Raw genomic sequence first — 288358 nt, forward strand, 5'->3', positions numbered from 1 at the left:
CTTAATGATAGTAGCCATTCCTTCTTTTCTTTCGATTTTTAACTAGTTCCAGTTGACTTTGTGTTGCTTGTGTTATATTTCAATTTGTATTTAAGTCAGCATGATGCACATTAGATATGCTGACTGGAAATAGGAAATCACTGGAATATGATGATGAGGCATGTTAATAATATAGCTTCCATGCACCTAAAGTCATTGCTAGTGAATTTTCACAGGAAAAAAAAAAAAACCATCTGAGCGATGTTATTTTTCAGTAACATTGTGCCAATGACACATGACCATATGATACGTATATCAAGGAAACATTCTTTCTTTGGTGACTACTTTACTTGGCTTCTCTGCTATCTGATAGTTTTGTAATAAAAGAAATAATTAGAAAAATGATAATGTAGACAAGTAGCAAATATATTGAAAGCATATGTCTCTATGTGGAGCTATATGTGCAGCTAGCAACAGTGGGAGGAGATCATCCCCTGGATCCAGCTCTGCAGACCATTTCTCATCCTGTAGTACAGTATAATAAGCATCTGAAAGCCCCTGTTGCGAGTAAGTATTTAAAGATTAACATGAAAGGAAGAATAAACCTTTCCAATCAATTGTGAAAGTAAAATCAGCAGTGAAGCAACAACAGAAATTGAAACACAGCTAGAAGAAAATTAAAAACAGCTACCCAAAATACCTGTTTTAATTAAATGTTAGTTGAGAATATGTGAATTAAAATAGGAATGACATTTGAGTTAATAAAAGAGCAGCAAAAATGGTTCAGGATTTTTTTCTCTGATTGATAGTATAATTTACGGAGATTCAAGGCATGTTTACTGTCTAGACAGAGCAGCTTTACGTGGACACTTTGAGCGAAGAACAACTCTGTGCCTAACGATGGTTAATAGACCATCTTTTGTGAGCTGAGTTACCTTGTCGATCAATATTGTCTAATCACGCTACTAGCTACCTGTATGCTTCGGTGTGTAAAAAAAAAGAATGCACAGATTTTCTCAGGCTGTAAACAAACGTACAAAACAAATTGCAAGAATAGTCCAGTGTTTGGAAATCCAAAAGAAGATGCCTAAGTGTGTATGCTAACCAAGAGAGAAAGAGAACCTTGAAATGTGTACAAAAGATTTTTGTGTCGGAGAATTTTTCCACCGCTTAGATTCCAAAAATATATACAAATTGAGCAGTATCACAAAGCCTGACAAGGCAGGACGATTGCCCATATAACGTAATGCTATTTTAAATGATTAAAAAAATAAAGTTAGGGCCTTTAAATCATAACATGAAGTTTACAACAACCGTATTTTTCAGATTGCTAAGGCCATTTTTCAGTGAGCTAAACATTTAACTAGAGAAATGCTATCACATACTAAACAGGGCTAAAAGTACTGTTTCACATTATGATGTCGCTGGACTTTTAATTCATTAATGTTGCCGTAACACTCGAGATCTTTGGATGCAAGGTGATAAGTACAGGCTTGATATTTGTGTTCAATTATTTATTAATGTTTATTTAAGTGGCATGTATTGATATGTTGGGTAAAAATAATATAGCCCTTTTTGAGCCACATAGAAATATTTCTACCTCTGCCCTCATGATCCCCTCACAAAGCTGTGAAACTGCAGGTACCTCTAAGAAGGATGCCCCAACTCGCCAGCTCCAGCTTGGAGCTGTGCCTCAATTTTGAACGCCTGATTTTCCTGAGCTGTATTGCTGCCAGGCTACTTCGATCTGTCACTTGAATACACAATAGGGGCCTTAAGCACTAACTTTTACTTTCTTCCATACTTTTTTCCACTGGTACCGCAAACTCATTTCTCTAAATGGGTCTGTTGGCTCCCAGGTGCCTCCATGGGGTAAGACTGTGTTTTAGCAGTGCTGGAAGAAGGCAATGCGGCCTGATACCAATAAAAGTCTGTTGATGGTCTCAGACTCTCCTGATATTGAAGGTTCATCTGTGTCCTTTTCCATCAGCATTTATCTGAATGCAGTATTTTGAAAGTAAAGCAATAGGTACTAATTGCATCCAAGTAAAGTCTATGTCTGAATACAAAATGTCTGTTGTGGTGGAACAGTATTAAATATACCAATCTATTGCCATAATTTGCAGATATTGATGATAAATTCTGACACAGTGACACAAACATGTTTCTACATTGTGTTAGAGCATCAGAGGTGGGAATTCGCATGCTCTCCTCTCTCCTCCTTCATGTGGAAGAGAAGCTGGCAAGCTTTAATGTGTCATTGCGCCTCAGCCACCCTCAGCTACCGGACAAAACAGCCAAGACCATCTTGGGTCAGTTCTGGGGCCTCTCTGCTGTTTGACAGAGATAATACGGCTCCTGGCACAGGGACATTTAGACATTTAGGATTTATATCTTGAGGTATCTCACATAGTTATATCTTGAGATAACCTGACTTATGCAAGTAAATCTAAGGCTAGGTTAAAGCATTTGCTTTATATTTAGCCACGGTTATCAACACTCAAGCACTTTGAGCTATATTCTGAAGTAGTAGGATCCTTCAAGAGACAGGGGAAAAAAACCCCAAACCTACAAACCTGCAAAATAAACTGCATTCATGAGAACTAATGAATTAAAAACCCATAATTTTAAAATTATTTCAAAAGTAAGCATAGCACAAAGAAGGAATTAACTTGACCTGCAAGGTGAGCCTTTTATCTGCAAACAGGGGGTCACCTTACAGGTGAGATGTAGCAAATATCCGAAAATGTGTTGTACATACATGTACAAGAGCGTGTGTACAAGACTGTACCTCCACTGGAGTAGAGAAAGCTGCCCCTGTGACCACATACTGTTATACGCCTCCCTGTCACCCCCTCCAGCAAAAGAACTCCTTAGTTGAAACCATACCACTTACTGCTTTTAGGGCTGGCAATCCCTAGTGTAGGCCATACCAAAAAATTTGGCCAGCGTAGACATCCTCTGCTTTACCTGTCTAAGCGCTCAAAGCTGCAACTGTGTCTCAGCTTCCTCAATTTCTGTGCAGGTGATGTGAAAAAGAGTTAAAGGTAAAATCAAGGAATGTTTTCAGGTTACAGCAGCTCCTCCAAATGTGGCTCATGAAGCTAAAGTCTTGTCTAATTTTTAAGAATAGCCAGCACCCTCAGATACACACAACGAAATGATATAAATGCTTGAGTGTCAGGGGACTTCAGGCTTCCAGATATTTTTGAACACAGACATGGGTTGGGATCTTGTTATGTAGGCAGTTTTGAAAAATGTTGTTGCTCACCCTGTTCTTGTACAAATAGCGTTAGGTCTTTGGTATTGTGTCCTCTTAACCTCAACAACCTATTTCCTATCACCTTCCTTGAGGCAAGGCTTTCCCCATGCTTGCAGCTCAGCCACCGCTTGGAAAGGAGTTCTGTAAAACACCAGAGAGAAAGCTTGCAGAGGTAATAACCCACTAAGAGAAATGAGTGTGCAATACATCAGAACATAGCTATCAAAATAATAACAGAATACAAGTTAATAAATAAGTGCTGATCTATAATACAGTTCCCAGCTTCCAAATATAAAGATGCATGAAATGAATTGCCTAGAGGGGCAGGTTAGGGGAAGTTGAGGAAATGGCAATTCATACTATACAACAAGAAAGAACCTTTGTTTATTCATTATATGAGGCAGATGGTGCCTGCAGCCAGCAGATTTGAAGTCAAAAAGGAGGATATAAAACTTGGAAAATACTGTGTAACAGGGAGTGTTGGATGAAATAAAATTACTTTTAGCAAGCAACTAAAGAAAAGATAATTAAGAATTAATATTAAATAAAGGCTAGAAAAGTGGGAGAGGGTAATTTCAGCCAAAAAGCTTTATAAGGAAGTGGTAGCATGTAGTCTTGTTGAAAAGTAAGGAAAACAAATTCATGCTAGTGCTATTTCTATGTTCTTCATGCAGTAAAGACCCTGGAAGCAAGTCTGAAGTTATTAGAAAGCAAAGGAAGGATAAATACTATATTTATGAAACAAAGGAAAGAAAAGCATGTGGTTCATTTCAGTGTCACAGAGTATTTATCCTAAAAGGAAAAAAATTGCCTGTGCCTGTCCAAACAACAGCAGAGGGTAAAGCAAGTAGTAACAGTACCAAACAAAATGATACCCATGCTAAACTAACACTAGAGACAGTTCCTCCTCATACAACGGAGACAGGGATCCATTTTCTCATATGTTATCAGTTATATGTTATCAGCTGTGTGACTCCACTGATTCAAGTGGACTATTTTCAGTTTAGAGTAGCACAGATACAGGAAGATTTGCACCCAGTGTCTCTAAGAGACACTGAATCAATAAAAGGCTCCAAGATCAATATGAGCACCAAGATGTGCTTTGCTTGAGGTCAGTGAGCGGTGAGGATTTGTACAGAACTTCTGCTCCTATTCAACCATAGGGTGCTCCCTGCCTATGTGAAGGCAATAAAGCATCCCAGCGGTCAAAGGACTGCCATTAGCAGTCAGAAATGTGTCAGGAGTTTGTGCACAGCCAAATGCAACTTTTGCATTTGCTTCTGTGCTTCTGCAGGCACTTCTATATTTCACTGGCAGCAAGACTGGGCTCTGTGGGGCCAGCATAGTGAATTCAGGCTTATCATGCCTGTACACAATAACTGCGTGTTACGTGTTCAATAGCTGCATGTATCTCATGTTGCAGTAAAAGCTCTATGAAGTTGGTCTTCTTAAGGTCTTCTTCAACCTTAAGATGGTTTTATGGAACAGAGATCTTCAAGCCTTGTTTGGCAGAAAGGAAGTTGCTCTTGCAGGGAGGGAAATATCATTCGCAGACTGGCTGGACAGCAAGGAAGACATTATAGAAGAGAATGAGGTCAGTGGTTTTCCCCTTCTGACCATTGTGGTCTTGGTTGCTCACTAGGGCCCACTTCATTCTCACACGTTAGATGATAGTGTATGTCCATCACCTTCAGCATCTGTCACTTGTTTTTTGGCCACGAACTTTGTGAGCCTCTTCATAAGTCGTAGCAGTTTCACCTAATATCAGGGAGAGGAGAACCTGCCCATCTACTTTTCTATGCAACTGAAAAAGTTAAAAATTGGAGAACCAAGCACATTGCCCAGTTGGGGGAGGGGGGGTTGGAGAAGCTGGTTATGGCATTTCAAAGAGAAATATTCAAAGCTCCTGCATATGAAAAATTAATAAGCTAACCAAACATTTGAAAGCTGAATAAATAATGTTTCCCTGGCAAAAATAAAGCAGAACTATCTGAGAGAAAAATAAGGCACCCATCCAGCAAAGAGAAGGAAAAGATAAGCTGTTTTCCTCTATGAACTTCCCCAGCTTTTATTAGAGTTCATAGAGTTCAAAGAGGTTTGAGTTCAAAAAGGACTTCAGCATTTGAGTCCAACCTTGATTGCAACACATTTTCTTGGGAAATAGAATATAGGAAATTATCAATTAAATTCCAAGATAAGGTGACACATTAGAAAATGCAGGCCTTTTCCTCCATCCTGTAGCTTGAGCTTTGTACTATTTAATTGTAATCTCTAGCCAGCACACCTCGCTGTCCACTACATACTTGCAAGGAGCTCTTCACTTCTAGCCAACAACAATCTCCATGATTACCCCCTGGTCCCTAGGAAATTTCACCCATCCCTGACGAAACCTGCACAGCTGCTACCTGGCTTCATAGCAATCTCCCATTTTCCGAAACCTTCATTCTTGAGCAAGCTCAGTAGCTCTCCAAGGAAAGGAGGTTTCCCCTCTTTCCATAAGTCCTGCCTGAGCTCTTCTTAAACTAAGAACAAACAAATCACACTGATGTTCTCTGTCACAGTTACGTTAATCATCAAGCATTTTTCCGCATAGGAATGAAGTAAAATGCATGGAGATTGCTCTGATACCTTCCTCCTGGAGAAGGAGAAAGAAAGAGGAGGCAGTTGGGCTGCTTCTGAGCTATATAGTGGTCACGTCTGAATTTCTGCCACAGCTGAATCCTTTGCCTTGTAAAACAAACCACGGTATTGAAAGAAATGAAGTTTAGCATCACATTCCTGCTTACCAGGGGATGCTGCTCCATTTGTTTGAGACATCACTTGGCCACTTGTTCCTATCTCTACCACTAAGCAGAAGCCCTGCAATCCAGAGACATATATCACCAGATACAGCAAGTATACTAAGTCACATTCCTCGGGGACGGCCTAATAAAGCAGCCAGCACATCTTTTCTCAGGGATCTCAAAGCAGGAGGAGCGAACACATGTACATACCCAGACTCCTTCAGACGGAGCTGCTTCATCCTGCAATGGCTAGCAAACTTCCCTACCCGCTACTGAAATGTGCTCCCTCCCGGAAACGCTTCTCCTGTGCAAATGCTGAACGTTTTTCTGGGCCCTCTGTGTGTGCTCCCACCTCGTCTCCCCAGAGACACTTCCTTGGAGGATGGCAAACCAGCCTCAGGTCACTCTCACTTCTGGTTTCCCCCGTCACCAGCACAGAAGACAGGAAGGTACCTCCCGCACAGAGAGATTCAGGCTGCTGAAAGTCCTCCCTTACTGTCTGAATAGGTGGCAACTTTGGAGTTATTTATTCAAATTATTCTTTTAATTTGAATTACAATTGCAGCTTTCACATAACTGTGACCAACCAGCTCTTTTAAGACTTGATCATTCATACTGAGTCAGGCCTGTCTATAAAAGCAGTGAATTGAATATTCTTATTAGGTTCTTGGGATGCTTTTTCTCCTGAGTTCAAACAGTGGCAACGCGGTATGCGGCAGCCCCTCTCCCGAGCAGCTGAAAGAATCAGCCTTTTGTCAGTACGCGGTACCACCGGCATGTTCATTTTCCCCACAAAACTCCCTTGTTTCAAAATACTAGCTTGACTCAAAACTGCACGCTAGATCTAGAAACTAGTTTATAGCGAGAGTAATGAATATACGACATATGCACAATAACAAATAGCTGATGAGTCATTCCTAAATTTGTCATACATTAACTTCACAGTCAGTCTTCACTGGGGAACAGAAAAGCGATACTTCAAAAGAGCTTTAGAAAAACTCAGGGGACACACTGAACTTGCGGATTGTTAGCCAATAGGTATAATTTGGGAATATCAACAGTGTTCAGAAAACATCAGGGTAACTCAGATATAATTTTGCAAGATTCTATTTGCCATATTCAGAGCATATACATTTGCACCCAGCCTTGCATATAAAATAGTAGACTAGAGATACTCATGTAAATCAGCTTGCAAAATCGCCACAAAAATTTAATAAATTTACAGAAGATACTTTTTCAGCTTTACTGTGATAGTAATGGCCATACTAATTTTCTCTTATTCTTCTATTAAAAGAATTATTCATCCTTAGTGAGCTGGCGGGTTGAAACTGCTAAGACTGAAATACAGACTGACTGACTGACTTTCTATACCGACACCAGGCTGCGTTAAAAATCAGAATAGCCCCCACAGTTTTGGATGTGATAGTATTGAGTATTTTGGTTCAATCCTTTCTTCCTCCATTCTCTGTCTTTCTGAGCTTGTGCGCACATAAGGGACAACTGACACTGTATTACCATCGCTTCCTTTTTTAGCCTAGTTCCCTGAAGAAATAAGGTTACTGTAATTACATTTTACAGAAAACTGGCCATCTAGCTCCATTGCCCTTCTTTTATTTTTTTCCTTACCAACTTTTGAACTCGGTGATCAGTTTCAACAAGTTCTGCCTGAGTGGCAGTGGTCTTAAAAGCTATTGGTTGCAAGACATTTGGCACAGGACTGGGAGCACCCTGAGGATCACTGACAGGTCCTGGCCGCTGTCCGGCCCCAGCTCCACGGCTGTGGGACCAGCACAAGCAGCACAGAGAGATGGAGAGGTGCTCAGCGGGGCAAGGAGGACCACGGGGCAAGTGCGCTGGAAATTGGAAAAGGTGAATGTTGTTTACTGCTGCTGCATTTTTGCGTGGAAACTCATCCATTCCAGCTGGGCCTGATATATGCCTATGTGTACACATGCAGTCAGCTTGTTCAAAACCATTCATAACTCTCTAGTGGTGATCCTATGACTGAGCTTACACAAATGGTCTGGCAAATGCTTTCTTTCATGGCATTTTTCACCCTGCAATTTGGTGTCAGATAATGTGATATAGACAATTCTTCCCTAAACCTTATTCATACAGCGTGGCTTCTACCAATGCAAGCCACCAGCAAAACCCAACTCCTAGCCGAGGACACGCGCAGAGCTCGTTGGACTGCATGGGACTAATTACAGCATAATCTAAATTGTCTTGTCCATGTTACTAGCACCACATGTGTGAAGGAAATGCTGTTGCGTCAACATCATCTCCAGCACCCTTCCCCCTGAAAAAAGCTGGTTCTGGGATCCTTATGCAATGCAACTAATGTCTCCTTCATATGTCTCCAGCCTCGGTGAGAATAAATAAATTGGGAAAAATCAAGCAGCTGAAGAAAGAGGAGTGCTGCTCTCCCTGCTTCTGCAGTGCTGTTGGGTGAGGAAGGGTGCCAGATGCTACATTTTGGACCATTCCCTACGAATCCAGACTAGATCTGTGTCCTTCTCAAGGTCTTTTTTTGCCTGGGTGTGGTGCTGCTCCCTGGTTCTCTCACGAGGTGCCCAGTTTCTCTCGTCTCAGAAAGAACATCCCACAAGTGTTCCCAAACAAACACTCCTCCATTTCCCTTCCCTTCCCTTCCCTTCCCTTTCCTCTTTCCTTCCCTTTCCTCTTTCCTTTGCTTTTACTATACTTTAATATATTTAATTTAATATTAAAATATTTAATTTAATTTAACATTTTTGGCTACCTCAGCTAGACTTTAAGTAAAAAGAGCAAATTATCTTAGTGTTAACCAAGGACCAGTCCTCCCTGGGGCCAGAGTTACAAAACATTAAATCCTGTAACTTCTGCTCCCCCCACTCCCTGCCACCTGGGAATTATTTTGGTTTGGTAGGCAATATGTTACTTCTTTCGGAGTGCAGAAAACAGAAACCTACCTGCCCAAAACCAGCATCAGGAAAACCCGAAGGGTGGATTTCACTAAGCGCAAGCTATGAGCCAGGTGTTCCCAGCCGCAGCAGCGATGGAGCGGTGGGTGGGAGAAGCCATTCTCCTGGAACGGAGAAACCCCACTTTGATGCCTTCCTCTTGGCTTGCTGCAAGTCCTCCTGCTCTCAGCATTTGGGGGGTAGGGGGGAAGCTCATAGTGACAGCGTGGTCACTTGCTCTGTCCTGAGAGCCACTCCATACCCTTGCACACTCATGATTTCCATACTCATTTTCAGCAGCACTGGCTACAGCTAAAAATAACCTGTGCTGGAGTGACGAAGCCAGCACCACCTTCACTGCACACTGCCAGTGAGACCCGGGCTTTGGGTGAAGCCACAGACTAAGGCTTTATTTATTTGTTTAGTGGACTAGGATTAAAGTAGCTTTATAAAAATGAAGGCTTTTCTTCTGCAACAATTGAAATTAAGGTCTATGGTGGAGCATGTAATTATCCTATACGCGTCTGAAATCAAAGAGATTCAGTCAGATGCCTCTATGTAATGGTATGTTATTTTCACAGCATGTAATTTTCAAATCACACACATCAATATTAAGATTGGTTTATGGAGACAGAGGGTATCTTTATTTACATACTTTTTTTTTTAACTCCAAGAAGTGCTATAATTTCCCTTTTCCTCAGTAAATATTTTTTCTCTCAAAACTTGTATCACTTTATAATGAGTGTGCAGTTGTGTTTTGTGTTTACCATAGACAGCCCATGGCGGTGAAAGCCCTGCCTGCTAAAGAGTTGTTTTACAATTCTAATTGTAGGTGCATTTCCTGTGAAGCACATGTGATTGACAGCTTTGTTGATTTAAATCTTTTTGTGATTTTAATCAGAAAGCATTCCAAACCCAAACATTAATAATTATAAGCCATTCCCAGAAATATAATGAGATTATCTGCTAAAAAAAAAAACCCAAAACCACAAGACTTGCAAAACAATAATCATACGAGCTGTTTTCTCTAAGCAGCAAGACCTAATGACGTTTCATTACGTATTGATTTATATGTTGCGGTAGATTGACATAGATATCCACAGAGCCTTTTCCACAGCTGGCAATTACAAGACTTGCCACGATAGGATTTGCTGGAGTCTGGAAAGAACCCTTACTGCAACCTCCTATAAGATTTGGACATTTCTGTAGGCTTTCTAATTAAACTGTCTGCTTATTTTCACGAAACTTGAGGCAACATCATAATTTCTGAGACTTTGGCTCTTCCTTATAAGTTTTGGTTGGATTTGGCTGAGGTCTGTAGGAAGTTATGAAGGTAAGCGGGAGAAAGAGAGAGACAAAAAGAGTTTACTTAAGAGAAAAGGGGAACAAGCTGAATGCAGATTGTGACTTCTCTATCCGCCCGTTTCAGAGCCTTTAGAGTGCACTCAGGTCACATTTTCAGTCTGTTTTAACATGATTTTTTTTTCCTTAATCAAAAATGCCATCTTAGATTCAAACATATCTGTAGCAGGATTTCAGGAAAAACACACAAGAGGCTACAAGATGTTCCATCTGTTTATTAACACTAACATAAATGTTTTAATGGTAGCATCTGTGAATACTTAACATAGTAGCCTCAAGCCTTTCAACTGAACAAGAGCGGTTTTTTCTTTATATTTTTTTTTCATGCCTTAGTCTGAGGCTACCAATGTAAGTGTCAGTTGAAAGCATGTGCAGTTTTGGTAAGATGAACAGACATTCTTTGGGAACCAGACTAAAACAAAAACTGCTCAAGAAAGCAAAAATATCACAAAAGAAGACAAAAGTAAAGATGAACGGAATGTGAAATTTTTGGCAAATGAATCTACTGAGATTTTCCTGTAATGCACTTTAAATATAGAGGGGTTTATAGCTTGACTTAATGTTTTCATTCCAAAACCTATGAAAACTGCGTGTGCTAGTGAAAATATGTTGCTGGGGCTTCTCTTACTAAGTATTAGAACTACGCCCTGGTGTCAGGTTCCACATGAATCCATTATGGAAGAGTTCCTAAATTTTTTCTTTCTCTTTTTAACTGTGGTATTGATATTTTTGCCCCTGATTTTTCTGCAATATGCTCTTGGCCTAAGGAACTTTTTGCTCACACGGTTTTCTAGATTGACCTTGCCACTGCCCTTGACATAACATGCATCTCTCACAGAGAGGTCCATTGCTCTGATAATGCTAAGAGGTAGATCTCTGGGCTCAGTAAATGCCTGTCTTACACACGTCTTTTTTGCCCCAGGGTAATTCAGGTGGAAGACTCCCTTTTTTCCAAAGGTCATATGGACTGACCCTGCCTTACCATGCAAATTCATAGCCCTTAAAGAACTTAGCAGGGTATTAAGGAAGATATTTTGAAGCATTTATCCACTTTGCACGTTTCTGAGTGGGTGTGGAAGGAGGGAGGCTGGCCCAGCTTGAATCAACTTCCCTACACCAGCGGATCCCAAACTGTGACCCATGGATGGGCCTGAGGCCACAAGCACCCTGCAGTCTGTGTGCAGCATGAAGCACCAGGAACCAGCCGCTCTGCTCCACGTCCAAAAGCCTTTCCTTAAACTGAAGTCGCAGGAAACTTCGGCTAGACAAAGTCTTCAAGCTTTATCCTATTCAGAGCATATATCCTGTCACAAATGTAACTTTCATTTTAACAAATAATGATCAATAAAGTGAATCATTAATCTTTGCTGGACATCTGGAAACATATATCTGACTTGACTCTCAGGGTTAATTTGTTCTACTTCCATTTTCATTACAGCTAAAATAATATTTTAGCAAGTTTTCTGCTTTGCAAAGAATAAAGGCATGGCTCCATCAAACCATGTCACAGAAGCATGCCTGTACCACCAAGTCTCACACTGAAATTAAAAGCAAAAATCTCTTTTGATTAGTCCAAACGTTTTAACCAATGATTTTAAACAAAGTACTGGGATGACTTTTTTCTAATTTTGTGTGGCTTTACAGTTAGAAATGTCTTTTTTCGTTTATTTTTAAAGAAAATGCTCTTGAAATCAAACCAAGACATTCCATTTTACCTTGACCTGAAACTACTTTTGAAAACTTTTTGAAATTATTATTATTATTATTATTTTCAGAACTGCTAGTGAGCTGAAAAATAACTTTTCAAACGGCTCTTGTTCTGTTATTTTTATTCTGAAAGTCTGGCTATTACAGATATTTCAGAATTTTCTTCTGGAAGCCTCTGATCACTAGAAAGAAATGATCAGTTGTTCAGATTTAGCCTTTAAACTGAGCTGAATCAGATTCCCTATGATGTCCTGCATGGTGGATTTTCAAAACCCAGCCTTTTAGAAGAGGGAGGGGGAAGGTACTCACTTATAGTACGAGGGTGTCTGCAACACAGCAGGCCAATTTCCTGCCATTTAACATCACAATAGTGGCGTCACTGCTAAAAACAGACCCAATTTATAAATCCATTAAAACAACAAAACAGCTAGATTTGCCATATAAAAAGTGATGGTTCTGTCCTAGACGAAAACGTGTGCTACAACATGACTGGGAAGAGAGTTGCTCTTGTGATTATTTTCCTTTTTCCTGCCTCTGCTCATATAATACGTAAGATTTGTAAACATCCTTGAAGTGGCTCTCCAGGGCCAGTTTCTGCTCTAGCTGTTCTCTTGAAAAACCTGCTTAAATGCAGAGATGAACCAACATCTGACTGAGAGCAGAAGCTGACAAAGATGTGTTGAGAACAAAGCAAAAGGACTTGGGGCAAACAAGGGTCCCTCCTTGGCGGGTGTGCAAGTGCAAATGCCAACGAAGAGCAGCCAAGGGGGAGCCGGCGGTTCCCTGGGGTGGGGGGGGGGCTTTGCACTCGTGCTTGCCCTGCCCCAGACCTGGCTGGCTTCACCCCTCCAAGCCATGGACACGGGCTGGCAGTACCACTACCCTCTTCTGTGCGCAAAGCCATCCTCGCCTGGAAGGCTCTACTTGATACCTGCATAGGTCTCTTCCGCACCACCCTTCCTTATTTCCATGCACTTCCTATCATCTCATTTGCTTAATATATCACCTTTTTGAAGCACATTTCCATGTGTATTTATGGTGCCTAGCGTAGTGGCTGCCATCCAGAGGTAGGGCCTGTAAATGTTACTGTAATGCTGACAGCGGTACTAACAGTACAACTATTTTGAGTCAATTGTGGTTATAGATTTTGACTGCAGATATTTTATATTCAGAACATCAGGGTAAAGATTTTGAAGGAAAATATCAAACACCCAGATCATTTTACATGTCTTTCAGCAGAAATCTTCGAACGTCGCAAACCAAATTATGAGACTGAATGGTGCAGACATTCGATAGGGTAATTATTCTTAATTAGATTATAACATGATCTTTGGAAGACAGGCATCTCAGGTCATGGGAAGAGAAGTTCTTACATCAAAATTAATACTAATGGAAGGGTTATTTTGTTGTAAAGCTAAATACAGCAGCTGCAGTACCGAGAGAGATGATTACATGCACGCTAGAGGTAAGGAAGTCTGCAGCATCCTGGTGGCCTGGGGTAAAGAAGAGCAAGGAGCCAGCTGGGGCAGGGGACCACCTAAACGCCTCTGGTTGCCTTGTGGACACCAGGCAAATAGCCCCAACACTCCTCATGAAGCTCGGCAGGATGCGGGGGCTTCTGAAAGAGCAAAGGCAGGGCTCTCCCGGGCTTGGGGCAGACCAGTGGGCTTTGCTGCCATGCAAAGGGTACATGTCAGGTAACGGCAGGCACTCATTCCTCAGAGCTGGATTGGATTCCTCAGAAAAACAGAGGAGAAAAAGGTACATTTTAGTCAGACACCAAGAAGGAAGAGACAAGGCTTCCAGCTTTCATTTGTCCTTATCTGATTGCACAGAGGAAGACGTTTCTCCCTGGGACGGATAGTGGAAATAAGTGGGACGATCGCCGTGTCGGGAGGGTATATGGCAATCCTCTACCTTTTTGCTCCACTAAATAGAAAAAGAATTTTATGGAAATTAAAAGTAGACCTGACCTGTTCTGGGCTCTTTATGACTACATATTCTAATTTTCTGTTTCTTTCCTTTATGTCATTTTCTGGAAGAGATTGCATAGAGTGGTTAATTTAGTGTATAGCATAGAGATGTTTCCCCTTCTTCATCAAGCTCCCTCCTCAGGGAATACAGCCTCCTCATATTTTGCTTTATTGGCTTTGAACAGCCAAGAGCTGCTTTAGCATCCCCTTGACTAGAGCATGGACTGGGACATCTCTCTGCCAGTTTCCCACTTGCTTTCATCTTCCTCCTGAACAGCCCTCGGTAATCTTTCCATTTGAAATTTCCCTTTCAAGTGGCTGAATTTCCCTTTAACTCATTTACACTGTCTGTTGAAGATTAGCATTGGGGAATGGGTCACAGTCACTCTTTTTCTTTCTTCCAGTCTCCCTTTAGCACTCCTCAGTCTTAAACATACGACTAGCCCAGCAGTTTCCTTCAGCTTCCTCCCATTTTCCGCCCTAAAGATCTCATGGCTACCTCATAAAATAAGCACCTGTGCCATTTAGTTTTCCAATAACTGCACTTTGGCCACACCAGAAACACCACACTGTAACTCTGGGGTAAATGCAGCTATAACTGAAAGGATTGTAAGCATTAGAGAAGAGCTGCAAATCTAAGTACACATCCAACGTCAGATTGCCCCTATATTTAAAAACAATAGAGAAGCATATTCTGGTGCAATCCAGTTAAGCCAATAAGGTGTAATTTCTTAGTTCTCCTTCACTGAACGAGAATAAACGTATGTGTATGTCTGTATGTGTGTGTGTGTGTGTGTGTGTGTGTGTAGGTATAGATATATAGGTGTGTGTGTGTATATATATATATGTATATAGGGGTGTGTGGGGATGTGTGTGTGTATATATACAGATATATATATATATATATATATATATATATATATATATATATGTATGTATATACACACACACACACACACACACACACACATATATTTTTTTCCTATTTGTTACCTAATCACTGTCTAGGTTAGTGACCTTGATGAGAGGTGGGGGCACCGAGCACGTGGGAAAAGGAAAGAGAAAAGCAGGCGCAAGCACTCTTGTGTTTGGTGTGTGAACAGGGAAAGCACAACTGCTGAAAAATTTGGAAATCTAGAGCTGAACCGAAACAGCCCAGCCAAGGCCTCCTGTTATTTCAGCCTGGACATGATTGCTTGCCGGTGTCGTTTCTCAGCCTTGCACTTGCCACTGCAACTTTAGAAGGGGAATGAAGCAGCACAAAGAAAATGCTCCACTGCCTGGCGCCTCAAAGGTCAGGAGCCACCTCCTGGCAGCTCCACTAGAAAAGAAGTTAAGAAATACTTGCATCCAGTAATGTCAAAAGGACCTTGACCCTTGTCCAGTGTGTACATGGCTTTTAAGACATAACAGAGGCATGATCTGCACCCAGTGCAGGTTTGCATGTAGTGCATTCATCACGGTGAATTCTCACAGATCCCATAAAAAATGTTTCCCTTTGCCAGTATATCGAATGCAATGGAGAGCAACCTGCCATCCCCACGTAGCAAACCAAGAATGGACATGCTGATGTACTACTGGCAAAAACTGTTGGAGACGTATTCGCCTGTATCACCCACCGCCCAGAGAGGAGGCTGCATGTCTGACAGGAAGAGCTTTCCTCAGACCCTGAGTTTTCTCAGACCCGTTTGTGCCCAGCAGAGCCATAAGAGTGTGACTCTCTGTTATCCTGAGCCTGAAGTGTAGAAAAGTTTTGACCGGGGTGTAAGAAACCTTTGTGCAACTGAGAATTGCCATACGTACCCAAAACATCCTCAGGTCTATATTATTCAGCAAGTGTAATTATCCTGCTTATAGGAAGTGTGTGAAAAACAGAATATGATCTATGCCCATACACTTAAACCTTGAAATAAATGAGCCAATAATCTTTTCATGTCCTGACGTGAGGTAGGAGAAAATTTATCTCCTGTGATTAAATTACTGCTTAGCCTGCACAAAAGTTGCAGTATATTCTGTTTCCTTGGATTATTTCTTCATAAATTCCCTTCATTATTTTCTCTCAAATTCTTTAGTTGCAACTAGACTCCCACTTTGGGACATGACCATTTGCTCTTACACATTTGGCTCTGCTGATAACACCATCTATAACTGTTTTTAATTCGAAGTAGGTCTTTTTATTCATATCTTTGGGTTTTTTAACATGTTTTGCTGTTGCTGCCCTAACATACTAGGAATCAAACTATCAAAGGTGAGTAGCAATGAGGACAGGTTGAGATATATGCATTTGCTCTAATTGCCTCATTCTGCAGCTGGAGATCTAGTAACTACAAGCATATATGTTTTTCAAGAGCTCTCGTCTTTGAAATAACACTATTCCGTTTGCCTGCATCCTCAGTGCAGTAATTCCACTCTATTCCTATAGCTTACAAAAGGCTTGATTCTCATTTAGGTGCCACTACGCAACAGGTGAATCTGTAGACATGGGCTTCAAGGAGGTTTCAAATAAGACAAAACAAACTCACTCTTCTCTGACAGCAAACATGAAAACAGTAAATTGTCGTAATGCAGACCAATCGTCATTGCCAGTGGAAAATAATGAGCGTTCCTGTGTGTTTTGGGAGAATTCCCTAGGGGTGTTATGTAACTGGCAAACGCTTCTTTTTCTAACAAATTAAAATCAAGCTGCAGCCCTGTCTGCCTTTTTTTTTTTTTTCCAATAAGTGACACAGAAATACTGAAATAGCAATTATTGGTAGACCCATGAATTATTTAAAAAACTGAATGTTAGCAGATCCCCCATTCACCGAAATGGACTGTTTTGAATGCCCTGGCTTTCTGTAAAATAGCTGCTTCTGCATGTAACGTACAGGATGAGCATCTTGACAGAGTCAGCCTAATTTGCATCCCCGCGCTGCTGCAAACCCACTGCGGTCTCAGTGCCACTGCCCTTGCAGTGGGGTGACGTTATCCAGCAGCACATAGTGCTGCAAGCCCAGGGCCACCATCGGAGGGGGGGCTCAATGCTACACTGCTATCGTACAATCACGATTTCGGGCTGATAAAGGGGCTCTTTTGGGCCATCGTGATCTAAGGTAGTTTAGAGCAGTCTCAAAATGCTCAGAGCAAATGCAAAGATCAGCTCAGAGGCAGGACGCTGCAGCCTGCCCCTGCCACTGCTCCCGTACTGACTGTGCTGGATGGCTGTAGCTGAAAATCTGGCCCGTTGTATTTAATGGGATGACACTTCTGCGACTGAGAAGCAAAGTTTCTCTACTATGTCCCAGCGCTAGCCATGAAATATGACAGATTCAGTGGAGAGTTAGAAAAATTAGACTAATTATTAGGTCTAGTCTTTGACACTCTGAAATGAAATTGCCTGCTTTAGCACCAGACTGTCAGAAAAGGCCATAATTTAGCTCTTTCTGACTTGCAGGTAAATCTGCTGAAGTCCTGACAAGTTCATTAAAAGAGCGCGGATTGGTGGCAGAGTGATATCTTGGGTGAATCAGGCTTGGAAGGAGCGTTAAGCACAACTTCTGTAAAGGACCTTAAGGAGCCAGTCCCTTTAGCTGAGCGCTCGACCGCACCGCTGAAAGGAAGGCAAAGCCAGCCTGAGCAGGGGAACTGCCAGCGCCGGCCTTCCCCAGAAACAGCACGGTCTATTTTCCCTGTTCTTCTAAAGTTTATTCACTGCTTTTTTCCTGATGAGGTTCAGATGCAAAAATTGCGCTGATCGCCCTTGGCGTCACCAAAAGGGTGATTCCCGGTTCAATGACTCCAGAGTTAATAAAGCTGCCAGTAACTTGAAAACCTTTGCGCCCATTAAGCAGGCGCTGGCTTCCAGGCTAACCCTGGTGGGGTGGCAGGAGGTCCCCTCGGCGGGGACCCAGGCACCCCGCCGCAGGCTGCCGCCGACCGCTCGCTTTCGGGGCTCGGACCTGCTGGGCGAGCCTGCGCCAGCCACACGCGGCCGACCGCCCTCGGCGCTGAGCCCTCCTGCCTGCGTTAAAAAGCCGTCACGGAAACTGCTTTGGAATGACAAATTTAGGAAGGAGCTTTACCCCATTCCCCACGTCCCAACGCTAATAGCTCTCTCCTCCCGACTGTACGCACATGATGCCAGCAGCTTCTTTTTCCTGCGTGATTGGCAGTTCAAAAGTGTGAAGCACTATTTCTGAACTAACCTGATTTGGGGCTTGAATTAATGATATAACATTTGCAGATAGATATTCATCAGTGCAGCCTGACAACATTTGATCTTGCACAATGTCATAGCGAAAGCTAATGAGATACTTAAGAAAGAAGAAAATGAAAAAAGAGGAAAGGGAAGGAGATAAAAGAGAAAAAAGGATTGTTTCTGAAAGAATGAGTAAACCGAAGAACTAGAAAGTGAAAGAAACAACCTTTTCCTGAAACCCTTTGGCTTTACTTCGCTGTTGTTTCTGGGGTGAGTGCGCTGGCGTTTTGTGTCTCCCTTGAGTTTTCTCACCTTTCCGAGCGATTCCCAAAACATTGCACTATTAATGCCTCTGAATGCAAAGAGCAAAGAAAGAGAGTACATTAAATCTGATTTCTCCTTTCAGTCCGTTTTCCCAGTCAACCTCTGCACACTGTATTATTTACCATTAAACAATTTTATGTTCACTGCTCTTCAGGAGACATTTTCTTCAATAACAGCTTTGTTTGTCACTCTAAGATGCAGTTGCTGACTCTAAAGTGGGTGAGATTTTAACAGCAGTCAGCAGAAATGCCACTAGGTGTAAGTTGCTTTTCTGTAATGAATACAGAAGAGTCTATTTAATTGGCATAGCTCTGGTAGAAGCTGAGAGGTGCCAGCTGAGGCCTATCCTCTCCGTGTAGTACAGGGTCAGGGGAATACGTGCCAGTCAGTGGAAAATGCAAGGAGGCCGCAAATTGCATGCCACATACTGTTAATCTGTTACTCTATTGCACCTACTAACGAGACGGGGAGTCAAGGACTTTATATAGTTATTTTTCTTAAATGTCCTGAGGTCACTGTTGACCAGGGAAGAGAAAGAAGCCATGAAGTTTTTTAGGTATGCTTTTTTTGGTTAAGAGCTAAACTTACTGATGTCAAATAATAATATATCGATCAAATAACAACATATCAATGTCAAATAATATAATATATCAATAACTCCTGCCAATGCATCTCCGATACCCTTGGCTGAGCCTGCTTTACCTTTACAGACTTTCTCTCAGGCTGCCTTTGAGAGGCAAAATGCTGCACAGCTTTGGGTCCCAGAGGAATGGGATAATAGTATCATCTAAAACAGAGCAGGCAGGGATCCTACCAGGTCAGTTACTCTCTTCCCTTCCCCAAGGCAGGAGCAGCTCTAGCTAAATCAATCCTGACATTATTTGCCTGAAGTGTTCTGGAAAAACTTCATGTGCCAGGCAATATACTCCAGTACTTCAACATCTTTCCTATTAAGAAAGTTTTTCCTAACGTTTCCCTAATATTTACCCTCAATTGCAAGCTCTTGTTGCAACTTATTAGAGGAAACAGAGTTCTTTCTTTTCATTTCCGTAGCTGCCTTTTACACATTTTAAGTCCGTGATCATGTCTTCCTCTCTCTTCTCCCCATTACACAAAACAATTTTTCCTGTAAACTGTCATCAGCAATTGTGTTATCTGAGCGTGTACCTCACTGCTGCTCTTCCAAAACATTTTGCACAGTTGTATCAATAATACGCATTTGAAGAAGACAGCAGGCGTATCGGCTATCAGCAAGAGTTGGAGATGCTTTGCATCTGTCTCATTACTGTAGTTATCTTACTCTTTCTTCTACCCATGTAAAACGATCCTATTCTTCTATTTATTATGCACAACAAACCTTAATTTTGCAATGCCAGAGGCTGATCTTTAATACCTCTCAGGTGAAGAACCAGGTGAAGAACTTTTTTCCCTACCACTCACTGTGTACAACCGTATTGTCAGCTGAGCAGGATGGTAGTGGACCCCTTGCAGCAACAATTTTTGGGTGCCTGGGACTTCAAAACAGGATAACGACATGATTCCTCTAACTACAGGTCAGAAACCAGGCTAGACATTCAGTACTTAAAATTTGCATTATATAATTTTCCCTTCATATTCTCATAATGATTTTACTGTGTTTTTCTGCTAAAAAAGAAAGTGCTTAATTCTTATGTTAACCTTCTTTTGATATTCCAGGATTGTCATTTCTTTCGGTCCCTCACAGCTGAAAGGTAACAGTGAAGTAAAACACTACAGCATACTCTTAATGTAAGGCTAATATATTTAACCCAGTCTCCATTCTGCAAACACTGTAAACGATAGGATTCATGTAAAATACCACCAGACAGAGTCATACCAACACACAGTGTTGCTGTGTACAGTACTATCACAGTACAACAAAATGTGTTCACATTGCAAAGCTGGAGGCAAACAAATTTAAGACTGTAAGGTAACACACTGTGAAAAACATTATATAAAAAGGATCAGTATTCAGGCACGATTCATGATGCATCTACACTCTCTAGACTAAACTTTGCCCTCGCTGACACTGGTGTGGGGATGCCTCTGATGCCGAGGTCGGAGGGACGTGGTCCACGTGCCTGGAGAGACCCCCGCGCAGCTGAGGCGCCAGGGCTGCACGCGCCTGGGGCCACGACTCTCTCCCCACACCTCTGCCCTCAGCTGTGGTCCCACAGAAATCTCTAGAGCCGAATGTCTTTGGCAAAGAGCAGCTTTCAAGACACGTTTTCTCAGTCAGCTTGAAAAAGGGCGACGCCGCCTCCAGACAGGTTTAGAGCAGGGGCTGCTGCACCATGGCTGGAGAGCCAGGAAAGCGGGTGCCAACCTCTCCCTGTCTGCACTGCTGGCTTCTCCCGTCGCAGCAGCTGTGGGGGAAACCGACCCATCGCCTCCTGTGGCTCCCCGAGCTACTGAAACACCAAATTTCTTTGCCGGGGGGTCTCCATTCTCCTAATGACGACGTGATGTCTGGCACAGCAAACGTGCTGCTGAGGCGCTTGCACAGTACATTGTCTGCCCTGAGGGTGCGCTCCTCGTTGCTGCGGACATACAGACTGCCAGGACGCACTTCTAAACATGCATATGCAAGATCCATCACACTTCTAAATCTCCTTTAAGAACAAAAATATGCAGATACTGAGATAGTGAAAGTCAGTAATGTAAAAGTCATTATGCCCTCTAAAGTGAGGGAATTACATCAGTAAGGACTAAATATCAAGACTTGATATGTCCATAAGTCACAAAGCATGTCATCACTCGATTTGGAAAGCATTGGAAAACTCATTCTTCTATCATACCAAAACCAAGGCTTCTACCAGGTACAGCAGCCAGAGCACTAGGCTCACATGGAAGGCTCTAAGAGATGCTTAAATACCAAAAAGACTTAAACTGGTAGTAAAAGCCAACAGAGAGAAGGTTTCAGGCAATTCTACCGCACCGATGTTGTGTTTTTCCATTGCTGTATTTTGGTAGTAACACCTACACATCTTCAAGCCTGGTAGAATAATAGCAATACTTTTTCTTGAAAAAAGTGATGTTGAAATTTCATTTAGAATCACCCAAAGCACATTCAGTTAAGGTGATAAGAAGGTTAAAAAGTTAAAGTGGTAAGAAGAAAAAACACATGAAAAATGAAAAATTCAACCAGCTGTTGATATAACAAATCAGTCGTATATCCATGGACTGAGGAGAGATTTTTCACAGTTCTGAGAGAATTTATAATTTTCAGACATTCGTGAATCATTTAGATGCTTTTCACTGGCATTTTTCAAAGTGATTTTTGAAGCAGCGTCTCCTTCCTAGCAGGCTCAAATATATTCCTTTTGACAACAGGAGGAAAAAGCAAGTTCCAAATAGATTTTTTTTTGCTCCCTAGTGCTTAAACACTAACCTCTTCAGTCACTTGGACATTCATGAATATGTTATCCCACACTTACGTAACAATATCTGTTAAATAACCTGCCTTCCCCTGTAAGGGAGATAGCTTGGACAGAAGCCAGCTGAGAACTCTCTTTGCCAAGTCTGTCAAATAAATTGATTTTGCTCCAAGATCTTTGGGCCTCTTTGAGCAAAAAAGAGCCAGATTTCATCTTCTTTTTGCTTGAAGAGACATCAGCGTCTTGGAGCAACAATTGTGAATCTAGACTAAACCAAGAAACTTGGGAAACCAAGTGCCACTCAGGACCACTGGTCGCCTATGAAACTTTTGGAGTGGCCTAAATTGTGTCCACGTTGACGGCACAAATAGCTCACCGAGATAGTTGCGCTGGCATCTGCAGCTGTGCAGCGCCAGAGTAAGTGGTCCAGTCACTCAGGGGACCAGAGATGGCGATCAAACAGCCGAAGCCCAGAAAACCTCCTGCTTCTTGCAAATATAGCCAAGTCCAGCGTGCTTCCCTAGCCCTTCGTATTGCACAGCAGCAAGGAGCACCGCAGCTCGTGTTACGTGTGCCGTGTTTCCAGGAGGGAGGGGGGTCATCACTTACACGTGCCCGAGTGCTGAAGATGACTTTTGTTATACAATGACCCCCATCTGCTGTCACGGGTGTCACCAAGCCCACCATACCCACCAAGTCGGGAACACCAGAGGCACTCCTTTGCTTCTGGCGCTGAACAGTTGCAGGGACTGAAGACCAGCAAGGTTTTCTGGTAACTTTGTGAAAGGCTCTTGCCCACGGGTGAGATGCAAATACATCGTTCTGTCCACTTGTTTAGTGTGGGTACTTTTAACCTTCTGTGTTTGGGGTTTTGTTTTTCCTTTTCCTCGGTTCGTAAACAGTCCTTGAAATCAATAAAAATTAGCAGGCTTGTAAAAAAGTAAATTGAAGCTATTCATTGCACCAGGGTAAGCTGTAAGCCCAATTATAAACATATCGCTCTGGTGCATCCTTGCCTAAATCAAAAATAAATAGGGAAGATTTACAATGTGCCCTCAAGACTAGTGGAGGAAACAAAATCTCGAGCCAAAGGTTTTCCACTGAAAATACTCAATATTCTGCCCTTCCTACTTATCTTGAGTTTTGAAAGAAGAAAAGAATAAAAAATACGAAAACTATCAGTAGAAATGTCACATTTCTGGTTTAAGAACATAAAAGAACACCAGGCCCTCCATACAGACTATAGCAACCTAATTATTTAATTTCTTTAACTTAATGACCATTAGTCCCATGCTATTATGGCAACGTGTGACATAATTTTTTGTATATATACAGCTATTCTTAGATCTTTCTTATCCCACTGCCTACTGTTTTCTATTATTTGTCCTTCTCTCCAGTGTGCTGGTCTGCCCAGGGGCAGATGTTTTCTTTGCGTTGTTAGATCCCTCTTCAGATCTCTCTAGAGAAATTCAGTGGTGCTACTGCGTTCTGAACTACCTGCACTGTTGCACACCTATTTCAATGAGCTAAGGATAAACTGCTGTTGCTTTCCCTAAGAGGTTTCAGCGGTCTTCCTCTTTAAAGGCCAGCAATGCGAGAACACAACCTAAAGCTTTTCAGCACTGAGCTTTGTCAATTATAAAGCGCTCCGGGCTTGCCGGGTTTTTTCTCGATTGATGCCACGTGTGACTGACGGACTGCCCGCTCCCAAGGAAACTCCCAGGGATTGTCCCAGCTCGCAGCTCTCCTGCAGCCTGCACGGAGGAAGCAGCCCATCTGCTCCAGCACCACCTGGCTCGGCCGCGAGGCTCGCTGCGCCGTACCCCTGTCGGCATGGGGCACTTGGCACGCTTGGTCAGGAGCTGGGACATGTGTTACTGTTATCAGCTATTATTCCTCCCTCAGGTCAGGAAGTGACTCTCTTCCCCTGGTTTCCACCAAGTCCCTTGCCCCAGCAGAGCCCTTCATTCAACAGCAGCAAATGGATAAATAAACATCCAGTTATTTTTTTCCCTTTCAGGAGGCATTTTATCTACAGTCCTAGCACTGTTCAAGCTTTGAAATAACTTTTTCAGTCCTGATATTTCACGTACAGCTCCTGTTACCGATTGATCGCTGTGAAACAAGCTTCCTATAGTCTTAATGTCTTTTTAATGGGAGTCAATGCTAAACGGATAATCTTTTAGCAGAAATATATAGGCAATGTAAGGAAGGAAGAAAACTAACCTCTGCAAACTGTGGTCAAACTCTAAATGGTTTTGTTTGTTTTAATTACGATTATTGTTGTCAATTTCATTAGGACAATTCCTCTGCCTTCCCTGACTTTCATCTAAATTTCCAGGAGCGGAAGAAATCGATGTATATTCCAGTGAACTGCAGCATTTTGGTGGAGTCTTTTTCTTTCTTTACACCAAAGACTGAGTTCTGACTCACATTACCTTGTTTAAGCCAGAAAGGAGGATGACCTATAATACAATTTACTGCACTTAGAACACTGCCAAGTTTCAAATCCAAGATGTTAGTTTACTCTAGACTAAAAACCAGCTGTGAAATCTAGGCTTGCATCCGGGTCTCAATGTAAATCATCTATAGTGAGCGGGAGGGGAAGGTCATTTCAGCTCAGTGTTTTATCTGATCCTTTCAGACTGGAACAGTGATGAGCTGGATGTGATGGAAATCTTGTTTGGAAGCATTCAGATTAGAAGAGCAAGTATGTGCTCTGTCACTGTTTATTTTACAGATTAAAAAGATGATAAAGGATAACGTACCTTAAATCTCTATAGCTTAATATATGCTCAAATATTTCCCTTACTGATGCATGGCCTAGATTTTGCCTAGCTCAGTAATATAGGTCAAATAGTGTACTCTGTACCTCAGTAGACAGATACTCCAACAAGTCTCTCAAAAGAGGCATATCTAATGCTCAGTAAGAAACTGGGCCCAGAGCCTGGGCTGTGCCCTTGCAAAAGCAGTGGGGCAAGCAGTCAAGAGCGGCCTGCTCCGGTCACGCTCTGTTCACAGGAAATTTAGTGCAGCAGCTCCCCAAGGCACACCCATTAAACCCAGTCTTGTAGAAACCCTAAATTCTCAGCTTTTCTTCCTAAGAGCCAGCCTGATTCTTTACCCCTTCAAAATCACATGCATGTCTGCTGCGGGTCTCAGGAAGGAGTAACACTATGCACAATCAGTGACCAAAAAGTGCTTGCAAATAGCCCTCCTGCCGCCCTCTGTACACGCACACAGCGCTCCCCGCCAGCCCGGCCCCAGGCAGGGAATGAACCAAACTTCTTCAAAGCAGCGTTCAGCCTTCTGGCCCAGGAGAGATGCAGGCAGTGAGTGGAGGGGCTTGCAAGCAGCACCACTGAATCACTCCTCTGCAATTTTGTAATTTTTTGTTTTATTTCTTCTGTTTTCCAAAAACCTCATCAGAAAGGCCAGCTAGCCATTAATTTGAAAATACAAGGGTGAAGGCAGACAGATTGTTGACACAAAGTACCGCTGCCGGCCGTCTTCTGCCGCTGCACAAGCTTACCCCATGACAAGATGTAGCTGGAGTTGAATTTGTGAGGCTTGATCACTGTGCAGAGCCTGAGCTCAATTATTTGAATGCATGACTATGTAAACCAAACCACACAGCATTCACTTGATGGGCAAAGTGACTCCAAACCATCCTCCCACGCTTGTACTCTGTTGATGCTGTTCCCAGTCATCAGCAGATCCCCAGAAAGCAAGTATAGTCCAAATCTGCTTCAACTATTCAGCTATTAATGAGATGCTTTGCAACGGCATGGTAACAAAGCATCGGATACTACTAATACAGTACAAGCTCTCCAAACATAGGAGAGACACTGCTAATAAAATACCAAGCGGTAAAATGCCATGATAGCAAGAGGCACTAGAATTATCGTGAATCCAAGAGGGATGAAAAGAAAAAAATCCAAGAGAAGCCAGGCAAAAAATCCATGGGCCTGACCTGCATCTAGTAAATGTGGACATGCTTTTACCTAGCCTGACAGGTATGTTGCTATTTGCATATTTCAATACGCTGTTACAACCTTGACAAAAGATTGCATGCGCATGGGATTCTCTCCATTTCGGGAAACTAGCCATGACTGTAAAGAAAAACCAGCACCGATGGAGTTCAGCCACGTCCAAGTTCTGCAAAAGTTTGTATGGGCAGGATTCATTTCCATTTTCTATAAACACCTTCAGTTCGGCCATATGCAGCAACAGATTTCCTTTTTAGTCAAATGGAGAGAAATAGGTACTTTTAAGGGCATAATTTTTGCAGCCTGACTGAGCCATCTACATCAGGGTGACCTGATTGAGGGAGGACACCCTCATCTGCCCCCAGTCCCTCCCCCTGGGGCATGATCTGGCAGGGACGATCACAGAGTGCTGCCCTATGTTACCCGTCCCTGCTGGGTGCAGGGACACTTACTGGGGCTGTAGCTGCTGCTGGCCCTGGGTGCTCACTTGTGTAATGAGTTGGCCGGTGCCTCTCCTGTCACAGCCACCCCGCAGAGCTACCTCGTGCTAACCCTTGTTCATGGGTATCGGGCACCAGGCGCTTCACGCTCCAGCCTCTTGGTTTGAATTTTTCTGGCTTGTGTCTGCTCTGCTGTTGAATCCAGCCAAAGCGTTACCTCCAATACGAGTGTTGCCAAGCGTGCGTAGATCAAATCTTGTTCATGATACACTCCCTAAAATAAAAGCTACATTGCTAGGTGCGTTTGATCCTCTTTCACGTGAAACAGTCACAGCGTTTACAGACTCTAGTCTGCATCCCGCTCTGGGAACCACCAGCTTTCTGTGGTCTTACTGGGTCTAAAACTCCACTCGCATAATCGCAGAAGTGATAAAGCAGCAGGGGAAAGCAGAACGGTTACATCTAAAATGTAATCAGCTACGGAGAATGAACAACAAATATTAATTGGTGTAGAGAGTGACTCTGGCTGTAAAGGCAGGGCTCTTTGGTTCCCTGGGCTTGGCCTTTCTCTAACAGCAGCGAGTGCTCGTTCCCTTTGGAGACCGCCTCGTTTCAAAGACACACACCTTGTGTAAGTGTTGTGTTGCTTGCACAGTTACACCTCTTAAAAATGATCATGCTGTCTGCCAGCAGCTTAGCTGGGTTAAAATCGATTTTAAAAATGTGCTTTTTCTGATGTAGCACACCCTGACACCGATGAGTCAGACCGAAACACAGGGCCAGATCCGTTTCCTCAGCTGCACAGAAGTGCAGGAAAACTGCCCTCCCGAAGCAGCTGGAAGCACCCTGGCCTCCTGGGAGTCCTTCCCTGCACTGGCATCGCTATAACCGGCTTTCTGCTGTTCCTTTCTAGACGTCGCCTTTGAACATGCTGTGCCCAGATTGCCTTAATTTCATCAAACCCTAATCCAGCTATTGGATCAGATATTCTCCTGGCTCATATGTGACTCTCACCACCTGAGGGATCGAGGAGTCCCAAAGTTGTCACTGTTTCCCTTTCAAAACATGCCAAGCAAAGCGCTGAAGGCCAGCCCCCTACCCTCAGAGTGTGGGTTTATACGCCCCCACCTCTAATCTTATTTCCTATTGCATTGGTTATATCTACTTGTGCACGCGCATCCATTTAAATGCAAGGCTGACAGCGTTATTTTTCTTACAAAAGAGAAGTGCTGTAACAAGTCATAGAAAAATATCATCTGAACCAGGAGAAAAACATTGGCAGGGACATGGCAACCTTGGTAGAGAAGACTTGCACTCCTCATAGCTGGGGTTTGTGTGTGCTGATAGCCCAATACGCTAATATAGGGCAAGACACTTAAATCACCACAAGTCCATTCATGGCAGTAAAGCTGCAGCAGTTTATTCCACTGGGGAATCCAATCTATAAAAAATGTTCAGTATTTTTAACTTTATCTCCAGGCTTCCAAGACTTTGTTGCTGATTCAAGAGCCAGGAAAGCAAGGTTAGGTAAAGGCAATCCTACCCTCAAGCATATCTAAGCGTCTTCCTCCATTTGGAGCTTAATTTGTTGTTCTCTAACTTGTAGCTGGTTTCACAGGCTCCCAGGACAGCAGTTTCCATAGATACGGAGTTGGTAGTGGAAATCAGAGAAGGTATTTAAGCTGACAGTTTTCCCCTCTGTTCATTTAGGCCCACGCTGCGACAGTAAGGCACAGCGTGTGTTAAGGGGAAGGAAAGCTCTCACAGATGCAAAGAAACGTTCCCGCATGTCCCATCTCTCAAAGGAGGGTTGGCGTTCACTGAAAGGTGTCTTCTCACATTTGTCTTCAATATTTTGAGACTTTGAGCCCCCAAAATATCAGTCTTGTACTTAGGATGATGAAACTCATGTCATGGTAGAGTGAATTTCTGCAGGGTTGCTTGAGAGGTTACCTTTCTCCTACCAGAAGCCAAGGACAGATCCCCACTAGAGGAAACAGCTGTTTCAGTCAGACTCACCAATTTCCTGCACCCAAAGATTTGGCTGGATGAATTCATCCTTCAATATCATCAAATCCACACCTTTCAAGAGCACTCAAATAATTACTGCTGTGGGAATTTTGCCTCAGAAGTGCTATGAACGCCATCTCTTTCAAATGTAGCGAGCTGCATTTGAGCTCCCTTTTCCCTTGGACACGGCTGCAGTTGCACTGACTCTAAGCTGTCCAGTCTCTGCATTTTGTCAAGGGACTGGCAAATGAGGGCAAGCTCTCCAGTCTCCGCTACAGTGCTGATACATGTCAAAAAAAGATCTGTGTCTCTTTTCTGGCCTGTGCCTCGCCATAAGCCTGCAAATATCCTCTGTGGGTGCAAGTGAGAACACAGCAAATAAGTTTGCTTGTGACATTCTCTTTTCATGTGTAAAGCGAGTACATTTAATATTAAGTCACTGAGAAGAAGGAACGACAGAACTCAGACGCTCAGGAGTACTCCATGCCCCTCTCCTGCTCTACCCCAAAGACCCAGCTCCCGGCAGAAAGCTGATGTTTACTTTCAATGCAGAACACTTCCTTGAAATAGCAAAGCAAGCATAGTATATGCCCACGGTACACGCTCATGTACACAGCATTTTCCATTGCCATAGCACCAGCCGCATGCAGTGTCACAAATACTGCGAGTGCTCCGATAAGAGCAAATATCACAGCAGGGCAAATTCTGGGAGAACTACAACAGAGGATGATCCCAAACCACAGAAGTTGGTGGGAGAATCTCTGCTTTCCTCAATGCACTTTGAGTACTCCCCCAATCTAGGTGATCTTGTCAATGCCTTTGCTTAATCTAAATGAGTCACTCACAGCACCTCCAGTCTCTGCCAGTAATATGTCTGACAGTTTAACAAGCAATCCATAAAAGGAAGGACTAAGACAAACATATGTTTTATGCCTACTCGATTTGAATAAGCATGCATAATTTTGAAAGCATCCCCTGTTTGCTGTTCTTTAGAGTGAATGTTATTTAGTTATTTGGTGGCTAAATACAGACTTCCTTTGCTCTTCATCTTAGGAAGCACCCTATAATGTACAAATAATGAAGTGAAAGATTTATGAATCACGACTGATTTAAAGCCATCTAACTGGGAATCCATGCTTGATTTGATACACTTTATAGTTTGGCTCATCATTATTAAATATGAATAAAAGAATGTTCTTCATTTTCTGTTAAATAATAGCTTCTCCAAAGACAACCTTCGTAACTCAAGGTGCAGTTTACCATACCTGACACCTCAATAAAGAATGAGAGATTTCATGGCAGGCCATACTGATAGGTGTGTATTTGTCTGCTCTAAATTGTGCTGTAATCCACATGGGCAGTGTGCAGAAGCAGGAGGGCAAAAGTCAGACCAGACCTATTTGAAGCTAACCAACACCAGTCACCATGGAGAACTGAAGCAGACACAAGTCTGTATGATGCCAGATTACAAGGCAAAGCAAAACTCCATCCAACTTCTTCAAGAGTCATCAGGGAAATATTTTCCAAAAAGCTAGATGCAGGTTTTCTAACTTTTGATATTTGTGAGCAGGGACAGTTTTTCACAAGAGCTTGTCTCCTGTTGAAGCACCCAAGCAGGTTTTTCCTAGTACATCCAGTGAGTCTCCTTGAGACCTACCCTAAACACTGAGAGGAACTGAGTGCTTCTGGCTGAGCACTTGATAAAATCTGTGATCCCTGAGGGTAAATAGTGTTCATTCTAAAAGAATAAATCATTTATCTGGAGAATCTATCTGTGCTCATCTCTCTCTCCTTCTCCTAAGGGCAAACGGTTCGGTGGCAGAAAGGCTCTGCTATCCTAAAACACCAACTTATTGAGTTAGAGGGCATCAGAATTCAAACCAACCAAAATAAACTTTTCTTTTATCATATGTTACTGACCTCTGGAATTCAGTTCCACAGGACGACACTGAGGACAGCAGTTGCTATAAACAATAAATCATTTCATTTTATACGATCATCACATATGGCCGTTCAGAAGTTTATCCCAAAGCTGCTGGCCTACAGCACAGGACCACTTCCTTGGAGCAAATAATCCATGTGTTTGACAACTGACCTGAGGCAGGGATTTCAAATGTTGATTCAAAATTAGATTGCCCTGGATGGCTGTTTGCTGAGGACACTTGACTTTGTAACGCAGACGTTCCTCCCTATTCCAAACAGTTTGTATTTGCTGACCTTCCAGAGAGGCTGAAAGCATAGCTATTTTCTCAGTCATTTGCAGACAAAAGGCATATGAGGGAACTACACTCTGAGGCACAGAGCAGGATATGATTATTTATTTTGTTCCTCTGCTTGTTTGGCCGGCTTTTGTGAAGCTATGCATTGAACTCAGTTCTTATAAAGGCACCTACAGCTTGATGTCTTTTTTGGCCTTTTGGAAATTACACAAACCCATTAGGTATATGAAGTATAGAAAAGAACTAAAGCTAACAACCAGCTGCTACCTGCACACACTTACAGAGTTTCCCACACTGGCAAGTTACTATGTGAGCATCGTAAAACATGAGCATTCATGAAATTTTTTCTGAAGCATCAGGTATTGCTGCTGTTGGGCAGAGGGTACTGGCTTGGACTCTTCTGTCTGAGACTTGAAGAGAAAGAGGAGCAAGTACGAAGTACCTGCAAACAGCCAGCATTTTATTGCTGTTGTTGTAACTTCTTCCCTTGCTTGACCTGAGCAGGGAAGTGTCAGTTTTTAGGCTACCATGGCTGGGCTTGGCTGAAGGGCTCCTGGACAGGTGCCTTACTGAGGAGCACCTGCGATCAGGGCTTTCCGCTCTTCCTCCTGATCCAGGGTTGCTCCTGCCAGTAGCAAGAGGTTTAGGATAAACAGCCACTTGTAGCAGTGCTATAGGAAGAAGTCCTGCAAGCTGCTCAGACGACAGCCCATCCTTTAACCTACCAGTTTACCTGGGGGAATAATCCCAGGTACAAGCAGCATTGCTTAAATATGAATTATTCAATAGGTAACAGATAGGGCGTCTGTTCAAATTGTAACTCTCTCTGCTCAACACCTGTTAACATTCAGGTTGGGGTGACTTGATAATGCACGTCTACTGGCAATTCTTGTGTCTTCAAGATAATGACAAAATTAATGTTGAGTGTACAAATAGGAGGGGAATGGAAACCACAGACAGAAATAGGGAGCCCGGGCACTGTAAGTAAGTTCAACATGATCGCTCTTTTGAAGAAGAGAAGTGAGGTGAGCACCATACATAGCCTACTGGGAAATCAGGAGAAATATGTAGTAGGCTGTCAGGTGCCATAACAGGGAGGATCCCGTTTTCCTCTATTCACTGTTGCTGACTGGAGGTCTCTGACTATAATTCTGCAGAGGGTTAGGGACTTTGCATCAGATTGTGCTTGCCCGAGCAATTGAGGAGAAGCTGGATAAAATATCCTTCCTCCTCTCATTTTGCCACACAGACCCACCATAGCAGGGGTTTGAGCACAGTCCAGGATTTGCTCCCTTCTGGCACCTTCCGGTCTATCGGTGACAGGGAACAACCCATGTCCTATCTAGGGACTTGTGAGATATTGGGAAGCAGCAGCAGTTGGCCAGCTGCTGACAGGCTAGAGGTCAGCGAAGTCAGCATGGCCCCATGGTGGTCAAGGAAGAGTAAATCTCAAATGGTGCACTCAGCTAGCTTGGCAAATCGCTATCCTGAGATGCTGTGGTGTGACACCACAAATGCCCTTACACGAACATGAATTTCTCATATTGCTTAGCTCACAAAAAGTTGCCTTTTGAGAGGGAGGGAGGAAAATCAAGTAATATTTTATAGCCCTTCTTTCATCAGCAAGAAATAGTCCGGAAGCAGGAGCTCTGTAACCCGTAACACTGCAATACATCCTCAGCAAAAATGAAGAAAGTGGCTGCTAGCTCTCAACCTAAGACTGATAATTAGAACAGTGATAGTTTTTCCCAAATCAAAACATGCTCTTGTTTCTCCGCAAACAAAATGTTTGTGGGAAAAAAAAATCACTCTACAGAAATTTCTATTTTTCTTTTTTTGCTTAAGAATGTCAATAATTTTTTTTTCCAGAGAACTCTCCTGGACTTTTATTTTCTCAGGGAAAAAAAAAAAATCTACAGACAATTCTGATAAAAGCTCGTGACATTCTGGCCAGCATAACTGATTACATATGTAATTAGTATTTTTTCCCTTTTTTAGTGACCTTAAGCTGGCTTTTTTTTTTTATAAGACTTATAAAGCTGTCTCTTCCCCCAATTACTTCTGGCCAAATTTGGCAGAGGTCAAAAGTTTCAGAGATAACTACTTCTCTATAGCTTTGGAGAGTTTAGGTAGGAAGAGTCCCCTGCCAACGCCTCGGCAGAAGGAAAGGCTGCAGAGTGAGCGTGCGTGCTATTGAACAGCAGCGAGTCTACACCCGACAGGTGCCATATCAATGGCTCCGCTGCAGGAAAGGCTTTGCTGAAGCTGACAATCAGCTATGAGGTATAAATCTGCAAGAAATCAAGCTTTGTTATTTCCCAGTTCAGGTAACTACCCTTCATTTAGCTACTTTTCTCAAAAGCTGTTTTGAGCCCTGTGTAGTTGAAGCTGTCTTTTGAACCTCCCAAACCTTCACTGAGCTGTCATCCTGACAGCCCACCGTATCACTCCCAGTGTGCATGCTCTATAGTCTCGTTTCTACCACAGGTCATCAGTATAGAGGAAAAAGTAGGAAACTAAATAGATTTTTTACAGGTATATATAAGGGCTCAAAATCATTGACTCTTGTAATAATGCACTCAATTCTGGCTGCCTGTGTGCACCTAATGCATATAACCTTGTGCTTTGAACTATGACAAAAAAAAAGACTGCAATATCCTGAGCTTTAAGAAGGCATTAAAAAAAGAGTCAACTGTCAAAACTCTACTTGTAAAAAAAGGCTTATTTTTATAGTCTGTTATTATAGTCAGCTCAATGTCTTCATCTAACTGCAATATTCCTAAATTTTGCTTTGACAATAATAGTAGTCATCATAACAGTGCACGTCAGAAAGACATCAAAGAAAATTCATATGTATAGTCCAGAGTTCATCCTCAGCATACAGCTGTGCCCATCTGCTGCAAGTTCAAACAAACTTCATGGAAACTCTCTGAGGAATAGTTCCTGTGGTACTGAGACACAGAGATGCATTTTAAAAGCTGAGCTTCAGCCTGACGTTTGCAATGGCTTACTTTTGTGCTTTTAGACCACGGACATTATCTTAATGCGCTTTCTAGTCTTTGAACATTTGAGAAAACCTTCTGAGAGTGTGGCATAATTGATTTAATCTCCTTAAGATCATCTTCGTCTAGCCTATTTATGATGTCTTTGGAGTATGTTGTCTTTCAATGACTGCTAATATCTTAGTTGCTGCCAGGCCTAAAGTACCACAAAGCAAAAAAAACAGCACAAATAAGGCTAACATCCTTCTTAGTGTTTTCATTAATGGCATGTCAATGAGTACTGCAAGGGAAGACAACATGCTAGGACTGCAGCATTGATTCAAATTAAGACACAAGCATGTATTAAAATGGACTGCAGTAGTCTGGGGGTGGATTTCAGGGTATTTCTGCAACCTCATAGCTCTGATAGAGAATGACAAAATCCATGTGATGACAGAGTAAATAAATAAATTCAGATTAGCCCTTTAAAATTAAGAGAAGTTAGAGCTCCCCTTCCCAGCCACAAGTTTCACTGAGGAAGTTAACTTCCTAGTAGAAGAGCAGTTGCCCACAGATGGGGATGAAGGCATGCCAGAGCCAGGGCTTGCACCCTCCCTCAGCCAGCAAGGCAGGCTGTCCATGCACTCACCGGAGCATCCCAAGCAGAGACAGGTGGTGCACCCCTGTGCCAGAGTGTGCTGACGCCCAGCGCTGTGCTCCAAGAGATCTTTCCAACGAAGGGCTCATCAAAGTTGGTGTTTCCTGAAATAAGGTTTATGTCTCAGTTAACCCAAAATCACAAAAGCTTTTCCCCGAAAAGTGCCACACTAGAACGTTATTCAAATCTCTTCTCTTCCCAGATAAACTTGAACAATAAGGCTGCAAATAACGCAGGCAAAGAGTGGGCAAAGCTCCACCAGGCTGCCAATAGCTGTAGATCTGCAAATTCAAGCCCTCTGTCAAAGACTCAAGCAATCATCAATTGAAGCAGTGTAAAATAGGCTAGATCAGAATCAGATTCCTTCTAAGAAGAAGTAGATATCCTTACAAAAGAGAAGATAACAGTCCATGTCTTTGTCTGGGGGGCACTCTTAAAAGAGCAATTTCTGAGTCTTCCCTCATACATCCATTATCTTTTGTCCTCTAAGACAGCTGGCGTACTCAGCATACACTATATGGACTCTAGAACATATCCAGCATTTGAGAGTCAAGAATAGACTGTACAGTTATTTTCTTATTTCTGTGAGGATTTTCCAACAGAGGGAAAAACAGCCCTTTGATTTTGTTATAAAGTTCTCATGACTACAATAGATGCTGGCATTGCAGTTGTCTTCAGAGCATACCTGTGAGAGGTGAAATCCTTACGGTCACCCTGAAAGTCTGGAGCAGAGCCAGGAACTCATCCCAGAGAAAGAGTTAATTCCCCTAGCACAAGATTACCATTCCTGCCAGCTGTAGAAGTCCACTCATTCAGCAAGGTCTGTCCTTATTTTTTAAAGCAGAATAGAAAAATTAGGCCTATTGTTCACACTTTATTGCTGTTTTATTTTTTAGCATTCTGTGTGATACGCCTTCGCTTAGAGAGCATCTTCTTTTAACAAAGACTATTCTTTAGCAGAGCTTCCTTCTGATTCATCATTTTCACCACCTTTTGTGGGTTTAAAAAATGCATACTCTTTAAGCAATTCTTTTGCCACCATATCCTGAGAGTCTCAATCAATATTCCTTTCAGTTCCTTACATAGATCTCTTTTTTAAGTGTAGACCTCCATAAAAGACATTAGCTTAATGCAAGATCTCCTTGAACTTTCAGAGCCGAGTTGTTCGACTCAGCCTTGTTATATTTAGATGGCAGAAAGGCTGACGGCACTGACTGTGCATCCTAGAGCCAACTGATTTCCAGTGGCTGCTGGTGGAGGTCAGGGAGAAAATTGGCTATCCTGCATTGAAATAAAGTTAACAGAGGGAGAGGTGCAACCCTCATTTAATCTGGCCTCCTTTCGTCAGGGGTATTAAGGATCCATCTTCAACCACTTATGCTCTTTTATTTAATTTTCCCGTATCTCCCAAGAGGTCCTAGAGAATCTTCTTTGAATTAATAGGTCTCAGCACTAATAAGCTCGGGAATACTTCCAGCCCTGGTAATCACACAAAATGCATTGTTTCAGAAACACTGTGCAAGGATCTTCTCAGCCCTCTCAGGAAGGACCTAATATAATTGTTTCCCTTTGCAACATAATATCCATTCCTTCACCTGCTACATGCTCTACAATTATATTCTCAGCTTAAGCTTTTGAGTAAAATGAAAATGACTGCGCTTTTTCCCCCATCTGTACCGCAAAATATTACACTCGATGGGCCACATCCTCAGCTGGAGTAAATGAGTAGCACTGCATGGCACGGGCAGCCTGACCCTTGGTGATGTGAACTGCGATACTCTGCATCAGACTCTTTCATTCTTTAGGGACAAGGTATAGGCAGCTGCAAAATTTCCAGTACCTATACATTGCTCCTCTCTGTCCCTCCCTGAACGCTTTGTTTGTCAGGAGCTTGGGATGCATTTTGGGTCTGACCCATCTCACCCAACATAGTCACATAGTAACAGGGCAGCTAATCTACCCTTAGTTTCTCAGGATTTCTCTGTACACAACAGAAAATGGGATTGCCATCCAAAATTAGGTCCCTAAAACAGGTAGGCAGGTCACAGTGGTCATGACTCTCCATCTCACTCTGTGAGCTACAGTGTGAGCTGATTGAGAGCAGAGGCCACACTAACTTTCAGATGGCCATAGTCAGGCGACCCATGTCACGCTGTCCCTCGCCACACTCAACAGGAGTGCAGGTGGCACAATAAAGCACCGCAGGCTGGCAGATTGTCACCTCAGAGGGGGATGTAGAAGGTGCTCTTATGAATTAATCTGGTCCACCAGCAGTGACAGCATTGAAAAAGCACACACAGTAACTTCCTGTGAGCATATTCCTGTACTGTTTTACTCTTCAGCTATTTGTAATTTTTAAGCGGCAGGAAAGAATAGCTGGTCCAGAGAAGCCCTCTTAGGTCTTCTTCCTTCTTAGGACTTATAACGGCCCTACTTTCTGAGGAAATGTGAGCGACTCAAGGGCTCACAGGCCTAACGCTGCCCAGCAGCAGCTCTGCCGCGCAAGAGACGTCGGTCCCTCGGTGGGTGGGACAGGCTGCACCCGGGTGGGTGGCCTTGCAAGCCAGCTTCTTCACCCCATAGGACGCTGCCAGAAAGGCAGTGGCTGACAGGCCTCAGCATTAGGTGGCCCAGCTTATGTGCTGCTCCTCTGCCCCTTCCTGCAGGAAATGTAGTCTTGTGCTACAGCTTCCCCCACAAACACTAATGACCCAAATGTCAGTGCCTTAAATTACATAGTTATTGGAGATTCTCAGCTGATGCATTCTACTTGCTTCTGGGCTGCGCTTTTTTTTTTTTTTCCCCTCTTAACTCTGTGCTTTAGTTAGGATGTAATGTTTCTTTCCATTCACGCTGGGGACTTAGAAGGAGATTTCCTGGAGGCAAGGCTCTAGTCAAGCAAGTAAATCTCTTTTTGCCTCTACTAATACAAGTTCCCCCTATCACAGCTTGAGCAGGAAATCCTTTTGCTATTGTACTAAAGCAATAAAGAGTTGGAAAAGATAAGAAATGACAATGCAGATTTTTCCAATGGGAGAAAAGACAAACACAGCACTTGTCAGTGCCATGACACAAGGAAGTGTGTCAGAAGGGTCAAACAGAGACAGTTCAGGGTACGTCCTCACTGTGCAGTCAAACCAGATTATAAGCCATGATTTATCCTAGCCCTTCTACCATCCACCCAGATAACCCTCACACTGGTTTTGGAATTGGTTAGTAGTTAATTTACATAGGTTAGAGCCAAGCCTGAAACTCTCTTTTCACTGAGGAGAAGGGAACTCATTTATTTTGCAAGTTAATTCAGTTGAGTTTGGGAGACTCCTGAATCCTTCCCCACAAGTGAATCAGAAAGACAGATGCCGTTGTACCCTCTGCCGATACGACTGACTGAAAAATCTTAGCTCACAGAGGATCACGAGATATGCCAAAAGACTAGCGGACGGCTGCAGAGGTAGTGAGCAAGTGGTAATTTAGGAACGATGTTGCTATGGTTACACTCTGGTCCAGGTGTTCAGAGCACATCCCGGCTAACAGGAACGGAGCCCGATCCAGGAGTTGTAAAGCATACATATTTTTGTTTTATGTTCCTACAAAAACCTAGCACAAGAGAGTCGTGTTTCATGGTGAAGGCTATTCTGTGCTACCGCAAAAAGAAATAATTTAGGACAGATTTAAAGATAACAATCTGCAAATCAGAGGCGTGCCAAAGGGGTACAGAGCAGAGATTCCCAAGCAACTTAGCCTTGTGCTCTTAGAGAACCTGATTCTTCCCCTGAATGTAAATGATGAAGACATCACATAACTTGGAAAGGAATGAGAAGATCCCTTCCCAACATGAAAAGGTTTTCACTGACTTACCGCCGGGCTCAAGAGATAAGAAACAGGAGATAAGTAAAGGCAAGCAACAAAATAGTGTTTCAAAGTATCAAATGCTATAGCTGGACTAGAAGAAGAAAATCTATTACCCTTCCTAGGAAAAAGAGTCACAGGCTCTGTATTTTCTCCAAGCATGAAAACAACTAACAATAAGTCAAGACAGAATTCATACTGTTTAGGAGACAGGTACCATACTGGGAGAGATATTTTGTCATCTTTTGTTGAACTTTTCCTCAGCAAAATCACTGTTATATCAATAATTCACTTTTCCCCCAGCATTTGTGCTCTGACCTAATACAGAATAAATATTTGTAGAAAATATAAAAATAGAGAGAATCCTTTCAAAACTAATCATTCATAATTTGACTGTTTGATGCATCTCTGCAAAAATCATAGTAATAATAGAAATGAACATACCCAACGCTTTCTCCAGTTGCTTCTAAATATGTTTTTGTGTTTCCTGCTAGATTTATCTGCTGCTCTACAGATAAGTGGCATAGAAGGGGCATTTCAGCATAAAGTGAGTTAACACAGTTGTTATCCTTAAATAGATCTGATTGCCTTGCAGAACCAAATGACATTTCCTAGATATTTAAAGCATCCCCTAGAAATTCAGTGTAACAAATTATGTTACAGGGAACATGGAACAAAGTTATTGAATACAGAGCTTCCAATAAATTGTATGTTTAAGCACATAGTAAGTCCACCTGACAACAAAAATGTCTGGGAAGTGCTCACGTACATAAATATCCCACTTAAGACAAAGTAGAACAGTTTTACTGAGTAAAAGTGTTAGATTGCTGTGAAGTGGGGCTGAATTTGCTGCTAACCAGAACCACTCACTAACAGGGATATTCACAATCCAATGCTATAGGAAAGGAATAGCAATAGCTATCAAATTCTTCATTTCTAGACAAGAGCAGTAAACGAATGTGGCAGAAATCCACAGACTAGGACGGAGAGGTCTCTGAACTCGCAAAAAAATGCATTTTAACTAAACTAAATGTGTTCTACTCAGTGACATATCCATTTTCATTTGTGGAAGTGTAAATGACACTGCAGATTTTGAATAGATTTAGTGAGGCTTCTCAGCAAAAGTCCAAGGAAGAGGACCCTGAACCAGCTGCCAGAAGAAACCATGGAAATATTCCTATTACACCGAAAGAGCTTTAGATGTGGGCCATCTACTGGGCTCTCTTGGCAGAGGTATTCCTATTTACGCCAGTAAAAATACCTGTCCTAAACTCTCCAACGTACATTTTAGGTATAGAAGAGAAATACGATGCAGAGTAGCTATGATTCTGGGGACATCTGCCGTCTCTTCATCAGGTCTTTCTTGCGACGCGTCTTTCTTGTGTCTGTGGCATCAGCACAGTGGGTCTGAACGAACAGTCTTTCTTCATGATTTGGGAAATGCTCATTTTCCGTCTGTTGTACAGTTACTTTATCCCAGCTAGACACTAGAAATACTCCATATTCCCTAAGAAGTGTCACTCAAATAGTAGTCATTTAGGCAAGTTATGCCTTCAATAGGGCATCTCAAATCTAGACTAATTTTCTTTATCGGTTAGTTATTACTCGATGAAGCAATTCACTCTCCAGTAAGCACATTATCATCTGTATTTCTACAGACTCTCCTGGGCATTTGAACAGAAATCTGAGCTTGATCTGAAATAGGCATAAATGTCAACACTTTCATTTATGTAATTCACTGATCTACACTAGAGCCCATAAATTGGTTGTTTACTACACAAGCATTCAACATAACATTTACTTTCATTGATATTATAGTCAACTACTATCGCCACAATAGCCATCTAAAATGTTGGCTCCTTCAGTAGTCTGGATTATTTTTGTTTTTCTGATGTCATTGCCAAGTAGTTTAAATGAAAACTCTCCCTGGTATTTATTTCCAAAAGGGAATAAACCCGCCTTTTTGTGACTTTATGTGGCTGTGCCATTTTGCCTTATGCCACCATTCAAAGTTTACCAGACATTGTGCCATCCCCTCCAGGCGCAGGTTCAAAGGCTGGCTCAAACTCCATGTATTTCACAGGATCACAGAATGGCCAAGGTTGGAAGGGACCTCTGGAGATCATCTAGTCCAACCTCCCTGCTCAAGCAGGGTCCTCTAGAGCATATTTCCCAGGATCATATCCAGACAGCTCTTGAATATCTCCAAGGATGGAGACTCCACAACCTCTCCGGGCAACCTGTACCTGTGCTCTGTCACCCTCCCAGGAAAGAAGTCTTTCCTTATGGTCAGATGGAACTGCCTGTTTGTGCCTGTTGCCTCTCGTACTGTCACAGGGCACCATGGAGAAGAGTCTGGGCCCATCCTCTCGATACCCTCCCTTCAGATACTTATACACATTGATCATATCCCCCCTCAATCTTCTCTTCTCCAGGCTGAACAGGCCCAGCTCTCGCAGCTTTTCCTCATAGAAGAGATGCTCCAGTCCCCTGATCATCTTGGTAGCGCTCCGCTGGACTCTCTCCAGTAGTGCCATGTCTCTCTCGTACTACGGAGCCCAGAATTGGACACAGTACTCCAGATGTGGCCTCACCAGGGCTGAGTAGAGGGCGAGGATCCCTTCTCTTGACCTGTTGGCAACACTCTTCCTAATGCACCCCAGGATACCACTGACTTTTTTGGCCACAAGGGCACGTTGCTGGTTCATGGTCATCTTGTTGTCCACCAGAACTCCCAGGTCCTTCTCTGCAGAGTTGCTTTCCAGCAAGTCAGGCCTCTGGTGCACAGGGTTATTTCAGTCAGATTCACCAGCCCCAGCACCAGGCTTGAGAGTTTCTTTCTCAGCCATTCACAGGAACTACGGCCAAGTCATCAGCCAAAAAGGAGAGCGCCCTCGCATCTTCTCTGCCTCACATATCCAATTTAATAATAGCCTCCTCATGGACAAATGCTTCCCCAGTTCACTGCATGCCCAGCTCCCAAACCCATTGCTGTGTTATTTATTTCACTAGACCAGTTACTTGCACTGACCCTGCATACACACATTTTCTCCAGCTCTGTTCATCCTTGCTTATCAGCATCACTATTTTGAGCTGCAAAGGACTGCAAGGTGTGTGACCATTTCAAAGTTGCCTGATGAAGCAACACACCTCTGGATTTCTCTTTACGGACACCTGCCCCTCCCACCAGTGTAATGGAGCCATCCCAGGCTATAGAGCCTTCTCTTCCTCCTCTCTCCCTGTTATTTTCAGCGTTCATAACTCTGAACATAACTGCCACAGCAAGTGAAGAGTGAGGGGGAAAGCAATAAACTCAGTCGGCCAAGAGCCACACTTAGAAAAAAATAAGTATGAGTCAAAAGTGTGGGCCTGGCTCTGTGAGCACAGGTTGATCTTGCAGTGGTAAATATAGGCAAGGTCTCAAGATGTGGGATGAGATATCTTCATATCTAAATAGGCTGAGATTTCTCCCTCTTTACTGAGCACAGCCCAAAACTGAACTGAGACACTTAGTTCCTCCAGTCAGAGGTCTGAAGTGCTATGTTGCATCACGCACTGGCAAGAAGAATTATTTTTGTCAACATACATCTCTGGGGCAACGTATTTGTGAATACATGCAGATGTATGCCTAATTACACATAATCAGCTATAAATAATTGTTATGGACTGCCTTTCAGTCCCACCTGAGAGTCTACATCATCCCTTTGCGTATACCACCAGACAGCTTCTTCAAGCTAGGTAACAAGAAGTATCAAAACATCAGTACCAACCCATGAAAGAATAGACTAGCTAGCCATTCAACTGCATTGCTGTAGCATCAGCATACTTCACAGGCACAAATGATTTTATTCCCGTAACATCTTAATTAGGCGTTAAATAATATTATTCTTACAAAAAATGAATTATCATATGTCACACAGGAAACTTTTAGCAAAGCCAAGACTGGAACCCCGAACTCCCTATGCCCCCACTGCAAAACTCGCACAGTTTTGGGAATGACAGACAGCAATAAAACAGGGCCAAAACTAGTAGATGGTACAGCAGCATGAATTCAAGTGCAGGGTTATGAAGAAATTCATGTTCAATCTACAAATAGGAATTTATTTCACAAACTAATTCCTGATTATGGCCAAATTAGCAGTTTAAAAATTGAAGACAAGGCAGAAGGCAGATGGAGCAAAGAATATATTCAAATTTTATGATCTTTTACTCTCATTTTTTGATAGTTTTCAAAATATTGATGAAAACGTGTGGGAATAGTCCGATACACTTCAGCCTCATCTGCAAAGTTAAGCACATATATGCAAGATCAAGATTTTTATCTTTATTTAGGAATAAAGTAATTGTCCATTTTTCAGCTCAACACTAGATGCTTTCCTTAATGTTCGGCAGTAGAAAGCGTAGTATATCTTTTCACTTTTCCCTAAAGAGAGTATATACAATTATAGCCGGAATTTGCCCTACTTCTCTACTCAACTGTTACAGGAGACAAATAACATTTCTACTAGACTTAATTAAGACTCATGTTAATAAGCTAAAGTGTAGTGAACCAAATAGAGCCGATATTCTGCTATATTTCTTATTGTCAATTATATGTATATATATATGTTTAAATACAAGCAAATTGAGCTACCATCAATATTTTCTAAGTTACTTTGCGTTCCCTCACAGTAGGGAAAGAAATTACTTATTGATTTATCATATGGCTAAAAACAATGTGCCAAGGTACACAGCTTGTAAATATGTGTTTCTGAAGTCAAGTCCCAGTGATAGCACATGGCATCCAGTACAGCCTGTGTTGTGCTCTTGCCAGTCATTGATTTTTTCTTGTAACGCTTTGAAGGCAGCGCATCACTCGCATCACTCCTCCTGTTTCCTTGATCACCTGAGAGAGGTCTTCAAGTTGGTTTACTTGATTGCAATCTGGAGTGACTCTTGCTTTATAGAGCCCATCTACTGCTTGTTAAAATTATATAAGGGTATCAGAGATCTTGCTCCACCGGCACAAATCAGCTTGAATCCTTAGGCATCTCTCAAGTTAAGCCCTTTTACACCATCTGAAGATTTATCTGACCCCCAGGAAATGTAAGACATCATATAAGTACCACAGATTATTCTTACTGAGTGGTATGCCTGGTTTGATTGGGAGAGAATATGTCCTCTCTCTCCCTTCTCATTATCTGGCCCAGTTTCCACAATGTGAACAACCAGCACACTGACAGCTGGCAAAACTCTGACTGGTTTATAAACATATTTGCTTTTGAAGTCAGTATCTCATACAGATACCATCTGCTTTTCTATGAGGAATGAGCAGCACACAATAAGCAGGTCTGAGAAAACCAGCCAAGAGAGGAAGCTCCTTCCTAATGCCTATTAGCTGCAACTTGAATCACTCCTCGAAGCAGGAGTACTGTCACTTCCAAAATCTGATTTTAGTTGGTGTGGCGTGAGGAGAGCACCTCATAGCACCAGCAAGTGCCGTAGAAGTTGCAAGCCAAAGGGTTACCAGGGGCTCCCTATCCTAATCGCATGCGTTAATGGGGTGTGAGAAGCAGCAATCGCTCCCTGATCACAAAAACACTGAGAAAACTTCATTTGAAGTGTAGACATAAAGGAGAAAATGTGCTATAGTAAATGATAAAAGCTAAGCCTTTTAGCATCTAGATGCTGACTTCAGAAATTTAAGACCTCATCTTTAGAAAGGCTAAACAACAGAGCTATGATTTATATTTATTTCACTCTTCCATTTCCCCATCAAAGATTTTAAGTCCATGCATGATACCCTTTCAAAAAGCCGTCAAGAATATAAGAATTTTTGCCTGAAAGAAAAATATGGAACCATTTCCTAGGCCCAGCGTCCTGAGATGTAATAGCATATGTGTCAATCCAGTCAGAGTTACAGCAACTACATTTAGGCAAAGTATATTTCATGAGGTTTCCTCAAGGCAGGGGATTATTATCTTAGAAGGGAAGGCCTAAAGCATCTGAGGAGATCCTGGATGCTGAAGCCTTGAGGAAGAACCCAAAAAGACATTATATGCTGTAGGTCCGTCTCCTACACCAGGCTGAAGCAGCCTCAGGACTAAGGTTATGACTATTTCACCGCTTATGCTCTTACATTTCTGGTTCTCCAGGCAGAAGAGTACCTGACCTGAGGACACCTTTCTGGCCTGGAGCAGCATCTACTGGAGCACCCCTAGCAGAGGCTGCCTGAGAGAGCAGATCAAGATACATCTCACTTAGACCATCCCCAGCCGCTTTTCATATCTGCAGCACCCCCACTTTTATTGCTGGCTGGGTGAAGAGTATTTTCTCACAGCTCTGAGGATCTCCATTTCTCTGTGGAGCGTACAGAAAGATTTCTTGCTAGTGCAAAGCAGAGGCATGGCAAGGCATGAGTCCTCCTCTGTTCCTTGGTGGGCAAAGCAGAACAACTTTGCAGCTTTGGACGTTTTAATGAACATTTCTTCTCTTGCTTCATCCAGTTCAACCCCTGTAAAAGTTTACTGTGGTGTACGCTATGGGTTCATTCCTGTAAGCCAGTGATCTCCTATGAGATAATGAGTACCCTCTATTTCTCCTGACTTCAATTTAATCCAGGCCTACGCATATCTTTATAGGGAAATTGAGGCTTTTTAGGATCCCAGTCCTTTGGGTCCAATTTTGCCTTGGGTAATGGAAACTGTCAAAGGGAACAGGAGCTTATGCAGCGTTTTATGCTTCCTTTGCCAATCAATACACTATGAAATATAAGATATACTGAAAGGCAAAGTTTACAATAAGTTACACTTGCATAACCCCAGTCAGCCTAACGACAGCAAAGAAGAGGCTTTTAGCAGTACTTCAGCTTCCTTTGTACCTTTTCCCTGCAGAGTCAGTTCCTGGTGTACACAACAAGGGCTCCCTTGGAGGACAAAGTTAGGTCATTGCAGATGGTTGCAAACAAACTGATGATTACATTGCACAATCAAGAGTCAGCATACAGGTCCCTGCAGATTGGTGCATCATGTAACTTTTTACGAACAAAAGGTCAAAGAAACGGAAAGAGTCGGGATGTCAGATTTCTTTTGTCCAGGAAGCTCATTGCAAGCAGATATTTGTCATTTTGAGAGTGCACGAATACACATTTAGACTTAATTGCAAATAGCAAAACAGTATGCCAGAGAGATCACAAAAAGCTGACCTGCTCCAGGTCTGCGAGTTTTAGTCACTAATACAACCCAGGAAAAAGCCTCCCAATCTGGGAGGGTAATAATTTTTGCTACAACGGCATCAGGATGTTCCTTAGATGCAATTGTTACTTGCATATAACCACTGTCTTTGAAACATCCGTAAACACAGCATTCACACCATAAGTCTTGCACGGCTTTCACTTACACTAGCTTTACAATCTGTTGTAAATTTGCGGAGCTGAATGATATTTGACTTTGGAGAAGCAGGATGGGGCTAATCCTTCACAGGGACTTTCAGGTCTGTGCAATTTAGGCATGTTCTTACAAACTTCATTACCTGAAAGAGACTTGCCAGATTATAGCCCACTATGAGCAAACACAACTGAAGAAAATAAAATCAAAATGGTGAAAATAAAATCAAAACAGTTCTTCCTAATGGAAGTGGATGTATTTTTTTAATCTATGCACATATCCCTCGTTCCAGCTAGAGGTACTAAAACTGAGGCTGCCGCTACAAACCTCACAGGCTAGGTTTTAGCTTACTAAATAAAACCGGTGGTACTTTTTCTCTGAACAACCTTCAGAGGCTCGATCCTATCTCAAGGAACGATATTTCCCTTCCCAAAACTAGTCGGAAGTATAATTCCTGCAGAGCAACTAAATGCAGAGAAAAATCATGGAAGAGAGCAGACTGCCTCCACAGAGAGGAGGCAAGGGCAGACTAGTTTCACGTCGTTGTTCTGCAAATCCTTTGGCTGCTGGTGATAACCAGTGTAATTGTACACGTGTTTGCTCCACCTCTGCAAGCTTCTTATACCAGGATCTACCCTTTGTCATATTCACTCCACACAGCCTTTATTCAATCAGTTGTTATATATGATTTATATCCTTTTAATTTTTTTTTGCCCACAGAAATTATAGCCAGTAAATGAAATGGTACAACATTAATTTATTGCTTGAGCATGGAATGAGGTCACTGTTGCATTTAATGTGCGTGGTGGTCTCCACTAACACATCTAGTTACTGTGACCTTTTGTTACATTTCTTAGTGTTTAGGCTAGCTTACATTTCCCTCTCCTCCTGGTATTCCAGATTAGTGAAATTCCAGCCAAGACAAAACATGGCACAATCAGCCAGTCAGATAAGATTTGGAAAAAAGGTCAGCTAAGACTGAGTGTGTTTTGAAGTCAGAAATTATACCCAGTATGTTATGATAAAGAGGGAGAGCTAGGCTGGTGCTCCTGCAGCTCACCTCACTCACCACATTGCATTTGGGGCGTCTGATGGTTATACACTGCCTCAGCCTCTCCAGGCCCATTTTTAGCTGCTCACTTAAAACAAAAATCCTCTAAAGAGCACTGCACCCTTTTGGCCTGGTTTCCCTGAAAGAGGAGAGCACTATGGGGATAGGCAGGAGCACCCCATACGTGGGGCTGGTACCCTGCTCTACCACGTACCCGGATCAAACTCACTTCTGCCTGTGTTCGAGCAGGGAGCCCGTCCATACTGGTTGGCAAGGGCTGGTGCTGAGCTTTTGTCAGGTGAGCAGAGGACCAGCAAAGAGGGTTAACGTCACCACGAGGGGTAGCTCATGCCCCCTGCCCTACGCCCCATCTGCTCCTGCTGTCGCTGTCCTCCCTGGGGCATCCCCTCGGCCAGGAGGAGCCGAGAAACGACCCGGAGTCAGGAAATGACTGGACGATGCCTGGTCTGGATGACTTTATCGTGTTTGACCTAGAGCTCACCCACATTAAAACTGTGGAGTAACCCGCAAACCAGACTAGAAGCGATTTGTTTGTACCTGCCTTACCAGAGAAAGGAAGAATGGCTCTCTTAAAAACGTTCCCCCTTCAAACTTTTTTTTCAGTCTCAAAAGAATAACACACTTTTCAGTGAAGTTAAAATTTCCCTTTCCGGGATGCCTTCATTGAAGAGGGAACACTCTCTCAGGCTCCAGAGACAAAAGAATAAAAAATCTTTCATGTCTAATTTGAACATAACTTGTGTTATGACTCCTTGTCTCTGGCTCTATACCAGGATTTCCTTCGGCTTCTGAACCAAGAGTGAACTCAACTATTAAACAAAAATATCTTTTAAGGAAGAAAACAATTGAACTTTTCACGCGGAAATGTACACATTTGTTTCAGAAATTTAAACTTAATGCGTGCATTTCTATCAAAAAATCACCCTGCCTAAATCCTAAATTTTTTTTATATTTTACTGCTCTTAATGAATAAATTCAAAACAAAACACTCTTATGCACACAACTTAATAAAGTTATAATACCTGCAGAGCTAATACTGAAAAGGTGATACTCTATTCATTTTCTGGGCGTGAGTTCTTCTCTCAAATATCTGTGTTGCAGTATTACTTCACAGAGACCAGAAAAGCATTTTCAAGGAAGCTCAGACCAGAGTGTAGTAGACATACACAAACCAACCTCAATTTACTTTACTTAAGGTCCACTAGTAGCACAGTAGCAGGGGCTTAATACAGACCAAACACGCACCCTGCGGACTCCAGGACACAAGACAGGCAGCAAGCCTCTACTGAAGAGCTCAGCTATACGCTCAAGCTAGCTGCGGTATCTTTCTGCCCTACAGCCAAACGTCCAGGCGCAGCCAGACGTACCCTTACGTACGGCCAGGCGCACAGGCTGAGGTCCTTCTAGCTGCGCCGAGCGCGTTCAATGCCCACGGCAGGGATTCAGGCATGAAAAGAGCAGATCGTGGAGGAACAGATCTATTGAAATCACCAGGTGAGATACGCATCTACCAGAAGTCTCTCTAGCTCCATTACCATTAACTCAGTTTAAAGGAGATCAAAAATCATACCCTGTTTAGTCGTTTTTCTGGAAGTGGCATATATTGCCCTATGCATTCAGTAAACAACATAATAACACACTCCTGAAGCGCATACATTAAAAAAAATCTTTTACAGTACCTAAGAGTAGAAGCATATAGAAAATATTTTAAAATGCAGAATCAGATGTCCAGTGATATTTATCCATCTTGTTCTCACCAGAACAATACACCAAGTTTCCCCAGAAAAATATTCATTTTATAAAACACAAGTGTGACTTTTACATGAGCTTTAAATCCTACCGGGGTCAATAGACACATGTGCACTCACACACGGAGATCCACACGATATCAGGGAAACTCCAGAAAGATTTTTCACTATACTTTCGCTCAGAGCATTGTATACAAAGTTCACAGCCCATTTATTACAGAGTATATGTAACAAATGCAAAGCCACATTTCACATCCTTATGCACAGCATCACTGGTCTGGCTTTAATACTATTTCTGTTTTGGGCTTTTAAGTTACTGCTGACTGATAAACTTTGAGGTAAGAGAGTCCTCTGCGGCAGCCGCAGGACTACCTGGCCCAACTCCCCTTCCAGGTCTGCCCCCTCCCAAGGCACAAACAGTCCAGCTCTGCCTTTAGTCCTTCATCTTGGGGACAGCAAATTCCAATTTTTTTCTATACAACTGAAATGCCAAAAGCTGAATTAACTCTTCTAAACACAGTAATTCATTAGTTTGCAGACCTATCTACTGCCATTATTCAAACACGGTTAAGTTTATTTTTATAACAGCAAGCAGTGGGGGAGCATCACCCCAGTTTTGCAAAGGTGGAACAGAGGCGTGGAGAGGACTTGATTTTTCACATGGGTTCAGCGTCAATTGTGTTTTCATGCAGTCCTTGACATTATTTGCAGCTGTAACTCCTGACCAGTTTTCACCATTTTCAGTGAAAATCCTATTCCCCAAAAGAAAGGTGCCATTCAGTTACTGGGAAATCTAGATTTGTCTAACCTCAGCCCAGAGCTCGGTGATGGAGGTACAGATGAGAAAGGCCATAAAAAAACAGATTGCAGTTTTTTGTAACTGTCTCCCTCTCCCAGCAGCTCCTCACCACCCAGCTGGGGCAGCTAACAACACCAAGGTCCCAGAGCTGAGCCTCCTGCACTTCACAGCAAGCCCATTTTGTGAAGCAAATAAAGGAGGGCTATAGCTAAAAAAAAACCCCATTTCTGATTGTGTAATTATAAGCTGCATCATTATGCATGCACATAGCGGAAGGAGTGGACAAACTGAGGTCACCCAGGAAACTTTGATGCTGGCGTTTCTTCACCTCTGAGTGTCTGACTTTGCAGCTTTACTAATATTATTGCCATGAAGGGGTTTTGTGTAATTTATATATAGATTATGGGTTGTTATCCACTGGCAGGCACTCACAGTATTGACTGAACACAGTTGAAAAAAGCTAACTTTTCCTCTATTGAAAACACTTGTCATAACTGGAAGATCATTACACTGCAGGTATTACACTCTGAGTGGAGTAGGAGCCTAATTTCAGTTCTGTGATATGCCCGGTAATATATTCATCCAAAGTTACTAATTTGATCATAACTGAAAAGGGAACAGTGCATGTGACCTTTCTTTTAAATTATCACCACTGGCTTTTAATGGGTTTCTCAAAAGTTATTGCTATTAACATGAATACTACAGGAATGAAGGAAGTCCGTTAAATCCAGTAATCACAATGCTGAAGTACAACCGATAATCTACTGAGGTATCAGGTGCTGCCTTGTCCCAGTTAGGACTAGAGAAAGACCAGGCTGAGATAGACATATCGGCTGGTAGAGATAATTATAATGATATCAGCAGACTTAATTAGTTGTTTTATTGAATGTAACAGAGATAGTGAATTTAACAGGTCAGGATTCAAGTAGGGATCTGAAGTTACTGTACAGTGCGCCTGCTGAGCGTACCTTGGCAGTTAATCGGCATGAGTTAATAGGGCTCCTTCTGGCACTCCCACCCCAATATTAACTGAATCCATTTGAAGATGCTCCTTTTTATTCCTAGTTCTAAATTAGGAGTGAATGCACTGTTTAGTTATTCAGGAGTAAGAAGAAAATCTCAGTCATACCTAAGTCTCTGTTAGTGTTCAGTTAATCTTTAGTAGTCCCAACTAGTAGGATCATTACTCACATCTCTGTTCTGATGGGCCTCTGTATCTGCTGTGTATATACCATTTTCTCCTCATTGGAGAAAAACTACAACAGTGGATCAGAAAGATACCTACTTATTCATGGAAGAGGTACAATACAAACAGGAATAATAGATGCTTCCCTATATGATCTCACCTTAAGAATGTCTCAGTCCCAGGCTGAAGGGACCATTTCTAGGTCAAGTATTTGTCCTTTGGCCTTTTCGGCTAAGAAAGAGGCTGTCTTTCATGGTGCGAGATTTTTCATAGTAACCTCCCATTTCACATAGTCCTAACAAAGAGTTATCAGATCACTGCCAGTTATACCTAACAGAGCCAAGAGAAAGGTGTTGAAACCTTTTATCAGTTCCCCGAACCATGCTTTCACCTATTCATGGATCAGTTATGTTGTAGTAAATGCTTCTGTTTTTTCACCTATGAATGGCCATTTCATCATTCATCACATTCATGAATCAACACTTGAAGAAGAAAAATCACCAAGCTGCTGACTAATGCTTTTTCAATTACTTTATCAGAGCTCTAACTGCCCCTGTGTGGACCAAAAACCGTTTGTCCAGCATCCCTCTTTATTTGATTTATTATGCTAAATATCACTTTATGAGCTCATGCTTATAGAATTTAATGCATAACTAAGATTCCAAATAAATAACATTGGCTATAAAGAGCAAAGACATTCCTGCAGTGTAGATTCAATTTTTTTCTATCATGCTATAGTTTCCAGCTATTATTACCATTTCTTAAGTATAATTATATATAGTTAGTGCTCAGTGAGTTTATAACGTTCTGTAATTCCCTGTTCTCATTTATTCTTCTGCCTTCATCAAACTTAACTGCTAATAACAGGAAATATCCACCTCATTTACAAAAGAGAAAAACATTACTTTTAATTCCACAGAAATAGCAACTTAAATGCCACAGATTTTAGTACTGGGCACTGCAGAAATGCACTTATCTATGTAACTATGCTATTTACACTCATTTAGTATATGCAATAGCCATGTAATACAAGCCACTAAAGACACCAAAAGTTATTGGAAATGGAGCATATCTGGACCTACGAAACACTATGCCAATAGCTCTGTGTTATCTGCTTTACTATCTGGCCTTTTATCTGGCTTTAGGCCAAACACAATAAAACTAATTACCGTGAGATGTTTTTCACAAATGGAAACGCTGCAGTTAGATACGGTGTGAGTGTTCCACACTGAGCGCCGTGTACCAGGCGAACTAATGACTGCCAATTTTTCTTCCTGTGGAGAAGAAGGCTATTTCCTCCTGCTCACTCCAACAGAGAAAGTCATAGCTCTGTCCTGTTTTCCTGGGGACAGCAGCAGAGATGTACTACCTTTTCTTCTCCCCCCGTTAAAAAAAGAAGCTTCTTGCGGTGGTCTTTTTATTGAGACATTTACCTGAAGATCCTCTTTCATTACAAGCGATTTCTGGTTGCATTTTGCAGGTCACTTTTTCACACATCCTCAATAAAGATGTCTCTGCCTAGTTTCATCTAGGTAGGTCCAATACACAGATACAAAATTTCCTACTTGGAGAATCCCATAGGCTCTTGCGATCTGGCGTTTATACAAAAGCTTTTTGATAATCCTCTGTCCTCTGCAAGAGCCACTCCAGCTATAATATGCCACATTGCAGCTACCATGCGGCTTACTGTCTCACTCTAATATGCTTTCAACATGTGGCAAATGGCCACCCGCATGATGCAAGTTTACTGGCAGGAAACGCAGAGCTAGGAGCAGAGCTGCTAAGCCGTTCAGACGCCTCAGAGCCATCACCCAGAATGATTTGTCAGTGATTTGTGCACCTTGACACTAGATCTCGGTTTGACAGTCAGAACCATGCTGGCACTGAAAAGCACTGGCGATCATCGGACCATTAGAAAAACCAACTGCAAAGGAAATGAAATATCAATAAGAAATAAGAGTTGCTGTTTGCTCAGAATGACAAAACTGGGAAGGTTATTGGAGCAGGAAGGTAAATCTGCCTCCTTCACTGTTGGTGATATTTTAGATGACACTGAGAAGCCATTTTCACTATTTCAGAGATGTTCTTTTTGCGCCGTGACTACAGATAACACCTTCAGGGCTGTCAAATATAGCTGTCCTATCTCACAGTTTCTACACATCTCACCTTTAAACTACCAAAACTGTATGTACTACAGCTAAAGTGGCTGTATCTCAGCCTTGCCTTGTCCTTGCCTTTTGCACTGATGTCTATCTTCTGTGTAATGCAATGCCTGCATCCAGGCACGTGCTTCTGAACTGCTGAACCTGAAACGTGGACCATTGCTCCCAGCTCCCCATCCACATCCAGACCCCTACGGCTTTCCAGGCAGAGGATTCCCAAACCCCAGCTGCCTCAGCTCCCAGTTTCATACCCCAGTATTTCAGTGGCTTAGCTTTTTCCCCAGGGGAACCATGGAGTTACAGCAGGGCTCGTTCAATCAGCCCAAAAAGTCACCTCAGCACCATCATCTGATGCTAATTGATACCAGTACATAAGTTGGGAGAGATAAATCAGTTATGGCTAGAAAGAAGGTTGGAAGGCCTGGTGCATTAAGAAATTTGTCATACACTTTGAATTACCTGAGAATATTTGTTGGAAGGTCCAGACACATGCAATCTCAATTTGTCACTTTATTTTCCTTAGGCATTGCCCATATCCTAAGGATCCCACCTCTGAGCCCACTGGGGAGTCCATGAGAGATCCATCTGCCTCCGGTCAAGACTGGCATAGAAACAGTGACTGGTAAAAGGTAGAAGCCATGACACAAGGCAAATGGCAAATTAATAGCCACGCTGAAGAATAAGAAATACACCAAAAGTCATTTTGCTTGAAGCAGAGGATCTCCATCTGAAAATGTGTATCTGGCTGTATAGAGAAAAAAAATAATCACAGTTTAAGGATGCAGTCATATACACATGCACAGAAAGGACCTCAGAAATATTTCTTCCTTAGAAATAATCTTTTTCTGAGACTATCAAAAAAAAAATCCCATTTTCTGCCTCTTCTGCTTCTGCATTTACTATGCTGCTGTGGGGGTCAAGAGAAGTCAATGCAGAGTGTTTGGGTACAACTGAACACAATTTTCAACCACCAGTTCTCCAGACAAGGAAGGGCATCACACTGGCACAGAAGCCTCGAGCTCCAGGGGGCTGGAACAGGGAGCTGTTAAGTTCTGCAAAGTTTCAAGGACATTCCCTCATGCTCTCCGCATGGTCATGAGCAAGATGATTGCCTGAGCAGATGACTGTGCCGTCTTGGAGCACTTTTCCTACTACTATAGGCATCTCTGCAGGTTGCGAGTACTTGATCCAGAGTTTTCACCAAAGTCACATGAATTTTGAAACACAATGACTCTGCAGCCTTGGCCAAGGATTTCAGCTGCATTCCCTAAACATTATGCTCACTGTGCTGAAAAGCACCTACAAAGCATTTCTTTGTAATATTTACTTTATGAAATTGAAGCACACAAAAAAGTCAGTTTCTTTTTTGCTATTCTTTAGTTTGTATAAGCAGCCTATTGTGAATATCAAACTCCCAGAGTAATACATTAGAAAAGCATAACGCTGATGAATTCGTTCTTCAAGGCGAGAATCTGAACCCCAAGCCTTCTCTAATTTCATATATAACGGTCTGTGTTAGGATCATCTACAGCAACGCCCAGTTGAGCTGTCAGCTCCAACAGCACCTAAATTAAAGAGACTAAAGAATGACTCAGGCTGTCCACCAGCCTACAGCCCTCGACCCTGCATGCCATCAGTGAAGACATCCGGCACCTCCGGCAGGCTATCTGAAAGCAGCCCAGGGCTTGGTGGGGACAGTACTCGGCGAGAAACTCCTCAGTGGGACAGCCTTCACCCCTGCACCCCCGCAAAAGTTTTGGTCACCGCAGCTCTGAGGTAGCGCCTTCATGCCAAAAGTCTTGGTCCATGCTAAGCTGGTCTTCTATTGAGCAGCAATTCTCCACATCAGAAAGCTCCATCAAGGTTTGAAAGGATAAAGGGGGAATACTGCAAGATCCAAGCTCATTAGTGGAACAGGTGGGGATGTCTTCAGCTGAATAAGCAGGTCACTTTGGGAATAACACAAAACAGATGTCCTGCCTTTGCACTCCCTGAACATTTTCTTCAGATAAATTGCAAGTGCAGGGTTTAAGGCCAAGTCTGCCATTTATCTCTTTAGCAGCTCTTTTGTTTTCTTCTGCCTGTTTTCTTTCAGGATAGCAAATCTTTTCTGTAAAAGGATGACTGCATTCTTTAGAAGCTAGAGACTAAAAGACACTTTTTGATTTGGCAAGGCAAATGAAATGCCTCCTGCTAAATGAATTTACTCAAGTTTGAGGTAGAGAATATTGGGAGGTGTTCTGCACACGCTACACAATATGCACATAGTCAAATGATGTAGCAGCTCATTGAAGAAAACTGCATTCTGGGATTTGTGAAAGGGATTTCCCTTCAAGATATTCTCTCAACAACATTTATTGTTGCTCAAGGACTTCTAAGGTCCTCTGCACATGGATATTCCCCAACCAAGTCCCTGGAAACATGGCATCCAGATGAAGAATTAGGGAATTAAATATCTCAATAGCCTCCCATGAGGAGTGTTCACAAATCTGCTTTTGCTTCTCTCTGCGAGGAGAATAGTCATTGCTATTTGACTACCCAGCTCTCCTTGAGATAACAAGAGTCTTCAGTGAACCTCTGTTTAGGCATTTCCATCTTAGCCATAGGATATATGAATTCCCTTTTTGGGGCTTACTGCCCTTCCTGGAAGGAATATTGGACAGATGTGCAGCAAATCCTAATACAGATGAGTACATTGTGATGCCAGACCCTGATACCAGCACCCTTTACAGAGATCTGTTAGAAGAATCTACTGAGTGATACCATAAGTAGATTACTAATCCTCACTGAGGTGATAGCATTATTGCCGGGGGAGACAAGTTGGGCAGAAAATCAGTTTTTTACATAGGCAAAGTACAGCTGAGGGTTCTTTATTTTGGTACAGCAGCGCAAGTCATTCATATGAAATGTCTGAAATAGATGAAAGGACACTGCTCTTGATCATATACCAGAGTCCTAGGAAGTATACAGGCAGATATAGAAAAACTCATAGAGCTATTACCTGAAATATGTTCACCAGTCTAAAGAATAACGTGAAGAAATAACTTAAAGGACATACAAAAGCCAAGGGAGACCCCTTTGATCATTGGGTTATTCTACATTTGTAATAATTTTACTTAAAAAAACCAAAGCACCCAGCCTTCTACAAAATGGCAGTGTTTTTGGGGTATCTGCTTTTTGGAGACGCCACTCCAGCTGGCTTCTAGGAAAAGCTAGTCAGCATCAGGAAGTCCTCACCACTCACCAGTGCATCGCCTTCTGCAACGTCCCTTCCAAGAGCAATGGCTTTAACTAGCACCCTGAGATGAAACAGCTCCGTGGGCCACAAGTCTTGGCACATTGTGATGAGGCCGTCCAGGGAAGCATGGCCTTGAGCACGACATTGATTCAGCAAGGACCCCAGTCCAAACACAGTCCTATTCTCCAAATCGCATCCATTCAGGCCTCTCAGATATGCCAACATTGCAGCAATGACTGCCTGAAGCAAAGTGGAGACGGGGCAGCCAAAGACAGCAGGATTAACGGTTACAAAGCGAGCTGGTCCGGGACACCAGTTGTGGGCTCTGTGTGTTAGAGGCAGTAAGCCAGAGATGATGCTGTACGATTCACAGGAGAAAGCAGGAAGACGGACCCCCCTCACACGTCGAAACCCCATACTTGGGGTTTCTGAGCAAGAAAGTTTTCCACTGTTTGCTTTTTTATGCCTGGGGAAAACAATATTTTACACCAAATAGACAGAATTATAGTCAAAGCTGCCTGACTCCTATGCTTCATTTCTTATGTGGGCAGGAAAAAAAAACCTTATGAGATGCTGGATACCAGCCCAGGGCTCAAGCAAAAGCAGTCAATCTCATGGCACCAACACTGAGCACCCTCGGGCACCTCACGCGGCGGGGGGAGCCTCGTGGCCCGGGGCTCCTTGCACCCCTTCCTCCTGGCACTGCACAACGCTGCTCGGGGCCCCAGGCAGCCCCCGCAGAGCTACCCGCACCTGGAGTCAGTGCCCACGCCACGTGTCAGCTCTCTGAGGGAGAGAGTGAGAAATGTAAAAAGGCTCTTAAAGATATTGCATGGCTTCAGGGGACATTTCTTCTTGATTTTTGCATTGTATTTAGTGAAGGGCAAATACAAAGCCTTTTAGAGAAAAAGAAACACAATGTATTCTATAGAGGCTTTTTTTTTTCTTTTTCATCTGAAGGAGCTTCTTTGCACCTATTCTTCTCTAATTATATCCAAATAATAAATGAACAGAAACAGTGGCTGGAATAATCAGATCTGCATCAAGAGGAATGCATGGAAAGAATAATTTGCACCATTCAGAATTGTGCAAAAGAAGCTTCCAAAAGACTGCACAGAGAATTAGTTCAGGTCTCAAGACAAAGAAGCAATAATTAACCAACTCCATCGGTGTTACCAGAAGTTTATGCAAAATAAATTCCATGGGAGTTTGAAGAAAATATCAGATGACAATAACACCATAGTGAGGCAGAGCATATTTTAAGCATCCTGCTCATTAGCTGTAAAGTCTATCTGCATGACTGTTTTTTGTCATTTGAATTAATCACATTATATATTATGAGGAGACCCACTGAGCCCTCTAGTAGATAAAGCATTGAAAAGATGTTATTTAAAAAATTGCTTTGGAAATTTTCAATTAGACATATATTTATGCAATTGCACTCATTGCTTGTCTTTCTGTCATTTTGCATCAAACTAAAGATATTGGAATTTGTTTACACAGATGGACATTTGTAACTACTGTAGGCATGCTTAGAAGAACGCAACAGTACTATTCTTTTGGAAGGTTATTATTTTTAATATAGATAATATATTTTTAATAACTTGGTTAAAATCCAAGTTATACAGCAGTCATTCATGCATAAGTAGATTTATCAAACTATTTCACAGGAATTTTGCATAGCATCTCTTCAAATGTAAAAAAAAAAAAGTCAAAGTATTCAGAGCTTATTTAGACTTTGATATGCATCCTAGTTCCAAAACCACTATATAGAATTTCTGAATTTAAATGAAAGTAAATTGATCTGCAAAAACTGAGGTCTTCAGAAAAGCATCTTAAATTGGAGATGTCTGCAGGCTGACACAGACCCCAAGAAAATCCATGTTCAGTCTAGGACCATGAATCCATGTTCAGTCTAGGGCCAAACTCTCAAAACAATGCTGTGCACTTAGACCCCTTTATGTGTAATATCTTGGTTAATCTTGAGCTTTAAAGGTCTACGTAGCACAGAAAAGGACTGCTCAAGACAATGGACAGGATATTCCCTGTCAACTGATTTATATTCATTCCCTCACAGGAACTAAGTGTCAAACGTAGAAAGGAATTCAACTTTCTGCTTCATCCTTCATCGGAATACTCTTTTGCCAGCTTGAAGCCTGAAGCCCTCTTCCAACTGCCAGACCAAATGCATCCACTGCCCCTTTATACCCACTTATTCCCATGCTAGCGCTGCCTGTTTGGTAAGCCAGCTCTTCTCCTCCCCTAATGTATTTATAGCTAACAGGTAAAATCCTCTGCCTTCCTATAGGTGTGCCAGAAAAGCTCAGCTTGCTCATGCCTCTTTCCCCATTCCCAGGCTGGTGGCCCTCCTGCACCTCCTCCACTCCGAGTTTATCTTAGCAGAGCACGTCCCTGGGGCGCGTTGGTCCTCCCTGTGGCCATGCAGCATTGGGCACCAGTTATTTTGTTACTGATGCTGACTCGGAAATAAAGGGAATTTGGAAGAAAAATACATTTTCAACAACAACAAAAAAGACAATCCAGCTCCCCAGTCATTAGCAAGTTTTAACATAAAAAGTTCAGCCAGCTCTAAAAGTGAGACCTGGGCACTAGTTTTAATGTATGGGTTTTAAAGTATTTCAAGTAGGTATGACAAGTTTATTATTTACTTGATTGAGCTTTGAGTCCAGTGCAGCCTTACTGAAAATTCACTAAAATCTATCATTTTCCATGGAAAACAGAGTTCTGTACAAATTTTCTAAGGGACATAACTGGGTTTATTAATGCTGAATGGCCTGTGCACCCTTTGAAAGCTAAGTATCAGGAAGAGAGATCGGGGGCTCTTCTTAAACCAATGCCAACCAGGCAAAAGAAGAAGTGGGCAACTGGAACAGCACATTTCATCCAGCCGGAGTTTGTGAGCCTGCGCTAGGGAAGCTCAATCCTAGGTATTGCGTACAAGCCGGGCATGGATCAGGTTTGCAAATGGGGCTCTTTGGGCTGCTAGAATTATTAAATGTAGGAAATTAACACGTCATTAATTTCACAACTGTACCCGGCTGATGAAATATTTGAAATACAATGGACAGCCAAGAGGTGGGTTCAGAGCCAAAGAGGGTGCAGTATTTCCACTGAAGCTGATCACCCTGCGGAGGCAACACGCAGCTTGCACTTTTTCTTTCCAAAATTAGAAGCCAAGTATAGCAACAGCGGGGTGATGCTTGCTAAAAGCGTCCAGCCTCCTGCCAGCCTGCGGGACGCTGGAGGCCGGGCCCTGGGCAAGGCAGGAGCTGCTCCAGGCTGAGACCAGGGGAAGCCACCACAGCCCAAACTAGAGTGGCTGGGGCCAGCTGTGCTCCAGCTGTGCAGCGTGCCGCTCAGCACCCCCTGCTGTCCTTGGCCATCGAGTCGGAGGCTGACGACACCGAGGTTAACCTTGTGCCCCCAGCCCGGCGGAGGGCTGTGCCGTGGCCCGTCGGGACAAGGCGAGGGTGGAGTAGCCTGTCTTCCTCCGGCGTCGTTATTGAAGGTTTCACCTCGGCACCCGCAGAAGGGGACGGTGAAGGTCAGAGCGAGCGTAGCGGCCTCGAGCTCTAAATGGATGAAGTGACAGCCCCAGCTATTTTTTCCTCATTCATTATCAGTGAATTTTGAGACTCATCCTTCCCCCCCAACACACACACTTAAGAATATAGATATTGAGTCATTTGTCAGTAGAATATTGTCACATTTTACAATATCCCCCTTACAAATACACTAGCCCTTACAGGACAGTGCTGGAGGTTATTGATTTTGAACCACCGACACAGCAGATAGTATCCGTAGAGAAGGAGAGATGCCCAAGGTCAAATGTCTTCTTAAAATATACATTTGGCTACCAGCAGTTTGATTAAGTTCAATAAACCATCAGGTATTGACTGGCAGCGCTATTTATAAATAATCAGCCTGTACAGTGCTGACCTCTTTTTTACTTAATGAAATTTATTCTCTGTCGTCACTGTCAGGTATTTTGTGTCAGTGAAACACTGTGACCTCTTCCATGCTAAAAGTGAAACTGTATATAAAGGTTGTCATAAAAGCCCAACAGTAGCAACAGCTCCAGGAAATAACAGATATCTATTTAGGTAATATAAACAAGATGTCAAGTCTTTAAAAGCATAAGCTGTTAAACAAAGTGCCAAACCATCCATAAACATCTGCAATGCCACCGAGCAAAAGCTCTTCTTCATTCAGGCTCCGTGAAATAAATAATGAATTATGCACGGGCAAAACTTGTGTTCTCACAGCAGTGACATCCAGCACTCGCAAGTTAGGAAAACCCCAAATTAAAGCTCTCCTCCTTTGTGTGTTTCCTTTAGGAAGCACTGCTTGCCAGCGGGGAAAAATCCCTCTTCCATAGCACCTCCAATTTCCCAAGCACCGGCGGCACGTCGGTCCCGACCAGACGGCGCTCACTCAGGCTGAGCTTCAGCAAAGCTGTTGAGATCCCAACTCCTGGGTCAGGGCCTAACGCAGCCCCGAGGTCAGTCAAGCCCAGGCCTCGGTACGCAGGTGAACGGGGAGCCCTGGGCGCCCGCACAGCCCTGGGGAAGGAAAACTGCCTCTCCCGAGGGAGGCCTCGGCTCTCCTGCTGCGAGCATCATCAGCGCTTCCCTGCCGCGAGCCTCTCGTCGCTCTCCACCTCCCTGCTGCCACTTTGCTTGTCTCGCTTATCATCCTGACCTTTAAAAATTCTCCTGTACCATCCATTACAAAAAAAAAAAAAAGGCCCAAAAAACCACCAGAAAGTCCAGGAAGCATAAGCTTATAACCTTAGGCCATACTATATTTGGCAGTTCCCCTGTGTGCTGCTATCTTTTTAATTGCAGTTGTCAAAACATATGCTGAATCCTTTCTACTGCAGTTGTTAGGTGTGTGACTACCGTTAGACCAGCTAAAGGGATCGCGAACTGTCAGGGTCAAACACAACATCTAAACCTTGTTATTTGCCTATACCATGGGGACATCGTACTTACCATGAAAGTTGTTTAGTTTTATTCATGTCTAAATATATAACCATTCACACAGAAAGCAGTGCATTTTTTATGTGTATATACATATTTATATACATAATGATATTATTAAGGATAGTATACAATGGTATTTTATATATTATGATTTTTTTGATATGTAAGTGGGAAGTGTTCAGTAGCTTATACGTGTTTACTGTATGTAGGGGGGTGGATAGACACAGAGTTATTACAAGGCAAGATTAAAGCTCTTCAGTCAATCTGTATTGATTTTATTTTTGCAGTACCATCTGCTTGATCATATATCCTCCCATTCCCACCCAGCTGCCGAGGGGGCTGGCGGCGCACGGTATTGCTGAGGCAGCAGAGTAGGGCGTATTTCCGCCGTAACGGAGAAAAAGCAGTCGGCATCCTTGAGCGGTTACAAATTACAAACCTCTCACCGGGGAACCACACCGGAGCCAGGATCCGGCTTTTAGCGTGCCAAAGCCAACTATAGCTAAATTATGCTCCATTTCCAGGTAACAGGCAGCCACTGTGGCAGATGCACGAGCCCTCGCCTCGCGCCCGGCCGGCGGGTGCCGCTAGGAGCCCAGCGCGGGCAAAGGGAGCCGCTTTTGGCTGCAGAGTCACTACTTCGGTCCTGAAACTGGAGTTCCTCGCTGGAAAGCAGCTTTAAGAAGTAGCATCGTGGGACGCTCCCTAGCCGCGGTCTGTCGCTCTCAGATCAAACCCACGTGCAGGTCAACACGCCAGTAAACTGCCAAAAATCACCTTGGGAAGAGAAAGCCAAGCTGAGGCTTTTGTTTTGTTTTGTTTTCTTTTTTTTTTTCTTTCCTGGCTGGTGTTTTAGTAGCTGCAACCCCAGGAACGTGGGCTGCAGCGTAATCACGGCTATTTTTGCTGCTCTAAGTAATTAACGTTTGTACAGCGCTGGTGGTCAGTGGACAAAACTCTGTTAATTTTTAAACACCTCGGGAAGGTAAACCTTCTGCTCTGGGGACCCAGCTGGCGGCGGCGTTGATGAAGTTCAGCCCAAAATAGACCTTGCTTGCCCCTGCCATGCAGAGCTCCCCTGGGGCCCGGGGAGCGTGCAGCAGTACATTTTGATCTAGACGAAGTAGTTGCCATGAAGTCCTGAGCAGGATTTTAAGAGGCAGCATTCCTGGCAAACGCTAATTGGGTCTTGCAGCTGCTCATGTCAGCGCTGAGCTCTCGTGAAATTAATGCCCCTTCCGCCTGCTTCTTTGCAGCGGTGGTCACCCAGGGCCCATCTGAGCCCACGGAATTCGATCGCCCAATACATCCTGAGCTTTAAACATATTCCTCATTAAAAGATCATGCCGCGGTTACACAGTCGAGCTGCTATGCACTAGTACAACTCGGATTGCAGAGAGAGTCTCTTGGTGCAGTCCGCAGACTTGGTCTGCTGGAGGGCACGGAGGAGCGAGCTGCCAACGCCGTCCTGCTGCCTCCTCCTCCTCTTCCAGGCACCTGCTGTGAGCCCAGTGGTCCCACTCAGCCCCCAGGCCCCTTCTCCAGCCTGGCAGGGCCCTCGCAAGGAAACAGCCACCGGCAGAGCCATCCCTTCTTTCGCCTTGCTCAAAAAACTACCCTGCAACCAACCAGTTCCCATTGGTCCTTACCCAGTCTGAAAGGCAGCAGATGATAGGAAGAAGCAAGCAAACACATCCGCACGACATTTTGAACCTTATTAGTATTTACAAAGCATCATTTCAAGCTCAACATTACAGATATTTAACAGATCCATACTGAAAGTCTTTGAATCTAGCAATCAATGTGACTAAGCCACCATACAGAATTTAGCACTGATCTGTGTTGCACTTCATTAAATGTTAGTTTTATAAGGTTCAAAAATGTGCCTTTCTAACATTGTTAGATACCTCGGGTTGTCTCATCAGCTCTGAATGGCCATCCAAGACATTTACTGCTGGTAAACCTTAATTTATTTACTACCCTACGCTAATATCCGTTTAGTGAAATCATTTGTAATAGTTTGAACACGCACAGCAATATTCACATGAAGCTCAAGTATGCAGCTTAACGATAAGCGTTTGGGATTCGGATAAGGCAACACAAGATCCAGCTGCCCCCCAGACACATCCACCTATAGGCACTGCAAGAGCTATGCTGTGAGCGTGGATTAATTACACGCCTGGGGAGCTGTTGTCATATCGGCGGCATTTCAATTTGCTGCCCAGGATTACGAAATGAAGAGTCAGTACAGAAACGGGAGGAGGATGTGGCACGGGGCTATGTCCAGGAGAGGGGAAGCGAATCCCAGCTCCTGAGCCCAAGGCAGCGCAGCCCACCTGGGGGCAATCAGTAGCGGCGGGACGGCACAACCGGCGCGCCTGCGTCGTGCATGGGCGACGCACGCTTGGAGGCAGCGCGGGCTCCCGGGAGCGCCTTGCTGGACAGAGGCCGCGCAGACACTCAAAACCGGGCAGTGGTCCCACCTCCTCCTCCTCCGACCGCCCGGCTGCCCCCTGCATCTTTTATGAAATTGGATTTGCAAAGGTGCTAAAGCCACCTCCGCACCGGCTTCTCCGCTGCTGGTGCAGGAGAGGGCGCAGCGAGCGGGGGACTGCGGGTGGGCACCACGCAGGGGCAGGCGAGGTCCCTGCCGAGCCGCTGGCAACGCAGCCGGGGTCTCACCGCTCACTTTCCCCACGCCGGACCCGGAAAGCCGGGGAGAAGAGGTCCCCATCCTCTCCCGACGGGAACGGTCTGGCCGGATGCCTCGACGTGACGTTTCCCCACGCGTGGCTCGGCTCCGCGGGAGCCCGGACATCTCCGTCACGCGCAAGACCACCCTGTGCAGCGTTAGGGCTCGGCTCAACCCCGCTGGCGCTGCCGGACCCCCCGAGGAGGGACTCTCCGACAGGCAGCTCCACTGGAGCGGGAACGCTGCGGCATCTGCAACTAGTCGCCGAAAGAGCATGGTCCTTAAATGGATCAAGGTGTACAGGTTGGCACCGGTACTAACGTTCACATTCAGCAAATTACCAATCAATTATTTTTCCTGGCTTCTGGTTCTTGAGTACGCACGAAACACCAGGTCTTGATCTATTTCTGCCATACGTGGATGACAGCGAGCGCTCGGCGAGTGCTTATTCCACAGGCAATCTGCTGTGCAGAATAAACTATGAGGGCTGATAGCAAACCATCGTTCTCCTACTGCTACCACGAAAGACCATTATTTATCTTTTGGACAAGTTTAATATTTTACTGCAAATGGTTTTGTGTACTAGTATTCCCTCATTTCTATGGCCCAGGGTCAATATCTTCTATACTTTCACTTCTACAGCCAAGAGCTAATAATATTGAAAAAAGTATTGTGCGCTCATTACAGAAAAAAAAAAAAAAATCTTCCACATCAACGTGACTCCTTTGTGCTCTGGTTAAAGGTTGTGCTTTATTCTTCTCTTCCGCAATTTATTAAACCGTCTCATAAACAGAATGCTGCTGTTGAATTAATAGCAAGTCTTGTAGTCGGTAAAAGTGTATTTATGGAGACAACTGGTATATTGCACGAAACAACAAGTATTCTTTTAAATTAAAATATGTATATTTTTCGAATGGCTCAGAGTCAGCTGCTGACTAACTTAGAAATCAGCCTGTTGTTTAAATACAAAAAGCACCTCTCTCTGTTGTCTATAGGAAACACAGATACTACCTCAGAAAGAAGTAAGTAAGTAGCAGCCCCACTTCCTTCTCCTCCCACGTCCAGTAGCGATTCCCACTGAGCGGTACCATCTCTGAGCTGATCAGTGTCAGGCAGAGACAGGCTGAGCTGTTTGGACACGGCGCTGCATTCGTGCCGTGCCCTTCCCACGCTGCTGAGTGCCCTTTGCAGGCACCCTGGGCCTCCTGACTGCCACCCACCAGCACACGCCACGTCCCGCTGGGAGCTGCTTTTGAAAAAGGAAGAGATTTGCTCAAGTGTTTTTGAAGTTTCTACTCACTTTTCATTGCACCTAGAGCTGAGATCACAAGCCAGCAAACGAGTCAGAAAGGTGTCTGGGGGGATTTCTCCTCTGGCTCTCGTTTCTCCTCAAGGAGCAGCATCGTTGCTGTCAGCAGAAGCGTTACTGTTGAGCAAGGGGGTGGCAGAGAAGAAGACTTCATTTACAGTTCAGAAACAGCAGCAGTTTTGTTCACAGTGCAAGTGTTAGACTGCAGCAATGTGAAACTGTCGTTTTAACCTTAGTAGTTTGTAGTACAGAGCTGTAAACTGTCCACTACCAGAATTTCCCAAATGTTACTTCTGAGCTGTTGCACTTCTGTCACTATTCAGTCCCCAAGTCCACAACAGGGCTTGCTACATTTTTAAGGAAACCTCCTTTAGTTGCCACTAGCCTCATAGCCAGGAGATGCCCCTGTCCCTTACTAGCAGTCCTGTCCTTTTGGACCTTTCATGTTTCTGGCTTTGCAGCTCGCATGACTCTGCAGGTGCCAGCAGTTGGGAAGTGGTCTGTCTGCCAGTACAGCTGGCAGCTAAAACATCACGCCATACAACATTTCTGTTGTCATTGTCAGCAGTATAAATGGCATTTCTCAGACAGACTGAAGTCACATACAAAATAAACAGATTACTGCTACAGGATGAAAGGAATGGATAGCCATTCCAGTCACAGATCAACATCATTTTACAAACTTTCACGCCTTTAGCCCGATTGGTTCTGAATCATGTAAGTAAATAAAGCTCGTTTGCTTTGAGTAAGCAAGAGAAACTGTTTTAACTGCTAGTATTTCAAGAAACAAGATACACAGAGGCACGCCATGGGACACTGGTAGCACTTACTTTCTTCACAGTGGTCCACAAGAAGGCCACAATTAACCAACTGCTTTTCCAGGTGCTAAACAGCAGCCTAATTGACACGAAAATTTACCACCTTCTAATGAGATCCACCATGCCAAGCCTTCAGCTGGGGCAAATCACTGCAGCTCCACTGGCCTCAGCCTGCAGCAGGTGAAGGGCTAGGTCATGGTGTTCAACTCAGGGCAGTGATGCCTGCAGAAGGTGGAGTTAACCCCACGGTGAAATGTGGCTGAGAGCAGCACCACGTGCGGGAGTGGCCCTCTGCTTCTGCTAAAGCGCCCGACTTGCCTTTCCAATCTCTGCCCCTCACTCCTACGTGACCTGCGCTGTTGGGGTGCTGTGACCCATGCTCCTGGGACAGCCAAATGCAAAGCTGCTCTGCCTCCCTGCCACGGCTTGCACCCCAAGCCATGGCACAACCCTGGGGGATCAATGTGTGCAATGTGTGGATGCCTGGGGCTTGCAGCGCTGCTGCCCTAATGAGGCCCAAGGCACGGTGACCCTTCTCCACTTGCAACACGTTTTTCAAGACAGTCACGTTCCTTGGGGCCCTTCGGAAAAACTGGCCATAGATGCAGTTGAACGGTAGAAGTGTCTCTGGACACAAACTGAAAGATAGGAAATTGCATTTGAACACAGGACAAAACTTTTGTGGAGTCTCCATCTTTGCAGATTTTCAAAACCAGACCGGACATGGCCCTAAGTGACCCGCTGGGGGTGACCCCGTGTGAGCACAGGTTGGACTCAGTGCTCCTCAGAGGCACTTGCCCACCTCACTGCCTCTGCGGCCCTCTGGTTCGCTCTCCTCTCAGCCTGTAGGCCGCTTCATGATTCGTCTGAACACTGATTACCTTGGTAAAAGACTAGCCTTCAAGTACAAACTAGAACAACCTTCACTACTCATACAGTAACTCACAGGAAGTTTTGACAGACTCAGCTGAAATTATTTACATATATTCATTGACTGAACAGTCCATCACTCGTCGTTTTATGCCAAACTTGTGTGCAAAACACCAACTGCTCAGCCAATCTTGTGCAGCACAGCTTAATGCCATTTGTTAAAATGTCACCTATTGTTTCAGATCTGGCACTGTTTCTCATTCACATATCTGAAGGGAGTTGCTCCTGACACAAATGTTCCTGACATTTGTGCCCACAGAGCCTGAACCTTGCCCAGCAGCCTTTGCTTATTTGCTTAGTACAGCCGTGAAACCTTCCTCAAGCAAAATTACTGAGGCTCACGGCAGGAAAGGAAGAGGACTGAAATCAGCTTTCGTCTGCAAAGTTTTATTCATCCAAGTATCAACAAAACGCACGTGCTCTTTTCTCGGAGTACGAAAACTCAAGTCTGGAAGAGAGACCAGCAGGCCAAAGGGAGAATCCTGTTTGTATATATTTTGTATTGATTAAAAAAATAACTTCTGTTTTCCATTTTACAACATAGATGCCTGCTGGAACTTTTGAAAAAGAGGAAATGTGGTGTTAAAAATAGCAGTGTTTAATTCAGTTATTTGGGACCTGCTTTTCTATTCTGAATTACTTCTAAGGAATAGGGAGGAAGTCAAAAAAGGATCTGAGAGAGCTTCCACTGGGAGCGTGGTTAAAAGGAGTATCCTTCTGAGAGGTGTTCGGTCACAAGGAAAGGTCATCAGGGATTCCTGCGTATCCGCCAGGGTTACCATACAAAATGAATTAATGTGCCATGCGACAAACACTAACCTAAGACAAAATAAACTGGGCTAACGATTTTAGTGCTGGGCTCCACGAACGCAGGGACAGGAGAATCAGGGTGGGCTCCTCCCGCCTTGGCCACGTTGTGCCACCAGCTCCTGCAGCGCCACTGTCTCAACCTCACTGCCCGTGAGCACCTCAGAGAAGGTCAGGCTTTGCAGCTCGAGCCAGAAGCAGCAGCACCTCCCAAGCTGCTGGCTGCTCCGCCACCACCATCTCTACTTACCGGCAGTTTGTAGCCCACCTGCACAGAGCCTACGCTCAGAGATATCTGTCAAAGCATTTACATGTCGCAGTGAGCTACCAACGGTTCCTGCACTGAGCTGCTACACGTGCAGCATCGAGCTACTTCCTGTCTCACAAAAAGTTTTAGGAAGGCGTTCAGTGAATCGCGGTGCAACATGAAATGGATTTAAGTTCTCATAAGCAGAGGAACATCTGGTACAAGCTTGTGCATTATACATGCAAAACTGCCCCTGCGCTATCCCTACCCCTCCAAGAGTTGTTCTGAGCTGGACAGACTTATTCCACAGAAGTGAATAGGAAGAAGAAGTATCTGATAAAGTCTGTAAATTCCCTGAAGCCCTTTGAAAATCTAAGCTTCAAAATGAAGAAAATGTCTTTTGGAACCCCTTTAAGCTGATTTTTAAATGCAAAGTATAGATAAAGGCACTTCATCTAGTAGATTTTACAGTTACGATGTAACTGTATTTTGTTGTAATTCAACTAGAATTGTGTAATTTGTCAGGCACTTTATCCGTATCTTTTTGATAAATACCTAAGTGTTCTCCTAAGCTCTGCAATAGTTATTTTATGAGAGTAAGAGCACCTGCAAAGTACAACTATTTTTTGACCGTGACAATTAGATTTCTCTTCTTTATGGACCATATTTTCATCTGAGGTAAAGCTGGAGAAAATCCACTTACAGCAGGAGAATATAGAATTCTGTTAGTTCAGGAGCTTACCCAGTGCATTTATCTTCTATTGGAATAGTTTCCTCACTTCCTTTCAACACATATTATCCTTGCTATAGTTACAGGTTTATAATCTTTGAATCCCTTTCTGAGTCGTAGGTCATTGCTAGCAGTCACTAATGACAGATAATTACCAATATTCACTGATGATAGACATGTCAACCTTTGCTTGTTGTTACAGTCAGTTACTGTAACAATTGCTTCAGGATAATAACTGTAACTATAGGAAAGAATTTGCAAGGTTAAATCAAATTTAAAACCTTTTAATTATGAAATTTGACAATTTATGTGTAATTTAGTGACTCCTCAACCATTTAGAAAGGACACGCCAAACTGAGAATAGAAAATATAGCATTTCATGATCATTTTCCAGTCATTTGTACCCAGAAAATCCTGTTCAGTAAAGCAGCAATGGGCATGTGAAGTGAGTCGGGTCCCTTTTTTTTAAGGGAAGCCCACATGTTGCTTGCTTTGTGAGGCGGGATCACACCTAGCGAAGACATTAGGGCAAGGTCCGACACCCCTTCTCCTGGCAGTAACACCTCCCCCCAGTCATGGGGGTGGGATGCTCAGGGGGCTCCCAGGAGCTGGCAGGAGGATGCAGCGCAGGACGATGGGACAGCATGTGTTAGCGCTCTGTAAACTCACTCACTTTACTCCTAAAAACTTGATCGTTAGCTTTCTACATCTACATAAAGGTTTAAATGTCGTACAGATCACTCGAGTAATTGCAAAACAAAATAAAGAGCTGTTTTGGTATGCAACTATAGCTAGAGCTAAAATTCTAGCTTTTCAGGCAAATCATTCTATCCTGTGGTTATCTTCACTTCTCTGTAGAGAATGGAAACTTGTAGGACATGTCCGAATGGATACCAAGTCAAAGTGTTATTCTGGATTAGTTGTACAGCTCTCTTCAATACCATGCCTTAATGTGTATAATTTTAGCTCTTCTTGCTCAGCCACGAGAATTCAGGGTCCAATATCATGTAAAATAGAAATTACAAATTCAGTTAATATGCAGTTTACTCAGAAACCTTTTAAGGAACATACTTAATTACTCCTAGGTAGAAAATTCAGTCTGCCTAACATTTTCTCCCTATCCAAATGGATGGCACTGGATAATTAGACTAAATATGTTTCCCTCTTGCAGTCACTCTGATTTATGGACTTTGCTGTTTACATTGTTTCTGTAATGACAGAAAATGAAAATGCGGTAAATATAATTTCGAATACATTTTTAATGATATACACTCACAAATTTTTCCTTGACCTCTGATATCCATGGTTGCCACCCATTCACAGTTAATTGTGGGTAGTAAGCTAAGGAATACATGATTTATCATACTGCTAATGTTGTTCTTTTCAGGGAACTATTCCTCTTCCCACATATGTTATGATGTGAAACGACTGAGAATCTTCAAAGAAATTCAAACTATTTTTTCCCCTTCAGATTATACACCATGGGAGCTTTTCACGCAGCTCTGTTAACTGAGGGACAGGGGGTTGTGCCTCCAACACATACTGGTGTCACAGAGATATCAGCACTTTAGGAACTCTGGGCAAGGTTCTCCAACATGATTAGCTTAATTTCCCTCAGCAAGAGTGAGATGGAGCTGGAAGTCCATCCAAAAGGAGATGTGCTGGCTCTGTCTGGGTTATCTGCTCAAAGCAGCACCAAATCTGCCCTCCAGCCCAGAGCTGGTGGCCTCTCTCAGAGGCACTTTTCCCCTGAAAAGGACAGGGTGCATGCACCTGCTTGGACAAAGCAACACACGGGCTTCTGCTGCCCCTATTCATGTTACAGAACTATCCATCTAACCCTGGAAAGACCTTTCTCTCCTCCTTTTGGATGCAGAGGTATAATAGCATCATCCTCCTGTTATCACAGAAATGGAGAAAAGGTTTCATTCCCAAACTTCTCTGGGCCATTCCCAAATCTTCCCGGACATTACCAAACATATTGCTTAAAGCACGTGCGATAAAAGAGCCTATTCCCAAGTCCTAACATCACCCTAGAGAACTACCAGCAAATGCGGATAATCTAGGAGAAAGGAGTTGTTTTCTACCTACAGAAGTGCTGCAGTCACTCCCATTTTAGCGTTGCAGAATGGTATGCCATGTTCTTCATCACCTCCTGTAAGGCCTTTATGGTATTAAGGGCTTAGTTCGCCATTTACAAAGGTGCCTGTGTTCAGAGACTTCATTAGTTCCCGTGGGTTGCGGAGAACTGAGACAGAGTTTCCTCAACATAATGTGAGTACTCGCCTCTAAGAAAGAACCACCTTAACACTTCCCGTTCTTTGACCTTCCGCTAAATATTCCTGCCGAAGAAGGAAGGGAGAGTACAGGGGCAGGTAACAGTTGTCAGCCAACTCCTGTGATGCTTATATGGGCAGCTAAGCTCATCATTCCTTATATGCCTGAAGTTATGCCCATACTGACAGACCTTCCCAAGTACAAAACTCAGGAAGCCACGTATTGACTCAGGGATACTCCAGGTATTTGCACAACATAGTAACAAAAGTTTCTAGCAACTCATCAACAAGTTGCACATCAGTATGTGTCAGCTAATTGTTAATTCAGCGCCCAAGAGAAAGCTGCAAACTGATGCTATGAACACTTTGTTCTAGATAATGTCACTGGGAAACCTAGAGACAAGAAAGGATCAAGTAAAACGTGAGATATACTAGCTGCTGCTAGTTGCATTATTACCGGGCTGGAAATGAAAGTTCAAAACCCCTTTGCACATTTTGCAGCTGGATCTTCAATTTGTTTCAGTAACAGCAGTCCAATACAAGCCATGCTACATGGCTGGGACAAAGAAAGATCGACCATTCCTGCATTGGGTTCGTAGTCTTTGTAGTCATCACAGCAGCTATGGCTCCACAGCTGATGGAAATAACTTTTGACCTTAAGCAGAGATACAGCCTATGAGGTATTGAAAAAAAATACCTCCAGAAATTTTAGCATTATGCCTTGAGTACTGGTAGAATTAAAGGAACTAGTTAATTATCTTCTGGATTGACTTGCAAAAAGCAGTAGTTCATTAAAACGGTCTCCCAGGATGTTTAGTATTTGGCTCAGACCTTCCTTACCTCCTCAGACGTTCCGATAACAGAGCGTGCACCAGGTCGAGGTTAATAATGCGCCTAACCTGGCTCATGCCCTTTGATTTTGGTAATATAAATTTTTCTGGTCACTGTACTCTGGCTGCCCTGAGGCAATTCTTCAGTGCAAATCAGAGGAAGGTAGTAGCACTTCTACTGTTCCAAAGCCAGGTGGGAGCTCTTTTGACTTTTCTCCCAGCTATTGGGACACAGGGGCAACGCCACACCGGGGCACTTCCATAGCCAAGGCTCAGAGCGCAGTGTTAACCTCTGTCCTGGAGGAGGGAGGGAAAGCTGCAAGATTGCTTTGCTAGTTCAGAGCCAGCAGGGCCCTCCTATGTCACAACGTATGGGCATGAGCACCATACATAGGTAGCATTTACTTGGGGAGCACAGCGGAGGAGGAATGGACAGCAATGGGCATCACGACCAAGAAGCAAAAATTAACAACAGCTGCAAGATGTGAGGAATAGTGAAAAGACTGTTTGGCTGAAGTCCCTTACATGTTTTCCATTTCTGTCAGTAGGTAACAAAGCTATTGCAGAGGCTCCCGGTTTAACTGCCTCATGCAGGAGGTCAGGACAGTGCTGAAGACACTGTCACAAATTCCCTTACGAGGGCACTGGGCCTCCTGAACAGCCTGCCAGCCACTCATTTTGGCTGCTCACCATCTTCTTGGGCAATGCCACGTCTACCTGAACCTCTGAGGAATTCCCTGGGTGACGGACCTACCAGACAGGCAGAATCCCTTCTGCAGTAGGAAAGGTCCCCTTGAAAGAAAGGAGACGCCCCACACCCATGAGACCTGCTGCACTTTGATTCCTTTCAAACCATCATGCAACAGACAGGATGGTGCTGCAGGCCTCTACAAACACTGGTTGCTGTTGAGGTTAAGACGAGCTCATTTTCTGTCACGAGGGGCCACTATGCAGAACGGCCGAGTCCTCCAGCTATGCTGACCTTCTTCTGCTGAGCATGCTAACTTCTGCCTTGTCCCAACTGGCGTGTAGCCTGACTCAGTTGCAATCACACCTTCCAGCACTCGTGCATGCGAGGGCGTCATCCGGCTACAAGCAGCACATTGACCAATGGCTAACTCTGCCTAGCAAGCACAAAGGGGGTCACTGCCACACCAACAGGTGTAATGCAGACCTGTTCAAGGGCAAATGGAGTTTTCTGTGATACTGGTTATCTTTTGTGAGACCGGTGGCTAAATGATCTGCAAAGGTCCCCTCCACAGCTCCAGGAAGTTGACGTTGCAGGCGCCTGATAGTCATCCCTGTATCAGCCCCCCAGCCGGCAGTTCAGCTCCTATGCTGTTTTCAGTTGGTGCACTGCCAGCCTTTTAACCCTGAGTTAATCTTCCCAAGTAACAGCCACACAAGAGACATCAAGTAATTGCAAGTTTACACTTAAAAGTAAAAATAAGAACTTGAAGAAATTGATACAGTTTTTGTATAAACATCACTCTTCAGAAACAAAAGCCAAACTGCAGTGTCTGGCAGGGTAATTATTATTTTGCAGCAGCAACAAAGGTGAAATAAGGGTTTCTGAGCAGTATTTTTCATGTTTCATTGTTGATCCACAACTTCTATATTTATACCTTCTCTATTATCCCTGGGAAGCTTTCTAGGCCATGTAATAACAGTGTACAGACAAGTGGAGGCTATTTTAAGAGACACCTTCTTTCATTGTATTTCTCAGAGAGAACTGCTTTCTCATTTTATATCATCTAGAAATTCCCCTCACAAAAGAAGACACAGTAGGGATACTGAATAGGACCCAGGCTTGCACTCCTGACAAATTCTGACGCATGAAGCACATAAGATAAAATGAAGCGCAACTCAATCTTAGCTAGCATCTTAGGGGATTCCCTGTGATGACAGGCAATGAGATAGTTACCAGCCTTGTAGATGTCCTGATTTTATTAGCTTTCTCAAAATCAGGAAACCTCCAGCCCTGTGCTAAACGCTGCAGAACTGAACCCAGGAACCAAAAGTCATTGAGGTCTCTTAATACCTCCCAAATGAGAGATTTCTTTTGGAATAAGACCTTCAGTCCCTTTGTCAAAAGCACATGACCACGACGTTTCCAACTGATATGTTACCATCTCTGAAGGAAGAGAATGGAGCTGAGCATCAATTATGTCATCAAGATCAAAGATAAAGCCTTATCTGCCCTAGTGTCAGCATGACTCAGATCATTGCCTGAATGTTATCAGAAGTTATCTTCTTTCTATTGTTCATTCTTCCTGTAAATGCAGGGATATTAGCAGGGAAAATGTCAAGTATATAGTCACATAGATCTTTTTCTAAGAAAAGTAAGATCTTCAAAGAGGCAAGGGAAGCTGGTCAGATAATCTGAAGTAGTCATATATTTTTTGTTGTTGTTGAGGGAACCACTTCATCCTCTGAACTGAAAAGTTCTCCAAAATGATTTTACAGCAGAATGTTTATTGCACACTGCTGGCAGATTTCTACTTTTACAACAATCTCAAATTTTTATTAACATGTACAGAAAACGTTTGGCTGGACACCTTAAAGCTAATACTTAATGAAAATACATATGGATTATGGATATTATATATAAATTTTCCTGTAGCTTCTGTTCTGTCAGGGTACCAATATGGCCTTTGTCACCACAGTATTTAACCACTCACAGTATCCTTATAAAATATTATCCCAGTTTACTGAAGAGGAACAGAATACATTTAACAGCTTGCCTGAGGTCATACCAAAGGCTTGCAGGTGAGCAGAGAGTTGGTGCCTGACCTTGTATAGACAAGTTTAGTCTGTGGACCCAATGACAACCTTCCTACCACTTCCTGCTTCCTTCTCAAGTCTTTCTAGACTCAAAGCTAGGTAGTTTAAAAGTCTTCCCCACTCCTTATCAGAAGATTCAAAATAAACTTACTGCTCTCCATAATGATCACTCTTCCTGCCTCCCACATAATCATTTTTAATCAAGATGCTCATATGTTCTATGCTGTGATACATATTTATAATAGAATAGCTGCTGTGCTGGGCTATATTCCACACGTGAGGACAACTCACATATGGAAACGTACGTCTGCTATATTGCCAGGTCATCTGTAGTACTAACAAGCAAGCGTTTTGTGTGTGTGTGTGTGTGTGTGTGTCCCCTCCATTTCCAGGAGCCTAGTAGCAGGGTCTGCAGGAGACATCAGACACAAGCCGATGGGATGAGCTGTCCAGGGATCGGAGTGAGCCTGGCAAGGACCCCTCTGCTATCTCAGAGCCATCAGGGCAATCAGAGGGAAGTTTCTGACAGCCAGACAAAGGCAAACATCACACCCATCTTCAACAAGGGTAAGAAGGAGGATCCAGGTAACTATAGTCTGCTCAAACTAATGTGCTCCTTGGGAAGACTGTGGAGTAAATCCTCCTGGAAGCCATTTCCAAGCCCACAAGGGACAAGATGATGGCTGGGAGCAGCCAGCATGGGTTTACCCAAGCAAAATCATGCCTGACCAATCTGGCGACCTTCTGTAAGCAGAGGAGTGGCTGCGTAGACAAGGAGAGAGCAATGAACGTCATTTACATTGACCTTGGCAAGGCCTTGGACAGTCTCCTGTAATAGCCTTTAAGCCAAATTGGAGAGATATGAACTGAATAACCGGATGATAAGGAATGTGGAAAATCGGCTAGACCACTGGTCTGAAAGGGTTGTGATCAGTGATACAGAGTACAATGGGCAGCTAGTTAGTGGTAGTGGTGTCTTCACTAATATTCCTGGACAGACTGCACTCTCAGCATGTTCACAGGTGATACCAAACTGCGTGGACCAGCCGTTACGCTGGAGATCAGGGCTGCCATTCAGAGGGACCTCGACAGGCTGGAACCTGTCCCCTGGGCAGAGGGGAACCTCATGAAGTTCAACAAAGGGAAGTGCAGAGTCTTGCACCTGGGGACGAATAAGCCGGTGCACCAGTACACGCTGGGGGCTGACCTGCTGGAAAGCAGCTCTGCGGAGAAGGACCTGGGAGTCATGGTAGACAACAAGTTGACCGGAGTCAGCAATGTGTCTTTGTGGCAAAGGCCAGCATCTTCCCGGGCTGCATTATGAAGAGCATTGCCAGCAGGTCAAGGGAGGTGGTGATCCTTTCCCTCTACTAAGCACTGATGAGACCACATCTGGAGTGCCAGGTCTGGCTCTGGGCTCCCCAGTACAAGAGAGACATGCAGGTACTGGAGCAACTCCAGCGGAGGCCACCAGGATGGTCAGGGGCTGGAAGATAAGGTGTACGAGGAGAGGCAGAGAGAGCTGGCTTGTTCAGCCTGGGAAAGAGAAGGTGAAGGGGATATTTCACTGCTGTCTACAGCTACCTAATGGGAGGTTTTAGAAAAGGTGGAGCCAGACTCTCCTCAGAGGTGCACAGTGAAAGGGGAGAGGCAACAAACACAAATTGGAGTGCAGGAAATTCTGGCTAATTATAATGAAAATTTTTTCACCAGGACGGTTGGTTAAACATTGGAGCAGGTTTCCCAGGGAGCTTGTGGAGTTTCCATCTTTGGAGATATTCAAAACCCAAATGGACACGTCCTTGAGCAACCTGTTCTGGGTGACTGTAGGGGTTTGGCTTTTCCTGAGGGTCTCCTTAGTGCTACCAATTTACCATAGTCTGAAGAACAGGATCTTAACTGTTCTAGCTATACATAGTGCAGAAACTTGCATATCTGATGTGGTCTAGTCTGAGAGTCTGGTCCATAGACAGTCTGACAGTCGTATTTCTGTGTTTTCTGCTTCGGATGAGGAAGAAGAGTTCACCTTCCAGGTCATGAACTGAAATCCTGATCAAGATCCAGGGGAACAAACTAACAACAATGCAGTAGTTTCACCCCAATCCCCATCACTTCACATCAGGACACCAGAACAAGATGGGAGGGTCTGGCATGAACAGTAAGGCCAGAAAGAAGGCCGGTGTATCAGGATAAGACTGAAAGGGATCACTGAACCCACGAGATTCCGGGCCATATCACAACAATTCATTTCACTGGCTTGAACAAGAGGTGTTGATGACCACAGCATCACAGAGTCAGAATCACAGAATCGTTTACGTTGGAAGGGACCTCTGGAGATCATCTAGTCCAACCTCCCTGATCAAGTAGGGTCCTCTAGAGCATATTTCCCAGGATCATATCCAGACAGCTCTTGAATATCTCCAAGGATGGAGACTCCACAACCTCTCTGGGCAACCTGTACCTGTGCTCAGTCACCCAGTCACCCTCACAGTGAAGAATTCTTTCCTCATATTCAGATGGAACTTCCTGTGGTTCAGTTTGTGCCTGTTGCCTCTTGTACTGTCGCTGGGCACCACAGAGAAGAGGCTGGCCTCATCCTCTTGACACTCCCCCTTCAGATACTTGTACACGTTGATGAGATCGCCTCTCAATCTTCTCTTCTCCAGGCTGAACAGGCCCAGCTCTTGCAGTCTTTCTTCATAGGAGAGGTGCTCCAGCCCTCTAATCATCTTGGTAGCCCTCCGCTGGACTCTCTCCAGTAGCGCCATGTCTCTCTTGTACTGGAAAGCCCAGAACTGGACACAGTACTCCAGGTGAGGCCTCCCCAGGGCTGCGTAGAGGGGCAGGATCACCTCCCTCGTCCTGCTGGCAACACTCTGCCTAATGCAGCCCACACCACCATTGGCCTTCTTGGCCGCAAGGGCACACTGCTGGCTCATGTTTAACTTGTTGTCCACCAGCACTCCCAGGTCCTTCTCGGCAGAGCTACTTTCCAACAGGTCAGTCCCCAGCCTGTTCTGGTGCATGGGATTATTCCTGCCTAGGTGCAGGACCCTGCACTTCCCTTTGCTGAACTTCAGAAGGTTCCTCTCCGCCCAACTCTCCAGCCTGTCCAGGTCCCTCTGAATGGCAGCACAGTCTTCTAGTGTGCCAGCCACTCCTCCCAGTTTTGGATCATCAGCAAACTTGCTGAGGGTGCACGCTGTCCCTTCCTCCAGGTCATCGATGAATACATTGAACGAGACTGGACCCAGGACTGACCCCTGGGGGACACTGGTAGCTATAGGCCTCGAACTAGACTTTGTGCCACTGAGCACAACCCTCTGAGTTCTGCCATCTGGCCATTTCTCAATCCACCTCACCGTCCACTCATCCAGCCTGCGCTTCCTGAGTTTACCTAGGAGGATGTGATGGAAGACAGCGTCAAAAGCCTTGCTGAAGTCCAGGTAGGCAACATCCACTGCTCTCCTCTCATCTACCCGGCCAGTCATCCCATCAGAGAAGGCTATCAGGTTGGTCAAGCAAGATTTCCCTTTGGTGAATCCATGCTGACTATTCCTGATCACCTTCTTGTCCTCCAGATGCTTAGTGATGACCTCCAGGATGAGCTGTTCCATCACCTTTCCAGGGATGGAGGTGAGGCTGACAGGCCTGTAGTTCCCTGGGTCCTCTTTCCTGCCCTTTTGAAAGACTGGGTTGGCATTGGCTTTCTTCCAGTCCTCAGGCACCTCTCCTGTTCTCCATGACCTTTCAGTCACAACCACAGTCCATTTCCTAGCAAATATGACACAGAAGGAATAGCTGACGCTAATGGATCCACATCTCTGCAAGACCCTGTGAGATATCAGGTCCGTGGGGGCAGAACTGATTTGACACCGTGAGAAATGAAGGCTCCAGGTTATAATAACAGGTTCATAGTCAGGAAATACCAAAGACAGCTGAGCAGCTCCAGGTGTCATCTGAGCATGTGCTTCTTGACCATCACAACAGAAAACCCTTTTCTCAAACCAAAACAAAAACAAACAAGCAAGAATCCCTACAGCATTTCTTAGTTTTCGTTTACTACCAGCTACAGTCAAAGTTCGGTCTACTTTGTAAGTTTTCATTTCCCCTGATATGCTTGCTTGCTTGCCAGTGTGGGAACACATCTTTTTTACCGCTGCTGCTTCACAAGACACAGCCTGATAACCTGCAGATCATCTGGAGACCACAGTGAGAGAAGATGCATCCGGGCCATTGTGCCATGTAGCAGCTAGCTCACTGCTGTATGAGCAGCTGCTCCAGCAACACCTTTGCCTTGTTCACATGGCAGTGGTTCATTGGCCTCCTGTTTTCTTCACGTCACAATTTCCCCAGAGTCCAGATAGTTTTGTCTGCCTAATCTTTCTTTTACACATATAAATGGTAAAATATGGCAGAAATGGTAAGCAACACTTTTTTCCTTGATCTCACTCCTTGCACCCTTCAGCTAATGAGAGCTATTGACCCTCAGCTCCCTTCACTTTTTCTTTTCTGTCGCACCTCATCCATTAGCCCTCTTTTGGTTTCTATTTAGGTATTTCCCTCACTCAGGAGCAAAGCCGCAGGATCCTACCCCCAGGTTTGGAACCTGATTTCTGATCTCACTTTGCTCCCTTTCTTGACCAAGTACTCCATGTGAGGACACATTTGAGTATTTCTCCCCAGCCAGAGGGGCCTGTTGCTCTAGGCTGAGCTGGCACCTCAGTAATCAACTCTTTCTCCTTTTCATTTGGTTTAAGCAGCCCAGCAGGGCCTCATGCTCCCAGACACCCTTTGGACACTCATTCGCTGCAGTATACCATGCCCAATGGCAACAATGTCCTATGCAGAATATTACAGGCTACTCCTTCCCTGTTTACTTGTTATGAATTCTTTCAGTGTGTGTCTCAGAGCCTGATTAAATTGCTGTAACAGTTCATCTGTTTGCAAGTGGTCTATTGAGGTCTTCAGATGCCTGACCCCTTTCCTCAGACGTTATGTGCAGTTAGTTCTTTGATGTGTAATTATCTCTCTTGGCAGGCCCACTCCAGAGAATATCTTAATTAGAGCCACATGTTATTAGGGTGAACACAGAATTTAGAGACCAAGCACCAGGTCACACATGGCATAATACGACATACATATTACAAAATATATTGGTGTCTTCCTGCATTTCTCACTATCTGCCCAGTTAAGTGCATAGCTACAGATCAGGAAGGTTTCTCCCTTCCACTGGTTAACGGGACTCTTGAGAAGGTTGTCTATATCCTCACGCCCATTTGGTCCTTCTCCTCTTATTTTCTTTTATCCCATAGATAGACCTTGTGCCTCCCCTCCCAAGCAATCTGCTGGCATATTTCTCTGTTTTCTGCTCTCCAGTACAATTTGAAAAGCAGATCCATCTCTGTAAGCCTGATAATACAGTGTATTATGATAGCACATTACAGAACACGTTCAATACGGTGGGTCAAGCCCAAACAATGGTGTTCAAGGGGGGCTAGGGCTGGTGACCGCTCTGCCTCACCCTTGAGGCACTGCCGGTCCTACTGTGGCAGCGGCACCTGTGGCCAGCGCAGCCCTGTCTCTTGTGCCCTGTATCATGCCATGCCTGCCACATCTTCCTCAGTGAGGATCTAAACTGAGAGAGTAAATACAATAACCTTATTTTCTACAGGTTGAGCCATGCAGCCCTGATCCATGGGTGCACCCCATCTCTCGGACCCACTGCCTTCCTCCCCGCAGCGCTCCCTGGAGACTGTGTTCTCCTCCGCCTGGCCCTGTCACAGCTCCCAATTAAGCTCTGTCTGAGGTCAAACCTGCCAGGCCTTCCCATGGCCTCCACGTGGGACCACCTGGCCAGCAGACTGCAAGCGGACACCTGAACACCTCTAGGCATCTGGCCCTCTTCAGCAGCCTGCACCTCCCTTGGATACCGAGCTCATAATAACTTGCCAGTTATGTAGCTCTTCTCCTCCGGTGAAGTCAATTCCAAGTATATGGCCTTCAACACCTATTTCATTTTTCCCTAATGTTATTAGTGAGATATATGGAGACAAGGATTGTCATTCATAATTATTTTATGTTTTTTCCTTTTAAAGTTATTAGCAAGACAATAAAGATGAACATTTTTACAAAATTTTTTTGCTATAAATCATACCTGGGCAATAACATTTCTTTTTTGTTTAACGTGCACATATAACATTTACTGTCATTAAATGGAAAATATCTGGAGTTTTCTGAGCTAAAGGTTAATTTCTCTGGTTGTGAAGGGCTCTACCTGCCTGTGGGGAGAGGAATGTCCCAAAGGTGCATGTTTTGTGATGGAATCTGTTTATCTCGGATGCCTCCGAATGCAAAGACACAAATAAGCAGTTTGGCCACAGAATTTTTTTTGCTTTTGATTCTACTTTGGGTTTCCTTTTAAATATTTGGTGTGAATAGCCTGATCGGCAACTGTGCTAGGAGCTTTATCAGTAGAAGTTCCCTTCCTTCAGAGCACCACAGAAGAGAGAGCAAACTTTGCTCAGAAGAGCATAAGATCCCGTATGCAACATCCTTTAACTAGTGTTACACACCAGACCATAAGCTCACATAAATCCTTTTTGTTTCAGTGACCTTATATAAAGCTAGGTTATGTGCATGTGTGCCTGAATGCGCGCACATGCATAAACACGTGTCGTTACTTGAGCAAAAGGGAGATACACCATGCCAAATGAGGGCTGAAACTTAACCACAAAGGATTTAAAGGTTCTTATGCAATTTGTGACCTCTGGTTTCCTGGAGGAGAAGAGTTCTTCCTCCACACTGGAAGATTTGTCTTTCTGGATGGTACCAGCCCTAAGCAGGCCTCCAAAAAGCAGTTTTTACAGTTATGCTGGGTAACCTCCACTTCAGTGTATTCAAAGCTTGATATAAAAGAAAGCAAGACCAGAGCAATCACTAAAAAGGTTACTGGTGTATAATAGGAAAACTTCCCCTCCTACGAAGTCCTATTCCACCTTCTCATCCACTTCTGACAAACAGGACCTGGCACACGTTGCAGGAGGGCTCTCGGGCATCTGGTTTTGCCCTGCTTCCTGATGCGTGAGGAGGGCTCCAGGACTGTGTTTTCCTTTGGACGGGGAAGCAAGCACTCCCTCCACCGCCCTGCGTCGGCACACACCAGGTGGACCCAGACGCTTCCCCACCACCAGCCCAGCTCTGCTGCCGCTCCTGCGCCACCGTCCCCGTCAGCGCTCCTCAGCACCACGCAGCTCCCCACGGCCCCTCTCCCTGCGCTCCCCCTCACATGGCCCTTCCCTTCCAGCTTTCTTCCTTTTCCTCTTTTCCCCCTCGAATGCAGCCCTACCTCCCTGCATCCTCACCGCGGCCCACAACCCTCCGAGGGGCGGCTGCGGGGCCGGCGTTGCCCTGTGCCGACCAGCCCAAGGGGCGTCGCAGCCGGTTTGCGGCTTCGAGACACACGCTGCTTACTGAGGGTATTAAATATGGAATTGGGTGCCAAATTCGGTTAGCAGAGTTTGAGGACAATTGGCCTTTGTCATTCAGCGTCTCAGCTTCTTCCCTGGCACTTTGTTTTCAATTAGTCTAGAGCTACACCTACTAATTTTCAACTAAGCCACTACGAGAGCGCCTCATTTGCACAGCGCAGGAGAAAAGCGTAACAAGAAAATAAACACCCGACTCAGCGCTCGGTATGCTAACTGCAGGCCAAAATGAGAGCACCACAGGTAACATATCCAAACCCTGAAATACTATAGTGCAAAATTCCGCAATCTGTAACAAAAAGCTAAAGGGATGTTGCTAAATTGCCTTAACAATGAGCTTAAAACACAAGAGAAACTGTGAAAGTCACAAAGAGTGGAAAGGAAAAAACGTATTATTTTAGTATCAGTGTAAGGTGAGAACATACAGGAGTAAAATTCTGGTTAAAAGGAGCTTCATAATCTGCTCTAATTCAAGGAAAGATTGTATTCAGAATGGCATTCAATTTTGCACTTAAATGTAAGCACGTGTTGGGGTTCCAGTTTGAAGGAAGGGTTAGCGCGCTAATTGTTTTACAAGATTAGAACTGCGTTTTTTTCCCCAGGAAGTGCAGTGCTATCGTGAAGCCCATCCAGACATGCTATTTCATAATTAATACTAAATACAAAGCAAATTCTGTCCTTTGTCTAAAATAGTTGGCTTCGGCTGAGCTAGAAGTGGCAATTAGCAAGACAGCTTCGCTGGATGTATTTGATCTGCTACAAAGTTTCCTGCTGAGCATCAGAAGAGCAAAACTGATTTCACACAATCCACGGGTTTTATGTGGCCTCTACACGCCATAATTAAAATGATCATTTTTTTCCAGAGGACTTTGTATGCTTTTTTTTTTTTTTTTTTTTTATGTAGGAGACATGCATGTACCTAATTTAGCAGTTTTGTCGATTTACGCTTCTGCTCTTTACTGGCTCACTTGGTAGTTTTCACTGTTTGTAGTTTGGCTGCAGAAATTGGGACCCGTTATCATTTGTGTGATAGGTCCATTTTATTAGCAGGAGTACAGGAACCGTTCCCATGGAAACGCTTCCTTGTTTCACCAGCGTGCTTTTCCTGGGATTTTCAAGGTTGTGTCGGGGGGGGGGGGGGCTCTGGGGCGCTCTGGTGCTTTTCAAATGGGCATACGCAGCAATTCAGCAATTTACTATGAACAGTTTACCCTCCGTTAGGGGGAGAACAATAATGTATTTTTAGATTGTTTTTTTCCACTATTATGAAGTCTAGCGCCTGTGAAAACAGGACAGCTCGACAGCCCCGTGCCACAGATTTAGGCAGAGTTCGAGCCAATTCCCACCGCCCTGCCAGCAAACCTTATCCTATTTTGCAAGGCCACCTCAAAACCTGAGAGCGTTTCCCTTTCACTCTCTGACCTTTATACTCAGCCACTGCTGATGCTGCCAGCTTCACAGGACTCAGGCAGGCTGTGTGTCCCAATATGACTTTTTAAGCTTCTTAAAAAAAGAAGAATAAAAGGACGTGCAGCCTCCTGGGACGGCGGATATGCCAGCGCACAGCCCACCCTAAATGTGTGATTTCCTTACCAAAAAGGCTTCACGTGTCTCCCCACCAGCTGTACACCGAGATGGCCTCAGGATGCTACTGCTGTCTCGAAGCACGTTCACGGCGGCCTTGGGAGAAGGAAGAGGCTCCCGTGGCCGTCAGCGCAGCCCCCTTTGAGCCGGGGCCCCCGGCTGCGGCCGCCCCGCGCCTGGGAAGCCTCCCTCGTCCCGGGCGCGCTCCTGCTCTCCAGACGTCCAGCCCCAGAGAGCGCGCTTGCTCGTGTGCCAGCCTCATGTGCTGGCATTTACCAAGAGCGTGTCAAGACTGTTGTGCTCGGTTATAGCCATATAGCCACATATACCTGCCTTTTTTCTTTCTTTTCTTTTTTTCTTTTTTTTTTTTTTTTTTAAATCACAGAATTTTTAACCAGCTCCAGCTCCCATGCGTCACAGTCAGGCTTGTTGGCAGTGTTGGAATACAAAAACACAGCAATTGTTTTCGAACATCCTTGGATTAATCCATGGAGTCTGTACCAACACAGTGAACAAAGTCCTCTATAGCCATCAAATAGCTGTTCGATTCAATTATATCATGCTCTCAATTTTCTCAAAGCCCCGCTAAGCCAACGTAACTTTCTTTCTCAGACAGTCTTTCTCTCAGGCTGCTATTACTATATGTGCAGGTGAGTTACACAGCAAATAGATTTTACCACGGGTGACATGAACACTGCAGAATATCCGTCTGCAACCAAGATCCTAGCAGGACATGTACTCATCCCCTTTTCTTTCTCCTCTCTTTCCAGAGGCTGGGAAATGGTTCCCAATGTTATTTTGCCTTATTTTTTCTTCTGAAGACTTATAAATAATTATTTTAAAAATTTACTTCGATATAGTCACTGTAGTGGGCAAAAAAACAAACAAACAAACAACCACAAAACTTCAGAATCAAAACATCCGGGCCAAGGCCACTACTTTGAAGAGATCATCATAATATATTATTATTCAAGTGGAAATTAATTATCATGCTCTAATAAACATATTAAATCTTTCATTATTATTATTATGGTACTTCTCAGAGAACCAGGTGTTTAAGAAATAAACGTAGAGGGATGCACAGAGCGGTACTGTAGAGGGGTACTTCTTACCTGCATGGGAAGACCCACCAACACCAGGACAAGGCTGGAGATGCTCAGAGCCCGGCCCAGCCCAGACAGCAAAGACCTCACCAAGCCCCAGAGTACATTTGGACATCACACAGAAGTCTGGCTGAATGTGTGCATGCACCAGGGAGGATGGGAGCAGCAAGGAACATGTTAAATAAGGCCTATAAATAATTCTTTGGTCAAAATATTTGTATGAGAAGCAGGAAATGAAGCCTCAATTCCTCCCTGTGCCTGAGATCATTGCTAAAAAATTGTCAGGGGACAAATGTCCATACTGAGCCTGTAAATATGATCACAGTAATTGGTGAAAGATCTGCAAGGCACAAGATTCCTGTCACTTTCTGGAAACATGGATCCTTTCCAACTTCAAAATTGACATAGCATGCCATCTGGCCATAAATGGTGACGTAAAAGGCAAAATATATGAGCAATGAATCATAAGAGAAGAGAGAAGCTCAGATGTCTAAGCCCTCAGCTAATGAGAGCAAAGCAAGTGTTTCACCCAGCACTGCCTTTTTTCCTCCTTCTTTGGGCAATTCATTCAGCATTTCACAGCCTAGCAATGGGGATCGAGCAGTCTGAGGTTCTTTACTGGGCTGCTCATCCACTGACTTTCTACTGCCCCTAATTTCAGGTGCTGGGTGAAGGTGGAGCATAGCATGGGAAGTGGGAGGCAAGAAAAGATATTTATCAACTTGTCCTGCAAGCTCAGCACAAGCCTAAAATAGAAAAGGAAGACCATCTAGTCTGAGAGATTTCAGAGGAGGCAGTGACAGGAGCTATTTAAATATCAGAAGAGGCTTCAGTTTGTTTTTTTTTTTTTTTTCCATCATCCCTCATGAATATTTCCCAGTTTCTAAGTACTCTTATGGAAGTGTTTGAGCTTTCACAACGAAGAAAGATTCAAGTACGGTTTAGGCATCCTGGCCCCTGGAGTTTTTAAAAACGTTATAAAAATATTTCCACTCATGTAAGATTATTTAAAACTTAATTTTCTCTCACATTACCATTTTTGTGTTCCTTGCCCCCAACCTCCCACCAAAATGGTATAGAAGTTCCCAGGAACATCCCACAGAGTCTAACACACGAGGAGTGAAACTGCAAACAGAAGTTTGACAGGTCACGTGCTCCGTTCCTGGTCCTCCCAGTGAACAGGATCCTGTTAGTTCAGTGGTTGCTAAGCCCTCCCCTCCTCTCTGATCCTTTTGTGAACTGGCCCCATTGTTTGATGTTTCACAACAACTTTTTAAGATTCTCTTCCACTTATTGAAAATCTCAGCCACACCATGCTATTTCTGGGATACACAGAAATCATGAAGAGGCTGGAGTCACCAAGAAGAAGGGGAGAGAGGTTCTTTCTTTTAAAAAGGGGAAATAAGTCATCAATAGCAAGAAGAATATTTCCTCTTTCCTCCTTTTGCAGTTTCTCCTTCCCCCTCCACCCCTCTAAAACTGCATTTAGCAAATGAGATTTGCCATGGCTGGCAACCCACGTCTCACAATTTGCTTCTAAATCACATTGAGTGCGTTGGGAAGTAGCATAATCATGAGGCAGGCTAACGAATGACCATTTACTGGTTGATTAGGTAATGGAGTACCTCTCTTTATTAAATCCAGATAGAGTTTCTGTTGAGTCAATTGTTCTTATCTTCAGGTTTTTGGATGACCAGGAGCTGCAGACCTGGTAACTGCTTCAGGGAAGTTTGCGGTATTCTGAGGAAGTTTGTGGATGATATCCTTATAAGTCCTTATATCCTTATAAGTGATTCACTTGAGCCTGGAAAACCTGAGTTTGGAGGTGTAAAGAGATCTTGATATTATACAGCTGGCAGCTCCATTTGCCAGGCTTTTCTGCAGGAATTCAAACTAAATGAGAGTCTCACAAAGGACTTTTCTCCCCCCACATTATCTCTGTCTCAGCCACTTTCTTCCATATCAAACTGGTGATATTAGTAGAAAGAAGTCATGTCCTCCTGGGACTCAGGTTCTTAATATGCTTCATGTTTCTAAAGGTCTAATTTCAAAGTTATGTAAAGATTTAAATGAACTGGTGTCTTGGCTAGAGCAGTGTTTGTTGGGGAAGCATCTGACAATGACAAGTGAAGCAAAATGTCACTGAATATGTGGAAAATCTGTGGCACAGCTGATATTCGGGCAGCACGAGAGAGCACCGGGCTGGACGTGGTTCCCACTCTGCACAGCCCGTCTGTACTAGCTCCCAGCTAGCGCACTCGAAATGTTAAAGAGGGCACATCAGTTTAGTACTGCATTCATAAACATGTCCATCAACAGCAACCTTTGGGGAACAGGCTCTTCTGAAACCGTTCTGCTGCTGAAGCAAACTGCCATTCTTTGCTTTCTAACCTTTGCTTAAATGAAACAGCCTTTCTTCACTAAAGGATAAATAGGGTGAGTGATTTACGACCATATACTTACGACCATATACGACCTGCAGAGTGGAGCAGGACTCTATCTGTAGGTCCAAGGGGGTTCACTTCTGCTGACCTGTCTGTAGGCCAGCAAAAAACCCCAACACTGAAGAAAAAGTAAGTTTTGAAAGTTTATGCTATTTTAAATCCACTCTCATACTGAATTTTATAGCCCATTCATGCACAGCTCAGAAGTCTGGCAATGGTCCTACAATAACATGTGCAAATTTTCTACTGAAGCAGAGTTATGCTAAAAACAACTGATTGAGGAATCCATGAGGCTTGGTGTGATTACATTTTACTGAAAAACGCCTAGCCCCACGTGGGCAGAGACTGAGACAGACAAAGTGAAGGTCCATAACTACTGCAGCAGCGCTTACTCTTTAGTGCAGACAGCACAGGAAAATACCAGGGGACTACAGGACCCTTCAGCAGCATTTACTCTACTCTCTACATACCACCTATATCGTGAGCTGCATTTTTAGGAGACTCACAGGCTTCATTAGCGTCAAGATAGGAATTATACTAAATCTGTTTTTTTCCTGGAAAATTTAACGCGAGCTTTCTGGTCACACACAAGCAGGTGCAGGCAGCCCCGGCGCTGCGGCAGGGGTCGAGGGCAGACAGTCCCACGGGCAGAGAGGGAGCGGGCGCAGGAGGGCCACCGTCACGCGTGGAGGCAGAGCCAGCCTTCCCGCAGCGCCCTTGGCCCCCAAAAGCAGTCCTGCTCTCCCACCTGAGCCAAAATGGCTCCAGCAGCTTGCCTCAGCCCAATATCCCCTCTCCCTACCTCAAAGCGCCTTTGAGCAAGACGGGGTGAAGCAGCCCCAGGCGGCTCCCTGCAAGCCGCGCGCCGGGGCTGGCGAGGACCCCGGGTGCTGCCAGGGCAAGGCTGCTCCTCTCCGCCACTGCATTACCGGCCCCTCTACCACCCCATGCATTTTTGTGCCTTCTGAAAACATTACCGGCAGCATGGTGTAATTTCTCCCAGGGCCTTGGCAAGGGGTTGGAGCAGGGGGACACGGCGAACCCTCGGCGTGCCGCTGCAAGCCTGGCCCTCGATGGCCACCCCCGGCGCAATTCCCCCCCGCCTTGCCAGCTCTGATCTGCTGGCGTGGAGCAGGGCGCCCCACAGCACCCGGGAGCTACGTGCCGCCAGACTGTGGCAGGAGCTCGGCCGCAGCAAAGAGGGTGAATGCTCAGAGACGTGTGTGGCACTTGCAAAGGAGTAAATACTTCTAGTGGTAACGAGCACCATGGAATACACTTTGCAGCTAAGCAGCAGTAAAAAGCAAGAAACCACCCTACTTTCTTGTGCCTACAGTCAGCAGATTCAGCTAGGAGTCTTCCAAACTTGTCATATAACCACAGCCAACGCCGTCTTAAAAACACCCTCCCTGGGCTGCTCCTTGCTAGGCCTGGCTGCGCCAGCATGGGGACGGCTGTCCACTGGTGCCCGCCATGCACCGGCCATGCCACCGAGCAGCTGGTGTCCTTGAGCAGCGGCTTCTGCGGAGGAACAGGAGGCAGCAAGTGGTGAGATGCTCCATTCCCGTGAGCTAGTGCTGAGCTCTGGGATTTCTGTAGACACCTGGAGACAAGGTGAACAAAACGCCGAAACATGCAGCGAATTCAACAGCCACGAAGGAAACGTTTCAGATAGCTCCTTCAAAGCAAACCGAATTTGAACCCAAGTACCTCAAGACCTCTGTCATTAAAGGAAGGCAAACAGCTTTGACAGTCTATAATTTATTACTGTTGCTAAGATGAACACAGATACTTGATACCCAATTGTATGCAGAACTGTAAAAAAATAGTTTTAATACAGTATCAAAATTTACACAAGTGTCGTGTCAAAAGACCAGTGTCCCTCAAATTAGCCCCTGCACATATGTACTGCAGGCACAAGTACATGTTTTACATTTTTTCATACATACATGTATAGATATATAGGAATACAACAATTTAAGTGTAACTATGCAAACAATACGTATGGGAGAAAACAACATGAAAAGATAACAGACAACTGTTTTGGGGGTTATATATAAGAAATTTTCTAAGAGTGCAGTGTTTCAAAACAGAAGGCTAGATTCTGCATTTCTAACTCACGGAGAAGGAGTGAACAGGAGTTCTGCCTGAGAAAGTGGTGCTGGATCGGAGGCCTTACGTCGAATGGTACCAAGTAAAAATAACAACAGAATCCAATATAATTACCGCTGCAAATTAACATTTTGTGTTTTTCTGAAGACATCAGATTTTACGTCATACTATTAATAATATAACAAAAGATTGTACAGCAACCGAGCTACGTTCCACTACAAACAGTCCACTAATACGGCATGTTACAAGCTCAGAGAAAACAGAGAGTACTGACTTTGGCTCAAATCTTAGTAATCAAGAACAAACCAGAAACCTGGGAATTGTTGCATTCCTATTCTTTTATTTTTATTTAATTTGTTGATACTCAACTACGGTAAAAAGTTAAGCAACAGCATTCAGTCACAAGCCTGTTGCACATTCATACAAGAAACTATCATTGCTTTTAGATATACACAAAATATCTATCATTGCAATTCAATACACACAACTAATATCATACACATAGGAAAAAAATAAACCAAGCACATCTAGGGCACCTTCTGGTCAAATCTCAGGCAATCTGAACAAGAGCTTTTTGCCTCATAATAATGAAAGACATGCTCTGACTATAATAAAACTTTTTTCTTTGAAAGAAGGCTACAGTAGCAAGAAAAGCTTTTTTTTCATAATGCAGTGCAATCTTTTAGATTCTTATAGACTCTTGCTAAATAAAACAGCATGTCTCTAAATTAAACAGCAGAAATTAGCATCGTGACAACTGGAAAATACTTTCAGAAAAAACTCTGGTGGAAATTCTGATTCGAGACCTTTAATAGTGATACCTAAATACTCTGTTCATTAAAGGGTTGTGAACATCATATAGGTCTTCAGAAGATTTGCGTCAAAGTGAACCAAAAAGAAAGCTAATTTCACTTTCATTTAGAAAGAAATCATGTTTTACTACAGGTACTGTAGTTCTGCTACACTACTGGCTGGTTAGGAGACTTTATGGTCTTTTAGCACCTCAAAATGCAAGTATTCTAATAAAACAAAAAAATCAGCTGGAAATTGCCTAAGCACCATTAACTGATACTTTACAGACTGAAGAGAGAGTTACTAAGCAAGTGACTTTCCTAAAACTGTGGAGACTAAAGGCACAGTTTATCGATATCTCTCCAGTCTGGTGAAAAACTTTAGTTAAATCTAATGGAAAATTAATTCGGACTTACCAGAGATTCACTGCAACTATCCAAAATAACAACTTACTTCATGTAATTCCTTCAGAATCTCAATCATCTTTAGTTAGGATGATATCTAAATATGATGGGAATATCTCAATGCTTCTAAATGTGGTGCGTTTGAATGACAAAGCCTTGGCAGCGTTTCATCTAGTCAGTATACTGAAACAGCAGTATACAAGGGACACTGAAAAACGTAACTCGTCTGAAAGATCTCTGTGCAGAACCTCTCCTAGTTTCCAACAAAGTCTCATGTAGTGCACATAGACAACCCGTTGTCAGACGCAAAGTCACTGTGGATACAGTCACTTCTTTTTTCATCTCTCACTGGCAGGTCAAACTCTTTCTCTTCAGAGAGAGGACTTGCTCAGGTCCTTTTACATAGGTCCTTTATATTGATTTCCTGACAAATGTTGTCTAATTCCAGGGCACGACCCTGCAGCATCTCCAAGTTTCCTCCACACAACCTAAAGGCAGGGATAGAAAGAGATGTCATTATCACCAGTTAAGATGCGTTTGTACTCACATATACATGCATTTGGAAATACCACACTTTTGTTACGCACACCATGCAGCACAGGTATGGACAGAGAGGCAGGGACACAAAACAGGAAAAGAGAATATTTCTCAAAGGATAAAACATTCCTTTTGAACACAGAAAGCACATGCTTCTAAGTAAAAATGATCAAAAATGGAGACAAATGAACTAGCACGTGCATCACGAGGATATTTTATGCTTTAGAGACAAGACTGAGGACATTCACAGGCCTCAACTGAAACCCTTTGTTCAAATATTTCCCAAACCACATCTCTTGCGGAACTAATTTCAGAAGCGCACAGCTCAGTCCAGAGGAGCACAAACATTTTTACTTTTAAAGGCACACAGCACATCTGTACATTTCTAGGAATTTACTTGTTCTCTTAAAATCAAGCAAGGCATTAAAAGTGTTTGTTTTCTCTTCTTGTATTCGTCCTTGATTTCAGTAGAATTGTGCATATAGTTACTGCCCTATACATGCCTGTGTGTTTTGTTGAACCAGAGCCACATGCAATTTGGTAACTTTTTTCATAATGTGGACTATACACTAAAAAGATTTCTTTCCTCATACTCACATCTACTCCCATTCCTGATTGTTTAACATCCATGTCACAATTAGGGAATTCAAAACGCCGAAAAACAATAGCAAAAAGGATTTAGGAAAGCTTATAATGACTTACAAAAGAGATTGACCATTTAGAAAAGGGAGAATCAGTTGTCTGTGTCATTTTACCAAGACCTGTCTTCTAGGAGCCACCAGAAACAGATTCAGGGATCACCACCATACTGCGGACTGGAATTTCAGGTTCTCTCTACTTAATAATGATCATTTAAGGTATAACTACTGCTAAACCACTCAGTCTCTAGAGCAACAGTGGCATAACTGTAGAGAAAAGCAGAAACTCTTTTCCACTGTTCTTACTTACTATTCGTATTTTGACATCGCCTAAAGCAGACAAACATGGAAAGTATGGAAAACAGAAACACTCCAAGACTGGAAGCAATAAGAGTACAATCTTATTAAACAGGGCTGAACAAATTGAAGTGTAAAGCTTTGAAAGGAACTGTCTTCAGTGCTCTTGGATGGGCCTAATCCAAAATCAATTCTCTGCAAAATTTCCATATGACCAGAATCTTGCACCCTGTAATTTGAAAGTTAAAAGGTGGAGTGAATAACTAAACAGCTCCTGACAAGTTATCATCATAGCAAAACCAGAAAACATACCAATAAAAATGTGCCTGTGTTTTAGCTGTTTGCTGTTTGCTGTAGAATTGCTTTTCAGTGAAATCTCCTGAATCAACTATGACTGAAATGGTGGAGAGAAATGGTGGAGGGCTAGATTTGATGACCCAGGTGTTCCTTTCCAACTTTATGTTGCTGATGTTATTAACTTCTTAATATCACAGAGTAAGGCCTCTTAGCTTTTGTGAAAAGGTACATTGTATATATACGCCTTTCAACAATTTTTCTGGTCAATGAATATTAAATATTTATCCAGCAGTTAATGCTGATACGGTAGTAAACTGAAAGGTGACATCTTTCAAAGACTCTTATTTCCAGCTGAGCAAATGACCGCTGGTTGACGAGAAGGGACAAACACATACAAGAAGACAGCCCTGAAAAGCTTACATCTTAAACAGGACTGACAAGGTATAAGCGAAAAAGGATATTCATCCCATTTTTGTGGGGGGGGAATCCAATTTCAGCACCATCACATGTGCTACCGCATCACGCCCTTCAGCGGAGAAGGGTGGGGGGCGCACATGCTGCGCTTGCAGCCCTAGCATCAGCACACACTGCAGCTCCTGTTTTGCCTATGAGAACTGCAACATTCGGCGTTTCTGAGAGCTCTGATTTCCAGATCAATGGCAGTCCTAGGGTGGTAACAATCAGCAGATAGTGATGCTTTCAACATTAAGTAATATGATAAACTCAAAGCATGAATCACACAGCCACCTGGAGGGACAGTAACCTTGATCAGCAAACGCCTTTGTTTATGCACACAATGCAATGGAGAGGTCGGTCTCAAAGGCATCATAGCAATTTCATTTGCCTCCTTTTCAGAAAGACAGGCAGGGACTAAACATCTGCAGACTGGCCACCAAACTCTCCTTTTGTGCTGGCATACGTGCAGTTCTTTGCGCAGTCATGATAACTGCACGTATCGCTGCCTTCTGCGCGTACATTTATTTGGCCCTATGCATCACATTTATTTGGCCCCATGCATCGCATATGCGTTTTATATTTGCATATAAAGGATGGCTTCATTCTCAGTTCACTAGTTCAACGCTGATCTGTCACAACTGACACCAATGGAATTGCTTTGTGTTTACAAGCACTCAAGAGAAAATGTGAAACTTAAAGCACTCCTGAAGGAGTTGTAAATAGCTACGACAGAGTGAAAAGCCCAGTACCAAAGGCTTCACTCAAGATTTCATTGGAAACTTTGATTGAATAAAGGGTAGCTATGAGGTCCTGATACAGTCATGAAGATTCATTTCTAGCTTTTGCCCAACATGCAGAAGTGAAAGGATGGAGAAATATTTTCCCTGTAAGCGGGAGGGAAAAACTTGCACCCTAACGTCAGACAACAGCAACTGCACCACTTGCAGGTTGTGGCAGCATCTGAGGCCTGTGCTATTTCATATTTGTATGATTAAATACTCATGGACATCTCTGGGCTCTCTAACCCCCCCCATCTCCAACAATCCCATACGGTATATCTGGCAAATCTCATCTTCCCTTGGGCTTCCAGGTTGCCAGTCCAACTGAATTTGCTGCAGCTCTCTGCACAAAACTTACTGGTAATCTGGAAAAAACAATGAAGAACAATACCTCTCTATACCAATTCCAAGAGTTCTGGTGCTCTGAAATTACCTCGACACTAATTAATACATGAAAAACTATCTCTCTAAACCTGCTGATACATTCTAGCTGTTTTCTCCTAAGACAATGCAAGTATATAAACACAAGGCAAAAAAATCTTCCCAAGTATGTTGTTGATGAAGTGGCATGATTACCATATACGCATCCTGAGAGAGATGTAACAGATTCCCCTACCCATTATATATAGACATATATTGTACAACAGGAGTTATACATCCAAATTGCATTTCAGTATCAATCAAAACTATGTACCAAAATTAAAGAACCCAAAATCAAGACTGGTCATCATTCCACTCTTTTCAAAGGCAAACTGATGCCATGGCAAATGATTCATGTGAAAAAAACAAAACAAAACAAAACCCCAAAACCCTGCCGTACATAAAGCTAGAGTAAAATAGTAAGCTATAAACCTGAAGAAAATGCACTGAGAATGCAAAAGAAAAGAAAAATTACAATTAGTTCATCACAAATCCACTGTACTTTTAATATGGACTAGGTGAATGTAAGAAAAAGTAAAACCAGGAAAGAAATAACCAATTATTTTAAAAGCATAATAGTATAGCAAATAGTCAAATTAAACATAGATTACAGAAGTCAGAAGAGGTAGCATTTCAGTGCCAATGGCAGAACTTTGAACGGCTGGGGAGAAAAAAAGAGACAAGGTAGAAGACAAGTATATATTTGGGATTTATGAAAATGACTTGATAATGTCAAGTATAGTAAAGTAGCATTTTAGAAGTGGCATCACTTAAACCCTGAGAAATTTTATGGATTGCTATTAAATATTTATTAGTTAGAAACTGCTTTTTATCCATAAAATGCAAAGCAATGCTATAGGCAAGAAAATAGGTAGATGTCATTATACAAATGGGGAAACTGAGACCGCCAGACTTTACCATTCTTGTCAAATTTTATTCTTATCAAGGATAAAATTCAGGTTAGCTGGTTCACATAGTATTTTATCCTAGATATGTATATTATCACATATAGAATTTTCTGATCAATACTGACCAACATGTTAAAATTATAATGTTCATAATAAAAAACAGTAATTGCATTACAGAAACAGTAATTGACTTAACTTCCATATTTCAAGGGCATATTAATCGTCAGCATTTAAACAATATAGTACTTCACATCTTCAGGTGGTTTCAGGCTCAATATGGAATACAAAATTAAACACCTTAAACTTATACTGTGCATTTCTTCAGCCATAGCTTTTTCTGTCTGACTAAGGTAGTGGTGAGAGTCTTTAACAGCCTGCTGATTCATACCTTCCTGAGCTTCCAAGACAAGGGTATGTTTTTTAAAAAAAGGAAATTTTATTTTACAAATTGAATTTGTTTTTCCACCATAAATAAGAACAGTAATATATTTAACCTTTAACAGGTTTTTTCTGAGTAAGGACATGTATATGTAATTGAACCATTGGATTTAAAGATAATGAGACAGATTATAGTACTTAAGATTTCAGGGCAGGCAGGATCATTAAATCTTCTTGCCTGACCTCCTGGGTATCACAGAACACTTACTTTAATGCAGCAGCTCCTCTACTGAGCCTCAGACCCTTTCTGATTAAAGCATATGCCACTTTAATTTGTAGATGGCACAGCAGAGTTGCCAGTAGGTTACACTGAACTTAGGATAGGCAACCTGACGCAAGAATCTCAGGCAAGTCTTTGTCCTTAGTTATTCAGGTAGTCAGACTAGATGACTATTATCTTTCCATAAACATAAAGACTGGTCCCCAAAGCAAACCTCTGCGGAACATGCACCTCTCCCTGCGCAAACATGCAGTTTGGTCATACACAACTCTTTTGCAAAAGGAAGAAGCCATGTCCTGCAGTATGAAATGACTACTTCTATATCCTGGGTGAGCCAGTCATTTCACTTTTGCACGGGGAATAATCCCATAACCATCGGCAGAGCGGGGAAGAACGCCAAGTCCCAGGTGTGGGGGGACACACATGGCAACTTCTTCTTTTGGTCACGCTGCACAACAGATCAGGACAGGGAAGAACCTGTATCAGACTCACTACATCACACAACTCTTCTCTTTCTTTCACCTGCATTTTTTTTTTGGCAACTCTCCTTACCAGTCAGCAAAAAGACAGCACAACTTTTAGCAATGAACCTCTTAGGTTTTCTTATAGATCTAACCTTTTAAAACCTTTAGATTTCTTGCTGGGCATAAGGGAATTGCATTAACTCTGAGTTTTTGCAATAAAGGCTCTCTCCCCTTTGCAGGAACTCTAAAATGCCAAATTTCTAAACAAAAAAAAAGCATACTTCTGACTTGGGCTCTACACACAGCCTGTTCTTCCTCATACCTTTGGTTCTGCAAAGTGGTGTAAGGGGGAGCTCGGCATTCACCAGAAAGACAGGATCCAACCCATCATATTTCAGTCTGGGAAACATGAGGATCTTCTCTGCGGCCGAAGAAGGGGAAGTCTGGGCAGTATGTTTGCCAACAGCTCACTTTCCATTTAGAACATAGGTATCACTTATCTCTCTGCCTGCTGCAATACCTCCTGGCAAACTAAAAGCTATGACTTCACATCACATTGAGCTACATTCTGTGTACGTCTTATTAATCCATTCCAGCAACATAGGTGAGTATTCATTCATTCATTGTTCAAACATCCACTTATGCTAACCAGTTAATACAGGTTGTCAGAAGCATACTGCTAATTGTTCCACTTAACAGAGTGTCTTTTTCAATAGGTGTTTTGAGAGAACTACAAAGGGCTTATTTGGTAAGCACATCTGATCTCGTGACTAAATTACTTGGCATACTTCTATTTTCTAGGCAACAGCAGGTGAAATATATGGAAGGTGTACACAGGACCTTGAGTACTGCTGAAACACGTACTCCTAAGCACCAGGGAAAGCTGGTTTGTTACACGTCTCCTGTATGAGATTGGTGACAGCAGCACACTCGCAGGTGGCCTGGTGTCAAAGGTGACTGAGTCAGGCGAGGTGCTTAGTGAGGGGACCTGCAACTACGTGCAGATAGAGAGGGGTCCATGCACTCTGCTGCTGTGGCTTCCCCGGGTCATATGCCAGAATAACAGATGCAACATGGCTGCAGGGAAGCCCTGCACCCCGGTTTTCTATTACAGGAAGGGATCTGATTGCTTTACTTCCTGCACATTTCACTTACATAAACCCATTTCCTCAGGCTTCATGGAGGAGAAGTCAAAGTCACCCAGCCATGTGGAAGATAATCACCCTCCAAACAAACTCAGATGTCTAGGCAAGTCAACTGTACCACTGAGCTGTTACAGCGCCCTGTGCATCTCCAAGAATCTCCCAAATGCAGAGCAAACACCTACAAAAGTCCCTTTCAGTTCTGCCTGGAGGAAGGAATGCCAGCCCTGGCCCCCCAAGTAGCCACTGTATCCCTGTGAGATCTCCACGGGGTAGGGAGTCATTTAACAGAATTTTAAACCTATATTTTAAAGTATAGGAGACAGTGGCTTGCACAAAGCACCAGAAAGCAGTCATGTTAGAGCCAGCATCAGGAGACAGGACTATGGAGTCCCTGTTCTCTGCTCAGTTTTCCGTAAGCTGCTAACCACCCCCAGAGGAGCATGGACATAGCTGATGCACAAAATGTTAGTGGGACACTTGAACTCAGTCAGATGTTGATTGAGATCCCCTGATATACTGCTGATACCTTGTCATAAGTTTTTTAGCTTCATTAATCACAACAGTTTCACCGTTCCCATACGAAAGCAGTTGCAAAGTTGCCCCTCTGACTGCTTGTATCAATCGTTGTTTGTCAATGCAACGTAGGTTTTTGCAATCTGACCCTGAGTTCCAGCGTAAAACATCACAAAAGTTTCCATAATGACTTTGGGGCCATTATGCACTATCTTCAGCCCTAAATTCTGGTATTTCTTCTGTGAATATACTGTGAATATACTACGCCTATTGGTTTTATCTTTGCATTAAGGCAATTCTCTCTGTATGGGTTACAGCAGTCCATTATATTTCACTGGAGACCAAATATGCATCCCAAAGAAGTAGAAAGACTTGCTTCTGCAGAAAAACACCACTTTCTCATCTTCAGAGAAAATATGTGCAATTGTGAGAGAGACTACAGCTGGCATCACACCCATCGTAATCAACACCCGGTCCCTGCCCCAAGGAACACACAGTCCACAGATGCAATGAGTGACAAACAGAAAAAACAATACCGTTCATGACAATAACATTCCAGTGATACGCACAGGAATGTTTTCAGGACAATAAGACACGTGTTGAGTAACATACATGGCATTCTGCATGTACTGCACTGGAGGAGAGTTACCTTAAGAGCATTTACCACTGATTCAGACTGCGGAGAAGTTGAGCCATGTCCACTGATGCTAGGTGGCTCGTTTGGAGAGCAGTAACTCCCCTCCGCCCCTGCTGGCATCCTACTGGGATCCTTTGTAAAAAATTAAAAACTTTTTAATAAGGAAAAGGGTTGGTAACTAATTACAGCAGCTGTTACCTTAAAACAAAAAAAAAAAAAAAGCAAAAAACCAAGCACTTAAGGCATGTTTCACCCCAAACTCATGCTTTTTCTGTGCCACAGTAACAAAGATCCACAGGAGGCAGCTAAAGCACTACTGTTAAGCTGAAATCGAATGATACTCTCACTTCCCGGCAGAGCTAGATACATCCGGCAGTCATTAAAGCAGAGACCAGACTGGGGCTCTAGGGCCCCAGCTCAGCTGTGTGACTGGTCTAGCACCCTGCAAGGCACTCAGCACTGGCCCTTCTGTGAAGAGCCAGCTCTGCCCAGGAGTCTGCTGAAATATCATGGACATGTCAGCCCAAACACTCTGAGCCTCAAGGGTCTCCATCTAAAAAATCAGGACATAATAACAATATTTAGCTATGTTGCCTCACAGAAGTGCTGTGAGGCTCAGAGAGAGGCAATAGTGACTCCAGAAGAAGGTTTGGAGAATGTCCCATTTTATCTCAGTAAGTTCTGGGGCTGTTTCCTTCCATAAAACTCGCAGAACATGTTTAAACTCCCTGGCAAGGTTTGCAATGCAAGCACAGCTGGAGCCCACCAGGCAAGGTGCAGGGAGAAGCCAGGAGCCACAGGGGCCCTGGTGCACCCTTTCCCCTGCTCAGGCTGCTCCCAAAACAGGGGCATTTCCTCCCTCTGCTTGCGCAGTCCCGTCAGCTGACATCTGCCTCAGAAGCAGCACAGGGAGAAAGGGAGAGTAGGAAAGGGGAGGCAAGAAAAAGCGAGACCATATGAAAGACTGATATGAGAGGATGAAAGGGTTTTCTATGCAGCGTTGCACTGTGCCTTGTAGACGTACAACAGCTAAAACCAAAGGGAACGGGTCAGCTTAAAATATTTGGAAAGCCAAGGAGTAAGGTGGGCAGTCTGCAGTGGTTGATTTAATTCAGGAGATCTTAATTCTGCCACTGGTCAGTTGGGAGGTGTTGAGCAAGTACTCTCCCCGTGCCTCTTTTTCCTGCACCATCTCATCTATCACTCACCTCTAGTGTGAATTCACGGCAACGCTTTGAAGGGTTCTGCACGACACGGCCAAATAAATACAAGCTACCTAAGCTCTTGCCCCTCACTCACCTCAGAACTTGCAGGATGTAAAGCATTTCCTAGAGTGACTACCGAGGAGTAAAAGGCATGACTGCAGTGCTGAGGTAACCTAATCTAGCAGCCTGCTTTGGAGGAATGCTAAAAATACCTTGCTGCATTCGTACAAAGGCGATGTAATAGCTGCACCGACAGAGACAGCCAGAGTAGACACTTCTGAGTTGCTTTCAACCTGACCTGTTCTTTTAATTCGATCTTTCACTGTCATTCTTCATGCAGAATTTTGTTTAAAAAATGAGACAAGTAGGAGAGAAAAAAACAAACATTTCAAAGAATGTGAGAGAGGGAAAGTTCCTTTCCTACAGTATTAGAAACGCTGTAGGAAACATTAAAAATAACTTCACAGTAATTCTTGCTGGAATGTGTGGAATACCTTTCTGAAGGAAAAATAATGACATTAATAAGATCCTCTGATCAGAATTAGTGCCCTGATGTGCACTAATTTTCCCCACTGAGCAAGACTCTTGCAGTCTTTTTTGGGGTCTTTTTTGGGGTGTCTATAGTCTAAGCAATAGAAAAAATGAAGGGATGTGTGGGAGAAAAAGGACACAGAGAGATGGCATGCAGCTGAATTTCACAGATCCAATCTGCTGAAAAATATTAAATTAAAAAGCATCCCAGGCCAAAGCAACGTTATATGCTGTGCATGACTTCATCAAAATATGTCCAATCTGTTGTAAGCGATGCTGCACTGATCATAACAGCGCTAAGGGATAAACGATGACATACAGCACAAGGGATAGAGAACTGTTGTCATTACTATGTTAGACCTGATCCCAGGGTTCCTTGAGACACGTGTGCACCCAGATGGCAGCACTGAACCTCACACATTGAAGAAACCCTAAAAGCAATTCAAAAATGAGAATGCTGCATACGCTAAGCCCACAGAAAAGGTATCTTGAGTTTAAATATTAAACCTTATTTGATACACAAACTTGCCTTCGAGTGTCCCCGTCCTGCCAAGGAATGGGTGTCACAGAACGTAAGCCACAGGAGTGGGCAGCAATGGGTCTCCTAACTAGGCTGACAATACTGGCACACATTTAAGGCAATGTGCAGTGTATCATCTTACAATTCTCCACAGCAACGGCTATTATCAATTTGCTGTGATGTATGGAGGGAGATTTAGGACTTATTTTTCTTTGGGAAGGATTTATAGATGCGTTAGTCATTGGGCAGACTTAATGCTATACTTTGGAAAAGGAAATGAAAGAGGAAGAAAAAGGAATAATAAAGCAGATTGGAGCAATTCTGGTTTAGGACAAATTTGCTCAGCCAGCCTCATTTTTGTAAGTCAGTATATTCTGTTTCTTTACCTACTCAAGGGCCAGCAATGATTTTGGCCAGTTTCAAAAGGTATAATATAAATAATGCTATTAAAAGGCATGTAAAATTAGTGCAGACACATCTTAAAGCCTCCTGAAAAAGAGAAAATCCAAAAGTCCTGTGAACTGTTCTGTTGCCAGAGTTCAGGCCTTCCTCTAGGCAGCTTTCTTCCACAGCCACTTCTGTACCATACGTAGCACATTTCTGTCTCCCTTCATGAGAACGAGAAACTTGTTGTGAACATTCATTGCTTTAAGCAGATAGTGTTCTCAACACATGTTAGAAGAAGACTGAAAATTAATATTTCCCCTGTGGACTTCCTTATCCCTCTTCCCTCTGTCCTTTATAAGAGAGATAAGCTTTTCTTAAAAGTTAAAACACATTTTGCAGCCTTTAACCCCCATCTTCCTGGCTTTGAGACTTCTCATGAGCTCCCCTAGCTTTACATCCTAAGACCAGAATCTGAATTTACATCTCTTTTCAGGCAGAAAAGTTTTTTCACTTCCCAAAGTTCTGCAGAGGTTTACAGCCCCCATTCTACTTTGGGTCCTGTAAGCACACAAAGTCATGCTCTTGGACCTGAGAGTCACTTTCCAAATCTGGTAGCCAGCTTTTTCCTTTTTACAAGCAAGTCTCCATTTATCTTACCAAAGTGCAGGCTCCTAGTGGCAGTGTAAAAGTGGACATACAGGTAAGCAGGCTCCTCCTTTCACTGCTGAAGAGAGAGGCAGCAAAGAGAGGGATTAATCTAGGAAATGCCTAATTCTCTCTACTAATTTTGCAGGAGACACTGTGCTACGAACCGCTGTAACCAAAATTAGGTAGGATGAAGCAGGGTCACAGTGCCAGAGCTGGTGCCACTGGGCTGATGTCACATAGCAACACTGGGGAGAGACTGTAAGGGTGTAAGGTAACTTTGGGATAGGTCTTCCTTTCCCAAAGTAAATGGTTATTCTAAGAAACCAGTTTTTAGTGTACACACTTTGAGACACCTTATGGAAAGCTGATTCTGAGAATTAAAGTGCTTGTTGTTTTTTGAAAATGAGGGCCACTTAAATGTATGCCAAGTTAAGCTCGTTTGCCTTAAAACAAACCATTAGCTAATGTTTCAAAACGTTACAGATTTTTAAGATGCTTAATCTGAATTAAAGAGGGATGAGCGTCTTTCAACTGAATTGATTCCACTCAAGGAAATCTGGGATAATTTTGCATCACTATCCTCCTTTGCATGGGGCATCTGTCATTTGAGAGAAGCATGAATTATACAGGAAGAAAGATGGAAGATCTACTTCTGAGTGTGTTTTAGACCAATATACCCAGGTCAGGCTGCTCTGCAAATGCAGTACAGCTTCTGTCTTCTTTGGAGGAAGCTTATTCCAGCTACTGGAGGAGACAGAGGACTGGACCAGTCTGAACACGGGTCTGTTCTTCTTCGGCAGCTCCTGTGAGCCTGAAGACACTTCAGTACTATTGACTCCATGACAAGTTTCTCATGCAGTAAAGCAAAACTAGAGGAAAAGATATTTTCCCAGAGTGGTGGTATCTGAAAACAAGATGTGTGAAAAGTGTGCTTTTCAGACCTACTATCACAGCAGCTGCTTGCCAGTGGGGAGTATGGCAATGTTTACCCTTCCACCAAAACGTGACCTGCTTTTGTCTCCACTAAGTCCCTTTTCCAGCACTGCCTGACCAAGGCTGATTGATTATAACCACATCCCGAGCAGGAACTTGAGGAAGGGAGGAGAATTCCCTGTTCCCTTTTCCCTCTTCTCTAACGCCACACAGTGCATTTGTATTCAGCCGCTCAAAAGGGGCATCGCATGTGTCCACGTATCTTGGACAGATCGTTTCATTTATGGTCCAGTAACCATGCTGCAGACATGGAAACAAATCAAACAGAAGGGATAAACTCATGGCTCCATATAGCAGTGGTGACATCTTGAGCCATTTTGAGTAAACAGTACTGCACGAGGTCAATATGAGAGAAAGAATCGCCTTTTTTGTTCATCCTGCACTGTCAGCCTTCCCTACTGCGCCTGCCTAGCCCGTTTGCCCAAGCTACGGCATGGTTTGCAGGTTGGTTCCTCTGAGTCAAATTCACACTGTGTCTAAATTACACAGCTGCAGAAAGCACACTGACTGAAGGAGGTAAAACACACATAGTATTCCCTGCGTGTTTTGCCACAGAGATAACAGAGAAAAGTGCAATTAGTAAACACGCAGATCAATTTTCTGTTGCAAGTAAATCCTCAAAACATCTAATGACAATAAGCAGCTCTTTAGTGAATAGAAAGCACAGGAAATCTGCCTCAAGCCCATAATACCACTTAACAAAAAATCAGATGAATGGAAATGTAGTATTTCCCTCTCATTGGCTGCAAAACGTTAAGGATACTCAGGCCATCCTCCCATAGTGCCAGAGGCAAACACTGCACTGTGCACCGTTCACGGACAGAATAAAGACCCCTGTGTAGAACAGGATTCTCTTTGATGGAGAAAACTAATCATGAGCCTTTGGTTACTTGAGCCAGTAGAAAACATTGTTTTTTCTATCTATACGGATGATAAGGACAGTCATGAATGAAAACCACTGTAGTGAAAAACCCTTCGCATAACTCAAGTTACATTCAGTTTATCTGCCAGCTTTCCTCAGAGGAAGCTTGCCACTTACTGCCTGACTAGCACTCTCCCCAGGCCATGCAGGAATAGCCAAGAAGCAAAAGACACGCAGTGCATCACTGCCCCAAGGACAGCTGCACTCACCTCCAGAGCATGCTTCAGAGAAAACACAGTTTTCCTATCCACCAGGCGCTGCACTGGTCACTTACCATAGGAAGTTCTACCTCAGCAAAAGTGAAAGACCTTGTCCTTCAGGAAGCTTTTATCCCGGTGGCAAGCGGTTTACTAGGGAAGTGCCTTCTTCCTGCTGGGTAACTGCCATGCCAATTCAATCACTATTTGATATTCAAGCCTTTTTTTCTTATTTCCTCAGCCCTCAATTTCCCTGTTAGCTCTGAAGAAAACACAAGCTGTATTTGCCCACTAGTTTCAAACAGGCAGGAAAGGGAAAACAGAAAGCAATAAACTGCATTATGTTGGTCTGCTAGATGAATCATGCCCCAAACAAATCAGCAACGATTTTTTTAGGGAATAATCCTGTCCATTAAAATATGCAACTTAAAAATGCTGCTGTTATTCCTCATAATTCCTGTGCCCAAAGACCTCAGTAGAAACTTGTGCTTCTCTACATTTCTGCCTAAATCCACATATCCTCATGCCAGATTAAAGCATGCCATTAAAAGCACAGTCTTCTGAATGGTCCAAACTATTGCTGGCTACGCACCTTCGGAAGCAGCCATTTTCAGCAGACCCTTCATAAACCTCTTTTGCTGACTAATAAACCTGTAAGAGAAAAAGCCTTGGGGCTGTAGCATTATAAGACATATATATATATAAATCACCACAGCTGAAAATTTGGCAAATTCAGTGGACTCTAGTAGAAAATTTTGAGTGTAAAGTAACTCAGGACATTTGGAAATTAGTCTGGGGGAAAAAAAAAATCCTTCCCTCTAAACTGGAAACTCCTTTTGTAGACCAGATTTTCCTTGAATTTTGTATCTTAGTAATGGCAAGCAAGTAAGCTATTGCCATATGGGCCAGCTCACACCAACCAAGGTGGAAATTCTATACTTAGGATACCTTGAGACTAAGAACCTGGTCAGAACCTCAGCTGATGTAAATTGATGTCACTCTGTTAATGTTCTATTACTATAAACCGACGATAAGATTACTTGAAAGAAGTGGGTTGGTGGATGCTGCTGATTTACTTTCAGCAAATATTTGATGACATGATTAAGTAATATGGGCTCGTTCAACGAGTTTAATTACATTCTAGTTGAAGAATTCTCCTCTATTCTTCTACATGTTATGGAAAGGAGGGGATAATATTAGATTGCGAATGGCACAGATTTTATAAAGTGGGTGAAATACTGTTTAACCAAACAGTTCCCATCTTCTAATTAGATTTATAAACAAAATAGGCCATGCAGAGGGAAAATCAAGAGCACAAATCTCAGCAAAAAGGTTTCTGAAAGATTTGGAAACAGAGGATAAAATAACACGTGATAATGTAATGGAAGAGAAGAAAGTAAGACGGAAATGGAAAGTGTTGCAAGTGCTTAGAAATAAATCAGTGTGTACCCAAGGGTCATGCCTGCCATTTCACACTTAAACATACCAGGACTGGAAAAGGCTAGCAAGGATGCAAAAACCAAAAAAGTTCTTGAAGCAACAGTAGATAAGGAAGAAATAAAACAAAAGGAGATGCAAAAAGATTAGTAAAGGGAAGCTGGGGAAAGAATGAGGAAACAGAGGGAGAAATACTCACATGAGTGACAACAGAATTGTTCAAGTTTAATCCTGCATTAAAACTATCTCATGGCTTTGGGAACAACGCTGGCTCACACACGGCCAGCTCAAAGATGGATGGATGCATCAGACTTCATGGACACATCTTAAGATCTGACCCTGATATGAGAGGAAGAAAACCCTAACCCTTTGGAGAAAGATGTGCGATTAGCTGGGCATAAAAAGACTGAAGTCAGCGACAGAATGTGGGTAGTCTTCAAACTCAGGCCCTGTGAGGTCCAGAACATTGTGCAGGCAGACCTGGAAGGGATGAGGCCTCACACCACCTCCACTGGAAGGGGGCAAAATCCTGTGGCCAGCCACAGATGAGGAAAGGGTGGGTTTGGCCACGGCAAGTATGTCCTGTCTATATAGTGCTTTGCCACCTGGGCGACACGCTCTGCCAAGGTCTCTCCAAGTTTAACCACAAGCCTGGCTTCCAAAACTTGCTGTGATCTAAACCCGCAGTGTCATTTTGCACAGAAGTTGCATGAACATCTGACTTCTCGTGCTTGCTTCTTGACACTAACTTGGTCTGTTAAGGGTACTCCAAGTACAGCTAGTGGCTCCTGCCAGTAACATGCTGAAGAATGATAATACATACACTGGTGTATTCTTGTACATTGATATTTCCAGGTTTTCCCTGCTGCACTGAAGGATCCACTAAGCAGAGGGTTAAAACACAGGCCCTGTTTTGCCACCCTGCCTTCCAGATAAACTAGAGACTTGCCAGCTGGCCCAGAGAAAGCGGAAGAAGGAACAGCAGACTGGCTGTGGGACCAGGACAGGCTTTGGAGAGGGGGCACAGCTTAATACACGAGATGCACTTTAGGTGCCTGTTTCCTTGTTGTTTGCGTTTCTTCTCGATCATCCTATCATAGAGCTTAAGCTGCTTGGGGCAGGGCCTGCCTTGTACTCTCCATATCCAAGCAGCAGCTGACCTGGTCCTGTCTGGGTTTTGCTCCAGACATTACACTAGCAAGTAGCAATAAGTGAACAAAAGAAGAAACTGAAAGGAAGCAGCTTAACACAGAGAACGGAGAGGAAATGAGAGAGCCCCCTGTGGACTCTTTCTGCTGACTTGCTCGCCAAGCCCTGCACCGGCAGGCCGGCAGGTTGCTATGTTAAGTCCTCTGGGTCCAGCGGAGGCAGGGTTGCCATGGAAGTTGGAAGCTCAGTTCCTTGAGCGCTCTCATGGAGCCGCTGGCCCCAGTGACCAGTTCCTTCTGTTTGCGCAGGAAGCAGTGTCCTGGCGATGCTTCCTTTCTCTTTTATTACAAGGTGTAACCATATTACAAATACAAAGAATCAGAAGGGGGAAATATCTCACAGCTCTCTACCTGTGCCTCTTGCTCCCTCCTCCCATAAAACAAATAAAAATTCAAGTAATTTAAGATGGTGCCTTGCCAAGAACACCTTTTTACAATGCATTCATTGTTATTATACAGTGTTCACATTCCCGTAACATTTCAGCTTAGCTTCTCAGCCCTGCAACAGTATCCCTAAAATAGCTGAAGAACATCTTCAGTTCATCGACATGTGGAGGCCAGATCCTGATCTTACTTTCACCAGGGTAAAACACGGACAGCAGTTATGTACCACATCAGCTCTGGGAGAACTCTCCTGTTTTCAGTTACCTGAAGCTATTCACTGACCTAAGTGATATCGTAACACAGCCCATGAAGCTGTAACTAGGATATTTTCTTCATTATTGCTAGGTATCTTCAGTACAATACTCAAATTCTGTTCTGGCTAGCTGCTGGCCACGCTATCATGCAGTTCCTTGAAGGTTAAGGCAAAAACTGAGCCACAGCGAAGCTGTAGTTCTCTGTACATTTCAAGGCAGCGGCAGACAGCCACTGCCAGAATAAGCAGCCCCCCTGCCCCTTTGCTGCAGAGAGCCATTCCTGCGCCAACACCACTGCAGCCCCAGCACAAGAAACGTGCAGCCGTGTGGTGAACCACGCGGGAGCTCCTCCGGGTTGAAATTCATCTGGCAAAACAGAAACGTTCTCTCTCACGTTCTCTCGCCTCTGCACGTTGCTGTCAGGCACCCTTACCCACGTTAGGGTTTGAGAAGCACCAGTGCAAGCTGTGTATGCCCCTTGTCTCGGACTCGGCCAGTTTAGTTTGGCATTCTCTACAGAAGACCCAGCTGCACATCATAAATCTTGGAAAGTATCTGCTTTCTTGCACAAAAATCCTATCTGTGGCCAGAAACTGAAAAGGTCTGGATCATATCTGGTTCCATGCTATCTGAGAGGGAAAAAGAAAAAACAGCTAATTATAGCCTTCACCAACAGAGCAAACCTACCGCCCTTCTACAGCTTCTCATAACTCTTAAACCCACGCTATAACCATCACCAGAACAACTGTGCAGCACAGGAAGAGACATTAACGGGCTTAATTGAATACGTGCATTTTTTTTTTACCTTTTCCATTACCTGATCAGACTAAAATATTGACTCAGTGGTGGTACTGCTATTCCCCAGACAAGGAAGTCTGTCGGTACAGCAGAGCGAACTAAACTCAGATTCCATTTGAACAGTGATGGCAGCACTTAATACCATTTTCCCTGGAAATGTTCTTGCCACTAAATATTAATAAAACCTTTATATCAGAGGTCTGCGGGGTTTGCAAAAGAAGTAGTATGTATGAAAGAAGACAAGCAAAGCAAAATAAACTGGAAAACAATCATAACTCAGTGGTAGATGGAAGGAGTGATTTATCTGAAGAGGTGTCAGCAAATGTGCTGGTATATTTTCACGAGTGATATATAAGCAGAAAAGGAGGAATAGAATAGATAGTGATGAGAGAGCAGAGAGGAAAAAGAGCAAAAGTGCAGCAGGAGGAGAGGAAAAAGTGTCTTAAATAGCAATGAAGGGGCTCTTCAATACAGAAATAGTAGAAGACTCACTTTCACGAGTGGGAGCCATCACCTCTCTCATACTAAGTACAGTTTTACAACTTTCAAACCGTCCCAGTGCTACAGGATGCCAACCAGTGAGAAACAATGAAGCTCTATACAAAAAAGAAAAGGCACTCTCTCACTGAAGTACTGCTGAAATTTTAAGGCACAACACTATAATTAGGTAATAGCTGTGCCAAAAACCCTCATCTGTTGTGTAGCTCGTCATAGATTTTCAGCTGATTTGTTAAAAGCACTGAGTTTGGCTTAATGCCTAACAAACTCCCATGCCTCCTATTACATGGAATGAGACCATTGCCAGGAGCTTACGCGTTTCCATCCAGTGTCCTTGTCTTTCTGATGGGGCCTGATCAGCACTGATAGCACTTTCAGGGTGTTACTCACAGGAACAACAACCCCCTCAAACAAACTCATAGAAACGTAATCACAATGTAAAATCAAATGCAAACTCAGAATAAGCCTGATGTCCTCACTTCCTTCCTCTCCCATAAGCAATGACTCTCTTCAGGAGGAAAGGTGAGGAAGGCATGCCAGGAAATGCGAACCCATGTCGCTCATTATTTCTCATGATAAACTATTCAGAGATGTTAGGATATTCTTCAGAACTCTACTGTGGATCCTGGTGCGAACAAATTCAAACATAGGATAAACTCGGGACCTGTATATCACTGAAAAACAATTTGCAGACTTGCTGCCTTAGTTTTCCCCCTGAAACATCCCACATTCAGCATACGTTGTTTTGATTACTTTTACAATAGCTACAGGGTGAGACACTGTTTTCACAAGCAATTTCTGGTTTTGGCACACCATCGAAGATATTTTGAAAGATCTCAACATTCAGGATGTGGGTATTCCAGTCTTTGACATGATCAGGCAGTCCACTTAACGGGCCTCCACCTGGGCACCTCCAAAGCTGGACAAGTAAAATATATGGTCACTTCTAAAGGTTGCCCACAAAGAACGTTCTGCACGATTTATCTCCCAGTGCTGTTTCAGACCTAAGACAAATCACAATGGCACTTTTCAGGCAAATTTTTTTTAACATTTGCCCTGAACACCTTCCTTGACAAGAAAATAATTTTCTTTACCAGAGAGCATCACACTTTTTCTTTCCTATTGAAGACCATATAAATGTAACTGGATTTAACCATTCTTTTTGCCCTTCTTTTCCTGATTAACAAATTAGGGTACAGGGAAATTAAATAAATTCACAAGGTCACCCAACAAGTCCAGACTAAAACAAGAGACAGAACTAAAGAGGTCTTTCTAACTGTTACACTACAGTTGAGAAAAAAAAAAAACCCTTTGCTTAAAATCTGCTGAAGGAAGGAAATAGCTCTTAGCTAAAGAATTTGCATCTTGGCTTATATAAATGAAAAAAATTAGAGTCAGTGGTTTTTACTTCTTCCTACATTTCACTGTTACCTTGGATCTTATATACAAACGACAGTGTTCTGACTAAGTTCAATGAAAAGCATTTTCGTTCTTCAGAGAAATTCATTTAAATTAGTGTTTCACTTAACCAAAATGCAGGGTTTTTTTTTTTTTTTCCTTTTTTCTAGCGGGCAACTTCATTTGGATACATTACTGATTTCTGAAGGATTATTTAATGAAATTTAATAGAAATATGCTCTGGCATATGTGTTTGCATATGAAAAATTACAAGCGTCTGATTCATTCTTAACGAATTTCTAAATTTGTTTTTAATTTTTTTTTACACAAAAGCCCTTTAACTTCATATTTGCTTACTTATTCATTCAATTTAATTTCAGTCTTGTATTTAAGTTCCTTCCATATTCCTCAAAATATTAAAAATAATATAACCCAATTATTATTACTTAAAATGTCTGCATATTTAGAGCAAAACATTTTAGTTAACTATAGAAAGTATTTGATATTCTAATTAAAAGAATCTCTTGGAATGAAACCAGAATGTAAACGGTCAGCTCACTGTAATTTTCTACTCTCAAATGAATTTTTAATTATAATATAAGTAGCAGCTTCCAGTGAATTTTTCTTAGCAAGGTATCAACACCTGCAAAGGAGAAAAATGAATGAAAGTATTGTTATAGTCTTAAATACACCAATAGATATGTTCCATTCGATCATGAGAAAGATAAACAAAAGACATGAGAGCCTTTGATTACCCAAATGCAATGTCAAATCACAAGAAATACTGACTTTATCTCAAACGCTAAGACTCAGGAGTTACTGTCTAGCTATCCACTACTGTTCCCATCAACAGGAAGTCACCCACCTGGGGTAGCATGCGATTTTCCTCCTCCAGCTGTCTTACTCTTGCCTCCAGCTGCCTAACATAGGACAAGGTTGATTCTAAAATTAAAAAGAAAAAAACTTATATTATCCACATAGATCTGCTTGTGTATGCTAGCGTCAGAACCTGTGCCACATTCTGACTTGTACTCACAGCAGATTTCTTCTCTTAAAAGTCCCTTAAACATTCAGCTCTCTTCCTCTCAAGGGCGCTGCAAACAATGCTGATACTAGAATTAATCCAATTCTTTGTCGCTTTTGATTCTAAACTACTGCACTTCAAAATAATATTTTAAATGGGCCCTTCTCAGACAAAGGAAATCTTACAGAAAGGCAACACAGATTCGATTTCTTCTATTCCATACTCTACACTCTGTGAGCTTCTACAAGAGTAATGCATTATTCCACAGGATCATCACTGCAAAACTCAGAGGACGACTGTCTTCTGCAGACAGATGCAGTCAAAGAGGTCCCTCCACACCATTAAGTGGAGGTCTAGTGCAGCCCATGCAGACTTCCCATGCAAGCAGTGATCTAGCCTGCAGGAAATACCACAGCTTGTCAGCATGGAGGCACAAGTTATAGCCTATGCTGGGAATCAGAAGTGTTGCCATGGCTTTAGCCTGCACTGGTACCCAGCTGCGTGTGTCCTCGGGGTCCTGAGAGAGTTCTGAGTTTGGCTGATAGCGTGCACAACAGCCTGCGACACGGCACTCCTTACAACTGTTACTGCTCGTGCAAGGTAGGGCAGTATCGTATATGCTCTCATTCTGTGGCTTTGCTGTGTGGACTTGGCTGCAGAGCAAAATCCTGCCCACTCTACTCACTTGCAACATCATCAACCTTCATAAGATAATTTGGTTGATTATGGAGAATAAGATTTCCCTTGGATATGAGTATTGAAAGAGCATCCGAATGTTTCAACCAATGGTCTTATTTCCCTTATGAAAATGAGTCATGGCCTGCTCTGTACCCAAGAACTTAGTGTAAGAACAGTAGATCCAAGATCCATCGCTAGAAGCATCTGAGAGGTTTCCTATCATGCATTTTTTGGGGCACATAGAAGTTCTTCCATTAAAATACTACACCTAGAAAAAATATATGCCTGAGAAATTACTTAGTCACTGTTAGAGAAAACACTGCTTCTCAGTACAGAATCATGGCTATGACTCTCTCTAGCACCTCCTCACACTTAGGTGGGACACCACCATACATTTACTCTTGACTCAGTGATCCATTAAACTTTGAGATCTCAATTCCATTAATTTATATGTACTCATACTACCATGTAACTAGTGTACAAGTAGAAACAATTACATCTTTGATGTCTAATTGTATGGAATCCATGGGTATCAGGGCAGTACTGTCAATTGATATAAACCTGCAAAGCTGCATTGACACCAGAGCAATTCTCTGATTTAAATTATTGGATGAATTTTTGTACCCATTTCCTCTGATATCTAAATCACTGTGCCCATCTGCCCATAAAATAAAAGTGACAGGAGAGGAGGTGTCACTTCTTGCTCTTGTGAGACTGCAGTAGGCTAAAATATGCACACATAGATAGTGCATGCGAATTTACAGGACATAAGGACAACAGACAGAAATTTGTCAAAAAATATTACTGCACAGCAAGTCATTGGAATAAAAATAGCATTGTACAACAAAAGGGAAAGAGGTAATCTGAGGTTCTATGTGCTCTGCTGTGTAACGATTTTCATAGCTAGTGATGGGTGCATCTCTGGAGAGCTGCTAAGCTTGGTTCGGATGAGCACTTAGAAAATGAACAGCTTATTCAATTAACTATATACGACAGGGTCCCTCCCATCAAATCAGCTCCTTTCCCAGCAGTAGCACTTCTGGGAGGAGCCCTAGAAGCTTCCTCACTGTTATGGCCATTAGTGTTGGCAATAGCTCCCAGCACATTTCTTTTCTCCTCTCTGTTTTTTTCTACAGAAGACAGGTTTCTGTGGAGACATCTTTGCTGAGGGACTGCAATAGCAGCTTTCTTCAGCACTAGCAATCTCTAAATTCGTTGATTACAATTCTGCTGCTATGTTAGCTTGGGCACCAACTTCAAGCTCAGGTCCAACTTCCCGATGATTATCTACATCTGCCAATACATTGACTAATACCCCAGCTTTGCCTGCAAGGAAGCCGGCCAGCTGCCCTGGCCCCAACACCCAGACACAGGGTGTGGATTGACTCTCACATAGGGGCACAACTGCCTCAAGATAATCAGATCCACGAGCCTGAGCCACACCTGACCACAGCTACAAAAGCAGTATAACAAAACCCCGGCTACTCCTTCAGAGCATGCCATGCTCACCAGCTCAGTTCATGCAAGCTCCCTTTTGAATTCCCACCAACTCTAAGCCTTTTTGTCATTTTCTGTGTTACCATTTATTAGTCCCGTACATGCCGCACAGCTCTTGGCAAAGTTTGCCTCTCAGCTTTAGTCCTTCACTTACATGTTGGAGTCTAGAGCTGAGACGTCTGCTGCCTCAGAAAAACACAACTCCACTGACAGTTCAGAACTTCACAGTGCCAGTTTATACCAGCTGAGGATCTAGTTTAAAATCTCCTAGCTTTTTAACCCTTTTAAAGTCTGAAACATTTATTTAAATTTCCTTTTGTAATCTGATTAAAACTGAAAATTAGGTCAGCTACCAAAGGCCTGATCTAGCAAATCCTTATTTATGTGAGTATTCTTGACGCATAGGCTAGATGCATATATATTTCAGTATCTGTTAATATATTTATACTGTGATGCTATGCATGAGCTTAGAGGAAAAGATAAGTAGAAAAGGCAGTCAAGGACATAAGAGAAGGAGGAACTGAAAATCCGCAAAGTGAAACACTGTCACTAGTAATGTTGACAGTAAACCATCCCCCAAAAGTTGCATCTTAAAAGTATTTACGGAAGGGACTATAAAATCCATCTACTCTTAACTAGCCAGGAGACCAGTAAAAAGCCCTAAATAAAGAGTAGATCTTAAACTGCCTGTCAGAAAACGGTCACCTGATGTCGCTCCCCTTGTTGTTCTGGGCAAATTTTCACATGAAAATTAAGTTAAAACTGAAGCAGAATGAACTGATGAATGCCTTTTTTTCTACAAGAATATGTATCTGAGCTGAAAACAAATGTCTCCCAAAGTCAAGGAGTACAGAAATGTAGCATCTCTTCATAACATTACTGTTATCTGACATGAAAGCATTTTATAAGATGCTGCAACATATCAGGCAATCACAGCTCTGAAAAATAACCTGCACAAACAAGATTTTTTAGCTGATGTCATTAGTCATAAAACCTTTCCTATTTTATTCCTCCCAAGTAGATTTATTTAATATTTATAATTTTCACAGAACTGCAAGTACACATAAAAGCCCTGCATTACTTGCCAGATCTTAAAATTGAGTAGTGGACTGCTTATATGCAAACTTTCAACTACAGCTCTAAAGTGAGCTCCCTCCGTCTAAAATACAAGTAGTGAAAAATGCTATTTGTACTAACATCATAAAAACTCTAGTATCGTATTCTGAGTAACAGCACAAAACTGTTAACTGTGTTGAGATCAAATGCATACTCAGATAAAAACAGACAACTAATTTGGGTCAACATCTAAACAAGATCTGACCACAGACATGACACTGCGGTAGCCAAATTACCAGTTTCATCAGCTGTGGCCTTCCTGGTTGCATTATTTGTGCTCCTTCCAGTTTTCCTTTGCTAAGCAGAAGTTTTACTGAAATAACAATTTTGAACAATTTTCATTCTCACAACCAGATTCATACCGAATAAACTAATGCTCCTCAATTAATATTCCTAAATTATATTAGTCTATTAAAGCTAAATCAGTTAAAGATGGAAAAAATTCCCATTCTCATATTATTTCCTAAATATTTCTTTATACATTGCTCCTTCGGGATACAGCCACACTGCTAAAGTCACCCACCTTTAGGCCAAGGGGTTCACAGCGGCTCTCATTCACACCAGCGTGGCCTGCCCAAGTCCACACTCAGTGAGTTTGTTTGCTCTTATGGCTCTAAGCCACAGATCCCTGCATGCTTTCTTCAGTGCAAAGTGTTTAGAATAACAGGAGGAACATGTCCCAGCCTACCAGAATGGTGTTTTTAAGCATGCAGCATGGTACATATGTGGGACATGACATGGGAGAGTGGGAGGTGTACAAGGAACAAGGCAGTGCTGGAAGATCATGCAGGGTCAAGGAAGCTAAACCTGACATGGTCTTGTCTATAACGCCAGTAGAAAGCAGTTCCCAGAATAAAATATCCCCAGGTTTTGTCTCAGAGAGAACTATTTGGTTCACTCCAAAAAAGAGCTTGTGAAAAAATAACTTACCTGCAATACACGCGATCAGAAGACCAGGAGCAAACCAATGAACTAAGTTAGAAGACATTAATGGCAAATTAATAGTTATGTAAGTCTTATTTCAGTGACAAATAATACTCAAATTCATTTGATCTTTCCAGTGGAAAAAAATAGAAAAAGCTTTGCAATTTCACCAAATGAACTTCTCCACTTTAGCTTCCCATGCTCTTAGGATGTTTGCAAATATGATCATTGTGCAGTGCTTCATTTCAGGAATGAAACTAAAATTCTTTTCCAAATTACTACAGAGACAAAAATATATTGCTTTTAGCAAAATTCAGTGACAAACTGCTCTTTCTCCATATCCATCATTCTAACATGTTATTAGAGAACATCAATATTTATGCAGCTGATCTCTTTTTCTTTTGACATCCACACTCTTGAAACCAGTAGATATTTTGGGCTTATGTCAAATGTTATCAGACCCGTATGTTGCTGCTGAGGGCATATTTGTGTCTTGGTTTTATCCATTTTTGCGTGTCTGTGCCTGATCTCACTCTGTCAAATACCTCATAATGTTCTTTAAGCTAGATTATCCTCTGCAATTTTAGAGTGGTTGAGAATGTCACATTAAATTCTAGCTTTCTAAAGACAGTTTCTGTTTTTTTCCATTTTTTTTTTTCCCTTTCTCCTCCTTTTAATGCTAGTATTAAGAAGGCATTAACCCAACGACAAGTGAAGCCAGAAAAGATTTTTCTGTTCCACATCAGATCTAGCTCTGAGGACACGCACATGAGCCTGGCTCCCTTTAGAGACCAGCCTTCCTGGCCAGCAGGCTGTTGCCGTGCTTCTGCCTACACTGCAGAGCGTAGCGGGTGAGAGTCCCCGGCGCACAGGCAGCCTCTCACAAACAAGCTTTCACACTGCAGAGCTGCACACTCTCCTTTTCCTCCTCTTCTACACCTGTCCCACCCGTCTGAGTCACACAAAGGACAGACTCCCCACACCTCAGAGGAGAACTCACCTATCCTCCCAGAGGTGTTCCCAGTTTCCACACATCAGTGCTTCTGGTTCTCTGTGTTCCTGACTTTCACCTGCTCCTGCTGGTGCCAAGGAAGGGATCCAACATGGTACGGTAAGCTGCTCCTTACTGTAGCTCCATACTTTCAGTGGGGATGGTGGCAACATTTTAGCCCCTCTTTAGAGGAAGACAGCAGGGTGCACTGCAATGCAAAGAAGCCCGCCGTGCTGGGCAGCAGTGCAGCAGTATGGAGACAGCTGCAGCATCCTGCCATTGTGAATCCTCCTTGGTAAATGCGGTCAGATGGATGGGGGTAACTAGCATAAAGCCTTGCATTGCCAGGCACTGAGATGATGGTGGCCGTAGAGATACAGAAAGAGGATGCTATCAACTCTGAGCAGGCTACCTTTCCAAGGGATCTACTACTGACCAGCTGGTACTAGCCAATAAAATGTCAGTTCCGCAACACTAAATTTACATGAAGTTATTAAAAATGAGCATCCCTTAGGATGGCATAAATAGCCACTATGCCCGGAATAATATCAGAGTTGAGATTATTCAAGGCATTATGAGATTACTCAAGGCATGCTAGGTTCCCAAACTGCATTTATATATTCCTCACAGGTACGGGCAACTCAGTCAAAGCAAAGTCCACTAGCTAATGGCTTTGTGGACTAAGTGGCCTTAACAGGATGGCTTGTGATCACTGTTGGTGATTGTACCAACAAGTTTCATGATTGCAGAACGCTGAACAGGTCTCCTTTTTACCCATTTGGAGAAGCAAGGTCCTTTTTTCCCCCCTCTAAATCAAGTGGTACTTTCGAGGTAGCCCCACAGTTTTCAGGTCTTATAAAGATAACCAGAAAACACAACTGTCACCACTGGGGCAGGTACCATCACATCTACCATCATGAAATTTGAGCAAAGAAGAAGAAACAGGATGCTTTGGGCACCACTTTTCCCATATAGTCATGATAAAGTGATGGGGAAAGTGATGCAGGACTGGGGATTGCAAGGCAGCATGCTCTGGCAGTTTACAGTAACTGATCTGTTTATTTTTCTGCTGCTTCTGTGAAATCGCATGCTTTGGCTAATAAAAGAGCATAACAGTTATTAAGCCAACTTCTGCTTCTCTTATCTCTGTTACAAACCAAATATTACAGGACAAAACCAAATTATTAACCACATTAAAACATACTGAAGCAAGTAAAAATATTTGGAAAGCCTGCAGGCTTCAGCTCTATAGTATTCCCCATGCCCATTTCTGAACTGGAACAGCTGCAGCACGTTCCTCTCATAATTTTCCTGACTCAGACCCTGTTTCAAGATCCCGATTTTTGTTAGCTCTGTCCCTGTTACCCCACCTCCTCATTCACCAAAAGCTCTTCTAGGGCTCTAGAAACTGGTGCGCTCTGCACTCACGCTCCTTTGTGAGCTCTGCACTCAGGGCAGCAGTTCAAAATCCCCACAGTCAGGAGCCTGTGGACAGGAAGTTGTCAGACTCACAGTCGCTATATGGCAGACATCTAAGTAATGCACTCTCTTAAGTGGTCACCTGTCCACCTGATCGCACTCTCCCAGCTCGAAATATGTTCACATAAACATATTTTTTCCTCCAAATCATGCTCCCTGTAACCTCTGTTCTCACAGCAATATCTAACCAGGGCTCCCATATCTTCTTCCAGCCAGCTGATGTGGCTCTCTAAAACAGGCTGGTAAAGAGAAGATGAGCGGTGCAGAAGATGTATGGGGAGTAAGAGAGCCAACGCTGATGAAGTGGGCATGATCTAGCAAGTAGTTCCTGGCACCTTGGAGGTAAGGGAAGTTACAGAGACAGGAGGGTTACAAGATACAGGCAAATGTGGGATAGCACTGGAGAACTTCCTAAAATATGAGGTCCTCTACTCAGCTATTAGCTCCTTGAGAAATAGATACATCCCATGTACTTCTATTTGTTCAAGTGAGCTTGGATGCCAAGTACACTAAAGCCGGTGGAAGGGACATTATCTAACGACTTTATATTTGCGGTAAAGCAAGGGTAGGAGAAGTAATACCTCTAGTACTGACATAAACTCAAAAAATAATCCATTAAAAGCACTGTAACTCAAGAACTAAAACTGTTTTTCTGGATTTTTAAAAAATGTTGATTCCAAATTCCTAATAATAGTTCTCTGCAAAAATTGACCACTGGGTATCTATATACCTGCTTTTGATTAACTCTACACAATAAATCATCAATGGAAAAGATACTAGTTGCTTCACTGATATTAAAAAAAGTTTAGAGTCTCTTAACTTTGAAGAAAAACTGTAATACAGTGCATAAACAAAGCAGACAAGCCACAGTAAGAGAGAAAATTCTCCAAGCTGAAAATACTTGGAGGCTGGAGGTATTAGGAGAAAAGTAGAGTATTGTTTGCCTTGATCCTAGGCATTTACTTATGACCAGTGTTGGAGACAGGACGCTAAGCCAGACAGAAGACTGGTTTGGAGCAGCAGGCTGTCCTTATGGCCAGAAAATGGAAGAACACAATTTCATGAGAAAGCAGATATCATCTTGGTTCGGTTAACATCAACATTTTTTGCTTCCACTGGCTCAGCTCTGTTTGGTATTCGTGTTTCTAAAGGAGTTTGTCAGAATCTGGAGAGCTCCTGTCACATCCTGATATGAATATTTTATATACTAAGAGCACAAACTGCCTAAGAGTATAAATGAGTGAAACGGCCAACAACTTACCTCAGCAAAAAAATTAGCATGTTATGTGTAGTGATACATAGAGGTACAGCAATAAAGGTTCAGTTAAGCCATAGGCAGAAGGGGTCAACTTCAACGGGAAAAGTCATTTATTATGTTGATCTTCCTGCACTGTGTTGGCCGGAATATAATATTTGTATATCAAATCAGATTTTGGTCATTCAAATCCACACTCAGCATCCTGCAATGAAAACTAAATAATCTTTCAATAAACGGAAGATGAAAAACAAGGCTGTGCAAGGACTACTCTAAACCCTGCTGTAATTAACTGACAGCTCCATCCATTTATGAAGGGGGTTCTGTGCTAACTGGGGAGCAGATTCAATGACACACAAAGTAACTCCCTGTCCTATAATTCCTAGTTGTCTGAAACCTGATGTAATTACTTCAATATTAATATTCATAACTAAAGCATGTTATAACTTGAATCCATCCCCTTTCAGTTACTTGGAATATAAGAAAAATCCCATTTTTCAGATCACCTGCACCTCTAAGGTTGGTGGTTACTCAGTACTTAAACTGCCAGCGTCCAGCCTCCTAGCTGAGGGATTAGATGACCTCTGAAGGTCATTTTAAACCCTGTCTTCTGTGATTTCCTATTACGATTGCACATCTTACATAACACTCTTACAGAGTAAGTGCTGGAGAACTTCTTATTAAAGTGCAGTAGAATTCCCCTGTAACCCAGCGACATTAGGATTAGTGCTATCACGCAGGGAAAAAGAAGTTTGCCTAAGGCAAAATTTTATGAAGCTCACCAGAATGCTTAGCAGCTATTTACCAGTAAGGCACATATTCTCTGGAAGTTTTGTGACAGCAAACGCTGCAGCATTAGCATTAAGACAGGGCTTGCATTTCTCAGTGTTGCTGTCAGTCTGAAATTCCCCCAGCCCAAAGTTCAGCTTTCTTGTGATTATGGCTCCAACACTTCTCGACTTCTGCCTGTAATTAAGAATCTAATTGACTAAGCTTAGATACTTCTGACTATTTCAAAATTGAATCCTAGCAAAGCGAAAAACTTACTTACATATGCTAATTGAAACATCCAGAATGCAACACTATCCCTTCCACCAAAGCACTTAGTTTTACCTCTCAGGCAACATGTGCCACGCATGTGCCTTTTCAGCACATATTAGACATGGACACGTAGTAATTACAATTACCTCCGTAATCAGATATTTTTACCCAGATTTCACATGAAAGTAGTGTTTTCTCAATTGCAGCAGCTTTTAATTGCAAATTCTCTCTCTTTATTACAAGGAAAACTTAATAGATCTCATTGCCGTGAGGCAGCTCTAGCCATGCCTTCAGTGATTCATTGCTGCTGTCTGACTCGGATTGCCAATGTGTTTACATTTGTCTGGATTTAAGTGCCACTTTGACAGCGTAGATTAGGACGCTCTGAGCAGGTCTGCGCTAACCAGGCTGCTGTGCACTTGCTTCCCCCGTGTCAGCAGGCAGGCATCATTCTGCTTCAACAGCACACTTTTATTTTTATTTCTGCTGAGGTCACCGAAGGAATGCCCCTGGGATCTAGTCGAAATCCTCCTCTCGTTCACCATTTAAAGGCTGCCTGTGACATGAGCTATTAAAAGTACAGAGTTGGCTTCTCAGTTATGTTCAGGATAAGCAGATCCAGCTTAAGAACCTTGTTGATTTGGGTCTATGCTTGCTGGAGGTTTTCTTACATGTTTAACTTTGGGGTGCAACAAAATTCCCAGCCGAATTCATCTACAAAAAAGCACTAGTTTAAAAAACTCTCATAGCAAATGAGGATTCCACTATAAAAGTGAATCTTAAGAGCCTAAAAAATATATCAGATCTCAGACTAGCTAAGGTTTTGCTTCGCACTTCTCTACAGCTAACCACAACACTCTTGCCAACAACTGGATAATACTGTTACACTAATGGTCTGCTATAACTTTAACCTTAGTTTGTTTGGGGGTTTTCGGACACTAACGGTGACAATGGCAAAGCTTTTCTCTCTGGCCTGCTTGATATCCCTTTAGCTCCACTTCAGTCTGTGCTAAATGCACCTGCCATGTTATTGATGAAAACTGAGAAAATCAAATCCATTATGCTATTGCTAAAACCTCTCCCACTGGCTGTTAGCTTGCTCGGGTATTGATTTTGCGTGTTTCATGATTGGTAAAATCCTTATCAGCTCCGCTTGCTTAAGTGATTGGTACTTCCCAATGCCATCACACTCTCATTTGCTCATTAGGAGCGCTCCCCTGCCTGCAGACGCATCTCACCAGGCTTCATGTGCAGTGGGACGGGAGGAGAGGAGAGGAGAGGTGTTCAGTGTACGCGAAAGCAAATGAAAGGCTGGAAGATGTAAGCTTGCGAATAGCTTCACTGAGCGAAGGGGAGCAGATGAGGGCATGGACTGGCCTAACTGGCAGCAGTACTAACAGTAGGAGAAGATTACTGAATGGCACTAGCCATTAAACTGAAGGAAAGACTAAGGACTAGCTCAGAGATATAAATAAGGGAAGGTTTCACTACTAGTGCATGGAAAGAAATTTAGAAAGAGGCATTTCTACTGCATGCCAGTGCCTTGTGCTCTCTTCGATTTGCGTCTGTTAAGTGGCCTCTAATTGAAAAGGGTCTCGGTCCTCTGCAAACAAATTAGCAGTGCAAAATCATGTATGCCTTCATGGCCCAGCAGGCCAGCTACTGATTCCCACAGACCCACTTTTGGATTCTCCCAGTTTTGCTGTGCCTATGTTACATGACTGTTTGTGGTACAATGCAACTGAAAAACAACGAGCAAAAATACAAAGCTTCACGACAACTGCAATATTCATGCAAAAGGCAGAGGACCAGAGGGCCAAACTGACTGAGGTGCTAAGTACATGCACTTCAGGTCCCTCCCCAGAACTGCTCACAGATGCTAATAGCTACCCTTCTTACCAAATATTAACATTTAAATATAAACATTTACATTAACTATATAAACATTTTTCAGGCCTCAAGTCATCAGATGTGGAGGAAATCCATAAAATGTAGAAAAGTTAGTTTGGCTGGGAATTTTTGTATTGATACAATAAGTTCTAGTTAACAATTTCACTGACTTCCATTTGAAAGTCTGTAATGCGGGCCAAAGCTGAAAACTACATCTCCAATAATTTGTATCACATAAAACCTATGAAACATTTTTATGCTTGCCTACTTAAATTAGCAGTTAGTTATCCAACCTGGACATTCCCATTTCATGCGTTACTATTTGTGTCACTCAAAACCAAATTCAAGTGATGTCCTTGAGAATAAAAATAGAGGCTTTCACCTTACTTAAGCCACGGAAGAATAACACACACACGTCTTTTTTTGCTAAAACTATAAAATAAATGCCAAAACTCACAACAGAAATCAACAGCCACATGAATATGTGGAGGAACAACCAGCCCTCACTCCTACTCGCTGGTAAGTCATCTGCTTGTGATTTCAATGAAACCAACATTTCATATCGTGGGTTTATTCGGGGAGAGCTTGGGTGGAGAGGCCAAGGCTAGAAAGGATTTCTTCGCTGCGTAGTCCGTTAATTAAATTGGCCTGCAACTCTACAGTGGCAGACGCTACAGTAGAGTCCGCAGACGGCAGGACACAGCAAGTTGCATAGGGGAGTCCTTTGCTGACCCCTGCAAGTCTCTGTCCACCCAGAGGAGCCCCCAGCGAGTCTCTCGCACAGGGCAGGGCTGCTCCAGGCACCGACATGGCAGGCAGCAGCCGGTGGGATGGCAAGGCCAACCCCGCAGCCCACTCTGCCTGTGCCAGAGCCTGGAAACCATCTGATCGCAGCTTTCAGTGCAACGTGGGAGGCCGGCAGTGCCACGAAGGCAGGAGGGGCAGCGAAACCACTCTCTCAGGCTCTGATTTCAGCTCCTCGGCTCAGTTCTCCCTCCGTGGCCTCCCTCCACTTTCCACGATAGAGACATCCCAGCACTTCACCTCTGAAGCCGCGAATTTCCAGCGCACAGACTGTGTAATGAAGCCATGTGTAAACTCCACCAGGGTGACAGTGCGGTGGCAAAGGTCCCTCTCAGGCAGCTGAACCCAACGTCTTCCGAGTACAGAGGAAAGCAGGCACACCTGATCTTCAGGGGAAAGTGCCATATAATAATTAGCCAAGAAAAGATATTTGGACTTAATACAACTGTTAAACTGCTATCTCCAGGGTACAGGAACAGCTGCTGAAAGTGTCAGGAATCTTCTACGTTCACTCCTCAGCTAAGATGTGCAAATTGACACCTGTCATGTCAAAGATGAGGAAAATCATGAGAGCTTACAACAGCCTTTGGAATGCCCCTTCCTAACGGCATTATACAGCCCTAATACAACCATTTTTCAAGCTTTTGTAGCATCCCTTACTTTTAAGTGTTCTAAGCCATCCTTGTACTGAAGGAATCTGAAATGCAGAAAGGCTTTCAGCATAGAGTTTGCCAGATAAAAGAGTAGCATTTACATATAGTAAGTATAGGAGGGGTGCTAAGAGTCTCAACTGAATGAAGAAATCAATTCTGTAACCAATGTCAGAGAGGAGAAGGAAGAGGAAGTAAATAACAAGCAGAATGCCAAGACACTAAATTTAGATCAGATCTTATTCCCACTATGCAAATATCTGCAGACAAAGGACCTTAACATTTCGAGAGTTTCAGTTACAGGTCAGACGCAGCTTAAAACTCAGAATTAAAATACATGTCCCAAGTAACAAGGAAAGCTTCAGTAGCAAATAGTTCTTAAGGAACACACCAAAAATACATCAGGCTAGATGAATCAACCAGGTAAATTAAAAGACTAGTATTTCAGATATTCTTACTGCTTACATAGCTTCTCATCTTAACGTAAAAGTAAAAATATGACAAATGTAAATATAAAGTTGGTTCTGCCATTTGATCTCAATCAATGTTCAACGAACAGAATAGAAAGCCTCCCATATCCAGCCATCTCACACACACACGTATTGCAGATGCTCACAATAAACATTACAGTTCTGCATTAGGAAATCCAAGACAGTATGCCATAAAGGAGAGAAGGAATTCAACGTATTTATAGAATGCCTACAGTTTATTTCTATACCGAATGACCTCAGACTCTTTTCGCAATACTGAGGTTATGAAATAAGCATATCCTAGTATTTTATGAATGATGAGGAGTTGATGAGGGACATCATAACTCAAATACACATACCAGATGAATTTATTAGATTAATAGTGATTAATTGTAGAGATTTTTCTCAGTGATACTTTAAGCCCTTATTCAATTCTCAATCATACGACAGAAAAGAAAAAACAGAAAAAAATGTTATTTAGGTTTATTACCAGAGCTGTAAACATTTCCAGAAATGTCTTACTAGCTATGTTAAAAGCTCTGCCAACATACAATTTCATATTGGAATAAGGAGCCATACGCTCTAACGAGAATCAAAGCTAATTTTTCAATTTCAGATCTGTGCATTTGTTTCCCCACAGCTACATATTCCTGCCTTGGGTACAAGGCATACCAAGCAGCACTCAACAAGATGACATCATGCAGCCTGTGGCAGCACACTGTGCCTGCTTCTAGGAGGGGTGGATCTCATCACCAACTGGAAACAGAGGGCAAAGGGGGGCACCCAGGCCTCTCACCTCTAAAAATGAAGGCATCAAAACATCCAGCATTTCCATGTGGCTGCAGGCATCCTCTTGCCCAGGGCAGACTGCTTGCATGACTGAGATCTCCACCTGAGTGGCCTATATCTGTAGCAATTAGCACTCAGCATCAGGAAGTCACCTCCTCCCAGAGGCAGCACATCAGCAGGCATCACTGACTACAGCAAGCCACCACCACAGAACCAGGATACTTCACCACAGCCCCGCGTACAGGCCACTCTTCCTCCTTCTGCCACTGCTGCATGGGCTGAAGGTGCTTTACCTCCGGTATCTGGGTGGGAACAGGATAGCTAAAACCCTCTTTCCAAGAAAAGTTTTTTCTCAAGATTTCTTATAACCTTTCCTGACAGCCTCAGATTGTGGCTATCACCATGAAGGTGAAAAAGAGGGGCAGGATATTTCAAAAGAGGACCTGATCACAGATGAGAGGATAATAATTCTGAAGAGCAGAGGGATGATTCCAGTCTGCATGCATCACAATATGGTACTTTTCAAATTTTACTAACTTAGTAAAACTAGCACAAAAAGAACTGGGAGAACACACTGCCCCAAACCAGGAATGTCTTATTACCGGATGGATATTTAATGGGATACACAAGGGGGAAAACGATAGGGAAGAAAAAGGTCTCCAAAGTAAAGAGAAGCTATATTTATACTCCTCGGAAGACTGAGTAGGTGCCCTGCTGTGATCAGCTGAGAGCAGATGCTGCTGTGGAACTGCTGGGGGCAGGCTAACATGGGCAAATACGATACAGATGAAAAATTATCAGCACAAAAAAGGTTTTATGACTAATTTCTCTGCATTGAGAGTGATCAGCATATGGGACGAGCTATCAAACGCAGCAAAAGTTGTTGCAAGATTAAACATGTTCTCTAGATGGAAGTCACCCTGTTGCTTCCCACAGGCCACTAAAGACTCATCATACAATAATGACTTCTTGTCCCTGCTGACCGTGGTCAAATTTGAAGCAGAAAGATGACCATTTCGCAAAATGACTCCATTGGCAATCTCAACACAGAACCGAACTCTGCAGAAAAATCTATTTCATGCTGGCAGCTACACGATAGTGGAGGAAATGGCTGCATAGTCAACATGTCTTCTGTAAGATTTTTATTTGGGTGATTTTGAAGGGGGTAATAAAAAGACACATTCAAATTACATAGCTTTTAAGCTAAAATATGTCAGTACAAGTATGTCACTATCCATAGACATCCATATCTCCAACAGTTTGCCAGGCTGTCTAATTTGAGACATGTTGGGCTGCTTCTTCCTAAGCTGGAACATCTACGTCTCCACATGAAATTCATGGCGGGGGGAAGCTTAAGTCAAAGGGATCATAGGGATTTGGAGCATCAAAATGTAAGGTCTACTTCTGACAAGAGGTTTACTTGCCCTGTCCATGCCCAGCATGTCACAGAAATTGCATGACGAAATAGCAATCCAACGATAGGAAGTATCAGCTCATCTTTATCAGCTACATTAATCTTTCATCTTGCCCCTCTGACCATCTCCCACTTCTTTATTATATTGAGCAAAACTGACTTACATTTGCCTTTCAGGCACTTTGAGTTAGGTTACAAAAAAGGAACCAAGGATCACCATGATGCAGAAACGTTTCTTGACAGCATATTCAGAGCTGATTCAGCAGCCTAAACGTCCAGCTCCAGCTGAAATCAGTGTGTTACTAACCCACTTAGGCACTTTACAAAACTCTGCAAATTCCTTCTGCATCTTCTAAATACCTTAAAAAAAAATCTGACCTTAAAGGCATAAAAATGACTGTACCAAACAGACCAGGCACCCACCTAACCTAGTATCCTGGCTCAGCCTCACCTGTTTATTTCCTTAACGTCTGGAAATCTGACCCAGTATCTCTGGGGTCCTGATATGATGCTGAGCTTATGTGATATATCAGGGAATCTCTGAGCAGCAATTGCTTCTTAAGAACAACAGTTTGGACAGTCACTGCCACATGCAGAAGGGACTTTATTGCTATATGCTGAATCCTGCCACACAACATTTTGTGTCTGAGCTCTGAGTGGGAATCCTCACCTTCAATTTGGGCACAAAGTCTCCCTGAACAATACAGGGGACAGTGAGGTATTGAAGATGAGATTCATAAAACCCTTCCTGAACTACCAGAACTACTTTCAAGTTAGTTCATGTGTGGACAAATGTGGGTTTCAAAACTCATCTTTCTACAGGGTTTAGACACCATTTCCACATTTCCCCATTCATATGGTCAGACACATGGGGTTCTTTCCACCCCAACACGTTTTTCCCTCTTCCACTGCTTCTCCCGCCTTCTCTGAGATCTCCATAGCTGTATCCTACTCTCCTTCTGCTAAGTGCTAGTGGTAATCAAAGACGGAATTTTATTTTGTGAGAGTATACAAAGAAAGAAAGAAAGAAAGAAATCATTAAGTAATTCAGACTAATCACATTCAAGAGATGCATAAAACATGGAAACCTTGTTTTATCATGGCTTCAGAGGAAACCAAATACAGCACATAAACACCGTTTGCTAGTTTCTCAGTTCCTTTTCACAGACAGTTATCTCAGCACAATCATAATAAGTCGCTATCATATTAACATGGTACCGATTAAAGCACTACTTCAATAATTTAAAGGAAAAGTAATCTCTAACAGAGATAAAATAGCACACATCTTTACTGATAGGCTGCACTCTACACATTTATCTGCTTTAATGCTTTCAGTTTAAGGATTGTTCACATGTGCGATTTTATCTGTTTTCTACTCTCACCTTTTAGTGAATTATTCCAACATCTCTTGGGAGTTGCACTTTATAAAAATGTTTCTTTTTTAACTCTTAAGATCTCAAATTGTGGTCAACAAATACTTTTTTTTCCCAATAACTATACAATAATGCCTTAATATGTAGTTATCCAATGTACAGGAGTTGTTTATTATTATTATTCTTTCAGAAATAAAGTGCATTACATCTTGGATAAATAACCTTTCCCAAATCTGTGACGTTTCACTTACTGCAGAAATTGTCTTCTTGCACCTGCAAAGGGATCTGTCTTACGTGACCCAAGATGCCTTTGACTGATGCCATTGCCATTGACTGATCCAAGAGGATCAGTCAAGATACTCATTAAGAACAATGGCTAAAACCCTACACGTTTTATGTAAAGTGCCTTTCTGCGGATTCCCTAGAGTCCCTGTACTTTACTAAAATTTTTCCAAGAGATATGCATTCGCTCCAGCATTAAAACCAGGCTCACTCTTTGTTATAAATTTAGAATTATTTTACATTTCTGGAAAAAAAAATAGGGAAGAAAGAGAAGCCTGCAGGGTATTTCATCTAAATTAAAGATACATTGGAAAAGAAACACAAGGTTGTTCAAAAAACCTGAAAAACTATGAGGAAGTCCCAAAAACAGGAGCCTTTAAGCCAGAATATAACAACTAGCAACGGTCTTGTTTACAAAGTTTCTGCAGCCAAACATCCATCTGGTATAAATGCAGTTACGTTAGGCAAGGATCTGATCTTCAGCAATCAAATCTTATTCATCAGACAATTCTGATAGTCTTACCACTTTATTAAGCAAACTGAAATGTTAGCATGAGCTTTCATTTAACAACCTTAATTCTGTAAGCCTCAAATCTGGAAAACAGGTCCAAATGCCATTTTCTCTGAAGTACCACAGCTTTATCAAGAATATCTTTATCAATAAATATTGGATGAGCCAAGCATATAGCATGATGGATCCTTCTTACTTTCTGTGAGCCATAGCAAAATTAGCAGCACATATCTATCAGTGCTGGCCACAGGAGGATATGAGTGCATTTCCTGAATCAGAAACAGCTGCTGTGCACCAGCATATATCTCCCAAACCCAGCAAATGGTGACTGAGCTTGCCTTCTCTTCCACTTTCCCCTGGTAGTATATCTGCAATGCCTTCATAGCAAAACCATCCAAGATTTCCTAAGTCAGCATGTTCAACACCTAAATGCCCATTTCCTGGTCAGCATAACTGATGTCTCAGGTGATCCCTTAAAGGTTGCCTAGGTCCCAGGAGAGCAGCGGTCGCAGCTCCCTTAGGCTGCTGCTGCCTGCCCTGTTGACAGCCATTCCACTGATGTGGCTCTTCACCAGTACTGGTGGACCTAATCCTTGAGTTTTAATACAAAGAGATAATCCTCCCAACCGATGAGGTTAATGAAATGCTTTCACTTTACTAAACAGAGGTCCATCATTTCCAAAATGTTTGGGAGAAGGATTCAACTATATTTATGACAACTCTAAATAAAAGACTGTAAGTCTTATGCAGAACTGTCTGTACATCTTTGTGGCCAGCACTGCTATAAACAACTTGGCAAGATCACTTCTGAATCTGCACTTTTCAGTCTGAGCTGTGTTTATTAAATACATAAAACTATGCTACAGGCTGTTTACTGGCTTTGCACCTTCTTCTTTTGTTATGTTTCAGGTACCATTTAATTCAGTAGGGGTGCAATCAGGCAAATACAGGGAGTACTCTAGAACCTGAAAATGATAAACAAACAGTTACAACGGTTCTGCAGGCTTTTAAACCTTCTTACGCATTACTTTAACCAGGAATACAGTACTCTGCTCTGTTGTAGAAGGGGCTGCAACATCCGGGCAAAGCTTAGAATAATCCGTGGAGCATTTAAACATGAGAACTATCACAGCTGCTTCTCTGCATCATGCTAATGAAACACAAATATTTTAAACAAGGTCTCCTCTGTTTATTTCCTGATTATTTCACTAATGGGAAAGCTGTTTATGTATTTCCTTTCCTCAAACAGATAAATAGTTGAGCAAGGCTTTCGGTTACAAAGGCTGTTGGAAACTGTAATGTCCTTCACTTTGAGATGTAGACATAGCAATTCACTGCTGGGAGCATGGAGATGGACCATGCGAACTCCTGAGGACCCTTTCTTGCCTCATTCAACATTAGGTCTCTTATGCTACACAGTTACACAGCTTCTTAAGTGAAACAAAATCTCAATCATCAAGGACTTGCAGCCTAAAGGAGAGAGCACCCAATGCATTCCAAAATCAACAACAAATCTATTGTGAAAGACACTGGATTGGGTTTCAAGAAAAAAGACACATTGATTAAAAAAACCCACTATCTTAAAGCAATAGTTGTCCCACTGCTGCTCTTCCCCCAGAGACAAAATGATGAGACAGACCTCAGAAACGAAGACTGCACATGTTTGTGCATATGGGTGCAATGTGAGATTCTTTTTATTTGCTATATGCTTTAGAGTTATTAGGAATTCATTCAGGTCACATTCTGAAGCTTTTCTTCGATAGGATTACAAGGACTAAAAAATTGCTCCTTCAACAGGCAAAAAGACAGGAAAAAGAGATTTGTGCTCCCAAGCTAAGGATTTTATGAGTGGATGGCATGGTGCAGTCACAGCTGTCATGTCTACTTGATTAATACTAATACTGAAATTGAAATATAACATTTTGTGAAATAAAATACATTCTAAAAAAACAGAAAATACTGATATTTTACTCTCCCAGCAGCGGCAAACTAGGAACGCCTCTCCTGAGACTTTCTAGAATTAAGATAAAAAGATATAATTATTCTCAGAGTCCTCTGCAATAAAATACATACATGACTGTAAGTATAAACCGAAGGAAAGCCACAAGCAGAAAAATGTCGGTGGGGGGGATTACAAACCAGATTATATTACATACATAAAACCAATGTAATTCATGTTAAAAAAACAACAAAAACAGACTGGTTACTATTTTATTACACAGGGATGAGCTCAGATACTATAGCGCTGAGGGCAAGGAAGGCAGAATAAGTCTATACAGGAGCTGTCAGAGCAGCTGTTGTAACAAAAAGTAGACAACATCCTGAAAATTTTTAAGAAAACTGAGAAATATAGAGAACCTCAGAGTTCTTAAGGCTAGAAAAATGCCATTAAAACAACGTAGCCTGGCTTCCTGCCGTGCACAGACAAAGGAATCCTGATAAGAATTCCAGGAACGCCTGGTTTCCTTTCTCACTGCTGGAAGTGGATATGGTCAAAAGAAGGCTGTGGGTTTTTTTTTCCTCTGCAGAAAATTCTGGCGAAAATGGAAAACAATTTGATCAAAATTAAGTTTAAGAACAACACTTTTCAGGGGATTTAGAAAGGACATAAGCTTAAGATCTCAAGTAATAAACTAATGCAGAAGAGCTGCATTCTCCAAATTCTTTTCTGTGGTATTATAAAGTATGTCAACCAGTTTAAATCCATCTGTATTACTTCTTGTCATTTATCTGGGCAACCTTGTTTTCATGTTCAGCTATGGAAACAGCAGAAGAAAACCTACTTGACTCAACCTCCTTAGTTTATGTCATTTCTACCCAGAAGGAAACGCAGTGCGCTCTAGCACACGAGTTGCACATCTACACTCTGGGCGACATACCACCGACGCTTCCTCCCTTCACCTGGTTCTGCTCGCACACAGGAATAGACACCACAGCACCCAGATTTTTCAGGCTACAGTTAAGTGTCACTAACACCCCCAAAACGGAGAGAAATCTTACACAGAAAAAGACCCCCAGCAATTCACCACCGCTATATCCTAGGCAGTAATAACCGTCTTCCCTGCACAGGAGTTTAACAGAGAACGAGCCCTCACTCCTCTCTGGCAGGAACTGTGGCTTGCAGCTGAGGGACAGGCTTTGCGCAGGGCTTGTTCCACCGGCCATGCACATGCACAAGGCAAGCTTTAGCTAAAAACTGTTGCTCGCAAACTCAGTTGAAACTGTCAGAGACTAAAAAAAAAAAAACTCAAAGCATGGGATAGGAGACTATAAGGAATCTCCTTTCCTCCTATTCTTCTAATGGCTGCCGTTGTTCGGAGGTGCGGATTCCAGAAGCAGTTGACACACAAACAACTTCTTCCTGGAAACCTGCCAGCACCTCAGGACAATTCTAAGTTTGCCTTTCCTGTAGCATAAACACGTTTCAATGAGGCTCTGTAAGAACAACAGTAGCTAAAGAATTATCAGGCAGAACAGGCGCTAAACGCTCCATGCCTCTCTGCTGACAATTGTCAGCACAGCCAGACTGGTGTGCGCTTTCCACGTGAAACTGTATTTTCTCAGACAGCTGAGATTACCTTTTCTTGAGTGTTCAGGAACCAATGCCATCAGGAACTGAACTCTCCCAGCGCAGGGGCAAGTTCCATCAATTCGCATTAGACAAACACAGAATTTTGTAAACTGAAGCTTTTGGGCATGAAATGGAGCTAGAAGAGTAGAGATCCAAATTGTGCCTGCTTTGTGTGCTGCTTTCTTTCTTTTTTTTTTAAGTTCTGCCGTTACAAATGGGCAGAAGAAGAAAAGGCATTTGACACGTCTCTCCGAAATGGTTCATAGACTGGAAAGCTGTAGCAAGTTGTTTTTTTTCCCACATCGCTATCTTCTCGTTCCCACATCTGATTGTTACAAGCAAGTCTGTGGACAGTGTCCTTCCAGTTCAATGACTCACAATATTCTTAGGTTTCGTTTTGATTTTTTGTTACGAGAATGCTTGCAGTGGCAGTCTACATAGTTGGCTGAGTTTTGCTGATAGCATTTGTTATATCATTATTAGAGACCTAGCTCCATACACAGTATGCAGGAAGACAAAGAATTTATACTACATACGACAGCAAAAATAAATTGCTATGGTCGCAGAATACATGTGGCGATTAGAGGAAGGCTATTAAAAGGCCATGGGCTCTTTTTTTTTGTTGTTAGAATGAAGTACTTTTAGTCACACCACACAAGGATGATGTGTTAACTTCACTCATCAAAGCTACAACAAATGAATTACACAGAAAGCTAAGCTGGCATTTGGCTTTGGTACTGGAGATATGCAGAAAGATTTGGTTTTTGTTTTCCACAGAAAAGGAGTTGTTGCATGTTCTTATGGCAGACAGACAGAGCTCTTGATATCAATGCTTTGTTTTGATTTTCTACAGATCAATTCAAAATGCTTTAAGAAACAAAATCTGCATTTTCAGAATAACTCACTCTTCCAGGAATCCTTACTCCAAGCACCGCTTCTCCCAAGCAAAGAAAAAGGAAAAGCCCAGGATTCAAGAGCACTATTACACCAGGCTTGTCTATGTCTAAGACTCTGGCAATCACAGTTGAGTTGGTAACTAAAAACAATTAGAGCTGTCTGGCCAACATATTAATGAAATATTTATCACTGTGTCATCTAAACATCAAGAGTGTTATCTAAAAGTCATCTAAACATAAAAACTGAGTGCTGAGGTAGTCGAGGGCGCTATTTTCAGCTGAATGGAGAACACAGACAACACAGAGCAACAGAAAGTTTCCTCTAAGACTCATCTGCCTCTGAGCTTTTTTGATTTTGACCTCGCACAAAAAATTCCAGCAGGGACACCAAATACAATGAGGATCTTGCTACCAGAACACTTTTCCAGTGCTATAAATTATCAAAGACAACCTTTTTATTTCAGACTGGTCACTGAATGGGTATCAGCTGAAGAGCACTGGCTCTTGGTCCAAGTTTCTACCTGCTGGGTTTAAATCAACCTAGCACTGTAAGGTTGATATTTCATGGAAAGAATAGGGCCTTTTTGTCAACTTTCAGATTTGCTTGCTGATTTTATTATTACCATCTTTACCAAAGGCATTTTATATGTTAATGAAAATCTTCATATTTGTGTTAAGCATGCACATGCAAGTCCTTTCGCTCTTAGACAAATACGAGATTAAAGGGCTAGGTCTCCAAAGGATTGGATCTTTTCGCTAGAAAAAGATTAAGGGATAAATTCAAACTTGGTTTTGAAGCTTTAATAATGGAAAAGAGAAAGAGAAGGAGGGAGAGAGGGAGAAAGAAAACTTGACCTCAGTTTGAAATAACAAATGAAACAAATCTTACTGTAAAAGTCGAAGGAAAAAGTAAAATCAAAGGAAGTAAGTAATAATCAGTAAACTTACTTTCAGAAAATCACCTTATCTTTACTGCCTTATTCTTAATAATAACACAATCGGTATGGTAAAGAACTTCCTGTAAACTTAAAGAGAACTCACAGTTTTCTTGACATCAGGCATTACCTCCAAAGAAAGTCCACAGTCCTTCTGGCATCGAAGCATGTGCTACTAAATACGGTAACTGTTGGCAAGAGCCAATTTTGTTTCAGAAACACCGACTATACAATGTCAATTCCTGCTTTTCTCTAGCTCATATCAAAGCCCTGACAACATCCACTGCTGGTGCTACATAACCAGTTTTCTCAGCTGGTTACTAAGTATATTTTTGTGCTATACAATAAATACATGAAAACAAGTTGAAAGTGTTTTTCCTGCTAGGGCTGCTGATGGCAAGTTATAACCTCAAATTCATTAAATATCAAACTTACTGCAACAATAGTTGCAATACTACCACAAAGTGATATTTTACTAAGTTTTATTAAAATATTAGCATTACCACATAAAATATTTAAGATATCTAGTCAACAGTGTCAAAAACTGAACTCACCGACACTTCTATCACAACTAAGTTTTCAAGATAATGTGTAGGAAGCTGAAAAAAATGTATATACTTGGGAACTGCACAATGTACTTATAGTAAGAATTAGCCATGTCGAATCTCTGGCATTTTGATCAATACACAGATTTAAACCGAAAACCCATTTTTCTCCACTTCTATACAAATGTTTGCATATACAGGTAAAATGACCAGGAGAGCTGACTATTTTCAATGAAAATAAACTCTCTATTCCTCTCCAAAGTAGATACAGCAACTGTTTAGGCCAGCTGTATAATAGTAAGCAAACATGCCTGGGGTGACTTGTCTCTAGCACTGAGAAGGCAGTTCACCCCCATAGTAAGTCTTTACCAATACTACCAGTAGGTTGACCAAATCTGCCCTTAATATGATGCAATACTGGCACTTGGACATGTGGAAATACTCATTTCCACGCATTTTGTAAAGATGCTTCAGATCCTTTCTATCTTACAGGGATTTCTTGGGAACAGGACAGCCTACCATATTCAATAAGAAGACACCTTTCTCCTGCTAGACAAGTAGAACCTCAAGATTCAAGGTCACTTTTCCTACGTCTTTAGTCAGACAGGCATCACTGTTTGATAGAATTTAATATGTTGACTTCTGACTAATGCAGTACAGTTGCAATTTTACTTTCAATTTTAAAACTACTCATGAAGGAGCAAAATTATTTTCCCACCAAGGCAAGACTAAAATTCAGCCGACACTGAATCTATCTGCTTAGTCCTTTACCTTCAAGTTGTAAGAACATTCTGTCAAATCTGCTGATTCACATAAATGTCTTGGCAGGAAAAAGGATATTTGCCCTTTTTATTCTGATTCGAGGAATATCACAGAAAACAGTTTTCACAAATTGTGCAGTAATCTCTAATATACGCCTTTGGGAAATATGCTTTCGCAACTTATTAACTACCCACTGGGGATCATATTTGAGGAGATTCCACATGTCTCAGAAATTAAATTCCTTTCTCCATTGAAATAAGGCATAAAACCCAGAAAACTTATAGTTCTTTTTTGGTATGTTGAATTCATCACATATTAAATGAAAGTCACCTTGTTCTAAAATTAAAAAAAAAAAAAAAAAAAAAACAACAACACTGTTGAATCAGCAATGTCAGGCACCAGTTTAAATTTGCCACTAATCCAACCAGATAGATACATCAGTTACTTTGTCCTACATGTTACGTACACCCCTCTTGCCCCAATCAATTAAAGGCCACATATTTCATTAAATAATGCTGGCTCATAATTCATAGTAGTGTCTGAAACTAAATTAAAAGAGAGTTAAAATTCTACTTCCCCTTGCTGATGTGTATCTTCGCGTTCAGCTGCCTTGCCACCCCTGCTGGGGTGTATTGCTACTAATCGCTTCCGTTTCTCCAGTGCAGTAAAATAGGTTATACAACTTTTGAGATGACTGATATCACAGGCATGAGCTAACGCACTGCTTAAGTGTGCACAAAACATGAGTCCTGCAAACTGCACTGCTGCTCAGCTGGGCACAGAGTACGCCGAGACGGAAAGGAATGAGCTGTCCTGTGCTGCAACACACAATCAGGCTAACACAGAGCAACCGGCAAAGGGGTATGATCTGCTCAACGTTCAGTCATATTCCTGGGCAGAGATACATGGGTAAATAGTACCATTATATATTGTTTTATAAATATACACACACACACAAGCATACACATATATATACATGTATATATACATATATGGAAAAGGCTGTTTGACCACCCAGGATCATTACCCTACAGATAGAAAGAAAAGGCTATCTCAGAGTAAGAGAGATATTAGAAACAGTTTTTCCTTAGTTAAAACACTGCATGCAGCTAAAAGCTTCTTCATGGCTTTGTGTCTTGCCGGCTACCCTCTCAGCAGCTCAGCAGAAGTTGTGCTGCACGCCTGCTGGTATCTGTGGGAAAACTGCCCCTATTTTGATAGGTCTCATAAGACCTGGGGAGCAGGTACAACTCCTCTGTTGCAGAATTTACATATTAAATATTTATAAACCTGAAGTGAAGACCAAAAGCAAAGATAAAATGATGTGGACTCCTCCTGACCAGTTGTAAAAAATCACCTCACAGTTTTAGCTTTAGAGCAGAGCTGAGGTCAATCCTTCCAGGACAAGTTCTTTTTCTCTGCCAGCAGCCCAGAATCGATATTATTGGATGAGCATATATTTTCATCATGCTGAGAGTCATGTTCCAAACATTAGTCTTTACTTGCTAATAATAAGTTTACAATTTCTCCAGTAATTGACTTTCACCTACTGCTCTTGATGCTATGGACCCCCACCTGCTTGGAGCTTGTCTTCAGAGACCTTAAACACTTTTCAGCAAGAACACAGTCTTACAGACCATCATGAGTTCACACTATAATTAAGTCTTCTTGGCCCTGTGAACCATTATATAAAAGTTAATCAGTTGTAACAGAAATTAGGTATGTTGCCACTCAAAACACCCTAATTTTACAAGTGTCATATTTCTTAACTAAAAAGTTATTTCACATGTCTGTGATTCATTTGTTCTAGCTTCTCAGTGAAATGACTGTAAAAAATGATGCTTATTTGAAATGTCACCTTTAGAAATTTTCATACTCAGTTTAAGCTCAATAAGCTCATACCTTATTAAATTGAAAATCTGTTGAATCAAAGATGAGTTTGACTGAACTGCAGTTTCCATAATGTAATAGCACATAATCAAAGGTAAGATTACTATCCCCAGTAGAGATATCTGTGGTAAAAAATCTGTTTCATGATAACTGGATGGGTTAATTACTGTTCCTCCCCTCCAATAAAATTACTTTTATATAGTTTTTGCTTATTACATTAGAACAGATGATTTTTAAATATGATTCCTCTCTTCATTGAGGCATTCATAATTAGCAAGCCCGTAAGTCCTTCCTCAGTTTTCACTTGTGCTTACCTGAAAAACTAAGGACCACAAAAACTAAGGTCACTAATGACCACAAAGAAGTCTTCAGACTTTACCCCGTTCTCACTATTGTAGTTGTTTGATAACTTCTAAGACTGAGGAGTGAATAAATAAGTATTTTTCTTACATTGTGACTTCCTTGCATCTTCATCTTGTCCTTTAACACAGCTATTAGCTCGAACACTTTGAGAGATGCCAACGTGCATATGTGAAAGCCCATGGAAAGTAGTAAGAATGCACATATGCCTCCATGACCTCAAAATTTTGTTTCCTATCTTCCTGTCAAATACTTCTCATATATTTGACAGGTCTATCAGCTGGATAAATATGCACATTGTCAAATTTCACACTCAAAGCATCATTTTTGACCCTGGAGCAGACATTCACATTGTGTATATTTTTGCAGCTGAAGAACACAGAAGACAAATACACTTTGAAAAAGACAGGAAGACTGAGACTATATAAATGCAGAATTTGGCCTTAAGATTTACTTAAACTAAAAAGGCTTTTAAAATAATTGTTTAAAAGAAACATACAAACATTCAAAGGAAGTTAAATACTATTTCAGAGAAAAGTCATAGGACATTTTTCAAAAGGGTCAAAAAATGTCCCATTTCCAAATACGCCATCTAAGGCCCTTTTCAAAGCTGTAACACACACACACACACACACAATTTTGAATACCCATATAACTATAATTAATCTCTTAAAAATACGTACCATTTAAGCAACAGTAGGCTGCAGATCTGTATTTGCTGAGAACAGCCCTACTGCCAATTCATATAAATTAATTTAGCATTTTACAAAAGTATTGAGAGATGAAATATTTGACACTGAATACAGATAGAGATTTCATAGGAGTATTTTTAAACTGCAGTCAGTGTAGAAGGAATCCCAAACTAATATTCTGAGGCCCCAATCCCTTCTATCTTACATGGGGCAGATTGCTGAATACCCCCAGACTCACTGCAAGCATAGAAGTATATTCATTTGCAAGAAGTGGCAGTATGAAAGCACAGACCTGCACAAGACATGCTTTTGATCATGCCAACATCAGTGACACAATATGCCGCTTAACAAGAGGAACTGTGTGTAAGAGAGCGCTTATGGACAAGTAACTCACAGTCTACAGGGCAGTACCTCAATCCCATGGTTTTCACAGCACTTTCATTCTCTTCCAATAGTGATCTCTCATGTGTAAAACTTTCCACATAGTTGTAAGTTTAGGAGATTCAAGGGTAGACGCGTGATTAGTAAAATTAATGTAATCTGAGCCAAGATCAATTTCAAGATCTAATTTACGTGCCTGTTCATTCTGAAGCCTTGATTTTACTGTCAATACCATTAGTGTTAATGAAGAATGCCACTGCTATTTTCTTCAGATTAATATTAATGTAAAAAGGGGCCATATTTAGCCATAAGGTAGTTTGTCCCTTCTTTTATCTGTTTGACCTTTCAATTGTACTGAGCTTCTGTTTTGGCTGTTTCTCTACATTCCTCTTTGCAGCCAGTCATTGACCTAAGTTTCATTTCTCAGTGACTGAAATTCTGTCCAACATACACATTTGAGCTTGAAAACTATGTCACTGAGCAACAGACATATGCACAGCTCAAACAACACGTCAAAGAGCTTTGAAGGGGTATTTTCAAGAGCAATTGTCCTCTTACATATCTGTTCCTACCACGCCTGTTTTGTTACAGGAGTAAGCAATAACCCTTCCAAATTAGAGTTACAAGAAGTTGTTGCATTTATTTGCATCATACAGCAGGGAAGGAATAAAAGGAGAATAAACCATGAAGGGTCTCCTTTATCGCAATTAGAGAAATTGGTAATATCTGTCCGGCACCATGTGTCCTTCTGTCCCCACGCACACCATGCAGGTGGGCTGAGCTGAGGGCACAGAGACTGAGCACAGATGCCTTCCATTCAATGCTTCTTTTCCACATGTGGACTGGCCACATTTCTCCCTGCAGCCTTTTCCCACCTCAAGAGGGAAAATGTCTAGTTCCTTGGCTCATTTCAAAGAATATTCACTCACTAGCTTACCTCCATGGGAAGAAAGCACTTAGGTCATTTTCTTTTAGAGGCTTCTTTCTAACTCTGAAAATGTCATAAATGTAACAAACATGATGATATATATGTTCAGAATATGTATTTCCTGTAACAAAACAGTTCAAACAAATAATGTCCCCTTCATAAAGAGCTACAATGGGAAGCTGTATGGATAAGATTATTAATGTGAAGAGACTTATTGAAAAATTGGTTCCGATTTATTTGAATTATTCAATGCAAGCAGGTGCGAAAAGAAGCAATTTTCTGTAAAAATATAGAAGGACAAGCTCTGTATTCTGTGTTCTCACTCTGACTTCTGTCTCAGAAAACCTTAAAAGCTTTCTAGTGGCCATTTTAGGAAAAAAACATAAAAGCTTCTTAAAATTACAGCAGAAGTGAAGTCAGTGATTGAACTGATGGGAGACTGTCCAATGAGCAGTCCTAAAGAACATGCTGTCAGTTAAGGATTTGATTGCAGCTGCACCACAGTTGTCTACAATCCAAAAAAACAAATTCTTCCCCTCAGCCACCGGGCCTCTGACAAACGGGAGCAGAGTTGAGCCACTGTCCATCCTGAGGGTCCAAACCTGACCTTTTTGTCCATGGGACACTAAGTGACACTTAGTAGAACAGGCATACGTGTATTTATCACACTGTGCCTCTACCACTTAAATGTGCCTACACTTGTAAGCTACATTTAAAACAGATTTCCACGCTTACAAGGGCATTTAGGTGGAACTTGGATTATTACATAAAAAACCGTAATCTTGAAAAAGACCTGCTTAAACATCATCTCATTCCAGGCTCCTTGGCCACATTAAATTTTAAGTTGTAAAATTTGCCAGGGAACCAGTTACGCCTCTGGACTTGCCTAAAACGGCTCCAGCTTGACAGAGCAAAGGAGCTCAGAGCATTGCAGAGTGGATAGTCTGTCCCCTGCTTGTTGACTATGCAAAACGCAATTTGAGACTAAGGTAAAAACAGAGCACAAAAGGGATGGTGAATCTATCATCTTAAGAGTATGGTCCTCAGAAGCAAGGTGGGGTAGAGATCTGCTTCTGTATTTTAGAATAGACTCTGTAGTGGGCTGTGAGCAGATGGGTGCCTTGGCCAGAGAGGACTACCTTCCCCCCTGTCCTCCCCGCCAGCTTGTCCTGGGGCAGCAGCCCCCGTGACATGCCCTCCAGCACCGAGTAGGGGCTCAGCCCTCCTGTCATTTTGGGCCACCGTGCCAAAGCGCCTAACTAACTTCGCACACTGCGGACCAAGGGCAGCAACGTGCGCACCACAAATCTCTCTGCTTCAAGCCTTTAATGCAGCTAGCCTTTGCCAGTAAATATCACTGGCAAGTAATACCTCCCAGGCAAAAGGAAGTTGTGCTAGCATAATTTCTAGTATTCATTTTTTTCAAAATGCACCGACTCAGGCTTTCATAATACACAGAAGAACGTTAAGATGTGAGTTCTACTAACACAGAACAATAAATACGCTACAATAGTACATTTATGTTGGTCTGTTGCACTACATATACCAGATTGCTCTGTGGTTCTTTCTGCTATTAGGACACCTGTATTCAGCACAGTAAAAGCGTAACCATTTGATTTTTACTTCAAATCATATATATATATAAATATTATAAATAATATATACACGTATTTGTGTTTTCATAAACAACTACTGTATTAGTAATTTCTTCAGACACCGTAAGAGGCTCTCTAGTTTGTGTCAACAAGCACAGCCCCCCTGAAGTGAAAGGAAGCTGGCACCAAGACCAGAGATATTAAATTGTCTCTGGCATCAGGAAACTTGGCTGCTAATTCCAGTTTGAGACATGGCTTTCTGAGTAAATCATAGGTCATTTTCATTTCTTTCTCTCTTTCAGATGTAACCACTTCAGTAAAAGGGACTGCCCTGTGCTATGTCTTTGCACATTGCCTGCTCCAGCAGAGCTGTGATAGTGCCTGGTCCAACATACAGACAGTGAAGGTAGGTTCCCTAAGGAGACCACTGCAACTTGGCAAAGCGTGACAGTCTGGCTTTGGCTAACAGCCAGCAATGTCCTAGCTAATTTAATGATAAGTCCTCCACTTTTGTAATGATTAATGTAGGGGGCATATATTTATACCGTGAATGTTGTAATACTGTATATACAGAATTACACACAGGCATCCTGTGAATGTATCTACACTGTAAATGCTGACGTCCACTGTAAATCCACTGTTGCTGACACGGATTTGCTGTTAATAAATTATAGGTCAGATTTTGAAAGGCAGCCAATGCCTGCTCTGTTCCCATTGAAGTCACCAGGAAAAGTCTCTCTTGATTTCAGGGAAAAAAGATTAGATGAAAACTCAAAATTTTTTAAATCCTGACTTATATGGAGATGTAAAAGCTTACTGAAACAAAATGAGTGCATACAAAGATAAATGGCTCAATAATTCTTTAAATTTACCTCAGAAGATTATTATGCAGTTTGCAGGTACTTCATTTCAAAGCCATAGCAGACATGAAAGTCAACAGAAGCAACAGAGAATTAATTGAGATTCATGACTCTTCTTGCTTCTTAAAACTGGACATAATGCGTAATGCTTGAGTCTTAACCTTGACCTGAAGTATAATACACGGCAGTACAATGTTTCTTACAGCAAAGGTAGCTGCTGCACTTGTAGCAGTCACTTGTAAAATTTAAGTAACATGAATAATTAAGAGGAGATTAATAGAAATATTAAATAAACAAGTTGTATTAAAATAGCACCACATACATGTTTTAAAACTCTTAACAGATAGTGTAAGGAACAGTAAATCACTTTCAGCAAATAATTTTTATCTTCACAAAGTAATCCAACAGTTTACTGAGTTTAAAGAAGTAACTACCATATACTCAGACTTTCAACATGACCGAATCTGAGAGGCTGTATATAGTTTTCTGTACTTAGAAGAGGAAGTACCATATCCTTATGCCTCAGCCATTCTTCCCAAACATTGAGTTTCCTTAAGAGCAACTTAAAACAGCAGTTTTGTTAAATAAATCAGGGTCAAATCTGCTACCTTTAGTCATGTTGAGCTCGCTTTACACAGGACCTGATTGTGCATATAAACTCAAGGCTGGCATTAAGAGCAAGTACAAAGCCTTAGCTGTGCATCACAGCTCACAGGACTAAAGTCCATCTCCTCAAGAAATCCCCAATTCATTGCAAAACTATTTCCCATCCAAACACTAACACACGCACCTACGTGTGATCCTAAGTACCTACACATTTAGGCATATCCTGGGCATATCCCAGGGAAGAATAGCCTCTGTCATACTCCTGAACCCTTTCACCGCTTAGATGAAAAAGAGCAGAAATCAGCATCTGCAACTGAACCCGAATTAGTAGGATTTGCTTGCCCTTGAGGCAAAGGTAATAGTTAGAAGAATCCAATAATTAATTATTACTAAAATAAATTATTGCATGAGCCTCTGCAAAGGGATTAGTTAAATGAGGGGCACTTAAAATATAGTGAGACACCTGCAGATTCATAGTTATTTGGATGTGATAGCTCTCAGTAAACACTCCGTTGTAAATCAGGACAACAGAACATGTTACAAAACATACTGAGGAATGGATGACATCTGAAACCAGCAACAGCTTCAAATTACACAAGGTGGACAGATGTCTCTGTATTTCGGCAGTCACCTTGTGAAAATATTCTTTGGACCATAATACTGAGCTCTCAACAGTCAGACAGAACGTTTCCTATCTGTAAGTACATTCATTTTATCAGTCATTTGATTTATGGCATTCGTGACATCTTTTGTTACCACCCATCATGAGACACATGATCCTTCCAACACTGTTACACTTCCAGCAATTTTTTTTACAAGATGACTTTTTAATGTACTTTGCTTTGCTTTCCCAATAAAAAATTAAAGATGAGGAAGGTGAGAAAACATTCCACTTACCATATCTTTTCATGAAACTCTGATCAGCTGCTTTTCCTGTAACTTTTAAAATGTGCCTCTTGTTACTTCAGTGGATCAGAGAGCTCATGTAAGACCTTCAGAGGCTAGCTAGAAATGTGCAACTTAAAAGCTTTAAGCATGTGTAGTAGTAGGCAGCCGCAACAGTTTATTTGGTTTGGGGCACTCATTTTTTCCCCATATATGCAAAATGCTCATCTCAAAGACCTCAATGCCTCTCAGCTACTGCCCACTAACCACCTTTATGTGATTTTTAGTTGAAAAGAAATACTGCGGCATATACGCCACAGGTAGATTTTAATAATCACAATAATGTTTATATTCTTTCCAAATACTCCCCCTGTTCAACTCCCCCGATGTCTCCACTCTCCCTAAGCTGAAGTCACATTAGCACCGTTAACTGACTGGTAGAAACTGAGTTCGTCATAGACGAGATGTGGCCTGGGAGGTGTGATGGTCTATAAAAGGGTAAAAAAACAGGAGACATCTCCTCCCGGCTGGATCTTCCATTTGGCACTACCACAACCCATGAAATTCTGTTTCCTCCCAGCACCCAGTTCCACCTCAGAGCTACGGGACATTTTGAAGGGATGACAGGTACGTGCCATTGAGGAACTCTTCGAGGAAATCTGTCTGCTGGCATTTGTCCCTAGGCAATTATGAAGTGGCTCCATCTGTTCTGTGGAACAATCATAACTGAGCCAAAACTGCTCTGGTTTCACATCACTGGAGATTGAAATCTGCTCAGAAGGTACAGCTGAAATATAGCCCTGATCATCACTCTGGATTTCTATAATAATTGTTTAAAAGAGCATCAAATGCATAAGTAGATTTTCAAAGCAAACTATTGCCACCAGGAGCTGGATTTAGAAGTCCAGTCTTTCCAAAACGATCAGTGGTTGTCTCATGATACCTGCAAAGTCAGATCCGAACTGAGATCTTAATAGTTAAAAGCCTTGAAAGCAATGGTATCTCCAATATGGCATTCAATTTCCCTCCCTTACTTCTCTCCTACCCAAAAACAAATTTAGAAAGACACTCTGGGGGATTTCATACGATCTAAAGAACAGATAATGGAATAGTGAACCTTTCACTGCCAGGACACCAGAGATTCACACAGCAGATTTCACCTGAGAGTGATTTTTTTTTTATGTTCCAGTTCTACACCGCTAGAAATAGGACTTTAGGAATATAATTTTCACATTCCCTTGGCTTAGGTGCTACTCGAAAGACAGACTGCTAAAGAAAGCTCAATTACCTGGGACAAGATAAAAAAAAGACTTAAATAAAAAAGGTTTCAGGGCAAGTAAGTTAAATGCAGAGTATATATGTATTTGAGAGACATTTATTCCGTGCAGTTGTATTTTCCCTGTATTTTTCTCTTTATAAAATTACATTTAAAATTAATAGGCAGATGGTCAAAATGTTTTAATTGCGCACCTCTCTTCATTTTTCAGTATCTGAGTGCTGCCTGAGACTATCTCTCAAGAGTAATTTTTTGCCATTTTAGCAAATATACAAATAGGTACAAATTGAAGAGCAAAACAAGCTGATTACTAAAATGTTTTCAAGTAAAAAGCACAGCCCGTGGCTTTATCTACATAATGGGGTCTGCACTTTCCTGCCCAGAAAGCGTTCAGAGAGCTGGCACTGGTAGAGTTGTGCCCTGGTCTGGCAACAGTTCACCAGGCAGCACTGCCAGGTCCAGGCAGGCCTGGGCCAGAGACCTGGAGCTTTTCACGAAAACCTTGCCCTATGCCTGAGCTAAAATGGAGCTACAACAATTAGTGTATATGGGTTCAACCAATCAGAACTCCCTGAAAGTTTCAACCAAATTTTTCATGCGAAGTGTCAAAACTTTATATAAATTCCAAAATACTAGTCTGCTAAAACACTGCATAATCCAGACTGGCAATCCTTTCACTCTTCCAGCATGAACATCCTGTCAGATGGCAGAGAGGTGATGATAAGCACCATCAAAACCAAGGATTACATTTTTTCACTCCTGACCAAAATTAGAATAGTTTCATCAGAAGCCTAAGTCTAGGGCACCAACGAACCTCCCCTCCCTCCCCCCCCCCCCAAAAAAAAAAAAAGTAATAGCTGTAAACAACATTATTCACATCTGCCACTCATTGCTGAACATAAACATGCTGGACGTTTTATGCAATTCGATGCAAGAGGAATGTATGGGATGTGGGCATGTGGGTCCAAGTCACCTTTACTTCACAAAGGAAGGAAATTGCATCGCTAGATCATGTAGACCCAGTAGAAGCATCAATGACAGGGAACATTCTGACAATGAATGTTCTACCTCAAAATAAACTGATGGTCACTTAATAGTTATTCCCATAATCTGCTGCCAATAAGACTATGAATGAATGAAAAACTTCTATATCAGAAGGGTAAGATACTTTCTGTGTGATACTGAGCACTAACAAAATAAAAAGCTTGTCTAGTAAAGGCCTATATAGGGAAACAGAGCTGTAGATTTCTGTTTTTCATTACATACACTGTTCACTTTACAGGACAAAGGTCTGTTTCATTTTCCATTATTGCAATTTATACCTAAAAAAAAAAATCAGAGCTTTGCATGAAACACTGTTTGAAGGTTCTTTTTCAAGTGGGCTACGTTAAAAACATATCCTGTTAATACTTTCAACGTTGTTAGCCAGTAGCTCTAGAAATATCTAAATTTTCAAGTACTTTTGTCCAAAGAAAAGGCTGTATATGAAGGGGGCAGATAACTTTGTTGAGTCACACTTGTTCCAAGTAAAAGTAGAGAGTATTTGATGACAAATGCGAAATATATGTCCCAACACCAGTGCTGTGCCAAATACCTAAGGAACAACATAAGGAAAATTTTCAGAAAACATAAATGCAAGCTTCCTTCTGTCTGTAGTATAGTGAAGACCTAATTAGCAATGAGTGGTACACAAGGCTGGTTTGAACTTGTGAGTTTTACTGAAATGCCTCCAAAAATACCTAAGTGCAGCAACGCCCTAAATGTGAACTTTCTCAGAAATGGAGAAAAACATATCTAAAAAGTGGCAGTAGTTTCAGAGGAAAAGGGTGGAAGGAATAGAGATTTGTAGAAAGATCTTTGAAATACCAGTTCAATTTTTGGAACATAAGTGGATTTTGTGCGTGTGATGATCTTCAACAGGCAAAACTGTACAGCAGTGTCCACCTTTTTAAAATACACCCTAAACCAAAAAACTTAAAGATTTCTCAGCCATCTGAAATATATATGGATTTTTTTTCCAATTTTTACAATTCTACAGATATTTCTTCTACTTTAAAAAATAGCAACTGTTAAGCCAAACTAAGCTTTAAAAAAATTACCTTCTGAAAACAATCACATGCTTAATGGTAGTTGTAGCTCCAGTAAGACAGTACTTACATCTGCAAACAGAAACCATTTATAAAAATTAGAGTCTTATAAACCGTCATACATTAACCTAGAGAAAATCAGTGCCTGTGGCTTATATTAGCAAGCAGTAATGAATTATTACTTTTCCAGGAGATAACAGAAGCTTTTTTTTCCTGCAAAAATTCAAAGCCCTTTAAGTCAGACCCAAGGCCCTTAGAAGTCAGTGAAGGCTTCTCATCGACTTCTATGAGCTTTGGGTGACACCCATAGTCTGTCCTTAATCTTGTCAGCAAATTCTATCATATGCTTCAGAGAAAATCCAGGGGTTGTTTTAAGTGTGTCTAATCCATGAGGACAAACTTTAATGAGTTTCTATATTTGTATCTTCAGAGGTAAAAAAATAAAAAATAAAAAAAAAAGAGTAAAGTATAATAAAAAAATCTGTGACCCAGAATCTATTCCAAACCACTGCTCTTATTTTCACTGGCTCTGCTCACTCTCCTGTGGCAAAGTCTCTAGATCAAATTCATCTCATGAACATGAGCTAATAGATAGAAAACATACCATAACTCTCTTGCCACAAAGAAATAAGGTTTTTACCTTATTCCTCAAAAATAGCAAAGGGGTTGAGCTCTGCACACCCACTATCATTTCAGAGAAGCTATCACCACATCTGGTTGTAGAAAGTCAGCGAAAAGCTACTTACATTAATCATTGTTATATGATTTGACATACAGCTTGCTAACTCTGTTTGTGCATGCACACGTGTGTGTATATATAAATGAGTGTATTTTTATATATATTATAATTAATTTTCACTGTGATCACTTCCCAGCACCAGAGGAAGGATGATTTCACCTTCCAAAGAAAAAACACATTTTTAACCAATTAGGCAAGCGTGGGAATGGTTATTTCCTGTCAGTCTGTCTGAGCAAATGAAAACCATTCAGGATTCACAAGATAAATTATCCTTTCCGCACTGGGAGACGGCAACAAAATTGTTTTGCGAGTTGAATGGCTAAGCCCTTTCCTCATGAGCTTAAGCGAGTAAACAATTAAGCTAAACAAATAAGCACTATAACACCGGGAACAAACTATTTCATAGTAATTAGTAGTTTAAGATAGTTTCATCAACCTGTGGGCTGTACAGTTACCAATGACTAGCTATGTCTCATTCCAACTGACTCCATATTTCCTTCTACTTCATAGCTTTTAAGTGAAAGTGATTTTCTCTTAGAATGACATAAATGGGCCAATGTTTAAGAAAGCACATTTTATTAATTACATTTTTCAGAAAATTGCCGTGATTTGGCAGGAAAAGTATTATCTGCAATTTATTAAGCTTGACTATACAGTTCATTGGCCATTTGAAGTTGCCGGTTTCTCTCTCCATTAAATAGAGAGGGAACCTTGGGTGACTAAGGTCCCAGCCATCACAGTTGGGAATATGAAGATAGATGGGAGGAATACAGCCTTCAATTAATCAAACTTGCCAAAAATATTCAGAGACACCAGCCATTACTGAGCCATTACTCTTCTCCAGGCTTAAAAAGCATAAAAGAAGATTTCTATGTTCTGAGGGAGGAAAAAAAAAAAAAAAAATCACAAAACTGAAACTATATTTGACCTGAAATGTATTTGTCCAATTGCCTTCTGAATTCCCCTCCTCCACAAATTCTTGTTCAGTAAAGGACCACAAAAAAATCCAGGTGGATTGCTTTAGTTTTTAACCAATCTGATGTGTGACTTCAGTGTAATACTGGGATATCTATCTTAACTATGGAGACAAATATATATATTTATATATATGTATGCATTCAGCATTACCCTAGAATCTTTTAGGTTTTTCTACACAGAAAAAAAAACATTCTTAAAGTGTCAGTTTTACACATTTGATGACTGGATGTTTACTGAAGTAACACCCTGTTTACTGATCAAAATATGTATTTGTGTCAGAAATGTCATTTTCTGTAATCACTAAACTGTACGTGTGATGAGAGTTAAGATTTTTTTCTTCTGGCTAGGGCAAGGGCTATACTTCAAATTCTTTGCAACTCCACAACCATGCATGAAATATTGGTTCCCAACAAGTATGTCAACATAAAGAATCACAGCAAGAGAAATTTGGATTAGACACTCACGAGAACTTTATAAAGGTAACAGCAAAGCAATGATATAGACAGCCTGAGGAGACTGTGAAATCTTCAGCACTGGAGATTTGAAGAAAAGGTTAGAGAAACATTTGTCAGGAATAGTTGAGATAGAGTTGATTCTGCCTTGGGCACGTAGATGAGCCAACTGACTCTGAAGAGTCTCTTCCACCTGAATTTTTTACATTTTTGTTTGTGTGCATTTATGTGTCTGACAGCATGACATCACTTCCAGATGAGAGAGATTAGTTTTAGTAAAACTAAGAATTCAAAGAAATGAGGGACTGAGTAGGCCTTTGGGAACTGTAGCAGGCTTATCCTTGATACTCACTGTCCATCCTTCAGGTGGTTTAATAAAGGGCAGGATATTGCACATCATAAAAGGAAAGAGATAAAATTCATAAGACCTTCTTGTGTTCCACTGGGTTGGTTAATAATTTGGCAGTTCTGTAATTTAAAAGAATTGAACAGTACTTTCTATGTAGACTTCATCAATCTGAGAACAGTAATATCCTACTCCATTACCTAGGGTTTATTATGTTTCTAGCAAAATGACAAATGATTGCAAACATCAGCCTTTCAGTTGTTTCCACGAAAGAATGTAAATTCCTTCAAATGACCCATTTTAACAACCTACAGGAAACTATGTGACAAAAATCTTTTGCTAAGTTTAATTTTTTTAAATAAATTTTTTCACTTTAAGGCAAATAAAATAAACCAAAGGTGGTAAACAGCTAGGGGACTGGGCCAATTTATGGAAAGGGGAAGAGAATTTACCATGTTTAGTTATACATACACAATATAAAAATTACATAAAAACATGTGAACAATGAACTATGTATGTATGATCACACTGATCATTATAATTGATTGGTGTAGCGCTCTCCGCATCCCTTCCTTTTGTTTTTCTAGTGTATGTAGTCTTTGTGGAAGAGAGAATATTCTCTTGTGTTTTGACAGTGCTAGGCACTTTGGGGATGCTATGACAATCTAGCTAATATCCGTCCCCTTAGAATTGATTGTCTGATACCAACAAGGCTCATATGACTAAAATATAGCAGAAAAGGCCAAAACAGAGAGTGGCAGAAGCACAGCAACTAACATTTGCTGCAGCAGATGAAGTACAAATCTGAATAATTTAGCCTTCTCTGTTCTTAAGTGGATTTGGATATTGCTCTCAAGGCTTGAGCTGCAGTAAGTTATGGTTATATCAGAAAAAGAAGGTGTGCCAGGACTGCAGATGACAGAGGTCAAGAAGACGCAATTTGATGTTATCACACCCTTTGACTCACAATGGTGATAAAATAGTCACTACTGAATTTTTGACCTTTTTGCATTTAGTGCAAGGCAGAATCCTAGAAGGAACCCTGCCTTTTTTAATAAGATATAGGATGATAGAGGAGCTATAGAGGGGAGATTTTGTCCCATAAAAATATTAAGAGGGACTTGAAAATAAGAGTATATTGGCATCTGAAAAACAGAATTTTTCCATCTGAGCATACTCTCTTGAGGAAAAACTTTGGGAAACCTCTATTCCATTGTTGTCCTGCCAAGACAGCTAAACAACATTTCTGCTTGCAAATTCTCTTAATTATAATCATCCACTAGCACTAATATAAGTCACAGTATCTAACGCTCACAGTCTTCAATCACAGCATCTTCAGTATGAGTTCACTTTGCATGCGGATCAAATGATGATAGACCAGTTCATCTATACCGCACATACAGGTAGACTCTTCTGCACTCAAAGTTCCTCAACAAGTGAGCAAGTTTCTATGCACCACAGTGATTTATTCAAAAAATAGGTAATACAAACAATTTGTGTCATAGCACTTCAGGGTGAAACGCAGATCCAAAATAAGAGTACATACAGCCTTTAAGTGGACAAACTAACTTGCTGTTTCAGGGACAAAGGAATTACCACGCTGAAGATCTGAAGTCAGTCTAGTCTCTATCAGTGACTAGTTCAAGATGCTGCAGAGAAACAGGCAAATGCTCTACCCCAGGCTAACGCAGGTTAACTTGTCCCTCTGGGTGGGGAGCATATCTTGTTCTTAACCAGACAGAAGCAAATAAAATCCTGAAATACAATTATTCTACAGCTAGATTTGTTCCATTTAATAAGGATAACACTGGACATTACTAATATCCACGTCTGATTCTTTTTTTCAAATATAACTACATTTTAAGCATTGATCACATCTTTGGGTAGTATATTTATTTCTATATTTACCCAACAGATATAAATTTCTTCAACTGATTTTCAATTTCCTGGTTTTAAATTTCATGGAGTATCTCTTCTCTTCTCTATGAGAGAAATAGCAAAAACAAAACAAAACTCTAAACTGTATTCTGCAGTTATTCATGCTTTACATATTTTTAATCTGTTTTCTCTCCTTCCTCTCCTCAAAGATAAAGTCTTTTTTCAATTGCCCTTCACTGAATCTTTTTTATGAGACAGAGATGACCAGAACTTGACATACTATTAAGATAAGACTGACATAAGCCATACTTGTATTAACATATTCTCCATACCATTCAAGATCCCATGCAAGCTAGCATCATCTTCATGTTTTCTGACCAATGCCACTCAAGAATATGAACTCATTCAGCTATAATGCCCAGGTTCAATAGCTGTATTGATGATGCCATGATTTTACAGGATTGAAAGGTATCTTAGTTATTTCACATCCCTGTTAAAACTATCCTAGCTGGACAGTATGGGTGTCATATTCAGGCCACAAACAGTGGCCTGTGTGCTCTTTAGTCTCAAGAATCCAAATCGATGCCAGCCTCTCTCCCTAGCCTGCATAATATCTTTCTTACGCACAGGTTTCCACCACACTTTACAGGATATGCGGACTTGGAACAATATAACTCCCATTTAAGCTACTATAGTATATACAGAATTTATGGCTCTGAAGACAAGTTGTATCCTTGGTATTTCTAGTGATCTGTCACTGAACTGTGATGAAAAGATTAAAGATGCAATCATTTCCCATACTTGATATCCTATAAGAAACAAGTGCACCAAATTTCAAGATTCTGATTTCATGGGAACATGTAAATGGTTCCTATCAGTCACCTTGTTGAACATGTCTAGTGTATGGCATCTGATATTAACCTTTTGTCCTATCATCAAGCTCCCACATGTAACTAGCTAACTAGCCTCATTGACCCATCGCTGTTAACCCAAGCTTCTCACAGAAAGGAAAAAGACATTAACATATAATGCTTTAGGGAACAGGGGTATCCACAGCTTCCCTAACAGCAAGTAATTCACACCACCAATGAAAGCATAATGCACATCATTAAAAATAGAAGAGTGTTAACTAGCACTAGCAAGATAATCAAGATGAAATATGTTTTTCCAATATGTTGTTTGATACAATATGATGACTCTGCATCAAGCATTTGTGAAACTGGACACATTATATTCAAGTAAGCTGATGGTGAATAAATTTGTTTTGCTATGGAATTTTTCCAGGCATGACTCACTTATTAAGCAAACACTATCCACAATATGTTTTTACCCCTAGAGGCATTCGAATCTTTTCTCTAAAAAAGTGACAGAAGGACAAACATTTGAGACTTTCTCTAGGGGCAATCTTTGTTTGTTTGCTACTTTTCCACTGGGTTTTACTTGCTGTGCTCACTCCTTGGTTGTGAATTATGCGTATGTTCCCTCTGCTCTCTTTCAGATGTCATTCTCTTTTCATGGGTCCAGCATTTATTTAAAGACCATTTTCCTTATTTGGTAAAAGGCCAACTGAAAGCATAGCAGTAGTTTAACATTTTCGCTTCCAATCCTATACTGTAGTCAATTTAATCTCATCACCTGCCTCATGCTCCTTTTACTCCTCTTGCTCAGAAGCCTACAGACAAATGGCAACAGTTACCCAGAGGCAGAGAGAAACAGCATGTGGTATGAGCTTAGATCTGAACTAAGAGAAATTAACACACAAAGGTGAAGTTTTTCAACCAGAGGTAACAGAGGGTTAAGTATTGTACTAACGTCCCCAAATAAAAGAGCAGAACTTTCTGCATGGGTGCATACAATACAAATACCTGATATGCAGGTGGCAGATACTGGTTGAGCCCAGGCAAGGAGTAGTATTTCTCCTCAGTTGCTATTTGCAGTTTTACAGTCAAGGTCGCAAAGGGCAACCGATCACTAAAAGCCAGTGCCAGCAAGGAATCAAGTACTTCACATTCACCTGAGAGGTCAGTACTTTGTTGGTAGCAGAGTATTTTCTGTTGGAATTGGTATGTATTTCGCCGACTGTTGCTACTGACAGTCCACAGAACTGGTACAGCAAGAAGCAGCGGCCAGAGGGAGCATACGCAGGTGCCAGCTGGGAGACCTGCTCTTGCAGTCCGCAGGCCAGCCTTATCAGAACGCAGATAGAGGAACTTAAAGAAAAGGGGATAAATGCCTTGACATTTATGTTGACCAAGTCTCCTTTCCTTCAACCTAACTTGGTCCAAAATGAGAGTAAGGACCATCCTGACAACAAGTGTATGAAAGCCCGTGTACCCACCTGTGTTATAAACCCTTTCAGTTGAAAAATCAAATGCAGAGTAATAGAGAGTAATTAGAGAATTAGTAGTGTTCTAAGAGATGGGTCCCGCTGTTCTACCCCACTACAGTGTTTGCATCATGCCTTCTTCTGTTTTGAGGTGAACAGATAACTAACTCCCTGTCAGGACACCTAGGAAGGCTAAGCTACACCCATATGTGCAGAGCTCTAAACCCTCCTGCCAGTCTTGCTGCCACTGCACCATGGAAGGCTCAGCCACCAAGCCAGCTCACACTGGTGGCACTGCACAGCCCTCCTAGTTAGTCTTCTGCTGCAATAACCATCAAAAGCTCCACAGGATGTGAGCCCTGCTGAATCAGAAAACACTTTTATCTTGTCACCACCTTCTTCTCTAGACAACTGCAGATTTTGGCTGCCTGCAGATCACCTGGGAGAAGGTAAGCTGTGTTTCTGTACTGTATATCACAACATAGCTTTCACAGAGAGAGTATTTTTCTGCCCAGATGTCCCCTCAGTTGGGAGGCTTCTAGCAACCCACCTATCTCATTATCTGTAAAACGTTAGATGTTTTATTTTAACCCAATAGAGAAACTTCTTGTCTAAAGTAGTCCTTTGTCATTCCTAGGAGACGCTGGAAAGCCTACTGTCTTCTAGTAAGCTTTAGTTTTAAACCTTTAAGGCACAATACTGAAAATTAATGGTGTCAACTTATAAGACCAATAAATATAGCAGCTGATAAAGATCCCTGTAAAAATGAAATACAGCTTACTCTTCTTGTAACTTTACATGCAGCTTACATTTCTTCATAAAGCCTCAGAAAAGGCCAGGAGACAGACTATTTATTAGAAACCATCAAGCTAGATTTTCAAGTCAAACTGCAAAGATCTCAAGTGAGCTGTTCACTTACAACTAAAATTACCCATGAACCAGGGTTTGGAGCTTGATTTCCTTAGCTTTGAACCCCAAAGTAGAGTGTTCAAAAATCAGAAAACTCTATTCACAATTTAATTTATCAGACTATAAAATATGCACATGGCCCTTTTCAGGCTGTCAGCTCATTAAGGAGAGAACATTAAAAGCTACAGCACTGTTGGGAAACCCTCAAAACTATACCTTTGGACATGTCATTAATCATTTGCAGAAGAGCTAAGAGATAACTGAACTGGTCTACATGTACAAATACCTTTTTGCATAGACTTCTATAGATGAGGTAGATAAGCAAGAGTCTGGAGTCAGCCATGACTACCAGGTGCCATGGCAATAGAATGATGTGGTTAAAAAAGCGTTCAAAATTTATTATATCACTTTGAGTCCTGAAACATATCACTCAATAGTCATATTCATATCACACTCGTATTTAAGCAAATCCATGTTATACACACAGGATTCCTTTAAAAAAAAAAAAACCCATCACCAACCAAAAACACACTCAGTAGTGGTCTGTGTTTAGACTGAGGTTAAGGGAGTTACGCTGTTCATTTCAATGACAGAAGAGTTACCTCATTGCTGTATCTAGTCCTGGATACATAATGCTTCATCATTTTCTTCCCTCCTCACCACAATGTCTTTGCATTTTTAAAACTCTCACGAAGAATAGAGAAAGAACGTGAAAACAGCAAGAAAGATGGATTAATAAGTAACCAAAAAGCCTCTCTTTTCTGGCTATTACTAAATTGGATCAAATTATCTGCTGTAATCAGACCCACCTCTTATTGGAAAAAAGGAGAAATGAAGAAATGGTTCTGAGATGAGAATTAGCTTTAAGAAGAATATAATTATTGCCTTCTGCCTCCAAAACCTTAAACATATTCAGTCTTACTTGATTTCATCAAGGTACTGCCTAGGCAAATGAAAAGATTCCAAAAATACTATCAGCACTAAGACTACTTGCACTACAACATATTCCCAGACACTTTCCTTGTGATCTATTCCTTCTGACACGACATCCAGAACATCACTGAAACTCAGTATCAGGTTGTGGCATTCAGCATCTGGCATTGCAAGCAATTACTGAGTTACTGTGATTGAACACCTTTCCCTGACTAATCCACACAGACTGAGGATCCTCAGCATAAGAATTTCACTTTTGAAGAGAATATTGATCTTCACACTTCAACATAGGATATGTTTCTAGGTCTTGCATGTTTAGCATAACTCAAACCAGCCTGGTATGAATTTCAGTGAGTAGGTTATTAAAGCACTGGCATTCTGCAGCTGCTATTTGCCTTCAGAATACCTGCTATTAATGTTTTCTGTTTAAACAAATATCACCATCACTGTTCCCAGTGATTCCCAGTTTTCTCCCCTTTGCTTGACTGCAGTAAAATTTCCTTAAAGCTTGACTGTAAATCTTCTTATTTTAACTATTCATTGCATTGTGTGCAAGGAATACTGAACATCAACTGTATCTTGCACAGTTTCTTTATCCTCCTGCTCTTCTCAGGCTGTTGTGATTCCTGCTGACACTGCCTGCCTGGGAAAATCTCAGATCTGGAAAACGATTTTGTTTTGGTTTCTCTAAGGAAAAGAAAATGTAAAAAAAAAAAAAAAAGGACAAAAGGACAAAAAAAACAAAAAGAGAAAGATCTCATCAAATCAATTGCCTTACTGAACTCCCACTAATCAGTCCAATGTTTTGGGGTGCTTTCTTTGCAAGAGTCCTATTTCTTTTTCCTTCCAGATTAAGAAGAACCAATGCTTCCTCTAAACTCCATGTCAGCCTAAGCAGCTGTAGAGACAATGTGACTTCACGTACACTAACGGATTTGGTCCTAATTTGCTTTGGACTTCCAGTACAAGACAGACATTGATAAACTGGAGTTAAGTCCAGGGGAGGGCACCAGGACGGTCAAGGCATATGGCATATGAAGGAACCGGAGTTGTTCAGTTTGAAGAAGAGAAAGCGAATGGGGTCTCACCACTGTCTATGACTACCTAACAGGTGGTTAGAGAGAAGACTGAGTCAGACTCTTAGATGCACAGAGAAAGGACGAAAGGTGATGAACACCAGGTGCATCAAGGGAAATTCTGACTAGCTATTTGGAAACAAAAATTCACATTGAGGGTGGTCGAATGCTGGATGAGGTTACCCAGAGAGGTATGCAAATGGATGAGGCCCTGAGCACCTGAGCTGACCCTGCTCTCAGTGTGAGGTTGGACTAGAGACCTCCAGAGGGTCCACCAAGCCTAAATTATTCTGTTTTTACAATTCCACCCTGATATCACTGAATAGGAAGAGGCCCACGTTCCAGGCTACTTGATTCCCCCAGACAGTTCACTTTTCTAGCAATGAAAATTCAGAACTATTACAATATTTAAGAGTGTAATTGGCAGCTTCTGATTGGCATCTCATATTTAGCATTTCCTTTCCTCTCATACCAAGCAGGGTGATGCAGTTCTCTTTACTCTCTTCCTGAGAGCGATCAGAAAATAGTAATCTCAGAAATGCTAATAAGCCATTTTCTGTCATTGATAAAGAATGTGGGAGATGTGGACCTTCTACTGTAAGGGTCCAAGGCCTAGTGATCTGTGTTCGGGAATAAACAGTCAGTGATTGCAAGGAAGCCGATATTACATATGTTCTACACATGAACTAGGGGTAAATTTGTCTTACAAATCAACAGCTTTCACACAGGAAGAAGTTCATCTATGCCTGTTGCCTTCTGACAAACGCAAAAGAGGATCACAGAAGAGCAAGAACAAGCTTGTAGGTACAGCTCCCAATCAGCTCCAAGGAAAATGTGATTCACCTGCAGCCCTGCCACAGGCCTGAGCCTGCAGAACTACCAAGAAGATTGCCTGGTTACGTGGCAATTGGAAAAGGTCTCTCCTAGGCTTTGCTTTTCAGTGGGAAGCAGGTATCTAATTTTGAAAACTCACTCTCACTTTCTCTGTACAACCTCATCATTAGCTCACTCCTTCATACTGCCACCCATCATCATCAGCGTATCTTCCATATAATAGGAGCACAGATTTCACAGAGGCCAGGTAGACCATGATTCGGAAGGATAAGAACACTGCCTGGGCAATCTGCAGCCACAAATCTATCCCTCACAGGCACTTACACCTAAACCAGGGCTGCAAACGCTCCAATTTGGCATTGTTCTGATCATGTACTGATCAAAGCCTAAAAAAAATCTAGCAATTCCTGGTTTTGCCATATGAGGGTTTGATCTACATTTTCCTGTCCTTTATTTCTTGTTTTCTCACCCCAATGCTTAAAAAAGAAGCTAAACACTCATTTCAATTCATTTTCCTACCCTTAGAGGAATAACATAAATAGAATTTGAATATGCAAAAAGCAAACAAAAACTACAGCTTTATCCCACTCTAGCAAGTGCTTTATTAATATTGAGAGGCTCATAAATTTGAATTTATTTGGAATTCACAAGCCTCAGTCACTAGTAAACTGAGAGACTAGAGAGAGCACAATAACTCCCTTGCATTTCAAAACAAAAGAAAACCTTCCATGATACACAATATGAGCAAAACTTGTGGCTGAATATGATCATTTTCCTGTTTGCTTTAGCTACTACTGATACTGCTGCTATTTTTCAGTGCACTGTCCCTAGGCTAAATGGCTGCTCGCACCATATAAAATTAAACAAATATATATACATACACACGCATATGTAAATGTGTGTTTATACATTTTCCACATCCACAGTCTTTTCAGCCCAACGCATTCTCTGAAGATATTGAACTATCCTGACATACTCTGGAACTCTTCTCCCTGTCCTCTGTAGCAATGGGAGAGTGGAACTGTTCATCAACATGACACATCATGGCTTCCAGATATTGAGACCTGTAGATACAGTCAGCTGAGTAATATCACTTTCTGTACCTCCCCTGTTGCTTTCAAAAATGATCCAGTAACAAACAGGGAGAGATAAAGCTGTGATAACTTTCCACAGGCCAAGTGAAAGCACAGACCAGACCAGGTAAGGCACAACTATTCTGAGCTCTGTCTTCTAGCTCCCTAGGGAAAAGTTTTAGGTCTGCTTTCTTCTTGCATGACTTTACTGAATGCACCATTTCTGACAACAACATATCCTAAGTACTTTTCTTCTTCACTATATTTTTGCCATTCCCTTGTCTATTCAACCAGGAAACACTAAATCGCAGCACACACTACAAAGTACGTATTTGATACAAAGTGCAGTATATCTTAAAGTATGCATCAAAGCCAAATTCTGCCTCTGGGTGCAAGCACAAAGCTTCTGTAAGTATCTATGGGAGAGAGAATTTTTTCAGGATTCAACTGAGATCACCAAGTAGAAGTGTAACACTCAAGTAGTCTGAATTGCCAGACTCAGAAGCTGGAAGGATACCGGTACTTTTTGGAAATACAGCACTTCATATGATGCAACATATGGCTCCAGTCAACACTCCTTTCTCTGGTAAGGCAGGCAACAAAAAGATCAAGCCATTAGTCCTCTGTTGTTTCCTATTCCAAGCTTTCGTCATCTATGTTTCAAGATTCTCTCTCATTGTATGCTATCTGATAGCACTTGCAGCTTTTTAAAAGTTTGAATTATAAGAATTATTTACGTTTGAAAAAGTAACATTTTTGATACACATTCTGTTCTTGGCCAAAGACGTTTTTCCCCCCCTCAAACTCTTCTACCTGCTTGGCCTGTAGAACCACTGTAGTTCTCCTAAAACTTCCAAAGAAGCAGAACTTTTACCAGCACGGAAACGCACAGCATCTTTCACATCTTCAAATAAAAATTAAGCCCACCCTGTCATCTGTTACATCTAACGCTTCCTGCAACAGAGTGCTAGTTTGATCATACTCTAACTAGACTTTGCTGGAGTGATCACAGGATCCTATCTAAAGGGTAGCAACGAATCTTAGCGTCTCTTCTGTTAGCAACGCTAATGTACTGTAAATGGCTACATGCTTAAAACTTATGACAAGATTCAGCAAAATGTTCACTATTATTCATAACTGTAAATAAATAATAAAACCTATTATTATTATTATTCACATTATAAAGAAAGTTAGGAGTACACCATGGAGATAGAAGAGAAACTGAAATAGTATTTACAAAAGCAGGTAGTAGAATATATTCTACTATTGATAATAAAGACAGTGTTAAATGGTCCTGAAAGAGTTTGTGCCTTGAGCAGCCTGAAAGATAATGCAAATTATAGGCAATGCAGAAAGGCGATAGCAGAGGGAGCAGCAGAAATCTGATCTTGATTTTGGCCAATTTTTTTCTGCTATGTCCAGACAGTACAATCCAGTACTAATATTGCCAAATTAAGATCATTTCTGAGAGCTGGTAAGGAGCCCACAGAGATTTGGCTGCTGAGGAAGACAAAGGAAACCATTTGTGACCTCAGATGCATTTCTCTAATATAAAAAGATTTTTCCATAACTGAAGTTTCATGACTTCACATTCCAGAAGTCAATAATTTGAAATCATTGTTTTATGACTATGCTGAGCTTAAGCTTAGTCTTTTAACGTACACCCATGTTTACTGCACCATCAACATCCATTCACTTTTTACAACTTTTTCCAAGGGTGATGACTGGGATGCCAACAGCCCTTTAAAGAAACCATCTTGCAGTTGTTCACCAGACAGTCAAGCCAGATGTAACTATGAAAGTCCAAATGCTGATCATTCTGATGAATCCAAGATGACAGATTTAAAAAAAAAATTAAAAAAAAAAGAGATGCAGAAAGAATACTCAGAATACTCACGATCATTCTTTTTACCAAGTAGAATATTCTCTGGTTTGTTGCACTACAGGAATTGAAACCTGTAATTTACAGTGATCAGTTGTGAGCAGCTGGAGTCAGAGGGCACAGCAGTTGTTCTCAGGTAATCAGAGGATGGGGAACTGCATAGTCACCAGACAGATATTGACTTTACCAGCCATGAGAAGCAGAAATCCAGCTCATATATTTTGAAATGCTTTAACACTGAATTTTTTGAAGATATATAGTCATAGAGGATACAGTATTTCCAACAACAGGACAAAGAGGAGAGTTTTTCCCAGAAAGGGAATGATCTCTTTCAGATACGGTCTTGGACCATTTCCATTCTCAGCAGGTATTTTTCCTTATAATTAGATCTATTTGAACTTCCAAAAATATAACACTGAAGGCTGGCAGAGAACTGGAAATGAACAAAAAGGGGCAAAGAGATCATATAAGACAAAAGATGGTTTTGATAAAGAGAATAAATGGCTACTATGAGAGAAGAAAAAGTGAGTCTGCTGAAGGACTTGAAGCAGACTGGAATAAAACGCTGTATTTGTTCAGAAGCACACAGCAGTATTATGCAACAATTTCTGACAAGAAGTGAATGATAATATATTCAGCCAAAACAACAAGAGAAACGCATGTGAAAAAAATGCATCACCCATGTTAGCAGAGAGCCTTGGAAAAATTTTACTGCTCTTGGTCTTTGGGACTTTAAATAACAAGTCAAAAGAATCTCAGCTTAATCTTTCAAACTTTACTCTAAACAGTATTTCTGACTGACTCAAAGGAAAGATGATGTTTTTCTCCATCACTTCCTAGAATACCTGTGTTCTCTCGAGGTTTTACATCCAAGTAATAGCCTAGACTGACCATGCTTAGCTTATAAATGCCAAGAGCAGCCTCGCTTGCTGAAGTCCAGTTGCATAGGAATGCCCAAGTGAGCACATGATCAGCTCTCAGATTCCACCTCCTACTTATAAATGGACAAATTGCATTTTGAAGATGCTATACAGAACATATGTAAATAAAGAAAAAGCAGTACTTCAGTAGAAACCTGTGCACATATACATTTCTGAGATGCTTATCACTGAAATGCTGCAAAAGTAAAGCTCTAAAGAACATTTCCTATTAGGAATTACATTCTCCTTTTCTACACAGAGTCTTTGCTCTAGTTAGCTAAGACACTGCTGACGCTTTTGCCAATCTGAAATTGCATGAGAGCCTTTGTATAAATGTGGATTGTCCAAAAACCCCTGAACAAGTGATCCTACAATTTTGTTCTGATCCCTGTAGGGTCAGAACCAAAAACCATTAAGCACCCGAAAGAGCAACAAATCCAACATTCAGGTGCTAGTGAGACTGTCAAAGCCATTACCAGATGTTGCCTAACTCTTGGTTCCCCAAGTCCTGTAGACACTGATGTTTCCACCAGTAGGCACATACAACACCCCTCACCCCTTTCCTGCAAAGCCTGATGCAGCTGAGCTATTCAGCAGCTGAGCTGCTCTTTACTCTGGCAAGACTCTCAGATATGCACTGCTTGTCTACAGGATGTAATGGACATCGTCAGCTCATTCTATATATTCAAGACTACCAAAATGAGATTTTCAGTAGGGACTGGCTGTATATGCTTACATAGCTCTGCGTTTAGGATACCCACTTAGGAAACAGCACAAGTATTTTCAAATCTCCACAGTGCCTGACTCAAACCCAAGTCTCTTCCGTATCAAGAGAAATCCTTAATTTCTGTGTCATTAGGCATTTTCTCTCCAGGTGAGAGTAACACACGTACCTCTTAAAGAGGTAATACCTCTGACATACTTCTCCTCTCAGCATCCTCTGTTAGCTTCTCCACTCAGTTTTCTAGTTTTTACTGATTCCATTCCTAAACACTTTATTCTCCCTATAAGTTAAAGGGGAAGCCTAGGCACGGAAGTTGGGGCTGAAGATTCCCTTAAGTGCTGGAGCAGGGCGTTTGTGGATCTAGCCCTGAAAACACACAGTGATGTGTCTCACGCTGCCTGGGGTTCCAAACTAAGGCCTGTCAGCTCAGATTAGCCCAGACATTGCAGTGGGCAACCAAGTACCACACAGAAAGAGAGGGACGATATGCACATAATTTAAGTTAAGCCCTGAGAGAGAGCTTTAAAGACGACGACCACTAGCTTCATATGGAACCAGAACATAGTGAGCTAGAAAACATCTTTTGCAGCATAAACTGCTGCTAGACTAGCTTCTTAAACATCTCTTGGGGAAAAAGGAAGTATTATTATTGCAAAGAGCACCAATTCTTTAGATCTCTCCTATTTTATTTTTGAGGGGGTTTTAAATGGTGTTTTTCAATCATACAAGATTCCAAGGGGTACAAACAAGTGGTAAAGTGAATAATCCACTGAAAATGAATTTTTCATGTTGGTTCCACAGTTTTAAAGGTAATACATCACCAAATCACCAGCACAAGACTAGAGCATCTATTTCATGCACGAAGCAGCAATTTATCCTGGTAAATTTAGCTGTGTCTTTTATTAAACTGACTGCAGTCTCTGGCCAGGCAGTAGAACCAGAATAGGCTTTCACATTATATTCCTCAGAGATAAAATGAGAGTTTTCAATTTATTTTAATGTACCAACCGGATTTTTAGAAAATTACTTAACCATTTCAACTACTGAACTAGTCAGCATCCTCCTCCTGTTCTCTCAGCTCACACACAAAGCGAGATGGTGTCAACTCCTAAATTTTAACCAATTATCTTCTATTTCATCTCTCAGATTAGATCAGAAGAACAGTGATATCCTGTGTGTTGATGCCACATCAAGTTTATTCTATGATAAAGGCAGGCAGCTGGCATGCACTGGCATTTCGTAAACTACTCTGAGGTACAACTTGCAGAGTCTGGCAAAAGTCTCTATGGGTGAGTGTCTGCTACAGACCGCCGGATCAGGGAGAAGTAGATGAAGCCTTCTTCACACGACTGGAGGAAGCCTCATGTTTGCAGGCCCTTGTCCACATGGGGAACTTGAACCACCTTGATATCTGATGAAAGGGCATCATGAACTGGTAGGAGTGGCTGATACTCCAGATGGTTGTGCTGCTACTCGGAGGGACCACAACAGGCTGGAGAAATGGGCAGAGAAGAACCTCATGAAGTTCAACAAAGGGAAATGTCAAGTCCTGCACCTGGGCAGGAACAACTTCATGCATCAGAACAGGCTGGGGACCAACAGACTAGAAAGCAGCTTTGCCGAGAAGGACCTGAGGGTCCTGGTGGACAACAAGTTGACCACGGCCTAGCAATGTGTCTTCATGGCAAAGGCGGCCAACAGCCTCCTGGGCTGCATTAGGAAGATTATCGCCAGCAGGTCAAGGGAGGTGATCCTTCCCCTCTACTTAGCACTGATGAGACCACACCTGGACTGCTGGGTCTAGATTTAGGTGCCTCAGTACAAGAGAGACATGGACATACTGGAGAAAGGCCAGTGAAAATGGTTAAGTGGTTGGAGCATCTCTCATATGAGGAGGGGCTGAGAAAACTGCAACTGTTTAGCCTGAAGAGAAGGCTTGGGAATGGGGAGGAATAGTATTAATGTGTACAAATACCTGACAGGAAAGAGTAAAGGAGACAGGGCCAGACTCTTGGTGGAGCCCAGTGATAGGACAAGAGGCAGTGGGCTCGAACTGAAACACAGGAAACTCTACTTAAGCATAACCAAAAGATTTTACTGTGAGGGCAGTTGGTAAAAGAACTTGCTCAGAGAGGTTGTGGAGTCTCCATTCTTGGAGATGTTCAAAATGCACAGTCCTTAGCAGTGTGCTAAGGGCACAGTCCTTAGCAGCCTGCTTTAGGTGACCCTGCTCTGAACAGGGGGGTTGGACTAGACAATCTCCAGAGGTCCCTTTTAACCTCAGTTATTCTATGATTCTATCTCAAAAGTCATTCCAAACAAATCAGTTCCCAAGGAACAAGCCCTAACCTAACTTTTTTTTTTTTTAAAGTATCAGTGAATTAGTCAATATCAATGGAAAAGCACTGAATCATAAATAGTGTGGCTACATCTGTTTCCTCTAGAAATCAAAGGCAACATCTCTATCAATTTCAATGACAACTTCTCATTCAGATTCTTCCCCGCTGTGGCCAAAATGAAATGAAAGCAACTTAAGTGTTTTCCAAGTTCCTCTGTCCTTTCTCCCCATGGTTTATACTGACCATTCTTTTCTTGGGGGAATCCCCCGTTTAATATTCTAAAGGATGAACTGTGGCCTTAGTGTGCCAAGGTTGTATTCAAACCTCACACAACTGTTTCCTTTATATTGATTTTTCAAACTTGTAACTCTACCAGGAGACGAAAGTTCAGGGAAAAAGTTCACTATCAAGTATGAAACATATGTTCCCATGAAAATAAAATCAAAAGACAATTCTGTATTATCAGTTCTTAACTGTAAGATAGGTTCTCTCTCTCTCCTTCTAATATTCCACTTTTCCTCAAAAGCCAAAATGGTGTTGAATAGGCTGGAAACAGCACTTTGGAACTAACCATGTCACCTTCTAGCCTACATCACTCCAACTGTTAAGAGGACAATTGTTACTCTTGGTAGTAGTAATTTTCACTCGTGCTTCAAACATCACTGCTGTTTGGCAAGAAAACAAGCCCTACAGTTCAACCAGTTCAGTATTTTCTTGATTCTGCTTTGGATTTCTCTCCTTTTGTATGTGTGTGGGTATATATATATGCACACACACACACACACATATATATACACACACACACACACGTATGCAATAAGATGGGATGAACATGTATATTGATTTCTCTCTTTCTGCACATATTTAGCCAAATGAATTACTGAAAAAGCATATTATGCTCTTATCATTCAAGACACATAAGGACCAGAACATCTGGGGTGAAGAAATTATTTCATGGAGTTCTGCCAATTTACCCTCAAGATTTTAGGCTTATCATTTCAACATGTCCGTTACTCTGATGAATGCTAGGTCAAAGCACAGAGATCTGAGATACTGGTTACACTGACAGCGACCAGCCAGCAAGAGAACCAAGGAAAGTCTGTTGGCTTTGTCTATCTGACAGATTAAGAAAAACTAAACTTTAAATAGAAAAGTCTCTGATAAATTTAAAAATATCCTCTCCATCTACATGGAGTTTTATATAAAGCTGTGTCTGCTGTAAATTTTTGTTTGCCTTTCCTTTTACTCTGTGCTGCTTGGTAAGCCTCAATCCTTTGGCTATTTCTTCATATTCCTATTCACAAGCCCACTGTTCAGAAACAAGAGTCCACGGGAGTCTCTCCATTGACTTTAATCTCATCTAAAGTAACGACAGGAATAACTGTAGCACAGCAGAATCTAATCCAAGGGCAGTAAAATCCTGCCTTTCTTTCTCTCCAAAGCATCATCAGCAAGCAACACCACCATATTTCCCAATCTAATTCTGCTTTCCTGAAAAGCAGTGAAATATTTAATGCAATTCCTTGACTTGTGAGGAAGAAGCTCCAAACAGCACAGCCACAATTACACCCCAGTAACTGTGACTTTTAAGACATCAGTGACTAACATATGCACATCACTCAGGGAGCAGAGTTGTCTTCTTTTCTCAGTCTAGCATTACCTCTTTAGCAGGCAAACACTGCTGACCCTTGGCTGTCACCAAAGCAAAGTCAAAAGGAAATACACAACAGATCAGTCTCCAGAAACGTAGTCACATTTCATGTTATAACGGCTTGAGTGCGACTTACATATCGTTTTCTCTTTGAAGCATTACATATAGCCTGGTATACAGAAAGGCTGTCTCACAATCTCATAAAATTAACTTACTGCACAGAGCACGCCTTCTTTCATGACATCAGTAGCAATAGCCTGGCAACATGTGGCAACACTCTTGTAGTAATTCTACCTTACATCTCTTGTTAAATCCCAGATAGCCTATATATTTGAATAGCTATACTATCATCTATCCTTTATTACCTTGTGTATGTTCTTGCATTTGACTTATCTTTTTGAAACATCAGTTTAGAATTTTCTACACATAAGCGCACATCATACTTTTGTGCAAAACTCTAGGTATCTATAATATATGGAAGGAAGGGGACGGGGGAGACTATAGCCCACATCTATATATTTTCCTGAAGAAGCATATATCACTGTGCTGAAGTCTGAAACATAAAAATCCTCTCTGATAAACATTTTTACTCTTCACCAAATATTTGGCAGCGTGACCACAGTCCTCAGGCACTTGCACTGTTTTACTCTCCAATCTCTCCAAGACAAACGATCTGCTCTCTTAAACTTTTTTTTTTTTTTAAACACAGAAAGGGAATTTCATGTTAATTTTGTCTAGTTCAAAAATGTTTCTCGGCTCAGTGATCTTCCAGGAAAGTTTTCACTCCCACAATACCTTTGGTTCATATTAAATTCATCAGAATTAACATTTAGACAAACTGAAAGACTAAAGGTAATCAAAACTACACTTAGAAAGAGTCATAATGCTAAAGGCCGTGGATTTCAAGCTACTCAAGAAAGCTTTCTAATTCACAGCCTTTGTAAGATTATTTAGTTAGTTTCTTGATAATCTTCAAAGTAAACAAAAAAAATACTCAAAATGAATTACCAAAAAGCCTCAAACTGTTTTCTGAATTGTAGGAAATTGTTCTTCAGATCTTAGCTAAACGATAAAAATTTACTCAGTAGTGAATTACTAAGACACAGCTTGGAATAAGAAGTATTCATTATTTTTAATAAGTTTATTGTTGATGCTGTATTTTCTTTATGAAAATATGCTAATGTGGGAGGATATTTCTACAATAGATAAAAAAATGCACACAAAAACAAACCCATTCTTTGTAAGCATTTTCTTTCTTCTCATTGGCCTACTGTCACTGAAATTTGTGATCCAGGCAGGTGTTGTATCACAGCACTACTCACTACACTAAGACTGCCTTTACTATCCAAGCATCTCCCTCCATTCATTTTTCATTTTCTCAGATTATGTAGTCCAGTAATTCCTCATGTCAAGTACAAGCCAAAAGACATTATTTTGCAGAGGTTTATTAGAAGTTGCTCAGTCATTATGGTGATGCCAGTCTATTGGGGAAAACAGTTAAGATTTTTTTTCAGATTTTTCATATTCTAACCTGTTCATTTACGTACAGTCTCGTTTGCAGGATTCTTTTTATATAAGAATTATGAATTACATAATGCTTTCAGTGAGGCATGGGAAAGGAAGATTACTCACATTAAAAACAGAAGAAACTTGCAGAAATCGTTATTCGGACTTCTGCTAAGGATCATTTCCCCTCCTGCTTCCTCCTTGCTCCACAAGTGCTGGAAAGGTAATGAAATATTGACTTACACCAGCAACAAACTGCTGCCTACCAGGTACTGCTTTGAACCCTTTAGCTTGAAAACAAAGACAACATGCCCCTCACTATCTGCTTCTCTACCAGAAGCCAGTAAACAGGTAATTTCATTTCACTCCTTCCTGCATGTGTGGATTCAAAGTCTAGATAATGTGAATAAGACTGTAAAGATGGGACAATTCTTACTTCTTCCTGCTCCATAAGACCTTTAGCTGAAGCACAGAGCAAGCTAGAATCCATCCTTTCGGAGTATATTCACATTGTCCATCTTTGACTAACTTAGGTGCCTAAATTAGGTGCTTATATTTCCCAAAGTTACTAAAGCCTGCAGAAAATCTCATACCCCACCCTGGACATTGTGAATACCTTGTAATGTGTAATATACTTATGAGCACCTTAATCTCATGCTGATTTTCTACACTTTTCTGGCTCTCAACAAATCCTTTGCTACCACTTTCAGTCATGAGTTAACTTTCCAGCACCTGAAATACAGGCTCCAAAATCTAAACACTATGAAACAACCTTAGAGTAACGTCCCGTGATAAGATTGCCCACTGCTGCCAGCGTGTTCACTTCAGAAAGCTTCAGTTCTTCCTCCCTCTTTCCAAACATCTTACAGGATTGAAGTTTCTGAAAAGTTACAGATGTGAATAGCAAGCAGTGCTCCCCACCCCCAACTCTATTTCTGGATATGATTATCCAAAGAACTGCAAGCCCATCTATATGAAACGATGGCTGAAAAAAAAGAAAAAGAGAGGTGAGAAGAGCTTAGTATTTTTGTTCTAGCTAGCGCTCATTGTTCTGTTTCTAAAACACTAACCTCTTTCTCTTAGCAATAACCACCTTTCCTTTTTTCAACTTGTGATGATTTCAGCAGTTTTTCCACTACTTGGAAAAAAGTGTTAATATAGCTGGTTACAATCCTGCAAAAATTCCTCCTCCGCAACAGGAGGAGGAAGCCACATTGAGATGCTGTTAAGTACTGTGTCCCCTTTCTAACCGGAATTAACCTTTGAATTTGCTATTTATCACTACAAGAGAAAAGAATAAAAAGAGAAAAGCAAATCCCTAGTTCAACTGATAACTCCAGGGACCAGAATCTGAGCAAGTAATGCACAAACAGTTTCACTGAGGCCCATATAAAAACTTGGAGATTTGACTAGTGGCAAACATATCAGGATTCTGCTGTAAGATATTAGAAGTTTAAAGTGATAGCTATATGGTAGTTTAACTATTCTATAACTATATGATAATCAAGGGATGCATGATATACCTTAGTAACCAAAATTCATTCATTGGTTTTAATTTAATTAATTTGATAGGCCTACTCATCTGTCATATCTATTATCATGGTATTTGAGCAGTTGACTGAACATTTATTGGATTTAAAATGAAGCAACAAGAGGTTCCCTAAATTCATAACCGCTACCACGTAAGGAGACACAATGTGAATCATTAGATTCTTCCCTCATTCAGATAATCTGCCTGATTTTTTTTTTTTCCCTGAGTGCTAAAGCATAGGCACATTTAGGAAACACTCCTGAGTTCTTCATACCAGCAAACAATGAGTGTATATTAGCCAGACCGCTCATCAGAACAGCTGCTAGACACGGCATAATAAGATGAACCAGGAGGAACTCCTACATCCCTGCAAACCTCAGTATTGGCTAGGGTGAAAGTCAGTCTTCATGGGAGCAGGGATAGCGCTGTTGAAACCAGAAGAATCACGTCAGATCTGGATATGACCCCAAGTTTACCTAATGAGATGTATTACACAAATGTATCAGTCATATACACTAAACTTTTTCCAATACATAAGAGATATTAAACCTATTTAATTCTACACTGCACTCAATGTATAAAAGATGATGAAATAAACTGAAATAGAAAACATGAAAGAAAACTTAAGTCCTGCATGAAAGGCAGCAATCATAGGATAATGTGTTTTATAAGGGCAGACAGTACTCTCACAGCTGGCTTTGCGTTGCCTAACAAAACTTGTAAAGTAGTTCTAGTAAACATTTTCTACGACTTTGATCTACAAGAGGTTTGTTTTGCAATGTCCAAAGCACAGTTTCCAAACCCAATTTTAATTAAAGTTTACTTACCAACATGGTCTGAACTTCAGGTCTGTAGCAAATTCCCTGCATCATGTGATTTCTTGTAGTGACAAGTTTAATGAAAAATACTTTGCACAACTTTGCCCTTTAAAACAAGGCCAAGTCCTCAAATTAAAAAAAATGCTGCATTTGTACTTAAAATAAGGAACATAGACAAACTTGCAGAAGTCAATAGGATCACTTTAGTACATTATGTTAGAGCTGTTTATAAATGACCATAATTTAGAGCCAACAGTGTAAAGCTACGCACATCATAACTGCAACAAGACCGACAGAGAGAGACAGAAAAGGAGGACTGCAACCCAATACATCTGTTAAGCCATTTTTTATTGTAGAGTAACGTGTGCTGTCCCTAGCCTCAGAGATCACTCTGATCATGCTTACGCACACATCACTATGCTCTTAAGGAGCTCTACAATGCTGAAAGAACAATGCTGTGAGAGCCATCTAGATCTTCCACTGAAAACCTTCATTATATCCTTATGTACTGCTGGACTTGATCTCTTTTGCCATATTGCTAAATCTGTCCAATTTTGCTTGACTTTCTGTCTAGGAATATACAAGAAAATACCTCCAAAAAAATAGACATGCAATTTAGTTGCCAAGCAAGAACTCATGAAAATTCCCTCTTCTCATGTGCAAGATATTTCTTGGCTGAATCTGCAGTTAAATCCAACAGCGTTAGTGTAATGCATTTTGCACCTTAAAGAGAGGGCTGACAAACTAATTTGAAGAATTTATTGCTGTAGCAATAGATCACAAAAAAAGAAGAAACTTACTTAGCAAAACTGAGAATCCAAATAATCCCTCACTTCTATTCTACTTGAAGTGAGTCTAAACTGTGCATACAGAATGTAGCAAGAGCCTACCCCTGCCCCATATAGCTGATACAGGTACTAACAATGTAAAGTTTTATCTTGTGTGAGACATTTAGTTGCTCTTCTAGTGTAACAGTTATTTCAAGAACAATAAAAAAACCAAAGGATACACGGTAATGGGTTTCACAGGCCCCAAAGATTAATCTAGTGAAAAAAAAACACAAAACATTCTGCTTTCTTCCTTTCTCTTTAAACCTGAAAGCTCAGATTCAGTAGCAGAGCTTATCAGCTAACACAGACTTCCCACAGATGTGACAGCAACTGTTTGAAAAAATTAAATATTTTATAGTGAAAGACTTCTGTCTTCCAATATGCAAAGGAGGAGGGTTTTGTGTTGTTTTTCTTTTTATTTATTTCAGAAAGCTCTGCTAGAGGAGTGGAGGATATATACAAAGAAACTGACATTTCTGCATTGTCAGTTGCTAAGATTGAGTGCAGCTTAAGTTGCCAGCAGAGGTAGCAGCATCCATTCCTCCATTCTCAATCAAAGATAAAACTTACAATAGAGACCTCAAGTGCTTGAGAGGCCAAATGCCACATAGGGTTAAGAAGATGCTACAAAAGTGTCCTGACTGCCCACTACAAGCCAGTCAGAATCAGTACTACCATGAGGCTAGCCACCCTACTGGCAGATGCTGTAATACATCTCCTATTTTTTGTCTGATAATGAAAAGGGGGAAGGGTGGGGCGGGGGGAAGATATCAGTCTGATATCTGCAACTGACAAAAAACCGTAGATACAATAACAAAGAAATCTTTAACTATCAATCCTGTTGAAAGCAGAGGGTGGAAGAGTAGAACTTCTTGAAAGACAAGTTTAGATTTCCTTCATATCAGAACATTGTGGGCAAAAAGAGATCGCTATCAGCTTCCTCCAGAATAAATTTCTAAGGCCCAGCCCATTTTATTTTCATGGCACCACGCAAAAACTACTGCTTCTGAAAGGCTGTGAATATGGTGGGAACCTGTAAGTGTATAAAGCCTGTCACCTGCATAAATAAATGCAGTATCAAACCCTAAACAGTCTTGTTGGCAAGATCAGTATCCCCAGTGCACCACAGTGAGTCATTTTGTTTTCAAAAGTAGTAATATTAGAGCACACATCTGTGCACATGTGCATTTCTATAGTACAGTACACAAGTGCCTAAAACAGGCAAGCAGTCATTTATTCTAAGTAGCACTAACAGGAGTTTCACATGTTGGTTTAATACTACTCATGCATATTCCTAAAAGACAGGCTAAAACTCTTTACTGAACATTAATGCACAGGCTTAAGGCTTCAGGCACTAAGGAAAATATTTTCTGGGAGGCTGTCTTTCAAAACCTGCCCCATTCAATCTTTATGTGCACTCAAGCTGCAGGCTCCTCTGTAACACAGCTACTGGGTAGTGACAGGGCAGCACAAGGCCCTGTCATCAGTCTTTTACTACTCCTATGCCCTAGAGCATTTCCTCAACTGGCAGATAATACGGGTAACGCTTATCACACGCCCATATCTTGTTACCTTATATTACTTCAAGACAACCACATTAATCAGCATCCTTGCTTTCCCACTGCTGTGGAAGAGGAATAGCTTTAGGTCTATACCATTCCTTGAGAAAAATATTTTTGCCCCCCTTTAAAGAGGAAGTTAATGTTTAATACCAACTTTTGCTAATCATGTCTCACATTGGACAATGGTTTAGCAATGTGCAAAAGTACTCTGGTCCTTCTATTCCTCTAAAAGAACAAATATAAACTGTTTCAGCTATGCCAAGGTCTTCAGTCTCAAAAACGTTTTCAGTTTTCCTTCACGGTATATGGATTAACGTGTTATGTTGCATTCTTTGTTAAATGACAGTTTTTGCATGTTCCAGAATAAACAGTAGTAAATATATTTGCTGACCTTTTAAGGTTGTCAAATACCAAAACTCCTTGCTGTGTTCACTGCAAAATAAGTAACTAATATTAAGTATGCATGTGTGTGTATATATATCCACAGGCACACATACATTCTATCTTTCTTTTTGAACGTATCAATTAAAATTATACAGCATGCAACATAGAAGTGTCTGAAAGATCCTGATTAATTTAATTTTCGCAGGGTTTTCAAATGCAATCCAATTGCAAAGGAGAATTGAGAAGCCCAAGATACTAAAGACAAGTAAGTAACTAGAATGAATCCTTAATTGCTTGTAATCAAAACTTTTAGTGACTGCCTGCTGAACTGAAATTGCACAACATAAGGCTTGAAAGGAGGGAGAAAGAGTAAAGGAAAAGAGGAACCATCACCCCAAATAAACTCCATTTACAGTTGTCTGGAGAGATTCTCTCTGAAGGAGGCCGAGTGGCGTATGCACTGCTTGCTGTTCTTCCTAAGAATGGCTGGTCTCTGCATATAGTCTCCAGCTCCTAGGGCAGGAAAAAAGACCATAACACTTGCCTTTCTCAGCTCTTTATGACTAACATATCCAGTATCTTTTCCCTGAACACTAGAAAACTACTCCTCAGCAACTTTCTGGAAGAACAAAGAAAGAACAGACATCAAAAGAGATTTCCTTCCCCAACTCCTCCAGCTATCTGAAGAAGCTTCCTCATCTTCAACATCCCTTCTTCTCAAGACAAGTTAAATGAGGTCTTATCGCTTCAGGTGATCTCCTTTACTGCGAAAAATTGACAACGGCCTGGATATGACCCAGCAGTAAGGTTTCTGCAGCTGCAGTGCGATACGAGATTTTTGTGGGATCCAGAAGAAAGAAAGCAAGCAACAATTGTGCTAGTTACTGTAATGCACACCTAGGAGGGGTTCTCCTTCACTTACATCCTGTTGCTAGAGCTATTCAACACAGCCAGGCCACGTTTCGCTACCACTAACTTCAACAGCATTTTGATTCTCCGACCAGACTGATTTTAAAAGTCTCTAGAGCGTGAGTGATTCCATCTGCATCTGGGTTTGGCAGACCTCTTTATTCAGAGGCAACCTGCTCCTCAAGCTGGGATGCCAAGCATGCATCAAGACAGGAAATTCACTAGTCAAAGGTTCTACAGTATTCTGACATTAATCTCAATATTGCTTGTCCTTTGCTGACACCGACTCCACTGTCGCATTAGCACAGATCTGTTTCTCCATGCCTGATCATTCTCTTCCTCTTGCCCTATATTGAGGACCATCTCCCTGACACTTCCAGCTCCGGGGCATGCTGATAACTCAAACATCAAATGGCTCAGGCAGCAGAAGCACTATCACTTGGAAAATGTATTCAGTAGGCTGAACACAAAACATGAAAAGCAATCCATTACCCATGTGAGTATTCTGGATAATATATTAGAGGAGTTCATTTTTTACTGACCACCAGTGATATCCCATGAGTTCAGCTTAAAAATAAAATGGCTGTGATTGCACCTTGATATTTTGACCCTTTCAAAATATCTGAGAAGTGTTTTGATGAAATAATTTGTTTATGCTGTTATCACTGCATTATATTTCTTAGTAGGCTCTTTAAAGTTCTAACTGCTTACTGTTCATTTTCCTCATTCGGATTTACTGTTTAATTTCTTGACCTATAACCAGTAAAAGTTTAAAATGATAAAAATGCAATAATACCATGCCGTCGTTATAAAGTTAGTTAGATATATCAGGAATGTTTTTACAGGACAAAATTATATGGCTCTGCAGAAAATTTTACAAGCCAAGATATTTAGACATGTGCCACATCAGAAGTAGCACCGTATGTTCTCATGCTTCAGCATGAAACACAAAATGCCCATAAAATAAAAAGTATTGAAGTTTTTCCCAAAAGTTACTGCCCTGAGGTCTTAAAAATACACACTTGTTTCAAATATCAAATAATCAGATCAATCTAATTAAGAATAGATAATTAAAAGACTAATAGGTCACTATATCATGCTCAGGACACACAGCCTGAAGTTCGCTCTAGTTTATAACTAGGATTAAAATAGTAACAGTATCCACATCTCTAATCTCAGGACAATTTTGAGATGTTACATTGCACTCGGACCATATTTCATGATAAAAAGTACCACTAAAAACAACACTTAATACGGCAGGAAACCGCTGTGATTACAGTAACTTTCTATTCTCATGAAAAAAATGCTTACCTTAGTACTGTCATCACTTATCACAGAAGTGAAATGTTTAGACTGACATTTTTGAATGTAGTAGCCTGATTCTCCAGTGAGTATACATTACAGTAGAGCTTTGAAAGTCTTGGACTGGATTATGATAGGTGCTATTCATAAACTTTTTTAGAAATGACGGAGTTTCCAAGTCCAAGTAACCTTCATCTTTTACCCAGTCTTCTCTCAAACACAGCCACTGTTTCGCATGAGTTTAAACATTTCAGACTGCAGTACTTGATAGATAACAGCAGCAACCATCCACCTGCTAGAAATAAGTCTACTACAGGGGAAAAAAAAAAAAAAAAAAAAAGAACAATCAATTGGCCCCCCCCAAAAAAAATCTCAAAATACACTATTTCACCAAGATTCAATCTTCCCTATCTGCCAAGTCACACAGATGTTGACACAGTGGAATGCATCATGGAGATTTACATCGGCTAAGTACTACTTCCCCTGCTCCCTGGCACATTTGCAAGATGGCACAATATCAATTGACACTAAGGGTTAAACGACCATCCCGCCACAACATTGTGTTCCGATTTCAATTTATTTATTTAAAGATGATCTTTCTTCTTCCATATTTATTCTATGAAAGATAAGAAACCTGAAAGCTCCAGCAAAGAGCCAACTGCACTCCAGATTCACATCAGCATCTTGATTTATCAAATGAAGACAATTACAGCTACGTAACTATTTCACAACAACAAAAATGGGCCACCAGAAGCACAACTGAAATACAGCTTCCTTTGCAAAAGCTGTCATAGCACTTCATTTTTACTCAAGAGTTTGGATTTATTGTGAACTTTTATTTTTTTTTTTAAATCTGTAAAGCAAGTAGTTAAGCACCCCATATGTGGAAAAGGTACATTAACATATTCTAATGTCTGTTGCATGAAAACTAAATATATAAATAAAAATAGCTTTGTTCCTCACTGGCCCGGTTAGCATAATTCAGGAAGGAAGGAAATAGTTTGCCTTAAAAAGTTGATTTTGAGAGGAAACACATTGAAAATGTTTGTATCAAGCTAATCGTTCATAAACATGTTTTCTAGACATGTTAGTAGCCTCTCTCCAGTTTTCACTCCACACTCCAAACACAGATTTCTATAGAAGAGAAGCTGTTAGAAGAGTCATGCGATGCAAAAAAAAACCCAGCAGCCTAAAACTCAGGAGACCTAGATTTAAGGCCTAATTGGTGGTTGATTAATCCTATTTTGTTATTTGTTTTGCTCAGTGTTCTTCAAGTACAACATGAAGTTCACAGAACTTGCTTCCTTAGGAAACTGTTTTGAAATCTACCGATAAAAAGTTCTAAATAATAACCAGGCACTACTAGCAAGTGTAATAATTAAATCACATTAACACTTCATGCACAGTTCTTCACAAGCATTAAGTCCTCCATTTTGCAAAAACATTTTTTCTGACTTTATGCAACCAATAGCTTGGTTGCAAGCAAGAGGAGCATTCACATAGGTAGGTCTATCCAAGTTCCACGCATTGATGCTATCCTGGTCAGCACAGAGATTTTCAGGGCTAAAAGGGCCATGAGCTACTCCAACTCCAACTAAAAAGCCAAGGCTTTATAGTCGGAGCTTCTTTCTCCCCTAACAAACAAGCACTGGGACATGCAACATTGATTGGTAAGTCCCTGCAGGATCAGGGCTAAGGCTGTAGAGATAAGAGGACCTTCTGATCGCTTTTCACAGCAATCAAGGGACCACAGGAAGACAGCAGTGTCTTGCACTCCCTTCAGGTCCCCTGGCTGGTACCACAGTCCACATCTCTGTGATCCGCAGACTTCTTTGGGCTTTTGAGAAGCTGACTGGACCACTGAAAGGCAGAAGCAAGCTTGTCCAGCAAGAACCAGAGCAAGACTTTCACATCCAGAAATGTAACAGATCGGGCCTAGAGAACAAACATATTGCAAATGCCATTTTCCAGTAGATGCACTAACATGATTAGTCTGATGACCAATATATTAGAGATTTTTCAGTCTCTCCTTTTGCCACATTGTCCATGAACTCAGCAAGATTTAAACATAGCACAGACAAAAAATCGTTACCACAAAACATTTATTTTGCTGGCTTTCAGATCTGGTATATATTCGGTTTGGTTATTTAGGGTTAGGGTTGGAGGTCTCTTTAGTTTTCCACACAATACACTTCCAGATTCTTCATTAGGTTTCTAGAGCAATAAAGACACTGTCCCTCAGAGAGCCTTTCCCAGTTTGTTTTACCACATAGAACGGGACACAAATTTAGTACTTAGCACTGTATAAATAGTCACGCTACCCAGATGAGTAAGTCAATTGGTCACTTTACTCATCATCTAGCTAGCATGACTAAATACCTGAGCTCAAGAGATACAGCTGAGAACCTCAGTACTACACTGATGAGCAAAAACACACAGCAGATGCACTGAGCCTCGGTGTTTTGAATTAAGATGTTCCTGGTTCCCTCAGCAACAGCAATAACTAATGTTTGCACTCTCTGTATTTGTTATCTGTATTTTTCACATTCTAGACAGTGAAAACTCCACCACTTTCATTTTCTATTACAGATCTCTTCTGACCAGTTTCAAGATCCTGTGACTTCCTTCCATCATGATGTGTTTGTGGGCAACACTCTAAGAACAAATCAAATAAAATTTAGAAGAGTTTTGGGGTTATTAAAAGAAATTAATTAAAAATGTTAAGTTTGAGAGCCAATGTTACCTGACTGCATTTCTTCAGTCAAAACCTTGTCTTCCTATAACAGAGGAAATGAATACCCCAAATCTCACAATAAGGGGAGAACTGACACATAGGACTCATAACTATCATCAACTTACTGAAAGATAAATCTGCTAATTGCACCTTTATCAAACACAGAACAGATATAACCAAGATTTGCTACATTACAACTACAGAACCTTTCACATTGATGAATTCAACAAATATTTTGTTCTCAAAGAGTAATTTCATATTCAAACATCCTCATTTCAAATGTACCTCCATTTTCCATACAGATATCAGAATCATCTCTGTCATCTGTGTTAGTTAAAATATATATAAAAATAAAAACACCATCAGGCAATAGAGCTGGGATAGAACGTGTTGCCCAGGAAACTGACTCCCAGCTTCAGCGCCTACAGCACACATTTCCAGGTGGCAGTTGATATGCGCTGACTTATCTGTTGCATGCAATACTCTGTTTAATTTGGGTTGTTGTAGAGTTATCATGAAAGAGGGTAAACCAAGTCCCTTTTTAGGCTTTCACAAGTATCTTTTCAGTACTCCATGGGTCTGTAACTACATATAACTGCAACAGCACGATCAATACAAGGAGTTCTCACTATCTAATTCATTCTCGACAAAACAAGGATGACTTGAGGTTTTATCACTTGAGGTGATAAAACTGAGGTTCAAGCTTCCAAAATAGTCTCATCAGTCATTTTTCATGCTGTCAGGCAACCCAGCAATTCATTTTTATCAGACTGAGTACAAATTTTCAGCACATTTTAGTCTAAAAAGATATCTTTCCATTTTACTGCTTTTACATGGAAGGTAAAATGTCAGTACAGACACCTAAATACTGAAGTCAGAGTTAGGTTTAATATGCTCAAGATGCTTTTTGTCCTCCTAACTCTCCAAATTATTCACATGTGCTCTGGCAGCAAGCAGTCCACATGTAGCATTCAGTATTATTGATTGGAGCGTAGATCAGGTGTCAAGTTCCAACAACAAGGAATAAATCAAAAAGTTCTTAGCACGTGTACCTGGAGAAGACTGATTCTGGTATCTTCTGCGTTTATTTAAGACTGCAGAGCCTTTGGTCTTGGAGGCTGGAGATCTGGTTAGGAGAAAAGAGTTGTTGGAATGCTTCGCTTTTATGTTATCTTTACGGACTACATAATCTTTACTGCAGTATCTGTAATGATACCGCAAAAGTCTAAAATTCAAAATCTAATTTCAGGTTACAAAAATCTTAAAATAGATACAAGCAAGCAAGAGAAACTACAGTAACAGGCAAGTGTTGTCTATCAGACTGCTGCAAGAACAAGGATATCTTGCTCTCGTCTGGGCATTCAACTTTAGGGCAAGGAGGTACTCAAGAAGGTACTCAAAGAGGAATGAAATGCTCAAATACTTTAAAGGACTAAGCCAATGTGCGTGTTTAACCTTTAAGCATTCATTTGAATGCATTTGGTATATTGTTTTATTCAGCTGCCTTCAAAGAAGTTCTTTTCTCTCTCACAGACAAACAAATTGTATTCAAGAGATCCATCTTCAGGCCACTGATAATGTTCTCAGACCACATAAACTGTAAGATGGATATTTTGATGTTACGATTCATCCGCTGTAAAACTAAAACAGACTCAAAACCAACAGGGGATGTGGGTCACCAATCAATGCTTTCTCCTCAGATTTATCTGAACTTAGCATAAATACAAGCAACATACTGATGAATAAACCCTGTAACCTTTGCAAAAAGGCATGTATACTTTTTTGAATCCAAGCTGCAAATATATATTCCAAAGCAAGTGTTGATCAAGCCAACTTTTTAAAATCCACAGGAAATTAAACAGATGCACTTAAAGGAAACAATGAGCTTTGATGCCAAACATTTGAAAGAGATACCTCACTACTTATCAAATAGAAGTTTGATATTGCAGGTTCTGTCTCATTAGAACCTTAAACAATATCACAAAATCTCTGGAATATTTAAGTAACTTTGATGAAGTACCAAAATAGAGAACTTAAAAAGATGTTCAATGCTTTTGTTTATCACAGGGCTCACTGATTATAGCTGAGAGATAATATATCTCTTACTCTTGACAGTGTTTGAACAGCTCTGTGTTGGATTAGTCTAAATAACCACTTAAAATTATGATATGGATTTTTACAGGTCAGCATTACAAATATTATCATCTTCCTCCTTCATGGCTCTGTCACCTCACACAATATGTATAATCATCTAGTGCAAAGTTCACACAAATCATGTACAAGAAAAATACAGGGTCAAAGATTTGCTTGCTGAAGTACACAGGTGCAAAAAATTGCTAGATCCCTCCCCTCCCTGAACAATGTATAGGGACTAGTGCAAATAAACCAGAAGTTTTGTAACAAAACTGACAAGCTGAACTAAGATTATTTACTATTCACAGTCAGGCCTCACAGTTCTGTTTATCCTTCAAGATAGCCTAGCTCAAGATGGCATCTTTCGCATTTGCAATTAATATATTTGCAGCTTGTTTCGTGGTGTGGACCACATGGTCAAGGGCAGATCTCAAACCATGATTCTGTTTCTCTTCTAAGGATTTTAGAGAACCAAAAGCATTTAAAGAAAATTCACAAAGATCACAAGTGATCATATTTCAAAAGGAGGACCTGAGACAGAACAAAGTGTGTGGGGGGGGGGGAAATAAGGTTTTTCTTGCTTGTTTATTCAGATGTGCTTTTAGATTTCTTGATTGTAAATGCTGCACACGTTACAAAACGTGCTTAATTCATGTATATGAACACTACTAAAACCCTTCACAATACTTCAGGTTTGCAATAAAGGTGAAGGTCATTAAATCCTTGAGGAATATTACAAACTACTGCTGGAGAAAAGTATGGAAAAAATTGCATCCATATACAGAGGAATACCAAAGAACCACCTTACAGCAATGACAACTTGCTAGACTGGATCAGGCAATTGATCCAATCTTTTATCCCTTTTTCTATAGCAACCAGTACCAGCTGCTTTAGGTAGAGGCACACAAAACCTCTTGCCATAAACAGCAATGGAATAACATGCCAGAGTGAAATTCATTCTGGTTTCCATTAGTTAGATGACAATTTATGCCTTAGAACAAAAGAATCAGATCTCTCTTCCAAAGCATGGAGGATCTCCATGTTTTCACACTTCTTTGAATGCTACTGAATGAAAGACAATATGTATGATGCTTCGGACCTTGACAGCTGTTGGGCTCAGTGTCATTTCACAGCAATGACAATCTGGCTAAATGTGCTCATGTTGCTTAAGAGTTCAGTTGCGATAGAGCATCCTATTAAAATACTCCTCCAAATTCCATGGTAGAGTGTTCTATCACTTTTTCTTTGGTAAGACTAAACATTCTCATTTTCTTCAGATCGAGAAGTGGACAAAGTGACTCTTCTACAGCTTCAAGTATGAGGTTGCAGTAAAACCTACAGTAGTAAAACAAGCAATGTGTTATTCAGGTTTAACCTTTTTGCAAGAACAGATGTGTTATATTAAAGATGGACTTCTTTCTGCATGAAGCAGCAAAATTCAAGGCTCAGTGTTTCGGTCCTAGCTAATTTGCTCAACGGACCCCATCCTTTAACTATTCAAGAAGCACATGCAGGCAAGATTCATATCAAGATCATTACTTGAACACAATTCTAAGCATCCTCTCAGTAACTCTGTGTATTTGACAATGAGACCTAAGATAAGTTGTGCTTCAGTTCACTAACTGAGACATGACTTACTAGCTCAGAAACCAATGTGCTTTCATTGCTAGAGTCATTTTAAGTACAGAAAGCTTTATTGCACCTCATTAAATACCATTAACAAACAAAGTAGGTTCTTTAGATGTTAAGAGGTGCTACAGGAGAGTGAGGCATTCCAAATTATAGGGTAAGTACAGCATTTTCAGCACCACTGTACACTGACTGCTTTGCTCCTCACTAGGTATTATCAACCCATTCAACTCCCTGTACAACTTGCAGCCCCTCATCACTTTTCTAACAAAGTGAAGAAAAAACTCAAAAAAAAGGAAAAGTTCCATTAATGGATAGAGCCAGAAAGACAGGGCATCCTTTAATTAACCTGCACAGTACACCCTGCAAGGCTGAAGTGCTTAAACAAGCAGCACTTACCAAGAACCACAAAAATATGTTAACTCTGCATTAAAATTGCCAGAGTTCAGAGAATTTGACAATTTAATCACTGTAATATTTGTAAAAACATTTTACTATAATAATATCACAACCTAGTAACTCAAAGCTTTTCAAAAGGCTATGCTGCATGATAGCCCCTCCTGAGGTTAAAGGTACTCTCCCCAAGCAAAGATTCCAACTAGGCTTTAATGTAAGGACTTCGCATTCTGGCGGAAAAGTAGTCCGCCTATATGTTTCAGACAGTCTGCACTAACTGACTCAGAGGTAAAGGCAAATATCTTACAACTTGACCTAATTACCATCAAAACAAATGAGCTTTTGTATTATTTTCAGTACATGACGAAGCAACCTCCTACTCACTGCTCAAAAAATATATTGTTTTTAAAACACACATCTAAATAAACCAAAAAAAAACCCCACAGTGCATCAGATGCAACCCACATAGAGCACTAGTAAAGTCAGGGGATCCACATAAACGCTGGCTTGCAGTGTGTTTGTCAAGACTCTGTCAATACTGGCACAGTGATTTACTATGTTAGCCTTTCACCTGTGGAGCTCTGCGTTCGAATGTCAGTGAAGTCCTAACAGACACTCAAAACAAGAGACATGGCCATAAATCTCAAATTAATCGGCCAGCTGGCATAGCTGCTAACCTCCACTTTGTATTGGTTAAGCGTCTGGAAGATAAGGGCTCTACTCACAGGTCTGAAGTGAGGGTTACTGATGGGATTGCATCAATGCTTCTGTGTAACTGCAATATGCCTGGCTCTGGCCATACAGTGGGGAAAATGAGTAACTGATTCAGCCAGACCAGCCATCAAAGATGAATTAAAACTAAAAATATTTTTTTAAACTGTTCCAAATAACTTGCCTGAAGTAGAGGTATCTCTCATTCCCTCTACATGAGTCCCATTCACCAAACAATTTTTTTTTAAACTCTTATGGCCTTTACACTGAAAGATATTTGTATTCAAAGAATAGTAACACATTGAGGTGCTATTCAAAAATGGATAAAATCTTCACTTCTGTAGCTTCTGAAATTTGTTTCCTATATCCTTTGAAATATTGCCTTTTTAATGCTGAGTGCCTCTTTGAGAGCCAATTAATCAGAAGGAAACTAGATTCTCAGAATAATTTTCATCTTCAGTAAAACTGCCTATCCTGTCCAGCCTTGAACCTGTCTAGTTCTGCTGTGCTTACCTTTGCAAGAATTGAAAACAGTACCTCAAGAAGTAACAAGCGACAGCTTTTACCCATATTCACCATCATTTCCCTCCTGCCTTATTAAGGCACACAATCATCTCAGGCTAGCTAAAGACCCGGCTCCAAAAGAAGTGATATATTATCTTTAAATCATCACCAATATGCCATATATCTAGCAACTCCTTCCCTGCTCTGGCACTCATAGTGAAAGGGTCACTGCCTGTATCAAGGAAATACTGAATTTGCATGAAGTCCTGACAGCCAAAATAAAGACATCTGTGTGGCAGAATAAGCACTCTAAAGGGCAAAGTAAGGAAGTAGAGAAAATAGATGAGAAGGCAGCTCTGTACAGGTAAATCCTAGGCAGGCTTATCCTCATTTTTGTAAGTGCCTAACACCGTTCATGTTTTCCATCTATGATTCAATAAAACCTCCAGATCCGTATCTGCAGAATGGTTACCCTAACCAAACAGTCCCCAACCTGTAATGGAGCAATAACTAACCTAAATGTAGGATTTAGCATTCATCCTTATTACATTCCATTGTGTTTAAGACTCATTGTCAAGCTGCTATCATCCAAACCACTTTCAGACCTTCCCACAAGAGTGGCATCTTAAATTTTACCAAGTATACACTCCATTCCTTTAGCAAGTTTCAAAAGAAAACAGTGAAGAACGACAGATGCCTGCAAATGCTCACTTCTGATATAACCTTCCTGGAAAGGCATGAAGCACAATTACTGAGAAGATCCATCTCTATACGCATTTTCCAAACTGCTGCGGACCTACCTTATAGGAGTTTAATGTAAGCCACACTTTCCTAGCTTGCTAGAAGAATATCATCAGGTCAGATAGTGTCAAAACCCTTCCTAGTTCAAGATTGCTACACTTACTATCCCCTTCCCTCACCAATGCCTGTTACTTCAACATAGAGACAAGATTGTTTTTGTAAAATTATTCTTTAACAAGTTTACCCCAATTTACTTCCTCATTGCCATCTAATAATTTAAAAACTGTTCCAGTATTTTTCAATATATTATTATTATTAAATCAACAGTTCTACAGTTTTCTTGTTATTCTTTTTCCCCTCAAGATAGAAAAGAGAAACTATAAAGAAAACTGAAGTTTTAGGAAAACTAGTAAAGATTTCAAAGAAGATATATTAACTGCTCTCAAACTGTTTCAGAACGGTTTCCTTAGGGAATTTACTACAAGCTTTATCAGGTCTAGTTAGGGAAAAAAATTAATCGTTTTCCTCCTCTTTCCTTTCCTTTTTTCATCTGAGGCCTTACTAGACTGGTTTGAGCCATGTGATCACAGTTCACAAAGAACTAAGATTGAATCAAAAAATCACATCAACGAAAGCTTTGGCATCACTTGCTGATGGTGTTAAGTAGAAGAGCAGCTGCCAATGCTTTTGTCTTTCAAGTCCTTTGTTAGTTGTACTTTCCAACATCCTTTCTCATGTGCTTCTACAGTACCCAAGTGTAGAAATAGTGTTGTGCCTACATTTTCATTCATTTGGTTTCTTGCAAGTATGGTTTCAAAAACACTTCGGCTTGCATTCTTCTTTTACATTCAGAGTAACTGGATGTCACTCCTACTTTATGTGAACTTCATTGTTGACTTCCTAATCATTGAGGAGCTCACAATCTGAATGGACTGGTCTTTAACAATACCAGCTACTCTTCTTCCCTATCATCCCATTAAATTGGGGGGGGGGGGGGGTTGTTTGGTAGGTTTTTGTTTGTTTGTTTAAGATCAACACAGTAGTTAAGAAAATCCCACCCAGAATGCTCTCCACTGACAACAAGTCTTCAGTCGAAGACACCTGTTACTCATTTACTGCTTGTAATGCCCACCCTAAAAGTATTAGCAAAACAAAGTGGTATGTAAGGCTTCAGCTAAGCATTCAACACTGCTAAACATTCAGCAGTCTTCACCAGGCACTCCAGAAATACTACCACAGAACCTTAAAGTCCACACAGTGTCACATATCATGCGTGGCTGTGGTTTATTTGTAGTCCTGTAAGGGAGATGATTGTTAAGCTGAATCATTCCTACACATTCCCACTTTAATGTGTAGTGCAACCTCCTATCTTGCATCAAAGAGCTACAGATGGAAGTATATCTCTACAGCCAGCACTGGTTGACTCCCACTCTGATCATCAACTGAACTTTTCCGTAATCAGAGTGCTGGAACATTCAGCCAGCTGTTTTAAACTAGACAAGCTTCCTGTTTAAAGACAGATAGTCTTCCCATTAAGATTTGAATATTTTTACTAGAAAGACGATACAGCACATACTAAAACATCTAAAGCAGAACTATTTTTGCTAGTGAAGTTAAAGAAATGTAAACGCAAAGTTCTCCCAAAAGCCCTCAGACATGAGTTTCTAGCAGTTTCATAGCTTTCATATTATAAGCTATGTTTTAGCTTAGCAAGTTGCCCCACAAAAGTGAGTTTGTTCATAAATACAGCACACTCTAATCACATATATATTCACATATCAGGCCTCAGTTCTCTTGCAGTCTGTAACATCTAAAACAGATTTATGAGTCTGATGTAAATGCTATGGAATTCAATGGAAAGATTCTCACTGACATAAAAGTTTGAGAGCTCTACGCTTCAAATAAACCCATGAAATAAATAACAGATTAATTCATATTGACAAGTAGAGATTCTATCAATCCTGTAGCCTTTGTTTATAGGGCAGATTACTCTTAAGAGTAAATAATTCTGTATGAGACTCTAAATGTCAGATGCACATTGGGTGCCACCAGGAAAGCTCAATTTACACAGAGCATTGTACACTGCTACGAATACCAAGTGAATTATTTCCATTTCAATTATATGAAAAGTAACATGTAAGCAAGCCTACATAGAAACATGACATCGTTTCACTATGAGCAGCAAGATATGAGCTATTTCCACTGAAATTAACTCAGTAACATTATTAGTGGTTTTTCCTCTCTGAATTCACATTGCCGTTTCCTCTTTCCACTCAAAGCAGTACGTTCTTATTTTATTTCCTTATAAGAAGCAACACATTGATGGCAGATTTTTTTTTTTTTTTCAAAATTTAAGCTAAGTCTCCATTTAAGCCAAAAAATGCTTTTGCTCAAGAAAGACAGCATTGCATTTGTTCTGTACATGAGTCCTCACACCTCAAGGAACGCATATAGTGTTAGTCAGCAGTTTTATTTCTATTCATTAATAACCTCAGCAGGAAGCAAAAAGCACATCTGAAAGCCTTCTGATATTTCCCTTTCACACAAAAGTCAAAGCCCAGAGTAAAACAAAAGACTTCTAAAACAGAAAATCTACAATAAACTGCTTAGAATAAAAAACCCATTTGGACTGCAAATCCTGAGCATATACTAATTTATATTTTTGCATCCACATATTTCTGCCAGAGTTAAAGACTGTCATATATTATTCTAGACTGCATAAGTGTTCACTGTAAAATGTTTTTACCGTTGCTATTTTCTATCTAATTTCAGTAACCTTTCTATCCCAAACAGCCCTGTGCTCATTAACCAGAACATTTTAAGAGTGATCACAGCAAAAGATCATTAACTGCTACAGCACAACTTGTATTTGGTTAGAGCCTTTAAAATGTGTTTTCAACTAACAAACATCAAGCCAAATGCAGCTTTCAAATTCCACTTCTGTGACTCCAAAGGTTGAGGGTACCCATTTCAGAAAAACGTGTAGGAGAAACACCGAGAGGAAGCCATTATCTTTCCTCCCATCCTCCTTTAGAAAAAGAATCTTACTGCTGAAAGCTGAAGTTTCATACAAGGGAAAAAAAAAAGAAGGGGGAAAAAAAAAAAGAAGGATCAAACCTTTCCCATTAGAAAGTGAAAACAATTACGAACAAATTTCCTCCTTCAACTGTGCCTATGGACCACAGGCAACTTTAGACTAAGGATGACTTCTCACATACCTCATGGGAGCTTAAAAGATGCACGAGGCCCAAACAATTAAAGCACATACCATATCCTGCAATGCAGACAGTAGCTACACATATTTCTGATACCATTAAAATATTACATTGCAACACCTTTAAATTTAGCTTAAAGGTTTAACTAAAGCCTGCAGAGATTCCATCTCCATTCCCTGTATATTTACATACAAAATTTTCATATAGATAACTGCATATTACTGAATATATTGCTTCTCAGTGGTCATGCAAGTGCTAACAAGACCAGAACTCAGAGTAAATAGGAGCTACTAGCTATGGATGGAAACTTATTTCAACAGAAATAGCTGGGCTGTTTGCAAACATGCTTTCCAAGCGGGAAGAACAATTTCAGGCAGACAGTATAGTACTTCTCAGAATAAGGTTTGAGAGGAGCAGGTATTCCTCTGTATCAAACGCGATTCAGAGCCCATATAAGGCAACGGAGGCCACTGCATCTCCTCCGAAAGGGAGATGGGCCAGGCCTCTACTGAGCCTGCTAAGCTGCAATTACATAATTAAAAAAATATTATTCTACAGAAGAGTCCAAAGATGTTATTCTTCATCATTTATCAACACAAAAGTTTCATTCTTGCTGGTCAAACAAACGGCAGTAACAGAAGTACTGCAGTAACATTGGAAACGCCCTGCAAAATGATCAAACAGATGTCCAGTCAGATGCCTACTTGCCGAACATATTCTGAATTTTAAGTAAGCCAGGTTTTCAAGACCATGCTATAATAGACTTACTATATGATTTTTGGGATAAGAATCAAAAAATTCAGATGAGCAATGATGCTGTTAAGGCCAGGTTTCCATGCCACTTTCTTACCTCCGTTTGCACAATTTCAGCATTTCTCTCTGCAGATGCAAAGTCTGGATTTTTGTTACAAGCTCAAAGCACAGCTCCCAGTCTGTACTCAGTTGGCAGACTCACGTATACAGGAACACACAAAACACGCAAATTTAGATTTACAGATTACATTCACAGCGATAACAAGTTATTTTGGTCAGCACTTTTATCACTTTTGTGCAACTGTTGTTCCCCAAAAGTTTGCAGCAGCCCAGGGAGGAAGGAGGGCGGGAGGAGAGCAGGAGTTGAGCCCAGCTTTGAAGACAAAGTATTTTCCTAAACTTGAAGGCCTATTCCTTACAGTAAAGCTGTCGAGCTTTTAGTATTTGACCAAAATGAGCCAAAAGTCAGACTAAAGTCAGAAGTAAACTCACAGCTAACGTCTCCTTCATGCTTGCATCAAATCATGTAAACGTAAGAGGGGCTTGACAACTTATTGGTGTGCAAATTCCTCTGCAAAAGTGATTATGTAAAGGGCGGAACAGGCAATGCTCTGATTCAAGGCAATAAATAGACTCCCAAATCACTTGCTCCCCTCTCCATCTCCTTGCGATTTGAGTCACAGCTGTAGATATTTGAAGTGTCCTGCCCAAAGGGGCTCAGTCCTCTCAGGTTTAAAGTAATAACTGCTTCCATTCTACTGTTAACGTGGCCAAAAAGACCATTTGGATCGAAAAATACCAGAAAGCCCAGCGTATTTAGAGCAGAAAAATGGTATCCTTGAACAAGTTTGAAAAATACATACTTAAGACCTAAAAATCACTTTTCTACATAGTCAGTGAATACACTGATGAACACTGTGGGTAAAAGTAAGAAGTCTTTAGGAACTGAGTTTCCATACTACATGCTACTTACAAGTCAGTGTAGTTCACGCATTTTATTAGAACTGAACGGAAAAAGAAATATAGCATTTAAAGGAAGTTTTGAAAGGCCAACTTTTAAAACATGCATGTTGCACATCTTCATATAGGTTTCATACATTCATCTTACTAATTACCTGTTTTAAAGTTAATTTGAAGACTCTACACTTACCGTTTTGGGGGTTATCAGCCCTGTGATATATGCACATTTCACTGAAAGTAATCTGAACTTATACCTACAAAGCAAGTTATCTCAACTGAAGGCATTCTGCAAGTTATTCATCAAAGATAAATGGACTGATGTGAGACAGCAACATGATAAATGCTGAGGACAGCACCCGGCAGAAAGCTCCCTGTCTCCATCTCACAAGCAGTCCGTTCTGACGATGTCAAAAAGACTTCTCGCAGCTGCTTATAAAATGGGAACACATGAACTCCATCCAAGAAAATTTACTATGGCAAAATCCTCACTTTCTTCAGCGCTCTATTTCAAATCTACATACAAAGAACTGAGAAATGAGTTTGCAGCTATAAATAAGATGCTGATTTCTTTTATGAAAACGTCTTAGAGCACGTAGAAGAAAAAAGCACTAGACTATAGAAATTTTGCTAAGTCTATAAAAAGTTATTTCAACAACACAGAAAAATGTTTATTTGAATTTTGTTTTTAATCATTTAACTTGCTGTATTTCATTCATTTCAACAATATTGTCATAACCACTTGTCTCACAAAATACCAAGATACTGAAATTGTGCCCATTTAAAAAAAAAAAAAAAAGACAAAACAACAACAACAAAAGTTAATTGCAATCTGTGGAGATATCAGTTCCTTAAAGCTAAGTATGTTTATATGGTATCTTCACAAAGGGCAGCAAAAACAAGAACCCCTTAGGATCTTCCTTAGTTTTTAATTTGCTATAATTAAATATATGCAAACTCAAGGCTTTAAAAAGCTTCAGGAGCTATCAGACTCATTTATATTGAGCCTAGCTCTTCATCTGGCACCTTTTCCAGAGTTCATGGAAAAGCACAGAAGAAGCTTTCTAGCAATAAAGGAAGCTGTAAGATCTTCAAAGCTATAGACAGGCTAGCTTAAGAAGGTGGAGTGAAATTGGAGACATTCACCTCCGTTCTGTTGACTCAAATACAGACAGAGTAAGAAACATACATAACTCCTCCCTATCTGATACCTAATATAAACATAAATCTATTTAGGGACAGTTTACATCTACCAAAGGCCAAAGGTTGTTTCTTGATACCGTACACAAGCACTAAGATGCACTTTTTCCTCTACTTTTTTAATCCACCTAAAACCTGGCAGAAGGGCAACCAGGCATACTCTAAATGAGTTAATACTAACATCAGACTTGTTACTTTTCATTTCATATTAAATATTATTCTTTTTCCAGAAGTGTTTACATAGCACTGACACCACCTTAGTAATTTTCAAAAATGAGTTTTCACTAAACATATTGACCCACCATTCATTCCATTGTATATACTCCTGTGGTGAGGTGACAGGTCATCTGTTACTTGTCTCCTGAGAGTACCTTCTCTGCTGCTTCCACTGAGATGTTTGAAATGCTCTGGGCTCCCTCCAAAATGTTGTTTGAGATGCTCAGGGCTCGTACCCCTCACTTTGTGGAGATGTTCTGTGCTTCCGCTTGGTGTATGCTTTTGAAGATGATCCGGGCTGCCACTGCTGTGCTTTTGATGCTCAGGGCTACTACCAGGCCTGTGCTTTTGAAAGTGTTCAGGGCTACTACTCAAAGTGTGCTTTGGGAGAGTTTCTGGACTGCTACTGCTGTGCTTTTGTTGCTCAGGTGTTTTGACAATGGTTTTGTGATGTTCTGGACTTGGTCCTTTCAGGTGATGATCAGGACTGCCAGAACCCCTAGGCTTCTGGAGATGCTCTGGGCTGATACTCCTGTGTTTCTGATGCTCAGGGCTTCCTTCACCCCTATTTTTTTGAAGATGTTCTGGACTAGTGCTTGGATGATGTTTATGATGGTCTGGACTGTCTGTACTTCCAGTGCTAGAAGTACTACTCCCATCACCAACATCTCTTATGTATGTACTTGTTGCCGTTAACTGGCACAGGCTGATTTGGCTGTCAATAGAGCTCCGGCTGCCTGCTCCACCACTCTTCTCCTCATCCAGCAAGACACACAATTCTTTTAGTTCCAGATTTTCTTTAACCACTTCTTCTTGTCTCACTTCCAATTCTTTCAGCTTCTGTAAGTATAAGGCAACCTCTTTGTGCATAACGCTAGCACTGTACCTGCCCAGTCTCTGCCATTCACGGGATACCTTCTTGCCTTTCTGCCTATCATCATCCAGAAAGCAACAAAGGTCTCTCAGTTCTTGGTTATCTTCCTGCAGCTTCTGATTGATATCCTTTAAAAGAAAGATAAGCATGAGAGAAGAGTGTCTAAAAGAATGAACGTTATACCATTAGCATTATACAAGCCAGTGAACAGCGCTGCTATAAACCATCATCTAAGTGCTCAAGTGAGGCATAAATAATTTTGTGAGTAGATCTGGCATATTATAACTGCATCATGTTTCATACTAACAAAACATCTGTCCAGTACAAAACTGGATATGTAGAGCTAATTTGAAAAGGTTCAATGACTAATTTTTGATATGGTAAGAAAGTTTCAGATGTTTAATTAACGCTCAAAGAAAAAAAAACATAACCAAAAACCCAAAAGATTATACTCTCTCATGATGTTCTCACTCCCTCGGAAACATTCACTTGCAAAGTTATTGCTGACTAAAACCAGAAAGTACATCAGAAATGGTAATCTCACTCATATAATTATTAACAACATTTATATTCTCTATTCCCTAAAGCATATTCACATATAAAACAAACTTTTCAGAGATTTAAAATATTTGGGTTTTGTTTGATTTTGTTTCAGATTTGCATAAAAGAATCTTGTCTGTTCTCACTTAATCCAAATTGGTTCTGAAATAATCAGCTTTCATAGATTTTTCACTTCTAACGAAACAAAGTAGCACATGTTCCCAATGCCCTTCTCTAACTGAAGAACAGTCATGCTCTGAAGCAAAAACGTTCAGGCTATTGCTGTAGCAGAATAATACGGCAAAGAAAACATTGTCAGTATTTTGTCTTCCTAGTTTTACTGAACTGGCTTGTGACCTTTTCTATCTTTCTCTGGTCTAAGTATTCTTCCCTTATGTAGGATATTTCAAGTTTAGCCTTATGGAAAGATCATTTTAGCACAGTTTCTTCCAAAAAAAAGTGTTTGTCTGACCTTCCTCTCAAAATGTCTTTGAATTTGACCAGTTTCAACCCAAGTTTGAAAAAGAAGAAATCTCAATGAGGTCGCGAGGTAACCTGAAAAACCTATACAGAATAGGGATGCTTGAAATGACCCTACAGTGGAAAAAAGTTTGAGTGATGGCCCACAATTTATGAGTCAGAGTATCTCAGCAGGCAGCACCCATCCACTCAAACCAGGCACAGCTGTTCTTTGTTCCTCATGGACCTGTTCCTTCATATGGGACAAAGAAGCAAGCAAGTACCCAGATACCACTGAAATTCAATCGGGGCCCAGAGACCTTGTTCTCCCAAATTCCTCTTCAAAGTTTTAGCTGAGACATCTGAACAAAAGGTGGAAGTTAAACGTCACTTAGGAAGTTCAGAAATGAGAAAGGAATTTGTCACTCCTTCCTAAACATTCTGGTGTGCTTTGTTACTTAACTCATCTGGCAGATATATAAACCCTTATAGCGTCACAACACCTTTGAACATAATCAGGAGAACGATATTGCTGTTGTAATTTAGCTTGCATTTAAAACGTAAGCTCCATTTTTACTAATGGAATGGCGATGTAATGTAATATTCTTTTTACCCCCAGACACCTTATATTGTCTAAACGGAAAGGGGTTGGAGGAGGAAATTGCCATACACTGCATAACAGGAAAACTTGGATCATCCAAGACACTTTCTCAATATTTTAGTTGTCTAAAGCCATTCTGCAAGTCATGACCTCTCTTCTATTGTACCCTCACATAATAATTCAAAAGGCCACACTGCATCTGTGTCTCTCCCTCCCTCCATCCTCACCTCAACTAAGGAATTTTACAAAAAGGTGTCACGTCTCACAGCATCATGACAGATAATGCTTTGTACTCACGTCTACTTTAAAATAACGTTCTAGTTCTCCAACCCAGTTGTACATGCTACATCAGAGTAATTCTCTGGCAGTAGTCACACTATCTTCCCAATTCTCGGGAGCAGGGAAGGAAACACGAGGGACGATGCTTCCCACCCAGCAAGAGTTAAATTAAGAAGGGATAAATCATTACAGACTTGGTCTGCCTCTCAGTGTAGTCTAGAGGTAACCACTGAAAGTGATTTCATTAGAGATGCATCCTCGGCTGTCTTTTGCAGACAAATAAACTCGAGAACGATTCCGATCACTCCAAGGCAGAACCAAGGGTTTGCCACAGTCTGCCACACGCTGTGCTGCATCCCAAAAGTGACCAAGTCTCTCCAGCAGCCCACTAGAAGACCAGCTGTCAGACTAATAAATTGACTTTAAAAAAAAAAAAGTGACAGTAAACAGCATGAGCTAAAGAAAGCCTTTTGACTCTGTCCAGCTCTGCACACTATATTCTTTCACATGTATTTCACACGGAGACATTGAACCTTACTAGAAACCAATGAAGCCTACTGTGAAGGTGACAAGAATTAGATGTTTCCGTCAACCCAGAGCACTCCGGGACACATCACAGAAGAGCCCGTGAATCTCCTAACTGAGCATTTAATTTCTGAGCACTCAAAATTACTTAGTTTTTGAGCGGGCTCAAACCCTACTCCCCTTTCATGCCCCTCTGGGTAGGAGCTCCTGCCAGCACCTTCCCTGATGGGAGCTGGGCGAGGAGAAGCAACCGGGTGCCCGGTACCCGGGCCAAGCTGTCCGACTGCGGTCCCCGCACCGCGGCGAGGCGGCCGGTCCCCCGATCCCCCGGGCGGGCAGGGGCCCCCCGCGAGCCGCCGCCGGCCCTGCTCCCCGGGAGCACCCCGGCAGGAGCGGGCTGCCTCCCGCGCCCCCGCGACGCGGCGCGGACACGCGGGACAGACTGGCCCCGCCCGGGGCGCCGAGCGGGAAGGGCCCCGCCGCCCGCCCGCTACCTTCAAGCCGCGGATCTCGCCGAGGTGGAGCTGGAGGCGGCGGTTCACCTCGCGGATGAGGTTGCTGTGGTCCAGCATCGCGCTCATCTTCTCGGCCTCGGCCCGGCGGAGGCTGCGGATCAGCTCCTCCTTGCTCCACTTGAGCAGCTCCTCGTCGGACACCTTGGACAAGTCCTCGGCCGGCGCCGCCCCGCAACTTTCCGCCGCCACTTTCGACATGGTGGCGGCCAAAGGGCGACCGCGACCCCGAGCCCGAGCCCGGCGGGCTGCTCACGCCGCGGGGCGCCAGGCGGCCGCGCAGCCAGCCCCGGCAGCACCTCCCCAGCCAGGGGCCGCGGCCCTGCGGGCTGGGCGCTGCCCGCCGGACACCCACCCCCGCTCGCCGAGGGGCCGAGGGGCGAGCCCGAGCCCCGCGGGCGGCTCTTCCCGGGGGGGGGGGGGTGGAAGCAGCGCTCCGCCCGGCAAGTTCGTGCCTGCTGCGTCGGTACAGCACCGGGGGGTTACGACGGGAATCGCCTCTGGCCCCAGGCAGCGGATCCTGGAAAAAGAGAGGAAGAGGAGAAGGAAAGGGTGTGGAGGAAGCCAGGCTAGAGTCTGGGGAGCCAACTTCCCCCTTCCAAAAAACAAAAAAAGACCAAAAAACCCAGCTCTTTCAACAAGTCAACGGTAGCCGTGTGCGTCTCGTCCTCCCCGCTCCTCGGGAGCTGCTCATCCTTTGAAGCCGTGCTGCCTAATTAGGGCTGCCGTGGCCACCGATTTCTCCCCAGGTGGCAGGTGAAGCCATGCAAAAGACGAACGCAAAGTCCCGAGCCGAAGCCCCATCGCGGGCGGAAGCGGGAAGCCGCGCAGGGAGGCGGCAAGCGCTCCTTAAAAGCCGCCGCCGCCGCTGCCGCCTCCTGCTGCCAGCTTCGCGGCCCCTGCGCGCGGGCGGCGGCCGGCGCAGCCGCCCCGCGCCCTGGCACGTCCCCGCAGGGCGGCCGGGGCGGGGGGGGGGGGGGGTGGCTCGCAGCCGGCGCGGGCGGACGCTGCCCGCCGCCGAGGCGCTCCCGGCGCCACTGAGCGGGCGCGGGGCGGCGCGCGGCTTTTCAGCGGGGCGCGCGCCACGTGCGAGGGGGAGGGGGCAGCGGGCGCCGGCGGGCGCGCGGCTCGCGGGCGCCCCCTGCCGCCCGCCCGGCCGGGACAGCGCGGGCCCTGTAGACCCTGCGCTGCCCCCCACCGGGCGTGGGCACACCCGTTTGCTTTCCCTTACCCATCGCCGCTTCTTTCGTTCGCTTCCCAAAAGCTGCGGAGCAGCTTCACGGGAGCACATAAAAACGCCCAAATAAAGCTCAAAGGGGGAAGAGATTGACTATCGTCAGCACGCGCTGATGCTTACCTAGCTCAAAGCACACCTAAATAGAGCATCAAAGCTGTCCTAAGGCCTACATAAGCCTCACGTTTCCATCACATTAAGTGAGCAATTCTACATTTGGAAATAAACGTGCAAACACACTGAACTTCACAGAACTTCTGACACATTTGACAAGGTGGCTTGTGACTTCCATTCGGTCACCGAAAGCCAGCACTGCATCAGCTTTCACCTCACCTTTCATTTACAGTGGCAATATTTAAATTTTTAGGCCTAATTCTCATCAGATAGAACTAGACGCAGTTCCATATTCCAACTCTTTACTCAAGCTGAAGGTAGCATGCCATGAAATGCTCTCCCCACAGTCATTGAGATTGGGATATTCATATTTCTTTCCTGGAAATATTTAGCAACTGTGTTGCGGAAGGCTTACATTTTCCAATGTGCTTAGAGATACAAAGGCTCTATTTAAATCTGCCTTGCAGATGATTTGAGAATGAAACAATAATCCATTCATGTTGCTCACGAAGAAAGATGATGCAATATATTTCAATGACAGAAGCTGATGGACTGAAATTACTAGGTGAATAATCGATTGAGTACCTATTTTTAAATCACCTAGTTCCCCCAGAACAAGGCAGAGGAGGATGCCTTATCAACAGGCCCTTACCACCTTTAATTTTGCCATTTTATAATTACTTAGCATTAAAGATTTCTGATTCTTAGGAGTAAAGTTTAAAGTACTTAATATCTCCATTTCCCTCTTTGCAAATCACATCGGTAAATCATGAGGTTGTAGTGTGTCATATCATAAGCAGGGCTGGCTCTGGTAGAAGGCAGTTGCACCCGGAGATTGTGCCCCTCATGTCCCACCATCGTTGTCACAGCAGACTCCCTCACCGTTTTGCTGCCTCAGGCAACTCTCTGCTTTGCCTGGTAAGGCAAATCAGCTAATGCCATAGGAGCAGACTAACCTAGAATTATATTCTGCTCTTGGAACTATTTAAGAGTTGCCACAAGATCCATTAATTCAAATACTAGTCCTTCATTCTTATTTTTAATCGTCTCGTTGAACTAACAGCTACCACTTGATCACGATAAAAGTTTTACCACCTCTGTCTGTCTTGGGCTATATTGTGCATATTCACCATGCCAAAAAGCCCTACATGTTTTCCCTTCCCAAGTACCATTCAGAGATATTCCTTCAGCTGATCGGGTTTTTTTTTGTAGAGCTCCAGTTGTTCAGTGCCTGCAACTGGCAGATGCTCTGGCTCCATTCAGCTGGGTCCCAGGATGAGCCAGCAATGCCAGCTTCTGAAGCCAGCTTGCTTCTTCTCATAACCAGTGATTAAGATTACTTGGCAACCCCTATTCTAGCTATTTCCTTATCACAGACACTTGTCAACAAGTCCTGGCATGGGAATCACAGCTGAGCTGCTAACAAATGATGTCCAATACTCCTTAGGACATAGGAGAACAACCCACCACCCCTAAGACACAACAGTACCTGTTATGCATAGTTAAGCGCCAGCAGGTTGGGCATGTTTGCTGAGCTGTATTATGAACTCTCAAGTCCATCACAGTCAGCAAAAGTTTCAACAAAGTATGGAGATTCACGCTGATCAGGAAATAGGATTCCACAATAGCAAAATATTGCGTAAAATTGTTTCCCTGAAAACTCTCTCTTAAGCACTCTCTTAAATCCTCTGAAATTCTTCCACTGCAAGGAACAAAGGTTTACATAAAAGCATCTGACCAGCCATAGCAGAAATACAGTCAAAGATCATGAAAAGGAGCTGTCTTTTTTAAACCCAAATATATTCCATTTTAATGGATCTAAAAAAGAACAGCTTGGGGAAAAAGGCAGCAATAAATAAAGGCTTTTTTTTAATTCTTCTAATTCAGCAGTATATAGGTTGAAAAGTCCTATTATAGTAGATTTCTACAACTTCAAATATATTCTTTTCCGTGAAATAAACAGGTGACTGAAAAACAAGAATTTTAATCCAGAACTTTCAAGAAAGAGGATGTCCATTTGCCTCAACTCAACTTCAATGGCCTTTTTTGTAGCTTTTGCCTGTGGTGCCATTGAAAACATGCATCTGAGATGAACTGCCTAGGGAAACACTGTATTCTGTAGTGATATGAAACACCTCCTTATTTATGTTTTCAGGAGGTATAGCTTTACTGTATAGACACAAACAAAAAAGAAGAATTCATATGGTATGGCCATTAGAAATAGTTTAATAACGACAAACTTCAAAAGTTTGGGACAAATAATAGAGGAGATTCCTCTAACAATGGAACCAAAAAAGTATCCATTTAAAAATTTTACTTTCAGATAGTACACCTAATTGCTCTAGTGTTGAGTACTGTGTGCCAAATGCTAGCAGCAAGCGGATCTGCAGGCAGTTACAGATCCTTCATTGACTATGGTTTGCCAACCTGGTAACACTTTCATTGCTGTGTCCTGCTCCCCCCGGATATGCAGCTATTGCTGCTGGCAAATCATGTTGCAAGGCTTTAAGGGCTAGTACTAGCTTTATCATTGCTGCCTGTAGACTATTAGCACTTAAGTCTCTGATTGCTGGGTGGAGTTTCTAGGCATTACTATAATCAATAATAAACATATAATGATTTTAAAAATACTTCTGGCCATCTCCTATTAGGCACTAAAGTTGTTCAACAGATGGCTGCCAAAAATGCGTCACAGCAAATAAGTTCTTTTGTAGCAGTCATTTTACACAGAGATGGCTAAACTGTTTTTGTTCAGACTTTCCAAAAATACTTTGGAGCAGAGTTCAGTCTTGAAAAATGTCACCCCCAAACTGGAAAGTAGTGGAAAGAGCTTTAAAAATGAAAGTTCAAGTAACTTTAGTTATAGTTGTTTCTAGACATTCTACTTGGCATTTAGAAACAAATAATTCACCGGTACATAAGGTGAATAAATAGTTTTAATTTTTAAAATGCTACATGCCGCAACGTTTTTTATGCAAATAAATCATTCAGTGAATTATCAGGCAGTGCTTCCAAAATGCATTCTGCTTCCAACACTAACGTTTAGCTCCCATGAGCACTTTTACACAGTTAGAGACTCCGGGTCTTTGCATCATGCAGTTTCAGATCAATGTGAAATGTCACAGAACCAGAAAGTGTGTGGGAGAGGTGCATAATGGGAAACAGATTATTTTTAATTATGCCATTGATCTTTTTTCTCTGCAATCTTCAAGAAAAATAGAAAGATAAGTCCCATGAAAAGTATGTCACTCTTTAGAGAAGGAAAGCTGTATGGTGACTGAGCTAATCAGAATTCCAGCACCTTTTGTGTCACTCAACAGTACTTTTAGTCTCCATCCTACTCCTGTCATGTTATCATCCAATACCTCCACTCTCAAGTTAGGTGAGATTCCCCTTCAGGTCACTTTTACAGGTAGGACAGGACTTACCTATCTTTGAGACAATGATAACGGTGACTACAGACATGGAGTTTCTCTAAAGTGAGATATTAATAATTTAGACAGAAGCATTTGAAGAAGTATGGCTTAAAAACAACACGCTATAACCATATCTGGTTATGCATTAAATATAATAGCTCATTATTCCCTAGATTTGGGAAACGCAGTCTCTTCAGACACTTTCAGAGAACCTGCCCTTATTAGCATGCCTGCCCAAACAACTGCTCACATTCTCTCTCAAAGAATTTTTTTTCTTTTTACTTTTTTACTGTCTCCTTTAGATCTCTAAGTTTTCAGTCTGGTAAAACAAGCCTTGCAGCAAGTTGGACCTTTGAAGCTAACAGCAGGCTGCCACAGTCTTTTTGGCATCTTCTTTTCTAGGAAACCACCGTGCTACCTTTCTGTACTTTTCCTAATGAATTCAAGTATTAAAGGTTTCTAACAGACAGAATCACAGAATCATAGAATAGTTGAGGTTAGAAGGGACCTCTGGAGGTTGTCTAGTCCAGCCCTCAGAGAAAGGTCACTGACAACAGGCTGCCAAGGACCGTGCCCTGTTGCATTTTGAATATCTCCAAGAATGGAGACTCCACAACCTCTCTGGGCAACCTATTGCACCACCTATCCTCACAGTAAAGTGCTTTTGTTATGTTTAAGTAGAATTTCCTGCGTTTCAGTTTATGCCCATTGCTTCCTGTCCTGTCACTGGGCACCAGTGAGAAAAGCCTGGCTCTCTCTTCTTTACTTCCTCCCTTCAGATATTTGTACACAATGGCAAGACTCTCCCACCTCTGAGCCTTCTCCTCAGGCTAAACAGTCCCAGTTATCTCAACCCCTCCTCATATGAGAGGTGCTCCAGCCACTTAATCATCTTTAGTAGCCCTTTGCTGGACTTGCTCCAATTTGTCCATGCCTTTCTTGTATTAGGGAGCCCAAACCTAGACTCAGCACTTCAGGTGCGGTCTCACACCACTGCTAAGTAGAGGGGAAGGATCGTCCCTTGACCTAGGGGATCGTCCCCTACTGGTCCCTTGACCTGCTGGCAATGATCTTCCTAATGCAGCCCAGGAGGCTGTTGGCCGCCTTTGCCATGAAGACACATTGCTGGGCCGTGGTCAACTTGTTGTCCACCAGGACCCTCAGGTCCTTCTCGGCAAAGCTGCTTTCTAGTCTGTTGGTCCCCAGCCTGTTCTGATGCATGAAGTTGTTCCTGCCCAGCTGCAGGACTTGACATTTCCCTTTGTTGAACTTCATGAGGTTCTTCTCTGCCCATTTCTCCAGCCTGTTGTGGTCCCTCCGAGTAGCAGCACAACCATCTGGAGTATCAGCCACTCCTACCAGTTTTGTATCATGTGAAAATTTGCTGAGGATGCGCTCTGACTCATCATCTAGATCATTACTGAAGACATTAAACAGTATTGGCCTCAGTGTCAAACCCTGATAGACTTCACTGGCTTGTCTATGGGGATTTTGTGGGAGATAGAGTCAAAAGCCTTACTAACGTCATAATAAACAATTTCTATTGCTCTTCCCTCATCCACCGAGTCATTTCATTGTAGAAGGCTATCAGGTTGGTCAGGCATGATTTCCCCTCCGTAAATCCTTGCTGGCTACTCCTGATCACCTTTTTATCCTTCATATGTTTGGAAACTTTTTCCAGGATTATTTGCTCCATCATCTTCACAGGGATCGAGGTGATGCTCGCTGGCCCGTAGTTCCCCAGATTCTCCTTCCTGCCCTTCTTGCAGATAGGGGTGACATTTGCTTTCTTCCATTTCTCAAGAATGTCTCTTCTGCTGGCCATGATCCTTCAAAGGTGATGGGGAGTTGCCTCGCAATGAGGTTGGCCAGCTCCCTCAGCACTTGTGGATGCATCCCCTCAGGTCACACAGAATTGTTTGTTTAAGTGTTCCCTAACCTGATCCTCCTCCATCAAGGAGGATATCTGTGTTGTCTTTGTTATTCCAGACCTTCCTACTGGTCTCAAAGCCCTGGGACTCGATAAGGCAATTCTTATCAGTAAAGATCAAGGCAAAACCAACAGTGATCATCTTGGCCTTTTCTGTGTCCCTTGTCACCAGGTTCCCATTCCCATTCAGCAGTGGGCCCACATTTTCTTTCCCTAGTCTTCCTTTTGCTGCTGATATAGACATAGAAGCCCTTCTTGTTGCCCTTCACATCCCTTACCAGGCTCAACTCTGGATTGGCTTTGGCTGCCCTAACCCTATAGCTGCATGCTCAGATCTGTCTTTATATTCCTCCTGGATCAGCTGACCCTGCTTCCAATTCTTGAATGCTTCCTTGTTCCGTTTTTTTTTTCAGGACCTCCTTGTTCGTCCATGGAGGCTTCCTGCCACCTTTGCTTGACTTCCTGCACACTGCAATGGACCATTCCTGAGCTTGGCAGGGGTGATCCTTGAGAACCGATCAGCTCTCCTGGACCCCTCTTCTCTCCAGGATCGTCTCTCAGGGGATTCCTCCAAGCAGATCCCTGAACAGGTCAGAGTCTACTCTCCTGAGCATCCAGGCCTATGATCCGGCTATCTACCTTGTTTGTTCCTCTCAGGATCCTAAACTCTTGCTTGTACCCTGTTGTGATGTCTTTCCATCAGGTGTCAGGGTGGTTCAAGTCCCCCAAGTGGACCAGGGCCTGCAACCAGGAGGCTTCCTCTCATTGTCTGAAGAAGGCCTCATCTACTACTTCTTTCTGATCCAGCAGTCTGTAGCAGACAAGCACTGTAGCATTGCCCACAGTAGTCACCCCTCAAATCCTAGCGCATAAACTTTAAGCTCTCTCATCATCACTAGGCAGAGCTTCATGCCTTCCCACTGCTTTCTCATGTAAGGAGCGACTCACCCACCTCACTGTCCTGGATAGTCCTTCCCAAAGAGCCATGTATTTATCCGTGGCAGCGCTCCAGTCACGTGAGCTATCCCATCACATTTCTGTGATCCTGATGAGATCGTAGCCCTGCAACTGCACAGACCTCTGTTGTCTTATTTGTTCCCCATGCTGTACGAATTCATGTACAGGGAGGCACCTAGTCATGCTAATTTCCCAGAAAAAGTGTGAGGCCCTCTTCTGTAATGCTGCCCTCTCAGCATTTCTTTATGTGCGTACACTTGAAACGTGCCCCCTTCAACCCTGCTTGTCGTTTTTGAGGGCTCTCTAGTCCACGTTACCTTGCGTCTTTTGCTTACCAACCTGATCCACTACTTTCCCGCTTGTCCATGGGTCATCAGCACCCTCCCTTGTCATTCATAGTTTAAAGCTCTCCTCAACAGGTTGTTAGGAAAGATGCTTTTGCCCCACTTGGTCAGGCAGCTCCCATCTCTTCCTTGCAGGCCTCAACACTCAGAAAAGACCTCACGGTCATAAAACCTAACTCCCTGTCATCAACACCAGTTGCACAACTAGGATCCACAGGATCCATCCACTCTTCCTCAAGCCCTTCTCCCTCCCCGGCAAGACCAAGGAGAAAACCACCTGGGCCCCCAAGCCCTTGGCCCTCACCCCAAGAGCCATACACATTTAATATACCCCAGGTCTCCCCTGCCTGTTGGGTTGGTGCCCATGTGGAAGAGGTCCCAGAGGAGAACAGCTCAAAGGCTGGTCAAGCCTTGACAGTCTCTCCACAGTATCCCAGAACCAAACCCCTGGAAAGCAGCAGAACTCCCTAAACAGCAAGTCAGGTCAGCAGATGAGGGCCTCCATCCCCCACAGCGGGGAGTCTCCCACTACTATCACTCACTGCTTCTGCATGCCTCAGGCTCAGCCAGCTGGACATGTTGGACAGAGCTCCCAGCCACTCGTTTGCTACCATAGCAGTAAGCCCATTCTGTCATTGCAGATCTGCAAGGGGAGCAGGAGCTGCCCTGCTCTTTCCAGAAGTCACAAGCTTCCAGCCTTTGCCATCATAGAAGTCTCCATTTCCCAAGCCAATAAGCATAGACTCTGGCTGTTCCTCCTTCATTTCACTATACCAGTATAAATTAGACCAATGTATTCACACAATAATATTTTGCAGGATACTATAGAACAACTTTCCCTCACTGAGTCTACAGTGTTCGTTGAGTGTTAATACATATTTAAATTTAAAGATTGATACTAAGCAGTCAGTATGATATTTTTTTACTTCACTGCATCTCCACTATCTTCATGTAAAGGATATAACGGATAGCGCCATCTAGCTAAGACAGGCCTAAACCAAAATCCTTCATTACAGACACCTTGGTATTTTGAAACATTTAGAATAGGAATCCATGTCTTTCACACCTGACCTTAGGATAGGTAAGAGTAAACATCCAACTTTGCATAATCCCAATTTTTATTACATTCACAGTCCAATGTGAACCATATTCATAGTCTGTGGCTTAAATCCATTGCTTAGGCATGGTTTATTTAAACTATACCTCTTAATAAACCTGTAATAGGTACACTATGCCCACGAACCTTTCAGCTTTAAATGAGGTTAAAGACAGTATGCGTATGTGAAAGAGGAAGCGATTCAAACACCCATTCATTTTCCAAAGCTCTTGCACCCATGAGCCCTTAGAATTTCAGATGGCCTCTCACCGTTCTGTACTTTGACAGGGTTTCACTAGTGAACTACCTCTCCAGTGACGCTGGACACCATCCACAACCGCAAAGCAAAGCTGAGGCACCAGTAACATCTGCAGAAAGTGAAAAGCGAGCGGAAACGGCAGAAACTGCAGACCCCTAGTGGACAAGACTGGCTACATGAGAGCACACTGTGTGATTCTTAAACCCTCCTGTTCTGTTTCAGCTGTTTCAGCAGCCACTTGATGAGAAATAATTCCACAGATAAAATTTCCACTGCAAGTATGAGCATTAAAAAAAAAAAAAGGCAAAATGAAGTTTTGCCATCTCCGAAATATTTCGAGAGAAAACGGTTCATGTATTCCCAACTAAGAGAAAAACTTAAAAAAAAAAATCTTTAAAAATGTTTTCAGATTTACTATCTAGAGGGGAAAGAAAAGCTCAGTGTGTTAAGTCATGGTTTTTTTTTTTTTGGACGTCAGAAAGTTTTAACTTTAAACTCTTCAGTTAGTCATCTGTCATAAATAGCTTTTATTTATTCTGTAGAGGGGAGAGGGAGAGGCAGGGGGTGCAAAATAAAACCATTCACTTTTTCGTCTTGAAATTGTTCAAAAAATTACCATTTTTTAAAAAATAAAGGATTTCTTAAAAGAACAAAGTTTGAACCTCCTCCCACATACACATTTCTCATGATCTAGCTATCATGCAACTGTGTGGTGAGTTGGTGCAGCTCAATGAGTCAATGACAAAAAATCAGCCACTAAAAGGATAGATATTCACTGATCTGGCTCACCGTGCAGTCTCCCAGTATGTATATCTGATGCAAGGGAGGTGGAGGGATCACACCACCTTAGGGATGGAGGCGGAACAAAGCCATCCCTATCCTTGGCAGCCTGTGTTTGGAACAGATGAAACATATCATGACATTGAACCCTCAGAACACTCACTAAAGACATCCTAGATGAAAGGAGTGGAGAATAATTATCATTTCCTGTTTGAACTTGCATGCTGACTGTGGCTCAGCCGGATGTGGAGATTTGACCTGAAAGGTCTTAGGTGAGCACTTTGCTTTTTCTTTAAATTGGAAAACTGATTGGGGACTTTTGTGACCCTCCTCTAGGACAAACCTGGAATCCCCCGGTCCTGGAATACTCATAGGAGGTGCCAGAAAAGCAGGAAAGTTACTATCACTCAAACTGACTCAAAAGCTGTTTTTGAAAGTCTTGGCCTGTACTCCTAAGCCTGTTTGTTCATTACAATGAGGAACATGTAAATCAATATACTTTATAATCTGCTCAGGGTTAAACAAGGGGGTTAGATGACTGAGCCTTAGAAGCAAAAAGAAATATAGAAACAGGCACCTATCCAACTCAGCAGAAAATGTACCCGAAACAATCACTTGAAGGCATCCAAAGATGTTAGAATAAAATTGTTAATTATGGCATTTTTATAAGGCAGATTTTTATCATGAAGTGCTTGGCAACTTTTTCACACAGCCAACAGTTTGTTCCATTTGGGATCCAAAATAGACACATATCCAGAGCATCTGTGGATTTGTTTTAATTGTACTTCTGTTCATCATCTGGGTAACACTGGACTTCGTTTTATGTTCATATTTGCCTTGCAAGTTAGTCAGGGGCCAGATGCTTCTTTCCATTACTATTCATGGAAAGAAAGTCGATGACTACGTGGTGGGAAGTGAGGAGAGGTGCATGCCCTACAGCGTAATCCTTTCCTTCATCCAATCCTGTAAAAGTGACAAATACTGGCACAGTACATAAGGGGATGATGATGGAGATCATCTGTCATCCTCCTCCTCCAAAACACCAGTATGAACATAACTGTAGTTAAGCATCCCTTTCTATCTTTACAACATACCTGTTAGGCACAAGCATTAGAGACCACTTCAGGTAGGATAAATCCTTGGAAAAAAGGGGCTTTGGAATTCAAGCAAGACCATGTCAGAAGCACAGACGCTGCTGTCTAGAAGGAATAATCCCATGCCCTGAGACACTCTGAATACTCTACATGGACTTTAGTGTCCCCCCCTCCCCCCCCCCCGCCATGTCTTTTTTCAAGTTTAAATTCTGCTATCTTGAATAAAAATTTATACAAATTAACTGGAGAGGTGGGTTCTTTGACGACTATACAAAACACGGTAGTCACAGCCTTAGGCTGTGTTGCATGCTTAAGGTGGAACTAAAGTAGGCAGCTTAATATAGACATTACCTTCACATCAGTTAAAAATGACATAGGTGTGGAAGGAAGCAGTCTGCTATCACTTGCGCATGCCTATTTGTGCAGATACCAATTAGTTATCAATTCTGATAATGCCATTCAGGATGGAATGAAGAGTGCTGCTCATTTAGTTACCATTAGTATTATTGATTTATTTGTACTGCATTAGTGTCTGACACTGCTAGCCATGGAGCATGACCCTGTTGTGCTGAAGCCATAGAACCATAACATGAAAATACTGTCCTTAAAATAGTACATAAAAAGACAGTACACACAGAATTTACAGGCTAAGCCTTAGACATGGGTTCTTCAAAGTTCAGGGGAAAGAACAAAACCAGTTAAATAAGACTGTCCCATTTAATATATAGCCATTTTTCACTGTAAAGCTACATACACATTAAACTAATGAAGGAACAAACCACATAAGAAAAGTAGGAAATGTCAGACAGTAAAATATGTCTTTGGATGAAAGAAAAAGGTAAGGTTTACAATGAGACAAGAATAAAAATGGATGTTAAGAGACAAAGAAGTTTTTTAAAGCCTGTATTAGTGAGGATTATGTCAAATAGCTATAAACCCAGTATTGTAACCTGAAAAGATTATAAAGGTCATGATGGCTGAAATGAAACAACATCCTGAAAATGCCTGTGCAGGTGATTTTTGGGAAAATATATCAGAACTGTGGTGAACATAAGGCATTGAGCTGCAATTGGGGAAAACTGTGGAAGTATTTAAGTCCTCAAAGCAAAATGGCTGGTCCTTCTGCAAATAAAGTTCAACCCAGACAGTCACCAGAAGATCTGATGATGTTAAATGCTTGGGAGAAGAATGGCCTGCTGTCCTAAATGGCAGCAATAGCCTAATGGAGTTGAGACCACAGGATGCGCAGTGATTACACAGGAGAAAAAAATACCGTCTTCAAAAACGGTGTGTTCTAATGTAAGTTCATTCATTTTCTGGTTGAAGTGATTGCTTAGCTCATGCAGTGACGCCAGAGATGGCTTTTCAACAACATTATGCATTGGCCTGGACTTTCCTATCAACATTTGTGCTGCTTGCAGTAGGTAAAATTACATAAAACATTTTGAAAATGTAACATCACTGAAATGGGCAGAGAATGGCCCATGAATCCTATGATTGTGGATCCATCTGTTTAGACATGGCTGCTAACCTCACTTTTGCTCTAGGTTCTGTTCTGTTTCTATGCATGTGCTCAGATAAGAGGTTTCCAACTGTATTGCCAGGTCAGCAAATGGTAATCAACTTAATATTTACCATCGTGTCATGCAATAATACTTTCAAGTTGTTTATTGTCTTGGTGCCACCGAAATACACAAACTTATATCAGTGCAGGCAATACCATGCCTGGAGGAAAGCTAAATGTTAATTGGAAAGGCAGGTCACAAGGCTATTGAATGAATAGATCCACATAGATTACCTTCCTCTGCACCTTTCTTCATGAACAAACTCTTTAGTTATTCTGCTGATTCCTCTCAGCAGGACAAATCCATTAAATATTTAATTAAGCTGCATTCAATATCTTAGGTAAGTGGACTATTCTAACAAGCGCCAGCCTAACATTGTACACCGTATCATAACATTCTGCGCAACACAGTGTTGCAATAATATGCATGTTATCAGGTTTCGTTCTATTCGCTTCTTAACAATAAAAGCAAAAAAGAAAAAAAGATTTCTAATCTAAATGTACTCTTTTCAATTATTATTATCTAATCAACTTGAGAGGAGGAGACGCAGGAATTCTTGAAACTGCTGTTGCGCTAATAGGTGCCCTAATAGGCTCCTTTTTTTAATGGAGCACATAGACACTCAGTGGATGGAGATAACATATCTAATCATTGTGTACAGCTTGCAGAGTCACAGGCATGAGAGACCAGGTGGAAAGTTTAAACTGAATGGAATAGAGGCAAAACTGAGCAAGGGACAACTCGGAAGAGCTCTCAAGAAATAGTATTTAACCTAAGTATATGACAAGCCGCTACTTCAGAATTGCCAGCAAAACATTGCCATCCTCAGTCAATTCCCAGCAATTAGGAATGAGACACATGGTAACTTGTGGAATATACAGGGAAGAGAAAGAAAAGCGAATCAAACTGCTGCGCATTTTGTCACGACTGACGTATGACAGTTGCCAAGGGCAAGTGCTTCTAAAGATAAAACGAAAGGTTGCAGTACAAACAATTGCTTCTGACAAGGAAATATTAGAAGCCAAAGAAAAATATGTTCTTCAGGGGACCACTATTGTCTCTATTTGTTACACTAGATAAATAATGCACACAAAGCAAGATCACCACATAGGGAATTTCTTGCAACTGCAGCATCATGTGAAATAGAAGTGGATCTAATCCAGAAATCTAATCTTCCAGGCTGACATAACAAACATTCATCAAATATCTAAATATAAGATTTTAACCTCCTAATATCTGAAACCAGAGACAATTGGGTTCAGTTCTACAAAGTCTGAAGAACTGAAGGTAAGAGGCCATTACATAAGACCTGAGAAGTGACTCTTGAAAAGCTATGATTAAAAAGAACAAACCTCAATAATTTTTTATCGGTCCTCAAACACTGTGGAAGCAGACAGCTGTTAGATGTCTTAGGACTTTGTCCCAAAACTCACTGGCTTCAATAGGCAACTTTCCATTATTTAAAAAGAGCACTGGATAATTACTGCTCAATTACTTACCTGACAGCTTTATTCCTGATCTCTTACTAGAAGTGGGCTACCATTTGCACACAGAAAATGATAGAAAGAAGTAGAAGAGAGATATAGCTAAACAAAAATAGAAAAATACAAAAATTGAAATGACCTATTTTTCTTCCTCTCATCAATTGGCATCCTGTACAGTTGCAGTACGCCAAACGTTAAAAACTTCCTTATATTACCAAAAAACCAAAGCTGTTAAAAGAGATTTTTGCAAGTCACCCATGCACTAGAAAACTCCAACTGATTTAACTTGGATAAATGTAGTTTATAATAAGAGCAAACGTACTCCTTTTGCCACTATAATGCTTTTCTGTGGAATTTTAAAGCAGGGAGTCTTATCAACACTAAAAAAAAATATTATAAAAATGCACGAAATAGAGTCCAATGGCAAGCACACATGGGAAGGTTTGCCAGCTGTCCAATTATTGTCTTGGAAATAAAACAGATTCTGGAACTACACCATCCACAAATTTATACAAACCCAGAAAGTCCCCGGTCTTGGTTTGGGCCAAACTGGAAGGCAAATCTTCCCAGACAATCTCCCAAGAGGATCAGATGTTGAAGCTCACCTCAGAAACAGGTACTTCAGGGGAGAAGAAAAAAAAAGGCTGAATAGAAATGGTTATTTCTATACATTCTTCTGAACCACAGACAAGAATAAAGGACAAGTTGGGCAAGTCTCCTCACTACTGAAGACATGAAGATAAAAAAGTGCAAGCACAACTAGATACTATTAGTTTAAAGCCAACACCCCTTCTTGAAAGGGTGAGAGAAACATGCTGACCCCACAGGGAAATTAAGAATCTCCCCATCTTTGTGTCCATCTTCTTGTTTCTAGTCTTCTAGGGCCATAAATCAGAGCTTAGCACTGTAACATATCGTTCTGTAGAAAAACTGTCACTAGGCCAGGCTGAATGTGTCCTATCCTGGTCTTAGACAAGATAGGGAGGCCATCAGATGCACCCATTTACGTGGGACACATATGAAGATTTATCAATTAAGCCATATAGATAACAAGTCAGTCTTATTTGTATGTATGGACATGGCAGCTGTTCACTTTACTGGGATTCCAAGGATAGCAATTGGTCCCAAATCATATTTTCTAAGTTTATATTTTAATTGGATTATTGAGATGTAAGAGAACTAATCAAAACTAGCGCATAATGATAGCAACAATAATACAGAGTAATTTATAGCACTTTATTTTCAAAGCATTTTTCAGGCATTAACTAATTAATGGATAAAATGAGCTTAAAAATGCATGATCATAGCATACAATTAGAATTAACATTTTAATTACTCTTCTTCTCTGACTTCTGTATTTACAAAATGCTACTTATTTCTTTGCACGTGTGTGCAATAATTAAAAAGGATTGTGTATAACCTCATACAAAATAATTACAGAGTTTTTTAACAACCCTATAAGTTCAATAGGAAACCGTACACCTGCTCTTTAATTCTCTCTTAAATTTTGACTTTTCAGGTAACTTCCAAAGACCCTTATTAACTTAATCTCTGCTTCATTTTCTTAGACTTTGCACATGCATAGGGGATTCTGTGCAGCAATTTCAATCCTAGAGCAAATAGGCTGTATTAAAAACAAAGCAAAGCTCCTCAGGAAAAGCTATAGGAGCTCTTGTTAGACTGGAACCGAAGCGCTCACATGCAGACAAAATAATCAGATTTGGGAAATTCCAAGGGCCAAATCCCCATCACTTCTTCCCATGTGGCTATTACTCTGATCTCTCTAAACTCTTAGAGTGATTGCACCTTTCACTGAGTTACCTCAAAAATCATCATTTCTGGTACCACTAGTGCTAAAGCCCCAGCAGGGCAGGGCTCGCCATAGGGTAACTGCCTTTGGATCTACTCCTCAGGCAGTTTTTCATCCTGAGCCTTCTATTGCAACTTCTAAGCTCCATAGCAGCTTAAATATAACACAAGTACATCTGCACATAAGCCAAACATGAAAGTCTTCTGTTAGGAGGAATGGAGGCTTTAAGAAGCAGCAAAACAAAGACATATTTTGGTAAGTCATCTCTCCCTGCTGCCAATTTCAATCTTACATTTTAAAATTACTTCCTTTCAATGTCTATTGTTTTGTGCCTAACTGATTGACCTTTTGGAGAAGGGAAAAGTTCCTTCTAGGTTTGCAGGCCACTGGTCTGCAGGAATGTTGGACTGAATGCCTGGATAGCTCAGTTTTGTTAGATTTTCCAGTAGCTTTCAAAGATTTTCAGATACTAAAAAAAAGCAAGCACAAAAGCCATAACAACCCATAGACACTAGCTGTCATACATAGCTCGCAATAAAAAGAAATCTCCTTCAGCTGACAGGGTAAATACATTTGCTTTTTTTCCACAAGGACAATTTGCAGCAGAGTGCCTCACTGGAATGAAACTTTGCCTGCTGATACTTTCCTACCATATCCATCTGCAGAGATTTTAGGTTTGTCTTCCTGCTGTTTTGCACACCTGTTTAACAAAAATTAGTTCATATTGCAGCATTTTCCCCACTACAGGCGTAGGCTGGAACTCTCTGTGCGTTGCTGTTTTTTCTTTCTTTCTGGATGAATGCAAACTGCCTAGCTAGAGTTTCCTGTAAGAATCTTTTTTTTCCCCACACATCCTTATGTAATTGTTGAGCATTACATTTCAACCTGTGAGTGTGCAGAGACAAAAGCATCTATGCAGCCTGATACAGTTACTTCATTCAAATGACTTTTCTTCTCATGTCTTAACCCTTTATCTAACTGTAGAAGCTTCTTTGCAGCCGGTATCCATTCCATAGTCTTTTTTGCGCTAGTTACATTTTTCCAGTTAATGACATCAATAGCACACTTACCATATTTTCCCTATTACATAAATAAATATAAATCTAATGCCTCAAGCATATCGGTTTAGGTGACGAAGAAAGGGGAGCACACTAATGAAAACCAACAGACATTTAATAAGCAAGTCGTGCCGAATGAAGCTCTTACTAATAATTTAATCAATTAGACTTTTCCACCTGAATTACTAAAATACCCACAAACTTCTAACATGAATGTCTAGTACTGATTTTAATCTTGCTCATTATATTCTTTGCTTCTCACTAATATTCAGAAATATTCATTCTGTAAACATTCATTCCTGTGTTTTTTTTTTTTAAATCCTTTGAAGTGGAATATTTCTTTAATTTACAGAGACTATTACAGATGAGATCCACATAGCGATACTTCATTACATTGTATTTTCAGACATGGAGAATATCTGTATCACTATGAAGACAACTTTTGATCAAAATGCAACTGATCCCTTTATGAAGGCATTTCTACACATAGTGTGGAAAAAAGAATTGTGTTTCCTCATTGTTTACAACGTTTGCTGGATCCTGGATTAAAATTCTCATTGGTAAGTCTCACTGACAGGACAGTCCATTTAGCCATACTCCTAAACTCTTATCAGTGCATGTGAGGAAGATTTTATAATAAAAGTAGAAATAGAGAAGCAAAGGGGGATAAGAGAGAATCTATTGCCATTATTTATAATTCACCATGGAGGGACTATTAATTTTTTTAAATACATGATTAAAAATGCTAGCACTGAGACAAAATTTGGAAAGATGAAATATTTGCCTGTTACAGTGTAGAAACAGTTTTAATGATTAAATTTTCCAGGCAAAGGTGAAGTGGAAGGATTGAGGCCGTTGCAGTCTAATGCGGAACCCAATCCTAGGGATCGATGCAAATCCAGCCCTGTGTACAGAGACCACTGTTTTTACTATCTGATGGTTGCTCAGATAGTGAGGTAGGTAATGATGGAAAATCATCCAATTCTTAAAGCACAGGGAACCAATCATATCAGAAGACAAATGAAATTTGTCACTTTTATCAGTAGGCTGGGGAGCAATTTTGGAGAATAAATGAGCAGTGGAGAAGAAAGATGCTCTGAGACTGAGAGAGAGATGGCCTTTAGACAAGATTCAGGCACTGGCCCAGAGCATAAGGAAATTTCCATTGCTGTTAGCAGTACCATATGCCATCTGGATTAATAAAGACTTTCCAAAGCCATCTTCTTCTCATTGCCTTTCAGAAGTGCTATACTTAAAAGGAGTAAAAACTTGCAGACTGCAGGAAATGCAAAGCATTTCTCTTTTATAAAAATGTTCTGAACGTAAGAGGTATCATATGGAGAAGTATTTCATAAGAAATTACAGCTTCACAGCTACTCCACTTTGCTTTTCCATTTACCATTTCTACCCATTCGCTCTCCCACCCACCTATCCGCAATATTATTAATGCTTTTGAAAGAGCATAAGGTCTTCATAATAAAAAACATTTCTGTCCATTGTCTAGAGAATAATACAGTTCATTCAGTTTGCTCCTTTGGAGAAAAAATATTTTGGTCTGCTGTAACTAGATGCTCTTTCTCGGGGCAATATATTGCACCAATTTTCTTTCAGATTTATAAAGGTTGGAACAAAACAGTTCTGCCTAGAGACAGTGATTTTCACTATGGTGATACTCACCCACAGATGGTGTCAGGTGCGCTGTTCCTCATGACATTACACATTGTCATACATATAACAATTGGTACAGGATGACAATGAGATACATTTTTAACCCTAAAAGCTAATTCTATTCTTTTCCCCTCATTAGTGAGCAAAAAGGCAAACACGTTCAGGCTGTCTTTGTACCCAAAACTTACTTCAAGGACGCACTTTGCTGCCATTTAGTGTTTACTTTTGGGAAGTTCTTCATTAGCTGGAAATCTGATGACTGCTCTAAATGATATATTTGTAAAACAGGCTAAATAAGAGTTTGCCTATGCTAAGATAAAGGCCAGACTATGAAGCTGGGAGTCAGTTGCGGAGCCCAGGATTTCAGCTGACAGTGCTCTACACTAACAGCTACAAACTTAATGTTATGGAAAAAACTGCAGGAGCATCTCAAGCAGGCCAAAACATTTTGGCAGGAAGTGGGAGAGGCAGTCCCTGAGGCAGCCAGTGTTCAGGCAATTCAATGCTCCCTAAAGAGGAACCAATGCTTTGATGCCCACATGGTGGAAAATCGACGGCCAGTGCTCAATGTGGAGCATTGGTACAGAGTGCTAATGTCAGACTATAAAATTGGCAGCCACCTTCAGCATTACGTAAAGGTAGTAAATAATTGTCAAGGTTGAACAGTTCTATGTTACCACACTTTGTAGTAATCCAGACTAGGAGGAGGAAGGCAGGGATAACTACGGCAAGGACTGCATCAGAGAGAGATGTTTGCAAAACCCTGCCCTGAAGCTGACAGTAGGTACTTTGAGGGTAACGCTGCCCACCCAGAATTTGGGCCTATTAATATAATAATAAAAAGAACACTAAAAAGAAAAGAATTATAGAATGTTGCAACCCCTTCGACAACAGGAGCAGATATGATTCCCTGTAGTACATCAAGTGTTTTTCGGTACTATAGCCCTAATCTCCAAACTGAATTTGTATCACCATGCTTTGCTAGGGGTACCCTCTCTTAATAATCTTACAAACACAGGGAAATGAAAAAACTTCAGCTTGCGTGTGGCAAGGACCTTTGGCTGAAAACGAGTTGTCTGCTGGATAGGATATGGTACAGTTGTTCCCAACACCCTCATACACACTGATCGAGGCAGCCTAACAACGTATTGGGAAACAATAGAGATCTATCTTGTGAGAGTCCTCAAGGAACATTTAGCAAGTAGGACACAGTCCTCTTAACATCACTTCAAAGAAAATGAAAAAAATAATTGCATAGCAGCCCCATCTGCCTGTGAGAGGTACCGCATGAGAAGCAGAAAGATTAAAACAATTGAAAAATAGAGTGAGTTCAGGCGGCCTAGTGAACTTAATAGAGGACTTGTTACTCAGTGAACATACCTTTTTGAAAAAGTGCTTATTCCCTGAAATTTTCAAAAATAAATCATATTAGCACTGAAATTGCAGAAATCAGAAATTAAAAAAAAGTAAATAAAATGTAATTGTGCCATTGAGCCAAAAGCTACATTCTTCTCTGGCTTTTATCTACTTAAGTCAAATTCAGCCTAAATAAGACTTCCTCTATACCTAGTTTTGACTAGAAACGTTGACCCAGACTCGTTTTACTTAATTTTTGGCTACCTACCTGAGCTAGCATGCAGCCTGTCACCCTATGTGCTCAATGGGGAGAGGGAGAGGGAGAGAGTTTCTTACAGAAGATTGCTCAGCTTTTAGGAGAGCCCTTTGGAAGTGTCCCCAGCACACCCTGGGACAGCAAGGACATGGGGTACCTGATTCAAGCTGCCTGTGCCCACAGGATCAGGTGGTGCCCACAGGTTAGGTGGAGTGAGTCCAGGCTTTTCTTTCCAGGTTAGGAAAAGTACATTCCCACTGGAAAGAGTTCAAAAAGTACAACTTCCGGCACCATAGATATGAGACAAACACCTTGAGTGCTGAAAGGTCTTCCCTCTATGAGAAAATCTGGGATAACATTGAAGTAAGAAAGCAAGCTCCCTGAAAATAAATCACTGCCTGCATGAACTCAATTAAAGGTAACGGAAGATGAGTGGACAGCACACCTGAGAGACATTCTCTACAGAACACAGAGAGGACACCAGACAGCTAAAATTTTCATTCAGGGCCTAAAGTTTAGCTCTCTCTTTAAGAAACTTAAAATACACGCAGGGACAAATGTGCCTGCTATATAATACAGACAGCATCAGTCAGATCACCCAAAGTATCATAAACCTGTCCTAACTAGCAACCTTGACTGAAAAGTGCTCACATTTGCTCCTCCTTTAATCCCTACATCCTCATCACTAACATTCATATATATGTGTCATAAAATGATGGTGGAGGTTGTGGGTAGCTCTGAATCTTGCAAATCACTGCCCAGTCATGCAAAGGAGCACAGGACTGCCAGCAAACGCCTCCACTCTCAGGGAAGCCGGGGCCAGAAAACGCACTTCCTCTTGCATCCAGCCTGATGCGGCCTCTCCCATCACTCTTAAGATCAAAGCCTAGATGTGAGTATTTAATGCGTGCAATTTACAGTGACTTCACCTGCTGGAAATGAGGTGATTCCTCACTCAACCTGCGCCACACCGTAAATCCGGCAGCAGCGGCACGCCTGGCGCCGCGCTCCGCCGGCAGGTGGCGCCCGCACGCAGCCGTTACACCGCCGCCGCGCGCCGCCTCACGGCCGCAGCCCCTCAGGGCAACGGCCGCCTCACGGCCGCCGGGCAACGCCGCGCGCCTCAGGGCAACGGCCGCCGGGCAACGCCGCGCCCCTCAGGGCAACGGCCGCCTCACGGCTGCCTCGCCCACGGGGCAACGGCCACCGGGTAGCGGCTGCCGCCCCTCAGGGCAACGGCCGCTCTCTGACCTGGGCGCACTCTATGCCGCGCACCCAGCCTGGCGGCTTTCTTCCTTGGGCAAAAAGCCTCAGGAGGAACCAGACTGAAGCAAAATTTCATGAGGAATTGTGAAATTTAAGAGTAAGCTGTGCTCTGTGAGTTTGTGAGCGGCTGAGCCATCTTCTTGTATATATAAATATATATATAGAGAGAGGCAGTTTCCCAGACTACCTGAATCTTTCCTCCATCGCTTTGATCTCCACAGAACAAAGGGACTTCGCCTCAGGCTGTGCTTCGTAACCTCTCCTTGGATTTTCTGAAGGGCAAACAGTGTGAAACAGTGTGATAGCCTTCAGACCTGTCTCAAATTTCCGTCCCCAGGGCCCGGCTTCATGCACTGAAACTGGCAGAGGGAATCTCCACTGAGGGCAGCGATTCCCGCAGATATCCCACAGGCGCTGGTCTGTGTTGTGGCTCTGGTCTGTGTTGTGCCCGTCTTGCTCAGAAAAAGGGTTTATTTGTTCCATGAAACCAGTGACTGAAAATATGCTGTCGTACATAGTATGCATGCTAAAATCACTGCCATTTCACAGGGTTTCCTCTTAGTATGCCACATGTCACTGTATCTGTATGCAGGTATTACTAATAGCATTTTAAAGATCGAACAAGTTTGCGCTTATATGCAGGCTGTAATTTCAGTATCTCTGAAGTGTTTCTTAAAAGTACAAATTAAGGCTTACAATAACACTTGACAGAGGAATAAGCCTCAGAAGTAGCTGTAGGTAGAAAACTGAAGCAGCCATTTGTAAAATCTGAACAGGGACAGCCCATGTCAGTCTTCAAGAGGGAGCTCAGAGCAGAACTGATACTCTGACTTCTTGCTTTAGCAACAAGACATTGTTCCCTCCTAGCATCGCTATGAGCCAATATTGTTAGACTTACTTTTAAGACAGGAATCTCTGGGAAAATGGGTACAGGAGGGGTAAGTGAATTGCCTTGAGCTGCAGAGTGAGCTGTGAGTGAGGCAGGAAAAGGACAGAAGTCTTCACTCCCAGTTTGCTGTTCAAACCATTAGTGTTACTATTGTAAAAGCTTCTGTCAGGTCTTCCTCTCTCTTTCCCTCTCACACACATACAGTCAAAGTAGCATGTTCAAATGCAACCAAATTGAAATAAAAAATAAAATCAAATAGGGTATCACAGTTATTGCTGTGAAACTCTGCTGAAGAAAACTGAAGCATAGTCTCTTACAGTTCCACTATCCATCTGATTACAGCTGTTAACCTTGAATGCAACTGAGAAAATAAACACCAAGAAAACCAGAATTTCTATGTGTTACAGCTGTCTCATCCTCTCTAAAAGCATTTGTATATAGAAATGCCATTGGAAAACATCCTTCACAGCCATGTACCACCTTCCTAACAGGAAGGAAGGAAGAAAATATGTCCCTAAAAGGACTGTGTTTTTTCTAAGTACAGTAGCTAGGTTTCTGTAGAATCGGACAATTCATTCTATAAATCCTGTGTCACATAAGGATCTCTGCCAAAGACTGCTAGCAAAGGTACCTAACAGGCTCATTCATGTTTGTGGGGCTGAATAAGTCCATTAGCCTTACAAGGAAGAACAAGCTTCAAAACCCTGTACACATCAACATGCCCTACCTGAATTAAATTTACGATCATACGCAGCTGACACCCAAGACACCACTGACACAAAGGAATCACCTATGTCCTTCAGTAGTGTTTTATTTTCTGTCAAAACTTTTCAGGTAGCTTGAGGGTGGTGGTGGCCACTATTCAGTGGGTGTGAGAAGCTGCACCATATGGAACCAGGTCTCCTGAATTTCCCCTATAAGTTTCATAAAGCATTTGAAAAGTCAGATTGCCAAGATAATAACATGAAAAAATGTATAAAGATTTTGTGAAATATCTAGTAAGCATTGACCCTTTTCCCCCAAGCTGATTGCTGTACTCACAGGCAAAAGGATAAGATTTTGCAGAGGTCAGGGAAAAACGGAAAATCCCAGATGATGCCAGTAGTGTTTTCCACCTGATTTTTCCCCTCTGCCTATAGACTCTCGCCATCAACATAAGGATGCACGCAGAACAAACACTCCCATAGCACAGAACCCAGTGGCTTAAAAGTCATCTCTGCTTGTAAGGCCATGCAGTGATGGTCTTGCATCTCATAGTGCTAATGCTGGCAGTGACTTTCCCTTCTCACTCACCTTCTGCAGCCTAGCTGGAGACACAGCTGACTGTGGTCAGTCTGGGAATGGTGATCAAAATGCCCAGGGAGCATCAGCATATGGGTCAGCGAGAAATCCATTGGCTCCTTCATACCACAGCGCAGGTACAAAACACAAGACAGCCTTGTTTTTTTTAAACTAACCCTCATTTAAATATATATATATGTATTTATTTATTTTACAGTGATTGAGACAGAAAAGCGAAGGTAGAATATATTAGGCCCACCCTAGCAAGACCATAGACCTTTCTTTCTCCGGTTCTCTCAAGGTCCTTCTTCATAGCACTCAGTTCGGGGCTTTATCCTGCTTCCAAGTGGCCTCCAAGGAGTTCTGCATTGAAGCAAGGAAATTTAGAGCACAAACAGTATGCAAGATTAACCCTTTGGGACAAGCACTCTGTGTTAAGCGTCAAACACACCTGTGGCAGTAGCAATACTTTTGAGAGCAATAATTGAAAAGCTAGTCCACTGTATGCTCTGTGCCACTGTACTACATGCTTTTACTTTTAAGGTTGCCCCTCAAGATGATTTGTAAGAAATCTAGGACATGGTTTTAAATTGCAATATGACATTTACAATTCAGGATAAAATATAAGCACCTGCCAAATGATATAGGTTTCTCTCCAGAAGGAAAAAAATTAATGTGCTGCACTTTTAATATAGCCAGACCTAAATTATTTCATGTTTGCCACAGATGTTTCAACACTGCTAGTCCACTAAGTATTTGTAAATTTATGATACACATTTTTTGTGACAGCTAACTAATTGATTCTCAGAGAGCAGCTTTCCAAAGGTGAATAAAAACGATTTATGCAAAGAAGCATTTTTGTCATAGCAAACATGGCTTCAAAGGAAAAAAAAATTTACTTGGAATATGTTGTAGCAGAGTATTTCAGCAAGCAGAATTGTGTTGGCTCAATTTGCTCCTGAGAAGAAAAAATATTTCTGTATTTCCCTTTGGCCTATTGCTTGTGATATAGAAATTTTAGATTTACAGTTATTTTTTCTATCCCTGCTTTTATGAGCATGATATTCTTTTCAAAATCTTATTCACTCTACCTGCAAAAACTGTGGCATACAATGTTATCCCGTATGCAACCTATTAAGGCATGCTATTCCAATGATTTGCAATAGAGGGCAATATAAAGCTATTTCTAAGGTTGCTACTTGTACATATAGTTTACTGTAACTAAAAGGTATTGAAAAGAAAGGCCTCCAAGTCATCACTTTTTTATTTGTTCATAAAACTATTTTGGAACTTTAGCAGTCGAGTGTAACTTTAAGCCAAATTAAAGTGCTGAAATGTTTATTGAGAGTCATATTTTAGTAACAAGTAACTTTAAAGCTATTAAGAAAATAAAAAATAGGATCTAAAAACATACTTCTTTGCACAGAAGAGCAGAATTCAGACAGTATAGTTTAGCTTACAAATAATAGTGCAGTCAGTGTCAGTGAGTAAGTAATAAATAACCCACTTGTAGGGGTGTTCCATGTTGACAAATCTCAACAAACACAAGAGGCTGAGAAACATGTTCAGACCCCTTTAAACATCAGATGGAAAATATACATCCAGTGTATACAGACTCTTCCATATAAGAGGCAGGCCTTCAGTAGGTAAAAATAACTTAACTTTGCTAGTTTCAGTATGGCATTGGCACCACAGTCAGTCTGGCACCCAAAACTGTTTTGCAAACTATCTGGACTTAGTAATACTCCTGAGAAGAGAGTGTGTTATTGGGCCCATTTTATAGAGGACTTGCATTAAGCAGATTTTTACATAGATTTTTGCCATCATATTTTAAAGCAACAATAAGTAGGTAGCAATAATTTTGATGTTTGACCATCCTTTATGGAGTTTCTAGATCCGCTGTCCTGGCTGTGGCTTCTGGAGTGCTGAACTATTAGTTTGATTCAGGACAATAATTTCTGTGTTCCCAAAACTGAGGCAAGAAAGGTTAAAGGTCATCGCAAAGAGTACAAAGTCAGGGAGCAAATTCTTCCATATTACACTATTAGTAAGCGCTCTCTGCTTACGAATAACCCTGATCCAAAAGAAAGATATGCTTGTAATAGAGATGCATATGAATGAACAAGAAGCAAATCCTGAGGGGGCCAGGACACAATGTAAAGCGGTGGAACATGATTTTGGAACCACCTAAATCAGTGCTCTCTCAAGGTTAGGAGAACACTTGGCTTAGTCTGAGCAGGCCTAGAGCCCTTTGGGGCTGTATCAGAGATTATACTTTTGGGGAGAAGAAAGCAGTTCCCTGTGACTTGGTCTGCAGTGGTGTTTGGCAACTTTGTTGCTTTCCACATCTTTCACTGTTTTGCATTATTGAAAGAAAGGCAGCAAAAAGTGGAAAAGGCACATGTTTCAGAGAGCACAGAGGCGGTTTTTAACAGTTTATACAATAGACCATGCAAGATGGACCGACTATTTTTCTGCAAAACAGATTTCCCTGAACAACCCCTAATTCACGTCCCAAGCTGACTAGCAATCAGGAGTAGATGAGGGCTCTAGTTTATGCTACATCTTACAGTTGTAACATGCAGTTACAGCTGCAACTTTTAAAACTCATTTAAATTTCTTTCTAACTTTCCTGTCAAGCTGTGAAGTTCCAGTTGGCAAGGCTTTTTACTTTGGTTTTGAAATCCTGCTTAGAAGATTAACTGAAAATGGATTTGGCTTGAACAGCTGCACTGAACATATTTTGTTCCCATCTCAAATAACAGTACTTAGCAGTCTTCATCTTCAAAGCATTATACAAACTTTGAGTCACATCCCCTCATGACAATCTTGTGACATCAACTCCTGTAAATAAAATCATTCTCAATGCAAAGAGGTGAAGACTGAGCAAGACATCAGCAATTTGTGTAGGGTCACAGGAAGAACCCTTGGTAGAAACAGGTATAGAAACTAGCAGCTCACAGGCCCTTTCCAAGCCCTACTTTATAAATTTACCCTTCTGCAGATGCATGCATTCACAATCAATCAGGCCCAGCTCTGTACATCCCTAAGGTAGTAGTCATGGTATAGTGTACCATAGTGTATGTGTATATTTTCTTGCAGGCACTTTCCATTTTCTGTTACTGCGTGCCCTGCCAGCTGAAGACAAGCATGCGTGGCTACGTGCATGGTAGGGAGTTCCCCTCCTCCTCCAGTGATTAAAAGGCATCTTGGGCACAGCTGTATACAGTGACTTGTCCTCACATCAATCAGGCACATGCATCGGCTACATCCAGCCAAAGAAGATCATCCTTTTCTTCAGATACATTCAAAACTGACAAAGCAAGTAGTGGTCTCCTCAGGAGTTCACTGCCTGTGAAAAGAAACCAACACCAAGGCAAGGAACACTTTCCTGAGCTTTGAGCTGAAAGAAAAAGTGATCTTAACAGCTTCCTGACTTCCCTGTGCCGAGGAACCCCCTAACCACTGCTCTGCAGGTGTTCCAGGAGAGAGATTCGAGTTCCACAATGTCTGTGCCAGGCCACAGTCTCCGACTCAGAATGGTGCAACCCTGAGTCTGTACTACACAGCCTGTACCCTATTCTTTGAACAAGATAAGGGCAGGGCCACCCCCTGTGCCCAGTCTCTGCCTTCCCACCATCAAGAAGGTAAAGGTAAAGCGAGGAGATGTACCTTGACCACACTGTTCCCTGAGGAACAGGGCATGTCCGGCTGAGATCTGCTGATGACATGCAACCCTCTCTCCAGCAATTGCACTCAGGCACTACCCTTCCCTCTTCCCCCCTGTTCCCCCTCCGCCACTTCCCCAGTGTACACCTAGCAATTTGCTCTTAGTGAGGAGCTTCCACTCCTGTAATACTGGGCAAAAGACAATTTTCCTGTCTTTTAGGCTGGACTAGAAGGTCTGCTGCCCCAGCAGGGCTTTAATCCTGCAACCTCTGGCACAACTACTGCCCTCTCTACTCAGTGAATAAGGGTACACAGCAAGGTCTGTGCTAGGAAGTCTCTGCCCTACTCAGTCAATGAAAAATGAGCAGGGCCAAACACTTCAACAGGGTACTGTATACAGAAGTATGATACACCAGGTATGTAACCTGTGTGCCTAAATTAGGATTTTCAGGTCTCTCTGTGCTCAGTGGAGAAAGGTATGTCCTTTCATGGGATAATTCAGAGACATTACTTTAGAGTCCACTGACTACAGAGCCTGTGCTCCCAAATTCGACATCTAAATCAGAAGTTTCTGTGAAGCACATGTTGTGTGAATACACCCCTATAAATACATATTCTCTGCAGTACTAACTCCCATAAAGCAGATTAGTATCAAACATGTTAATCACACAGTTCTTGTGGCTTCTTTTCCTGAAGAAAATTGACAAAGAAAACATGCATTTAGCATTCTTTTGGACATCTTACTTTGTTTTCCCCCTTATTTGGGGAGGATGTCTTTCAGACTACAAGAATTGAATTATTTTCTATAAAACTACACTGTTAACCAGAGAATCCCTTCCCAAAACATTCCAAGGCACAAGCCAGGGAACTGCTCTTCCTCAGGTACAGACATGTGGCAGGTTTATGAAAAAAAATCCAAAAGTTTGTGCTGAATTTATACCTCTTCCTGTAGTCTAGCATACTTGTTTCTAGGCAGGAAGGCATTGGGAAGGAATGGCATCACAAAGAGCCTGAGTCATTCAGCAATTAACATACTGATCTAGGGTAATTCCCTGGCTTATTATTCCTGACATGTGGCTTTAAACAAGTTATTTCATCTCTACTCCTGTTATGAGGTAGCCTTGTTCTCAGGAGACGTCGTCGGATGCTTCCTATATTCAGCCTTCAATAAGGATGGAAAGGCCTTGATGCCTCTCGAAGTTGAGGAGTTGATGTCCATATTCATAGAAGCCTATTGAGAGAAAAATGGATCCAAGAGTGAAAGCTAGAGGTGCCTGTTGAGATCAAGGGATACCAATGCCTTTCAGTAGGGATCGCTATCAATAGGTATTGAAACTGAAGAGCATCAATAGCTGTCGTCATCAAGAGGTATTGATATCAACAGTCATCAGTGTCTACCAATAGCATCATCAGTCTGAAAGCAAAAGCTAGAGATGCTAGTCAAGACTGATAGGTATCAATGGCTGTCAGTAGAGATCAATATTGATAGCTAATGATAACTATTGATACCTGTCAATATTGATCCCTAAGGATAGGTACAGAAATTGATAGTCATCGATGCCTGTCAAGATTGAGAGGTATTGATTCCTATCAATAGGAATTGACATCTATAGATGTCGATCCACAGCACTAGATATGGAAGTTGATACTCCTCACAGCCTCTTAATATTGAGAACGGTTAATGTTGATAGTTGTCAGTGACTGCTGAGAGCAAAATTGGTCTGAGAGTGAAAGCTATAGATGCCTGTTGAAATCTAGAAGTATTGAGGCCTACCGAGAGGGACTGATATTGGTAGATATCTTAATGTATCAATAATGTGACCGCAAGGCAGGAAAGGAAGGGTCGGATACCAGCATAGAGAGTCACTCAAGGTTCATGAGGGGTTAAACAAGATGGATTTAATGGAGGACTTACACTCCGAACTGCATGGGGAACCCTGGGAGCCAAGCAGAAAGGTTGCTAATGGGAGACTGTTGGATACATGGGTTGGATGCCCAAGCAGGACTCAGGCATTATATCCTAAGGGCCTCTTAAATCTACTAGATCTATTTTCTTATCTCAGCTGTGCTAACCTTGAGTAGCTGCTGTCCAGGAAGCAGCTAGACATTGTTGACAAAATGGAATAAGCGTGTCTGGCGTTGGTGAGAATTCGGTCAATGTGTAGTAAGCGCACTCTGGGGCTGCTATCACATACTCCGCCAGTCACTGACTCTTTACCAGATCTTCTGTATGTACTCTGACTATGCTTCACCCCCTGACTGACAGAAACATGGTATTCGTGCCACCAGAGTGTGGACAAGGTTCAGACATGCCTTTCAGGTATTAGCTTAACTAACAGCTAAGGTGTACAAGCAACTAAATCATGGTGAATATATATATATAGTAAATTATAATATGTATGCATACAAAAATAATCAGCCCAGAAGACCAGGAGTATAATGCATTTTCCCCATAGTCTTAATAACGGTCACTGGCAGGGGTTGTCCCATGCTGATTCTTTGGACTCTGCGTTGTGCAGTACTTGAAGTAGGCTCATTATCTTGTGGGTGTTGGATTCAATATGCTTACTGTAGTTTCACTGGTGTCTCAACTACCGTTGGTGTACAGGTTTAGGATGGAGAGCAGCAATGTCGTGGCTCCACTTGGCATATTCATCAGGTCTTGGTTCTCTGGGCAAGAGTCTCCTAGAGGGAACACAGGCTAGGACACTTTGCCCTTTGATTAGTACCAGGTGGGTGTCTCCTGGCCCACCAGCAGTTTTCCCCTTTTCCACCCAGGTTTAGTCAGATCATGCGCCAACACAGTGCGCCCTGTAGACCCAAAACTATCTGGTTGCTGGGTGGAGTGCAATAATCTGTTTCCTGGGTAGTGAGGACTCCTATCCACTCGCATATCCATTGAGCTATTTGGTCTCCCATTGTGCATCTCAGGGGTTGGGATCTGGTGTTATGGACCGCAACCTTCACCTCCTCAGGGTGGCTTGAGTCAGTGACCTCTGCAATAATGTCCACCCCACCAGAGAACTTAACTGTTACAGGGCACCAATAATACTCTGGAGGTATGACGATGGCCAGCCCCATACTCACAAGATGATGGCTATCCGATTCTAGGGTTATTTTCTTTGTATGACAATTGCAGATCCAACCCTGCACTCCTGGCATGGCTCGCATGGAGAGGTTGGCTTGCGGGTGCAGCTGTTGCACTCTAAGTGCATTTGGTCCCCTTTGGATGGATTCCCCTTTGAAAATGAGCGTACAGGGCTGAGCCATGCAGTGGGCGGTCATTGAGACAGGCAGTTGTCTGATTAATGTTTTTGCTCCAACCGTGAGGGTGCCAGTAGGGGACAATTTTTACAGCTGCTCTTTGAACAGCCCATTTGTGCATTCTGTCAAGCTGGCCCTTTGAGGATGGTAGGGTGTGTGATATGTCCAGGCTATTCCTTCCTCTCTAGGTCAATTTTGAACATCATTCCCTGTAAAATGAGCACCCTGGTCACTTTGGTTTTCTGCTGGGGAACCATATATCCAGATCAAGTCTTCTAGTGCCTTAATAGTGTGAACCTGGGTAGCTGCTGTACAAGAGTGGGTGTGCAATGTATCAGAGCAAGTATCTACAGTGATGAGGACATACCTTTGCCACTGACTCTCTAATAAGGGTCAAATGTAATCAATTTGCACACCTCCCCAGGCTTTTGTCCTCTACGAGTATACCTCTTTTGGGTCTGCAACTGCTGTGGAGTTAAGTGGGAACAAGGAGGCCAAGGCTCTCTGGCCCCTCTTTGTGCTGCAGGCAGCTTCCACTCTGTGGGTTCTGCTGGCAGGGCAGTGGGTGTCGTGGGTGCCTCGCTGCGCTCTCCGAGCTGCACACCGCACATCCTCACCCCAAAGGTCTCTGTGTGCTGCTCCAGCTTCCACTGCAGTCACCATTTTCCTTGAGAGGAATTTCCTCTCGGTCTTCAGAGAAGCTTTTGGCACATATTTCACAGTATTTCCTTCTTGTCTTTGGCAGTGTCTCCTGCTCTGCTTTTGAGGAATTTCTGCTGTGTCTTCAGAGGAGCTTTTGGCACAGATTCGGCAGAATTTCCTGCTTGTCTTTAGTGCCATCTCACTCTCAAATTCATAGTGGACAAAGCTACGATGGTAAGGGCAGAAACTCTGTGAAACCTGTGAGAAAACCTCCTTGGAAGATACAGTGGAAATTCCTCGAAAACGTAGCAGGAGACACCATGAAAGACGAGCAGAAAATACTGTGGCATCTGCCTGAAAAGGTCCTCTGAATATAGAGCAAAAATTCCTTGAAAGCAGAATGGGAGGTGCTGCCAAAGACAAGAGGGAAATTCTGTGAAATCAGCATGAAAAGCTCCTCTAAAGACACAGTGGAAATGCCTCAGTAGCAGAGTGGGAGTCCCCATCAAAGACAAATGGGAAATGCTGCAAAATCAGCAAAAAAAGCTTCTCCGAAGACACAGCAGAAATTCCTCGAAAGCAGAGTGAGAGGTGTCGCTATGGATGAGTGCGAAATTCTGTGGAATCAGTGCAAAGAGCATCTCTGAAGACAGAATGGAAATTACTCGAGAGCAGAGTGGCAGATGCTGACAAAGACAAGTGGGAAATTGCTTGAAATTGGCACAGAAAACTCCTCCGTAGACACACTGGAAATGCCTTGAAAGCAAAGCAGGAGGTGCCACCAAAGACAAGTGGGAAATTCTGTGGAATCTGGCCAAAAAGCTCCTCTGAAAACACAGCGGAAATACCTCAAAAGCAGAGGGGCGGATGTCGACAAAGAAAAGGGGCAATTCTGCAAAATTAGCATGAAAACTTCCTAAGGAGACACAGCAGAAATTCCTTGAAAGCAGAGTGAGAGGTGCCGCCGAGGACAAGCAGGAAATTCTAAAAAATCAGCATGAAAAGTTCCTCCACAGGCACAGTGGAAAATCCTTGAAAGCAGAGCAGGACACACTGCCAAAGATAAGCGGGAAATGCTGGGAAGTTGGCACAAAAACTTCCTCTGAAGACAAAGCAGGAATTCCTTCAAAGCAAAGTGGGAGATGCTGCCAATGACAAGTGGGAAATCCCACAAAATCAGTTTAAAAAGCTCCTCTGAATATATAGCAAAAATTCATCCAAACCAGAGCATGAGACATCGCCAAAGAAAAGCGGGAAATGCTACATAACGTGTGTGAAAAGCTCCTCCGAAGACACAGCGGCCTTGAAAGCGAGAGGGACACGCTGCTAAAGATGAGTGGGACATTCTATGGAAGCTGCGTGAAAAGCTCCTCTAAAGACGCATTAAAAATGCCTCGAAAGCAGAGCATGAGACACCAGCAAAGACGAGAGGGAAATTCTGCAGAATTGGTGCAAAAAACTCCTCTGGCAACACAGTGGAATTGCTCAAAAGCAGAGCAGGAGGAGCTGTGAAAGACAAGCGGGAAATTCTGTGGAATCATCACAAAGAGCTTCTCTGAAGACACATTGGAAATTCCTCAGAAGCAGAGCGGGAGACACTGCCAAAGACAAGCAGGAAATTGCTCGAAATCTGAGCCAAAGCTCCTCTGAAGACACATTAGAAATGCTGCAGAAGCTGAGAGCGAGACACTGCCAAAGACAAGCAGGAAATTCTGTGGAATCTGTGGGAAAAGCACCTCCAAAGACACAGCGGTAATTACTGGAAACCAGAGCAGGACACACTGCAGAAGACAAATGGGATATTCCACAATTTGTGAGTGAAAAGTTTCTCCGAAGACACAGCGGAAATTCCTGGGAACTAGAGCGAGAGATGCCGCCAAAGACAAGCAGGAAATTCCGCAAAATCGGCACAAAATGCTCCTCTGAAGACATAGCAAGAATTCGTCCAAACCAGAGCAGTAGACACTGCAAAAGAAAAATAAGAGATGCTACATAACGGTTGCAAAAGCTACTGCGAAGACACAGCGGGGATGCCTTGAAAGCAGCGCGTGAGATGCTGCCAAATATGAGCAGGAAAATTCTGTGGAATCTGCATGAAAAGCTCCCCCGAAGACACAGCGGAAATACCTGGAAAGCAGAGCAAGAGGTGCAGCCAAAGACAAGTGGGAAATTGCTTGAAATCTGTGCAAAAAGCTCCTTGGAAGACACAGTAGTAATTGCTCGAAAACAGAGTGGGAAATGCTACCAAAGACAAGTGGGAAATTCTGCAGAATGTATGCAAAAAGCTCCTCTGAAGACACAGCAGAAATTTCCAGAAAGAAGAGCAGGACACATTGCCAAAGAAAAGTGGGGGGTTCCACAACTTCTATGTGAAAAGCTTCTCCAAAGAGACAGCAGAAATGCCTTGGAAGCAGAGTGTGAGGTGCTGCCAAAGACACACGTGAAATTCTGTGGAATCTGTGCAAAACGCTCCTCTGAAGACACAGCGGAAATTCCTAGAAACCAGAGTGGGACATGGGGCCAAAACTAGAATTCTACATAACATGCATGAAAAGCTCCTCTGAAGATACAGCGGAAATTCCTGGAAAGGAGAGCAGGACACGCCGTCAAAGACAAGTGAGAAATTCTGCAGGTTCGTCTTCAAAAGCTCCTCTGAGGATGCAGCAGAAATGCCTGAAAAGCAGAGTGGGAGGAGCTGCGAAAGACAAATGGGAAATGTCATGAAATCTGCACCAAAAGCTCCTCTGAAAAAGCAGCAGAAATGCCTCGAAAGCAGAGCAAGAGACACTACCAAAGCAAAGTGGGAAATTCTGTGGGACTTGCACAAAAATGTGCTCCCAAGACACAGTGGAAATTCCGGTAAACCAGAGCGGGAAATGCCACCAAAGACAAGCAGGAAGTTCAGCAAAATTAGCGTGATATGCTCCCCTGAAGACATAGCAAGAATTAATCCAAACAAGGATGGGAGATGCCGCCTAACTAAATCAGGAAATGCTGCCTAACATGTGTGAAAAGCTTCTCTGAAGACACAGCAGAAATTCCTTGAATGCAGAGCGGGAGGCGCCACCACAGACAAGTGAGAAATTCAGCATAATCTGTGCAAAAAGCTCCTCCAAAGACACAGTGGAAATTCCTCGAACGCAGTGCGGGATATGCCACCAAAGACAAGCTCAACTTTCCACAGAATCTGCAAGAGAAACTTATCCGAAGACAGTTGAAATTTGTGGAAAGCCGACAAAGACAAGTGGGAAATTCCACGATTTCTGTGTGAAAAGCTCGTCTGAAGGCACAGTGGAAATTCCTGGAAAGTGGAGCAGGAGGCACCACCAAAGATGAAGTGGAAATGCTGCAGGATTAGCACAAAAAGCTCCTCTGAAGACACAGCGGAAATTCCTCAAATGCAGAGCATGAAGTGCCACCAAAGCCAAGCAGGAAATTCCACAAAATCGACGCGATAAACTCCTCTGAAGACATAGCAAGAATTTGTCCAAACCAGAGCGTGAGACACCACCAAAGAAAAGTGGGAAATGCTACATAATGTGCAGGAAATTCCAAGATTTGTGTGTGAAAAACTCCTCCAAATAGGCAGCGGAAATTCTTGGAAGGCAGAGTGTGAGGCACTGCCAAAGGCAAGTGGGAAATTCTGCATAACGTGCATGAAAAGCTCCTACGAAGACAGAAAAATTCCTGGAAATCAGAGAGGGAGATTCCACCAAACATGAGCAGGAAATTCTACGTAATCTGCGTGAAAAGCTCCTTTGAAGACACAGCAGAAATTCCTGGAAAGCAGAGCAGGAAGCATCGCCAAAAACAAATGGCAAATTCTGCAGAATCTGTGCAAAAAGCTCCTCCAAAGATGCAGCAGAAATTCCTGGAAAGCAGAGTGGAAGACAATGTGAAATACAAGTAGGAAATGCCGTGAAATCTGCGTGAATAGCTCCTCTGAGGACACAGCAGAAATATCTCAGAAGCACAGCGGGAGATGCCACCAAAGACAAGCGGGAAATTTTGTGGAATCTATGTGAAAAGCTACTGTGAAGACACAACGGAAATTCCTGGAAAGCAGAGTGGGAGGCGTGGCCAAAGACAAGCCGGAAATTCTGCAGAACCTGTGAGAAAAGCTCCTCCGAAGACACAGTCGAAAATTCTGCAAAGCAGAGTGGGACATGCCACCAAAGGTGAGTGGGAAATTCCACGATTTCTATGTGTAAGGCTCCGAACAAACAGCGGAAATCCTTGCAAGCAGAGTGGGAGATATCACCAAAGACAAGTAAGAAATGCCACCACCAAATCCGCATGAGAAGCTCCTCCAAAGTCACAGTGGTAATTCCTCAAAAGCAGAGCAGGAGATGCTTCCGAAAACAAGCCAGAAATTCCACAATTTTTCTACAAAAATCTCCTCAAAAGACACAGTGGTAATTCCTCGGAAGCAGAGTGGGAGACACCACCAGAGATGAGTGAGAAATGGCATGAAATCTGCATGAAAAGCTCCTCTGAAGACACAGTGGAAATTCTTTGAAAGCAGAGCATGAGGCCCAGAGAAAGACAAGCAGGAAATTCTGTGGAAACTGCACAAAAAGCTCCTCCAAAGACACAGTGGAATTTCCCAGAAAGCAGAGCGGAAGACACGGCCAAAGACAAGCAGGGAATTCTACATAATGTACACTAAAAGCTCCTCTACAGACATAGTGGAAATTCCTGGAAAGCAGGGAGGGACATGCTGCCAAATACAAGAAGGAAATTCTGTGGAATTTGCATGAAAAGCTCCTCTACAGACACAGTGGAAATTCCTCGAAAGTGGGACACACCGCCAAATATGAGTGGGAAATTCCACAGTTTCGATGTGAAAAGCTCCTCCAAAAATACAGCAGAAATTTCTGGGAAGCAGAGCGGGAGATGCCACCAAAGACAAGCAGGAAATTCTACATAATGTGCTTGAAAAGCTCCTCCAAGGACTCAGCGGAAATTCCTGGAAAGCAGAGCAGGACACGCTGCTGAAGACGAGCGGGAAATTCTGGGGAATCAGACTGAAAAGCTGCTCCGAAAACACAGCAGAAATTCCTCCAACACAGAGGGGAACACATTGCTAAAGACAAGGGGGAAATGCTGCGAAGTCTGGGCGAAAAGCTCTTCCAAAGACACAGTGGAAATTCCTGGAAAGCAGAGTGAGAGACACCTGCAAAAGAAGCAGGAAATTCTGCAAAATCAGCATGAAAAGCTCTGCCAAAGACACAGTGGAAATGCCTTGACAGCAGAGTGGGACAAGCTGCGAAAGACGAGCAGGAAATTCTGTGGAATCTGCGCAAAAAATTCCTTCACAGACACATCGGAAATTCCTTGAAAGCAGAAAAGGAGGTGCCGCCAAAACAAGCAGGAAATTCTATGGAATCTGCACAAAAAGCTCCTCTGCAGACACGGCAGAAATTCCTGGAAAGCAGAGCGGGATACAAAATTAAAATGCTTTCTCAATTTTTAATTGTGTCCCACTGTAAAAATGTAAATAAATGCAAATTTCAACTTTAGAAATGGTAAAGAATTTAAAAAATATCTTTTTTTAAAGAATGAGTATTGAGAACAGCAGTTTCAGATTTCAAAGTTATAAAATATTTTTAAAGAAATCATTTTAATACTGATGAATATTTAAAGAGTAGGAAATTTACTCCGTTCAAAACAGTAAAAAATCAAAAAAACTCATCTTTTTAAGCATTATTTTCAAATGGATTTAAACTTCGGACCCTCAGAACTCTGAGGCTTGTAAGGGCTCATACTGAGCTCCACAAGCCCGTACGGGCCCATGCTGGGCTCTACAGGCTCATACAGGCCTGTATCAGGGTCTATGGAGCTGTACAGGCCAGTGCCAGGCTCTACAAGCCTGTATTGGCCCATGCCGAGCTTTACAAGCACATAGTGATCTGTGCCAGACTCTACCGGCTTGTACAGGCCTATGCTGGGCTCTGAGGGCTCATATGGGCCTGTGCTGGGCTCTACAAGCTTGTATGGGCCCACACACTATGGACTTCTGAAGGGCCTATGCTGGTCTCTACAGGCTTATATTGGCCCATTCCAGGCTCTACAGGCTCGTACGGGCCTGCACTGAGTTTCTTGACATCAACATGAAAATTCTTTGAAAGCAGGGTTGGAAATCCCTCAAAAACAAAGTGGGAAATACTTCCACATAAACAGTGGGATTTCTGTGACAGCAACGGGGTTGTTTTCTCAAAAGCACAGAGAATATTTCTTTGAAAGCAAAGGGGGAAATCTGCAGATATCAAAACCAAAACTTCATCAAAAAAGGGAAAATTTCTCAAAAGCAAAATTGGACATTGCTCGAAAACAAAGGGGGAAAATCCTTGATATCAACACGAAAATTCCATCTTAAAAATCCAGTGAAAATTCCTCAAAAATGAAGGGTAAAATTCCTCAAAAGAAAGAGAAGAAATTCCTTGAAAACAAAGGGGAGAATTCTTCAAAAACAAAGTAGAATTTCCTTGAAAGCAACGAGTATATTTCCTCAAAAGCGGCACCGAAATTTCCTGGAATGAATGGGGACATTTTCTTGAAAGCAAAGATTTAAATTCCTCAAAAGGAAATTCCTTGATGTCAGCACAAAAATTCCATCTAAGAAATAGTCAAAATTGCATGAAAACAAAAGGAGAAATCTGCCATCTCCCCAAGGAGGAAATTGTTCCACAAGAGTGGAATTTCCATGAAAGCAACTGTGAATAAAGCAATGGTGAGAATCCTGGAAAGCAAGTTTGAAATTCCTTGAAAAGAAGGGGGAATTCATTGAAACAAGATGAACATTTTCTTGAAAGCCAAAAGGTAAGTTCCTTGAAAGAAAAATGGAAAATTCCTCAGAAGCAAAGAAGGAATTTCCTGAAGTGGAATGAAGGAATAGCCTTGAAAACAAAAGGGAAGCTTCCTCAAAAGAAGTATCAGAAATTCCTTGAAAGGAGAGGGAGAAATTCCTCAATGTCATCATCAAAATTCCACCTAAAAAAAAAAAACGGTGAAAATTCCTCGAAAGCAAACGGGAAATTCCTTGAGAACAAAGGGGCAAATTCTTCCACAGCAACCATGAATTTCCTCAAAAGGAAAAAGGCAGATTCCTTGAAGGCAAAGGGGGAAACTCCACGACATCAACATGAGAATTCCGTCTAAAAGGCAGTGAATATTCCTTGAAAGCAACAGAGAAATTTTCTTGAAAGAATCTTTGGAAATTCCTCAAATGGAACAAAGGGAATTAATATCCCCTGAAAGCAAAGGGGGTGTTTCCTGGAAAACAAGAAGGAGATTACCTTGAAAGCAACACTGAAAATTTCTTGGAAGCAATGTCATAGATTCCTTTAAAGAAAAGGGGAGGAGAAGAATTCTTCAAAATAAGTGATGACGTTTCCTCAAAAGAAACAGCGAAATATCCCCCCCCCAATGGCAAAGAGGTAAATTTCTTCAGAATCAATGTTAATATTCCCTCCAAAGAAAAAGGGGATTTTTTTCAAAGTCAATAATGATATCTCCTCAAGAGATGAAGAATTTTCTATAAAGCAAGGGTGAAATATCTTGGAAAGTCACTGAGGATTTTCCTAAAAAGCATGAGGAGAAATTCCTCAAGAGCTAGGCAGACATGTCAATGAATGCAAAGGGGGAATTTCCTTGAAAGCAATACTTTGATTTCCTAGAAGGTTCTGGGTAAAATTCATGGAAAATTGTGATGGAATTTCCTAGAAAGAGGGGGGGTGGCTTTCCTCCAAAGCAAGAGGGGGAATTTCCCTGAAAGGAACAATGACATTTCCCTGAAAGCAAGGAGAAATTTCCTCAAAAGCAATAGTGATATTTCCTTGATGAAAAGAGGTTCTTTTTACAAAGCAATGGGGAAAAATTTCTGTGAAGCCAGGGAAAATTTCCAAGAAAGCATGGGGGAAATATTCTCAACAGCAATGGGGAAAATTCCTTGCAAACAAGTAGTTGGGGAATTTTCTAGAAAGCAATGCTTAGAAATTTGCCATGTTGCTTCCTGGAATTTTCCCATATTTCTTTCTGGGAATTTTCTCCCATTGCTCTCTAGGAATTCCCACATACAGCTTCACAGGAAGTTTCCTGTATTGCTTTCTAAGCAATTTCTTCCAATTTCTTTCCAGGAATTCCTCTTGCTTTCTAGGAAATGTCCACTACTGTTTTCTATGAAGCATTTTCCATTTTGGAATTTCCTTTTTGAGATTTTTCACCTTTGCTTTCTGGGTGAATTTCTCTCCATTGCTTTCTTGTAATTTATTGCACTGTGTTTTGGATTGTTTCCCCCAGCACTTTCTAGGAATTTGCCCTAATTTTTACAAAATCCTCACTCCTCAACCTTTCCTAGGATTCTCTGCTGTTTACTAAGAATTCTGCAATTGAGAAGCTTCCCCTGAGTTTCCCCCACTTCTTTTGAAGGATTCCTCTCTTGCTGCCTGGGCATTTCATGTAGGTTTGTTGATATTGTCCCTGTGCTGCCTAGGGACAGGGACAGGTGCTAGGGGCTTTCCGGGAATGCTGACTGAGGTTTCTTTCCGGGAATGCTGACTGAGGTTTCTACCTGCATCCTCTCTATGGGGAGGAAAGCCTTGGTGCTGGAGAGTGTTTTATGTGGATCTCCAGCCTGTAGAGTGCTTGTAGGTATTCCACATGGAGGCAGCAAAGCAGCATGGAGGTGAGGTGAGACATCCTTGCCTGTGCGTAGCTTCTCTGCCATGTGTTTAAATTCTCTCTAGAGATGACAGAGCCTCAGTGAGGTGAGGCGAAGTTTTTTTCTCTGCCTGTAGGCTTCCTGTGTGTAGATATTGCATGTCAAGAGGGAAAAGCCTGGGGTGGGTGTGTTGAAGCAAGAAGGCTTTTCTGCCTGCTTGTGAAATATGCAGTCTCCTACGTATTTCGCGCATAGTCAGAAAATCCTTGGCTAGTGTGGCAATGTGTGTAGGGGTTTCTTTCTTTGTATGCAGAATTTCTGTTCTGTATATATATTCTACATCCAGAAAGAAAAGCTGCAGCCAGAGGAGGTGAGGTGCAGTGGATATTCTCTGTATGTGTATAGCGTAGTTAATGTATGTTATTCAGACAGAAAAGCTTCAGCCAATTTAAGTGATGTGAGTTAATTTTTTTGTCTGTATAGGGAATATATACTAGATATATATATTCTATATACACACAGAAAAGCTTCAGTGAAATGTGGCAGCTTTTCTATGTCTGTATGGAGAACACGCACGGTTTGTGAATACTGCTATATAGACATGGAAGGCTAGGTCAGTAAAGAACAGAGTTTTTTGTTTGCTTGTATATGGAATTTATATGTGATTGGAATGTATTCTATCTATATATTTTCTGCATACAGATGGAGCAGCCACAACCATATGGCACTAAGTGAGGCTTCTTTGTCTGGAAATGGTGTGTCTGCATGTCTTCTGTGAACATAGAGAAAAGCCAGGTAAACATGTAGAAAAGCCTGGCCAGAAAAGGCTAGAAGAAGCAAGACAAGGCTAGACTTCTCCATATATAATATGCATACGATACATATACCATATGTAGACAGTATGTAGATAGTGTATATTCTATATACAGATGGAAAAACCTCTATGAGGTGAGGCAGTCTTTTCTCGTGTCTTACCAGTTGCTGTGATTTCCTCTTGTGGAGTAACAGAGCACTCAAAATGATTTCTAGGAAAGTGATTAGAATTTGAGAGCAACTTTTCCTCCTGATTTTGGCCTGGAATTTTATTGTTTGGAGGGAGGGAGGGAGGTTTATAGCTCAGCCTGATGTGGATGCCCAGGTATGCAGAATTCTAGATCACTTGGTTCTGTTTCACCAAGAAGAGTCTAGGAAGGACAGGTGCAGCGAATATCAGGACACTCTTATAACAGATAATATGACTAGCTAATGCCCAATAATTACTACTGGTTTCAAAAGGTAAATATGGGCATGTAGACCATGGAGACCATGAGATTTCAGGAGAATTTACAAAGCTAAGCTTCTTGATGACGTAATACTGCAGCTCTCTGGTCATTAAGATTTCTTTGACAGATAGGGAAACAAATGGATTTAGTACTTTTCAATCTTCAAAAATATAATTGTAAAGAATGATTTCAGTATTTGTTTTGCCTAAGAGAGCAAAGGTTTGAGGCCCTCTCCAACACTTATTCTTGAAGAGCAGCTAACATCAAGAGGATCTGAGCACATTCATGGATTTGAATATCCTTTTGCCATTAAATTTAATTGGTCGGGTTTCTTTTTCTATCAGGAGTGGGATAATTCATGTTAGGGAAAAATGCAAAAAATAATTCAGACTGCTGCTACTGAGTTCCCATGTTTACTATTTTATTAGCTGGGCCTTCTGCTCAGTTTATAGTCACAAATAGACAAATTATTTACAAAAGCCATTTACTCCAAAAGTAGGTGTACCACATACTAAAACAGGAAGTATTTGTCATCACAATAGAAAAGCCTTGATTTTAATACACCAAAATCCATGAAATTTTATGTGTAGCTTAAATGAGAATATATTACTGCTACTGTCACCTGTTTTGTCATGATTATCAGTCAAGAAACACTCATCCTAGAGTTGTACAAAATCAGAATAGTAAAAGTAGCACTGAAGGAGGCAATGCAGAAGTCATCTTTGTTGCTTCATATTTAAACAGTTGATGAGCTAGTCAACTCAACTAGTGACAGACTTGCTGAAAGCTAGTCTCCACTGCTTGAAGAAGGGCATCGTCTTAAGATCTCTATATTGTTTTGGTCCTGCTTGTACTTTCTTTCAAAGATATACACAGATCTGATAAGATGTCCAGGCTTGGTACAAAAGGGTGAATTTTTCTCACTGACTGACTATTACCTTATAGGGATACCACCGAAAAACATGGGACAAGTCCTATGATGAAGTGCTCAGCGATACAAGGTGGCAGAAGCTGGCCATAGGGTGCCACGATAAACTCAAAGAGGGCAAAGAAATTTCTCTTAAGAACAGAAGAAACAGAGAGGTTGTTGGCATCATTGGTAGGACTAACAACCAGCCATTCCATCTTTGTAATAAGCTGTAATGTGTTTACAGACTTTTTTCTCCTTAAAACTTAAATAGCTCTAAACCAAATATCTACATCCCCATTTCACAGATGGGCAAACTGCGGCACAGCATCAGTCTGATTTATGGGATTATACAGCAGTCTAGGAGAAGAGCTCTGGTGGAAATCCATAATTTGCTGCTTATCTAGGGTTCTAACCATAAGTAGGAATTTCCATAGAACAAGGGAGGAGTTTCTGAGGCAGCATTTACTTATTTCCTCTTCCCCACACCCCTCTAAAATATATGAAATTAGAACTGCATAAGCCTTATTTCAGTTTTATGCAGTCTACCTCTTCTGTGACTGGCATTGCACTTGTTCTGAGGTCTAAATCTGTGCTAGTTTTGTTTCCCTTATATGTTGATCTCCACCTGAGAAACATGATCTTCTTGAAATACTTCATTGTGTTATTTTTTACAGTTACAAAACACATCGTGTTTATCATGCTGTTACTCATAGCAATGCATTCAACTATGTAAAAAGCTGTAAGATAATGCTTCTCTTTCACAAAGATTGTGGGAAAAAAGTCACGGACAATTGTGAAACCATAGAAAGGTGCCCAGCAGAGAACATAGGCAGTTAGGATGCACATAAGTACCATTACGGTTTTTCTTCTGCATCGAAGCCGCTTTCTGATCTGTTCCGTCTGAAATCCTGGCACAGTTTTAAACCAAAGCTCTCGAGAGATCCTGGCATAACATAAGGTCATTGTAATCACAGGCGCAACAAATTCAATGCCAAAGATGAAGAGGAAGTAGGATTTGTAATACATCTGCTGGTCAACTGGCCAAATTTGGCCACAGAAAAATTTCTCCTGTTTTTTTACTATGAATAATACAGTTTCAGTAGCAAAGTATGCAGATGGGATAGCTACAAGTATGGAGACGATCCAGATCAAGGCAATTAAGAAGGTTGCTGTTTGATAATTCATGCGTGGTTTTAGTGGGTGTACAATGGCCAGGTACCTAGAAGAGAGAAATCCATTCAAAATTAAGTCTGAAAACAATATGAATCAGATACACTTCAAAATACAGTGGGCAGAATTAGGATTAGGCAGGAGGGAATTGCTGTGATTCTTAAAGGCAGAGCCTAACAAATTAATTTAAGAGAGAAAGTTAAGAACAATGTAGTCCAAAGAAGCAGCCTACAGCCGAGTTCATAAATCTAGACAGAAGCTCCAGAGTGAGTGGTTGAAGTGTCTGTTAAGATAAAGCATACTCAGCAATTTGAAAATCCAAATGTACTTTAGGGTGCCTGAGGATGATTTTAAGAACTCAGTCTTAAACTCCTGCCTGTTATTAGAACAAAACCAAAACTTAAAAAGCCTAATTTTGTATCACAATTTTTTTCTTTTTAATGCAGATCACATGCTTGGGAGTTAGGGGTAGACTGAGTGGAAGAGGAGAAAGAGAACATTTCTAATACCGACAAAGAGAATATTTCTAATACCGACAAATATGTTTTCAGTAGCTAGCACAGTAGGCAGATGATGTAGTATCCAGGACATGCTGTGATAGAGCATCTAGAAATTCTTAGGTAGACAGCACATATTCAGGTGAGAGTTTGAAACATACAGCAATACACACCTAGTTAGGTGCAGGTAGAAGATAAACATGTAGAAGGAGGAGAATATATTTTCTCTAGGCAGAGAAATATTTGAATATGTTGCTTTTACCTAGAGGTTGAACGGGCATAACAGTGTTTCCATTATCTTCCTTTTTATTCCATGAGCTGAAAAGAGCTGAAGCAGAGGTTAATAAACGCTTACAGCCAAGCATGTTTTCAAGTTACCAACAAAGGACTACAATATTCATTTCTTGCTTATGCAAATTTTTGTTCAATCCGCTTGATGTGACTATTGCTAATTTATTTTATATAAGCTATCTAGAGTATTATGTCACCCTGTACATCTTGAGTGTAGCTGTTTGCACTTGTTATTAGTGACTGCAGTGTATGCACTGTAGTGTTTCAGAGAAAAAGTATGGAGAAATGGAAGGGCATTACTTGCAAGATCAATCAATTGCTCTTTCTTCACCTAAAAAGGAATTAGTCTGGGATGGCTTACCTGTTTGTTTGTGAAGCTGTAGATGTGAGAAGAGCTTATTTTTAAGTACAGTCTGTCCAGAAAGATTAGGGCATTTCTGCTAAGAGTAGGTTTTGATCAGAAACACTCCAGAGTGCTCAGCACTATCGTGTTTGACATGAACGGTTGTTTCAAACAGTGGAATTTCTCATGCATTCAGACACTTTTCTGTCTGTACATATTTTATATGTAGACAGCATATAGAGAGTATATTCACACTCTAAAATGAAATGGAAAGTCAGTGGAGCTTTTCATAAGCCAGGTCTTAGAATCACAAAAACTGTTCATCGCTCTTAGACGCGCAGGCTAGATGTTAAAGGACTGTAGAATTATTCAACCTCACTGTGAAACTGATAAATGAATGTTTTTAGATTGCATCCTGTGAAAACAAGATTATGGGATCATGTATGTGTGTGCATTCATAAGTATGCCTATCAGCTTGGCAGAACATTTGATTGCCTGGGGTAAGTCTCTACAGTAGAGTCAGAAGTGTGCTCCAAGAGGGTATCTGAAACACACCAATTGCCCGTGGGCATTCAGTCAATGGTACTGGGCTAAAGCTAAAACCCCCAAAATGTTTACAGCAAGGCCTTCAGCATGAACTTGTGCTCTACAGATCCTCTCCTCTCACCCACATTGTTTACTAGTATAGATGTGGCCTTAAATATTCAAAATTCCTAAATGTTTCATGCAAATAGCCAGGAAGAGGACAGGGTGCCCTACCTGACAAAAAATGTGATAATATGGGCTGCACACAGGTAAGAGCCCTTTAACATGACCTAAATATGGGAAAAGTTTCAGTAGGAGCTCATTCCTTTTTAGAGATCAAAGTCAACTACCCACATGACACAACCCAGTAGGAAGTGCAGCTGGGTTGCCAGCCTTCATGGCACATTTGATTGTTAACTGAGTGAGGCTCCTCTCTCTCTACCAAGTCAAAATACGACAAACAAAAGGCAGTGCGGCACATCTCGTTAGCTGTGACTGAAGAGTGCTTGGTAGACGAAGCTATCAGTGCAGATGTGGTAACTCCTGCTGCTGCGGTGTCGTTTTGCAGTTGTTGTGTACCAGGAGTGTCTCCAAGCATGTACTAAAAAACGTGGGCTGCTCAGATTTGCACTTATGCCCCAAGAGACCTGGTCAGGACAAAGAGAGATCATGAAGCCACTCTGTACCTTAGTTATGCTTGTTCATTGTTTGTCTACGACAAGGGGCTGAGAGAAAGACCAGAGAAAACATGGCAGTCCCACACAATCTAGGGATAGTCTTTTGCTGAGTGGATTTGCCTATGACCACTTAGGCTAGCTTGAGGGTAGCATTGCCTAAGGGGTGTGATGGAAAATTTACATCCTCCTGCACTTTATATTATGTGCAATCTTTTCTTGTCTGACAAACCCTGGGGATGGAGAAATGTACTTCCAGGATTTTATTGCAAAAATAGCATGCAGCACAGGTATGATGGCCTGCACACTCTGTCCGGTGATCTTATTCTGCAATAGTAATTTTGTTAAACAACCATACCTTAAAAGTACCTGTACCTTGCACATAGAACTACATGTTTATGCACATTCTCCAATGAACAGAATTCCCGCGTGTTGCTGTTGAACTGTTGCAAATTTTGTTTTTTGGTTTACTGCAGGAATCTTAATTGTTGCAGGTAAAAAAGGAAAAAAAAACTTATATACCCCCAAAAAACCCCAAACACATGACCTTGTAAAGATAGCAAATAAACCTGAAGAGAGCCTCCCTTAAACAATAACAAACTTCTGTGATTAATCATTTCCAGGGTCATTTTTAAAGATGCAGAGGGAGATATACTAGAAAATCCATGATTTCCTAGCAAGCATAAGGACTCAATGACCACTGTTACTTCATCAACCTGGGATGCAGTAGAAGAGCTTTCCAAAAACATTTTTTGAAGTTGAAAAAATTAGTAATAGAAAGTAGTAATGTATACATGATTGTGTTTAGAAGCTAAAGGCTGACTCCTTGGATGCTGTTCAAAGGTTGTTTTTCTGGAGACTGGTTAAGGATTTGTCTTTCCCCTCTAATCAGGCAAAACATCTCTGAACTTCTCCAGAATTTTTCCAGACTTTGGTTGTCATTAATAAAAGCTGAAACAACGCTGCACAGCTGTATCTCTAGAAACATTAGCAGGGCTAAACTGACTCTGAGCTGTCTTTTGGACCAGTTTCCAAAAAATGAGTGACACAGAGTATAGCATAAAAAGGCAGAGGAGAGAAACTGAACAAAAAAAAAAAAGGAGGAAGAAACAAAAATGCTAATACAATGAACTGTAAAAATTTCTTGAAAGAAATCATATAGTATTTATAAGCAGAGGACATACAGAGGTGTATATGGTGTTCATACAAAAAAGGTGACTTGTCAGGATGATCTTTCTGTAAACAGTTTACTCTGTGGGTCTTTTTGTGGGTCAGCTGTGTGAAACTTATGTCAGCTTGAAGCTGGTCCTCAGCTTCTGGGTTCCTCAGAGTCCGTGGCGCACAAGACTGAGAACATGAGTCATAAGAAAGAATATAGTTAAATATGTTGTTAAAATTCCTTGAGTGAGAGACAGTCATAGAAATATCTCAGGACTGCAGTATGAAGCAAGTAGTGTAGTAGCTGCGTGTCAGTATGTTCTGTTCACTCTTATATAGGCTGTAGGAAAACCTCTGTTAAACTAGGATGGTGTATCATTTTCCAGAAGATGCAAGCATCACTGTTGCATCATTAATATGGGGGCTACAAATGACCTTTGAGTCTTCCCTGGCATGCTGTCCTCAGAAAGACATATAAAAGAATAAGTGTTTTTACAACTTTTAAGTGTTTAAGAGAGTGCGGGCACGTTCACTGAGCATCCACTTCTGAGTTGGAGCATGCAGCTAAGACCTCAACGCTATCAAATAGTTAATTTAATGATGGTTGGATTTTCTCAGAAGGGCTAGACAGAGAATAAGAACATTATTTTGCAAGCTAGATTTAAATCTTATATTTTATTCTCTGTCACTTCAAAACAAAAACTGGGAAAAATACCTTAGAGAGTGAAAGAAATATCCAGTAAGGCAGGAACCCTGTTAGGAAACTCACCAGTCAAGTATTGTTTTCATCAGTCAGCTGTTTCGCTCTCTGAAGAATATTTATTCCACTGTTTAAACAAAAGGTGAGACTGAGAAAGAAAAACTCTGTAGCCCAGTGGTAAGGGCTCCCTAGAGACATTTGGAACAGGATTATGTAACACTAATTAACAACCTCATCTCTGGACTAGTGACAATTCTTGATATATTGCTCTTTCTGTTCTTTCCCCTATTTGATAAATCCCATCCTACACTTGAATCAGGTATAGCTTTATGAAAAAAGATTAGTTTTTAATAAATCAACATTTTATTTCACCTGAAAAGTTTAATCAATAAATTTCTACTGAGTTTTCTCCAGGATTCTCCTGACCTCACATGATTAAATTGTTATGAAACAAGATACCCCGATCTGCAGAATACCTACCATGACATCAGCAGATTGTACAGAACAGCTGAGCCTATTGAAAAGCTAGAAACCTGGGTGGCCAGTCTCAAAAGCTCTGGCCATCTGCAGTCATAGCCCCCTGCTTACCTGTCGACAGCTATAGCCAAAAGAGCATTGGTAGAAACATAGAGGGAAACAGTCCGTAGGTAATTGACTGAGGCACAGAGGACATGGCCGTGCTCCCAGGACAGCTGTCGCACCACGTAGTAGTCCATCTCAAAGGGGCAGCACACAATGGCCACAATGAAGTCAGAGATCGCCAGGTTGGCAATCAGCAGGTTGGTGAGGTTCCGTAGCTTCTTGTAGCGGGCGAGAGCAGCAATGAAAATAAAGTTGCCAATGCCACAGACCAGCATGATGCCAACGAGAGCCACCCCAATCACAATCTTGGCTGCAAAGAAGGTGCGTGTTTTGGTCATGTCATCTTCATTGTCCAGTGGCAGGTCATAATCACTGTAATTGAAATTGAAAGGGATGGTGAAGTTTATGAAAGAGGTGAAATCCCCTTTGTGGAGATCATAGATTGCAGCAAAGTTGAGTTTGACTGTAGCATTTGGGTTATGTTCATCTTGCCCCATGGCGATATCTGTCTTCTTTTGACACAGGTGTCTTAGCTGGCCTTGGCTTTCGTGTTAGTATTACCCAGGATAGCAGAGTAGGACGATGGCAGGCAGAAAAGCTCATCAAAAGTTTGTTTTCTGAGTAATGAGTTACCTTGTCTTTGTTCCAAAGAGACTGTAGAACATCAGCCTCATTTTTCTTCTTCTAAGTAAACAAAAAGAGGAAAAAATTTCCTGAGAGGAAAATACAGCAAAAATACTGTGTTTGAGGGAAAGCAATGTCTACATTATTCCTTCACCTGCCCCCAACTCTATTGCCACATGCTTTAGTGTGAACAGCAGGAAGAAGTGTGCTGTAGAAGGATGCTTCGGTTATCATGAAATCCCTGGAATTCCACTCGCGCAATACACTAGTAGTTACACCTGGCAGTTTTATTTACCCAAGCTGAAATTTTGTTTTTGGTGCAGAGTGAAATGACAATATGGAAGGAGTGTAAAATCCAGCCAGCCTTCAAGCTGACCATGCTGTCATACCTGTGCAAGGTGCAGAAACTAAAAGAAGATGACATCTCATTTTGCTGAAAACTATCTGATGTGCCTTTTGGACAAAGTTTTTGCTTTACAGTAGATGTCTCAAACAGGCAAAAATTTAAAAAAAAGAGAGAGAAAAAAAAGGAGAACTGAAATCCTGGCTTCTAAATACATTTCTTAAATAAGAGTTGCCAAGACCCCTGAAAACAGCACAGCCAGCACTTTCCTTTTTGGCAACCATTAATTGAGTGTGAGGACCAAATTTTCAGCCAATACAATCTATTATTGCTTCTCTCAAGCCAATGGAGCCCTGCCAATTTGCTTGGACAGGATTTTGTCGCTTGTAGAGCTTTTCTGTGAAGACAAATCTGCTGTTCACAGTGAGGGTGCTTCCACAAGCAAGTTCTTGAGGTGGAAAGGGAAATATTCCTTAAGCAAGACAAAATGCCTTGATTTTTTAGAAGAAGGGGAGAAGCAGGCTCCCCTCTTTGTGCTGCCAGTTGTACTAAACATATTACATATAGATATGTTTTCCACACTGAGAAGAAAAATCTAATCCATTCCCCTAATTTTGTCTCTATGCTCTATCAAAATGCTGACAGCAATGTCTTCTTGCATCTTCCTACTTCACACTGGGGAATTCTCACACCCTCGGCTACTTAGAGCTACAGACTCCGAGCTATTAGGACAGCCCCAACCCATCTCAGGCGGGAATCTGGGGGAGTTACTGCTTCATTGCATTAAAGCAGTAGTTCTTCATAATGTCAAATGCCATCAAGCAATGTCCGTCATAGCTACAAAGGACAATCCGCAGAACACAGCTGTCATCCTCCTTCCTTCCCTGGAACCACCCTCAGCCCCTGGTATACCAACACTTCATAAATTTCCAAGAGAAACTCTCCTGTACAACTTTTGTTTCCATATTGCTATTCAAACACAGAGTTACAGAGTGACAGAGTAACAGAAAGACAAGCCTGAAACTGAATAATAGTACAAACAATTCACTGCTTTTTAAGGCATTTCCACAGCTGCCTGGAAATGTGAATGTTCATTTAAGAAAGGAACCAAACAAATATTTGGATGCAAAATCTGTGTGTTGGAACCACACTCTTCCCAAAGCAAGGAACAATATCTGTTTCAAATGGGCTTTCCTGCAAAATAGCAGATCTTTAATATAAATAAAGGCAACACACAAACCCGCAAACTGACATAACGCCACCAGCTAACTGTACCTGCCATTGCCCTCATCTTCTTTTAGGTCTCTGGCACTCTGGGGATAGTCTCCAGGTTTCTTCCTTGTGAAAGTGCTGCTGTCATAGGAGCACAGAAAAGATCGCTAAAAAAGCAGCAGCCGAAGGACTTAGCTTAGATCATTTCTCTCCCAAGCAATTTTGCCCTGCAGGTCAGGGGGGATGACGGCTCTGCTGTCTGTCTGCATGCATCTAAAGCCTTTTCTCAGTGGGAGGCACCTTGAAGCTTGTCCATGCATTTCTAATTTTAAAGAGGCAGTGCAATACAGAGACAATACAGCACAGCCCCTTTTTTCCTGCGTTAGACCCCCAGGAATGCACTGAATCCATGGAGCAGCTTTGTTACTCTGAGGCATGGAAGGTATAAAACCCTGGTCTGTGCTTGCTCTTTGAGTTGTATCTATACTGGGCAGTAGTCATTTATACCTGGTGTGAAATAAAAGCCGCGCAGTGGAGGGGTGGGGGAGGAAGGAGGAACTGCTCTCAGAGGGACCTAAGTGAATCTCTTCCCAGCTACTGTCCTTAGGACTGCTTCTGTGGCAAACAGTACAGATGTTAGCTTGGAGCTCCGAGGACACGGAACAGCTCCTGCACGAGGAGCATTGAACTGCCCTCCATTTCCCTGCTAAAAGCATTGAATAGCCGTAAATCAGAAAACCTCTGACGGCTTCCCTTGCCCTCTAAGAGAATAACTCAGAGAAGAGTAGTAGCAGACTCCTTAAGGACTACGTAATTCCTTAACGTAGTGCTGCCTCCTTATTGCTCTTGAAGTGCTCACACCCTGGTGAACAGGTTTCTTGTGAAAGGGAGATGTGTCTGGAAACATGCTTCCCAGTCCTTGAGAAGGAGAGGAAACACAGAGCAGATCTTATTTCCTCTTCAGTACATTTAGTAATATTTACATTAGCCGACCTTTTCCAGGGCATGTAGTTGGGACATGTGAGCCCCAGTGGAAGAGACTGTAGGAGGCCATAGAATACATGGTAATGGAGAACGTAGCAGGTCTGTGAGGAGTCTAAAATACGTGATCTATGATGCACACTCACAAGACTCAGTTTCTGTGAGCTAGTGGATTACTAGTGGAAAGAAGGAGAGAAAGAAAGAAATGAGCCACTAAATATGATGGCTCTTCCAGAAAACTTGTGCAAGTCTAGAGAGCCTGAGCTATATGGAACTAGCAGACCATGTTAAGAATTTCAAGTTAAATATTTCACTTGGCTTTATTTTTAACATTCAGTGTAGCAGGTGAAAAGTCATTAAGAGATTTTTAATAGCCTGAAAAGATCCAAACCAATGAACCATGAAGAAATTAGGTATGATCCACTTGTTGAATTTGGCCACAAAAAGTGTTAGCATCTGAGAAAATACAGGTAGAGACAAAGTGAACTGACAATGTGCGTCAGAACTGGACCTAAAAATCCCTAAAATAGGCCGTGTAAACCTTAAAGTTTCACTAACACTTACCCTAGGAACAGAGCTAAGGGTTATGTCCTTTCATTTCAAAAGATAAAATTCATCAGCTATTACCAAATTTTAGTTAATTACTTAATAAATTGTACTCTGAGCTCGGTAATTAATCCTAGGGGACTTACATAAACTTTGTTTAAAGTATAGCTGGATTTGGTATTTTGTCTTAGAAGTTTTGCAGAGGTAACTAGTATAAATCAAACGGTGAAATGTGACAGGAACTCAATAAAACAATAGCACCAGAAATATTGGTGATTTTCTAGAAAAACAATCAAAAAGTAGTAGCATATGTGGGTTACAATTATTAGCATATCTCTGTTCTGTAGTTCAGATACATAGCCTCCAAAGAGCTTATAACATAAATCCTTAATGCAGCAAGTATTTAGGTTAAACGCATGAATGCCATCCACTATGGTGAGATATAAATGGGATTGAAAAAAAATTCCTTCAAGATCACTGTTAAACCCTGTCTCCACCTAAGTCAATGACAGACCTCCTAATGGGAATCAGTATTTTAACCAGGCATTTGGCTCAAGTGCTTCACTAAATCTAGGAATGTTAATAGTAGTAATGTTCAGGAGGACTTTAAACTTACATAAAGTGTTAGCTGCATTTTTATAATATGTGAAAACATGCCTAGTGGTACTAGAGGTAAGTGATAGTGATTTTTGGATGGAGTCTGCCAACATGTTGCAAATATGTTCCCACCATGTTCTGCTATTCCAGTGGTGACTTGGTCCTGGAAAAGTCCAGAGAAGAAGAGAATAGAGAGATGTTTGACTGGATTAATGGGCTGTGTAATAATGTTACTTTTCTCTTACTATGTTTTTCCACTTCCTTATCAAGCACGTCCCGTACGAAAGGGTTACAACATAATTTTCATCTTCTGAATTGGGGGAAAGCATCTGAAGGACCAGTAGAGCTAGCTGTCAACAACCATCGTGACATCCCACAAAGGCAGCCGTCATCACTATTTAGAACAGCAGACATAGTGCTGTTATCCAAATGGCCCTGTTCTTTCAGAACTGCACGGGTTTCTATGGACAGTGACGTTCAGGGAGATCTCACAGCCAAATGACAAGAGGTTTAGCAGAGCTTCACTGAAGAACAATGCGCAAGGTGACCTGGGGCAGTCAGTGACTTTCTTCACAGTAAAAGCTTCTTTCTTTTCATTAGTCTCTTACTTCACTTTTTGCTCTCTACTAGTATGCATTTCCTGTTTTCTTCATCTCTGTTCCTCATTTTGTGATCACGTAGGAAAGTGGTGTTTATTTTGCTCAGCTCAGCATTGCCATCTTCTGTGAGAAGTGCATGCCCTGCCCGCATCAATGGCCTGTGAAATAAATAGAAATAGATACATGAATTTTACCTTCCTAGCTGGCACATATCACCCATTTCTAGAGATACCTGTCTTACTTAAAGCAAAAGTGAAAGAATCTGGGGCAGTGCAGGTGACAGGGACCAGCTCAGAGACTGCACAGATTTTGATGCTCCCGTAGTGTGGCATGAACGACCACAAAAAAACATTTCAGTCTTTAAACATTCAACATTGCATTTAATTATTAAACATCACAGCTTCTTCTTTTCTTTTGAATGTGTTAGGGTCTGGTTTGTGTTTTTTTGTCTTGGCCTCCCTTAGAGAAAATGCCTGTTACCACAAACCGTTCTCTTGGGCCCCTGTGGAGGAAGTCAGCTGAAGGCTCTTGCATTATTTAAGCTGTGTTTTTAAGGGAGAAGAGGAACACATATTGTGAATAGACCTCATTAATTTTCCCAAAGCTAGAGGAACTCATCATCACATTGTCATATTGTTCAGGCTTAGTCTGCAGGAGTTTGAGGAGCCCAGGGCCTCTGAAAGGCAAATATTAAGGGCCGTTGTCCCCAGACCTTGCCTGGCCACACTCACAGCCCTGTGGATATTAACGCAGGAGCTGCTAGCAGCAGTGGTGTACAACAGCGTATGTCCTTTCTATGGATGCACGGCAGAAGCTAGTTGAGACTGTCTCCTTTGCCCACCTCACTTACCAGCTTCATTGTCTGCTAAGACTGTTCCCAGTCACAGTTAGCTGTTAGAGACTGCTTAATTTTAGACGGTCAAATCCATTTCCAGAGATTCCTCAAAAGTCCGATCACTCTAAGTCCTCTCTGTTCTACACCAGATATATGAAATAACAAAGATCAGTGCTTGGAAATCTTTTGTAAACTGGAGAAGAAGATCAATCTAGCCAATTGAAATGCTTTACTTTGTTAGTGGCCTCTTGGTAATATTATTAAAATTACTTGAAATTTCTAAGGTCTTTTCAAACTCAAGAGCTGGAGATGTTAGCTTTGGAAATGATGGAAAGTTTCTTCTGCTTCTGCTTTTAGGCCCCTTACATAAAAGAATACTCTTTAGGAAGGGTTTACAATTTCAGAATACGGTCAGTTTTCCTTTGCTCTATATCTAAATATTGTTCAAATAGATTTAAGATGAAATAATATATATATTACAGAGCAACATTTAGGAAAGGTATCTCAGAATTATCATGTAATCTATACTGCTTTTCCTGGGCTGCATCGCATGTATCCATGCAATTTCTGACAAATGCTTGCCTAGTCTGTTAGTAAAAAAAACTTCTGTAATGTGGAGATCAAGTCTTCTCATATAAAACTACTAAATATTTCTTAGCTGCATCTGGTAGAATTTGATGATCTTACTTTCAGTTTCTCATTTTAATATCTCTGATCCAGATCTGAGGTCTGCATTTGGCCTCTTCTTCAAGAACTGGTTTCCTTCAACACATATTCAAAAACGTTTGGATTTTTAAACGTTTAAAAGGAGCTTAATGTGTCCTCTGTCTCAGTCACGCTCATTTCTCCTTTGGATTTTCAGGGGCAGCATTGTTTATTTTGGAACTTGCTCAAGGATACACTCAGTGCACCTTTGCTTCCAGTGGGTGCTGTGAGCTGCAGAATGCTTTTGGGAATGAAGCCGCTTTTAAATTGAAGCATCTCAGTAGGAGATATATCCTTCTGAAAACCTGCCCATTTCTTTGGAGGTCTAAGTGAGAGAGGCTAAACACTGAATTTCTTTAAAAAAAGTAACCCTCACGCATTATAGCTACAGTGTTAAATTTAAGCTAAATTGTCAGCACTTCCCTTTGCCATTAGTATTCTGTTGACAAAGCCTTTTGATTTCTATTATCATCTCTTCAACTTATTTTTCTGCTCCTATTATCCAGTGAATATTACTTTTCTTTCTTTTGCCATAGATAGAATCCTGCTCTTTCATTTCTCCCTTTTTGATTATAATGATAGCATTGCCATTGATGAAATATTTTTCTCCATAATTTTATGTCAGGCAGAATGATTCCAAAAATCTCCCCTTTGCAATTTCCATACTCCCACTTTTACCTAAAGGACACCCTCCTTTTCCTTGTTTCTACTCTCTCAGAGTAAACAGATAGTTATGGACCACAGCATGTCACTACAAAGCACCTGCACCTTCAGCAATATGACTTGCAGAGGTCTGGGTTGCTTAGGCATATGTGGAGAGGGAGTCTAGTTATTCTATTTCTCCTGGCTTCTCCTCACAGCAAGACATGAAGTGTTTAAGACTCATACCTCATTCTACTGCCATCTTTTTGTGCTTCTTTAAAAGTTAGTATTTTTTTCTCATAAATTATTTGAAATTGAAAGGGCTGCCAGAGTTCAGCATCAAGCTGAGAAAGGTATTAATGTACTGTGAAAGCCTTATTGCAGGTAAGAGTTCTGGTTATCATTGCTGTACACACTCAAAATGAATTCTGGCCTGACAGAATAACGCCTTTCATTTGAAACTACTCAGAGCGTGAAACTCTGATCTTGATGTTAGGATGATTCATGAAAACCTGTTATCACACCTTTTTTCTGACTTGAAAAGGTTTTGTGGTTCTTTTGATGTGGTATCCAAACTGCAGGTCCAAATCAGCCTTCTTCTGATAATACATTTAAAGTCTGAGAATAGCACTGTTGATGTGACTGCTCTAACAGGAGAAGAAAGGTATGTCTGTGCTCCGTCAACTATTTAGAGATGTGGAAAATCCACCCCAGAAGCCGTGCAGCCACGTTATGAGATCATGGCTGTGACCCCCCAGCTGCACCACAGCTGACTGCAGTGTGAGCGGCTGGGAGTGTGGTGGAGTATGCATGCTACTGTCGTGTCCGTAGCTCTTCATGAATACATATGATGAGGGCTGGGGACAAGTAGGGATGAACATGCCGGAGGGAGACAGCTTTGGTGAGTGGATGTCAGAGCCCAGGGCTCAGTGTCTCATGCCCCAGTGCAATGCGTAGATGGAACAAAATACCACGGGACAGGAGCCACAAACCCACCACACTGAGAAAGGAATTTTTAGCTGTTTGGTGCTGGCAGAGAGGCCAACTTGCCATTCTGTCCCATGATGGACTTCTGCTGTTCACAGCATACTTAGAAATGATGTGGACGAATTACAGACAAGAGGAGAAGGGGGGCATAGCTACAGCCTCGTGGGAATGGACAGCCCTTAGTTCCAGTTCTGCAAGTCCTTGAGGATTAAAACATAAGCAAAGTCTCAACTTTTTCTAAGGCTGCTATTGCTTATATTTGGTGGAGAACAAAACATGCAGGGAATAGCATTGTCCTTTTGAAATCAAACCCTATGCATTGTATGCATTTTACAAGCCACTGTGTAGGGTTATGACAAATTCCCAGTGTAGCAAAACCAAGTCAGGAAAAATCTGCTGTTAGCCAAAACTGACATCTCTCAGCTTTGTGGACTGATCACCTAGAATGAAATCATTTAGGAAAAATCTTTTAGAAAGAAATTTAGGGCTTCAGACATGAAGTGTCCTTTTGATGGGTCATAACGAGGTAAACTGGGAGGAGTGCACTGTGAAAAGTAACATCCTGTGGGATATAATTCAGAAAGACCAGCATTAGGCTAGTGGATCTAGGATCTAATGCTCTCTGTGAATCATATAAGGAGAATAACTTATCTGCTGCGAGTCGTCCTCTGAAGGAGTTTCTGTTTCTTGCCATAAGACTATAAAGGAAGGCAAGGGAGATAAGCTTTTCTGGATATATATATTAAGTTTTGGCTTGAAGGGTCTAACTGGATGGCTGGGTGATGGGCAGTCAGTCATTTGCCATGGTGTTCTGAGCAAACTTTTATTTTAAAAAAACTTGAAATTTTAAGTACAAAGTATTCCCAGAAGAAATACAAGCCCAGCGGGCCCTTTCAAATGAAATTATTTAATAACCAATTTCTTGTCATTAGCTGTCAGGAGGCACACCTGTAGAGTCACTTTGACTATATATAAAATTCACAGTCTCCCAGTCGTCTAATTTATCTAAATCTGCTGCAGGCAGTTCATTCCAAAGAGAGAGGGTTGACAGACTGAATATTTGTTCACCATTCAGAAGGTTTCTTCAGGCTCATTTCCTTTTCAAACTTTCTAACCCTCTCTCAAATCATCATCAGATTCTTTTCTCTCTAGTATCTGAAACCGTCCCATAACACTGAAGATTTCTGCCTTACAGACCTTTAGAGTTCTACCTTTTTTCCTGCTTTGAGAGCTAGCTGCCCCAGGCCTCCATATTCCAGGTCTCTGGCTCGCTGTGGAATCTGACTCAGCCTTCAGCCAAATAAAAATATAGTGAAAGAAAGTTGATGAAAAGCTGCCCACTGGCCACCACAGAGAGACACCAAGCAATGTTCCTTCTGCCAGGGTGAATAAATTTTCTGAGCTTCCTGCACTAGTTTCTCTGGCAGAGGAACATTTTTTAACTTGTGTCTTTATTCTGTTTGAAGTTAAGAGGTTGAAGCCCACAGAAGACTAGACCATGAATTTATTTCAGACCACATAATAGGAACGAGGAAGCAACAAGACATGAAGCTGTGAAACACTGTGCGAAGGAGACCTCTGTGAGGGAAGGAGCCTACTTCTGTCCCAGCTAAGGAAGATGAGGTTACACTGGAAGCTGAGGGACCAGCATTCCCCAGAATACCTCAGCTGCCCATTGTCTACAGAGCACAGATTTGTTCCAGTGAGACTTGGCATCCTCCAGTCCTGTCTCATGTGCAGATCTGGCTAAAGAGATTAAGTAAAAAAGTCTAACATCAGCCAGATGGAAATGTGCCACTGTGCTCCCATGAATGAAAGCTTCTCCTCAGCTGCAGCTATACCAAGCCACCTGAGAGTTTGTGGATATGCCTGACAGTAAAGCAAGAGATGTAGAAGAAAAGGTTGAAAATCCTCACCCATGCTGATAACATGTCCTACAGCCAATGCCACTTCTTTTGCCTTGGGGCTATTCAGAACAAAATGGACCCTGAGATAATGTGAGTTTCTACCTGTAGTTGACATTGCCTGAAGCTCCGTATGCTCCAGCTGTGTTTTTTTTCCTGGAACATTACCTCTGTGAAAAGAAACAGCTGACTGCTGCTGAGCTCTGGTGCACAGGTTCTCCTGCTTAAGACAATCCTTCTGCTGGATCTTTAAAGAAGTTCTCCTCATGCTGCTGGTATGAGCTAAGGCTCTAACTTTAACACTGCCAGGCAAGAATGCAAAATGAATCCTGTAATTTTAATTGCAATACAAGTCACTGGTTGTGGAAAAAAATGCTTTTTTGCTTCATTAAGTTGAACTATTGAGAAAGATTTAATCTGAAAAAGATGAAAAGATTAATTAAAGTAATTAGATTACCTGGGATTGCTCAAAGGTGAGATACCTCTCTGGAAGTCATACAGGCAGACAAGTTGCTACTGAGCTGGGTGAGGACAGAGGGACTTGGAAGGGGGCTCTTCTGTTGTAAGTGCTGCATGGATTCTCTGACCTTGTGATAAGGGTGCTGTATTATGGAATGATATATTTAAAGTCACAGTGAAGCCCTCACTGTCTGTCAATCCCTGCTTCTCTTCTCTGCCAAAGGAAGTTACTAGCTCTGTCTTTAAAAAATTGTTGTGATTTGAAATGAAAAAAGAAAAATTGTTTCAACTCTTGTCCAGCAAATATGACACAGTGGTTGCAAGAATGATTCCAATGTTCTCCATGAGATAGTGATGTAAAGTCCTATGTGCTAAGGAAAATTTCCATACCTGGAAAATAGAAATAGAAATTTTGTCTGGAAAATCACCTTTGCCTGGATAAGCACCCTCGCCAAAACTTTTGGCAAGGAGAATTTTGGTCTGGAAACATGTGGATTTATTTTGGCTCTGTTATCTGCAGGTTCAAAGAGGATTCAAGTACTCCATAGTTTTAAAGCAGTTTCTTGTAGTCTATGGTAAATACAACATGTAATAAAAGGTGAAGTCATATATATGTATATATATATATATGCTGGTTTTAGGAACAGTATTAGAATGTGCAGGTAACAACACAGTTTAATCAAGAATTGCTATGTTTGAAAAGTGTCCAGAGCTACATTCTAGATAGAATTGAGAGAAAACATTATTAAATCTTACAGAAAGCTCAGTAAAACACATTTACTTTGTGCTACTGTAGTCTCCATGTAATTGTGCCAAGAGGCAAAAATTCTTAGCAAATCAATTCAAAAGTCTGCACAACAAAGAAGGAACGTTTCCAAAAATATGCCACCGGATGTCTTGATGCGTGAATCAAACAGCTGGCCAAGGGCAAGGAACAGAGGTCAAATGTCCGTATTTCAGATTTGCCATTACCCTTTTGGATTTAGAGTTTACAGGTTACCAAACCCTTTCAGGTTACCAGGTAAACATTAGTTACCAAAACTATTTTTCCAATAACCTGTGAGCTATCATAGATAGAGTTTGAGACTAGACTGTAAGGTAAAGGTTTTATTCTTGACTTGATTCCTGGCTTTCTGGGCAGCTGTGGTTAATTTGTACCCTTCCTTGCTTTCTCACCTGTAAATTGGAAAGGAGAACACCAGTGTCCTGTGAAAGGTATTTCAAGACCTGAAGATAAAAAGCACCGTGCAAAATTCCTGCAAGTAAGAGGTCCGTTATAGCTGGGTTATATTTCTAGTGCATTCATGATTTAGTCCTATTAAGTTTGTTGAATGCAATACATTTACATTTCTCTTTGGGGAAGGAGCAGCTGGTCTTTATTGTTTGCAAGTTCAGGGCTTGGAGTGTAATTGAGCCTGACCAGTTTGTATTTGGGTAGTAGTAGCATCAATGATACATTTGCTTGTGTAATTGTATTACTGTGTGGAATTTGTCTGTGGCTGGAGGAGGAAAATAAGGGAAGTTTAGATGTTCTTGATCTGTGTGTAAGTGTAAATGGTAAGCCACCAACTTTTGTTACCCACAGAAGAGAACAGCTGGCCTTTAAAATAGTGACTTATGTGAAACTGGGTCAAATGAGGTCTTGGCAAAACGTAGAGGTGAGCAGCATTCAGATATGGTTTGGGAGTTGCTGGAATGTCAAAAATGAAGGAAGAGATGCCTGAATGATATGATGAATCAGACCAAGACTGACCAAAATATAAATCAATTTGTAAACTGTTAGCTCAGCAAATGGTCGACTTTACTGTTTAAACTGATTTAAGCTTTATTTTCTAATAGTTTAGTACCATAGCAGCCAGAAAGGTTTCAGCACTTGTTTTTCTAAAATTATTTTGCCTGAGATAATAACAGACAGTTATGTTTTTGAGATCAAATTCAGTTCCCACAATATACAAAGGCAGACTGCTTTTTCTTTTAAAATACTATTGCACGTACGTGGAAGGAACCTTGCAGAAGCTGTTTTCTGTTCGTGGTCCTCCAAGCTTTCAGATTGTTTTTTTCTTTTCAAACGTACTTTTAAAGAGCTTTCTTTATGAATGTGGTGACTGGCCTCAGGAATCACTGCAGATGCTTTATGAAGCAATGACAAAATGCTTGAAGAGATGTGGACGTTGTTCAAACTCTGGTAGTATGGTGAGTTCCTGAAATGCTTTGATATAACTGCCAAGGACTTGACAATGTATTTCTTAAATGAAGCCATTGAAGAAAACAACCAAGACATGAACCAAAAGGCAAGGCTGAAAATGTGACTGAATGACCTACTGATCTAGCAGAATGTTGTTCTAGTGTGCTCATAATAGAAGGTAATTTCTTTTTCCTGAGATTATTCTTGAGAAAACAGCATTCACTTAATTTTCAAAACATTGTAAGAATGAAATTACCTGATTGTCTATAAAAGAGCTCTGAGATATAGGAAGATGGCTGCCAGAACAGGATAACTAAAACCAGCATCAGGGTACATTAAGATGCACAACTGTATTGTATCCACAGCAAATGATTTATGTAAAAACATAAACACAATAAAGCTGTGCACCTTAATGTTCAATCTTATGCTTTCTGAACTCCATCTTTACCTTAAGAAGAACCTAAGTTAACAAATTTTCCAGTCAATCACTTAAAAAAAAAAAAAAAAAAAAAAAAAAAAGCTGAATGGGGACTACTATTGAGGTGTGACTCCAGGGCTACTGCAACGCAAACAAAATTATAGGTGATTATAAAAGGCAAGTTTAACTAGATCCAAGCAACCAAAAAGACAGAATGTAGGGGGGGAAAAAAGACAATATCTGCTTTTGTTGGGATTCAGATGAACATTCTCATCTCTGAAGAATTTTAACAAAGATTATATTTTTAGAATAGTCACTAGATTCACTCAACAGTTAATTAGGTGAAAAGCGGCATTGCATGAAATCTCTTCAGCTTTTGGCTGTAAATAATTTCATATGTTGGGTGCAGGGGCTTGCAAGTGTAGTAGTCTGAGTCACTGTCAGAGCAATCCTTTGGCTGGTTTACCTTTACTCGGTGCGTTTGCACCTCTCTGTGCGTGTTAGGATCAACAGGCTTTGATAGCGATTGCTTTGGGCTCAGTTGGTACCTGATTTGTCACTAATGCTGATGCGTGCTTTGGGGATAGTAAACACCCCTGGCTGTGGAATCTAGAGTTGAGGTTGATCTTCAGGCAGTATCAGGCAAGTTTTGGAAAGCCCCTGTAAACAAAGTGTGTGTGTTAAGGTGACTTCAGACTTCTGCTGCACAAATATGAGAGCGGAGGAACAGTTCAAAGGATCGGAGAAGGGAACTTTTGAGGGAATGGGGATGGATTCGGATTTAATTAACGTGGTCAGCCACACAGCTATGCTTAAACAGTTTATTATTGCAATGAAGAAAGTTTATTCACTAGTGATGGATGGGGGAAAGTGGTTATCCCTGAAGGTTAAAGATCTCTCCGAGTGGAACTGCTCCAATATAATCAATGACAAATACTGCTCAGCGCAGACAGAACGTCTGGCATTCAGATAGCCCCAGTACAGTAGTTCTGCTCCTTCTGGTAGACTCTCGATACAGGTAGATTTGGATGGCTCAGATCTCCAGATGGTGTAAGGATGTGGTAACAGCTTAGCAATGTGTTAGGTAAGAAAGTTCCCATTAGTCCCCTGGACCTCACTGCCCTGAGCTGTGGCAAGGTAAGTGACTATGCTTTCTCTTCCCAGAGAGAAAGCATTTTTCTCCATTTTTCTTGCCAGAGCAAGAAAATAGTGCCCACATAAACCATACCCCTGGCCTGTTACATTTGCTCTTCTGTAAACATAGTAATTTTATAAGACTCTTTAGCAGGATGCAGGTATCTCTCTCTTGAATCACTGAAGTTCCACTCATATTACACTGATTGGCATCAAGTAAAGATCTAGCTGCTTTAATCTAGTTTATTTCAATTGCTTATCTCCCCTTGCTCTTTAATCTGAAATTTCCAGTTATTCAGCACTTCTGGAAATCAAGTCAGTAGAACAGGACATATAAAGAAGCTTGGAAGAATATCCCAGCCCTGATCTCAGTAGGACTGACAGTCTAATACAGCTTCCACATCTGTTTATGGTGCCAAATAGGCTAAAGAGCTCTGTACCTAGGAAAACTACAGCAGGTAAGAAAGGAGCTATTTTTAAAAAATGACTTTTGAAAAGCAGCTCTTTAAAAGCTCTTCAATAGACAAAAGAAGCAAAAATCAAGAGAGAAAATTTTTAAAGTATCCTTAACCTCAAAGGGTGACTTCTTAGCGAGTGAACTGCATGGGAGATAAATGTGGAAAACATAAGCTTCAGTGTAGCATGGAAATGGGGACAAAATGCAGTTCACACTTGAAGACTCAGAACCCCACTGAGGCAGATTACCTGCAATGGAGATTTTCTTCAGTTAAAACTTCTGCTGTGCTGCAGAAGTACAAAGGTGACCTTGAAAATGGCAATCAGAAAAGCGGTTTTGTTTCTAATGTGCTGGTAGCTCTATTATAGGGATAGTATCTGATGGAGTCAAATGTAATATAAATCATGCTTATGGCTGATGGCCCAATGCCAAGCTACTGACTGTAGTTTTTATTCTAGTCGTGTGGTTTTCCTAAGCTCCAACATGTTAGACAAGCCCTTTGGGGGAACCTGACAGCACTTGCCTTCTCTCTGAGAGTTGTTCCAAGATTTCGAAACATTCAGAGACCAGAGTATAAGAATTTAGTGTCCTGCTTTTCTACTTGCAGGGGTGTCTCCAGTGGATTTGTAGGGGCATTATTACAACGGTGGCCAGATCCGTAATGGCCAGGCATCTGCTGGTCATTTACTCCTCTTTCTAATGATGGTGAATAAGACCCTGGCAAAGTGGCAGCCTTCTCTTCTCTGCTGCTGCTGCCTTTTCTTTAACATAATTAAACAGAGTGCAGACCTAGGGAGAATCAGCCTCTAGAGCCATATTCTCAGCTCTGAATTAATTTAAAAGATAAGTCAGGAAATTTATAGAATCATTCTAACACTCCCAGGAAAGATTAAATAAATCCATGATGCCATAATGTTAATGCAAGTTGCACGCCTTCACAATGGCAAAGAGATTTTTATAATGCCTGTGTATGCACCCTGTAAAATTAAGACAGTGTTTGTGATGGCGTTTAAAATCTTACCAGTATCTTAGTCTTCTGAATTACTGTATCTCCAAACAATATTACCTTCAGTACTGCAAACACTGGGATTAACAAATTGTTATCCTGAACAATCCAGCCCTCAGGAATGTTGTAGGTACTCTCTAAGTTTATTGAAAAAGCTGGTGGAGAGCTATGGGAATAAGGAGAGCATCAGTATGCTGAAGACCTTATTTCTATTTCCCTGTTTTAGAAAGGAAGGTTAAAATTCTCAGATTCTAAGACAGGTTAGGGCACATATAAATGCCAATTCAGAAGGCTTCATCCAGGTTAAAGGTGATGGGGATAAACAGCAAACGGTGTCTGGGTTCTTAAGACAGCACATTTCTTTTCATGAAGTGTTTTCTGAGCTGTTTATACAACTGGCTGGTATATGCTGACCGTGTCACAGTCCGAACTGTATTATTCTCACCGACATCTGGCTAGTCAACTGTGTACTTTCTTGGGTAAAGAGTTTGCTATAGTCTTTTTGCCTCAGCTTCATCAGGATTGTGCAATTATACTGAAGTTTATTTCAGTATAATATAAACTTCAGCTCATTTGGCTGTACAAGATGCAGCAACATATGGGACCTGCAAACGTGATACTTGTTTTTCTAACTGAAGTTAGAGTTTAACCATCTTCCCATTTGAAGTGTGAGATACCTTCACAGATCCCCGTAAAAAGCCTCTGCCACCTTCCTTAGCAAAGTGTATGACCTACTGCCAAGTAGTTACACCTTTTGTAATGTGCTGAGACTAGTGCTTCTTTAATCCCCAGAAATGCTAATTTGAAAAGCATTTATCAATGGATTAATTCACTGAACTTTTAATTCACTGAAATCTCTGTTATAGTCTGTTTTAAACCCAATTTACAGAATTGTTTGTCCATGGTGCATTTCAGTATCTCGGAGCCTGATGCTGTGAATCCGTTCCTTGTCTGTTCATTCTGCATTTATATGAGTGTTTCCAGAGAGTATTCATATAATCAGTACAGCCATTTAATGAGGAAGCATCTTGGAGGATCTTGCAAATTTTGCTTAATAACCTAGAAATGTAAGATAAATTACTCAACCTCCCGCTTTGGCTTCCCATTCAATAATGCACTGCATATGCTAAGCATGCAAGTGCTGTGAGTGTAATTTTGGATACAAAAAATGTCTGCAGTAATGCTAAAGTAGTAAAATTGATCTAAATTTTACACTGTTTATTCCAGCTGCAAAAAGAATAATGTGAGTGCCTCATGTCTCTGGTAATTGGAGAGGCAGAAAACACACAGATCATAAATTAAATTTTTCAACAGTTAGTGAGAGGAAACCTTTTGCATTCTTTTCATTTTAAAGAACAATTTTTTTCTGTGTCCAAGAGCTATCCTTACAGATTACTGGATAGTTAATCAAATCTGGGGCTTAACATTTCGTATCCAGATGTTTTCAGCAGCAAATGCTAGAGGATCACTAAATGTACTTAGGCTAGATTAACATGCCTTAAAGCAATTCTCTTTGAGAGAACAGTTTTTGAGTTAGTATTTATCTTGTGTTGATCATTGTCTTTGCTTAAGACTTTTGAGCTAGCACAGACTTCCAGCACTCCGACAAACTGCTCTGCAGGTAGTCTGCAGCACGTTAAACACAACAAGGTATATACTTATACATTACCATAGAGGAAGAGTGGCAAATCCTCAGGTGGTGTAAAGCCACTCTATTGATTTACTGTGTTTGCAAAACTAGATAGTAGCCTCTTATACAACCCTTTATCTAAAAATATGGACTTTTACTTCTGCCAGGTTTTTCATGGGATTCCCGGAAGGATGACTGGCAGGATAAGATTCTGTTTTTTCTCAATGGATCAGGGTTGTTCACTGGAGTACTTGCTTTCTTTACCTAGTGCAGTAAAGTTTGGAATGTAAATAAAACTTGTTAGCAGCTGGGTACAGACTTCAGCATTCACTCATTTCCAGTATTTGGAAATGCTAAGGCTCAGCATGCTCATTTTTTATTTCCTCCCTTTGAGGCAGTAGGTCGAGATGTCTTTTTCAGCAAGTGATGAGAGAATCTGTCTGTGCAGTGATAGAACAATGTACTCTTCCTACATTTTTCGTATTTTTTTTATAGCTTTGTCCTGCTGATTCCTATTGATACCATTCTTGTACAGATAAAAACAACAAAGTAGCGGAGCATGAAACCCAGAGATAATGGTAGAAACCCTTTCTCTTTTCCATACCTTTCATGTGAAATGCCACACTACTCTCTGTTCAACTGGTAACACTCCAGATTACTGGAGTGAGAAGCTGTAAAAACAGATGCTTGTCAATGCATGTGTATAAACTCAATGGTTATGAGTAGATTAAACTGGATCCAAGAGGACTGACAACCTTGTCTTGATTTATAACAAGTACTTATGCTACTGAAGAAATTTAATTAGCTTTGAATGTTCTTCTTGATTATGTATTGTGTTGTATTAACTCATCTGTTGTTGATAGAACAATTGTCAGCATTTCTCTTAGTAAATATTAAATGACCTTGAAAATAGACAGTTGACTCTATTTAAATCTCAGCATTTATCTCACAATGGAACCTTCAATATAGATGTTTGATAACCGTTCACTATTTATTTTCTTTGTGACGACAATCAGCAGTTAGGCTTAATATCTTGTTATCGCTAGCCTCGCTTTTTCCTGATGAAATCTCACTTTTTCAGAAATTCTAACATTTTGATCACCCAAAACACTGTGGTTAGCAAGAACATTGCTGTGTTGGAGGGACTGTAAACAGATCTTAAAGAGTACGTTTAATCAAAAGACATTATCACTGTGAAGGAAATATCTATTAACACTGAATTTTGCAAGCGTCAAAAGGTACCTGACAGTACTACTGTTGCAAGGCAGCTTGAACGCTCAGTGACCACTAGTTTTATGTGAATATATAATTTTAAAAGCCAAAATAATTTCACTAGGCTGAATTCACTAGGCTATGCTTTGAAGCGGAATACCATTGCCTATCATGCCCATGGCTTCACAATTAGAAACTGTTTGTGGCTTCCCTGTTCTCATGCTTTTTTCTTTAATTATGCATGAAGAGCAGGTTGAAAGAAGTAGCAGTAACTTAAGAATATCTTAGGCTCCTAGGAAAAGAAGTGAGAATTAGTGAAATGCTGTTATTAAGCTCTCCTAATGGATGTATTTTCAAAGATCTCATTTGTTGGAAGTTCGGTGAATGGCAAATTGCTTTAAAATGGTAGAAAACAGTTAGAAATGCAATCTATATTAAAATAAATAACCGTTGTTAGATGATTTTATCGCTTTGTTTTTACATTTTAAAGTTATTGTCTGGATTTTATAGCCTGATTAAAGCTGAAATGAAATAAGCCATGCAAGGACAAACTAGCACATGTTTACAGGTTAGATTGACATAGTGTTCTGTGTTATCTGAAAATAAAAGTCAACAATCAAGTCCAAAATGGATATATTTCCTTTCGTATGAGCAATGCAAGAATTACTGGCTGCACTTCAGAGGAGCTTGCGTTACTGTTTCCATCCCTTCTGAACAGCATTTTATTTGGCAAGAGGAATTTGAAGTAGCTTCTCATAGCTAGGTTTTTAATTATGTTTTTAGCTAGTTTTTTTGTTATTAGTAAGTTTTTCTTTTCTTTTTTTTTTTTGACTTATCTTTCCACCGCCAGACAGGTTTCGCAGAGCTGAGAATCTGGGCCCGCTGTCTACCCTGAGATGCAGGGAGCAGAAGGGAAGGAATAGAAAGCAATACGGGAGGACTGCAGTTTTGTGGGGAGGCCTAGGGTGCCCCCAGAGTTTTAAAACCTTATAGGGATTAACATGTCAGAGGCTCTGATTTCTGAATCTGTTGATGGATGCACTTGTGTCTGCACATCTTCCCTGTGGACTCTGGCATAACCACAGAGCAGCCCCAGTAATACTTACTTCTAACTCAGAAATTCTCCAAGCCAGAGTATATCTGGTAGAAAGAGTATTTCTGATACATCGAAGTCATTTCAAACTCTGTAGCAGTGTACTCAAAAGATATCTGACCTACTTTTAAATTAGCTAGCTCTGAAAGAAACTGATGTATTGGTACTTAAGTTTTCCTTATGCATTCTCCTACATGGTTCCCTAAAGATAACTGATGGGTATTTGTATTTGATGAGTTTAATGTTGACCACTTAAGCTTTCTTTGTGTTACTTCTGTGCTCCCTTTCCCTGTTAAGTATTTGATGTATACTTTTCTTTCTCTTTACTGCCAATGAATCTATATATCTATTTCTTCCCGATCTTACTGGTTCTTTATCAGTTGTAAGGTCCTTTCTTACATTTTTGTTCACATATCTTCAACTTGTTGACCCTCTCTTTTACATATCTAGCAGTTTACACCATCTGTATCATCGTGCATAGAAGCAGTTTGTCTCATATGGAGAAGTGTGCCAAAGAGATGCAGTACAGAGAGCCAAGCTGGCTTCCACACTGCCTACTTTCCAGCCTTGTGCCAAGGGACCACACCTAACAGGAATTATTTTCGGCACAGAGACATCAAGTCACAGGATTAGATATTGCAGTTGTTGCACACCAGCAAGAGGGTGGTTTCAAGTTCCTCCATTTGGCTGCTCTGGAAAATTGAGATATCTCTGTGATGTAAAAGAGAATGTTGGAGCTTAGCTAGATTTTCAGAGATGAAGGGGCACAGATCTGCCTTGTTCTGCCGTTATATAAGAAGGCTTGAAATTTATTGGGAGTAAGGCAGAGTAGCAGAACATCACTTTTCAATGGCATTTCTGTTGCCAACATCTCCATCATATATCAGAACTGCAGAAAAACAGTTCTGTGACTATGGTAATGCTTCAGTGCTACAAGCTACAAGTGGAATAAATTGCAGGCAACGTGTCTATAGAAGGGTTATTTATTTATATTAACAACCTTGATAGTACTTAAAAATCTGCTTTTTTCTGATGTAGACAATTTTAATGGATTATTCACAGATGGGACCATCTCACAGATGGAAATAAGAATAGCACAACATGTTACACAGTTTCTGGCCTCTGTGCAGTCTGCAGCAGAGCTCCTGTGTCTTAGGGCAGGACGCAGCTGCAGTGGCTGTCTCTCCTGCAGGCTGGGATTGTGCCCGGCTAATGTGTCCTGCAGTGGCAAGGAAACAAGTCAAATTGCCTGGCCGAGGAAAGAAATGAGTACTTGTGAGGAGATGCAGCTGTTCAGCCTCCTAGATTAGTGTCTGTCCTAAACATTTTCCACTTGTCTAAGCCAATCATGCAAACATCTAGTCATCCTTTTTCCACTTGCCTTCTTTCAAGCATTGGTTAGCGCTCTTTCCCCAAGCTTTCTCTGCCAGCAGTTTGTTGGAGGTAGCAGTCATGTCCCAACAGTGTTACGGCCCAGTGGTGGTGGTTTGGGGTCTCCAGGAAGGTTCAGCAGCCTTTTCCCAGTGACTGTCTCTTCTGGCTGGGGTTGGCACAGCTGGGGCCTTCTTCTCACCTATGTTGGCCCCTGATCTCAGCAGTGACAATCTCCCAAGACAGGCCTTGAGGAACTCAATCTGATTTCAAAAGGGAAAAACATTCAGTTTTCTGATGAAATTTATGAAAAGGGAAAGAATTTGCTTGAATCCATTGTCTGTTATTTATTTGTCTGGATGCAAACATATATTTTTCCCGTTCACTTGTTCTGATGCTTTGTAATAGTGATTATCTTGGGAACTGACTGAACTGGATTACTTGTGCTTTGGGCATGGGAAGCCATGCAAATGGTTATTATTCCTAGGAAGAGGTAACGAATTTATGGAAAAGACTTCTGATTTAAGAGTTAACGTCACAGGACACGATTCAACAGCTTTCTGTTTTCTGCTATGCTATGAATTTAACTGAGTTTACACAATGTGTCTGCATTGTGAGGACAGGGGCAGTAAGAGATGGAAACCTGTCCATGAATAACTCCCTTAAAAATAACTTTCCATGCTTGACTCTATGACTGTGTGTACTAGTTTCTTTGCTGCTCATGGGGTTGAGAGGTGTTTTCTCTCCTCTTACCCTCTCTGTCTAAGTCTCCAGGCATTGGCCTCTGTTTTGGCATTTTTAATATGATAGGATTTCCAACCATTTCCTTTGTTCTGAAAAACTTAATACAAATGAATTGCTGGTGTCAGTTTCCTCTTAAAATAAATGATCCTCTGGCTGTGAAAATATGATAATTTTTAATTAGTGAGGAAAATATGCATTACAGTGAAAACCGTGATAGTTTAGTACTTCAACTTCCAAAAATCACCTTGACCTCATCAGATAGTAGAAGTTCATCTATTCAGTCATAAACATTAAAAAACAAAAAACAAAAAAAAAAACAAAAAAAACTTTTTTGGTAGCTCTATATACTTTGGCCTCTCAGATAATTATCCTAAAATTGTCTAAATAGTCTAAAAATGAAAGTTTCTGAATGGAATGCACTTAATTATATGAAGATGTCTTATATTTTTGAAAATCTGAGGGTTTATCTGTCATCCTTATTATCTCTGAAGAACTATGCGGAAGAAACAAGCTAGTATCCAACACTTTCTCCTCTTCAGTCTATGCATATGTTGTGTATTGATGGTAGATAATTTTTCTTCATACAGGAATTGTTCAAAATAAATGGACCACCCCCACTAATTCATATAAGTAATCGTGCAGTGAGCAAGACACACTTCTCCATGGTCATCACCTAACTGTTCCTGTACTCTTACTTGTCCATGCCCACAGCGGTAAAATTATCTTCCAAGTATTTCACTTGGACTAATCTACAGTGCACATGGGTTTAAAAAAAAAAAAAAAAAAGTGATACATAGTGCTTTTACTGCCTTCCAGACCTGAGCAGACAGCGTTTGGACATACTCATGCTTCATTAGGGCTGACAAGCCCCCTCCAAACAGAATCAGAAGAATGAGCTCAGATAGTGAATTGATCCTGAATGTTGACATGCCTTCCTCTTTACATGATCAACTCTTGGCAGTCTTTCGCTTAGTTTGCTGGTCACCCCTATGGACTCTGTCACTGCTTGGAGGAGGCACCAAGACAGGATTTTTTTTCCTAAAAGGCGATGGTAGAGACTCAAAGGTGCTGAAGGGGCTGGAATATACCTTTTCTATTAATACTAATGAAAGATTTTGACAATGAATTGGAAAGCTCAGGCTACACACTGAACTTCCCACTTTCATTACGCAAAACCTTTGGTTTTGGTTATGCTGATGTTTTCCATTCAGAGGCTGCACTTTCCCCACCAGCTGAGAATGACTCCATGCAGCTGGTGGTTCGTATCTGCAGTGTACACAAGGGTCTCCATCTTCATAGCAGTTTTATTTTACTCTGTAACTTCATCTAAAAAACAACACTACTGAGTGGTGATGGCACCGTTGTTCGCATGCTTGTTGTAACAGAAGAAAATAGTCCAGGCTGTGGCTGCCGTATATATCTTACATTCCTAAGGAAATAGGGCAGTTTCATTGCCTTTCAGACCTGACATAGGAAACACTTTGATCAGTACTTGTTATTGCAGCAATGGAGACACAGCAGAGCCAGTCTTCTCAGGGGCCTGGCAAAGGTTAGAGCAGCCCTACAGCCTTTGCAGCACTTGTGGCACTGGCAAGGATCAATTTATGATGTACTCAACCTTGCTGAAAAGATAATGGGAAACAAGAGGTGACTTCTTATATGCTGCAGTTAGTGCTAGGCCTAAGCCATGAAGGCTGACATTGCGTATGCTGGTTGAGAAGTGGGTCCAAGGAGAGGGATTAAGAGCAGAGAGGATATAAAACTAACACGGGCTGAAGAAAAGATTTCTAGAAATATCCCCAACTATTGCACAATCAACAATTAGTATTTCTTATGCATCTGTTAATATGACTCTGTTTTCCCAGAGAGGCTGAATTTGCACACTTTTTATCTGCCCAGGCTCTTTTGCAAAGATCTGATTGATTTGGATTACTTGTGATTGTCATGAAGGGCATGTATGTGAATAAATATAACCTGCATGTTTCGTCATTTGAAGAAGATAATCTGTTTAGCTTTACGGGCAGAAGAGCAACTTAACGTTTCACATAACCAGATATTCAGAAGCACAGAGCCTTAAAATTATGTCTATGCCAGATAAAGGCAGTTTGTTCTGTATATTTGGGATTTATACGTTTTGCATGCACACGCTTGGAAAATGAGCTAGCTGTTGAATGAGGGAGAAAGGGAGGAATTACTGAGAGTTTGCTATGGATTTTCTTTTCTTGAGGGGAAAAAAAAACTTTCAAATATTGCTTTTCTTCTTCCTCCTCCCTCATTTTAATATAAACAAGTGAAATCTTGAGCCTCCATACTTGTATTTAGGATTCTTTTGGGAGGGATAGGGAGAAGGGGGCAAGGGGAAAGGGATGCATATGAATAGCTTTCACAGAAAAAACCCTGCAAAACGCTTGAAATACACTTGCTGAAATGCTGCCAAGTTACTGGGGTGTCACTATGCACCACAGATCTTTACCAGACAGGTCCTATAGACGGGTGAGCTTCTCCAGCAAAGCACAGAATGCCCTCCATCCACCTGTAAGTTGACAGAAGAGATGGTTCAGCTCTTGTCCATTCAGAAGTTTAGACAATAAGGATTTTCTAAATAGCACATGCTGCTAGGCTGTGCATTTCTTCTTAGAAACAATAATTTCTTTTCTTAGAAGGTAAGAGGACAACATTTAAAGGAAGAATTCTCATCCCAGAAGAACCTCTGCGCTAGGAAAATTCAAACTGGCACAGTGTAAGTGCTGGTGTGTTTCTAACCATTAATAAAACACTGATTAAACAGAAAAGAGTATTTTTGGTGCTACAGGCAATATCTTTTTTATTCCCACAGTCTTTTTTTCTTCAGCCAGTGCTTTATTTAATAACTAATAACTAATGAAGGTAGATTCATAAGAGCGTATCCTGAGCTTCGCTGTAGATTTGCAGTATGCTTGTATGCAATGCGCTGAAGCAGCCTGGTCTGAAATGCTTATCGTTTAGAATGATTAAGATTAGAAGGCTGTACATACTTTATTGTAGCAATCATTCTATTTCCATGATTCTCAACCTTGATGTTCTCTTATTAAGACAAAATGAGGGTTTTTTGACTGTGCGATAGTATGTTTTATCGTTTTGACAGAATTACCCTTGAACGTTTCTGAGATTTAAGTGTCTCATTTTTATTGAAGTCTCTTTCTTCTCTGCAATTCATTACTCTGAAACACACATGCACTGCAGGACGAATTGCCTCCTATATTTAGACAGAGTCAGCTTATAATATGCATTCAGCCATTATTTTTTAGATATAAGCTGGATGAAGGGGTTGGGGGGGAAGGCAGAGAGAAAGTTGGAACCCAGGATATAAAATAATGGTTAAAAGTAGTTTCATTTCTCAATAGACATTTTTATTATCAATACTGCAGGGTTTTTGACAGCCTTAAGTTCTATGCACAGGAGAATTCTGAGTTAAAAGCAGACAAACCTGTAACTGTACAAGGGAGAAGAAAAGTCTTACTCTTCTGGTAAAATCTTTTTGTGCCATTCGTATGCGGTAAAAAGCAAACTGAATAAAGTCCAGACAGAAGGGACAGAGGCATGACCTGCCCTTGAACTCTTCAGACACCATCACGACGATGTTGTGAGAGATCAGTCTTGACCGTTTTGAGTAGAGTGTTGTGCTGAAGAAGCACAAAGGTTTTTTTTCTGTCCTTGTATAAACAGACCATGCAAGCTTTTTTTTTTTTTTTCTTTAAATAGCGGTTACAATGTGGAAAAAGCACTGCTCAGCATGGGAGCTGTTGTAATCCAGAGGTAGTAAGGATGCTTCCACTGGCCCTGTGGGGAGGCTGGGGCTTCCTGAGATTCAGCCTTGGGATGTGGCAGTAACATGGTGCAGAGAGGCACCTAAATCCATGCATGATGGACAGTTTGTATGGGCTGTTCTGATACCTAATTGCTTTCATTTGTTTATTATATTAACTGGAAGTAAAACTATTTGATTTTGGGTTCCTAGGCTTTTGTTCATGAAGGATTTAACTAAATGGTGAGTTTCATCTCAAAAACTTTAGGATTATAGCTAATCTGATGACTGAGACTGCTTCTTAAGTTTCGTCCCATAAATAATAATTTAAGAGCCACTTCCAGGAAACAGTTATCTTGTCTCTCTCTCTCACCTGTACAGGGAGCTTACACAGCTAGCTTGGACTCAGTACTGATGCTTAGATCATGTGAGTTCCCTCCTTAAATGATTAAAGACTGGTGGTTGGATCCATAGAAAAATGGACATAGGAAAACCCTTATATAAAGACCTGTATCATATTGATCAGATCTTCTTGTTACCTAGGGATTGCCAAGCTGTGACAGCATGCTGATTATTATGTAGGAAGAATCTACCTTTGTTTAACCTAGCATATTCCTGTCCCTTTCCTATTCTTAGGTTGCTCAAAGACAACAAGCAGCGTTCAGCTGGTATTCTAATCTATTCTTTCCATCTAAATAGGAAGACGCTTATCTATTTAATTCTTATATGCAGTTGCTGATGCTGCCCTTGTGCTTTCTGATAGCTTTGAACACATGCAGAGTCTAACTGTGTTGCATATGGGGCTGCGCTGTCCCTGCACACGTCGGCCGCTTCCCTTTAGGTCAGTGCAAACGTACTTCTGCAAGCTTATGATTAGCAGTGTTGAAGAATATAAGTGAAGTAAGCCTTGTAGGGAGAGAGATAACATCTTTTATTTGACAAACTGATGGAGCTGAAAAAGACTTTTTCCTCAGTCTTTTTCCGAAAAGTACCAGTTACTCTGGTAAAGAATATTTCTTCCTCTACCAACCTCAGCTGTAAAGTGTAGGAGCTAACTTTAAACAACCATTGCACATTTCAGACATTGCTTTTTAAAGATGATAGGCTACTTGTGAATGAGACAAAGAGCAAACTTAAATGCAGGCCAGATACGTACTGCTCAATCCCAGTTACCTGGTCTAATAAATTTTTTTTTCTCCCATGCCTTACCTATTTTTGCATTATCATTAAAATATGCTGCATGATCATATAATTACATATTATGAGCTGCCAGTTAGTAGTAATGATACAGCAGACCTTTAGAAGTCAGTTTCTGATGTGCACTTCTCTACTGTGCATGTTAATTATTGGCATAAGATTTCCCAGTAATGCCTCCACTGTCTAACAGTGACAGCAGTGCATCTCACCAGTTCAATGGTTCTGTTTTGTCTGTACAGAAAAAAACTGCTGGAAGAGACAACCTGTCATTTGAAAATCAGCATAGTGAAACTCCTACTGTGTGCATACAAAGTTATAGAGGAAACACTGAAATGAGCAACGCAGCTGAAGGCAGCTTGATAGTGAATGTAAGTGACAAGCAGTCACTCAACAAACAGTTGTGAGGAGCAACAAAGCAACGTGCTTTGTGGGTACGAGTATCTGATGGCATGTTCTTCAAAAAAAAGGTAAAACTAGTTTTGATTAATTATTAGCGGATCACTTATTGCAGCCTTAAGCATCTTTAAATATATCCAGTGAATAATGCAAATCTATTCTGAGTAATGAAAAAATTCAATTTTGTGTTCACATTGTTCTATAAAAATGAAATCTCAACAAAAAAATGTTATTTTTTCCAAGTTCTTTAGTCCGAAACACTTGCCACTTCTCATGTACAGGAGGTTTCTGAAAGTGTGAGTGTTCCTTATGCACGATGTTGAAATGTGGTGAAACAGAGGTATTTTTCCTCCCATTACTTCGTAATTACCGTTGCTCAAGCGGTAGCAGACCTCAGTGTGTTTGACTTCATTTGTTACTTTTTAAGGCTGAGAATTTTCAAAGACAGAAATCTCTGATATAGTTGTAAAAAACATGCTATGCAAATTTTTGATCAAGCCACATTTCAGCCAGCATGGATTATTAAGTAATGCATATACATATATAAAAGTAGATATTAGAAACTACATGCTCACAGGCTTTATGTGAGCATCAAAAAGTAAATAAACACTTATGTTTGCTGGCTGCAGGATGAATAGGTTTTATGCAAAGGCTTCTAAATTTGTGCTTCTAACACAGGCTGTACCTTTATTCTGTTTGAGATTGACATTTGGTATTTTATTTTGTGAATGATCAGATAGCTTAATTGAACTTATTGCTTTTAAGTGAAAGAATGACAGTTTTTGTAAAAGGTTTGAGGATGTCACTGTGAGGAGAGTACACACGTAGAAGTACTAATTACACTTCTTTAATGAACATCAGTGTGAACAAAATCATTCCTTCTGTAAGTGTTTCCAATAACAGCAGCACATGCATTGAGTCAAATCAAATGGACGTTTCTAGATCTTAAGCATTTTAAACACTTCTCTATTTTCTCTGAAGTGAGAAAAGGTACAGGACAGCTTCTATTAGACGTCCTGTAGGTAGCTCCTTAGCATCGTATCAAAGAATAACCCTTGTAAAGCTAGACAGAAGCAGCCTGCTCTGAGCAGGGGATTCGTCTGTCATCCCTTCCTAACTAAATTATTCCATGAATCTCTTATTTATATGAAATCTGAGGCAGCCTCATCATTCATCCAGGTGTTTCTAGCTGCCACCTTACTTCATCCTGCAATTCTATTATAATATAGTTTTTAAAATATATTGATGGGATGCATTAGAGTACTGGTACAACCAAGGACTTCTATCAGTTCTCCGAGTAGGGTAAGAAAGCAAGAGTTCACACTCTAGTGTGCCGCTATTGTAACCTAGCACATTCCTATATTTTCCTTGTATCGGATAGTCCACAAAGTGATGGTGCTTGTGTAAGGCGGGAAGGTTTTTATCAGATTGCACAGCTGTTTTTATCAGATTCTGCCACAACACTCTGCTCTGTGAAATTGTACTTTTGGTTGAATTAATGTCCCTGCAGCTTAGCTCCTCATTCTCCAAAGAGAAAATGGAGAGCCTAGGGACAGACTTTGCTACGTGTTAATGTAATAATTGTGCTGGTGAAGTGTGGTTAAAAAAAACCATTTGAGCTTGGGATTAACATCTTTCTCATAACGCATCTTGTAACCCAGCCAAACGCAGCATCTCCAGGGGAAAAAATACGCAGATGACTACAGCCTTCAAACCTGAATGAGGTATGCTCACTACTGGGGGAAACACTAAATCTTCTTGAACCTCAGCTGAGAGGTGCTGGGCTGGCCTGGAGAGCACAGTAACATTTTTGTTCCTGGATCCATACGTGACCTCTGGGGCAATGCTTAAGTCCTTTCACTTCTTTTTCTGTGCCCATCCCTTTCTCTATTTTGGTGGGGATGTGCATGAGATTTATGCTGCTAACTTACTTGGGACAGTCACTGTAGGATGCTGTAGGATTCGTTAGATGTTGATATCAGGAGGAGCTCATGTGGAGTGATTCAATTTATTGTATTTCTTACTAAGCTGCACAGTACTATGACTTGCTTATTTCTGGCATCTGCTCTAGCTCCCATATCTCACACTGTATTGACCTCTGCAGTGCAAACGCATCCTTAATTGCTTTTGCTTTCAGTGACTTACCACAGAGGGGTCCTCGTCTCAGATGGACCTTTGCATGCTGCTATAAGACAAATGAGAGCTGCTGAACAGTAGGAAAACTGTGGCTTTGCTTAAACAATAAAATCAATTACTGCTCAAAGGTCAGCCAAACACAGATTGTCTGTGCTTCATCACTTGCCTCTTAAGAGAGGAAAGCCTCCTTCCCCTGTTCTAGTCACCCCTACTTAACACCAGCTACCATCAATTTTAGGATACACAAATGACAGCTCTATAATGACACCAAATCTCTATTCCTCATGGGGTTTTCTGGCAGGCTGTGTCATGGCACATTAATAAACTTCCTGTGACTTTAATAAGAAATCACCAAATTGTTTATTTGCTACTCCAGTCCTTTCATTACAGTGATTAGAATGTGTGATTTCATAGAAATGTATTATTTATGTTCCTTTTTGATTTTATGCATTCCCATTTAAAAAAAAAAAAACACACACACACAAACCACAGGGTGTTGTAGTTCCAATTTACATGTGAGAAAAGGAAAAAAAAAAAAAAAGAAAGAAAAAAGATAGCAAAAATTAGAAAATATTGGTCTTGTAATGAAGCAGATGAAGGATTATGCAGATAAAGCTGAATAACTGAATATATAGTAGTGGATGGGATGAAAATGCGAGCAAAACTAATAGGGCTTGAGTCCCTCTTAGTTAAACCGTGCATTGCAGCAAACAGAGCTGTCATAAACTAGCGTGAGGCAGAAGATGTCACTAGTTTGAAAGGCTGTCCAATCTAGTTGTGTGCTGCTCTGCTTAGATCGCTTGGGAATAAACTAAACTATAAAATATGTGGTATTTTGTAATGGCTTTTTCTGCCAGAGGAGCAGTCCTGATCCCTACGGGCTTAGCGTGTTTGGTGATGTAATGGCTGGGTTATTTGCTGCAGCATTTTACCTCTGGAATTAGACATGGCCATTAGATGTCTCTGAACCTACTGACAGTCTTTTGTCAACTATTGACAGTGTGCTTGTAAATTAAATAATATGGCTTTGCTAAAATTCTGATTAGATGTGGGAAAACTTCTGAAAGCCAGCTATACCTCTGGATGGAATTATTCCATTTAACTCTTTATCTAAATAAGACAAATAAGTGATTTTTACAATTACTTCTTTAATATATATTTGCTAATCTCCTCCAAAGAGATTCTACAGAGACCCCACTTTAGTTATGACATTTAGTTCTCACAAAGCACAACTTATATGTCCATTACTTACTTTCTGAAGATAAGCCCATGACCATGAAGCCTACACATATTTTGTTTTTCACTGTTGAATGTCTGCTACTCTTGCCAACAGTCTTGCCAAAACTCAGGTTTTCTATAATTCTGCTCATAGGTCTTACACAAAGTTCCAGATCATTCTACAGTTCTTAAAATATCCAAGCACCTCAGCTAGCCTTTCTGATCAAAAGTTGCAAACAGGATAGACAATGAGTTGCTACAGCTATATGTTGACCGCAGCTATATTTTTATTCAGTCCTGCAGCACTTATCTCTTTGTATACAATGATGATAAAAATAGAAGTGGACACTTGACGGGTTCTTGCTCTTATTTGCCTTTGTGCATATGACATCTGATTTTCATGCCTTAAGGACTCTGTACCCTACTTCAGGATTATAAGGGGCCTTTAAGTATTACTACCTAATTTTTGATGGATTATTGCAAAAAGACTTGAGTGTGAAGGACAATCAGTTTGGGCATGATTTTAATGGGAGTTAAGTCACTGGAAATTCATGCTATTCCTCTTCTTCTCTTCAAATTTATGTAGTCATTAAAGATTTTTTATTTCCTACACTGGATTCTTGTGGCCTCCAGATCCTGGAGCGCTGCACATGTTCAGCAGCAACACTGAGTCTGTGTAATTCTCACGGGAAATGAATTTTCTAGGAGAGAGTGTTGGAAAATCAGTGGGATCAGATTTTTGGAGCTCCTTGTGATGAATGAAGTATCATTCCACTTATGAACCTCGCACAGAAGTGTGTTGTCTCTGGATCTTTGTCTTCTTGAAAAATCAAAACAGTTCTCCATTTCTGCCTGAAGCCCCCTGATACACCACTGGAAATTTTGGGTTCTTTGGCACATGAGTAGCTAATAAACTGATCTTTCATCAGAGCTGCCATTGGAGCCCTTTCTCATCCTGTTCTCACTCTACTTTCCCCTGGAGTCTTCTGCTAATGAAGAGCCCCTGAAACCCCGAGCTGTCAAGGGCCCATCCTTTTCTCTAAGCTGACTGTGTCCTGTGCACTGAGGTGTTCTGTCAATGTACTTTTGTTCCTCTTACTTCCTTACAAGAGTAGGGCTGAGATCAAACTGTAAGACATTCCTATTGGAAATGAATTTTGGCTTGCTTTAAGCTGCTTTTGCTAAGGGGATAGGAGCGTGCTCTGGGCACTGACCGCCTTGAACTTGAGAAATAAACCAAGCAAAGACATTCACTGAGGGATATCACAAGTGTTACCCTTTCATCTTTCCTTAATAGCTATCAAAGAGAAATGTACTGAAAATATTCTCCTTTATTCTCACATCACACTGGCAGTCTGGTTTATTCACTGTTAATTATGCTCCCGGTTGCTTTTTAAAGCAGCATTCATATCAATGGTTCGATGCACAAACCTATGCTAAGAACAACCCCATTAACCGTGATATTATAGCTGGTGCTTGAAAATTGTTTGATACAGAGAACATAGGTGATTAGTTTGTATTCAAGTGTTCTTTGGTGATACTGCTTCTTGTGCAAAAATCTCACTTTAAAAAATCACAGGAGAAGGTCAATATTAGGCTATTTGAGTCATGATTTCTGGCTCAGATTATCTGCTGCTGTGAATGAGTGCAACTGTATGAAAGGCAATGGTAGTAAGCACTTCTGTCTAGAAGCTGGACACTATGCTTTTTTTTTGACTGGCATTTAACTTTATGATTTTGGTGATAAAGTAGCAGTTTATTACTTCTCAACATATCAAGGACCCTGAAAGTCTGTTCCTTAATCCTGATGTGTTCCTTTCAGTAATATCAGGCAACAAGAGTTTTCTTTATATATTCAGGGAAGAAATAATGTTCTCAGAAAACCTCTAAAACAATAAGGATCTGGAAGTGGACTGAGAAATCTCAACCACGAAATTCTTCTACTTGTGTGCACAAAATTTCAAGGAAAACACAAGAAGATTATAACCTGCTGTTCTCTTCTTAAGCAAAGTATTCTCTGCAGTATGAACTTCCACAAAGAAACTCATTTTCTTCCACTTGGCAGGGAAGGTACATTGATTTTAAGTAACTGTATGGAAAACCAGAAATAAAGCTTAGAGCTAGCAGCACACTTGTCCTGAGAATGGCTCAAAATGGGTTTTCAAACTTCAGAAAATACAGTCTGCCAGGTTTAGTCAGAAGAGTTCTCCTAGGCCAGTATCCTGCCCCCAAAATGCCTGGCTTCTAAGCCAGGAATAAGAAACCCGCTCCCATAGCCATCTCTTTTTTTTTTTTTTTTTTTTTTCATCTTCCTAGAGCATAAGCAGCCCTCTCAGGGCTCCTTTTTTTTGTATGCACAGAATTCATTCCCTTATTATTATCTTTCTGAAGAGTAGAGTTGCCCAGAATGATATTCGGCCTTTCTTTAAATCCCTCATTAAATTCCTACCCATAGTGGCATCCTGAGGCGGAGTCCCACACTGTAATTATCCACTATGAGGACAGGTACTAGTGTCTTGCTTTCTTCTGGACTTGTGTGATGCATGAAGGCCTCATCTGTGCCATGTTTTTTTTTCTTGCCTATTTCATATTCAGTCACTAAATTGGTGAGTAGGAGAAGCCCACTGGCAATGAACCAGTACGTGTTTGCCTATCCACCCTCTGCAAATCTGCTATTTACTGAGAAATTGGGAAGCCAGGTCCTCTGTGTGTGTGTATCAGTCTGCTATAAATGCATTTTACACCCCCGCGTTCTGCCTGTTGGCTCACTAGGAGTCCAGAGACTGTGCTCACAATTGAATATGCCTTGTCTGGAGGAAAAGAGGATAGGAAAGGGTTTGCAATGCTGTTATAGCCACTCGAGCATAATTATTGGCTTTACGTGGTTTCGTGTGTCACAGGCTATCTCTCTGATGCAACGCTTCAGAGCAGTCCAGTTAGGACCAGCGTCTGGCTTTCAGTATGCTACTGAAAATAAGCTTGTTTGTACCAAAGTTAAAGGGTTAAATCAGGACAAGTGAAAGAACCCTTCAGACCAACCTGCAGAATACTGGAGGAAAAAGAAACCAGCCGATGTCTATTTCTACTTGGAAGAAGAGATGGCAGAACCCCCACAAACAAATTAAGGATTCCCATGGATTAAAAGCTGTATAAGAAAGAGGATAAAAACAGGCCAAAGAAAATTTGGTATAACAGATGGCTCTCAGCAGGTAGCTGCACGTTTCAGTACCTATACGAAGTGTTTCTGTAGAGGTAGGGGTAGATTCAGGACAAGAGCCAATGGGCAGAAACTGAACCACAGGAAGTTCCATCTGAACCTGAGAAAAAACTTCTTCACTGTGAGGGTGACAGAGCACTGGAACAGGTTGCCCAGAGAGGTGGTGGAGTCTCCTTCCCTGGAGATATTCAAAACCCGTCTGGATGTGATCCTGGGCAATATGCTCTAGGTGACCCTGCTTGAGCAGGGAGGTTGGACTAGATGATCTCCAGAGGTCCCTTCCAACCTAAACGATTCTGTGATTCTGTGATTCAACCACTATTTTCAGTGAAAATAGACAGCTATCATATCATTTACAAGTAATGTAGTTTATTTTTCATTATTCTGGCCAAAGCTTCTTCCCAGTTATAATTTTCAACATTTTGATACCGTGTGCTGTGGGCAGCTAGCCCATTGGTAGATTGAACTTTTGACTCCTATGCTCAAAAATTGCAACATTTTTCCATGTGTGCTGAGATAAATTTAATTGCAAAGGAACACAGAATGTTAAGTGCAGATTTACACACGCCCCCAGCAAAAACAACAGAAACCTACCCCCAGCAGTGTTATTTTCGTAATTTGCCTGATACCTGTTTTGACAAAGTAAAGCACATGCAACGGAGATACTTGTAAGGCAGCTGAATTTATCTGTTTGTCTTGAACTTAGTGAAATAAATAAGCACTCAACACTTACAGACGAAACAGACACAGACAGTGAAGTAATACCAGGCTGCTGAGTTCAGGAAATGACTGCTCTTCGCTTTTCCAGTAATTTTGTGCATTTCATCTCTTTATTTTCTGGAATGTTTTTTCATGCCGAACTTAAACACACTTTCACCTTTCTGACTGTAACATCAAAATACCTCCGTTAACATTTTCAATGAATAAAAGTCTTTCAAGCCAAGACTTTGAAAAAATTGATGTGACATTTTGCATGGGTACAACACTGACCTATTTGCAAATGTGTTTTTTAAATTTGTTCATATGTAATATCATTTTTAAAGCAATAGAGAAATATTTACTCCGTCCTTTGTTTTGCATGCTTTGGAAGGGAGCGTATTTAACTTTGTGTTAACATCAGGGTACTCGCTCTCATTTTGCTCATAACAATGATATCCACTTTATGTATAAGAAAGCAGCTGGCCACATTGTCTTACAAACATGCGCAGTTTTTTTGAAAAAAATAGAAAGTACAAAATAGAGATTTCTACAGACTCCCCTCTGGTTTTTAGCATCTTTTGAGGGTATTTCAGCTCACTTATTTTACATATGTCAACTGATTCTTTTGAAGAAAGGAAATCAGTGACATTCTCGCAGTTATGGATATACTGAGCTGACTCCAGGCAGAAAACCGGCACATCAGAGCCGCTCCTGGGGAGCTATGCAAATCTCTCTTAGTATCATCATCCTTCAACAAATACCAAAACAATCCTTCTGATTTTAGACACATCATTTCTATACTCCCTAATTTCACACACACAAACATGGTGCAGTGCTTTAACTGTGCTGCTGACTTGTCCTCTCAGCTTCAGAGTTTCATCAACAACGAGGGAAAAATGCTGACTCCCTAGTTAATCCACTTCTTGATGGTGCTTTGCCACTTTAGGAAGACAACGGGTTTTTTTGGATTGAGTGCGTATTTACTTAAATAAACCAACAACTTGATTTTCAAACCGAACCCAGTGTAATCTCCTCAGAATCCCCAGCACGCTAAGCCAGGCAGGAGATTTGCTCCTACATTTGCTGTTTTAATCTTCTTCAAAACCGATGCTTACAGGCATTTAGGTGCTTCGGAATCATCCTATTTTACAACGTTAATGTTGCAGTATCAGTACCTTAAAATCTTAACACTCACCTTTATTCTTAGTCTTTATTCAAAACATTTATTGTCTCCACAATGCTGTTCTAACAATTTCCTTCCACCAGGCTCTGCATGAGCTGAATGCTTCCTCAGTCATGTCTGCTTGCATTGAATGCTTTGTTGTCCTCTGTTAGTACCATGCTGGGAGATACTCACCTCCCCCCCCGCCACCCCCCCCCCAAAAAAAGTTTATAATCTAGAATTGAAAACTTCCAGGTATTTAAGGGACTCACTGCTCGAGTGTCTTACAAGGTAGTCTCAGAATATCTTTGGGGTTGTCAGATATAGCACTGTTCCCTCATTTTATGAAAGCCTACAGGTGACTCATGTTCGCTCTGTGTAGTACCTAGTGAGAGGGCAGTGGCTAACATCAGATTTTCTCAGTCTTTGCCACCCGCTAACCACTGATCTAACCTTCCTTTTATGGTCATGCCTTTGATGTTAGATGTACTAAAGAAGGGCTAGGGGGAGAAAATAAAAGGAGCAGCTGAAGAATGATGAAAGAGAAGGAAAAAAAAAAGTCTCTCTGCTGACAACATTTTACAGGACCGAAAAGAGTTTTGAAAACATTTCCTAGGAGAAATGGGCAGTCAACACAATACCACATGCTATTTGAAGTTAAGGGTCAATAAACTCAAGGGAATATAGTTTGGAAGAATTAATTTCAAATACTGGGGCACCTTAGTGGATGTTACATTAACAGCAGTATAATATTTGCAGTATTGGTGGGTCCCTAATTGGAGAACCCACCTGGGAAGGCTTTGCCACATAAACGGCAGCCATTAAAAAGCAACAAAATAGGAGGATGCATGAAGAATGGGAGGAAGATACTGGAGATTTAATGAACTGAAAGTGAAACATTTGAAATATAACTATACAAAGAACATTTGTTTTTCCCCTCATGATTATACTTGAATAATGAGGACTGCAGTGTCTGCAGAGGAATTGAGAAGTAAATAGTAGCTAAGGATTTGTTTTCTTTAGTTGCAGAAAGAAACATGATTTGAAATACGGGATTTGATTTAAATTATCTCTTTCTGAATTTGAGGATGCAGGGAAATAAACTGAAATCGGCTTAAGTCAGAGGGACCAAATCTCTTGTTAGTGTATACACTGGTATAGTTCCAACTAATTTCAAGGTAGCTATTTTGATTTATTCCTGCTGAGCTCTTGAACAGCCACTGAAGCACAGGGCTAACTTGTTTGCACGCAGTTACCATTCATGCCTGGCTTTTAATAATCACACATGATCACACATCTCGAAGAAGAGAATGAGGTTTGCCCCATAGCCTTTCTGGCTGCCACAGGGGAAGCGTCCCTGGTGCCTCCTCCCCCGCCGGGTTGAAGGCTGCCCCAGACGTGGGGCTTTGTGCTGGGGAGGGGAGAGGGGCCAGGCAGTGCACACCTTCTCGAAAGGATGCAGTTCATCTCTTTCCACCTCTGTGTTGAATCAAAATGTTCCCCACCACCATCACCAAGTGCAGTCTAACCGAAAAGCAGATGTCAGGTAAGGTGTGGATAGCCCAGGGACTATTATACTATGCAATCAGTCTGCAAATGGTTATGAGATTGGTTTAATTATATGAAGTATGCTGCTCTGATATACTACGGTTGTTAAAACCCAATATTCCCAGAAAAGAGATTGGTCTTTGAAAGTAAATGACTGAAAAAAGCAATTCAATTAAAGCTGGTACTTCTGGGAAGGGCTTTATGCGGCAATCTGAAAGACTAAGTCTGCTTCGTTCTGATAGTTGCCCCCAAGCACTGACTCACTGGGAATGATGCAGGCAGAGCGCCCCTCCTGCATGCCCTACCAGGCCTTAAGCTGCCATCAGTGTACCCTCCTGCATGCCCTACCAGGCCTTAAGCTGCCATCAGTGTACCCTGCTCACGTCTCCACTGCACACTGGGGACTCTGTCAGAGTGACACCCATCTGGCCAGGCCCTCGGGTGCTGCCAGCAAGGCCTGGCCCACTCTCTCTCCTCATCCTTTTCTCCCTTGTGCCAGGTGTGTCATGGATGGCATTTATCTCCCCAAACCTTAGGTATATATAGATTAGACAGCTAAACCTGAGCAGGTTGTTCTAGGCTCCTTCTGTAGCTGAAGAAATGAGCATTTTGGTCCAAAATTCATGTCATCCCACAGTAGTCCTCTTAAAACAGTACAGATGAATCACCCTCTGTGGATGGCCTTCTAGTCTGTTGACCCTGAAGAAGGCAGGTTGCTCAGATCATGAAAAAGTCCATGGAAAATGTTGGCTCGGCATGCATGACTTTAAGCAGGAACATCTGCATGACTAACTGAAGGCAGACCTCTGAGAACAACAGTGTGGTCCTGTGCATGGGACTCTGAGCATTGCACACCGGGTCCAGAGGAGTCTGCAGGACTCTGCTGTGACAGGATTTACTTTCAGGCTGTATCAAAGGAGACAGACGAAGTGCACAGACCAACTGCCTCCTGCTCCGGAGTGCAAATAGACCTGGTATTGCGATTAGCATGAGTTCAGAATTCCTTTTTCCTCTTCTCAGCTGACATCTTTTTGCAGCAGAGCGGCTGAGCAACAAACGTCAAGATAGCACCTTGGCAATTCTGCTGTACACTTTTCTCTGCATAGTTTTAAACAGTTGTGAACTGACAATGAGGTACGTACAAGATGGCTCTACTGGAGGCTTAAAAGCTGTATTTCATGTTTAAAAAGTATGAGGTGAATCGTTCCTTCAGAAATATATGCTTGGTATTTACCTCTTTTTCATTTCTAAGGAGGATGACATTTCTCCTAGGGAACCATAAAGGCTGAAATGGGTTATTTTTAAACTAAAATGTTTTAAACTTCAACCTATGCCTAGGCGCCATTCAAATAGAACGAGGCAAAAGAGACATATGTCTGCTGTCAAAAACTGCAGCCTTTAAAACCTCATGGTTGGTACCCAGAGACTCTCCTGTCTGGGTAACGCATAGCACTGCAGTAAGACTGAACATTAGAACAATTTTTTTTTGGATCACTACCACTTCTCCAGCATAATGGGAAAGCTTTTAACCACTGTTACCAAGGCTGGAGGCAGAATGGATAATTACTATATTTTGGCAACATGCAGCTTTCTTAACTTTGCTTTCTAGTAATCAGAGCCTTTCATCCATTTTCCTATGCCAATTCGTTATCTTGACTTTTTTTCTCTTCACTTTTCTTATGCAAAAAAGTGCGCTTGATCTTACTACAGACTACTGTAAAATAAAGAGCTTAACTAGTATATTAATGAAGCTAAACATTGCTGGCATAAAGCTTTTCACAAACATTTAATGCTCTGTTGAATTTGGGTTCAGAGCTGGGCTTAATGGCATAACCCACTAATCGTATACTAATCCTAAAAATATTTTTGTATCTAGAGTTTCTGACTCCTGTTGTTAATTACAATATTGAGTGCAGTGAAAAGCACTTGCTCCTCTGGTTACCTCGAAGAGCCTGAAAGGCCAACTGTGTATATTTTGAGCAGTTTCTGAGATAACTTGAAATGGCAGTGTACATAGGTCAGGAACGTGAGGGGGACACTGAGTAAAGTGAATATTTCATTTAAATAATCCCCAAACCTTGAAATTAAAAATAAAGGGCTCTCTTTCTAGGTGCATTAACTCAATGCTTTGTTGACTTCTAGAGCTTTATTTCAGTCTTTGCTTTGACAACAAGCTTGGCAATTGTTCCTTTTCCTACTTGCTCATACTGTTGTCCCTCGTTCTCTTACAATTTTTGCTTTAGCTCCGTTTTTTTAACAATACCTTTCTTTTTCTTCTTGGCTCTGAAATAGCCCCTTTATTTGATATTTTATTCCTTCTCCTCCCTGTCTGTATTTTCTGTTTCTCTGTTGCATCAGCCAGTCACCTCGCTTATTAAGGCATTAATCTGTGCAAATGCAATCCCTTCTCCTCTTGGCTTTGTCCACAGTCTGAATTTTGCAGTGCACTGGATAGCATAATTCTATGGTGAGATTAGACTGCTTTAGGGGAGACTGCATAATATGTCTACCTGAAGAGCTAATTTTTCAAGTTTTTAATGCAAATTCCTTACAGATTTCAGAAACCTAATGTGTGCTATTAGTTCCCCAAAATACAAGTAAGTAAGTAAGCCATCCACACATTTGTAAATTACTTCACAGCTGTTATACTTGCACCTTGCATGCTATTTCACTATGAATTCAGGCATCTGAATTCATAGTGAATTTCTATTGGTTCCTATCCCTAAGTCTTCCTGTAGGGAATGAAAAGCTGTTACTCAGTTCAAGCATTGGAGCTGAGCACACCAGCTCCAGCACATCACTATTGGGATCTCTCAGATCCGGGCAAGGATTCTGTAGCGCAAGGTGCTCCAGAGCTTTATATTTTGAGCTGGGGGAACTTTGCCCTTAGCCAGAGCCTTCTGATTTCTTCTGTGCGGTTTGGGCAAAGTGCAAGGTAGTAGAGGTGGCAGAGTGGGTTTGAGGGAGATGAGTTTGAGGTATTTTTGGAAGGTTTCACAGTGCTGTGGTAGGTCTCTTTCCCTCTGGTTCTTCCCATTCCCTTATTTACCCTACCACCATACCATCCCCTTCCTGCACTAATCACACCTTAAGAGACAGGACTACTTGCAATTTCCTCCCCAAAGAGGCTGTAACCCTCTTGTCCTAGCCACCCAAGTCTCTTGGGATGTTTCTCCAGGTTTCAGAAGAAAGAGAAGAAAAGAAGGGGCAGGGGCAGGCAAGTTCCTGCAATGGGGAATAGGAAGGGGACATGGTAGGACAGAGCCTGGGAAAATGTGCTGCTCCTGAGGGTCTTAGGCAGTGGGAGCAGGGCACCTTCTTGGAGTGGGCTGTTCAGAAAGGCAATGGAGGCTGCCTATTCAGAGAACTGCCCTTTTCCGTTTTGCTGCCACCACAAATAGGGCCTTATTTGGTTATTGTGAACCAGTAGATGACAACCTGCTTTCCTGGGGCTAAATTGACTCTTTATTGAGTAAAGCCACTACTTGTATGCGTGTGTGTGAAAACCTCACCAGAACTAATTTTCTAAGGAATTTGAAAGTCATAGACTTCATAAAGTTTGTTGGTGGGGTTACACTCCTGGAATATTTAGGTCATTTATAGATAGTGGGACAAGACAGAGATTTAACTGTGATCTTCCTGAATGTGCATGTCTGTTCACTTGCTGCCTGTCCCTGGACCAAGCACAGTCAGGCTGAAAACATCTTTCATAGCTAAAGAAATTAATCTTGATGGTGTTTCTGAGGTTGACAGTTTTTAAGCTTGGTGCTGATACATTACATGACGGAGCCTTTCATTAGCTGTTCCACATCAACTGAAGCAGCTCTTTCCTGACAGTAGAATAAAGAATGGTTTATGTAACTCCTGCCACTATCCTGCCAGTAGGGTGTCCTCACTCACTCTCGGTGGACAAGCCAATTTTTGCCATTACTTAGCAAAGTGCTGGGATGGGGACTCCTCAGATCCCAGGTAGCTGGTATCTACATGTCATCTCCTCCATAGGAGAAAAACAGAACCTTGTTTTGACTGTCAGAAAGTTCTGATTTTGCTACTGTTACCCTTTTTACTGAAAGCCTGGACAACTGGGATTACTGCTGCACTTTTACTGTGTGATATCAGGGCAAGGAAGCAGTCTCTTCCGTCGAGAAGTGAGGTCCTGTCTGTCCCTCCCTTCTCCAGTAGAAGTCATTGCTCCGTCCACCATAGCAACGTTGGGCTGTGTTGGAGGTTGGCCACCTGGCCAGCATTTGCTTCTCAGCCTCCAGCACATCTTCCTGTGAACACTCCTCTCACAGCAACTTATTTCTTTGTCCTTGTTTTAAGTGCTACATTGTATGGGTGTTTTTCCATTGCACTAAACAGCCGCTGTCTTTCCAAAAAAAGAAATAAATGGTGCTTGTGAGTAAGTAAACAAAACATACTATGCTTTTTTTTTAAACTAGAGTTAGCAAGTCTCAATATGTCAGATTTTCTCATGCAAATAAGTGAACATTGAAGGACTCTACGTAACTTGTGGACAAGGCAATGAGTTTTAGGTGAGTCATTCAATGTAAGTAAGAATCAGTGAAACAGGAGCAGCTCCTGAAGAAATATGCCTGTTTGCCCCTTTCTGCAGGTGATTTATGACCCAGCACTGGGACTTGCATGTGATCTCCCACATGCGAGAAATGGCCACAGTTACAGACCTTTTGCAATTTTAAGCTCCCTGCCACACACACTCTAATTTTGACCTGAAATCATTTTGTGAATTTGAGAAAACGTCTTTGTTTCTATGAGAGGTTTTGGTTTCAGTGAATTTAGCTAGTAATTTAATGGCTTCTAAGGAGTGGTTTCTGCCTCTAAAAAATTTCTGCTACCAACCTTCCACTTGTTGCAGAGAATAAGATGGAAAAGGAAAGTTTGCTTTCTGCATTTATCCTCTTCTTCATCATGGGTTTACTCCCACCTCTGGTCCTTCAGAAACAGTGGCAGAACCTGGAGTTAAGATTAGTCATCACTGGTCAGCCAGCACTAGGCCCAGAGGCTGCGGAGGATGCGCATTTGATTTTTAGTTTCTTCCTCATTGTTAGACCTTTTGAATTAAAAATAACAGATAGAAGACTTAGCTAAGCATGTGTTCCCAGCCTGTCCTGTCTTTAAATGTTGTGTTCAATTACCTAGTGCAAATTAATTAGCAATCTTGGGTTGTTTATCCAAAAACATGATCCAAACTTTACTCCTAAACTTAGATCAAAGGTATTTTGAGACTAATAAATCGTACCTATGAATCATACATAACAAGTCAGTTCTCCCCGTTCATATACTCTCTGCCTTTGGAGAGTGGGGATGAAATTAGTCCCCAGATCTCAGTTAAAATAACAGGGATCTGAGTGTGTATCTTCATATTCACTCATTTTAATCCCATTCCTCCTGATATTGAAAGCCTGCCTGATGTGTAGACGATTCCATTTGTGGATGAGAGGCACAAATACATAATGAGCAGAATGTGGAAGGCAGTCATTTGTTTAATGTTTGCAGGATACTTATGGCTAAATCATTCACTTCTGTGAGCCATCTTGTTAAGTAAAAAAAATAGCCTGACTGAATTTAGGATTAATATAGGATGGTAGTTAGTTGCATTGGTTTAGGTATGAAAACCGGCAAGTGAAAGTCTTCTCCGTTCGGTTCTGCCAGCTGTGCCCCATCTTAATCTAACAACTCTTCCATCGCCACGTCTTTTGAGCAATTCCTGCCAAATGCAAAATAGTTGGGGTGAGAGCCATCAAACTTGCTTTGACTTGTAGCTTAGGGTAGGATTTAGTGCTAATCTCCATAGAGAGTGACGGACATGTGCCTTCTAGAGATACCTTCTCAGGTAAACTATGTGAAGGTGCTCTTATGTGGCCATCCAGAAATGCAGTGATGACATTGTAGGGAATCTGACATTAATGAAAACACTGAAGTCAAGCAGCATTCTGGGACTTTTTGAAATTGTAAACCAATTTATTGTTTTTCAGCATGGCAGACACACTGAATCAGAATAATTATCCCTTTTAAAATGGTTAAAAAAGTGCAATTAGTAGTGATCTGATGGAAAAGCACAGAATGCCTTGCAAAGATATAAAAGTTCATCTGTGCTGGACAAGCCTTTAAGCTGTTTAAAATGGTGGGTAGCTTTGGCTTCTGCTCACCGGCAGGACAGCGCCTTTGACAGTGGTCTTGACAATGGTAAAGTGGTATTGACGATGAGGCTGCAGAGAACTGGGTGGGGAGAATAAACAAGGTAATCATGCAAGGTAAAACTTAAAAATTATACTTACAGTCAGGTTAAACTGGAGTGAGAGCATTTTCCGTCTGAATGGACTGTGAATTACAGCGGTCAAAAAGGCTTCAGTGGAAGCAAAGCTGTCTTTATAGACAGCCCTCCCCACACTTCCTTCTTTTGGTCTTTCTCTGTCAACCATTTTGTAGTGTTACAATTTTGTGAGAATGCAACCAGGGAAACTTTAGAGCTAACCAATTTGATCAAAGTGAATTTCACTGCAGATGTGTTAGTAGCTAGAAGTTGTCTAGTACCAGTTTCTAATGACTAAATTCTTATATGATGAGTAATAAAGAGCAAGATTAATATAACTTCAGCAATGCTAGTAATAATATATGAAAATAATATCTGCTGAAACTGTAGTCTAGATAATGAATGCTGAAGTCAGTTTGACAAAAGTGATTAGTGCTGCCAATAAAAATTGAGAACTAGACCTACTAACCAGGGTTCCTCAAACAACAAAATGAATATGCAAAATGCATAAAATCTGACTGAAAGGGTATGCTCTAGATTCTCTGCTGCTTTCCTTGGCTCCTCAGGGTGGTGTTCCTGGACTCTGCAACCCTCCCTCTGTTAAGCTTTGTTAAGACAAATGAACAAAACAATTTATTTACTTTAACGGGAAAGATAGCTAAAGATCTCTGTATTTCTGTGAAAGGTATCTGGCAGGGCTGGCAACTGTTAGCCTGGTCCAAGTTAACTTCAGTCCAGTCTGACAGCTCATATACGCCTGAGTGCATATTAGCATAGAGTACTCATCATAACATTTCATACTCTCCTGTATAGTGTCCTCTTTTCTCTTCACCAAACAAACCAAGTAAGTGCCACTCCCATACTCTTTCACAATCCTATTTAGGCTCCTCATGCAACTTCTCTGCAACCAGAGTGCAAAATTGCTGGAGGAACAGTCCATTTGACTGTGTGGAAATAATATATTGCATTCTGTTGTTTTGCATTTCATTCCCTTTTAGGAAATTACTAACTTTACTTTTCTGAATATATTTAAAATCTTTTCATTTTTTGAATATCTTTTGTTTGACCTATAAGCACATCAGGAGCATTTACTTATTAGATTTTTAATACTCTTTCATGGTTCTCTGTTATGGTACCTTCCAAAATACCAAGAGTGTTTAAAGTTGATATTTATAACTATCCAGCCCAAGCAGAAGATATGCCAATCCTGCTTTGTATGTAGTTGCAGAGGATCAGGAAAAGAATAACATAAGTATTTATCTACTGAATAGATAGCTAGAAGCATGACCAGAGTGAATGCACTCCTTGAACTGCACATATCCTTTGTATCAATGTGGGTGCTTGGTCACAGAGAAGCTCAAAAACAGATAGTATCTAACTGCACTTATCCATCCATCCATCCATGAGGCTATTAAAACAACTAGAGCTACAACAAACTCCTTCAGAACTGCTTGGCTTCATTTCATGTAATCTGTGAAATGCCTTTGCCAGTGCCTAGGCATCTGTGTATGGCTGTAGAGTAAATCCTTCATATTTCTTTATTTTTTTCCAAAGCATGTAGTTTCCTCAGGCACTTCATGCCATTGTTAAAAACAGCAAAGCCTTTTAGAAGCCCCAGAACACACTGACAGTCAACATGAATCAGGCTCCACTTCCGATTTTTACAAAGAGATCTGGACATCTACACATCCAAACCAGCTCCCACTAAAAGGCGTCTTGAATATTTGAGAGGAGTTGGACTGAGACACCCTGAACAGTGGACTCGCTACCTAATATAAATTATGTCTAGGTTTTGCATGAAAAATAAAGAATATCATAAATAAACAAGAGCCACCATACAGTTATTACTTTTGCTATCCCTTTTCTAAATACAGCCTTATTCCTTCTGAGCTGCGGCTATCCCTATTGATGTGAAACTTCATCTGTCATCTGAAGAATAGGGCTTTTCAATAATGTTCAACGTCTGTCTAAACTACTCGCACTGAAGTTCTGCCAATGCCACATGCGTCAGAAAATTAACTTACATGTTTTATACTTAATGTTTGGGCCTCCTGGCTGGGTGTGAAATGGAAAAAGACAACAAGACAAGAAGCAGCAAGCTGCATTGCCAACCCAAATGACTTCAGCAGAAATCTTTGGTGTATTTGTCAGAGCTCTTGTCTCTTAGAAACCTGTGACTGAGGGTCTGTTTTTCGTTTAAACAGAAGAAAATTTAAGCTCCCAATCCTTATGGCTCCAGTGGGGAAAGTAATTGATTATTATTTTTAGAATGCAGGCTCTTATATAATTTTTATTCAGTAAGTCTTATGGCTTCTGGGAGGAGCTGACCTCTTGACTGCTCAGGGCTGGTAATTACTTTGTCTAGAGAAAGAGGATGAAGAATTCGAGTAAGCTTAGACCCTGAGATGAGGTAGAAAGAGGAGTATTGCAGAGATGAGCCAGAGAGAGAAAATTAGGAACAATGCTGCTGAAAATGGATGAAGTTTAGTCAAGCTGAGATTTCTGCACGCTGAGAATATACCCGTATTCAGAAAAAGTACAATAAATGTAAGAACTGTATTATGGTTCTTGACCAGAGCTGGCTTTTAAAGGGCAGTCTAGACTTTAAAAGATTTGGTTTTTACTTCAGACAAAAGCAAACAGAAGCCCCCCACAGCACCCTCACTACACACACAGGAAATTCAGGCCTAATTGAATGAAGGAGATTTAGAGACTGTTTTACAGCAGCTGTATGAAACCATGAGCTCGAAATGTCTTTTCAGGACTATTTGCCTATTAAATTTAAAATCACCATTTTAGAAGGTGTATAAAAGCATCTCCTGGAACGTGTGAAGAGTAAACCAGAATTCACACAAACTTGAAGTATATCTAAATAGAACGCTGAATATTTTTGAAAGATTTTGTGTTATATTTCATGCATCCATAAATCTGGTAAGAGAACTTTCTTTTTTCTTTTGAGGCTGTTCAGGTATAGCTGGTGATGGTGACTGTCCAGTACCAAGTCAGAAAAGTGCAAAACATTTAGTTAAACAAGAGGTTAATATGCAACCCCCATATAGGCCATATTTCTAGTCTGTGTCTACTCAAACTCCTTTTCTGCATCTTCAGTATTGAACCTTCTCTCCTCACTGCCTGGAAGTTAGCAAGTATAAAATGCCCATCTGCAGTCTGGGAGTAGCGTACTAGCAAGTGCACGGCTATAAATTTTTTCAAGTGGTGAATATCCTGGTAGTTTCACCTCTAAAATTAAAGGCTATATATAAGGATGGACATTAAAGTTTGTATTTGCCCAAGTAGAGGTTTATTCAAGAACAAGCTAAACATATAGATATTTCAGCATTATTTTTGGATGGTCATCACCCTATTCTTCGCACCAGGAATGCTGGTTTTATTTGTGTAACAAGAGGATGAACTCCCCTTGCTCTCCCATTTCACTGCACATACTAGTTACTCTGACATAAGTAGTAAATCCATAAATAAGTAGTAGGCAGCTTACAGACCACTAATAAAATACATCTAAGTTTTCTCTAGAGCCATCTCTTTGCTGATAATTTATATTCAACCTCTAAGAGAGACTACTAAATCATGCGGCTGAATTTATGGAGGAAAAAATGCAGCCTCATCTTTTAAAGCTATTTCATCAAGTAATTCTTTGTTTCCTTCTTCAGAACTTTGTCCCTTCAGTTTTGTACTTTGACACCCTGAGAGTCTGACATCTTAAAGCAACCCATTTTTCCCCTCTGTATCTCTCTCTTTCTGGCAGTCTCGGATGACAAACGTGCAGAGTATCGTTCTCCACCGTATCAGCACGTTCCTACTGCTGAGAGTTCATTTTTTGTTTGATTTCTGGTTTCTGTGGTTACCATCTAGTAGAGAAAAACACAGCAGGAACATGAAGAATAACATATAGTGATGATAGAAAAGCTAGTAATAGGGGTTATAGAGTCTACGCTTTTTGTAACCTGAAAGTGGCCAAAGCACTAGTTTCCTCAGATACACAAACCAAATTTACACTTTTTTGTAATTGTTGCTGTTGTTGTTGTTGTTGCTTGATGTTTGTCATCTGCTCTGGCTATTTTGTAATTGCTGTTGTTGTTGTTGTTGTTGCTTGATGTTTGTCATCTGCTCTGGCTATGTCTTCATTGGGTTGTTGGATGCTTGCAACACATGCTAGTGACTTGCAGTAGATGTCATCCCTCCCATAGGTCACTGGACAGTGCCTCTGCACAGCCTTTGGACAGTATAGGCTCCATGAGGACAAGAACATGTTCCCTGTGGGCAGTACACTTTATCTTTGCAGGCAGCAAAGCAAGTGCCAGAGAGACAACAAAGATCCTGAGGGAGAGGCTGCACTGAAGGTCTCAGAGGGGTCCACAAGCATTTCAAGGAGCAAAAG

General features: G+C 41.5%; 2 protein-coding genes across 8 annotated transcripts; both read right to left on the reverse strand.

The window, feature by feature from the left end:
* Window positions 1-88414: 88414 nt before the first annotated feature.
* Window positions 88415-193322, reverse strand: CCDC85A (coiled-coil domain containing 85A). 6 transcript variants are annotated; one of them, XM_068940394.1, is made up of 6 exons: window positions 193059-193322; window positions 192424-192961; window positions 188738-189653; window positions 109969-110045; window positions 97736-97855; window positions 88432-90462 (listed from the first exon to the last, which is right to left on the reverse strand). In XM_068940394.1, exons 2-6 carry the CDS (start codon window positions 192640-192642, stop codon window positions 90373-90375), a joined length of 1422 nt encoding a protein of 473 aa, XP_068796495.1. In that variant the 5' UTR covers window positions 192643-192961; window positions 193059-193322; the 3' UTR covers window positions 88432-90372. The 6 variants fall into 6 exon arrangements, with proteins under 6 accessions (XP_068796496.1, XP_068796497.1, XP_068796495.1 ...); XM_068940393.1 differs by having other exon boundaries at window positions 192424-193322; XM_068940395.1 differs by lacking the exon at window positions 97736-97855 and having other exon boundaries at window positions 88415-90462; window positions 192424-193322.
* Window positions 193323-234203: 40881 nt separating this feature from the next.
* Window positions 234204-243101, reverse strand: LOC104143438 (prokineticin receptor 2). Of its 2 annotated transcripts, XM_068940400.1 has the most exons (3): window positions 242890-243101; window positions 240654-241019; window positions 234204-235926 (listed from the first exon to the last, which is right to left on the reverse strand). In XM_068940400.1, the coding sequence occupies exons 2-3, from the start codon at window positions 240983-240985 to the stop codon at window positions 235230-235232; spliced, it is 1029 nt and encodes a 342-aa protein (XP_068796501.1). In that variant the 5' UTR covers window positions 240986-241019; window positions 242890-243101; the 3' UTR covers window positions 234204-235229. The 2 variants fall into 2 exon arrangements, with proteins under 2 accessions (XP_068796501.1, XP_009672222.1); XM_009673927.2 differs by lacking the exon at window positions 242890-243101 and having other exon boundaries at window positions 235136-235926; window positions 240654-241271.
* Between the last annotated feature and the right edge of the window lie 45257 nt (window positions 243102-288358).

Source organism: Struthio camelus, chromosome 3 (assembly GCF_040807025.1).
Source record: "Struthio camelus isolate bStrCam1 chromosome 3, bStrCam1.hap1, whole genome shotgun sequence".
NCBI classification, from domain to species: Eukaryota; Metazoa; Chordata; class Aves; order Struthioniformes; family Struthionidae; genus Struthio; species Struthio camelus.

What these genes read in the sequence shown, in the direction of transcription:
- CCDC85A (XM_068940394.1), bottom strand. Translation starts at nt 192,642, where the DNA reads ATGTCGAAAGTGGCGGCGGAAAGTTGCGGGGCGGCGCCGGCCGAGGAC. An exon ending in AAAATCGCATGCTACCCCAG is followed by an intron (nt 97,856 to 109,968) that starts GTGGGTGACTTC and finishes TTTTTTACAAAG; the next exon opens with GATCCCAGTAGGATGCCAGC. An exon ending in CAGTGGTAAATGCTCTTAAG is followed by an intron (nt 90,463 to 97,735) that starts GTAACTCTCCTC and finishes CCCTGCCTTTAG; the next exon opens with GTTGTGTGGAGGAAACTTGG.
- LOC104143438 (XM_009673927.2), bottom strand. Translation starts at nt 241,144, where the DNA reads ATGGGGCAAGATGAACATAACCCAAATGCTACAGTCAAACTCAACTTT. An exon ending in TTGGCTATAGCTGTCGACAG is followed by an intron (nt 235,927 to 240,653) that starts GTAAGCAGGGGG and finishes TCTCTCTTCTAG; the next exon opens with GTACCTGGCCATTGTACACC.